We start from the raw sequence: 288,358 nt of genomic DNA on the forward strand, positions 1-288,358 counted from the left end.
TGACAGACACAAGTTGGAAATATGTGTTAATACTGGCATAAAAATTAAGGAACAACCTTTAACATTAAAGCTTGGGATGCAATCAAAAGCCCCCATTGATAGCTTAGGTTTTAGTCTTTTTATCGCAATCTCTATTTCAGCGTTTTGAAAAGACGTTATCGAGAGGTTATCATTATACTTGTTGCTATCGTCTGGCGTGCATGACGCGGCTTGGTTTGAAGAGTAAACATATCCGAATCAATCAGCGAATGAATTTGACACACGTGCAGATTTATTCAGCACTTTACCAGATGCGTCACGTAGGCTTATCGCAGAAAAGGACCTGGTTATGCGATCACTGATGTACCGCCAGAAATACTTGGGGTCACGGTTTAAGCTGAGTTCAACTGACTCTCGATAAGATTCTTTGTCCCTCTTGATTAGCAACTTAGCTAACGCTCGTGATTTGGAAAACTTTTATACCAGAATTGTGTTTGCTTGGCCTTATATTTCTTATGATAGTGGAGTTTTTTTTTTGTTTTTTTTTTTTTCCTAAGCTCGGACCTAAGCTTGTACAAAAACCATTGAGGATAGCGGGATGAACTAAACACTTTTTTGGAACAAACATTTCGATGGCGTTCTTATGGTGGCGGTCCCACGGCCCCAACAATAATACCGGTGGCAGCTGTGCTAACGCTCCTGTTCGCGGTGCAAATGTCGCGTCTGTGCGCGTGCCACGTATTTCGTTCTTTTTGCAAATAAATTGCCAATTCACCCTCGCTCTTTTAGTGCAAATTGTGACATGCATCTTTCAAAACGTAACGCAATAAAAAAACAAAAAGTGCAAGTTTTGACATTTTCAAAGAGATACCTCAATGCATTCCAAGTTTCTAGACTTTTAATGCATCCAATAGGCGTTCTTATTTTTTTTATTTTTGAATAGGTGTAGGGCTCGTCTAGTTCCGTGTATGCGTGTTTTAGGGGCGAAGCTCCTTAGGGTCAAGCCGTGTCCGTCCGGCGTCCGTGCTCACATCGATCTTGCTGGTGCTCGTGCTCGTGAACGTGCTCGTGAGCTCACGTGCTCGTGTAGGGCAAAAAAAAAAATGAAGAAAAAAAAAAGGCTTGCGCAGTCGACAGAATTCGAACCTGGGCGGGGAGACCCCAATGGATTTCTAGTCCATCGCCTTAACCACTCGGCCACGACTGCGGGACGAGTAGGGGGCTCTGAGATGTGGTAGTAACTCAAGAGCTAGGGATGTCATGGATGAAATGTTGCATGTAGCCACTCAACGTCTATACAGGAGAGGGCACTGCGGTCAAATGCGTATACAATCGCGTTAAACTTTGCATGCATTGGCTCAACGTTTATAGAAGAGAGGGCGCTGCGGTCAAATGCTCAGGATGTTGCTGTTGTTGTTTATTGCCCAGAGGAAAGGCCCGCAGGCTTAAGTGGGAAAGGAATTAAAGGAAAGCGGGGAGGCCGGCGGTATGGACGAAGTCTAGAAGGCTTCGAGCGCAGGCGTTGCTCAGGATGCGTATATAACCACGTTCCATACCACACATTCTCTTTCTGTCATGGATGAAAATGAACGAAAGGTTCGGCATGCTGCGACTCAGCGTCTACGCAGACAAGCCCCACCGGAGCTTCGCCCCAATCAATATCATTCACCACGTGGAAATGCGGTCATTTTTTTTTTCTTAATTAACACACTCACATTTCCTAATATTTATTAAAAAAGCGCCTTCTCTATGCGATTTTGAAGTGTCCTAACTTAGTTTCACATCATAACGCAGCAACGACATTTAAGGGCATGCTTCTGGTAAACATGGGAACTCAGCACATTAAATATTAAAAGTGCAACGCCAGCAGTTTTCTGGCAAACACAACTTGATTGTGATGAAATTTTCAAAGAATTTCCTTCACGCGTTCTTGGTTTTCTCAGATAGCGTTCTGGCATCTGATCTAATTTTTTTAATTGTATGCTAAAGGAACTGAGCTGGTTCACTGTAAGTGTTATTTTTTTGTATTCATACTCATATTTGTTTAAAACAATTTTAAATCATGGGACTATTTTGAAGCTCGACTCTGTACGCAAGAAACCGGTTTCAAAGAAGAGGACGGCTATTTAAAGAACGATTCTTTAATTGGAGCTTTTATCATTCTAATTAAAATTGCTTTCTCTGATTGTATTTTTAGAGCATACAAATTGTCCTAAATAATAAAAAAAGACCTATGTTGTAGCAGACGACGCGCACTTGCGCCATCTTTTGAAAGGTAGCTGAAATTCGAGGTTGGGAAGTTTAGGAAGAGTGGCGCTGATTACTCTGTCCCTGACGCAGAGGATTCTTTTCTCAAATATGTCCTCGCGCTAGTTCCTCGTTCTTGCAGTAAGTCACAGTTAATCTTGCAAGAAAAGAAAAACGAGACGCGTGTCACAGGGGTCACGGGCAAGTTCTCGAAAACACCTAGTGTACAGGGTGTCACAAAAGAAACTTTACAGGGTTTTTATATCCGCAAAAATAAACTAGGCATCGCCGAACGTTCATTCTCCGCCCAAAGTTAGCGCTAGAGGTCACAACCAGATGCCCAAGTTTCAGCCCGATCCGAGAAATTAATCAAGAGTTATAAGTGATTTTCTGAAAATTTCAATGGGAAAATGGCGGCCGACGAAGTATTCGAATACATGGGGCTCTATGGCACCAGAAACCGAAAACGGGCGAAAATGGGCTGCATTTTTTCATTGAAATTTTCAGAAAATCGCTAATAACTTTTGATTAAGTTATCGGATCGGGCTGAAACTTTGGCATCTGGTTGTGACCTCTAGCGCTAACTTTGGGCGCAGAATGAGCGTTTGGCGATGCCTAGTTTATTTTTGCGGAAATAAAAACCCCGTAAATTTTCTTTTGTGACACCCTATATATAAATAAGCTATGCAATGCTGCCCGCCATGTGCTGACACCATGAAGTGTGCAAGTAGCGAGCTACCTAGTATGGCGACTACAAAGGAAAATTTCTTTCCCTTCACTCCAAGATTTTTAACCGGCAATTTTTAAGTATCCACCTTTCCAACCGCACTGGTTCTGTTTTGTTCGCCACCGTGCAGGGATTTGAGATTTTAAGTTTTAACGTTACTCTATTCGTAGACAACTTACGGAGGGTGTTATGTGCAAACCACAGGGACTGGTTCTCATGGCAAGGCAACGCACAGCCAGTCATCGTGGCTCAAATCTAAGGCTGTAGGAGCGGTAGGGTTACAGCGACCCCTCCAAGGTGCCGCCGCAGGGAACGACTACTCCCGGTGCAAAGGCCGTAAGAGATCACGCCTGTTCACTCTAGGATGGCCGTTCTTCTTCAAACTGCTGAAGGAGGCAAGGTCCACTCACACAGGGGCGTTTGCTTATGTTTTCCTACGTTACATTTTAACTAGGTCTGGGCACTTGATCTAAAAACCTACCGATAAATCAATTAATGCTTTAATCGCGATTAAATTTTTAACCAGTGAATCCGTGAAATTTTGACAAACGAAAAGCTGAACATTTAACGCTTTCACCACGCAGACGTGTACGAGTCTACCTGTATGAAGGCAAACTTTACGTAAAAATTTGACCTAAAGTAAACTGTAGGGGCGAGATGTGGGACTCGAAAGAAGTGGAGAAGGTTGTTTTGTGCCCCCAGCCACTTCAGCGCCATGCGATTGTCCGTTTAGCGCAGCTGAGTCTATAGACCTATTACTAAATTACCCAGCCATTAAGGAGAATGCAGGGAATGGTGTTCCACGCGCCGCACGAGCTGGCGTCTGCAGTAGTAACTGTCCTAAAGAAAAAGCCTAAAACAAATGGCATCTTGCACGTGAATTCATCAACGTTGTATATTGATTATTTACTTTGAATCTTTTATAGGGGGAAGGCGTGCGCGTGCGGGCGCGTGGAACACCATTCCCTGTATGGTCCTTGCTGCAAGTAATAATCTATTTTGAACAATCAAAGGAGTTCCCTATTGCTGAAAAATATTAACCAGCCTGTTTGTTGCTGCGGTTGAAGTAATAATTTGTGAGTATGGCCATATATCGACTGTTCTCAAATACAAATAAGAGTTGATTTAAAATCTGAAATTGTACATTTTGACGTTTTAATTTAACAAAGGCAAATAAAAATTGTCATTTTGACTTTTTTTTTTAACTATGATGCCTGGGATTGTACGAAACCTATTAATAGACCTATTGCTATATTACCCAAGCATCAAGGAGAATGCAGGGATCGGTGTTCTACGCACCGCCCACGCTGACGTCAGCAAAAGTAACATTTCTAAAGCAAATACCTAAAACAAATGGCATCTTAAACGCGCGTTGGTCAACGCCTTATTTTAGTTCTTTACTTCGAATCTTTTATACGAGGACGATGTGCGCGTGTGGCGCTTGGAACACCAATCCCTGCATTTTCCTTGATGCTTGGGTAATATCGCAACAGGTCTATTCATTAATTGTTCGACTAAAATTGACGCCCAGTCCTAGCCATAAATAAGACCGCGGGACATCTGGGCTTCATATGTCGCCTGCAAATATACTCTTTGAATTAGATACCATGCCTCATTCAAACGACGAATGTCCCGTAGACTTTGCAGTTAGTGTACAACGCTGTCAAAGCTGCTGGCGCGAATATGGGGTTTGATCTCGCAGTTCCTTTGCACGTGTTCTCGCGCAAACGAAACCATAGATGAAGCTACGCGCCTGCGCCAGTAACGGAGTATACATCTTTCCATAAAATCGTACGAGGGCGTGTTTATTTCTATATTTGTGTGTTGGTCACTGGGGCTAAAAAGTACACTTTCGGTCTTTCCTTGAACATGCAGACCTTTCAACTTTGGCGTAATATTTGAACAATATTGGGGTGGTTATTTATAAGGTCAACTAATTGGTAATAAAGTTTAATCAAACTATTATCAAAATGTGGAGTTATATAGAGCGCCCCTCTGAACACCCGTCTTGAAAAAAGTGTCTGCTATTGCTTGATCTATCATAGATCAAGATGCAGTCAAAGACTATAAGGTACTAAGGCACAAACACGCATACTAAAAGCGTAAGGCCATGGCGCATAGTTTGCGCTTGATTGCATTGACCGGTGTCAACAAACGCTCTATAAGACGTTGAGCTCCGCGACATTGTGTTTTTTGGCTCTGCTTGTGGGCCTCATTCTCTTACGTCGGCTGCGCTCTGACTTACAGCGAAAATGAATTTAAACGCTTATGTCGTGCAAAAGCACTTTCATTCCCCAAATGCTGACAAGGCATTTCTTGTATAGGTTCTTTCTCGTTTGATAACATTCTTCACTGATTAATTGGCTGTTTTAGAGCGCAGCTCTTAGGCGCCCGTTTCCGGCTCGAGCGGCGTCGCCGTCGCGTAACCGCGCGGTGCATTATGGATAAATTTCCCCGCTAAATCTAGCCGAAAAGTTTCCCCGCTAAATCTAGCGGAAAAATTTCCCCGCTAAATCTAGCGGAAAAATTTCCCCGCTATATCTAGCTGAAAATTTCCCCGCTAAATTTAGCGGAAAAACTTCCCCGCTAAATCTAGCGGAAAATTTTCCCTGCTACATCACGCGGAAAAATTTCTCTGGGGGGTCACGTGACCCCCCGCCGAGGTCACGTGACCCCCCCCCCCCCCCCAAGGTCATGTGACTACGTCCCAGGTCACGTGACACCCCCCCCCCCCTTTTCCGAGAACACGTGACCCTCAGTACCCTTCAGTGTGGCCAGACCTCAATACAAGCATGTCTAGGTTTGGAGAATTTTTTTTTATGCAAGGGGTTATTTTATTTTGTGAACAGCTGCAATTAAAAGAAACTAATTCTAATCACTGAAGCAGTTAATAACTTAAATTTTAGTACTGTATTGACTGAATTAGCCAATCAGCGCTGCACTTAATTCATCTCTTAGCCATTACCATCCAATCCGAAGCCAACTGCCAGCCTGTCGCGCATGCGCACACGAGTCGAACCTCAATACAAGGTTCGTCGACCTTTCCACTAAAAGTTCGAAAAAGTCGAACCTGGTCGAACTCGAACCGCGACAGGTTCGCGACACCCCTAATTGAGGCAACAGCAACGTACGAATAGAAAGAAACTGTTGCTGCGATGATGATGATCATTGTTTATGAGAATAGGGCACGTATTACCATACCGTCTTGCTTGCGGCTTGTATGGCTGGCGCGCAGGCATGTTGTGGGACACCTGTGCAAGGAGGTTAGAAGGACTAGGAGAGGGCACGTTGCAATATTGGTGAAGCTTAGTCATAAAAAGTTTAAACAATGTTGTGGCCGCCGTGACGTAGATCTCTCTGGCAATTGGTGCGCGTGACATGTCACGTGTGAGATGGATGGTTGATTGTAGGAGGACTCCTTGCAGGCTTGCGCGCGCTCCGTCCGGTAGGTTTTATCAGATCAAAGGCTAGCCTGTGGTGTATTCTAGTAGCCCATGGCTAGACGAAGGCCAGCTACGGTCACGTGATGTGGTCACGTTACCCTGGTAAGTGAGGAGAGTAAGGAGGAAAATTAGAAAGAGGCGAGGCGTCAAAGGAGCATGGCTTGTGGAGGCTACGCGGCTGGCGTCATGCCCTCTCCTACCCTTCTATCCTCCTTGCGCCTGTGAAAGAACCTCGCGGGGTGACACCATAACGTCTACTCGGAACTTACTCGAAACTTTTGAAATTTATTGTTCGATTGGATTAACGAATTGAAAAGGGTAATATTCGATTTGTTATTAGAAAATTATGAATATTCGTACCCCGCTAGAAAGCAATCATGAAACGCGCATATAGGGTGTCTTAAGTCATCCAGCACGATCTCAAATGAACCGTAAAAATCGACACCTGCACTTAGCAATCAAACTTTTTCGTCAAAAGTGTATTCCACAAGTCGTTTTTTTTTTTTTTTGTAAAATTACAAAGCGTAGCCTCTTTTCTGTAAAATATTGGGCCAAATAACTCGCCAGGATCAACGGCGGGCGGCGACGTATAGACGACCAATTCGAGTGGCGGGGCGCGTTTGGTGCTTGCACTGATAGATGGCGCTACCCCCTTGTTTCGGATTGCTTTTAAAGGGATACTGAACCAAAGAATTTAGTGTCCGTAGTAAGTGGCGCACGTTCTTTCCACGAGCCAGCAGCCGCCGGTGTGCGCGAGCACACGCAACGAAAATGACGTCAAAGACCTCCATTCGCGCTTAAGAGGACAGTAAAATGCATGGGCTTCGGGCCAAAGGAGAATACAGAGAGGCTTTTCATTTTTACAAGTGAAAGCTACGTGCTTGTTAGACCAAATAATCGCTAACCTTTTACACCAGACACCACTGTGTAGATGAAAAACTTGTCTTTATTCTCCTTTGTCCCGAATCCCATAGATTTCACTGTCATTTTAGGCGCGAATGGAGGCCTTTGACGTCATTTTTGTTGCATGTGCTCGCGCACACCGGCGGCTGCTGGCTCGAGGAAAGAACGTGCGCCACTTATTATGGAAACTGAATTTCTTGGTTCAGTATCCATACCTTTGGCTTAAAAATAGATGCGGGCAATGACAGCAAAACTTGCAGTAACAAAAATAAAAGAAGCTGCGGTCGCATAACGACGGCGCCGACGGCGCTCCTGCTGTCGACGGATTTCGGCTGCATGTCGTCTGCCTAGCAGGGTCGGAGCGGCGTCGTAGGATGTAACTAGGGTGTGTACTTTCCGGTGTTTATTTGTGAGAAAAATCGGCGGATGTTTTTCGGTGTTTATTTATTTTCAAAACACCGGTGTATTTCGGTGGAACATCTCACGACGAGGCTAAAATCGGTGATTATCGGTGAAAAAAAAGCGATTGATCACAGACAAAGATTTCCAATTTTATTCACATAGTTCATACATTTCTTCTCTAGGAAGCAACTATTTCTCACACTTGATTATTATAATAGATGCAAGCATACTTTCATGCTTGCATCTGCATGCAAGGAACGTGCTGCCGTCATGGCAGCACGTTCCTTGCGGTTCGCAACCCGTAATTATAAAAACGCACGCTCCTGTACGACACGGACGTTGGCAGTGTCTTTTAGGAACCACAGCAACCTCTGAATACATGGCTTGCACCGACATCACTTGGCTAGACACAATGAGGAAAAGGCACGTGAGAGCCTGCCCTCCACTGCATTAATTTGTCCACAAAAGGGGGCCATGGAAGACACAATAGAGGAAAGGCGTATGAGAGCTTAGCTTCCGCTGCGTTCACTAGACGCTTTTGACCCCCAGAAAGGACTCAGGAGGGCCGAGTGACGCTACCTGCAGGCCATGTATAAACACTGGAAGAATGCAGGATCCACAAGATAACACGTTTGACGAACCTCTACGGGGAAAGGGCTTCGCTAGGTCGGAAACGTGCAACGACCGGTGTTTTTCGGTTTCAACCAGGGCGAAAATATCCAACCACCGGTGTTTTTCGGTTTTAACCGATTTTATATTTTCGTCACCGACGGATGTTTATCGGTGTTTTTCGGTTAAAACCGGAAAATGCACACCCTAGATGTAACCGACCAACGAAAGGAAGCAGACGACACGCAGACGAAATCCGTCGCCGCCGTCGTTATGCAACCGCGTTTTTTGTTTTTTGTTACTTTAAGTTTTGCTGGTATTGTCCGCATTTATTTTCAAGCCAAAGGTATCTTTAAAAGCAGGCCGGAACAATGAGGTGGAGCCATCTATCAATACAAGCGCCAAACGCGCCCCACTCAACTTGGTCGTCTGCGTCGCCGCCCGCCGTTGACCCTGGCGAGTTATTTAGCCCTATTTTTTACAAGAAAGGAGCTACGCTTTGTAATTTTATTAGAAAAACCGACATGTGAAATAAACCTTTGACGAAAAGTTTACATCGCTACGTGGAGACGTCGATTTTTATGGTCCATTTCAGATCGAGCCTGGTAATTTGGGACACCCTATACATTAAAAATTAATTCATGACTTGCAAGCAACTTAGACCTCTAAAACAGTTCTGACTACTGAGTAGCGGTCACTGTGAATTCACAGAAATAAACTGATTAAATTTAGTGGCTCTTCGATTAGAATGGATGGCGCTAGGATTAATTGTGTGATAACTCTGATTAATTTCATTCGCGCTTGGATTAAATTGATGACCACTTGGAATAATTATGATTTGTTTATTTATCCCTCAGGGCCAGAGGCGTTACAGAGGTGAGTGGGTATGAAAAATAAAACATATATATAAAAAAAAAACACAACAGCAAAACGGCAGGAGGACTCTATGTAGGTGGCTCTGTGAAGCAATACATGGTAGTCAAGGCATTTCTAAAACCCTTGCTCTCCACAATTTCAACAACATTCATGGGAATGTGGTTCCAGTATAAAAAGGTACTGGGAATAAAGTAATGATAATATATATTAGTCCTGCAGGATGGAATGCCAACTTTGCATCTATGATCGTTTCGTGCTGATAGATAATGGGGTTGTGTTAGTAGCCTTTGCTTGAGAGATAAATTCTGATATATCTTAAAGTACAAACACAAGCGGGAAACTTTTCTGCGCAAAAAAAAAAAGAAAAGATATGGCAAGGACAAGTTGGTTTTCATTGCGGTTACGCTGACGGTACGATGGTAATTAGAAAGAATAAAGCGAGAAGCACGATTTTGGGCGAATTTCAATTCAGAAATGAACGATTCAAGACCGAGGTCCCAGATCGACGCTGCATATTCAAGCTTACTGCGAACAAGGATTTTGTAAAGGATGAGTTCCAACGACATAGGCGCGAGAAAAAAGTTTTTTTTTTAAGGTAACTAACCATGCGATTAGCATTGTTATTGGCATGTTCAACATGGGCCGTCCAGGATAAATCACAAGCTATGTGCAGTTCCAGATACTTGTAGTATGGCACACAATCAAGAGGAATGTTATAAACGGAGTAAATAGGACCTGTTGTGTGAGCACAAGACACATGCATGCATTTACATTCAGCAGTATTTAATTTCGTGCACCACAAGCTACACTATTCAGAGTCAGAGTTAGCATCAGACTGAAGGAGAGATATGTCACAGTGGTTCGTAATTTCACGATAAATAACACAGTCATCTGCGAACAGACTGGCAGATGGACATACATTGTTAGGTAAGTCGTTAATATATATAGGAAATAAGAGGAGTCCCAGAACAGAGCCCTGGGGAACACCTGAGGAGACTGAAGAAAGTTGGGGATCAGCATCATTGACAGTTACAAACTGCGATCGATTAGTAAGAAACGAACGTGGCCATGCAAAGACGTTAGGGTCCAAATTAAGTTTTATAAGCTTTTGAATAAGGAGGGAGTGAGGGACCTTGTCGAATGCTTTAGAAAAATCTAGGGAAATACAATCTACGTGAAAGCCGCGGTCAAGAATGGAATGAAGGTAATGCGTAAAACACAAGAGCTGAGTCTTGCAAGAAAATGATTTCTGGAAGCCATGTTGAGCATTACAGAAGTATGAGTTAGGTGCAAAATTAGCAAGGTGAGAGTTTATAACATGTTCAAGATTTTTGCAGAGTATGTTAGTAATTGAGTTGGGATGGCAGTTATTTGGAGAGTGTTTGTCATCTGATTTGTGCAAAGGAATCACCCTCCCAATCTTACAGTCGTCGGGGATATGAACACGCTCCAAAGACTGTTCAAAACGTTTGGTTAAAAAGATTGCACTGTGCATTTTCGTATTTTTAAAACTTTAGAATTGATGCTGTCAATACCAGAAGACGACGACATTTTGAGAGTGTCAATCACATTGGCTATGCCTATAGTGTCGATACAAATTGGATCCATTGGAAAATATGCATGGGTAGAAACATCAGGAATACAAGAAATCTGAAAGGAATAGAGCGCCAACAAACATTCCGTCGAAGACACTTGCAGAATCACTGCTAGGAGTACCACCACCGTCAGTACTTCTAAGAGACACGGCATGCTTATCATTCTTATTTACAGAGATCCAAAATTTGTTAGGATTATTAATCTGCATGCTGGGCGAGGTAACATTAAAAAATACATATCTGGAATCCGTAATGGCCGTATTATAAGCACTAGCTGTGTACGTATAAGCGTCCCAACGCTGCTGAGAATTAGAACCTTTCGCAGATCGAAAAACACGTTTTTCATTATTAGACAATCGTTTAAGTTATTCATTAAACCACGGAAACTTTTCTTAGCGGTATGAAGGTGCTCATGAAGGATCAACTGCATTTAAATAGGATCCAATTTTCTTCCCGAGAGCGATACGAAAATCGTTGTAAGCAGCGGCGTACCAACTTGTTTTTTGAGTAATGGGGGGGGGGGGGGAGCAAACCAGACCCCCCCCCCCCCCCCCCAGGGCCGGGGGGCGGTGCCCTTGGTATCCGCCGCCGACCAGTGTTTGCCTGCCCAGTGGCGGCTGTTTCAGGAGGGCAAAACACATGCCTCCCCCCCCTCCCCCCCCCCCCCCCACCGCGGTTGGTACGCCCATTGTTGTAAGAGTCATTTAAGAAAAGGCACAACTCACGATTAATTGATTCGAACTCCGCTTTCTTGTAGTCTCTAACGTGTTTTGTATTATCAACATCACGAGATACTGCAACCTTAAGCTCAAAATGAATCAATGAGTGGTCAGTCAAGCCAGGCAGGCAGGATATAGAAGAAACAATATCGGGCACAGCAGACAAAATAAGGCCTAGAATGTTTAATGTAGATGAAGTGATTCTCGTAGGTTGCGCACCGAGTTGCGAAAAATTGAAACCAATACACATTTGTAAAAAGTCGTAACATTCCTGTGAAAACGGATTAAAAAATGGTCGTTCGCTCAAGCACACTATGTTGGGATAATTAAAGGCACCCAGTAAAATTAGTGGGAGACTGGGAAAACGAACAAACTTTATTAATAGCTTCATGTAAATCTTGAACGAAGTTAGAGCTGCTGTACAGGGGACGATAACAGGCCCCCACTATCAACTCCGAGTGGCGCAAGCGAAGATGAACAAACACAATTTCCATGTTGTTACTTATGTCAACGTGGGATGATTCAAAGGAATTCAAATCAGCCCGACACAGCAATCGACACGCCCCCACCGCACTTTTGGCCTCTGTCATGTCGGTACACACTGAAACGCTTGTTACAATTGAAAAGTTCGCTGTTATCAACATTTGCCGAAAGCCAGGTCTCAGTCAAAACGATTATGTCAGCAGCAGTGGAATCGATAACAGAGCATATTAATCGCTCTTTTTGGAAGAATACTACGCATATTAGCAAACAGAACAGAAACTTCTTTTGGCAACGATGACAAGCCACTGCTCCTCACGAGTCGTCATTGCGGGGCGTTGGCAGCCAAATCCACTACATCGTTATCAGCTTTTCTTTATATATATATATATATATATCTAAACCCGGGTACCAGGAGTGCTTTCAAACTCACAGGCACTGTCGATAAGGGGATCGTAACTAGAACACTTGTTCATAAAGAGCTTGTTACAGCGCAACTTAAATGTACTTTTCTGTGAATCTGCCGAATTCAACAGGCTTCTTCTTAGCATGTCTCGTAGCGGAAGAAAATCTTCGCCAACAGTTATGCTGCTAGGCTTCAGTTCAGCACTTGAAAATAAAATTTGCTGCTTCATTTTAGATGATAAGAATTTGACTGTGATCGGTCTGCATTTATTGACTGAAAATGCGCCAAGCCTGTGCGCTCGTTCAATGGTGTCACTAGGGATGACCAGGTTGAGAGGAGTCGCTATAGGCAGCCGGCAACGGTCAGGCAGCGCCAGCAGGGTGAGAGCGCACGGTTATAACCTGTCTCGTAGTAACTTGGCAAACGGCGAACGATAAGTCCCACATTGCGTGCCGAAGGCTTCGAAATGCGCGACGTACACGAGCACAACGCACGCATATTGAAGCATGACGCAGCGAAAAGCCTGATACTACTTCGGAGTTGAGGCGCGCTCCGGTGATACGCAGTCACGTTCCGATTGGCCCACCAGGGCCGTAGCTTCCGCTCTACTGGCACGTTACGCGATCACGGCTTCCTGGGATACCCAGTATTTCTTGCTTAAGACACTAGGCTCAGCGGCGCCACCAGAGTAATAGCTCACGTTTGAACAATGCAGCCACCACTCCCAGGGGTACCCAATATTTCTTGATTCAGTCGCTAGATGGCGCCAAACCAAACAGCATTGCAGGTTGCCTATAGCATTCAGCAGTTTACCTTCTGTTTGGGCCCAAGTTTCCGACTGAGGATCATCCAAGCCATAAAAAAACAAATTATTTCGTGGAGACCTATCTATATTTCTGCTTGATTAACCCTCAGCGTGGAATTATGATTTAAAAGGCTTGTTGCCACAACGTAACTAGCCCTTATTGGACGACCTCACAGCTGATGCTTTTAGTCTCGACGGCAGATAGTCTCTTATCGATTTCCGTGACTTTATCCTGAATCAACTTCTAATTTTTTTTTTTAAATCTTATTTACGGATTTGATTAGGTCCGACTGTTCAATATTCGTTTTTATCGTACGGGCACTAACACCTCGCAAGAGAGTGAACATATCATTAAATTGTTATGGTTGTGCCTCTGTCGTGGAGCCTATAGTTCTTGAGACACCTGAGACTGCGTGGGGCCGGGGTTCAGCTCTACGTCTCCAGGCAATAAGATAATTTGGCCGACCGCGTCAACACACTGCCCAAACAAAGACAGCAAAATCCCCGGGCACGGGAACAACATCAAGCATAGATTGTTGTATTTCTTTCTGTACAAAGGGACGGAACAAGCACTAACCTGCACAAGCAAGCGCATAGTGTTAGCGAGCCGCATCGCGTTGCTGTTCCCGTGCCTACTGGAGGAGCCGATCAGATGGCAGCCGTAGATATCAGGAGATGACGATGATGCATGTGTCGATGCAGTTGCCTTGCTTGGGAGGGAGAGGTTCTGGCACAAGCCGTCCGGTAGAAACCACAAAGGCTCGATGATAGTAGTATCAAATACCGTGGAAGCCAATACTGGCAACTCCCGCGGAAAACGGGCGAAAAGTGATTGCAGCGCCCCTGGCGAGCTCGGAGTCTCCGCTGGCAGACAAATTCTCCAAAATGCATTGGTTTTGCCTATCTCCGTGCGAGGTGACCAACGAAAAAAAATTGTCACGGACATTCGCTGCTTTGAAAGTTAAAAAATGGGTGCCAGCTCATGAGTGAAGGACATTCTCTTCGCGTGGGAAAGATGTTACAGCTTTCTGGGTGCAATTTCGGAGTTCTCCCGAAGAAAACATTCTGTCACAACTTATGTAAGCCAAGCAAAACACGAATGTATGCCTTTGCGCTGTTTCGTGAAAAAGGGAAACGTACAAACATTTCAGAACATAGCTTCGTTTCAACTTTATTGGAATTCTTATCAGTCAATTCGTTTTGTCGTTGCAATTCCCATTTCTTATGAGTGTCTTGCTTATAACCGTTTCGTCGAACAGGCGAGCTGGCTAATCCCGTTAAGATCGTCTCCGGATGAAGAAGCAGAAGTCAATTTCGAACCACGTACGTTACGGCGATATCAGTATGCTCCGAAAGAAGGCATTGTGCATATGCAAATCTGACGCGATTATAGATTAACAAAAGCGGAGTTACGAAAAAAGCAGACTTCTCGCGCTTGCAAAGAAAGAAGGGGAGAGCGTCGTAGCCCCGCGAAAAAAGATGATTTCAGTCACGTTATTTACAGTGCACAAATTCCGATTGTTAGCGCGGGGACGACCAACATCTTCTGCTTCGCTGCTTATTTACTTCTACGATAAAGGCCGACACCCGTTGAACCAAGTTGAACCGTCTCCACCCTTTCCATTTTTGAGTCTTCTTTCTTTTATATTTTTGAGGCGACGCCACTCTGCCGCGTTGTTTCATCCTCCTGCTTATATGTTGCTGTGTATATTTTTTGTTTTCTTTTTGCTTTTTTTTTGCTTTTGCCCGACGTGTAAACAATCGCGTATCCTTGCTTTGTTTGGCTTAGTTTTCACTCCCTTTCCTTCGCTTCAGCGCTTACTACCCCCGGTTCGTCTGCTACGCCAGGCCCGGGCATTTTGAGGGCCGTCTGCGACTTTGCTGTTGTTGTTGTTTTCTTCCACTGTCGTCTGCGATAACCTCCTATTTTCGCCTTCAATTGAGTTTCTAATCCAAAATCGTCATACGTGCTTCTTGATATTTATTAAATATATTAAGAAGTGCAAGCTCGTTACCCATATTTATTCGAATTTTATTTGTGTACTCCGGCCGGCACGTCTGCTACGGGTCATCGTTTGTTGATCAACCGGCCGCATTCAAGAACAAGTTTGTGCGATGTGGTGCCTACCATTGCAAGAACAAGTTTGTGCGATCTGGTGGAAAATCTTTCTTCTGCTTCCTACGTCAACCTACGGACACCTACGTCAACAAGTACTTGAATGCACTTTTAAACTGCTTCGTCAAGCGAGCGAACGAACAACCCGCCAAAGTCACTGGAAAAAGAAATTCGAAAGCAAAAAAAAGTTACTCACTGCTAGCACATATAGAAGATTGCTGCCTGCGACCAAAACATTTCTGCGACTCTTTTTTACCGGGCAGTGTGAGCTGCACTACGTTATTTATTTCCCCTGTTTTGTTTTTAGTTCGTACCTACGCCACGAAAGCAAATAAAGAAATGTACAACAAGCAGCTAAAAAAAAAAGGGTCGCTTTCTTCTTTTTTCATTAGTTTCGTCTGTTGCTTCCGCTTTGTTTGTCGTGAACTCAACACCGGTGGCGACCACCAGCTATTCATTTGCTGCTTTCCATTTTTCTTTCTTTTTTTCTATAAGCGCCGCAACGATCGTCGTCGTTGAAATAGTTTTTTGCTAGCTTCTTTGTTTTCTTCGCCGTTGTTCGCTTCTCTTTCCCGTTTCTTCTTATTTTCGTCGGGAATGGCGACACCATTTTTTCTGCAAAGTTCGGTAAGTGTTTGCACGCTCATTTTTATCCTTACTTTTTGTTTTGTTTTTATGCTCCAGCAGCTCGTGCGCTTGCTCTGGTAATATTAACATGTCGTTTTTGCATGTTTTAACTATTACGACGTAGTTCGAGTAGCTAAACGCCTTTTTTCCGCTTACCAGACGCGTTTCAAACGCGTGTGATCCCCTGAGAGGCGTTTGAGACCGTTAAATAAACTGCTCTATCTTTGTTTATGCGCGCGTTGTTATTCAATTGACGTTGCAGTTGCGATCAGTGGATTCCGCTTTGCAAGCGAACGGACCGTCATAAATTGTTTCTGCTGTTAGGTTGACGATACCGGGCTTGCAAAGCTCGAGGACGTCGCGGAGCCTATACTTTTCCATTGCGACGACTGCTTCCGTAGACTCCGAGTCTGCTAGAGGCGCCACTGTCACGTTCGCCGCCGCTCCTATGTGTTTTCGGAGGAGTTTCCAGTATTGGCGAAGCTATATCGTATTTGGTAGTATCACAGCTGTACCCATGCGTCGTTGAACAGTGCTTCTGGGAACGCGGAAGTGTCGTACTGGCTCCAAGGGTCTGGATGCACGCCGTGACCTGCACAAGCAAGCGCACAGTGTTAGCGAGCGCCATCGCGTTGCTGTTACCGTGCCAACTGGAGTATAGCTGGATTAAATTCGGGGACGCTTTGATTAAAGGAGCTGGCACTTGAATTATGGAGCGAGAAATCTAGAAACGAAATGCCGTACCACTGTAAATACCAAAGAGCTCGTGCATGGAGACGCTCTTTCACGCGCTCGTGAAGAAAACAGAAATAAAACAAAACGTCGCTAGTAAAATGGTACCATGGTGCTTGTTACAACATTCTTATTGCTGTGTCTGGTGCCCTGAGGAATGCCTTGGCAACTAATTGACAGTTTGGGGCAATTAAACTCTCTGACGTGCAATGAAAGGTAAGGAGGGGTTTCAGAGGAGTGAAAAAGTGATAAAGGCACTGTCTTTTAATTCGATAAGACAATAGTTAATCTTATCCTAATACATGTAGTGCAACAAATTAGAAAAAAAAAACTTGTGTTACAAATGTTATGAGTATAATGCAATTAAATGCAAAGATGCAAGCGAGCTGGACAAGAATGACGAAAATGATCCCTGGAGAAAGGGAACAAGAGGGACAAAGGACAAACACAAATCTCCAAACACAGCTAGGTGACTGGTGCGCGACCGAAAAAATCCGCCTGGTCCGGGTATCGAACCCGGGACCTCTCCATTACAGGTAAAACTCACTACATTTTTTTTTCTTTTTTTTGGTGGATTGCTCTACCCTTGTTGGTGTTATACTGGTGGCAGCTGACAAAACTCGTTTTCTCTACTGACGTCTAACCCCTGGTTAGCTCAGTTGGCAGAGCGCTCCACTTGCAATGGAGAGGTTCCGGGTTCGATACCCGGACCAGGCGGATTTTTTCGGTCGCGCACCAGTCACCTAGCTGTGTTCGGAGATTTGTGTTTGTCCTTTGTCCCTCTTGTTCCCCTTCTCCAGGAATTATTTTCGTCATTCTTGTCCAGCTCGCTTGCACATTTGCATTTAATTGCGTCATACTCGTAACCTTAAATTGCAAGCTTCACCCTTGTTGGTGTTAGACCGGTGGCAGCTGACAAAGCCCGTTTGCTCTACTGGCGTCTAACTCCTTGTTAGCTCAGTTGGTAGAGCGCTCCACCTGTAGTGGAGAGGTCCCGTGTTCGATACCCGGACCAGGCGGATTTTTTTCGGTCGCGCACCAGTCACCTAGCTGTGCTTGGAGACTTGTGTTTGTCCTTTGTCCCTCTGGTTCCCCTCCTCCGGGGATTGTATTCGTAATTGTGTTGCAACTTTTCTTTACTGCTCCAAAAGGGTCTGCTGGTTGCTTAAAGGGTGCTTCAAAACGATTCAGTCCAATCACATCACTGAAACCTCTGCCATAAAATCTATTTCAAATCAACCTGAAAGAGAGAATTTTATCCCGGTAAATTTTATCTAAAACAATATGACGCTGATTTGTGAGCTTGATTCCAGCTTCTATCAAAAACATAACTGTAGTGAAAGCTCAAACTAGTACAACATATGGTATGCACTCGAATTGTTTTACTGGGAGCGATGTTTGAGTTATGAGGTATGTTGGTCACGGGGAATATGCTATGTCGGGGTAATCACTGAGCCTGACCTACCTTGGGAGATGTTCGACTTCGGATGGTTTTCGAGATCGGCGGTTTCACTGTACTACAGACCAATCCAGAGGAATATATTTGCAACACTTGAAGATGTACTGAATATATAAATAAATAAATGAAAGACGTTTCCAAATTTATGTAACGCGAAATTAGAGCGCATCTCTTGAGGAGGAGGAGGAGAGGGTACGTAGGGGAGGGTATGCCCCTCCCCCTCCTCCGTACAATTTAGATTGATGTTGTGGTCACATGACGTCAGTATTTCCACAAAATCTAGCGGAAAAACTGAATTTGTTTATGGGTGACGTGACACAGTCGCGTGACGTCATTTTCCCCGCTAAATTTAACGGGAAAATGGACATCACGTGACCTTAACACCAATTTAATTTCCAAAAAATTTAAGCGGGGCGGTTACGCCGACGCCGACGCCGCGAAACCCGGAAACGGGCACCCAAGCACTGCGCTCTAAGAAGCTTATTAGTTTGTCCAGGTAGGATCACTAACGAAGCATAAGTCAAGATAAGTTATAAATTTTCCTGCAACTAGGCCCATCTCACATTTTAGCGTAACATTTCTTGCAGACGACTCGTGGGCATGAACCGGAAAAGGGGTCCCGGCGCTCTTTACGGAAGGTGACTCTGGTGAATCAGAAGTTCCAAAAATCTCTTCAAGATCTTTCGAAGTTCAAGAAGGGGTGGCATGAGAATTTATCACTGTAGTTTTTTGCAACATAGGAAACGCAGGATGGGCTCTCTCCACAAAGCCCTGGACTCTTTCCGCTGGAGCAGGGCGAACTCTGGAGAGGAGGCAAGTGGAAAGGATGATACCACTAATCATGGTGACCGGAGAGCTTTGCGGGAGCGCCTTGATCCGCGTTTCTTAACCTGTGAAAGAAAGACTTGTGCCCATCTAAAATACTCTATCTTGGTATCTTGCGAATACTTTTGATCGAGAGTATTTGATACTCTATTTTAATTACATTTCTGAGTATCTTGTACTCATCATTGAAATACATTTTTGACATTCCATCATTTTTCAAGTTTTTCGGTATGAAGTGGCGTGGGCGTGGCACGAGCAAACTTGAACATTCTTTCGAGCAACCAAATCCTTTTGCTAGCTCCGATGACTTAGTTACTCGTGAAAACATCGCCTTTGCGCCGAATATGACTCGAATTTCACACCAAAGTTTGTTCAATGAAGGTTCTCCTCCTCACTTTCCCGAAGGCGCCTTTTTTTTAGGAGGGTTTCCCCCCAAAAAAATTTCAAACAGAAGGGATGATTTACGGATGTAAAAATTGCTGCACTGAGGCGCAACGCAGAACAGGAAACGATCCACGACAACAATCTAGACTTCAGTGTCAAGAAAATAACAAATAGAAGAAAACGAGAAATAAACACAAAAAGACGATGTTTTTTGGGGTTTCTTTTTTTTTTTTTTTTTTGCTTCTACATTTGATTGTGCTACAGCAAAACGTCGAGGTTTTTTGTTTCTTTTTTTTTCATCAGTACGGCACTTACTGCTCTCGTGAACACTGTCAATAAGCGAACTTTCATAAGCAGAGAACCGGACAGGAAACTAACTACGAGAAGGATGACCTCTCAAAATGCCAAAAAAGCGTCTCCAAACGTCGAGTTCCTTACTGAACGCAACCTAATAGAAGAAGGTGCGACGAGTGCCATGGCTATTATGTGGGCACTCTATGTTATCCATTCACTCATTTCCGTATCTCAAGTTCGTTTATAGTTAATCCCCATATAGGGTATATGAATTGTAGTTAAACGATGCGCCTAAGGTCCGCCACAGGACGTGATATTCAGCAATGTCACTATTCGCAACTTTCAGCAACGGTGGTACCGGGATGTGAGAATCTCGCTCCCTAGCTTATGGACGATCGGCTTCACAAGAAATGTGCTTATCTAGACCTTCCTGGCGGGAAAAAAATAAACTAAGGCTGCTCGTATAAAGCAAAACTAGAATTAATTACGCGTCGCAGACACCGCCTCTTACTGCTGTTCTACGACGATCATCCAGGTGGCAGCCATTTTGATGGGCACCAGCGCGCCCATTATAGGTAGTTAAAGCTGCAAATAGCTAAAGCGACCTCTTTCTTTTTTTATTTTTTTGTCCCAAAAATGTTTTGTAACATGTATCAGTGATATCCTGCTCCTTGTGGTTGGACTGCATAAAGTAGGCCTACGGTGTATTTTTTTGTTTGTATGTTTTCCGTTTTGTGTTGTTGCATGCTAATAAACCATCCAATAAAACCAGATTCGCGCGACTGCAATATTGTTTGCCGCTGACGTCGATACAAATTACGCAATGTGAAAGCATCTTCAAAAGTAATTGAATTACACTTCCAAGTATTTTTACTCAAGATACTTTACAGTGAATGTAACTTCAGTAGTATTTTAAATACTTTATGAAGCATGACTTGAGTAACTTAAATACTTTTATCGAGCATTTTGTCCAACACTGGTGACAAACTATAGGTTAGATTTTTTTTTTATCAACACTTATCTCGTATGAGGATTTTATTATTGAGCCAAGAGGCATTGTTTGTTCGTTCATTGTGACAATTTTTCACAATTTATTTTGCAAGGAAATTTGTAAGTTGATAACAGATCATTTTATCTAGTCTGCTGGTACTATTCATTTTGGAAATAAATGCTAAGAATTTTGAGGTAATAAACACTTTAATTTCTTTCACAATCTGTTCACTGCAATAAGTCAATACCACTAGGACACAATAATATATATTTGACCTTTCTGTAATATTCGTGGTTTAATGACGTTCCATGGTACATGCGATGTCAACGCCTACCCGGTCCACAACCGCGTCACGTGATCGTTCTCGTCGTCGCTTTCCGACTTTCCCTGCTTGGGGCGCCCTCTATGGGTACTATATTACATCTCCCCTTTTCTCTTTTTTCGTAAGTCGTGAAGTTTGGGTCAGCGTATCGCGCAGGAGGTTTTGCTCTTTTGGTATTCTGTCGCAGCACAACCCTATTCCTCTATGTAACAGTCCCTCCTCATCCTGAACAATGCACGAGCGAGACTTTTCTTGCGAGGATGATGGCTGGTGCCCACTGGTGGCTTGCATGATTTCTGACGTACACGGGTTCTCATGGCTTGAGATCAGGCAGTGGTACGGTTCCCTGTTGTAGTACTTTGCTTGTTTCTTTTTTGTGGTCGAGTAGTTTTTCTGTTACTGTTCCTTGATCCGGTGAGTTCTTTTGCAAGAAGCTTGGATGTGCGGGAACTTTTGCTCGCGTGTGGCGGTTCATGAGGCGCTGTACCGGAGATTTTAGAATTCCGTCCCCTGGTGTGTTGCGCCACTCCAGCAGTGCGTCATAGTACTCCTGAGTCGAAAAACGATGCGTGTTCATCAACTTCTTTGCTTCCGGCACTCTTCTCTCCGCCATCCCATTTGATCTTGGGTAGTAAGGGCTTGACGTCACATGAGAGATAATGTGCTGTTCACAATAGCTGGCGAAGACGGAACTGTTGAACGAAAGGCCGTTGTCCGTGATGATTTGCAGTGGCAGTCCATGTAGAGACAAGGTAGCTGCACAGCCGTTGAGTACACTTAATGCATTTCTCTTGTTCATGAGGTGGACTTCGTAGAAAAAGGAATAATAGTCCACTACTATCAAGTAGTGCTTCCCTGAACGTTGAAATATATCCATAACAATGCTCTGCCAGGGGCGCGTTGGGACTGGATGACTCCGTAGAGGCTCGCGAGATTGTTGGTGCTGGTACTTCTTGCAGACTTTGCAATGTTGTATCGTTTCCTCAATGTCACAGTTCAGTCCTGGCTAATACAGTACCTCTCAGGCTCTGTGTTTGGTCTTCTCGATGCCCCCATGTGATGCGTGCAGAAGGCGGCGCATCTCTGGTCGAAGTTTTATTGGAATTATTAGCCGGTTGGAACGAAGCAGAAAGTCCTTTCTCAGTATGGACCTCGTCCCGATAGGGCCAGTATGATCGCAAACTCTCACGAACCTGCATCTTGTCGTTTGCCCACTCAGTCTCTGCGTACTGTAGCAGGATCTTTGTCTTCATCTTCCACGATTGCCCCCCGCAACTCCTCCAGCTTCTTCTCTGTGACTGGCAGGACTTCTAGTGTGTTCACCTCATAGTCTTCGTGGTACAATCCACTTAATGGATATCGCGATAGGGTGTCAGCTACGTAGAGTTTCTTGCCAGGTTTGTACTTTACCTGGATGTCATCTTCTGCAAGGTTAGCCTCATCCTTTGCAGTCGAAGCGGGCACTGGTTCAGTGGCTTCTGGAAGATGGCTTCTAGTGGCTTGTGGTCACTTTCAACTTAGACGGTTCGTCCGAAGATGTAATCGAGGAAACGTGTGCATCCGTGAACGATGGCAAGGAGTTCCTTTTCAATTTGCGCATAACACACTTGTGCCTCTGTTAGAGACCGTGACGAGCAGGCCACAGGTTGACCTCCTTGTAGTAGGACCGCTCCTAATCCATGAGAGCTGGCATCAACTGAAAGAGTGAGAAGCTCCTGCTTGTCATAAAATCGCAACACAGGGACTTTTATCAGCGCTTCCCGAAGTGCATAGAAACTGCTCTCGTGGTGCTTGCCCAACTCCACAACACGTCCTTCTTCAGGAGTTTTCGCAGTGGAGCACCAAGTTCCGCCATGTGGGGAGGGAACCTGTTCACATAGGTGATGACTCCAAGAAAACTGTTTAAGTCTTTGGTATTTTGTGGCCTTGTGATGCTGAGGATGTCACTCACTCGCCCTGTGTCCACCTGTAGGCCCTTGTCTGAGAAGATGTGCCCCAGGTATCTAATTTCGGTCTGCAGGAACTTGCATTTTGCCTTGTTCAACGTCAGGTTGACGTCCCTACAACGCTGTAGTACTGCCTGCAGTCTTTCATCATGCTGTTGTACAGTTTCTCCCCATACCAAAATGTCGTCTATTATTACCTCAACGCCCTCAAGTCCCTCGAGGACGTGAAGCATTGCCTTCTAGAAAACCTCAGGTGCAGCTGAGATGCCGAAGGGCATCTTGAGGAAACGGTAGCGTCCAGAAGGGGTTGCAAAGGTGCACGAGTAGGAGCTTTTCGTATCCAGCTGAATTCGCCAAAACCCTGTAGAGGCATCCAGAGCTGAGAAATACCTCGCCTTATGCACGCGTGTTGAGATATCTTATAAGGTTAGCATGCAAGAAATGCTCCCGTAGTAGGACCTTGTTGAGTGTCTGGGGATCCATGCAAATACGCACCTTGCCGTTGTTTTTAGAGCGCAGCTCTTAGGCGCCCGTTTCCGGTTTGAGCGGCGTCGCCGTCGTCGTCGGCATCGGCGTAACAGTGCGGTGCATTATGGGAAATATCCCATAATGCACCGCGCGAGCCTCCCCCCGAGGTCACGCGACCCCCTCCCCCGAGGTCACGCGACCCCCTCCCCCGAGGTCACGTGACCCCCCCCCCCCCCCCCGAGGTCACGTGACCCCCCGCCCCCGAGGTCACGTAGCCCCCCCCCCACCCCCACCCCCCGGAGGAGATTCAAGAATGAGGGGAGGAGGAGGATAAGGAGGTGAGGAGGAGGGCTATACCCTCCCCTCAGTACCCTTCCATCCTCCTCCTCAAGAGCTGCGCTCTAATTCGGCGTTACAGGGAGTTGTAAACGGCTTTCACTTTTCTTTTTCTTACCACTACGATCTTATGAACCCACTTAGTAGGTTCCGACACTGGTGCGATGATTTTCTTTTCAAGCATTCGATCCAGCTCTTTTTTTAGATCATTCCTAATCGCTGCAGGCACATTTCTTGGCTGGTGAACTACACCTTCCCCGTCTGGCTTTAACTTCATACTGTATTTCACGTTTCTTTGGTTGGAGGGATGCAACTCACCGAAGGAGCTGTAGTTGTTCCGATACCACACCACTCAGAGTCGTAGGCACGTCCTGTTTTACAACGTAGAAGTCGACGTCCGACACACACCCCTTGAGCTGCACGTGCAAAGTGCTCTTGCCATTTGCAGTATGCACACGCCCAAAGGCGTACTAAGGCGTACACTGCATTCTCGAGCTGAACGTTTGGTTAGAATGTGAAGCTGTCTCTCAGAGATTACACAACAGTCCGCCCTATGTCAACTCGGCAGTTCACAGGCTGACCTTCAATGAACACTTCCGCTTCCTAGGCTTTCGTTGAGTGTTCTACAGCACTAATCACGAAAGTGTCATCATCGTCAATGTCCTGTTCATGCAGCTGCCTGACATTCTGGTGAGCAGTTTTCTGTTTAGACTTCCGGAAACCTTGTTTTTTTGTCGTACGGAACATCCGCGCGAAATATCCCTTGCATCCACATCCCTTGCATCTGGCTGTTTTTGCTGGGCATGCTCCACTTGTGTGAGTGGTGTACCCGCACTGAGAACACTGCTTTCCTCCTGAAAGCGCGCGCACTTCTGGCGTCGCTGTTGCAGCCTTAGCCGCTTGTATCTCTCGAAACTGTTCAGCACCTTTTTCTGCCGTTCTGCATTGCTGGATCACCTTTTCCAACGTTGGATCTTCGTTCGTGAGTTTTTGGTGTACTTTTATTGTAAAGTCTTCTAAGGATGACTCGACTGCGCAACATCCTGTCGTGCAGTGACCCGAAGTCGCAGTCCGCAGCAAGCGTGCGTAGCTCCGTCAGCCAGTCGTCGAACTTCTCTCCTGGTTTCTGATTTCGCATTCCAAAAACGAACTCCCGGAACGTTTAGTTCACTGTCGACTTGCACTGCGCGTGAAACTTTTCTATCAGAGTGTCCAGGTCGTGTCGGTCCGCCTCATTTGCAGACGTGAATGTATGATAGAGGCGACTTGCGTCCTCACCAATGATGACGAGAAATGTGGCCGATTGTACTGCTGGGTCTCGAGTCTTGAGGCCTGTAGCCGTAGAGTGCGATGTGAATTCCTCGTACCAAATCTTCCATGCTTGCTCCAAGTCGCCGCTCAGGTCCAACAGTCGGAGTGGCCATAGAGTAATATAGTTGAACGTAAAGAGTGGCCACTCGGACCCTATCGCGGCCCAGGAAGTAGGTTTCACGGCAGCCGCCAGCTGGCGCCAAGGTGCCTAATTATTTATACATTTGTTATATTTCACCGTTCATAAATTGTTTTATCTTAATTTAGAAGCTTTTAAAATTATTAGTAGCTTCGAAGGTTAGAGAAAAATATTCCAATGATTGCGACTTCCGCTTGAGCAAAACGCCGCCATTACAGCAGCCTGGGTGTTGGGCTCGGCGGCTCGGGCGCCCTGCCCGGTCTGCCTGCTGTGGATTTCTCGGTGTTCACCTCGTGGAAAAGGTGAGCCATTTCAAAACACTATTACGCAACCACTTGAGGAGTGTTTCACAGGTCTGTTGGGCGTCAGCGTCTTTCGGGCTCGCCGCTCTTCACTGTTCTATCAGCTGTCATAGCGTGAAATGCAGCAGGGCAGAAGCGTCTGACGCTGCAAACACGTGCGCGTTGTCTTCAGCGATGCTGATTCCAGCTTTCACTTCTCAAACGCGCGTGCGTTACATGCTCATTTAAAGCCTCGAGCTCTCTCTCGTAGTTGTTTCTTTCCTGGCACTTACGGTGAAATGGAGCACACAGTTTCTGCGGGGGCCGAGAGTCGGTGACGCCAAAGAGAGGTCCTGAGACACTCCGCTCAATGTGGTGTGGTTTCATTCTACTCGCACGGGTTTTTCGCTCTTTGCGTGAGGTTTCCTCCTTGATAATGTTGAAAGTACATGCCGCAGCACCAGGCTTTTAATTTGATCTGGTCGAGAAGAGCCAGCTCAGAGAAATGAAATCACAGGTGAGCAAGGCATCCGATCATCTGCGTAATTCGGTGCACCCTGCGCGCTGGAGTATGCTGGAGTACCATAGGGAACCATAGTATCATGAGGCGCCGAAGCATTGGTTTCACGTCATCCGAGTTGGTCTATACTAACATGTAATTCATCCTATTTATTTAAGGGCGCTGTTTGTGCACCGTGGTTACCTCGTGATTTATACAGTACGAACTTGACCTTGTGCTTTGTATATTAGTGCAGTTTATTGTGTCATGACCAGCTCCCTTTTCGCAGGCATATCGGAATCTCACGGCGCCAATTTTGTAAATTTTCTACTGCAGCGCACGCCGTCGAAATGCCCAGCTACGGTAGCTACTGCTGCGTAGCGTGGAGCGGTAACAACGGAAGAACGTGCAAGAAACCGGGAACAAAGTTTTTCCGGGTTCCACGGGACAGCAGGTAGCCATGGTTTCCATCTGTCTTTGTTTTAAAAACTTACTGGATGACTGTTCAGCTCTCAAAGCGAAAAAACGGAAAGTTTGTTTCTTCAAAACTAGTTTCAAAGCTGTAGTAATGGAAAAACTTGGGCGAGTTCTTTTGCATAGTGATGATTAAAAACAGTGCAGGCGAGACGAAGGACCAGAGCTCTGGAGTACTCGCAGTACCAAGTTTTGCTCAAACTACACTAAGGTGGTTAAGTAACACAGTCACTTACCAGCCGTAGAATTGTTATGTATTTCATTTTTCTTAAAACTGTACTTCGTAATCTCGCAAATAGCCTGTACTTATGAGAAACGAATGTATAGGACACTACTGTGTGTTTGCCTTCACATCAGCACAGACGTATCACTTCACTGAATATATCATTAACAAAAATAGTTGTCATTGAACATTTCTGTTCTTTTTGTGACATCCTATAACTTCGAAGGAACAAGTAAAATTATATATCTGTGATAAAGGGACAGAGGCATTCCTGTTAAACAGCGATGGCCTATGTATTAACCGCCTCTGGCACTTTAATGTCCAAGTCATCTTCAGGCATTTATATACCTCTACTATATGTCACAGGTCTAAGGCGTGGGTCGAGTACGCCAAGAGACATGACCTCATGGACAAACCGGCGGCGCGCCTATATGCGAGCTACTACGTGTGCAGCGGCAACTTCACTGTACACGACTTCATGGACCCTAGACTAACGAGGCTCACAAAAACAGCAGTGCCCAGTGTTCTTCCCCTGGAACACTGGCAGTGTGTGATATGCCGTGGTAATGCTTTATTCACTTCCCGATGTATGCAAAATATATAAGTAGAAAAACTTGGTTTACATGTAACTCTACTTTTATTGCTTCGTAAGCTCTGACATTACTCTTATTTCTATCTAGCATCAGCGGTATGGTCACGTTTAGGCGATCGCGTCATGTTTGCGCATCTGCATCACAATATCGTGTGTTCACTTAGTCTCAGTGCCATTGGTTTGGAGCTTCCTTAGCTCCGAACCTTCCCATAATCTAGAAATGTTTTGTTTCAATGTCCAGAACGTGTTGACTGCTGTGTTACACCCCCAACACTGCTGCTGTCGTGTCCAACATTTTGTTAATTGCAGGTGACTTCATCTTGTTTCTAATAGTCAGATTCTTGCAGACCTCATGGAGGCCAGCACCTCGCACAGCACGCCTTCGGACAGCCAGCCGGTCACCCTGCCCAGGGCCGCTCATGGTGAGGAAGCGACTCTGTTTGAAGCAACAACTTGTTTCTGATAACCAACTTCTTGCAGATCTCGTGGAGGCCAGCACGTCGTACGGCACGCTTTCGGACAGCCAGCCGGTCACCCTGACCAGGGCACCTCACGGTGAGGAAGCGACTCTGTTTGAAGCAACAACTTGTTTCTGATAACCAACTTCTTGCAGATCTCGCGGAGGCCAGCACCTCGCATGGCACGCCTTCGGACAGCCAGCCGGTCACCCTGTCCAGGGCAGCTCATGGTGAGAAAGCGACTCTGTTTGAAGCAACAACTTGTTTCTGATAACCAACTTCTTGCAGATCTCGCGGAGGCCAGCACCTCGCACGGCACGCCTTCGGACAGCCAGCCGGTCACCCTGTCCAGGGCAGCTCACGGTGAGGCAGCGACTCTGTTTGAAGCAACAACTTGTTTCTGATAACCAACTTCTTGCAGATCTGGCGGAGGCCAGCACGCCGTACGGCATGCCGTCAGACCTCAGCCCAGTGACACCATTCTCCTCTGCCAGCTCTGAATCAGCCGAGGCTTGTAAGTGTCCAATTTTCTTTGCTTATGTGGATGCCTCTATGCTTTTCATCAGTAAGATTCTTCTGAGCAAATGGAAAGTTGGTATTGCTTCTGTATATCTTTAGTTAACAGGCATTAATGGCCTAAACGTTTAAGACTCAAACATATAAGGTGGTGTTGATTTTTCACATTATATAAATATAATGCAGAGTTGAGTGTACAAGATCAAATCTATGGCCACATATATTGTTTGTCAGCTGGCTAATATTCTGTTTCTTGGTTCTAGCTATTTCACGCGCTTCCACGCCCAGTTTCCGCAAGTCAGCAGTGAGACCTAAGGGCGTCATAAAGCGTCTTCAAGCCAAGGTCTCGCGCTACAGGAAGGTCATCACAAGACTGCGGAAGCAAGAGCAGAAGGCGCCTCAGACAGCTACGGAAGCCCTCGCCATTATTCGCCCTCATGTCACTGAGGAGGTATTACAGCTGGTGTTAAGTCATGTGAAACAGGTCGAAGGGCAGGGAAAAAGATTTCCGCTATGGCTAAAAAAGTTTGCCTTGCACTTAAAGTTTTGTGGGCCGCAAGCGTACCGATTTTTGTCCGCACATTTCACACTGCCTCCTCGGCGCTCCCTGAAAAGGTGGCTGTGTAATATCAAAATGACACCCGGAATTATTCCAGGAATAATGTCGTCTATCTCAACCAAGACGCAGTCGTGGAATGAACGGGACCGAGTCTTTACCCTCGTCTTTGACGAGATGGTCCTAAAAAGGAGCTTGGCCTATGATGTCACTCAGGATGTCGCTCAAGGATATACAGACGATGGCATCGAACGCACTTCCACAATAGCAGACCGAGCCTTGGTTGTCCTACTCTCTGGTATTTCTAAGTGGTGGGTTCAGCCTGTCGCCTACACTATTGGGCATACATCGACGCCATCGACCGTACTTCGTAACTTCCTGACATCCCTGTTTGAACAGCTAAAGGACATCATAATTTCTGTAAAGGCTGTCACATGCGACCAAGGGGCCTCCAACGTCAGCTTGGCAAATCAGTTGGGAGTGTTGGTCAGTCAGCCATATTCTGCTGTAAAAAATGAACGTATCTACTTCATTTTCGACGTTCCACACCTAATAAAAAACTCGCAACAATGTGCAAGCGCACAGCGTTCACGTCGAAAATGAAGTTGTGGATTGGTCGTACATAGTACAGTTATACCATTCAACACATGAGATGCGGCTGCGATTGGCACCAAAGCTGACTGACCGGCACATTTACCAAAAGCCTTTTAATAACATGAAAGTCAAACGGGCCACACAGGTGCTGAGCGCCTCGGTATGCTTCGCACTGTTGTCTCTTGTGTACGCAAAAGAACTTCCAGAGGCAGCCATGTCTACGGCATACTTTTGCGATCGGATGGACAAGGTTTTTGACTGTTTAAACAGTTCGAGGTGCAAAAAAAAAAAAAAAAAAACAAAGCGAAAGGTGCGACATGGAATTCGGAAGGGAAATTCGGAGTTAGTTGAGTTCCTTGAGAAGCAGCTTCCTTGGATTGCAGCGTGGAGGTTTGAGGGGAGACGCCAGCCACAAACCATGATAGGCTGGCAAGTCAATATTAAAGCCATTCTGCTGCTCTGGGAAGATGTTTCTCATAACTATGATTTCCAGTTTCTGCTGACTCGGCGCCTTCAGCAAGATCCGCTTGAAAACATGTTTGGGCGTATTAGGCAGAAGCAAGGCTACAATACGAATCCCAATGTGTCTTAGTTCACTTCTGGGCTGAAGCACATTGGGATTCAGAAGCTTTTCAAGCTTTCAGAAAAGGGTAATGTTGAAGACGACGGGTCTGGGCTCCTTCAGGAGTTGTCGCCATTTTCGCATCAAAGTGAATCGCTTGCAGATATTGTTGATTGTGTACCGCCTGACAACTTTCCTCCGCTAGACAACATTGCGGAACTGGCGGCACATGACGACTCGCACATCATTGATGAATCTGCAACATACTATGTCGCGGGATTTTTTATAAAACTTTTTGCTGAGAAGACTGCGCCAGGTTGTTCATGTTCAGAATTGCTGAAGAATGAGCATGACACCCTGTACGGCCCTCATCAGTATTTTACAATGCTTAAAGCGTACCACATCCCGGGCAAGCTTTTTAGAAACCTGACCGTGCCATCAGAAGCTGCCTTCAGATACATCCAGCAGCTTGAGTTGCACTTCCTTTCTGTCATTGAAAGAGTGGCGCATCTTCGTAATGTCTGTAGTGTTTTGTATGCCAAACTCGTGGACGTCAGCAGTTTTATGTTTTGCACCAAGGAGTGCCATACGAAGTTTTTAAAGATGTTTTGCAGAGTACGTCTCTGCTGGCATATACGCTTTATTAACCGGAATTTAGACAGAGTTAGGCTCCAAACTTGCGTCTCTGGGGCACAACTGGTGAAGTTTAAAGGATAGTATAAATTTAAACATGCGTTTAGCATTAATTTTGCATTTTATTAGATATGTGTTACAGGTGCGAAGAAAGTTTTATTTGTGCAGTGCAAACCGAGTGTCAAGCACTTTTGGTATTACTTTTTTAAGGCTGGGTCGCAGGCCACCGGGCTATATTAGTGAATGTCTAATTTCAAAATCATTTGTTTTTGTATTTTTATGTATGGCCATGTTGAATGGGAGAGTTGTCATTTTTCTATTATGCATAGTCCTGTCCATTTGTCACGCAACTTGGGTGTCATTGGGCCTTTCCTGGTCTTGTTCACGATTGCTGCTTTAGTTTGATGTGCAGCTTGTACATAGGCAAGAAAAGTCCTATTGTTTGGACAAGAGCCGCGGCTAGTCATGTTTTGAATTGCAATTTTATGTTGTGGGGACAATCTGCAGGTGTGGAATATACAAGGATTTGTTTTTGCAAGATTGTTCCTTATGATAGATGCGACGGAATTGGTGGATAACAGATTGTTAAATAATGATTTGTTATGCTAAGAGTCTTTTTGTGCCCTAATAATTGATACTAGAAGTTTTTGTGCGCTAACAAGGCAGGCATTTTACACGGCTAGGTACTTAGGAGAATTTGTTTTTGTGGGCACACAAACAAATTTGTGTGGACTCTGAAGACTATACCACTACCCTGTGTGTGGACTATAGTCCGGAAGATACGGTACTTAACAGAACGGTGCACACTGCACGCCGAGCATTTCCAGGTATAATTTGTAATGACCAGGTTGCAGGCCACCATCGACCAGTCTTTTCTAGCGACTGCAGAACCGCTTGATGTGTGTTTTTTTTCTAGTGTGTTCGTGTTGAATGTTTCTTTATTGGTATGGATCTTCGTATTGGGTCACACGGCTTTGGTGACAGTTGTGAACTTTTAGATGTTTCCTCCCTCAAACCTGTACAAAAAGGCTGATGAGGTGTTTCTGAAAAATATTCCTTGTAACACGTCGTGAAACAATTACGTGCAAAAATAATTTTCACGGTCTTTCGTTTGTTTTGTATGTAAAGTAGCTATTTTTTATGGTTATCTCCGTGGCCAAAATAAAAATTTTAATATTTGTTAATTGCTGCCTTCTGTTGGTTGTCCTTTTTTTCCTGTTCCGTGACATAGTTTTATATTTCATATTGGGATTCTACATGGTTACCTCGTTACCTGTTTGTCCTGAAATTGTAAATTAATTTAAGCGTGCTTTTGAGTTGCTGAATACACATCTCAAACGCCCAAGTAAATTCTAAATTAGCAACCGTAACCAAATTTAAAATTGTAATTAAACTTGAGGAAGAAAACGGGAAGGACGGACAACGGGACAACCATAGTTGGAAGTTTGTGGCTGTCCGTCCTTCTCGTTTTCTTTCTGAAGTTTAATTATCTCATACCAACCCGCTAATTCTGGCCTTAAAATTGTAGTTAGTCACGACAGCCTAGGTGGCGCAAGCTACCGCACAATAGTTGGAAGCACTAATATTAGTTACCCATCCATTTGACTAATAGTATTCTGTGACTCTATCCATGTTGAAAAACGAAACCGAAAGCATCCAAACAGGAAGTCGAGAAACATTTCACGGCGGCCGCTAGGAGCGCTGGTAGTTGAGTGGGCCGCTGGGGTCTATTGGAGTGGCCACTCTTTACGTTCTACTATATTACTCTATGGTGGAAGGGCTTACAATTTTAGCAGCGGAGCTGTATATGGCTAGGGTTGCATGCTTTTTTGTTATCCGTGTTCAAAGTCAGAAATTGCATGTAAAAGCGCTCCATCGTATGGAAATGCATATACGTCCTGTCACCTTGATATGCATTTTGATAAGGAAAGACGTCGAAACGTGTCATAATGGAGATGGGAGATACATCCGAGAACAATGGGCCTTCTTCTGCTCGAGTCGTGTGACGTCACTGCTTTGCTTATTGTCACGAATAAAGGTAACAAGAGGAACAGTGAACTGAAAATAAAGATTTAATCGGCGAACTTGTGCCAAACAAAATGAAGAACGAGCGTCGAGATAGCAGAAAAGCGGGCGGCGATTTGGCGGTGTAACAGCAAGCGAGAGCGAGACTGACTCAACAACATCCCGCGCAGCTCCTTATCTACTGTGAGTGACTATCTCGAAAATCCGGCAAAGAAGCTTCGAGCGTCGCGCGCTCGGGGCGAGAAAGACAGGAACTTTTGAGAACAAGAAAGCAGGAATGAATCATAAAAATTACGTCCGGAGCAAGAATAAACGCGAATCTTTTAGAAGCCCGTGACCGCGCGTTGCGTTCTCGACCCTGCGGGCGGCAATATATAAAAGCATCAATGTTTGTATAGGTAAAGCATTATAGGTATAGATTTAACTTTAGCAAAGAATCTCACCAAAGTTGTAATGGAACCCATTAGTGTATATCTTAGTGATCACAAAGCAATCATCACTACTGTTTCAAAATGATGTACATATACTGTAAATAAACTTTTGGTGAAGTGCTTTTGTGTGTCTCTTGGTGAATTATTTGCGGTGGAGCTCTACAGCGTCGCTGGCCTACCACCTTCACAAAGTAAAATGGCTCAAAAAAGTTTTTTTTTTTTTTCGCGTGTTTGGGAACTTTAAAGATCTTGCTCAGCAAGATACCGGCGGTGGGAACGTTGCTAACGAGGCCGTCCAGGGAGACCTGGGGTGGTCGAGTTCCGAAGCCCGAAAGGCTTCCAGCAAACTCGGGTACGTCAGACTACTGACACAGAGGCAGAGGCATCCCTGCCACCTCGAGAGCAAGTACGGCTTCTACGCAGAGCCCGCGGAAGCAACAACAGCGCAGAAGTAAGAAATTGAAGTGCGAAGAAGAGAGCGTGAGGGAAAGGCGGCGGCCCTTCAGTGGCTCGTTGCGGCTCAGGGTAAATCAACGTTATCATTCTACAGAAACAAGAAACAAGTTATACCGGCTGAAACCCAACTATATGATAACAGTTTGGGCAGCCGATTGCTGTTCGACGCGAGAGCTGGAGCCCTGCGAACACTGGACTAGCGGAACCGATTCGGCCCCAAGGTAAAATCTACTGTGCATATAGGGCTTGAGGGAACGGGCCTGAGACAGCGGAGAATTTGGTGCTCGCCATCGTCAGCCTCACCCCGAAACGACCCTAGCGGACAATCTGAGGCTCGCTTTGACCCCAGCTGCCAACAATGCCGACAAAGGTGAAGCAGCCACAGCAGACACTGCGGTGGGGGTAAGGTCAAGGTGAGTAGAGCAAACGGCTTTTATCAGCTGCCACCTGTCTAACACCAACAAGGGTGAAGCTTGCAATTTAATGTTATTTAAGGTGTCGAACATTCATTCCATCGCTTTAAAAATCACACCAACCGAAAAACGAGGTTTCAAAGACCAGGGCCCGTTTGCTCGAAACGCTAACCGCGGCTAAAGTTAGCCGCAGTACCTAGGAAAGGGATTTTTTTAAATCGCGTGGCTGGCTCGGTAGGGATGCGGGGAAACATGGCGGTGCCCCAGTGAGTGAGCGCCGCTCGCTTTGGAAATAATATGTCGTTGTAGCTGCAATATCGGGCGCGTTAGTCAGCAACGAATGGTGCAGGAGGCTTTCGCTTTGCTTTACCTCACTTAAACCGCAAAGCATGGGCAATGACATCACCGCATTTTTTAGATAGTCTTTCGATTCTGGGCATTCCTAAGCCTAAATGAATGCGATAATTGTCGGCATGACAACGTCTTTGGAAAGCGGATTGTTGATAGCACACAGAAGCAGGCAGCGTCCCAACAGACCTTTTTTCTAAATTATCCAAGCACCGAGGTGCATGCTACGACTGTAGTTGCACGCGTCGCACGTGCTGGCGTCTGCACTAGTAACCGTTCTAGAGCAAGAAGTATAAAACAAATTTTGCCTTGCACGCGCGTTCGTTAAAGCCTTATGATTTTTTTACTTCGAATCTTTTATAAGAGGAAGGCCAGCGCGCGTGGACCGTAGAATTACACTTCCAGCGTTCTCCTCGCGATGCTTGGATAATTTAGAAGAAAGTCTGTTGGGACGCTGTCTGCTTTTATGTGCTATCAATACCCGGCCGATTGAGTCAAGGCAATCCGCTTTCCAAAGACGTTGCCATGCCGACAATTATCGCGTTCATTTAGGCTTAGGCATGCCCAGAATCGAAACACTATCTAAAAAATGCGCCGATGTCATTGCCCATGCTTTGCGGTTTAATTGAGGTAAAACAAAGCGAAAGCCTCCTGCACCATTCATTGCTGACTAACGCGCTCGATATTGCAGCTACAACGACATATTATTTCCAAAGCTCACTCGCTGGGGCGGCGCCATGTTTCCCCGCATCCCTACCGAGCCAGTCACGTGATTTCAAAATCCCTCTCCTAGGTACTGCGGCTAACTTTAACCGCGGTTAGTGCTTCGAGCAAACGGGCCCAGGCAGTTAGGACCGTGTTGAAGTTAGCGGGCGTGGACAGTGAACTAGACAATAAATTTCAAATGTGTCACGAACCTCAAGAAGGAGTTAGCAGAAACAGAAATAACCTTGTCGCAAACGGATAAGTCCGGTAGGTTTGCCGTGCTGGTACTTCCAGATTTTAAGAACAAGACTTCGACCGGAATTGAAAGTCTTTTTCGTCCTTGCACTGTGAACCTAAAACAGATAGAAAGGAAAGTGACACAATCGATGTCTTTCTTTAACATATCTACGGCCCCCTGGTCCACGGACCGTTCTTCTTAAAGCTCTGGTCGTCGGCAGCGGTTAACCGAAAAGAGCCAGGTTCGGGGAATTTCGGAATGCTTACCACGTGTTGAGTGGGGATGGTTTTTGGTGCCATATAGATTAGTTATGTTGTTCATGCACTTGCGTACTTCCTTTTAGTTAGTGACTTTTCACGTACGCGCCTGGTCTTGTTATAGTGCCTTCGTACATGCAATGTTTTGTTTTAACTAACCTTTTGAACTGTGTTCGAAATGTGTTTTGTCTTTTGTATGCGCTTGTTTTTGTCACGCTGATGTTTGCTTTGGGTTTCGAGCCTTTTGATTGGCCCTGAAGACATCCCCCGGAAGACATCCCCCGGATACCAAGAGTTGTACATCACCCTTTCTCTGGAGGCCAACATGCACGTCCGACCCCCCTTCGGCTGTGGAGTCTTCCGCCCGCTAACTCTCAAACTTGGGACTCCTTACGGCTGTGGAGGAGTTCGGCTCGCCCGCCTATGTGTGGATCCTTGTATGTCGAGTTTGGCTGTGGTCGGTGCCGCCGCTGAGGCTTGTGTGGTCGAGGAGGACGGCAAGGGAGGTCGCCAGAAATAGGGATATGTCTAAGTATTTCTCCCCCAATATTAATTGACGAATTTGCCTTATCTGTTGTAAAAGAGTTTATCTCCTATTCGTTAAATAAATTGCTATTTGTTAACATCAGTGTCTTTCATCAGTGGAGAAGAGGAATCCTATTTTCTTCGTGACAATATGATCAACCCATCGAATGTGGTTATTTCCAATCGTTCTTCTTGCTTGCTAGATAAAGGACCGGAATTCTGCCTGAATGTCGAGCGTTCTAAGTTAGGTATTATTTCGGACATTCATTCCATCGTTTTAAAAATCACACCAACCGAAAAACGAAGGTTCATAGACCAGGCAGTTTGGAGCGTGTTGGAGTTAGCGGGTGTGGGTAGTGAACGAGACAATAAATTTCAAATGTGTCACGAACCTCAAGAAGGAGTTAGCAGATAAAGAAATAACCTTGTTGCAGACGGATAAATCCAGTAGGTTTGCCCTGCTGTTACTTTCAGATTTTAAGAACAAGACTTCGACCGGAATTGAAAGCCTTTTTCGTTCGTGCACTATGAACTTAAATCAAATAGAAAGAAAAGTCGCGGAGGTTCTGAAGGATTGAGAGTTTTGGCAGAGGCGAAGAAGGCTGGTGATAATACAAGGGCTTTGCTTTCGGTTTAGTTTTTCGCGAAAGATCACAAGCCCTTGATGCCGCTGAGGGTGGTCAGCAATGAAAATGGGTGTTGTCGAAAATCCGTATCGGTGTTCTTGCAAAAGTGTCTGACTGCAGTAATGACGGACAGTTCGATTAGGTTGAAGAATTCGGAAGAATTAGTTGAGCGTTCGCAAGGTTTTTACCAGAATGATTGTAAAGTTGTTTCACTTGACATAAAAGACTTGTACTACTCTTTAGAGACACCAGTTATACTGTCAAGAGTAAGAAAATGGTTGGAAGCGAACCTTGTTGTGTTTCAGTTTCACTCAGCGATAGGTGTGGGGAGCTTTTTTAACCCTTTTAGATTTGTACTTGAAATTAACGGCCGTAGAGCTTGAGGACAAAACTTATACACAGAAGGAAGGTGTCCGTATCGGTTTATCAATAGCGCCAGTGCTGCCAGGCATATATCCGAAGTTCTGAACCAGTTGGATTTTAAGATAAGTCGATTGTTACAATCAGTGCCAGAAGGGTGCAGTGTTAATTAAAAGATACGTCGACAATATTTTGGTAATTTCAAAAGAAAAGGGTCTGCTACCGAGGATAAAGGACGGGTTCACCTCTGCAGATGACGGTTGGATGCAGTACCTGGATCTCAGGCTGTATGTATATGGAGGACTAAATTGCGAGTACGGCAAAGTGGCGGCAAAACCCTCGTTGTTATTTAAGAGTTGACATTCTAAATTAGTCAAAAGGGGAATGGTCATGTCTCTGTTGGATAGTGCCCTCAAGAAATCTTGTCACCATAAGGGACGAGGTTCAGGGGATAACCAAGTGCTTCGACTAAAGGAAGCGGGTTATAGTGACAGCCCGTACGAAAATGTGAGATATGGCGCTGATCTATTTTATATCTGGTCATATATGATAATATAAGGAGTAAATGGAAAAAAATACGGCTAGATATAGCCATATCAGTGGGCGAATACTGCAATATATGGCCATATAACTGCGTAAATACGGCCATATATCGCCATGTACGCGTGCAAATATAGCCATATATCGCTGTATGAAAGTACAAATACTGCCACATACGACATATATGGGTAAAAATATATCTCCCGATAATTATATATGGGCCCGTTTCGGTCGTGCAAGCAAAACGTCATATGTACTCGCCAAGACACTAGTTGATTTATCTATATTGCATGAGTCTCATGTAATTGGTTAACTATTGTTAACATCATTTAAGTGAAGTTATTCCAGATATTTGGACCAATTAATCAATTGCTCATTTTGAAGATTGAAAGACAAATGAAATTTGGTTGTATTTTGACGTATAACAATATGACGAAGTGCATAAGATCGGAAAGCGAGTTAATCAAATATTAGGTTTTAGATCGCAGCTCTTAGGCATCCTTTTCCGCGTTAAGCGGCGTCATCGTCGCCGTCGGCATCGGTGTAACCGCCCCGCTAAATTTAGTGGGAAATTGAATTGGTGCTTGTGTCACGTGACGCCAATTTTCCCACTAAATCTAGCAGTGCAACTAATCTTGTTCATGTTTCCCCGCTAAATTTAGCGGGGAAACACGGACCGTTAGCTTACTGAAGATGCAAAACGCTACTTCGTTGTCGCGAATCCTTTTCCCTTCGAACGACTGCGAAGCCGTTGCAACCGGAGCACTCTACGCAGTATCTTCCAAAAACCGTTCGCGCAGCATCGTAACCTTCCGCTTGCGAGCGTCGGCGATTGTGTTGACATTAGGAAGATGTGCTGTCCGTGGTGTCTTTTATGTTTAGGTCTTTCGTAAAAAAAAAAAATTGAAGTTTAAAAACGCGAACCTAACAGCGTACACATGATTTTCAGTTTATTGGTAAATACACACACACACACACATATATACATATATATGTGTGTGTGTGTGTCTGTATATATATATTTGTGGTCATTGCGCGCACAAAATAGTAGCGCTTAATTTTTCAATTAGAATTATATTTTGGGCTGGACAGCTTCTTTGGAAGGTCAAATGCTGGACTTCATAGAGCTGTTCTGTTCACTCTACTGACAGCAGGGTAAACGCTATGCGTGTTTTAGGCTAATCATGTCTCCGGTCAGGTTCACGTGCCTACAGTCTAGAAGCTGGTGATAAGGCAGAACATAACATCTGCCTCAAGCCCAAGGCCACAGATAGCATTCATTGCACTATCAAGCTTAGGGACAAGTGACAAATCCTCTCGTTGTGGTCATTATTGGGATCAGGGCCAGTTCCTGGTTGGGATGCCCCAGAACCTAATCCTTTTGTGTGTGCACTCCCGTTTTGGCCTTTCCTTCTCTTCTTTTCTCTCTCTCCCTAAGCTGAAGGCGTGGTAGAACGTGCGCCCTTGCCGAACCAATCAGCCGTAGGCTTTTTATCGCTTGACTCCGCTCTACGTGCACGGGAAATGCCAGAAGCGTGGTCGGGTGGTGTGGCGGATGACGCATTAGCCGTTGGCAATCTCGGAATGCATTCTGCCGGACCTAGTTTGGCGTGTGTTGCGCCCTACGTGGCTGCTGCGGATTCTGCTTCTGCAGTAAATTCGAAAAGACCTACCCGTATATCGGCAACAAGCAATTTCTTCAAAGAAGCCCAAGAATTTCTTGTGATGCGCTTAGTGTTCGGTTCTACAAATGGCAGCTTGTGCTACATCGTGTTGAATCTTCACGGACCCCTTGCTTCTCGTTTTTATGTTTGAGTGGCTGTCATGCCCGTGACAACATATATCTCGGATTACACCTTTCAAGTCCGGTATCGTCAACGTGAATGCGCTGCAACCTATTTCGCGACAATCGATCGTTTTCCTACAGGTACTCTTTCAAATTACCTCTAGATTAGACCGTGTCTATCTCCTGGTAGCCGGGAGAATAATTTCTCCGAAATTCTACCAGCAGTATCCTGCCATTGACCGTCTGATATGATGTCACAACTGCAGGTAGAATACTGATATTTTTATTCTCCCTGCGTTTCGTGATAACACATTCCACGGCCACTTTCTCGTGGATACACGTTTCATGGACATACGTTTCGTCGACATTAACGTTTCATCGACATTCGTTAAGCGAATGTCGATAATACTGCTTTCCCTGTGAATTAAGTTGAGCGAAATCAGGAGTGGCTTAATGTGCATCTCATGTAAAAATTAATAAAAGTTGGTACATGCTCAATATTCAATTGGTATTTTTCGTCTACAGATGTGAAGTCACTTTAGGTAGATATTTGTAGAAAACAGCAATATATATAAAGGTTGTCTTATTTTATTGGAACATATCAGGCCTTATATGGAAGGCAGATATACCCCTATTTGGCAGACTCAGATATGGATATAAAAAATTGGGCATATCTGGCGAGATATGCCTTATAATAACCGATGTGCTTTATGTGGTCAAATATGGCCAATTTTTATATGACCATATTATATATATATATATATATGTCCAGATATGGCCATTTTCGTAAGGGAGTACTATAAAAGGGGTAGCGAGGAGACTGGTATTAAAGATCACTGGGATGGCAAGGACGCAAAAAGCACAGAGTGACAGGGCAGTGTGTGTTCCGTTTTCTTCATAATGTGTCCCACAACTTGATGTTTATCGCGAGGAGGTCCCACGCTAAAGTGCTTTTCACGAGGATTCCGGTTCTACACTTCCTTCGACACTCTTGTCATCTGCTTTGAAGTGCATAGAGTTACAGAGTCCGCACACCCGGATCCTCTTCGATGGTGTCGTCGTTGCCGCGACGGTGACCGAGGAACGAAACCCATCGCTTTCTCAGTTCCGTGAGCGTCGGAGGATTAGCAAGTATTTGACGTTACTGCAAAATTCAGAATGTAATGCACACGAGGGCCTTACCGGTGAAACGAGAGCCCCGCGGAAGAACAACCGGTGAGATTATGTAGCCGCTCACACAGCGAAGCCCCGTCACGGCAGCGCGCGACGCTACACACTTTCGTTCCGCCGCCCAGCCGCCCTGAACGCCCTGCCCTGTGCGTCTATCGTACACGCAACCCAACGAAAGAAAAAAAGAATATATGTTTACACGTGACCCGCGCCAGGCCTTTCGGTGTTTGCTAAATCTCGTTGATGTTTACATTCTCCTTGTTTACATTTTTTTCTGACCACGCTTCAAATATTGACGTCATGCCCTGTCCGTGTCTTCTAACCTTCTCGGATAGGGGTTTGCGAGTTCAGTGTGCCAAGGGGACGAAAGCGAGAGTGGAGCACTGATGACAGAAAAAAAGATAGTTGTTCTATGTTTTTTTTTTTCATTTTATTGGGTGAGGGCACGACATGTTTTCGAACTCACCCACTGCAAAGTGAAAAGTCACAGAATCATCATCATCATCACTGGCTTGAGTTCCACAATGTTGCTTGCCGATTGCGCCTTGCTAGACTGGCGACTATCCTTTGGGAAGGCAAGTGCCGCCTTTTCGTGTATTTTTTTTTTTTTTTTTTCGACCGCACTTGGCCATGTCCGCCATTTCACCTCCTGATATGTATCGATGCTGCATGCGTCGTGGTAAACAAAATATCCAGGTCTCTGTCTACAGCCTATATGAAGAAATGGTGAGTAGAAGTATTTGAAAAGAAAGTGCATATATAGGTATTTTAAAGGGGCAGTTTAGCACTTTCTGCGATAGTCTTTTTATGGCCATAACTCAGTTTATAGAATATAAGCAACGAAAACAAACTTTACATTCATGCGTGGCCGATTTCTCGATTAAAATTGGTATCAAAAGCTCGATTCCTTTGGAACCATCACTGACAACACATGGCGGCGTTGCACAGAAAAGGGTAGGGCTCCGCCCTCCTCGTCCGATGGCGCCATTTGGCATCAAACTTTTGATACCGATTTTAATAAATTGGCCACGCATAAATGTTACTTTTCGTGCGTGCGTGCGTGTGTGTGTGTGTGTGTGTGTGTGTGTGTGTGTGTGTGTGTGTTTTAGGGTGCTTTGCGCTTGTAGATTGTTATGAGCATGAATAGACTATCGCAGAAATTCAAAATACTCAAAGTATTTAGGTACCTATTACAAATACTTATATTTGAAATGGGTATGGGTAATACCTCTATCTTAAATATGTATGAGTAAGACTTCTATTTGAAATAGGTGTGGGTAATACTTCTATTTGAAATAGCTATGGGTAGTATTTGAAATACCGTCCATCCCTGAAAAGTGGATAGTCAAAGCCTAAAAGTCAAAGTTTTCATTTGGACTTCTAAGTATAAAAAGTGCAACTTCGTTAAATAAGCCCTCGTTACGCACGCGCTTGTAGTAATCGTACGAGCTCTTCCATTCGAAGGTACGGGCCGCCTAACCAACGCACCGGCACAGCTAAGCCCAGTTGGCTCGGTCGTTTTCCCGCGCGCTGGACTCGCTGCCATGACGTCACGGAGCGGGCGCGCAGGCCTTGAGTATATCAGAAGGTGTTGCTCCAGCCAGCGCTAAGCTGACAGTGCGGTGGGAGCTACGCCCTCGCCTGACCAATCAACCGCAGCTCTTCCATCTCCTGACCTCGGTTTTTGCGCGTGTGTGTGACAATGTGAGTGAGAGAGAGAAAGAGCGTGATCACGTGGCGAAAGATACGTGTATGACTGGTCCGACGAACACGCAGCCAACGCAGCTTCCATTGAGCTGTCAGCTTTGGGATGGACGTCCGTTGCGGCCCATCTTCAGTCGACTCGCAGTACAGTTAAAGGGGCCCATTCGCGGGCATCGGAAAGTCCAAAGGTAAACACTACAATTACCTCCAAATTCAAAGATGCGTAAAAGAAAGCGATCCACTTGCCTTATGCAACTAAAAAAAAAGAAAATATCGTCGCCGCACCAATAGCACACATCGGTTCGACAGGTTTACAATGTAAACGGGTGGGAAAGAAATGCGCGGAGGCCCTTTGTTGTTTCGACTAGCGGGGGCCCCCTTGGTGGCCGCCGTCTAAAGATAGACCCGTCGCGGGGGTCGGGGGGGTCTCTGCTGGCGAAGCAGGAAGGGCTTTCCCCGCCGTCCCCCGAGCCCGACGGGAGGGGGGTCGCGAACGGTTCTGGGAACCGCCGCCTGGAGAGGAGACGGCCCGCGGGCGCGCCGAGCCTCTAGAGAGCCTAGATTCGAGAGAGGCTTCAACATATACATCGTGGTCAGGCGGATTATGGGCCGCGTTCGGGGCCCAAGGCCCGAGGAGGAGGCGAACGCGACGGTCGTCTGCAAGCGAGGCAAACGAACGTCTCCCCGCAACGCGAAAACGGGCGCATGCGCACTGCGTGAGCGCTGTTTGAGTTATTCCCTCTCCGATATCTAGGCGCTCCGAGAAGCGCTCCACTGGCGCCCCCCGTGCCCGCCCGCCGCCCAGCCCGCCGCCGGCGAGGAGGGAGGGGTGCGCGAGGTTCGGCGGCGTCAGCAGTCGGTGCCTACGGTGGGACAGATAGCATGGCGCTCGGCGGGAAGACCGCGACTCTGCTGGCCCTGCTCGCGGCCGTCGCCTCGCTGGGCGTGGCGCAGTACGAGAGCCGAGGGAGCTGTTACGACCAGCACCGGCGGCCGCAGCGCTGCATCCCGGAGTTTGTGAACGCGGCGTTCAACGTGCGCGTGGAGGCGACCAACACGTGCGGCCTGCGGGGGCCGACCAAGTTCTGCCCGCAGACCGACGTGCCGGGCACGAGCAAGACGTGCGAGCTGTGCGACGCCGCCCGCCCCCACCTGGCCCACCCGCCGGACTACCTGACGGACTTCAACAACAACGACAACACCACCTGGTGGCAGAGCGAGACCATGCTCGACGGCATCCAGTACCCGAACCAGGTCAACCTCACGCTGGACCTCGGTGAGCGCCTTAACTTCCCTCGCGGGGCTTCCCTACGGAACTGTCACGCTGTTCTTCCGTCATTAAAAAGAACGGCTGGCCGTTCGCTGCAGGCACCATGACGGAACTATCCGAGGACGCGCCTCAAACATCTTGGTAGCATGTGCACTTAACAGATATGTTTGCTATGTCGGCAGACAGTCTTTGCATAGCAAATGGGACGCCCATAAAAGGAAGAAGCACGCCTCAGACGCTGTCCCTGGCACTACTTTTGTGGGATGTGACAGTTAAAGGGAGGACGCTTAGAGCGATTGCCGATGGAGGGGTTCTACAAAAAGTGTCCCTGATCGCGTCCCTAATTTCTCGTTGATGAGAGCTTTCATCTCCGCGCAAACGAGCTTCAAGCTTAAACGTGTCACGGATAACTATAGGATACGAGGGGAATTAGGGCGAACGAGATTTTTATTATGATTACTTTTCAAATTAGTTTGGTTGAACAGAATTTCAAGGCGCGAACGAGCTGGTGATGATTGAACATGATCAACTAAAAGCCTGAGACTACGAAGAAGGAGAGGAAGAACAGGAGTCTGTTCTTGTCCTCCTTCCTCGTCGTCTTTCTCTTTATAGTGTCAGGGTTTTAGTTCATCATGTTTAGCTGATCTGAAAAGTAATTGTTTCGTGGAAAAGTGGCGTCGTAAGTCGAAGCAATATAGCTGCAGTACCACTCCACATCTCGACTTCCAGTATTTATCCCGTCTTGTATGCCGTTCAAAACAACCTTTCTGCCATGTGAAAAGACGGTGAGAGTGCAGGCGAGCTGGTGGTAGCTAATCATGTCGTATTACACCTGAGACTGCGGTGGAAGAAATCGGAAGAACTTTCAGTAGAAGGAACAGACACAGAGAACGTCTCAAACTCAGCTCAAGTGAGTTGAGACGCTGAGTTTGAGACGTTCTCTGTGTCTGTTCCTTCTACTGAAAATTCTTCCAATTTCTTCCACCGCAGTCTCAGGTGTAATACGACATGATTTTCTGCCATTCTCGTGTTAAGTGTAATATCGCAATGGCAGTACATTATTTCCTCGTTTCAAAGAACGGATACAGGTTGTGTGAAACTAATCCGACCATAAGATTATCAATCGAATCAGTGTCGTCGAGACCTCCGGAGTCCAGTGTCGTCTTCTTTGCAAAACGATGGAGACAATTACTCAATTTCTAAGTGAGAGATAAAAAAAAGGAAATAAACTGTTCCTCTCGACCTGCACCACCTGACGGTATAACAGGTTTGATCCAATATAATATAAAAAATGAGGGCCGTAATTGACCAAACGTTTCTTTAGTCCTTAAAGCCAATTAAAAAGAAAAACAGGGAGACAGCTGAACATTGGCATTGGAACGAACTTGGAGAATCTTGCGAGCAATTATGAGTATTTGTGTTTCGTTTTTTTTCTTTTGGTATTAAGTTATTAATTGTTGTTCCGCTTGGTCCTGCCTCTTGTCTTCTGTGTTCTTGACGACGAGGAAGTTGTCTTCTTTAAAATTTTCGTACTGGAATATATAAGAAAATGGATTGGAAAGAATGTTAAAATTTTATTCTCTTTTAATGATTTTATTTTAAAATTAGTTATGTATTTCTACGTATCTTGGCGTTCTCATGTATGTTTTCATTTTATTTCTTATTTGTCTGTCGCCTTAATTATTTTTTGAGGGGGGGGGGGAGGAGGGAGCAGAGAGCATTGTAATTTTTCGTTGTTATGATGGAGAACGGAATGATGGAAACGGAATGATGGAAACGGAATGATGGAAACGATGGAGACAGATGGAAAGGAACGTACTGTTCTCGTTCCACTTCGAAAGGGTCTTTTGTGGGCACCTGTAGGTTGTTTTCACATGACGTCAATCCGCCATTTTGTTGTTAGATTGTTTTTTCAAACAAATTTACTACATTGAAGGACTACATCGTGACCGGTTGAGATGATGTCAGCAATGCTCTACGGATTTGAGGGGGCATGTAAATCCTTGTAATGCTCGAGTTTGGCACACGCCAGGCAGCTCACAACAACAAAATGGTGGCCGAAATTACGTCAGTGAAAACACCCTATACTCGTATCAGTGTATATGTAATAAAAAGAAAAAGAAGATGCCTCTTCTTGCACATCACCATAAAGTGATTCGTTTGTCCGTTCTTACGTCACCTCTTTTACCATTCACCTTCCAAAACAGATACTGTCCAACTGCCACCATGTATTCCTCGCGCATGGACAACTCATGCACACTCAATCTCACTATTCCTAGAGGTAACGTCTTCAAAATCTCTCCACTGCAGTTATTTATGTATTATTTATTAATACTACCACTTTCATTTAGAACTTTAGAAGGGTGGTTAAGAATTTATGAAACTCGTACGTTGGTTGGTGGTGCAATGTATGAGAACAATCTATAAGCAGCGGCGTACCTAATGCTGTGGTATACGCCACTGCTTATTTGTTCTAAATTGTTCTAGAGAATCGGGGCCTGAAGCTGTATGTTCATTGACAGGAAATGCGTGCCCAACCGACAGATGTCAGAAAACTAAGTCAGCCCTAAGAAGGCATACAGCTGTCGGGGAATTGTGGGGAAAACACTGCGAGAGTGGAACTAACTCAATACATGTTGCTTCATATTGCATGCTTTTATGGCCTCCTAAATGCACGGAAGAGGGTAATCAAACTTTGTGGTGAATTGGTAATTATGTCACTATTATATTCACGCACAAAGTACGCCTACAAATGAGAGCGAAAAAAGCTTATTTTCGTAGATTTGCAGGTCTATTTGCACAATAACGGGCCGTATTGTCATCATTATTGAGGAAGTGAAGTTTCTGGTTTTCCGTCAAGGGCTTTTGGTAAGAGAATTGGCGGAAACCGCGAAAAGAATATGGGAAATTTGAAAATTCGTTATGGTGAACCCCATCGTCGAACATGGATTAAAAAAAAAAAAAAGATCGCATATCTTACTCTTACGGTTAAGACTGGGAGGCACACAATATGCAACTTAATTGTTTCGATCTGCGCTGGGTATTTATTTACGAGCTTTTCAGGGCTCTGAAGTCACGCTAAATTCCGCTAGATTTAGAGGAAAGCGTTCCCACGCAAAATGTATACAGTAAATTGAGTTGATCTGTTATTGTGCAATTTAGGTTTTCCCGCTAAATTTAGCGGGAAAATTACGTGTTACACTAATGAGTCCCTAGCCTCCAACACAATCTGCGTAATAAAATTATTGCGAACATAAAACTATGACGTCAATCAGCTTTTTCTTGAAGCCAAAGGAACTTGAACGTAGGAAGCGACAGTGCTTGGATCATCCGTCATGTTCGATTCCTCTGCCCCAGCGGCCAGAGATTCTTTTTCCTCGAAAGGACGTCACCCTCTGCACTCGTAATCAGTCTCGAGAAGTCGGACAAGTGATTTTCTCCCTCGTATTAACCTTGTCAATCTCAGCTACCTCCGTCGGCAGGTATCTGCTTCTCACCCTTCGAATGAAGTAGCTGATCGGTGATCATTGACCCCTGGGTGAAGGTGTGGTCAAAGTCACGTCAAGCGCGACACACAACACGTTCGGACAAGTTCGCACGCAATCAGTGAGAAAGTAACCCATACGAGATCGACTGGAGAACACTCTGCAGTTATCTAATCGCTGTTCATTGAAACATTCAGAGGGCGTGTGATAAAGTGCGCTCCCTCCTAGGTGGACACCTGCTATCTCAGGCATTTAAAGATAGTCAAGGTGTGTCTATTACAAAACTGCCGCGAACCTTTTTTTTTTTTTTTTTTTTGTTCTTGTATTTGAGGTTTGAGCATCGAAACATGAAGTCTGAAAATTTTGGAACTATGTGGTTATCAAACTGAGAACGTCGGTCATTTTTAGAACCTCCGGACCTCAATTACGTTGAGGAGTTCAAAAATTGTTGGACATTTTAAACTGTTTTACTAAACATTCCATTAATTTTGAGTTCACAAGTTAAACTAGCTTCGATCTACATCCAGGATTTCATATACGATTTCAAGAGGAACCAAATTCTGCTTGTCTTCCTTCCAAAACCCTAACTACGTGATTTCCCATTCCAACCCGATATCGTTTCATGACTCCTTTAATATTTGCTACAGTTGTTTGATATCTACGAAACAAAGCAGTAAGACAGCCGTGGCATCTTACCCGACTGATTGGAACTGCTCTTGCGACTAGGCCAGTCGTACATTTTGCGGTACCGCGCTACGAGCTTTCACACCGTGGCCATGCGGCCATGCGGCTGACCACAAGTGCTGCCATCATGCTCGAGTCGGTAGTTTCGGATTCACCGTAGACCCCCGAAACAAAACTTTGAGAGGAGATATCTTGTATAAAACTACACGAGGCATCGGTAAATAAATGGTACCGCGTAATTCGGGGACGCTTATTTGCCTAAAAACAGTCGTAACCCTAAGATTGTTCTTCATTGTCCCCGATTGGCCTGAAAAATTGCTAATCACACCAACGAACATTGCTGAAATAGTATCCCAAATGTTAGATTAGAATATATGTATATATATTGTTGAGTTTACAGTTTTTGTTCTCACAGGAGGGTGCACACTTTGAACTTTGGGCCCAACTGATTGCAAGCATGCTTCATGGTGCCAAACTAACGTTTGGGAAGCTGGATCCAGGAACAGATTCTTGGCATAATCTACTTTTTAGACTACTTGCTCGACTGGCAAGCCTACCTTCCACTGACGTAACGGCACCGCAAAGTGCGGGTGTATCTGATTGTGGGCTTTTGCAGCATTTTAATGTGCCGATTTCACAATAACTACTATGAACTTCGCGATACTAAATAGCATACCGAAAAGGATAAATGCCAGGGATTCAGAAAATATAGTTCGTTCGGGTAGCTCAAGAAATCGCCCGAGGAGATAGACGGGCAAAAAATAAAATAGGAATTGTGTTTGGAGAGTTGTCCGATCTCTCCCTGGATATTTTTCTGCATCCCAAAAAGGTCTCAACTTTAACTTACCCGTATATTTCTTTTTTTTTTTTCTTTTTATTTTCATTATTTGCGTTTTTATTATGCCAGCCTTGTGCCAATAACAGAAACAGTATATTGTGCGCACCGCCACCTCGCTATCTTGCGCTTCAAGTCATACAAAATTACACTGATTAGTGGTTTTCGATGCGCTCATCAAGTTTCTCCTTTTACCTATATGTATATCTTTACAACCTAACATAAATGTCACTAAGAAAAACCATAAAGAGAGATCAATTCGGGTGGACCAAGTCCCCACTAAATTTCCCCTCAGCCGTGACTAATACGGAACCAATCGCTTTCTCCTGTGCAATGCATTGTTTTGGGGAAAAACGTTTTGCCGATGTTCAGTGAAACACCGAATAATTGATTCAGCGACAAGCGTAGGGTCAAGAACGGTGTCAACGACTCTCATCGTAAACCATATTTAACCAAATTTGCCACTGCGTGCTTGGGGACGTTAGATAGACGTATTTTTACACCTTACTCACTCACTTGTTTCACATAATCCCAAGAACACGCAAAAAAACAATGCCAGTATAAATGTGTGAATTATCGCTAATAATACCAAAAAAGACGTCTTAACATTTATGAAGCGTACACGAATATACGGCCAGTAATATCTTTGATCAGTGGCGTACTAACTTGTTTTTGAGTGGGGGGCAAACCAGACACCCCCCCCCCCCATCCCCCCCCCCCCCCCCCAAGGGCCGGGGGGCGGTGCCCTTGGTATCCCTCGGGCGCCGCCGGCCAGTGTTTGGCCTGCCCAGTGGCGACTGTTTCGGGGGGAGGGGGGGGGGGGGGGGGCAAAGTACCTGCCTTTCCCCCCACTCTAAAAACGGGGAGGGGGCAAAGCCCACCTTGCCCCCCTTCCGCGATTGGTACGCCCATCTCTTTGATATGGTGCCATAACCTCAATTGAATGTTGTAGCCAGAAAAACATGAATGGGTTCTTTGCCAGGAAACTTCCATGCATAGAAATGATAGTAACATCTCCACATAGTAGTGCTATTACCTTTATCAAACTATGATGATACCCTATAAGCAATTTCCTCCCACTGGTCTATGTAACAGTGGAACGCTAAAATTAGACTGTTGAAATCGGACAAATAAAAATTTGCTTACCAAGCAGCGTCAACATTTGTGAACCCCCCGATGCCATACTTATGATAATGGCGGAAGAAAAAAAAGATGTGACAAGTTCGGCAAGGTACAAGAATTGGAAAAAAGCGTAAATATAAAAATATTGCGTTAAAATTTTTTTTAAGACAATGCTGGCCTGACGTTTCTACAGGCAGTGTATGGGTCAACGCCCTGCTAGCGACAAATTTCTGACTCTGAAAGTGGCCTTCTATAAATGATAAAATCAAACTTGAAATAAAATTTAGAAAAGTTGTAAGTTTTAGGCATGTTTTTTTTTTTCCTACTTTAGACCCACGTCCTCTCTTCATTTTGGAAAACATCCTAGTCAGAAATTTTATTTTAGAACGATATTTTACACATTTTTACTGTAACACTCAATAATTATGGTACTAAGTATGTCGTACCAACTCGCCCTAGCTTCAGCTTTAGCAATTATGGGCAAGAAAAAAATCTTCGCATTAAATCTAGAAATTGCGGTAGCATAAAGAAGGAACACAAGCAGAACAAATACCATTACACAATTTATTTCTGGCTCATATAATTTTCGTGAGTTTGGGTATGCTTATTAAACAAATCATTCGATATAATTTTTTTCTCTCCGCTGGAGTACTCCGCGGAAATTGCGACATAAATGGCTCGTACTATTAGATGAATCATTTATCCGTGACCAGTGCCACTCGGCCTTCTCCTCACATATCTACGTCCGCTGTCAGAGGTCATACAGAGAGCAACGGTTTCGTCATTGACGTCGTCTTGTAAGGAATAGAAGGCGGCTGGCCAGGCGTGCGTGATGTGCGGCAGGGTCCGCTGTCTGGGGCCATCCTCTTCTTCGGTGCGGCGGTCGCCCGCGCAGTGCAACCTGAGTCGTATCGGATGGCAAAGCAAGCGGCAGCCCCTAGGCGGTCCGATTATCAGCGCCGCCGACTGTCGCCCTCTCGCTATCGGCCCTCGAGCGCGGAGGGGTCTTTCTAATCTCCGTGGGGGCAATGGGCTAAGGGGCTTCCTTCTATCTGTGGGAGAATGTAAGCCGAGCCGGGGGCTCAAGGTCACTGCCGACCGTCCTCAATACGCGCCGGGAACCCGGAGAGGAGGGCTGCCGCGTTTATGGTGTCGCCGCTTCAGCTAAGGACCCCGTCACTGGCATTCTTTGACTCGTCTGGCGGCGGAGATTTGTACTATGTTCCACCTTACTACGATGGAGCCCAGAGCACGCTACCCTACGAGCAGTGTTGGCGGTACCCTTTTCGGTGGGGTAGTAACGTCCTCGTTACTTTCAAAGCTGTAAACCATAACGTACCTACGTTACTGATTTCGAGGAACGTTACTCGTTAAATTTTCTTCCCATGTAACAAAAAAAAAAAAAAAAAAAAAACTTCAATTGTGTTTGTGTTTTAGGCACATGAATTCTTTCATTTATCCCACATACTTTCAAATTTTTTTTAATTATTTTCCCCACGCAAACACTCCCGCTTTCTCGAAACATGGCGCTTTTGAATGCATACGTCGAAACAGTAAAACGTTTTTAATTCGCAAATAAATATAATGCCAAACTAACGTGCGTTACTTTTCACCGGTAACGCGTTCCTTTTATTTGCGAGGAACGAGAAACGTCTTTCGTCACTTTTTCTTTCTTTCGGTAACGGCTACAATACTGCCTACGTGCCATCGAAGCCAATTCCATGACGGGCGAGCGTCTCGTGGCCTCAACGACAGGGGCAGCGACCCACTGGGCCTACTTAGTCACGTGGTCGGATTCGCAGCGCTGAATTGGACGGGATGGCTTGTAGCTTCCGTTGCGGTCCATCGGAAGACGAAGCGAAGTATAGTTTGTAGTATTTGAAGCTGTACTTGGTGGCAACTGTATGTGCCTGCTACGAGGGTAACCTGGTAAGGGGAAATTGCGGTCACTGCCCCGAGCCAATCGAAGCGATCGAGTGAATTACCTAACAGCTTTTTCGCGGAAGGAATGCACTCCGACGTCGCATATTGTATTCCGTCGAGGCTCTGATTGGCTCGTCTGGGCAGCAGCTTTCGCCGCTTCTCAAGGTACCCGGAAACCAGTGTCGTACACACACTCCTCAAAAAGGGAGACGAGAGCAGGTCCCGCGTTCCTTCTCATATTGCGAACAAGTTCCCGTCGCAAGTTCCCTCGGCGAGGAGGGAATCGGGTTCCCTTAGGAGTCTGAAAGCTGGAAAGCATAATTTCAATTTCATTCGGACATTTTTAATTATATAATTTATCTAAATGAAACAAAGCTTTCCCGTGAAAATCTTGGCATCAGACGACATACGCGGATTTTAATATCGTAGTTGAAGGACTCCTGTAAGGAAAGAAGATATTATACACCGGGGCAAAGTTCCACTTGTTTATATGATCGCTAGTCCAAATGTCAAATGTTTTATTTTACCAGTCTTTGTGGCTGGTGATTCAGACGAAGCAAACATACAAGGGAGGAAGCAGCGGTCTTGGGTTTCATAAGTGCATTGAGAGAATGATTCACGTGCACCGATATAACTGAATATTTTACACGAGGAACTTCGTCAAAAAGAGTGATACAAGGATGTTGAACAAACGTCGCCTAGTTAACATGTTCAGAATAAGAAAGATGATCATGACAAAATACCACGAACCCGGACTCCGAAACTGGCAGTGACGATCCGTCCACCGCGAGATGGGGAAGGCAGAAATTGGCTGGTGACCGTCGGGCACGACCCGAACGGGCACTCATTAAAATTCTTCCAAGTTCGTGTTTGCCGAATCAATGAAAACCCAACTGAAAAGCATAAAGAATGTCTTCTGGTTGGTGCAGAATTTAAAAAAAGGGAACTCGTTATATTTTTTTTTTTTGGCCCTTTGGTCATATTGGGGGCTATGACAGCCACTAGAAAATATGCTGAATGGGCTGATTAGTTAGTTATTTAAATGAATAGAAAATTTAAAATAACTTCTTTTTTTTCTATAGGGGGGGGGGGGGGGAATCATAATATGTTTATATAACTGAAGCGCGGCGTTAATACGATTTAGCGCAGTGAAAGCTTGACTGCAAATTTCGTTGTGGGTGTTGCAGGGTGAAGAAGGTCAGATTTGTACACGGCATCGAAATGAAACTAAGCGAGCAAAAATCTCCAGTGATGTCGATCCCTTAGTTCTTCGCTGGCCTCCGCAACAATGGCAAAACACTGATGATTAGATTATCATCGCGTTTCGTCGCTGCCAGCTTTGCGCCTGCTTCACGAGTAGTAACTTTAGTGCGCCCCCGTGTTTCCCACGAGCTTCAAGTCGTTCTAAAAAGAGTTGATATAATGGTTTTCGATGACGCTCTCCAAGTTTCTAATTGAAACCATATGTGTATTTTCACTAATTAAAAATTAATTAACGAATTTTAATTAATTAGCCGACTTATCGCAAACATGATCCACCCACATAACGTCCCCTTGGCCGTGTAATAATATTTGAAGTTGTGTGGATATTTAGACATCGTGTAGCCATTTCAAAGATGCGACGAGTCACTCGCTGTAGATGAGAAATTTAGCCAGCGCAGTAGAACAGCTATAGTCTGGGGTCTTTAGCATGCACCACTCAGTAGTGGTACACGATCGCACGCCGGTACGATGCTCCTCCAAACCGAAACGGACAGGGGCGGGATTGAACCCAGAATCTCTGGGTTCTGCAGCGCGAGCTTTCACTCCACGTGCTCCGAGATGGTGCGCGCTGACCCACTCGGGCACCGATCCCTCCCTGGCCGTATAACTCACTGCACAAAAAGAATAAGTGTAACTTTCAAGGCCTTTTTTAAACAAATCTGGAAAGCTTAAAAAAAAGGAAAACTTGCGTATAAATATTCTAAACCGACTAAAACAAAAACAAAGAAAGAACATCTAGTGTACAGTATTTGCCTGGAGTCAGGACACACTGCGAGCCTGTTGCGTAATCACTATCGCTCGCTGAACGAAAAGTTGTCACTGCAAGTTCCAGTCAGCACTTTCTCTCAAAGGATCGAGTACTAGGGTACATTTGGCTCCGCAATCGTGAGCAAATCAGTCTAAACAGCTAGAAAAAAAAAAAAAAAAAAAAAAGATCTATTCCTCTCGTCGTCTTCTCGCCGCTGACCTACCCTGCTCGGGTGTCACAGAATGGCTCTTGTTTCATTTTCTTAGAAAAATCCAAAACCCACCCAAGGCGTGCGTGCGCAAACTCTGTCCCCTTGCCGTCGGATCTGCGTCGAGTCTGACTTTCACGCACTTCGCATTTTCTAGAGCTTCTTGTCGCGAGCACTGTTCAGTGGTAAGATAATTTGTATAAATAAGTCAATGAACGAAGTGCAATGAAACTTTGCACGAAGGTGTCTTCAGGTGGTGCATGTACCATGCTCGAATTTCGTGAGCGTAGTTTTTCTTTAAAAAAATGTAAGAAAACAAGAACGTGTTATTTCTGTGCACAGGCAAGAAAACAGAAATAAACCGTTTCTGCATGCGCTACTCCAAGATCGTTCCACACACGCTCGCGTCCTCTCGATTTGCTTTCGGGTGTTCATGTCGAAGACATTTTTTGTAGAGTAACTAGTTTTTTTTCCGTGGGGTGCCATCTATCTGTAGCAGTGTCAAGACTCAACTAAACTGTTTGCTTCCGTTTTTCTCTTTGTGCATTCCACGTCTTGTTTCCTTGTTCTTTTTTTTTTTTGGGGGGGGGGGGGGGGGTGGGGGGGGTGGGGGGGGGGGGGGGTAACCGCATTACCTAAAGACAGCTTTCTGAAAAAGTGTGATTCTACTCTTCTGAATGACTAGTATATCTCCGGCTCTCTTTACGACTGCACAGCACTCGAGGACACACTGTGGTCTCTTATTGAGCTCGGTAGACCCCGCATCCCTGTGCTGGCCGCTGCCTCGAGCGCCTGAAAGTTCGGTCGATCGAAGAACACCCTCTGTGGCTCGCGTCCTCTCCTGCCGAATGACTAGAAAACACACACACACACACACACACACACGCGTACGCACGCACTCACGCACACGCACACGCACAGGCACGTGCACGTGCACACGTACACGCACAAACATGCACGCACGCACGCACCCACACGCGCACGCAAACACACGCAACCCCCTAACAAACATTCTCCCCTAAAGCGACGGCGGACCGCCTTTGCTATTCACTCGCATGATCTCTACCTGGGAAAACAATGGCAGCAGCTCGACGAGACGTGACAATTTTATGGTCTATTATTCTTCCCGGCCATTGCTAGTCGAAGAAATGTGCATCCAGACGAAAGAAGTCAGCTGGTAAAATAAGACGCTGCGGAGACTACAAACAGAGGAGGAAAAGCAAATATACGAGGCAACCCTTGCCGCTGCCAGCTATCACCATAGGTTCATCCGATGCTGATATAACTAAACAAACAACCAACCAACTGAGGACGCTCTTCGGCTCTGGCACAAAATAATGCAACAAAAAATGAAAGACGTTTACGATGCCCAAATTCCCTGTAATGCCGAATTAGAACGCAGCGCTTAAGGAGGAGGAGGAGGGGAGGGTACGGAGAGGAGGGTATGCCTCTCCTCCTCCCTCTCGTCTATCCTCCTCCTCTCATTCTCTTCCCCTCCTCCCCCTCGTGACGTCAATCGTGACCCTCGTGACGTCACTCCTGAAAGCCTCATGAAAGTCACGTGAAAGTCGTGACCTTCACGTGGCATTCACTGAAGGCCGTGACCTTCACGTGGCCTTCACTGAAAGCCGTGACTTCGTGACGTCACTCGTGACCCTAGTGGCCCTCGTGACGTCACGTGTGACGTCATTATGGTAAACGTCCTATAATGCAATGCGTGGTTACGCCGACGGCGACGGCGATGCCGCTGAAGCCGAAAACGGGCACCCAAGAGCTGCGCTCTGAAAACATTCGACATTCATAATGCTACAAGGCCCCGCCGACACTAATGCACAAATAGGTTAGCCATTCTTAATACAAATTCTTACCAAGGACAAAGCAACGATGTTTCATGAGAACCCTAGAACCTTGACGCTAGGACACTCCGCTCCCTACCGGAGAGTGAACTAGCGAGTTACTTTTCTAGTTCCACCTTGTTCCGTCGACGCAAGATGAAACAGCGGTGTTCGTCTGTTTTTCGTAATACGAACGCGTTCTATGACGCGTCCGCCGACGATTTTATTTAAATTTTTTTTTTTAAATGGCGCTTTTATGCTTCTTGGGAACATAGCATGCTGCCCAACCTTTTGTAGACAATTGTGACGCGTATTTTTGTACTTACGAAAGAATTAAAGAAACCGAAACTGAACAATCTCTACTCTCGTTTCTGGTTTTCCGAAAACGGAGGTGACGTAGGGAGTGACGTCAAGTGTGAATAGTCTGTATCGGGAGTATTTAGGAGATCGAGACTCTGGTTACCTCGCGGTGGCATGGTCGTTTCGTCGAACCTTTCAACATGGACGGCAATGCCGCTCTCGCGAGCGAGTTCGAGCTTCCGTTCAGTGACCCAACACAAACAGAACGGAAGTACCTGTGTGGCGGCCTCCGCCATCACCCGACGGAGACCGCCCAGCCGGTAACGAGCGGCCCGCATGCCGAAGTGCCATAGTTGCTCGTTGGCCGTTTCGCGTCCAGCGTAGCAAAGAAAAAAACAGTTATGCTGCTTTATTTACGGTTTAGTAATTATTTTTCATACTTTTCATGGTTATTCAAGTGGAAATTGGAACAGTATTTTTAAAAATTGCGAACCAAAACATGACGAAGGGCGCGTCTCTCGTTTCGACCAATCGCTGATGCGTCTCTTGTGACGTCGCGCTTCTTGGCCCCGCAACGGTCACGTGAGCCCCGCTTCTCCTGGCTTCTCCCGCAACTCTCGGGGCGTCGCCCCAGTCGATCCCGGTACGATTATTAATGTGACTGTTTAATTGATTTGCGCGGCCCACAAGCGCCGGTTCCGGCTGAAATTTAGGCAACGTGGCCTGAGACGTGTCTGGAACCCAGTTTAATCGCCGAAAAGATGTCCGAAATTGCTCTCATTGTCCCTTTAAAGGGAGCGCAGACGAACGACATCCGTAAAGAGCCCCCACAATTCCCTTTTCGGTCCCGAAAATGCCAGCGGGAACCATCAACCATACGCCTCAATCCACGCCCTTGAATTGTAAATTCGATCGCGCAATTTCTTCTAGCATGCAATTTTGCAAAGTGGCACGATGACGTGGATCTAGGCATGCACCATTGAGCTTAGATGTAAAGCATGAATCATCCGTCAGAAAGAGTTTTCCATCGCTGAATTGTTGGGAGGACTCTAGGGAGGCAGGGGGAGCGGACAACCCCCTAGGGCTTTCCCTAGACCCCCCCTAGGGGGAGTTGAGACCCCCCTAGTTTTCTTGGACACCCCCCCCCTTAAATCTAAAAAAAGAAAAAAGAAAATAAAATTGTTTTTTTCAGATTAAGTAGAAAACAGCACCTCTCAGGTGTATATATAGAGAAAGGGAAACATACATTACGGGTATGAGCAGTTGGTTAATAGACGTCTGTAATTTAACTAGTGGACTAAAAAAGAAACAGTTTTATATTTTATCTAGCCTCGCCTCGCATCGCCTCCCCCCCCCCCCCCCCCCGAGCCATTGGGACACCGCCCCTTCATTAGAATCCTGGGGAAACCCCTGCTACTCCCGAAACTCTGCCACCGTACACGGAGCAATGGGTCACTCAGCCAACACCACGTAGGATAATCCAAAGCCTTTAATAAGCTGCTCTATACCTACAAGGAACCTGAGTACTTTAGAGTAACGCGAACTCCGCAAAAGATCTACCTAATTGAGCCAGTTTCATTACATCACCATTGCATCCCTGGAAGATCGTGGGATCTGCAGTCTTTCGGCAAGCGCGACAACCCCGCTGAGGGTCTGCGCGAGCAAAGCACCAGGCGGCACGAGTGGTCTCTTGCACCGGCGCCTACGAGATTGGCGCCTGCCCCCTGTAAACTACAGTTAAGGCGGCGTCACGCTTGCGTGGAACGCTTAGTGATCTGGGTCTCTTGGGCCCGAGCCTCACACTGAGCGTGCTTCGGCGCGTTGATTGGACGCGAGGATGAGCCGAACGCTGACACTGCGCTCGTGTCCAATCTGTGTTCGATATCACTGCGGTGACTTCAAACCTGTTTGTGTAATCAAGGTGATGGTCACTCAGCCCACCTAGTCTTTCGCACCGTTTCCACTGTAACACATAGGCGATCCTTTCTGACCAACCTGGGCAAGGCTAGAGGGTACAAAACGTGGAATGATTCTATCAATAAAACTTTGGTCGGGGCTAGTTGGTATATATCGATTGAAAGATTAAAAAGCGCTTGTCCATGTCGTAGGTGTTCTTTTTTCTCCTGTTTCAGTTCGCGCCTTTTAACCTTTTAATTATTATTCTATCAACCATTCCATGCCCCTTACAAAAAATGAATTGACTTTCAATTGAAAGTTTAAAGGATTCACTCAATAGACTGCATTCAGTCTCAACTGAAACTTAATTGACTTTTTCTATTGAGTCGCTGTTGATCCGTCCCAGGGTATTGGCCACTGAGTCTTAATTGAATTTTTAGCAATTGCATTTCAATGGAATATTGGCGATACTGTTTTAATAAAACTTTTGCTATTGTGTTTTAATAAAAATATTGCAATTGACTTTCAATTGAATTTTTGCAATGTGCTTCAATAGAATTCATTGCAACTGCATTTAAAAAAGAATTGCTCTGGTTGAGAATTTTTTTTTGTATAATTCTTTGAAGCATGCAACATGAAGGAAACAAAGCACACAGAGGAAACGGACACAAACATCGTAACTAAAAACTCGCAATCCACTAACCGTATTCCCCTTGACTACCCCACCGCCTTATATACCCTACATAATAATAATAATAATAATAGTCTTTATTTTTATGTGTCCACAAACAGCACAGGACCTTTTGCGTGGTACACAGCAAATGCTGACAAGATAAAAAGTATAAACACAGAGAAAACATAGGTATCCCAAAAAGAACTATCAAAACAAACATAGAACGCATAGCGACATCTGACAAGCAAGATAAGGTAGAAGAAAAAGAGGCACTGAAAATACAAATAAAGCAACCCCGAAAAAAAAAAAAAACGCTCAAAATGCGAAACACTGGGATCATGCAAACAATATATTCTCTAGATTACGCCGAAAAGTTGACTCGTCACTGAATATTTCCAGGAGCGAACAATGCAACTTATTAAAATCATGCTGCATTCGTATTAGGGGAGACGTGTGAAAAAACGGGGATGAATAGAAAACGTTGCGATTACGGCTTGAACGTGGTGGGGCGTGGAAACATACAGCGCTTAACAAGACAGGACAATCTACAAGCCCATTGACAAGTTTGTGTAAAAACAAGATATCCCGACAACGCCGTCTGTCAAACAGAGTACATAAACCAAGTATCTTGAGCAGCCGATCGTGATTAAAATAAAACTTACGTCCAAAAAAACGATCGAAAACAATGTGAATAAAACGCTTCTGTACACGCTCGATAGAGCAAGATGCTGTATCATTTATACAATTCCACACTATAGATGCAAACTCAAGTTTTGAACGAATTAGGCAACAAAATAAACGAACAATACATGCACAGGAAGATTTTCTTGTGAAACGTGAAATTGCTCCCAATGGTCTAAGTGATGCGTTGCATGTGACCGACACGTGATGACTAAAATTCAACGCCTTATCTATAAAGACTCCAAGATCGTGAGCAACACACACTCGCTTGATGACGACGCCATCTAAGATATAGCTGAACGCAAGGGGCTTTCGCTTTCTACAGAGACGTATAGCCTGTGTTTTATGTTCCTTAAGCAGATCATTATTAAAGCACCACCTAGCTATGTTATCCACATCGCTCTGAAGAAGTGTGCATTCAGAATGTGAACTAACATGACGAAACAACTTTATATCGTCGGCGAATAAAAGTACTTTAGAATTTTTTACCGAAGATACAATGTCATTCACAAAGATTAAAAACAAAAGTGGACCCAAGTTGCCCCCCTGAGGCACCCGGGACGACGAAATAAAGGTTTTGGACATAAATCCCGATACACGAACACAGTTTGTACGATCGCTAAGGTAGCTCCTAAACCAATTACAATACGTTGAACATAGGCCGAAGTCATCCAGTTAACGCAGGAGCCGATCATAATTGACCCTGTCGAACGCCTTCGACATGTCAAAGTAGATGACGTCTACTTGTTGATGGCCATGAACAAATGGCACAGCATAATCTAAGAATGTACACATATTTGTTTCCACCGACTTTCCCTTCAAGAATCCGTGTTGCTCACGACAAATTTTTTGACGGAAGTATTTGTAAAAACGATTATGCTGCGTCATCTCAAGAACTTTAGAGAAACTAGATAATAAAGAGACAGGGCGATAGTTGCTCACAATTGTGTTATCGCCTGATTTAAATATCGGAACTATGACTGAGTGCTTCCATATAGACGGGAATCTGCCCGATTGTAGCGACAGGTTAAAGATATGAAGCAGCACCGCAGTTAAAAGATGAGCACATCCCTTTAAAATAAAGCTCGGTATTCCGTCTGCGCCGGCAGATAACTTCGACTTCATGTCCCTTATCCATGTACTTATCTCAAGCTCGTCCACTGGAACAAACGAAAAAAAATCAGAGGTATTTGGGCATTTCACAGCTGATTTCGTGTTAGTTCCAGAAGAGAAGCACGGCATAAAATGCTGAGCAAACATGTCTGCCACTTCATCTGGGTTCGATGTATAGCCGGAACTACCCCGTAAGAGAGAAACACTACTACTACGCTTTTTTTTTTTTTTTTTTTGAGTGGGTACGAATTTCCAAAAGTCTTTTGGACTTGAATTCAGAGAAGACTCAAACTTAGAAACGTAAAATTTCTCATCTCTCTTAAACAACCGCTTTGCAACAGAGCGACACTCGCTGTACTTCAAGTACCATTTCTCTAATCCCGTTTTTTTAAAAGTCCGGTGATAGTGCAATTTTCTGCGTAAGCAGTATTTTAGTTCCCATGAAAACCATGAAGGGCATTTGTATGACCGTGAAGCGCGCTTCGGTATAAAGGTATCCATGGCACTCGACACAATTTTTGTAAATGCCTCTGTTGCTGAGTCAACGCACGTGCCTTTCAAGATAGGATCCCAGTTGTAACTTTGAAAATAATAGTACATGTTAAGATAATCTCCTTCGCTGTATAAAAAGCAAGTCTGGCTATCAAAAACATGTTGACTGGGCGGAAAAAAAATGAAACAACAAAAGGAGGATGGAAATGATCGACACGTGTTTTAGGATCGTCAACTGAACTGATACTATCAATTGGCGAAGACACTAGTGCAAGGTCAAGTATGTTGCCCGCTGAGTTCTGTAGCTTATTGCACTGTTCAAACCCATTTATACACATAAAATTCATTAGGCTTGACGCCTTCGATTTGCGATCGTTCCCATCCGTTGTGACATCTGTCACCCCGTCTATCCCCGGAATATTAAAGTCTCCATAAATGTGAACGCGAAACTTTGACACATCTAAAGTTTGCTCTAGAGCTCTCAGCTCTGCCACAAAATTATCAGAGCTAAACTGGGGTGGAAAATAATAGTTTCCGATTAAAAAGTTGACGCCATCACTCGATGCAAGCTCTACCCAAACGCATTCCGAGTAAGACTCTAGATCTTGCCCTCTCCATGCTCGCATAGAAGTATTCACGGCAGTAAGTACACCGCCGCTATATTTTTGCCCCGTGCTTGCGTAATTTCGATCTCGGCGAAAAACGTAATAACATGGGGGGAAATAATCGGTGCTAGAAATACCTTGCTCGAGTCACGTCTCCGTAAGGCATAACACGGTAAAGGAACTTCCTACAATTCCAGACATAAGCTCAGAAGACTTGGTTCTGATACCACGTACGTTTTGGTATTCATTTGGCCGGTGACCACCTCAGCATCTACTAAGGTTCCTAGTTTGCTATTTCCTCCTTGGAAGTCTCATAAATGATAAACAGTGTTTCGATGTCATTGGACTCTATCCCTTAATAGAAAAACATTGATACAAGCAATAATCGTTCGGTGCACACGGGTGCTGTAATCCACAAACGACCAAACTCAATTGCATTCCTAATGAGTAAATTCAACAGAATCGATATTGACTTCCTTATGACCAAACTCAATTGCATTCCTAATGAGTAAATTCAATAGGATCGATATTGAGTTTATGACCAAACTCAATTGCATTCCTAATGAGTAAATTCAAAAGAATACATATTGCATTTCTAATGAGCAAAACCAATTTCATTCTTAATGAGCGATTTCAATAGAATATATATTCAGATTTTAATGACCAAACTCAATTGCATTCATAATGAGTAAATTCGATAGAATCGATATTGAGTTTCTTATTACCAGACTCAAATGCATTCCTAATGAGTAAATTCAATAGGATCGATATTGAGTTTCTTATGACCAAACTCAATTGCATTCCTAATCAGTAATTTTATAGAATCGATATTGAGTTTCTCTTGACGAAACTCAATTGCCTTCCTAATTAGTAAATTCAATTAAATCGATATTGAGTTGTTAATGACCAAACTCAATTGCATTCCTAATGAGTAAATTCAATAGAATCGATATTGACTTTCTTATGATAACTCTATGGCATCCCTAATGAGTAAAATCATTAGAATATATTGAGTTTCTAATGATCAAACTCAATAGCATTCCTAGTGAGTAAAGTCAATAGAATCGATATTGAGTTTCTTATGATCAGTCTCAATAGACCCTTTCCGAAATTCAGTCTGGCAACTTTGATCACTATCATCATCTGTGGAACGGCATCTGTGCCATACCAATGGCGGCCTTCTAGTGACTGATAAAGGAAGACGTTGAAGATGCCCCTAAGCGGATGGTGTGAGGCCTGTACATTCGGGGGTCAGTACGACGCGACGTAGGAATGGAACACAAGAGCTACGTAAGCGTTTATTTCTAATAATTCAGATTCAGTCAATCTGTGGGCAGCACACAATCGGCTTTAAAGCTCTTTGGCGTATAGAATTTTCTTGAAGCATCTGAGTGGGTTGGAGCTTTTTTCTGAATGAGGGTTCTTGGTCACCATCGAATTGAAAGTGATCGAGGAAGAACTCTCACTGAGCAATTCCTCGCGTGCCGTTGACTTGCAAAAGTGACGGTGCCGATACAAGTTCATTTCCGCCATTGATATGGCAAAACCTTAACTGCAGTACGAACCACCAGATGGAACTGAATTTCGGAAAGGGTCTATTGCATTCCTAATGAGTAAATTCAATAGAATCAAAATTGAGTTTCTAATGATCAAACTCATTAGACATTGAGTTTATATTGAGCTTCAATTGACTCTATAGGAACACAGTGGAAAGTCAATTAAAACTCATTGATCTTTTTTGTAAGGGGTGGTTCCAGTCCGCTTGATTTCGTTTCTATATTATCTAATATATTGCTGCATCATCGCAGGGATGGTTGAAAGGCTCGTCGATATTCGTGTAGGTTATGAAGAGGGCGCTAAAAACTGGCACGAGCCAAAAACCCATAGCAGCGTCCCAAACCTACTACTATATTTTTAGAGTTTTTTTTTCTTCGTAGCATTAAAGAAAATAAATCATTATATTTAATGCGCCTCCCTCCCTCAGCCCTAAGCTGTCAGTGCGGAAGAAACAGTAATGTTCGCTGAACAAATCACTCGCCTCCCTTTCATCATGATACCGCTCTCTACATGTGGGTATGACTGTTCCCACGAGCGCCTAGATTCCTCCGCGCTGTAAGTGCGGAGCGTGGTAAGTGTGGGCGAACAGAATTATAGTAACTTCAGTTTCCTTGTTTGTAGTTAATTTTTATCTTCTTATTTTAAGAACATTTAACGATTGGAACCATCTCCCTACCTACATCGTGTCCGTCCTGTTTCAAACAAGAGTCAGCATCGAGGTAGATTGGAACATTAATTGACAGATTTATTAGGTCACTTTATCTTTTTTGGTCTTGTGCCACCAGAGCAGCGTGCCACTGCCGATACACCTTTCTTCCGTTGAAATAGGGAAACATTTATCGTAACAAAGAAGAAACAACGAAATTACACACAAGCACAGGTATATATATGAGTCATTAAAAGTGTCTAAAGTCTTCATCATAACAAAGTCGCGTCGGTGCTTTTACCATTCTTCGCGGCCTACGAAGTGTCAATGCTGGAGGTTCATTTGGTCGTGTCGACACTCCAGCTGAGGTTGCATTTATTTGCTTGTCCTCCGTTGCTCGAGGTCCATTCGGTTGTGTCGACACTCCTGGTAAGGTTGAATGTATTGTTTCGTCCTCCGTAGCCAGATCTGGCACTTACAGTTGTTTCCTAAAGCTCGTGACTTTGCTGAAATTCTTCAGGAGTCTTCCTGCTGCCTATTACGGCATATCTTTTTGCCATGTTCTGTGAGGATCCTGTAAGACCATGGTGCTACGCTTTCCTGAACCTCTGCAGGGTCGCTCCTTTTGTTCCCGGTTCGTACTCGCACCACGTCTTCTCGCTGCAAATTTTGGAGGTCACGGTGGAGATTCGTGTTCTGGACATGCTTGCGTACCTCTGAGGAGGCGGGCATACTCAAGTCTGTAATTCGGCTCCTCAGCCCCCGTCTCATTAGGAGCTCCGAAGGACATCTCCCATCTTCGAAAGCGGCTGTCCAAGTCCGATCCAAAAGTCCTCGATTGCGTTCTTGGTTTTTTTCAACAACCTGTCGATAACCTTCACGCACTTTTACGCCAAGCCATTCGACCTCGGGAACCAGGGGCTGGAAATGACATGTCTAAAGTCACATATTCTGGCAAAAGTGCTGAACTCATGGGACGTGAATTGCGGAAACATACTTCAAGCGGAATACCATGCCTAGCAAACGACATCTTTTCAATAACACCTCTACTCGAAGTAGTTGGAAGCAACTCAACCTCTGGATAATTCGAGGACGCATCGCACGCGGCGACATAACTTTTACCGGCGTATTCACAGAGATCTACGCCCACCCCAGTTGGGTTCAGGGTTGCCGATGTGTAATCCTATTCAACAGAAATTCATACGGCTGTTTGTATGCAAATAGGTGGCACGTTTCGCACTTCCCAATCATCGTTTCAATGTTAGCGTTCGTGCCAGGCCAGTACATTAAGAGTCTAGCTCGTGCCTCGCACTTATTTTGCCTTAATTGCCCTTCGTGAAGGCGTTGTAGCATCTCTTAACAGGGCAGTGCAGCGATTTTAAGATTGAAAGAATGTACCGATTGTATTTTTTATATTGCTTATCGTTCCACAAGTAAACGAAATAATACGTCCTTCCCCATAAATACAGCGAGTTTGCTGCGTAGTCGTAAAGGAAAAAAAAAAAACGAATTATTTGCCGATCTGCAGCCGCGTGCGGCGGCTACAGGAACTGCTGTGTGGCGTCCTCCGGAGGACGTCATTATAATGATAAGGATCTATAACTGGGCGAGTTGGTGAGAGTTCATGTTGAAAAACAGCGCGATTGGGACGAGGACACACAGGGATGAAGAGAACACAGGACAAAGCGCTGACTAGCAACTGGTTTGTTATTACACCATAAGGAAGGATGACATGTTTTTCAACATGAACTCTCACATGTTTATCATTTCATTGTCATCCTTCCTTATGGTGTAATAACAAACCAGTTGCTAGTCAGCGCTTTGTCCTGTGTTCTCTTCATCCCTGTGTGTCCTCGTCCCAATCGCGCTGTTTTTCAACATGAACGTCATTATAAGTTAGCGATTTGTCCAATTTTCTGTTCAATTTAATGTGTGTGTGTGTTTTTTTTGTATCTTGTTAATTGAACATAGAGCAGCGCGTGAAAAGTTTAGTATTATGCATAAAATGTATTAAATTGTCGTGGCGCCGTTTACCGGAAGTCAACAAAACCATCCCCCCGGCGCAGCCACCCTCTCCGTCGTTCCCGGTTGTTTTTCTTGTGCTGCATCTCAGACAGCATCTTGTTTCCGTGTGCACTAACGATGACAAAAAATAAGGGATTCGTGAGCCATCGCGCGAGCCGATCCGGAAGTGACATGTTCCCCCAGGGATGTCACAGCGCACGTGACTCGGGAGTAATCTGTCGCCGATGCACAAGCTGAGAGGCGCCGAAAACTTCAATGTTTGCTATTTTTCCAATAAAAACTAGCTTACGGAAGTAAAAATTGTTTTCTGTTCTTACATCTAGAAATGACTGAGACCAACACCCACAATTATTTTCCCGAAGATCGAAAATCGTTGCACCGCACCTTTAATGTTTCGGCATTGCAACTCTGGGTCCGCGCATTACTATGCCTCGTACAGAAGACAGTTCCGGTGCAAAAGGTGCCATTCTACCTTCAACTGCTTATTTGTCTCGAGTGCTCTTTGAACTTTAAGAAACTCCTCGTCCTGCGAAGTTGCGGAAGCTAACCTTGACATCATCGTATCGCTTACAGTACTTGTTAGTACGCCATTAGCATGAATGGCCACGTCTTCGGCATGTTCGCTTGTACCAGCGTCAGTGGGTATTCGCATGCGCCAAAGTCTGTCAGGTAACAGTAGTTGGGGTTTTCCGAGAACTAACTCTTGATTGTAGTCAATTTGCATGATCTACAGAAAAAAATCTCTGAAGCCGTGGAGGCATGTCTCCAACATTTTTTTGCGCTACTGCTAACAAAGGGCGATGATCGGTTTCGACAGTTATGCTGTAACCATAGACAAACTACTGGAAACGCTCACTGTCAAACTTTTTTCCAAAAGCTTTTTTTTTTTTATTTGTGCATATCTAGTATTGCGTGCGGAAAGTACTCGTGGGCCATAAGCGATAGTTCGCCAATCTTTCTCGTGAAGCTGAAAAAGTGCCGCCCCTTGAGCAACACCTGATGCATCCGTTGAAATATTTTACTTTTTTCTTGAATAGAAAATGGCGTATCGGAGCGGTAGTTAGCAAGTTACACAAGTTTTTTTTCATTCATTATCACGCACGCTGTTCCAATCGAAAACACTCTCCTTCTTTGTCAAGTCACGCAACAGACGGGTTTTCTCGGACAAGCGGGGTAAAAACTTTCCAAAGTACTTGATCACGCCCAACAAGCGTTGGTCGTCTTTTTTACACGTTGCGCGTGGAAGGTCTTTTTACGCACTGGATAAGAGTTGCATCTGGTTTTATGCCATTCTCGTCGATCAAGTCTCCCAAATAATTCATTTGTTCAACCTGGAACGAGCATTATTTCTATGTTTAAAGTTAATCCTGCAGCTTTCACAGGGTGCAAGACAGCTCCTAGTCGTGTATCGTGTTCATCGTGTGAACTTCCCCAGACTAGTACATCGTCGATGTAGACGCGCACGCCCTGCAGACCGTCAAATGCTTGGCTCATTGTTTTTTTAAACTCCACTGATGACGCAATACCGAACGGTAGCCTTAAAAATCTCAATCGCCCAAACGGCGTACCGAACGTACAGATCCGATAGGTTCCCTCGTCAAGATGAATCTGGTGGAATCCAGCATTTTCGTCTGATTTGTTGAAAAATTGTGCTCCCGCCAGGGCTCCGCCTCAATGTCCTCCCGATCTGGAAGCTCAGTGTTCTCGTTTTAGGCTCTGACTTACTTGACGGGGGTCCACACATACCTGTAAGCGGCCATCCTTCTGCCGAACGGTGACCAGTAGACTCAACCAATCGGAAGGCTCGTCTATTTTGGTGATTATTCCCACAACGTCAATTCGTTCTAACTCTTGCTCGAGCGGCTCTCACAGCCCGTGTGGCACGCGTCTTGCTTGCTTGATTACTGGCCTTGCACGGTCATTGAGTGTCATGCTGTAAGCTCGCTGCGATCACCCAAGTCCTTAAAACAATTTAGAGAACTCCCTGAAAATTTGTCGTTTCGGTGCCTTTGACGTGCACAGTTCATTTACTCGTGACACTAGTCCGAAGGCTTCGCAGGCCTGAAGGCCTAGCTTAACTTTGCCATTTTTACAACGAAAAACGAAAATAATTCTTGTTTACCTTGCATTCACAAAGGCAGAGACACTGTGCCAAAGTGTTGATTGACACTTCCCCCATGAATAGTTCGTCAGCTGCGTGTTAGATGGCATAACGCTTTCTTGTGGCTGGTCTTCAAATATAGTGAATACTGAAGCATGTTGACCAACTCCGAGTTGCACAGGGTGTCCTCCCTGCATTCCCGTTGCCAACCATTCATTCTGGCCGGACACCTCTCCTAAAATGGAAAGTAAGCAGGCGAGCTGGTTAGGAGAGATCATTGAAAGAAAACCTGAGACTGGGACAAATAAAATAAAGGAAAACACGACACAGAATCTGAGATTCTGCGTCGTGCTGTCCGTTATTTTATTCGTACGAGTCTGAGTTTTTCTTTCAATGATCTCTCCTAAGCTGATTTCTATGGTCTGGAAATCATTACCTTGCACTTCGTATTCTTGTAGGTTTTGGCGCTTCACCTCTTGAACTTTTTTTCTTTTGCCAACAGCAAGCGGCAACATGATTTTTTCTTTTCTTACTAGGTATTTTTCCCCAGGTTGGACATTTTCTGGGCTCGTGGGTGCTATTTCAGAAACTGCATCGACGAATTTTTCTGAGATTCTCCTCGTGGGATTGCTTGCTTGTATGTTCCTTGAGAACAGGGCTCCCCTGGATGCTAGGGTCTTCCGAAGCGCTGTTTTGCTTAGCCCCAAGTCCAGCCGCCTTGAAGAAGTCGATCGCTTTATCCAAGGTCAGCCCCTTTTCCCGCAGCATGCGTGCCCGCCGCTTGGCGTCTCCTGTTCCATACACAAGCTGGTCCAAAACCATAGACTCCTTCAGGTCTCCGAAGTTGCACGTCTGCGCCTTCAGCTGCACACGCCGGAGAAACTGTTCGAAAGATTCGCCTTCCTGCTGATGTCGTGCTCAAAAGGCGTGTCGCTCGTACGTCTTGTTTTGCTTCGTAGTGCAGTACTCTTCAAATTTTAGTACGATCAGATAATAGACTTTTTTTCAGCGGCTGTGAGCCGAAATGTGTTGTAGATGTCGATTGCTTCCTGTCCAGCAACGTGCAGAAATATTACAGCCTTTTTTTCCTTCATCCGCTCAGCCGATGCTGGAGTTGTTGCTGCTGCGGTTGTTGCGGGTGCATTTGCCTTGAAGTAAAGCTCAATACGTTGCCGTTTTTTTTTTTCCATGGCTCGGCCGCAGTTTTTAGGGAGAACGAGGAGCTCTGGTGAAGACAGGCGGTTCCTCGTGCGTTGGCGTCTTCTAGACTTCTCCCCCCTTTCAGGCTTTAGGCTCGAAGAACATTTCTTAGTTCTTACACCATGTTTCGACTATGAGTCAGCATCTACGTAGAATGGAACAACAACTGAAAAATTTATTACGCTCTCAGAAAAAAAGGGTATATTCCTTACACCCCCCGTCCCATACACGACACCCTAAAACTTCAGTTTGACGTACTCCGCGCTGACGTCGAACAAACGGCCCCAACTTTTGCGAGGGGCTTGATAACGGAGCTATATAACTTGTTAAACAGCTAAAGTACGTATCAAAGACTACAGAAATAAAAAAAAAACACTGAGGTTTTATAGTAGGGCCAAGAAAACCCCGATTACTTTTTTGTGGTCAGTAACACGTACCATAGCTATTTTAATAAGTTGTACCACTCGGCTATCAAGCCGCTCGTGACAGTTGGCACCGTCTGTTCGACGCCAGCGCACCGTACGTCGAACTGAAGTTTTCGGGTGTCGTATACGGGACAAGGGGTGTAAGAATACACCCTTTTCTTCTGAGAGCGTAGGGCGCGCGCTTAATCTTTCTTGGTCTCGTGCCACCAGAGTGGAGTGCCACAACCAATACACATCCATGACGCCACATATTTCAAGAAGCTTGCCCAACGATTTCATCAGTACCATCCACTCCTCTCTGTAGAGCCTCCGGACCTTGGGAGTGTGGAAATAAATAAATAAATAAATACATTATGTTTTTATGTGGCATGAGTGGGCTAAAGCGCACACCCAGCTCGACGCGCGTGAAGCGAAAGCTCGCGCTGCAGAACCCAGGGATCCTGGGTTCGAACCCCACCCGTGCCCGTTTTGATCTGGATGAGCACCGTACCGGCGTGCGGTCGTGTATCACTACTGCGTGAGCACGTGAAAGACCCCAGGTTAGCAGTCGTACTGCACTGGCAGAATTGCTCACCTACAGTGTAAACCAGTGTCGCCCCATCCTGGCAGACCGACCTTACGCTGTATAAACACTAAACGTCCAATGTGACTTTGATTGGCCGCTCGCGCCGTCAAGGCACTAATCGCGTACCAAGTGTATTGGTACAACATCCCCACGAAGCAACACACAATACATTCTGTGTTACCACTGCATTCACCACAATAATACGGAAAAGGTTATTATTTTTTTTTTTATAGTCAGGTTGGACTTTTTAGCAAGACAAGCCACATGGCGAGGCACCGGTTTCTAGCACTGTCTGCCTGAGGGTCAGAGTGAACGTTGCTCAAAGGGCAGCTAGAGCGTGCGGTGGAATCGGGTTCGTTTTCACCCTAGGAGCAATCCTCCCCTGCAACGGTAGCTAGGGCTGGACTTATCGCCCTTTTCGAGTCGCGTTTGCTAGTAGATAAGTTGAAGTCCGTGTGAAAGCGATCCCTCACGGCTGTCGTCCACGTCCAACTCGCGGCCCACGGGTTTTCGTGGATGGGATTCTCAACCTCTCGCGTACGCCGGTAGGACGCGTATTGTCACGAAGCGAACTGGACGTCCGTTCTTACTCGATAAAATTGCTTTGATATATAAAAGAACAGTATGTATTGAACATCAGCAAAGCTCCTAATCAACACAATAAACAATCTGTAAAAACATTTGGGAGAAATATTTCTAAACTTTGCGACTTCTCCTGCCGTCCTCCTGGACCCCACAATCAGCGCATGCCCCGACCACAGCCTAACTCGACAAACAGGAGTCCAAACAAGCGGCGGGCTAGCCAAACGCTTCCACAGCCGTAATGGGTCCAAAGTTGGGGAGCTAGCGGGCGGAACACTCAACAGCTGAAGGGAGCCGGACGTGCAGGTTCGATTCCAGGTTCAGGGTGATGCTCAGGTCACGGTAATCGCGGGGGTCGAGTTCCTAGTCGCCGTCTTCTGCGGCCCTTTTGTGACTGCTTATATCGGGATCAGCAGCATTCCGGGGCTATTAAAGGAACCAATCTGACGAGGTGTCTTTAGAACCCAATTAGAGGCTTGGCATTCCAAAGGAGACACGAGTATCAGAATAACGCCACATTGAAGTCAAAACTGCCCCCGATGCGGAGATCACAGGAGAAGCCACGTGCGTGAGAAATCAGCAACGAAAAGAAAGTACGGGAGTACTGTCAACACAGAACACGTATGTGAAGCACCAAAAGCAAACCCCACTCAGCACGGGAAAGCCATTTCTCAATTCCGGGTACCGCGTCTTCCCTGTTTCCCGATGCCAAGACAGGAGGGCCCTAAAGTCGGGAGCCGTAAACATATGAGAAAAGACGCGAACTGTGCGACTCAACTTTCAGAGCGGGTGTCCTTGGAGAAAAAAAAAATTATGGGGGGTCCATCAACAAACTCTGGGGAACTCGCGAAGATGTGCACAAAACAAAGTAAAACTAAGCAACAAAGCCGCGTAGGCTTAACTTTGCGACAATATGATGGGGACAAATGCGTGAATGCGGGGATCCAAAATTTAATTCAGATTTGTGTTACTATCATAGGTGTTTCTCTGAATAGCGTGAAGCTGAGTTCTCTTTTATGGGGGCCACACTAGAACACTGCCCGGGTCTACTTTTTGCGGCCCCTCCCGTAGTCTCTTAAGGGGAGTCCAAACCAGCTTGCAAAACGTCGTAAAAAAAAAAAAAAAAAAGTTTCGTTAAGTGCGCTTGTTTTTGTGCACTGGTGGAGTACAAAGAAGGTACGCCCGCAAAGTAAAGATCGCGATTCTGTGTATGACACTTCGCAGCAGCACAGCCTCGTGTTAAGGGTAAAACGCTTCCCCAGTGTGAAATGGCACACAACAAAGCATAGGGGATTAAAAAGAAAAATATGAAAGCAAATGAAAAGACCTTGCTGAATGCTGATGTGGCGTTTACCTCCCAGTATTATTTGCAGAAGCCGAAAAAGAGTTCTGTTTGTCCTTTGTCCCCTTGTTTCCCCTCCTCCAGGGATTATTATCGTCGTTCTTGTCCAGCTCGCTTGCACGTTTGCATTAATTGCATTATCATCATAGCCTTAAAATTCAGGCCGACCATCCTTGTTGGTGTTAGACAGGTGGCAACTGATAAAATCCGTTTGCTCAACTGGCGTCTAACTCGTGGTTACAGCGCTCCAGTGGAAATGAAGCGGTCCCTGGATCGGTACCAGGTCCAGGCGGATCTTATTGTCGCACGCCAGTCACCTAGCTGTGTTTGGAGATTTGTGTTTGTGCTTTGTCACCCCTGTTTCCCTTCTCGAGGGATTATTATCGTCAATATCTTCAATTTTCCGAGAGGCCTGCGAAAGCAGGAAAATGTCACCGTTGACGTCGTAGACGACGTCGCTTCCGGGCGTTCCCGCACGAGCGTTTTATTCGCTGGTTTGGACCGTCCTTAAAAGGATGTTCAACCGAAATTTTGATCTCAGGAAACAACGCAGAAGCGCTAGGCGGGACACTAGAAACCCGAAAGCGCAACGCCAAGAGGGAAGGAAGCAAGGCCGTTTCCCCTACTCCTCAACTATTCTGCAGGAAGCGTGACGTCGCCATTCTCACTCAATCGCATCCTTATTTTACAAAAAATACGGCCATCCGTTCGAGATATCGCTTTACGAGTTATGTTCTGGGGTTTGTGGCGCCCCGTTGAACACTCCTGCTACATTATTTTATGAAACCCCAATTTCGGTTCGGCATCCCTTTAAGTCTTACCCGACCCGGGCACAGCCCGGGCCCGATGGGGTGCCTAGCTGATCCGACCCAAGCCTGGCTGGAGGTGCCTCGACAGACGGAAACTACGCACGTGCAGAGCTTTTTCTACGTGTAGTGGCTGTGGGCCCTCCATGAGGCCGCCTCGGTGTATATTAGCTCTATGAACTTTTTTTAATAATTGTTTTTTCCGGCACTCCGACCATATGTGCGCATGTGCCGGAATATAAACTTACTAATTCGAGTTAGTTGTCACTGCATTGGATAGTATCGAAGAGTCGTCCATGTCTCAAAAGGAACGCATTTCTTGAGCTCTACAGTAAGACCCAGTGCGAACTTCCCAATAGTCAATGTAGCCACTGCTTTGTGATAAGTCAAATAGGCAGTGTAGGCACTGCCAATTGCTTATAATTCCTATTGGTAGTGCATACATTGCCTATTGGTAGCTCCATATTATAAAGAGTTAAAAAAATCTAACTAAACGACAAAATTGTTAGCAAGAGCCGAGCGCAAAGCGATACTTGGCAAACATTAGAGAGTTTTAGAAGGGGGGGGGGGGGGGGGGCAACGTTCGGGTTCCCCTAAGAAATTAGGGGACCCAAAACGCAACAATGTTGGCGTCGGCGGCTTGCAGAATAGGGGTTTCGCAACACAGCGCAGCGTGCTTACGTTTCCCGCTTGCAGCGCCAATGCGGCTAAGGAACGTAATAATCAAGAAAAAAAATATTAAAAAAATGTAAAACATGTGCGCTTAGCAAGTGCTTTTTGTTTACAAATAATAGCTAAGGTAAATCCCAAACAGGAGACAACCTAAAATCAATATAAATGTTGTTGGCTGTATTTAACCGAAACAATCCTATCCGTAGTGCTCTAATTTGGCGCTCGTTCTCTGATTTTTTGGGCGTTCATGTGCGCTTTGACCGTCTGTTGCCGAAGATTTAGGCCTTCAGCTATGCCGAAACTGAGACGAACGCGAGCGAGCATACTCTGCGAGCATGCTGCTCTAGTTAGAATGAATGAATAAAGAATGAGCATGCTGCTCATTCTTTATGACTTGAGCGAGATAAAGCAAAGCGAAAGCCGGTTGCGCCATTCATTGGCAATGAACATTGGCAATGAAATTGGCTAATACTGCAGCGACCATGACGATTTTGCTCCGAAGCGAGCGGAAAGGGCGCCGCCATGTTTGCCGATGCAACCCGGCCCCAAGCAATTGGGGGCCCCACGCTATTTTTCGAATTCTGCGTTGGGGCGAGCGCCAACCCAAAACCCGAAACGGAGTTTGGGTTCTGCGCATGCGTAGTGGTGAGCCCATTTTCCTTTGGGGCCCCCAAAGTTTGGGGCCTGTTATTCTAAAACTCTCTATTCTCCTACCAAAGGGAGCACAAAAAGTCCATTCCGAACGGGCGACTCCGTGAGGCAAGAATAATTAAGCAACAGTAGCTAATCTGACGGGAAACGTGAGAATAATTTAAAATTTATTTTCACGTTTTACAGAAGTGACGATGCCGATGTGAAAATAACATTTGATAATATTTTGATGGCGGATGCTGAAATAGACGCTGCCTTCTAAAAAAACGTGATTCTGTTTCTGTCTCAGTCATTTATGAGTAGTGAATAAATTGCAGTAATTGAATTACTCCAAATTAAATTGTTTTGTATGATATCTAATCTTAATTCACTACCTTTGACTAAAAGTAATTGTAGTTTTACCCTGAAAATTGCAAAACTTTAATTACAGTTAAAAGTTTTATTATTTCGTCTTACTAGAGTTTTGTTCTAAATTAAAAAGTCACTGACATGTGAAAATTCTCAGTGTGTGCCTCATTTCTCTCCTGCCCAGTGATGAGATTCCTGCACTTCGAAAGCTCCGAGTCTGTGATTGTGATTCGAAAGCTCTGATTGCTGTGCTACTTGTGTCAAACTGTGCTAAAGTGTTTAGCCTACTTCATCCTGCTACATGCTTCTACATTCCGCCAGAATGTGTAATTTGCTCCTACATTGCACCAAAAGTTAATTTATCTTTATGAATACAGAAACTAAGAGTTCAGGCGTCGCTGCACTGCCGAATTGTTCCGGTAAGCTTGCGCACACTTTCAGAACGTTCGATTATTGCTTAAAATAACGTGTGTTTTTTTAATGTTTGTATTAATTATGACTTAGTATTCATAAGTTTCTTAATATTTGTGATTGTTAGTAGTCTGTTCGGCCTTAGCTCCGTTGAGTGCGCCTTTCCCCGCGAACTGGTGAAGTGCAAACAAGCCAAAAAACAAAAAAACTACTAGAGATTCCGATTCTGTGTATGTCGCTTCGCCGCAGCGCAGCCGCCTATTGCGGGTAAAACGCTCCTCCAGGTTGAAATGGCGTACGAAGCCCGTAGGAAATTGAGGCGAAAAGTAAAAAATCAAAAGAAAAGACCTCGGTGAGTGCTGATGTGGAATGTTTCTTGCAGTATAATTTGAAAAATAAAACTACAATCCGTCTCTATGATATACTGTGACGTCCTGACAAATTGCGTATATAATTCGTAGTTGGTTCTTTTTATTTGTTTAATGTTTTCACTTGGGTATCGGGAAAGGTTTCATGAATCACATTGATTGCGCGTGACTGCACTGCGCTGTTCGTTTCATTTTGTATCTTTAGCTAGCACCTCTAAATAACATTCAGCTGTTTGTGGACGCAGTGAATGAAGTCGAAATTAAATCCAGGTCAATTGTCTTCATCACTGAAGTGAAAGCTTTGGGGTAGCATTAATGCGTACAGATGCATTTTGTAAGGCATACGTCCACATGCTGACTTTGCATCACTCTAATAAATCTTTACATGTAAGATGCCATTACTCTGTATAATTGAATTAAACTTTACTATTTTAATATGCTTTGCAGTGGATGCTAAAAAGCGGTTGCTTAGAAGTGGGTAGGCATAGATGCAAGGTCTCTTAGTTGTACAGGCCAACAGATGAATCTTAACATGGTATTAGGAAATAAATGAGAGGAAAGAGTGCACTTCTTATGCTCCTGAACTTTCTTTTTGCTGCTTCAAGGGGTGTTTAAAATCAAAATCCGAAGTATTCTCTGAAGGCCCCCAGATAAGATCAGGCGTGATTTTGATGTGTACATTCAGTAACTTATCACGACTCCTGACGTTACAATTAAGACTCGTTAAGTGTTTGAGCCTCTATTAGATGTTTTCTGTGCCCTCAAACTTCAATAGATTGCTTTTATATTGAAATGCCGTGATAAAAAAGAACACCAACATTCTTGGTGGTGTTGTAAAAGATTAAAACGACTGCCTCGTACAGTATTTAAAAGTCAATTTTCCTGTTATGCCATTATTGAAGTCGGTGAAACAAAGGCCTAAAATGTGTCGAATACAAGAAGCTGTATAGTGAATCATTGAGTAACGGGCAAAGGACGAAAATGTATCTGAGTGCGAAGAAATTATATTACATCAATATCACTGAATCAGGGTAGCTGCCAAAAAAGGTAATTGTGAAGCAATTTCATTACTTTCTCGAAACAGTGCATAATTTAATTCATTTATTTTTGTGCCGTTGTAATTTTAATTGTAATCAACTACATTTGGAGCGAAGTATTGTAATTGTAATGAAATTACATTTGCAAGAGTAATTTACCAAAATATACATGGTCTCAGTGTCGGGCGACCAATGGACCTTTTTCATATACCGACGGCACCAAGCGGTGGCTGCACGAACTAAAAATCGAGGAAGTGTGCCTGCGCTACCAATCGATAATGGGAGCTACGCTACCAGTTGCTTCGCTCTCTGAGCAGCGGCGCCTGCCCAACGCGACTTTGATGAGGAGCATCCGTGGCGTCCACCAAAACGTCGTGTTTTCCTTTCCGTCGACGTTCTTTTTTTTTTGTGTAACACAATTATATATATGCTGCAGTTACGTGTCCTACTCGCTGATATACAGCCTCCTTCCGAATTTCCTCGATTTTTCGTTCCGACTTCCGCCGCTTGGCATCGGGCGCTCGCGCGTGCGCAGAACGCTTCTCGGAAAAGGTCCATTGTCAGCGCTGGGTTTGTGTGTGTTAAGTATTTTCAAAAGTTTTACTTACGATTTTGTTGTCGGATAATTGGGGTCTCGACATGCTTTTTTGGAGTTCGATTTCTCAGTCATAAATAAGCTCAAGACTGCTTTTGGCTGCTTTTGGACACAGAAGTTCGCTCTCTTCGCGCCTGTACCTCTCTACAATCTCCGTGTTCCGTAATCTCTGTAGCTATTGTGGTTTGACTCAAAATGTTCTCGATATGAAAACAACCTAATAATTGTATTTCATTGGTGATTTTACACGGGGTCGGCGCACGCTTGTGCTTTTATTTATAACGCCGTCGTCCTTCCCGGCTTTCTTGATGTTCCATAGTGTAATTTTATCGGCTTTCTCTATTTACTGAGCGCAAACTAAATAGTTTTAGGGTTGTCGGTGTCCACCAAGCAGCTGATCTCGAGAAGTATGTCGCATTTGTGTTTGGCCCGAAATTCGGTGCCGACTTTACATTCGATCGTGTCTGGGATATGTCAAAGTACGCCATACGTCGGCATGGTGCACTCGAAAGAGTTCCCATCGAAATTTGTCTTTCGTCTACGATGATGAATGAACCGTAATCCATCGTCGGGGCCGAAACGTCGGACTTGGTGCGCAGCTCCGGAGTGCACACGGTCAGACAGGCGCTGGATCCAAAATTTAACCGAAACAAGCTTCCAATCAGAGAAGAAAAAAAAAAGATAGGAAACCAAGAAATGCTATGCCTTACATTCGTTCGCGGACGATTTGAGATCCAGGCTGGTTCTGGCATTTTTTGCACTGCTTTTGATCTGGTGAATTCGCGCCGAAAAAAAGAAACGCATTGGCGTGATTAGTGGAGCATGGGTCTAAATGTTGGGAAATGTAGTCCCTTTACTTTTTTCCACAGACTTACGTTGATGTCCGTCAATATTTTTTTTTCAAACGCAATGTAATCAGCACTACGTTCAGAGATACCTGTTAGTCTATTTTATTCAATCACATAAATTAAAAAAAAAAAACATATTGACTAGACGGTAAATAGAGTTACCGAACTCTTATTTCTCAGAATTTTTAATGATGCTTCAAGTGACTTAAAGGAAATATTTTTTTACAGTACGTTGATATTTCAGTACGCGTCTGATATATGAATTGGTTGACGGAATACCTTATTTAAAGGTTTCAAAATCTTCAAAATCAAGGTGCACAATCTGTCAGTAACAACTATGACTCGTATACGCTAGCATTTCTGGGATAAAAGTCATGCAGGTTGATGATTGTTGAACATTTCAAGTCAAAAATTAAGGTTGAAATTTTTGCTTTAACCATATACTGGTATTGATAAAAACATCCACCTCCCGGAGTCACTCAACTTTTAAGCACGATGTGATAAGTTTAGAAACAGCCTTGGGAAACGCAAACATTTTTGTAATATTGTTTCGCTAAAATAAATCACCAGACAATAGACTATTTATGCTGCCAGAGCAGTTATGTGTCCAAATATTTAATAATAATAATAATAATAGATTCAAGAGGCGAGAATAAAATTTATTAAGTGCCTAGGAATAACCGCAAAGACTTGGTATTGGCACACCGAAATTTAGACCCATTACACATTACGCATGAAAACTGAATACACCAATTCAAAAACACAAAGAATGCATGACAACGCACGCACGTACGCACATGCGCGCACACACACATACGCACACACACTATTGCACACCGAGTAGAAAACGCAGTCCGAAGTGCACGGCATGAATATAAGGAAATAATTTTCTATCAGGCCATGACAGTAGTGGATCAAAGGCATTTACAACATAGTACCAAAGTCCGACAGATTGGGTAGAGGATTTCAAGACAGAAAATATAAACTGTTAATTTCAGTGTTGATTTCATTACTACATTATCATTGATTTCAGTGTCTTTGAGCACGGTAAGGTAGATACACTTCATATAGATTAATAATAATAATAATAATAATAATAAATCCTTATTTTACGTGCCCACAAACAACTTTACAGTCTATGATGTGGTGCACACAAAGAAAATTAAAACATAGCACTATATCAAACATTGAAATACTTGTCACAATGAAAATATAAACAGATAACAGAAACTGAAAGACTATACACAACCCGCCTTACAATAGGTAATTCAAGAACATCCACTTTCGCGCATAAAACATAAACTGGTTTGAACAAAGAAAAATGTCAAGATAGGCCTTATTAAATGCTAATTTGATTCTCGATAAAGGAGACACAGATGACATACAAGTTGGGTAAAAGGTTAGCACATTCCTACTGACCCTTGACGGAACATGAAAGTCTATGAAACGCAACAGATCAAGTGAATTCACTACTCCGTGTACAACTTTGTGAAGAAATATAAAATCTGTGTATTGCCTCCGCACAGCAAGCTTGTGCAACGCAAATCGAACAAGTAACGTTTCATAATGGTAAAAATATTTCCTTCCAATGTAACGGTCATACACAATTCTAATCATTCGTTTTTGTATATTTTATATCGAAAGAGCCTGAGATAAAGTTAATGAATTCCAAATAATTGAGCCAAATTCTAATCTTGACCTCACTAATGTCTTAAACAAGTGCAGTAAACAACGGGGCGTAGAAAACTGGCGACCACAACCGTAAAATCATTCCCAACACTCTCAGTGCTGCATTCACGGTTATAGACACGTGATTATTAAAGGATAGTGAAATATCGATGAATACGCCAAGATCCTTGATAAAAGGAACCCGAGGAATCGGGGCCCCTCCCAAATTATATAAAAAATAAAGTATGTCACGCTTTCTGGATAACACAATTGATTTAGTTTTCTTGGGGTTAAGTGACAAGCGGTTTTTGGCACATCATTCAGAAACACGTTCTATGTCAGCCTGGAGCCGGGAGCAATCAGATAGTGACCTCACACTTATAAAAAGCTTAACATCATCGGACAAAATAATTTTTGCGTCTGTAATACGGGAAGCAAGATCATTTATGAACAAAAAGAGTAAAAGTGGTCCCAGGATGGATCCCTGGGGTACACCGGAACTTGAAATAAACTCGTCAGAGTAGCTATCAGTAATGCGAACAGAGTTTCGACCACCAATGAGATACGTGGAAAACCACGCGCAAAGATGCGGGCTGAAACCATGCAAGGCAAGCTTCTGTAGCAGTAAATTATGACATACACAATGGAACGCTTTCGACATGTCAAAGTAAATTGCATCTACCTGTCCCCTACTTGACACCACTGGTGCAGAGTAACTTAAAAACGAGCATAAATTTGACTCAACTGACCTACCCTTCAAAAAACCGTGTTGAGATGCAGATATCGTTGGGCTAAGGTAAAAGTAAACTCGTTTATACACGAACTCATCTCTGTTACGTCACGGCGCGGTGGTGGCGCGTCGGACGCACTTCCGGTCCGGGGCTGTGGGCGGAAGTGCCCATGTGAAACGAGTATTCCTGCGTTGTTTTGAAAGGAACCAGACAAAAACCTGCCTTCTCGTCAAAATGCTGCGACTGGGTCTGTAAAGCAAAAGAGTCGAGAAAGGTTTGAAGGTCAGTTTTCATGCGCTCGGTTCGTCCGAGAACGTGGATATGTGCCGTGAAAAGGGAAAACCAGACGCCGTCGGACCACGATTGCTTGGGCGGAAAGCATTTCGGGTTGAATTCACGGATACTTCTGGTCATCAGGTTTATTTGTTTTGTTCCAAAATGAACGCCGGAAAACCGTCAAGTTGTACGGACCACCTGCGGACTACGTTCAGTGCGTCTTCAAGTTCAAACGGTCGCCTGATCGTTCGAACTGTAGTCTGCTCTTTCAAATGTTTCTGCTTGTCGTCTGCTCTTTTAGAGGACACCGGCCCGTAGACCAAACGTGGGCCCGGTACTTGCGATAAGAAGTAAGTGCAGGCCTCAAACGACATAAGTTTTGAGGTTGGTAAGCAAGCTCGATGTAAACAGTAGATACAAGGAGATGTTGATTATTGTTACCAGTGGCCATCACCGACTTGTTATGCCTGATTCACTTGGTTAGATTCTGCTTGCGATTTTCAGTATCGACGTCGACCATCTCAGCTACGGTTCACGCTTTTGCAGTCCGAGCGACGTCGCTACTGAAAATTGCGAGCGAAATCTCATAATGTGAATCAGGCTTTAGCGTACATTCTGCGGCGTCCACGCCGAATGAATCACCGCATGTCAGACTATTCACGCGAAGTTTTGCGGTGTAACGAGCCTCGTTAATCTCGCTGTCGCCGTTCAAGTAGTCAGACATCGTTAAGAGGACGTAGAATCAACAATTCCAACGTGAAAAAGAGCGCGGGGACTCACACCGACACCGACAACATCGCAATTCAATGGTTTGTTTATGGGCGACAGCGAGCTTCTTGCCCACACCCCCATCGCGCATGCGCGGCGCCGGTGGCGTCCGCTAGGGGAGCTCCGGGCGCTCCGGTTTGTTTGTAGACATGAGTTGGTGTATATATTACTTTTTCAAAAGCTTTTGCAAAACTACATAACAATGACACAGGACGTAATTATTAACCAATGTCGAATCACCGTTTTTAAAAATAGGAACAACTACAGACACTTTCCGAAGCTCGGGAAAGTGTCCTTGTGCAAGAGACAAATTAAAAATGTGCATCAAAACAGGGGCAAGTAAAGAGCCTTTTATAATAAACATAGGTATGTCATCAACACCGCTCGATAAAATAGAAACAAACTCCACAGGCGACAAATTTGAGGCTATCAGTTGGAATGATACATGTTGCTTATTCCGACTCGAACAGGATTTAAATCTGTTTATCAAACTTCTGACTGGAGGAGAAAATATCCAGTTATTCAATATAACACTTATAACACTCTAATAGTCTAAATATATAGCTGCAAAAAATGTCGATTTGAGCCATACAGATAGTGGCGGGACCCTAATACGCGACGACACAGTTCAGACAAGACACCCGGAATATCAATCAAACCACGCAGTTTTGAAAAGAAAAAAAAAAAGTCTTTTTTTTTTTTTTACGTTGATGTAAAGTAAGTAAATTCGCGCGTCTTACCACTGCCTCATAGTCCAGGTGATGCTCATTCTCATTCAAATAACGATATTTAACTCGGAGGTGCATTTTCTTTGCACACGTTCCATTCTTAATGAGTTGGTTTTGCAGATCCCATTCCACACAACTAACGTGTATTTTAACTGGGAGGGACTCGATGAACAATGAAGTGCCACAAAGGTAGAAGGGTTGTTGAATTTTCCTATTAAGTGATACGCTTTTTCCCGGGGCTCATAAAGACGCTCCAGCAGTTCTGTTCACGTGCTCATCACATTGTAGTCTTAAAACAACTGTAACGCCGATATCTGTTATGCCATTCACTGGAGACAGTAAGTCTTCAAGAATACGACAAGGAAAAAAGGTGTTCTGAGTTTTTCCAGAGAACGTCATCACTTTAGTTTTGGAACGATTTAGGAAAAGCTTTTTTTGCTGTACACCAATAGTTGAATACTCCTGTCTTCCTGGAGTCTCATGCAGTCGTCTAGTTTTTTTTTTTGTTTTTTTTTTTAATTTGCGATATATATTAATATTACCAGCATACTGTAAGACATTTGAAATCGAGATGTCGAAAGATACATCAGTAAACACATATATGAAATTGGAGGGGAAACGGCTAAAACAGAGCCCTGAGTCACGCCTCAGTTCATTCTGTATGTCGTGGAATTTAAATGATTTAAATGAACGAAACTTCCCTGTCCAGTTGATAGCTCTTAAACAATTCGAGCACCAGTGCACCGACATCATAGCGAGAAAGCTTAGATATCGATATTCTAAAGTCTACCAGGTCAAAAGTCTCGCTTAAGTCTAAATAAACAACATTTAGTTGACTTTGTTTGCATAATATACGAGAGGCCGTTGATGTAAAAGTGACCAGATGAGTGGTTGTTGACCTGCCAGAAACAATGCCGTGTTGTTTGGGTATAAATAGGCTTTTAAATTAAAATGATAAAAAGCTAGCTATAAACAGCCATTAAAGAAAAAAGCTTTGAAAGCGAGCAGGGAGATAGACAGGTCCATAATTTGGTGGGTCAGCGCCTGTACCTGACTTGTGCATTGGAACAATTACAGCCAGTTTTCACGTTACAGGAAACACACGTGACTTAACTGAATTATTAAATATTTAACTTAGATTGGGATGAATACTTCATAGTAGGTTTTAATTGTGGCTGATGGTATTTCGTCATGTCCAGTTGACAGCTCCGGCTTCATCTTTTTTTAATACACTTCATAATAGCGTCCTCATCAATCGTGATCGAGTTCAGCATATTGACAAGCCCCGTACGGGGAGTATCATTGCAGGATGTATTTTCGCTATCACTATAAACTGATTTGAAATAATAATAATAATGATATATATGTTGTTTGATATGAAAATATAATATAATATAACATTCCTTATTTTCGGGTGCCTTAAAAGAGCCATACGGCCTTCTGATAAGTGCACCGAAAAAGCAAAACGAACAGACATAACATTAAGAACATAAAGTAAAATCAGGAGTATAGAATCAAGAAAAATCATCACAGGGAAGCTATCAGAAACTCAAAAATAGTCAAAAAAAAAAGTTCTACTCAAAATAAAAATAAATAAACATAAATAAATAGACACATATGAGGTGGCTTGTTATTGGCTGAAGCTGAGCATGTTGGTTCATTGCTTGTGAATGGGGCCAGCTGAACATAGAAAACACACAGAGAAAAAATATAACATTCGCACCGCTGGACTAGCAACATTTAATGATTCCTCTTTTTCCTTTTCTGCTAATCCTTGATTCCGGTTTCCTTTTTCTTTACACTTAGATTTTTTAATTCTTTACACTTGATTTACGTTTTCTTTTTCTTTACGCTTAATTCGGAATTTCTCTTCCTTAAACGCATTGTCCTTTCTGCCTTCGGAATGTTCTCATCCCTTTTCTTCTGTCTCCCTTAAACGGTCTTCCTCTTCTTCTACTTTTGCCTGGTCCTCATGTCACTCCGCAGGAAAATCTTCTCGGAGTTGTGTAGTGCGACGGAAGGGGCACTAACACAGTCCTCGCCTTTTTCTTCGATGGCTAGGGCTTCCAGGAGTTCACGGGCGAGTTGATTTTTATGTCGCCCCACGATGCTTACGTTGCACAAGGTTGCCCCGCATTAGCATGCGCGACAATGGGCTGCGAGGTGTCCTGCTGCTGTAACGTTTCGTAGAGATGTGGCATGTTCTCTGGTTCTATCCTTGATACAGCGCCCTGTCTGCCCAATATAACACCTTCCACATGTTAATGGAATGTTATAAATGACCTCTTTTTGACATTGGGCGTACTTTGTTTTGTGTGCGATGTTACATTCCTCTTGGTGCCTACGTTGGTCTTCGTTTACCCTGCCGCACATTGAATACCCTTTGTTTGGCGCGGAGCTTATCACTTGGACCCCTTGCCGGCCTGCGATCTTTTTTAGTCGGTGAGTGATGCCATGGAGATATGGTGCTACCACTATATAACATTCCATTAACATGTGGAAGGTGTTATATTGGGCAGACAGGGCGCTGTATCAACGATAGAACCAGAGAACATGCCACATCTCTACGAAACGTGACAGCAGCAGGACACCTTGCAGCCCATTGTCGCGCATGCCAATGCGGGGCAACCTTGTGCAACGTAAGCATCGTGGGGCGACATAAAAATCAACTCGCCCGTGAACTCCTGGAAGCCCTAGCCATCGAAGAAAAAGGCGAGGACTGTGTTAGTGCCCCTTCCGTCGCACTACACAACTCCGAGAAGATTTTCCTGCGGAGTGACATGAGGACCAGGCAAAAGTAGAAGAAGAGGAAGACCGTTTAAGGGAGACAGAAGAAAAGGGATGAGAACATTCCGAAGGCAGAAAGGACAATGCGTTTAAGGAAGAGAAATTCCGAATTAAGCGTAAAGAAAAAGAAAACGTAAATCAAGTGTAAAGAATTAAAAAATCTAAGTGTAAAGAAAAAGGAAACCGGAATCAAGGATTAGAAGAAAAGGAAAAAGAGGCATCATTAAATGTTGCTAGTCCAGCGGTGCGAATGTTATATTTTTTCTCTGTGTGTTTTCCATGTTCAGCTGGCCCCATTCACAAGCATATGAGGTGACCAAACGTTAGTACAAATGACAGTGGTATGTGGAAATGGGTGTATTGATGTCAACGTAGGGTGGCACAATATTGTTATATAACGGTTGTAATCGCGAAAATTGTGAAGTACTGCATGGCGAACGAACATGAAAGCAGGTAAACTGTGTCATAGTGCGGCTAGGAACATGACAGTTGATTTTACTAACAAGCCACAAAAAATCAATGACACCATTTATAACGTTATGCAGGAATACTAAATCACAGACAGTCGTTCTGTGAAATAAAAGCTACAGCTAAAATCTATTTAATAAGCATTCGTAGCCATAATATACGCGCCGTCCAATTCATCTATCTTAAAAAAATTAGAATGAGTCTTTTTTGCACATGCTGAATGTTCAAAGACTGAGTTGCAGATGAAGTTCCAAATCACCGAGGCAAATTCAAGCCTTGAAACAACTAAAGAATTTAAAAGATGTACCAAACAATGGGGCCTTTTAAAGTGTTTAGTCAATCGCGATATAATTTCTAGAATTTCTATTGAATCAACAACAAAAGATACATGATTTTTTTTTTTTTTTAGTTAAGCCGTTGTCAATACACCCACCAAGATATTTTACAAGTGATATCTGTTTGCCTTGTTTTCCTTGAATATGATAAGTATGATTATTGTTCGCACGACGTCAGCACAAATAAATCACTTTTGTTGTTGAATGACTGAGTGATAAGTAACTGATTTTGTTTACACTATTGTGAAGTATTAGACACCTAATGTTGCATAATGCCCCATTCTAAAGAACATTGAACACTCCTGAACACCTTGATATCCTACGCAAATAAAAGCAACGTCAAAAATTATTTTTTTTTCACAATACGCTATATCATTAATGAAATTTAAAAACAAGCGAGGGCCCAGAATTGATCCTTGGGGTACACCTGATGTTGAAATAAACACTTGAGAATAGCTGTCAGCGACCCGCACCTATCCGGCCGAAAAGGCAAATACCTCTTGAACCGATTACACAGTCCTGAACAGACACCATAAAGAGATAATTGGCGCAAAAGCAAGACGTGACTCACGTTGTAAAAAAATAATTTGCATCAATAACAAGCGGCCCACAGTGATCGAAAAACGCGATAGCTAAACATATAAGCTCCCACTCGTTCCTCAAGCCGTGCAAGCGTCTCTGCGTGGCCTAGTTGAGTAGCGTATCTGGCTCGCAACCGAAGGGTCCTGGGTACGATTTCCGCCTAAAAGTCTTTAAAATTTTCTTTAAGTCAAATTAATTTCCTTATAAAGTTAAATCATTTGAGACATGCGGCGACCTTTAATTTGCATTATATGATATGTTTTTAATCACTTTCATTCCACGCGTGACGTCATGTTTCACGTGAGCGTTGAGGGTTGTTTGAATTCCCGCGCGAGGTCATGTGGCTGTGACGTCATGACCCCATCCACCCATCAGGATTTTTTTCGTCACGCCACCGACGCCGACGCCCGCCTTTCTGCGACCCGAGCTCCTTAACGGAATACCTTACGGAATAACTTCCTGTCTCTGTCTGAACGAAATAGATTTCTGCACTTTTTGACGCTATCGCGTTAAAAAGTGCAGAAATTGGTCTCGACAGACCTGCCATTTAAAAGACCATGCTACAAGAACCATAATTTTTGACGAAAATAGAAAAGCATCCTGCTACGCACAATCTCAAAGACCTTAGAAAAATTACGAAGCAAGGGAACGGGACGATGGTTCGTGACGATAAAAACGTCGACACTTTTTCTTTTTTTTTTTAGATAGGAACAATAACCGCTTTTTTCCAGTGCTGGAAAGCACCAGGGCTGAGTGACAGTTTAAAATGTCTTTCAAAATGGAAATGAACAGCTCAGCGCAACCTTCGATAAAAAATTTTGGTACACCATCGACGCCAGATGAAAACTTGGGTTATAACTTTCTTATCGCATCTGCGATATCAAGAGAATCTACTCTTATAACATTCAAAAAATTATGAGAAGGCCTTGATTTTCTTTTACAAGTAAAGACAACCAATCAAAATGGCAAAACACATTCCGCTGGAACAAAATGGCGGAATCCAGTTGAAGCCTCTGCTGTACGCCGCCATTCGCTTCCTAAAACCTGCACCGTCACTCAGTCGGCGCTTCGAAGAATGTTGCTGTTTGTAGGAAGCTCTTATCTAGGGAGTTCAGCCCAACCCCCTGACGAACAGAATGCTGACCACCAAAAAAACATTTGCAAAATACAGTAGTCCGCATATGCATTCGCAACTTCGTGAGATGCCGAAAAATAAACCTGAGCACTGACTGAACCGTCACGTGAACCGATAATGTGGCTAGCGTGACGTGTATGTTGCTTCGTGAACTTCCAGAAAGTCTTCAGACGGCGAAACAACCTATTTTACTCTGTCCAAATAGAATCGTTTATCAAGCTTGAACACTTTTTTTTTCGCCAATGCACGATATAGACTAATTTCTGTATACGCAATGGTACTTTTTCACTTGCGGATTCGCGAGTGGATTCGTGCTGGCGGCGAGCGGATTTTGGATCCGGGTGGCTAAATCGACTCGTCGCCGGTGGAAAATCTGGATATAGGTTTAGGACCGATACAGATTTTCCGCCAGCAACGAGCAGATTTCGCTCCCCGGCTCCAAAATCCGCACGCCGCCGGCGCGGATCCGCCGTGAATTCGCAACTGTTAACTTACCATAAGACAAATACCGAATTTTTTATAAAGTCTGTGAAATTGTCATTCTTGAGTAAATAATAATTTAGATCCTTGGAAAACCATTCAGTGTATTCGGATGGCTTAGTTGAACGATTAAGCACAAAAGTGTGGATGGCTTTTTTCACAATTGTCGTTAGAGTCTCGGTTGCACGACCTACAACAGGCATAGCGAGAGCATTGGAACAATCAAAAGTTTCGATACATCTAAACAAACTCAGGTAGTCTGCGTTTGTAAAACTGTAAACCTGTGGCATTGACGATATCCGCGATTTCCACAGATGACAAAACTGGACGGTTAAAAGTGGTTGGTGTACATCAATTTGTACTAATGGATCGGAAGCAAGAATTAAGCTTAGAATTGGCCCATTTGAAATAACGACACCCAAAGTGTCTCCTACGCTATTTGTTATTGTATTGAGATGTTCAATAATTCGTACATATTTTGTTTTTATAGGGGGTGAACATTTGAAAAGTGCTATCATCACCATGCATTTATCAGGCTCGGCGGACATTATATGAGGTGATAATCGTGATGGCTAGTTGACTAATGAACTAATCATTGTTAAATAACTTTTTGATGATTGGTTTTAAAGGTCATGTGCAGTTGCAGTATGGACGGCCATTACAATTAGAGGCAAGACTAGTTGAAATAATTTTCTAAGATGTAATCGATTATGAGGTAGTAATTGATAAATTTTCACATCTTCTAGCGTAATTTAAGAATTGCACGCAGAAGGTTTCACTCACATTGTCACTTGTGTCGTCTGCGTACCCATCAGAGTCACGCTGCCGAGATAGCGACTATGTGCCTTACTCTTTTAAGCGTCATTGTGAGCAGCGCCTGAGGCGCTCTTTATGCGCGCAGTTCTTAAATCAGGTAAAAATACGCGAAAATGTATCAATTAATCTCTAAAACACCAATACATTTTTACAAATATTTTTAATTGGGCTCTAATAGTAATTGCAATCAATACTGCAATTGCAACATGCCCCCAACATGAATGAATAAAAATTATTTAACGAATTTTGTTCTGTTAGCTTATCCACCATGACGATTATCCCCTCATTTAATTCCGTCGAGTTCGATAAACACACGGTGAAAACGGCACTCGTCTAGCTCTGAGCGCCCTTTTTTATTATTATGTTCGAATTAAAAGCAAACACTCTGTATATTTAATCAACAAGACGGAATGAGAATGTAGTAGTCCTAATATATTACTATACTTTATGATATCCGTTCCCTTCTCCTATGATAATGCCCTCGAGGTGCTGCAAACTTCCGTAAATAAATACCCTGCCCCTATATTCGATTAATCTTTTATGGCGTGTCGTCAAAGAATGTCATAATAGTTTGTTTAAAATATATATTTTTGAATTTAGGCTTGGCTGAAATACGAGCCTTAGTTTAAAGCTAGATTAATGTGCATTGGTATAAGACAGCACCTCTAATAACAACGTCCTTATTAAATATTTATAATTTCCTGGAAATGTGTCATCGAGTCATGACGCATAGCCCTTGAATGATTGATGTAGAACAGGGCTTGGTAACATTTCGTGTGCTGGGAAATCTTTTTAAAGCAAAGAATACAAAATGTTTTCTAAATCTTGGACCCCTCCTGAGAGATCCTCGTGGTTCCTCTGCCGTCGCCCCGGTGGCAAAGAGGATGGCCACGCTAAGAACAAGCGATCGTGTACAAATATTGGAATGCATTGTCCCAAGCTTAGTTCACCTGTACACTGCCGATTTTGGAGCTAAGTAAATTCGAAAAAAAGGAATCAAATTCGAGGAATATTTTTTTCCCTCGCTGATAATCTCAGGGGGATTGATTTATGTACATATATTTTGTTGTGATTCGTTTTGATTTATGAACTATTTGACAGGAACGTGATCGTTTTCTTGCGCACCTCAAGATAGACCAACTTTTGGCATATTATACGGTAAACTTCTTTCTCTGCGCCTTGTGGACAAATTGCTATGGGCCTCAAAGCTTTTTTATTTGATCGCTGCCATCAGCTACTACCGAGAAACGAACGCATTTCCTACTTCGTATTATTAATCTAATTATTCAGCAAGCGCGTCTCTTCACTGCACCTCCTGCGAACACATGGAAAGAAGAAAACGACTTCGTAGGATGGCTTCCCGGTCTTTGAACGAACCCGGGGCATCAGCTGCGCTCGACGATCGTCGAGGAAAGCAGGCCTGCTTCAGTACCAAGCTGGCAGGGCGGTGAAAACTACGACAGCGTTGGACCAGCGTTGGACCGCATGATCCCTCTCCCGCCCATGCACACGCGTGAAAGAATGGGGTGAGGAAACATTGTGCTTCATTGGTCCATCGAGGGCGTATAGGTCCCGCTGCGCTGTCAGCTGAAGAGCGAACGGAGTCTAGAGCGGGTCTGTCCTCGGACGCATTTCTTGGCATCTTTACGTGACGGCCGGAATGAGCGCTTCCGGTGCGACCCGCCTTAATTGCCCGCGCAGACGGCCGTGTGAGTGAGCCGTGTGCCGGAAGTTAATACTTTATTCCCCGGCAGAAAACCCCCGCGTATTCCAGCACCCCGAACATCGCGGATTTTCTCGATTTCGCAAATATCCATATTGAGGCGCGCTTTCGGAGGAACATCCGAGCGCCGCCGGAAATGTCGAAAGTGCACGAGAGACACCCGAAGCCTTTTCGAGGCAAACTCAGAAAAGACACAGTCCCTCTGAAACAGAGCTGGCAAAATTACGCTTCATAAGCTCGAGCTGTACGTTCGTAATTATAGCTTTCTGAATACTGCCAAGATGTAAAATTATTTTACAAATTACAAAAAAAATAATAGCATTAAATACTACTTTTTACTGGTAATAATTACGTGTAAATTATTTTAATTACTTAGGTATTATTTGTGCAGAGTATTTGCGGTGTATTTTCCAAAATGTTTCTTCGTTTTAAAGACCAAGTGCCCTTGGCCATAATAATGCGTCCTTGTTTTCTCTCTCCGCCCGATGAATTATTTCCTCCTCTCTGTCTTTCCTCGGGAACAGCTAGAAGATTCCGCGGCGCGTCGGAGCGCTTCGTCAAACTATAGCTGCCAGTTGGAAAGTTGTGTCGTAATTGTCAGCCTCCATCCTTCGTTCATTACTTTTATTTCGTGTTACGATGAATGGCTTCCTTCTCTTTTAGACGTCAGTAAAGAAACAGTTAAAGTTTTAGTAGATCGTGGCGATACCTACCCTAACGATACCCGTTGTCAATACGATGCATTCCCAAAGGCGTCAGCGGAGTATGAGGTATAGTCATTAGAGCCGTTTTGATCCCTCTTTTTTGATCCTAAAGAAGTTGTCCGCATCAATAGCCTGCATATCAAGAAATTCTACACCTTTGGGGATGTCAAAAAGATTGTTCCGGAGACTTATACACCCATGGCTACACCCTTTCAGCACCGTTATTTCAACTAGTACAGCCTTTTAGTCGTCAAATAAGGTGCTCTTGCGCGGAATATCCTCGATCTTTTGAAGGGTGTAAAACCTCGTGTCAAAAAAAGTGCTACTGTGAAGTGAGGCGATTTTGAAGGCTGTTCACCGCACTGACACCCGCTTCAAACCGCTGTAGCAGAGCTTGTTTTAGCTATTCTGTCGCTTAATTATTGCCTGTAGTAGCAATACGTTTTCTTCGGAGGTACGTTCCTTTAACCTAGATATAGTATGCGTTATGTGAACTATTGACGAGAACAAATCAACAGGTGCATGTAACCCATAGAATGGCGGAGGTGGTCAGCTTCGAATGGCTGTCTTTGAATTGTCGAGTCTGTAAGGCGGTAGTTCAGTCTGCAGGGCGTTTATTCCTCTCTCGTGCTTGATTCATTCCGTCTGTATTTGTAGTTTCTGTCCACCTGAGAAACTGGACGTGGCACTTGAGGTTTGTAAACTCGTTGCTCAAAAAATATCCCTGCTAAGATCGTTAGCATCCTATTGTTAGGGTGTTTACCAGACAATTAGCGTATCTCAGGCTGATTTGAACTCTGAACGGTCCAATAAGACCAGCTTCTTTACACCCTCAATGGGTCTACACCCTCAACGGGATCAATTTTGTAGTGTGTAGTACAGTCGATGGCAACTCGCTCTCGCATGAAATCTTGATGACTTCGACGACCTAATGAGATGCACCAAACCATGGCTATGGCCCAGCAGCTCGCCTTGCAGCCTGTCACGAACGGGATCCGCCATTCCTAAATACAAATCTCACAGGGCGAAGGAGATGAAGCGCGGCAGAAGCGACGGACCATTTCAGCCAATCTTGCGCTCCACGCCTGCCACATGACCTCACGATCCGCACGTCGCTCTGGCCAACCAGAAGGTCACGTGACAAGTTCTGAGCTCTGGATTGCCTCCGTGGGCTCGTGGCATCCGCTACGCTTTCTCCTAAAGGGAAACGGAGCCTAATCGATGCAGTTTCAGACTTTCCCCTCGGGGAGCGTATTGTTCCAAAACACCGGAAGAGCAGAAGCTCAGCGAGTAACTGCGGAGTTCGAACGGGCTGATACGCGAGTCTACAAGGTTATTTTCCCGCGGTGCGCCGCACCTACCGCCCCTCGCTCAGGCTCTGCCCCCGCTGTGTAAAGCGACTCATCGGCACGTTTCGTGCCGAGGATTCGCTTTAAGACTTTTGAACTACGTAAGCCTTCCGCGGCGCTGCAGTGGCTCTTAGTTATTCGGAGCTTCGCAATTTACCTAACTGTTTTAATATGAAGTAGGGTATTTGTTAGTTGCATTACGGCAATCAAATCTTCAGCGTACGTACCGCTTCGCGTTCGCTGAGAAGCAGCATTCTTTCAAGTCCACCCAGCAGTCGGCATCATCCTCTGCCATTCAACGGCCATCCAATGAAGAATGAATTCTATTTGTAAAAACAGTTAGGGCGCAGGCGAGCTGGTGTAAGTTTACCATTTTTTTACCACCTGAGACTGGGTGGAAGAAACACGACGACGTCTCAGAGACGTCGTCGTGTTTCTTCCACCCAGAGAAGAAACACGACGTTTTGATACGTCGTCGTGTTTCTTCCACCCAGTCTCAGGTGGTAAAAAAATGGGAATTCTATTTGTTACGGCAGTCAAGAGCATTCGAAAGACATTTTATACTTATCGACAAAATTTGTAACATAACACAGACAGGTACAACATCAAATGCGAGAATAAGTAGATTTTTTAAATAGAATTTCAGTGTGAGATGCAAAACTTGTGTAAAACTTTCAGCCTCATCTGAACATTAAAATTGAGCTTTTCGAATAACATGTTGTTCACGGTGCTTGAAGAGCACATTGCCTCTGGTAACAATCTTGAATCAGTTTGTACAATTAAAAAGTATATATGGTGTGGGAAAATTTGTAGAAAGCACAGGGGTGATTGTGTACGCGTGGAACAAAGTTACCAATGAAATCTATAAGTGTTATGGCTCTCCGGGAGCTAGCAATGGGTGACTAAAACGCGAAGAACCTTTATGCCTCAAAATACTACATTTGAATGCCGGAAGTATTGGGAATAAGGTATATATAATTGGAAGTATAATCCTGGGACGTGGACCGGATATTGTTGTGATTACCGACACGTGGTTATTTAAAGATATCTTAGACTTTGAATTGACGCCTTCTGGCTACGCAATAATAAGAAAGCAATGTGGAGGAAGAGGTGGCGGTGTTGCTATCATGATTAAAAATATCATTGTATTTTCTATTTCTCAGCTCACAGTTCGCTGTTTGAGTTACTGGTAAAGCTTCAAAATTATTTGAATTTACATCTACATCATGAAGACAGCATATTGCTTTTGGGGTATTTCAATTCACCCGGGATAGATTGTGTGGCATTCTCTCCTGGATCGACGGAAGTGGCCAGCTGTGAACAATTATTAGAACTTGCAGTTTGCTACAACCTAGCTCAGGTTGTAGCGAATCATACAGGTATATGTTCGACAACGTCATCAATTTTAGATCTAATCTTTGTATCTGAGTCATTAAAATCATTTTTTGTCAGCTGCGTAACCGACGAGGGTCTTTCAAACCATAAGATGATAATGGCATCTTTAAAAGTGACTCCAAATATCTGGCATGATTTTGCGCTAAAGACGGTTCAGAACTTCAATTCTGCCGATGACGTTAGCGTGCTAGATTACCTTAAACAGACCTCTGATGATTTTATGTTTTCTTTATTTTTCAACCTAATGCTGGTATAGACAAGCTACGGGATTTCTTTCTAAACATGACTGTGCAGTGTGTTGATCTGTGTATTACTATAGGTATATTAAAAAACAATTAAGAGAAAAACCTTCGGATTAATAGGAACATGATAAATGCAAAAAAAAAAAAACTGAAACAGGGACGAGCAAGCTGTCATGGTTTTCATTAGAAACATAATTCGTGCATTCACCTGATGAGTTCGGAATTTAAAAAAAAAAAATAGTATGTAAGAGAGTCTAAGGAGAGGTTTTATCATGTAACGCTTAAAGGGTTTATCAAGGAGGCATCAGGGAAGTTTTGGCGGTTTCTTAAATCCCTCGGCTAGGTCGCGTCGCACGAGTAATAAAGGTAATGATGAAGAGATTGCCGATAATTTCAATACTTTCTTTTCGTCCGTATTTACTTTAGATAATGAAACTTTGCCTAATTTTGTCGATATCTCAGATAACCCCAAATCGAAGCCAGATGGACCCTCAATTGAGTTTTTGAAAATATATACAGACTGTGTTGTTATATATTTAACTATCATCTTCCGGTCATCTATCAATAAGTTTTCTCCAACGCATGGAAACACGTCGAAATAATACCTATTCACTAAAGTAGAAGTGTCTCAGAAGCGTGCAACTATCGCCCCATTTCACTTATCAGTACATGTTCTAAGCTGCCTGAACATATCATATCTAAACATATGAGAGATTATCTCGAACATTATGATGTATTCTTCAGATCTCAACATGGCTTCCGCAGAAGACTCTCGACAACCACTCAACTTATTGAAACCGTTCATGATCTCTCGGACGATTAATTGCCGCGGTCAAAATTATATTGTATTTCTTGACTTCGCTAAAGCGTTTGATAAAGTATCGCATTATAAATTATTACTCGAAATTAACGTCATTAAAAAAAACAAATCACAGGGTGGTTTGCATCTTACCATTCTTCCCGAAACAGTTCGTCTAGATTAAAGGGCAACTCCGCTTCATTTTTGATATTTAGAAAACTATGTAGCCCTCTTCAGTATCATATAGGAAGACCCCATGTCAAATATTACGATCTAATTTCGTTTATACATTTAATAAACTGGCCAGCAAACCTTCAAGCGAGCCAAGTCGCCGAAATCTGCCAACTCAAGCGTGCGGCGCAAGGCGCAATCATCAGCGCAGTCAATGCCATGGAGTTGGAGCAGCCGATATTGAGCCACTACGTCAGAGGCATGTCTACATCATTCTCACGCTTTGTTTGTTTTTTCTTCTCAGAGCGAATTTGAACGATGACGTCATGAGTTTCTCCTCCTGGTGTTGGCTGACCGGGCTTTCACGTGATCACCGTAACGCGGATGCGGTAGTTTACGCTGCCCTGCCCGCTTATCGGTCTGTTTCTCCGCTCCCCTTCTCCCCTTTCGTCTTCTCCCTTTCCCCCTCTCCCCCGGTACATCACCGTCCACGCCATGCGAAGCGACCTGCCCGCGCGTCGCGTGTCCTGTTTCTCGCTCCCTCCCGAACGTCACAAGACCACGTGGTTCGACGTGACGTGGCCATGACTCTGACGACTCGAGACCAATGTTGCCTGACGCAACCGAAGTTTCGGTTTCGGTATCAGCTGGTGTTTAAATTAGGATTACACAAATAATATTCCACATTTCGCGAATCCGAAAACGTAGAGTTGTTTAGTAGTGCTTTGTGAATTTGAATCACATGTAAGCCTAAATTTTTCGGAATTGAGCGGAGTTGCCCTTTAAGGGGTGTAAGTCTAATCTCTCCTCAGTAACTTCAGGGGTTCCCCAAGGTAGTTTTTTAGGACCCCTCTTGTTTCTATCTTTTGTTTTTAATAAAGGATCTGCACGACATTACTGTTTCGATTAGGCTTTTTGCAGACGACTGTGTAACATAACAACTTAATTAGAGATAACCAGGACGAATGAAACTGCAATCCACAGAAAATTAAAATAAACTTGTGCGATAATTGGCAAACGGTGTTAAATCCGAAAAAAAAAATCAGTTCTTATGTCAGTATCTTGGTGAAAAGATGATTTAAACTATAGTTATATCATTGACGGTACCGTGCTTTCAAAAGTGTACGAACATAAGTATCTAGGTCTGTTATTTACACCTGACCTCCTTTGGAGTATCCATATTAATAATGTCCTAAAAGCCGATAAATAATTAACCTTGGTCATTGTCAGTGATAATGCGGCATTATTCTTGTTTGCAGTCCAAAAAGGGAATTGTACTAAAAATATAAAAGTTTAAAAAGCTGTAGCGTCACGACGAGGTGTCAATATTCTAGTCATCTCTGGTGTTAAGAGTTTGACCTCTGTCTTTGTCAATGATAATGAAGGTGCAGAAATGTTGTTGTTAACAGTCCCCATGGCAAATGACTCGATGATTTCTCTCCCAAATCTGTTGTTGTGCCCGCCCAGTATTTTAGTATCAGAAAAATGAGGAGTACAGTCATCGCATGTGCGGCTCTGAACGACAATGGGGTGATACGACTCAGTTGAAGCCTTTGACGCTTCCAAGTTATGTTCTCTGAGCCCGTGGTTGACGCATCTCCCAGTCTGTCCAATGTACTCACTGCCACAGCTTAGTGGAATCGAATAAACCTTCCTTTCTTCGCATTCTACGAACTTTTTTGCATGTTTTACATTGCACCCTCGGGGACTGTCGCTCCCATTAACCTTTTTGCACATCTGTTTGAGCCGCATACGACAAGAAAAAACCACACTCGTGTCAAACTTGGACGTGATAGACCTTAAACGGTGCGCGGAATTGTGCATGTAGGGAATCACAGCGAAACAACCTTTCTTTTTTGGAACAACTTGCGGAAGTTGTGGTTTGATAATGAATATATAATATGCTAAAATTGTATGGGACCCCTATACAATAACCAACTGCTTTAAACTCGAAAGAATCCAGCGACTTGCATCTAGGTTTATTGAAAATAAATATAGCTACGCTTTCTCGCCCACAAAACTTTGTGAGCTCACAAATCTTCAAATATTGGAATCAAGAACAAAGTATGACAAATTTAAATACAGGTTCAAAATTATTATTAAATGTATAGGAATGAGCAAATCAGACTACCTCAATATCTGCACTAACGAATCACCAAGGCATCGGCACAGCATGTACATTCGCAATCCATCAGTAAGAAATTATTGTTTTAAATTCAGTTATTTCCCTCGATCCTTCGGGGAATGGAATATGCTACCCGATGCCGTTGTTTCATCAACATCCCTTAGTGCCTTTCTGGAAAGTATAGAACATATCATTTACGTCACTTATTACGGGTCATAGTATATACACATTTTTCCCGACCGGTACATCTTTAGTAGCACGTCTCTTACCACGTGCACTACTGTGCTGCCCTTCTTTCTTTATTATATCACTAGATTTTGAAACGTCCTTGTCGCAGTTTACTGTTTAGTTTACTCATATTTGTTTATGTATCTGTATACAGTGGTTACTTGGATGTGTTATCTTTCCTTGTTATATACACCTCTGTAATAGGGCTGACAGTATCAATAAATAAATAAATGAATGAATGAATGAATGCGCCCTAGTTTCCAAGTAAAGTCTCTGCCCGGACGAGGGGGTGGCGGTCAGTCTTAACGTCGAGTAAAAATATTGAGCGTACCACTTGGTTGCAATATCTTTACTGTTAACGAGTAAAGATATTGAGTGCACCAGTTGCCCGCGTTGGCAGGAAGGTGTACTGAGAAGTTCGTATTTTGCCCCTCTTTAAACCATACTGACGAATTCCTCTAAGCACTCACATGTATCGCAATAATTCCCACGAGTGTGAGAAACTCGCTTAACTACGAATGTGGCAAATAAGGAATGCACGAACTGATGGACGCTGTCTCGCGGCCGCAGCGTTCCGGGGGTAGAATTCGAAAGCCCTTGTGGAGTGAGTCTAACTCCAGCTCTCTGATTTCCTTAGTTTAGGTAAGTGGAAGCGAGCTCTTCTTAAAACAGCAGACAAAACTACGCCTGAATTTATCCCAGCAAAAGAATCGGTAATCACGTTGTCGCCGTATCTAAAGGATGGCGTCGATGCGGGAGCTGTTTTATCGCCTTGCATCGTTTGACGTGCCAGATCGGAAAGCAAAGCAAAGCCGCTATGCCTAAAAACCCACACGACCAGCCTTGAAACCAATTTTAGAGTCACGAGGTTTAAAGGGCATCCGTTCTAACCCTATCTCCACGTGCACGCAGTTGGCGGAGGGACATGCCATTGCTTTGACTCGCTGGCGGCACCGGTGCTAAGTAACACTTTTGTCAATTTACTAATCGTCCCCAGGAGCCAATGCCGGCGTCAAAATCGAAATGCCGCAAAACCAAAAAAAGCGACGCGCGAAATACTAGCGGCAGCGACCTAATCAGCGCTAAATCAGAAAGTCGTCTGCTCAGACAGAAAGCAAACCCCAGAAGCCGACGGTAGGCCCCCTCGTGGACACGAATAGGGGCTACAAGAACCAGAGACGGCATGGACCGCAAAGCACACGCACTTATCGCCTGTTTTCTCCTGGTGCACTCTTCTTTTCGGAGGAACTGATTGCCACGTGCTTAGACTTGCTTCACAGAAACGTTAATAACGCAGTATCTTTTCTTCTTTCTCTCTCCTGTCATGCTTTCGGGAGCTCGTGGAGTGATTGTGACGCAAGACAACACTTGCGCAGCGGTCATAAACAAAGTGGATATTAGTCCCGTGTAGTTGCGCCTTGACAGAACGTCTTCAGCCATGGCAGCGATTTACAGCGTCCGAAGGATATTTTGTGCTAACTATTTCAGTACACACACACAAAAAAAAATAGCAAAGCAAAAAAAAAAAAAAAAAAGTGTTCGCATTGTGCAGGATCTGCTGTCAATTCCCTGAAGAGGATCGGGCAAAATCCTCCGATTCGTGCATTCCCTATTTGTAGCCACATTCGGAGTTGGCCGGTTTTCTCGAACTCGCTGTAATTATTGCGGCACAGGCTTCACGAAATTCCTCAGTCTGGTTTGAAAACGGCCAAAAGACAGACTTCTCAAGACGCCTATCTACCAACGCAGGCAACTATAGTGTACTCAAAACATTTTTTTTATATATTTTTAATTATGTATATATATATATATATATATATATATATATATATATATATATATATATATATATATATATCAAATTTTACTAGAATAAATTATTTCAAATATTTAACGTTCGTCTTGCTGGAAGTCTGCTAGTGATGTCGCCGGTTTACCTCGGTCAGCCGGACCTATATATAGGGTGATTCAAGGAGAGGCCAGGCTCTTTAAATCGACCGCAAAACTCGGTTTCTTAACCTATCGCGCTACGACTTTGTGCAGCGTTGCCCACAGATGGTGCATTTTTTTGTAAAATCTGCAAAGAGCGAACTTACCTGAGGAAAAAGTAAAGAAAGAAAAAGGCTTAGCTCCTATGGAAACGCAGCGAAGCCACCGGTCTTCAAACAACACGGCGCCGTTTCGTAGGGTAGACAAGAGATGGCGTAAGCGGTCGCGACGCCAACTGCCGCCAACGAACGAGCATACGACGCCGAGAGCCGGCGACTCTAGCAGACAAGGAACTCCAGTTCCTTGTTGTTACCGCGCCTGTTTTTGTTTCTGCGACTGTCGCCGCCTGCGGAACGCGCGCCGCTTTTGAGTCGAAAAGTTCGTCTGCTAAACACGCCGGCTCTCGGCGCCGAACGCTCGTTCATTGGCGCAGAGCCGTGTATTGGGAGAGTTTGGCCAACAGGCGGAGCAAAGGCCGCCGCCAGCGCCGAATATTCCCCCCGCGCTTAGGGCGTAAACTAAATTTGTGACACAGCGTCGACCAGTCAGGAGACCGCGACGTCAGAATATTGCAAACGACCTCTCTGCTCCGTCTCACAAATGTCGGCAGTGAAGACAAAGGTACAGGCGCGTGAACCTAGCTCAGCAAAACGCTTTTGTTTGTACGTGAACTCGTGCGTAGGAGCCACTTTCCAAAGCCACGCGCTCGTGCCCATGCCTTTCTCTGCACTGCTGATGTTGGCGTGTTAGAACAGCGTCCTGGAGACGCGGTGTCCCGCTCGGCTCGTGCGCTGGCTTGGCAGTGCTTTCTTTCACCGTCTCAGCTGAGACGCTGTTTCTAGCAAGTTGGCCCTGGTTTGGAGCGCACGTTCGTTTATTCTACACTTGAATATTGGCGTGACGAAAACCTCGCACGCACAAAGTTTTCAGTCACTGAGAGTTACACCTTTTAACTCTAGCGACGCTAAAACGGCTTGAATTAGTCGTGTCACAAATTTAGAGCTCACGACCACCGCTAGGGACTGTTTCGCGGCCTGTGGTTGGCCCCAAGATGCTCGCCTATTCAAACCAATGTATGGCCAAACTCTCTCGATAAACGGCTCTGCATTGGCGGCGTTCGTTGCGCCATCTCTTGTTTCCCGTGCGAAACGGCGCCGTGTTGTTTGCAGACCGGTAACGTCGCTGAGTTTCCATAGGAGCTAAGCTTTTCCTTTCTTTACTTTTTCCTCAGGTAAGTTCGCTGTTTGCAAATTTTACAAAAAACAAATGCACCATCTGTGGGCAACGCTGCACAAAGTCGTAGCGCGATAGGTGAAGAAACCGAGTTTTGCGGTCAATTTAAAGAGCCTGGCCTCTCTTTGAATCACCCTGTATCGTGTATTGTTTATTTAGCCGTTATGAATAACAGTGTAACAAGCTTGGTGTCTGAAACATTTCCATTTCATTGCAAATATAGGTATAAATATTCGCATATAATTTGCGCTACTGTACTTACTTTTCTACTATTTTATTTAAAAAAAAAAAGTTGTAGTAGCGGTTACAAGTTTTCGTCCCGCTGTTGTGGAAGAAGTTCAGCTAAAGCTCATAGAACTTGTCATTTTAAAGGGTGGTAGAGGCTTAGTGGTTAAATTATTAAAAAGCACGAGCAACGCAGTTATTGTTTCGATTAGTATAATACTTGAACTTGAACCAATACCCGAATACAGAACAAAAAAAATTCTCTTTCTCTCTCTCTCTCTCTCTCTCTCTCTCTCTATATATATATATATATATATATATATATATATATATATATATATATATATATATATTCATGAAATGCACGGAATCAAAAGATAATCTCGTCTGTGGCATTGGGTAAAATGCCGGCGTGGAAGGTGCACTTTGTAGCGTTGTAACTTTGAAAAAAAGCAAAATGATGCGACATGTTTTTTTTTTTTTTTTATGAATAAACACAAGAGTATGGTGGAGGCCTATCACTATAAATTTCAGGAAAATCAAAAATCTGTTCTAATTGTCCCTTGAAATTTCTGAACTTTCTAATTTGGAGCAAGTCTGGAGTGACGAAAAAACGTCTCTTTGAGATAAAGCAATGGTTTATATATAATAAATACATGGCGTAAGTTTTAATGTTGTAGCTATGCAACTTTTGTATGTAACCGCTCAGAAATCTAGTGACAAAACGTCAAAGGAGCCCTGTTTGCGCATTTTTGACGCGAAATATATGACCTCCACAATTTTGTCATATTTCACTTAATAGTTACTATGATATATTATAAATGAAATATATTTCACATTTCTTATATTTGTAGTTTGCGTAGGAGCTGCCACCAAACATGACATGAACGAAAACTTCAAAAATCGAATTTGCCGTTTCTGGCGGACACAAAAAACTTTTTCACTTTAAACATTATGATTTTTGCAGAATCTTTTTTAATGACATTTCCTACATATGTTGAAGAGTGCCATATAAAAAAATATTAACAAAACCAAAGAATCCGTCGGAACTCGCGTGTATGATCTTATAGAGCCTACAGTCAATTTTAAAAGGTTTTCAGGAGCGACGCTAAGAATTAATGCGTGGCGTTCCCGCAGATCTTAACAATTTCTGATACTTCGTTATTAAAGGGACACTGACACCCCCCAAAATTTTTTTTTTTATTTTTTGCCAGGCGCTTCATTATGGTGTCGGAGGACTACCCAATTAATATTTTGCAACAGAGTAGCGTATTTCTTTAATAAAGCCAAAAGACGCAACTGCTCGAAACCGAAACCGAAACCCGACGGTGGTCGGAGAAGTGGAGAGAAGAGAGCGACTGGCGGAAGTCACGTGGCTACACCCGACCCTGCGTTTTTTTTTTTTTTTTTTTTTTTCTCCTTTCCGGTAGCAGACGACACGACATGCGGCGTGCGATGCGGCGTGCGGGAACTGCTTGCCGTGCGATTCTTTTGCAGTTATGTTTGTTCCGCTCGTTGTTCTGTACTCCAAGATGAGTTGTTTTGTACATTGAGGAGTCGGAGATGAGTAGTGAGTGCCCGTGGTGAATTTCCATGATCGGCTCCGAAAAGAATAAACCCAAGATGTTGCGTGAAGAGCTGGCTCACATGTCCTGCATCCGAAAAAAAGTGGCATTGTGCGACAGAGTTTCCGAAAGATCAACGGGATCGGGACCAACGGCTGGCTGCAATTCCTGTAGAACATTTACGGGCACCTCGGAAAGCGGACGCTACCCGATTTATATGCTCCTTGCATTTTGTGGAAAGTGATTACATTGAGTTCGCAGGTGTCAAAACGGAAATCCCATACCGTTTAATTCAGCGAAGTATCGTCCACAACATTTGTTTGTTATTTTTTTGTTCGTTTCTTCAGTGATGATTGTAAAAAAAAAGAAAAAGATATGTAAACATCAAAAAATGTTTGAAAAAAAAAAAAAAAAATTCACGGGGGATCGAACCCGGCCCTACCGCGTGTGAAGTGGACGTCTTTCCTACTGAGCTACTGGGGCTACTCGTTTCTGGTGGATCTCTTTCCTTAGTAATAATTCAGCCGGTAAACTGTAAGTTGGAAAGTTTGCTGTCCATTTTCTCTAGCAAAAGCACTCCCGGGTCGAAGTCGGGAAGCACCACGCTTTGGGGACATTCGCACCTAGTAAAGAAATCGTACGTGTGCATATTCAACTCGAAGTAGACACGTCGTGCTTGACGTTTGCGCGAGCGTTGTCTTCAGCCCCCAGAAGGGAGCGACGGCTCGGCGACGTCTTCGTTCAAATCGGCTTGGTGGCCGGGCGTGTCGTACGGGATGAATACCAATTCTTTTGATCAGTCCCAAATTTCTCTTTTAACGGTAGACAGAATTCGCCGGTACCGCGAACGACAGTTCTGAAATAGAGGTCCCACGCCCGTCGTCCGCTGCCATCGCCGTCCCCGCGAGTCCCACGATACGCGAAACGACGAACGCACAGAATGCTTCCGGTTGTCTGTGGATTTTTTTTTTTTCAATCAACGTATTTACAGCTTTTTAGAAGCCACAAAAAATGGGTTTCATATTTTTTTCTATTTTTAATATTGAGTGTGTGCCTTCAGTGACCCACGACTTTGATTAAATTTGGTGGTCGCATCGATACCTTAGAAAACGGCCCGTGACCGCGAAAAAGAGAGTGAGCGAGACTCGAACCGGCCAGTTCTTGATCGGCGGTTTTCGGGCGGAAAGAAACCGAATTTCGAGCCGCAAATTCTGTTCTGGGTAGTTGAGCTCTCATATGTAACCTACAACTAAAAACCTCGGCGAGCATAAATACCCTGTCAGTGTCCCTTTAAACAAATTATTTTAAACAGTCAGTAGCATACAATGTGCCAGTATTACTAAACAAAAACTCGATACGCTTCACGATGATTATACAGTCTCTTGCAAAATTGTTTTTTTTTTTATATAAACCAATAAATTTACACGCGTTTTTGTACTTTACTTGTCAATTGAGATTTTGTTAGCTTTTAAACTTCAACGTATGCAATGTTGTAATATCTTTATGGTAACCATTGAAGTTTTATTACAGTGGTGAAAACTTTTCGTACTCATTGAAGTTTTCGTGCTCGATTTAATCACTAAAGGTATTATCAACTTTTAGTATACATGTAGAGCGAACGATGTTCCATGTCAATTATGTATCGGTGTTTTCTTTCCATTGTCGTTGTCGTCGTCGCCTTCTAATGGCTCCCTAGCTTCGTCAACCTCTCTTCACAAGCTTTTCGCCGTGGAGGCCACAGAATTGTATAGGCTAGAGATAAACTTTGAGCACACCTTCGAAGTTTTGGCTTTTGATTGGTCGCTTGATTCGTCCAGCGAGCGTGTAGCGTCCTTCAGAAGCGCTTCATAACGTCACAGATTTCGCAAGTCACTTCGTATGCATTCCTCTTCGTTGTCAGCGCAACTACGTAGCGTTTTTCCTCGGCGCGGAGAAGAAACGCGCATTATCAGAAATCAATGACATCCATCGCATCTGGTTTTTAATGAAGCCCAAATGTGACTAGTGGAATTCTCCATTTCCAAGAAATTTGCACCGCTTTGTTTCGTTTCTAGTTGTCATTAATAAATGCGTGGAATCGAGCTCTAACCTTAACGTTACATACACTGTTCTCCCACTAAGACGTGCTCATAAGACAGCACCGAGTCGAAAGCGGAAAGAAATCGTCGATAAGGAAGAAATTAACATTGAGCTTTACCTCGAAAGTCTTATAACGGATGGGATACGTTATTTAAGACACAACCGTCGCACCCGTCTCTAGAAGGCGTTAAGCGTCACATGACGTTACGGTGACAAGTCGTGGCGTTGCGTGACGTCACGTGCAACGGTATATGCGCGGACGCACGTATTTTTGGGAGCAGGGTGTTGTAAATCATTCCACGCTTTAATAGCGTGTGTGTCACGCCAGGCACCGATCAGAAACATCGAGCTTGCTCGTGCTGACGCTACGTCGACCCGTTTTTTTGGCAGGCCGGGCGTTCGACATCACCTACGTGCGCCTCAAGTTCCACTCGATGCGGCCCGAGAGCTTCGCCATCTACAAGAGAACCGAGAGCGGCGGCCCCTGGCTGCCCTACCAGTACTACAGCTCCACGTGCTACGACACGTACGGCGTGCGGGCGGGCGCCTACGTGACCCGGGACGACGAGACGCGGGCCTTGTGCACGGGCGAGTTCAGCGGCCTCACGCCCCTCACCGGCGGCAACGTGGCCTTCTCCACCCTCGAGGGCCGCCCGTCCGCCTTCAAGTTCGACTCCAGCCCCGTGCTACAGGTACGTGAGCGTCCCCCGGGGTCCTGAACTACACGGTGCTTGGAACGCGTCTTCGACCGGATGTCCAGCGCGCCCTCTTCGAGCTTCAGCCTGTTTGCCACTTGGGGCGGGTCGGAGATCCACTAACAATGACGTCATGTGGAGGCCTTGTTTTCTAAATAACATTTGTATTACCACTCAAAAAAAAAATATGCCGAGTCACTGGGCTGTGAACGCATGCACGGCGCCTGATATTCCATGGGAGACAGATTCTACAGCCCAGTAGACAAAGATGACTGCTAACAGAAGGCAAATATTGAAGTTGTCTATACTGCCCAGTAATTAAAAGCAATCCCCAAGTGGCAAAAAAAAAAAGTGGCGTCACAGGTGCCGGCGTCTTCTGCTGTAGGGAGTCGCGATCCTAGCGGCTGGTCGTTAAAGTTCTGCCGAATACGACGAGCGATGTCGTCGCGACGTCCCAATTCGTTGCTGCAGCAGTTTCCGGGGACTGCCGAGCTGAGCGCTATAGCCACAGCAGAACAGGCATGTGCTGCATGCGCCTCCCTGTTGTACCGCCGCCTAGGTAGCGACGGGCGACCGCATGACACTTCTATGACGCAATCAGACGAAATTGGAGGCAGAGCATATGGAAGAACACGGTAAACACACCAGTAAAAGATACGGTATACAGGCACCATACTAGAACATGCGTACTTTGCCCACACCTTCTGTCTAGCGAGGCCGTAGTGCAGTACCTACCGGAGATCAGAGCGGGATACGAAGTGGACAAGAGTACTCCTTCAGCGTTCGGTTGGGACGAGTCTCAGCGGAACGCCGACGGAGTACTCCGGTGCACTCTGTGCTCCGGGGTAGGTGATGACATAATAATGCACCAGTACGGCCTTGCTATCCATTTGGTGTTGGCTGGACTCTGGACATCTTGCACTGGACCTTGGGAACAGTGTTATAACTACATTGATTATCTTTATAAATGTAGGGGTTTGAAATGTCGTTTAGAAGAAAGAATTTGTTTTTAAACCTGGGGAAGTTTTCATTCCGAGGAGGGGTTATTTTGCTCGTTGAAAACTGCACGCAACTTGGAAACTGTTTGATCGTGCCACGCAATAAAAAATATACAAAGCTAAGGCCATCTCTACGGACGTTAAAAAAAAACAGGGAGGGAAAAAATTAGGAGCAGTTTTGCAGTGCGATATGCGGTCGTTCATCCCAAGGTGCTTCAAACCTCATCGCTAGTGACACAGGGAGACCACTGTCGCGGTGTTTCGGCATACAGTCCATTAGTGACAGCGAATCAGAAGACTGGCAATGGGCTCTAAAAGAATGATAGAGTGTACAAACAGATATACCTGTAGAAATAGGATGACCAGAAATACTACTACTCGCTGAGAAGGAGCAAGAAGTAGCCGCTGCATTTCCACTACCGGTTGTGTGGTGCCGATCACAAGGACTGAAAAACTGAGCTGGACAAGCATGCGGACAGCGAAAAACACCTAGTGATTTAAATATTAATAAAAAAAAACACGCCAAGTAAGAGCGGTTGCTCAAAACTGACAAGGGAGACAAAACAACGCTGGCTGCTTTTACTGTGAAACATCGACTCCCTCAAGCTATCCTGAACAACCTAGCTTCCCTAATAAAAACAGTCTGTCCGGACTCTGACATCGAAAAGGGACAAAATGCGCTACGGTAATCAAAGGCGTTTTTAGAGGCTAGTGAAAACCTTCTTGATTTATTGTGAACGTCAACTTTTTCACCTATTGTAGATAAATCGGCAAAAAGAAACGCAAAGAAAAATGTTTTTCTTTTTTTTTTTGTGGCAAGTTAAGGAAACTCCAGTTATGGACTCCGTTTTGGCCTTTCGTTCTATTCAAAAAGGTTCTTCTGTCGGACTTCACAAGCTGAGAAACTTTATTTTTACGAAGAGCACTGATCGACTTTTGGAAAAACATGACTGGCTTTGCAGCTGATAGTGGTAATGTGATGATGGGTGTTCGAAACTCACTTCCATCAGTTCTGAAAGATAACAACCCTGGGCTCTGCATCGTAAAGTGTGTGCCACTCATTCCATTTGTGTGCCTCATTGAGGACTTAGCCTGAGAGGTCTACAACTGTTCTCTGCCCTACTATCAAGCGTTTGTCTACTAGCACTTGCAAGAGCTCATAGATGCGGTACCTTTCAAGATGTGCATGCCTGTCAGACACGTGCTAAATCCTCCTCAGTGCGATTTAAAAAAAAAAAAAAATCTCTTTGAGCAGTTTTTTGTTTCTCTGAGTTTTCATCGAAACCCTGGTTGTGAGGTAAGCTTTTTGCTCGCCGACTCCATCCTTAACGAGCTCAAGGACATAGTGAAGAAGCTCTATCTGCAGTTCCTTAAAGGACCTCTGACACGCCAAAAAAATTCAAAGAGCCCGCCAATACCCTGTGACGTAACAATATACCCCAAGGTGCCGTTTTGTAGATAAATCGTAGATATTGTCAGAAGAGAGGCATCGACCTACGTTATTAAAAGCGGGTTTACCGGAAGTCACGTGAGTTTCACTCCTCGTGCTCTCTATGACCGTGCCTAAGATATTATTATTATTATTTATTATTCTGGTCTTTTCCACGAGCAATCGTAAAAAACAAAGTTTCAGTTCCACTAGCTTTTAACGCTGCATCGTTGGTTGGTTTGCGTGCTGTAAAAGTTGAGGACGAAGAGTCAGTGGATCGACGTGATGGAGGTCAATGATGAAAGCGTTGCGAGTACAAGCCAGTGTACGAGTGCATGCCGTCAGTTCGATGATACAGAGCTATAGACGCTTTGCAGCAGCTGTGCATGGACGCCGCCATAACTGACCTTCAGTTTTTGTTTCCTCTTATTTCGTTTATTTCACTTCACCATTACCATAGCAGGCCAGGTTATTGCCATATTAGATTCAACTGTGTCCTTTTCTAAAGCATCGGCCTTTGTAGAGGATCGTCAACTACCGTTTCAGTTGCTCGGCATCTCGGTAAGACAAGAGAAGGTCAGCAATGTCGGCTGTAATTTGGCACGTGTGTAAAGCGTCTATACTGGGCACAAAACAAGCTATCGAGATTTGAAAAAAAAAAAAAATAGAACGTTTGCAGAAATTAGGATTGCTATACTCTGTTTCACCTTGTGTTGTACCGCAGGGAAGGCTACAAGCGCCAGCTCCTTGCTCTATGGCAGACCTCGGCGGCACAAGCTCTCGTGCACCAAGGGCAGCTGCCAACGCTATGAGCTCGCGCTTCTAGCCTTCGCTGCGGTACAACATAAGCTGAAACTTAGTATTGGCGACGTGCGCGAACGAAAGCGTCGCGGTGGTCGGCCTTCCACGATTGGCCGAATGCTGACTATGACTTCAGCAAAGGAGTTCTCATGGACGGAAATAAGAGGAACGTGAGGACTTCAATTTTGACGGTGTTGACAGTGTTGGTTCATGAACGCTATGATCTCAAGCTTCCGCCATGCTAATACAAACACTTTCGACCTTGTTGTTCGCAAGGTAATGACGTCACGAAAGGTAACCGTACGAGGGCGCCACCGAAACATCTCGCCGCTAATAGCATACGACACGCCCGATCGCATTGCTGAAGGTTCAGTCACCGAGGTCGTCGAATCATCGGATAGGTAGAAGTGGAGTCAGAGAACCTAGTAAATTAGTTCGACACATGTTCAAGACAAAACACGTACTTTATGCTTGACGTTTACTTGTATTTGGTACACTCACCAGTTCGTATTCTTTGGACGGCAGGCATCTTCAGCCTGGAGAGTATCCGACGGATACTCTCCAGGCTGAACCAACAAACCAACAAATAAAGATACTAACATAAAGGCAATCGACTCCCGCGTAGTCACCGCGATGTGGGTGGCATTTCTAGCAACCTGATACATATTGGTCTCGTTCCGTTGTTATTCAGAGTCGACATGGATTGCTCACCTTTGGTTCCTTTTGTGTGAGACGCAGCAGACGGGATGGGCTCAGCCATGTATATTTAACAAGGATGAACACAACTGTGCTTCTTTGGTTGTTTCCTTGCGATGCTCTTTATTTGTTGTTGCTCTGTTAAAATGTGATTTAATTTGTTTTACTTTGAAGGCATCTAGCGATGCATGACACGAAAGTGTAGCAATGATATAAGTAAAATAAGGACAAGCTCTTATTTTGTTATTTTTAAACAGTGGTTCATTCGCTGAAAGTAGGCGTCTTTTTCCCTGCCACGTAAATATTGATTAACGTAATGAGTCAGTAATTTTCAATGATGGTTACCTTCGCTGCGATGCGCAATGGACCTTCTAATGACTGCGTCTCCGCAGGAGTGGGTGACCGCGACGGCCATCCGGATTGTGCTGACTCGACTGAACACATTCGGAGACGAGATCTTCGGCGACAAGCAGGTGCTGCGCTCATACTACTACGCCATCGCAGACTTCGCCGTGGGAGGACGGTCAGTGTTTTGTATACGCAATTTCGCAAACCGTGAGAGTCGCTACCATTAGCTGCATGATGGTGATTTCCATATATTCGTTTAGAAACACCGCTACTTTCTGCTCCACGCGAGCAACACTGCAGCCTTTCGCCCACGCCAGCAGCTGTGTCAGGGGCTCCAAAATGTAGTTATTAAATTTTATCAGATATTCAGATTTTGAAGACGAACTAAGGTGTGTACTCACGAGTAGACAGAAGGCCAGACTCATGCAGAGAAAGCAGTACAAGCACTAGATATCAGCTAAATAACATTGTCTATATTTGAACGTCAAAATCTCTGTTTCATGTTTTGGTCTCTATAGAAGTAATGAGAAAAACGTAAAAGTGCTGCGGGAACTTCCCATCACTTTTAACACTGAATGTGCTAAATGGAGGCACCGAGCAACAAATAGTCGTTGCTCGGAGCCGCTCTCATTCTTTGAATATAGTTACACGCAGGCAATGGGGCCAAACAGCCCATGCCAGAACTTGTGACTTGTTCGTTTGCACCTGTCAAGGCACACCAAGGCGACGATGTTTTCCTTCATGGCACTTATTTTTGACGTCCCGATAGTTGGCATTCCATGCCTTCCTTGGAGAGTTTTTATTTTAACACGAAACGATTTGGCCTTCTCCCCTTATTATTCTCCTCCTCTTATCGCGCGCTTGCGCGGGTCTCAGGACGAGGAGCTTACCAGATGCGCCGCAGTATTCACGATGCCTCGCAAGAGGAAAGAGCAGACTGAACAGGAGATAGCTGAACAGAAGTCTCTACGTACCGAGAATAGTCGCTCGACTTGCCAGAGACGCCGGACGAAAAGAGCCATGTTTTACTAGCGGACATGGCCTTCGTAGAAAACAAACAATGCTATCGCGTGTCGAAGTGCAGCAAAGCACCACCAAAACACACGCTCGGGTTCTTTTTGTACATGACTGGGCGCAAGCTTTGAAAAGCACCTTGGAAACTTGAACGTGAACATTTGACAGAAATCTGTTTGGAGTGAGAGGAGTGAGAGCATGCCCACGCGAGACGCACATGCGCACGGGGACTTTAGAATGCAGTGCATTAGAGAGACAAATGTTTGTGTGTGTGTGGGGGGGAGGGGGGTACTGAAACAGGGGATATGACAGAAGTGCTTTACGGCCAGGTACTCCAGCCGTTCGCGTCCGAGCGTGCTGTACCTAATCTTAGAAAGTTTTCGCTTCTGTGAGAATTATCTAAGAGGCTACCATTCTCTGTTTTGAAGATGTTAAAAGACTGCACCCATGGCTGTACTGGAGGCGTCTGTGGTGAGGCGTGTTGGAGCACCAGATGTGCAGTGATGTAGTAGCGTTGTGTCTACTAGGGCCTGCTTGGCCGCAGAGAACGCCGTTGTTGCCGCGTCCCTCCACTCGATGGGGGAGGACGGGCCCTTCTTGGTCTTTGGCAGGTCAGGACACAGACGTGTTCTTGCGCTGTGACATCGTACGCAAGTGCTTAACGCCTACCAACGACGGCCCTTATAAAGTCATCGATCGGAAAGAAAAACACGTTAGCATCGACACCAATGACAGTCATGACGTCGTGGCAATGGATCGTTTGAACCCAGCCTATCTGAATGATGACAGTACATCATCCCCACCCTGGACCGCGAGCATAGCGACTCCAAACACCTCATCGTTCACTCAGACTGCCGTGAAGACAGTTTTTTGGGACGACGATGTTCCACGTGCTGACACAGGACCGCGGTCGACCACACACTCCCTTCACTTCTGCGAAGAGGAATCCTGTAACATCGGCAAAAGCCGCTACAAACAAATTCGCCAGTTTGGCGCCGACGCTCGTGCACTGCTGCGAGCTTAGGAAAAGGTGCACGAGCGGCGCTGGCTCGAGCGATAAAGGCGATTCGATTTTTTTCTGACAAACGGCTCGCTTCATCTCTTGATTGCCTTCGCGACAAGTCACGGGGCATGTCACGTGACGTCATTTTTCTCTAAATTTAGCGGGGAACCTGAACTTGTGTATGGTCATGTGACAAGAAGTCATGTGGCATTATTTTCCCCGCTAAATTAAGCCGGGAAACTGAATTGTCGTTGAGGTCACGTGACGTAAATTTCCCGGTAAACCTAGTGGGGAAACTGAATTTCTTTATAGGTCACGTGACGCAGTCATGTGACGTGAATTTTTCCGCTAAATTTAGCGGGGAAAGTGAATTGGTGTTGAGGTCATCTTATGGCGCGAAGGCGATCGAAAGATGGACCGAGCCGTTTGTCAGACAAAAATCGGATCGCCGTTCACGTGACCTACATATAAATTCAGTTTACCCGCTAAATTTAGCGGGAAAATTGGCGTCACATGATCTTGACAAAAATTCAATTTCCCCGCTAAATTTAGCGGGGAAAATGACGTCAGATGACTTCGTGTCATGTGGCGTATAAACAAATTCAGTTTCCCCCGCTAGATTTTGCGGGAAAATTGACGTCACGTGACCTCAACGCCAATACAGTTTCCCCGATAAATCTAGCGGAGAAAATGATGTCACATGACTTCTTGTCACGTGGCCTATACACAAATCCATTTTCTGTGACCTATGCCCAAATTCAGTTTACCCGCTAAATTTAGCGGGAAAATTGACCCGTGACTGGCCGCAGTCCGTCATTCACCATACTTTGTGGACACCAACGGTACTACAGGTTTTACCGCCCATTTTAATCCGAACGACGGTCAATTTAATCCAAGTGCCATCTAATTTAATTCCAGCGTCACCAAATTTCACCCTGAGGTCAGTCAATTTAATCCACAATATATACATGCACTTACTTGTCTTCAGCGTTGTTTCGCTTACACTTTTGAAAGCTTAGGGTAATTGTTTATCAATTAGATTTTGTTGGAGACAACTGATATTTTGATCACTATTTTAGTATTTGGTGTTACTAGTCGCACGATTGACGAGGCTTACTTGACATGTTCGTTGCTCGTTTGGTAACCCCGAGTTATTATAGTGGCGCACTCGACTTTATTTTAGCGGAAATTACGTTTTTTTACTCTTTCTTATTACTTCAATTTATTATTGAATCAATTGAGATGATGAACGCCCAATTACAATTTGTGAACACTATTTTGATTACTTCGAGCTATTATTGACACAGGTGACTTAAAATGGCTTTCACTTCACTTTGACCTTTAAGTAACACAACTTACATAATTGAAGCTCTAAATTTTTTTTTTCTTATTCGCTCGATTACTTTGGGGAGTTATTAAGAAAAATATAACACGATAGAAGCTAATTTGACCTTCTGATTACTTTTTGGTTATATAGCTAATATTTAGACAAAAAACTTTATAGAAGCAAAATTTTCATTACTCAATCGATTACTTCGAATTATTGACAAATGCGACTACATAAAAGTTCAGACAAGATTTGGGTTACTCCTTTGATTAATCCGTGTTACTATTCACCCAATTGACTTTAAATCAACCCAGACATGTACGTAACGCGTTACTAGTAACGAGTTACTTTTATCTAGTTACTATTTTCGGTAACGAGTAACGTATTCAGTTACTTTCTTATAAAAGGAGCGAGCAACGTACATACTTAGTTATTTTAAGGCCAAATAACGGATAAAAGTATTTCGGTACTTCTGAAGAGTAACGTGCACAACACCGTTTAAACAGAACCTGAGTGTGCGTCTATTGCGACAGAGGCAGATGGGCAACCCGAAAAATAACTAAACAGTGCGACAGTATATAGCCACGTTTATCGCCGAACACGTCAGTCGAACTCTACAGCGGAGAATGTCCTTCACCCAGCGAACGCAATAGGGTGCATTGGTTGAGCCTTTCTGGAATCGTGTACAGACCGGATGTAAACCCCGAGATTGCCAACACGGGAAGGCACAGATCCCATTGTCACCTTGGAACTTCAGAAGCAGAGAGAACAAAAGAGTGTGGAGTCCCAGATTCAGCAGCTCTTCTTGAAGCACAACCCTGCCGTGCCGTCCCTTCGAGCGCGTCAGTAGAGCGACTCTTCAGCATCGCCGGAGATGTATTCTCAAGGATGCGGGGAAACATAACCGATGAAAACTTTGAGAGAACACAATAAACACTGAAGCAAAAGCAGTTGTGTATTTGGCCGTCAAAGTAACGAGAAGAGTAACTCGTTACTTTTGAGGTAACGTAACGAACGTTCATTTTGAGAATCGCTAACGAGTAACGAGTAACGTACACAACTGAATTTATATCAACATTATTGACATCTTGATTACTTTGAGTAACTAGTGACCTAATTGACTTGATATTGGTCTCACATAATCCTCACCCTCTGAGCTTTTTATACTGTCAAGTGATTTATTATCAGCTCAGTTACCATTATGATCCCTCTTGATTACTTCGACTTACTATCGACCCAGTGGAGTTTACTTCGACCTAATTGACGTCATGATCACTCTTCTGATTACTTTAAGCAAATTGTACACTAACTGATTAAATATGAGCTCGAATCACATTATGATTACCCGTTTGGTCAATTCGAGTTTCTCTTGACCCTATTAACTTTAATTCGCCCAAAATGAAATCCTGAGGACTTGACTACTTTGAGTTAGAATTTAACCAATTGATTTGTTATGAGCTTAATTGATGTTATAGTTGCTATTTTGATTACTTTGAGTTACTATTGACCCAATGGACTTCAATTCGACCAAATCTACATTTTGATGACTCTTGATTACTCCGAGTTATCATAACAGTTCATCCATTATGAGCTCAATTCACATTAAAATTGCTCTTTTGATTACATCCAGTTACTTCTGACACAATGGACTGTATGTCGGCTTAATTGGCATTGTGATTACTTTTTTGGTTACTTTGAACTCGTATACAACCAAATGATTTATTATGAACTCAGTTGAAATTCTGATTATTCTTTTGATCACTTTGAGTTACTATTGACCGAATGGTGATTCAGCCTAAATGACGTTTTGGCGACTCTCTTGATTACTTCGAGTTACTATACGACATTTTTTTCTATTATGAGCTCAATTCATATTATTATTACTCTTGATTACATCAAGCTACTTTTAATCCACAGACGCGGCCTGGTCACTGTGATGACTCTTGATTACTTTGCGGTAATATTGAACCAATTGAATTATTATGAACCTAATTCACATTATGATAACTATTTTCATTACTCTGAGTTACTATTGACCAAATAGCCTTCAATTTGACCTAATCGACATTTTGGTGACTTTTTTTATTACTTCGAGTTATTACACAACCAGCTGATCTATTATGATCTCAGCTCACAGTATTATTACTATTGATTACTTCGAGTCACTTTTGACACTATTGACTATTCGGCCCAATTGACATTATGACGAGTCTTTTGATTACTTTAAGCTAATATTCAACCAATTCATTTATTATGATCTTAATTGACATTATGATTACTCTTTTGATTGCTTTGAGTTGTTTTCGACCCAATGGACTTGAATTCAGCATCATTTTCATTTTTGTGACTCTCTTGATTACTCCGAGTTAATATACCAATTGATTCGTTATGAGTTTAATTATTATTTGAATTATACTCCTGATGCCTTTGAGTTACTTTTGACCCAATGGAATTCACTAGTGCCTAATTGACATTGGCATTACTCTTTTAGTTGCTTTGGGCAAATAGGCGATAATAATAAATCAAGTATTTGAATATTAGCTCAAAGTAATCAAAATAGTCATCACAATGTCTGTTATACTCCGTCTCATCATACGATAGACTAAAGCCCAATGTTACAGGCCGCCGGGTCCAATCATGAGCCTGTTGGAATACCAGGTGGTATATTTGCACCGTCGTACGTATCAGTGCACCAACACGTGTCATGCGGAGGCGAGTTTTTCGTCTGCTTATCGAGCCCTCGCGGCGCTTGCTACTATTGAAGACTACTGTAGAGAATAAATAGCGTCTGGAAACGATATGGCGATAAGAAACCGGGATCAAAACCAGTGAAGAAATGGAGATGAGTCGGATCGAGCGAGTGTTGGACACGGAAGCGTATGTACGAACCAGGTGCGGAAGGGACGTACGAGTCCGAGTACGTACACAACGATTGGATTGGATTGTTAGGGCTAAGGCAAAACAACTTTCAGCCAGTGTTGTTTGCGAGCACTCCAACTTCGCTAAACAGTTGACGTGTTTGCGAAATATGTCATGAATGTTTATGCGACTAAATACTAAGCACCTTTACTTCACCAATATAAATAGCGCGCTATCACAACAGAAAACCTTATCCGTAAGATTAGTGTTGTTTTTTTTACTCTGCGTGTCGAAATTTCTTTGCAATGCGCATAATACCTTGTGTAAAAATATCAAATATCTGTATGTCGCCTCACAGACAGCACAATGAGAACCGGTGATAAATCAGTTGGTTGTAATAACTCGAAGTAATCAAAAGAGACACTAAAATGTCAATCTCGGTGGCATAATGTCGATTAAGTAAATAGTAACTCGAATGAATCGTAACGTTAACTCAGCTCACAACAAACCAATTGGTTGAATATGAGCTCAAAGTAAGTGACAGTCATCAAGATGTCAATTTGGCCGAATTAAAGTCCATTGGGTCAATATTGTAACTCCCAGTAATCAAGTGTAATCATGATGGGACTTCTCAGAATAAATCAGTTGATTATGACCTAGAAGTAATCACAGGAGTAATCACAGGAGTGATCATGGCGTCAATTAGGTTGAATGAAACTCCATTGGGTCAATAGTAAGTGATGTAATCAAAAGAGCGTGCTTCTAGTAGTGGCTTGTAAACAAAATAACCCACACAGCGACGGACACATGGCGATATACATACGCTGTGCAATTTACCCCCTAAAATAAACTACTGATAATTGCCGGTGTAAAAAAAAAATTGCGCGTTATGCTAACGTATTCCCTAAGAATCCAGCGATGGATCTTCCTGTAATTTTCTTTTTCTTACGAGCCGCCGGGCTAGTGCCTCAAAGCGCATTTGCCCCGCTTTCGTAAAAAAAAGAAAGAAAAAAAAAAGCATTTTGCTGTTGTTGTTGTGGGTGAGCGGACACCTTTTTTCTTCATCAGTCCCTTCGTCTTGCTTCTTTGTTTTCGCCTTTCTCTCTCCATTTTGTTGGGCAAGAGCGCCGCAACTATGGCCGTCGCCGATGGAGTCTTTTCCTTTGTATTTTCTGCCGTCTGCAGGCTTGTTTTCTTTTTTATTGCTATTTTTTGTTCGCTTGAAATTGAGTTTTCCGAAATGTCTCGTATATTAGTGTTTACGAAATGCAGTGCAATTCATTTTTCTGGTTGTTCTTCGCTCTGACTCATGGGCGCCACCTGTCGATTTGCGAAAGCACTCGCCAGGCAAATAAACAAAACGTGCCCACCAAAAAAAAAAAAAAGAAAGGCAAAAATAAATTGCATAATCGAACGCTCATTTTCGGCCCATTTTCGAACGAGGTGCCAAAGTTTCAGAACTAATCATTATCGTATTCAAAAGTCATAAGTGATTTTCTGAATTTTTCAATGGAAAAAATGGGGTCGTTTTTGCCCGTTTTCCGTGACTGGCGCCATAGAGGCTCCGTGTATTATAAGGTTCCTCGGCCGCCATTTTCTTATTGATAATTTGAGAAAATCGCTTATAACTTTTGAACAGGATAATGGTTGGTGCTGAAACTTTGGCATCTGGTTCGGACTAGAGTTCCTGTATCTACCTACGGTAGCAGGGTTGCGCATTAAGCCTCGGCGAGTGGCCGTAGCGCCGGCTTTCCCGCACGCCCTGGATGCTTTGCTCCTCACGTGACTAAATGTGGCGAATAGCAGCGCCGCGCGCCGCCGCGCATGGAAAAGGGGAGAGGAGGAAAAGGAGACGGAAAGCAGGGGAACACACGCCGGGGCGCGAGCAACGTCGGCGGAGCGACCGTAAAGGTGGCTTTCTTGCATGGCGCCAGATGCTTTCTCCTCACGTGATGGATCTCGGCGAATAGTGGCGCGGCGGCGCGGGGAAAACAAATGCGCAACTCTGGCTCCCGTAGGGAGCCTATACAGGAACTCTAGTTCGGACCTCTAACGATACATTTGGGCGGAGAATAAGCGTTCGGTGATGCATAGTTCATTTTTGCGGTAAATAAAACCCTGTATCTATACACCTTTGCAAGTGGCATCCCGGCTTAACCTCGAACCGCGCGCCAAGGTGAGGCGGACCTACTCTCCAGCCAGGACGTTCGCTGGTTGTCGTACAATGTTGCCAAGCGTCTCTCGCCGAGGCGCAAACCACTGAGCGCAGAAAGAAATTTAAAAAATAACTATAAAACGTACACGTGTCGTCTTCGACCGCGAACGAGCACGGATAATTAAATAAAATGCCTAAACCGGTAACAAATCGAAAAATTTCAAAAAGATCTAAAGTCTTGAGGCGCTCTTCAGAATCCGCCACAAGTCGCATGGCCTTTGCATCAACGATGGCTGCGCTCGAGGCAGCTCTGGCTTCCACAACATGCAGGAACAGAGGCTGCGATCGTTATAGAGTCAGCTCCAACCCTTAAAGATGCCCCGTCCTACAATATGTGATGCTACGATTCTGTGTGGATACCTCCTCCTGCGTTCCGAGACAGTAAGTGTGGCGCTAACGTTAGCCATCGGCGATGCAGCAAACGGCACCATCTTGTCATCGCGCACCCCACTGACGTGCCCCTGGCGCACCCCAGCATGGCGGAAACGGTACGGGGCGCCAGCATCGCTCAAAATGGCAGCGCACAGGAGCCTTTCTTGCAAACGTGTATATGGGTGTTTTCATCTCAAATCGGGCAGGCTAAAAGGGTCTAATTTTTAATTTTCACGAAAAAAATATATGTTTTGGGGGCAGTTCTCAAGTGAAGGAGGGCGCAAACCGCATCTTCCCCAGATTTTTGGTTCTCGAGTTACGAGCCGTAGAAGCCGCAGTGGCAGAAACTAGTGTTTTTGCCTGCCGTCGCAGGTCGCGTGTTTGACACCCTCTGCTGGCGCTAGTGTTTTTCTACACCCTTTTAACTTTTTCCCCTCATTTAATAGGTATTATAAAGATACTTTGACGGCATTCAAATATTTTTAGGAAATTGATTGTTTTCTAAAAACATGTCAAACTCGTCATTCCGGTCGCTTTTTGGTCAACTTTGACAGATCATAACTTTGTCTGTACTTAAGGTAAATTTTCTTTCTTTGGCTTTACAGAAAGCCCAAACAAGCCCATTATAGATATAATAATATCATTATGTTATATTGACTAGCCGCTCCGCTACCTTCACGTAAACGTTGTAAGAAATAACACATGTTGGAAGTTTGAGGTCGATTTCCTCAAAAACCCCATTTTTGTCACCACAGTGGAAAGGCTGAAAGTTTTTTCGTTTTTTTTCACATTTGTTTTCGCGTTTTTTAGTTTGTTTTACTTAAAATAGAAAGAATACAAATACGAAGGACTTTCACGCACAGCCACACTCTTTCATTAGTGTGCGCAGCGGCGTGGGGGTTGAACGAGTGTGGTCTGTGAAGGTATTTCGTGTTTTTATTCTTTCTATTTTAAATATTCATAATCCCAACACGCTCGACTTAACCATGTTAGCTTATGTTGCCCTCCTCAGCCGAAGTTTTGTTTTCGCGTGTAAATGTATTGTAAATGTGCCCTAAAATAGTTCACTTTTCTTGAAACATGCTGTACAGCCGTTGATTCGTATTGAGACAAGCAATTTATCCCAAAGCGCGCACCATCAAATCCTGAACGATCGTCCACCTAATATTTTCGCCTTGTGTTTCTTTCCCGTAGATGGGCGTTCATTAGGGATTTTTTGGTTGTTACTTCTGGGTTTCATGGGCTCCGCTGGTATCCGACCTGACACTCCGCTCTGGTCACAGGCCCACATCAGCAGAACTCACTTATCAGGAAACTTACTCACCCTCAGACGGTAAGGGAAGTTCGGAAACTTGTGTGAGTTCGAGGTTGAATAAGGAGTGTCAGTTCGGTGAGTTCGTGAATACGGTGAAGTGAGTGAATTCGTGAGTGTTGTGATTTGATAAGTTTCGTGAGTTCACGAGTTTGGTGAGTTCGCGATTTTCGTGAGTTCGTGAGTTTGATGAGCTCACGAGTTTGGTGAGTTCACGAGTTTGGTGAGCTGGGGAGTTCTGGAAGTTTGGTGAATTCACGAATTCGCTGAGTTCACGAGTTCGCTGAGTTCACGAGTTCGCTGAGTTCACGTGTTTGCTGAGTTCACGAGTTTGCTGAGTTCACGAGTTTGATGAGTTTGAGTTGGTGAGTTTATAAGTTCACTGAGTTTATGAGTTTGGTGAGTTTATGGGTGGTGAGTTCGCGAGTTTGGTGAGTATTTGAGATTGAAGGCGAGGGTGAGTGAGTTGAGATTTTTTGTCGTGAGTCTCAAGAGGAGGGACATTAAAAAATTATATTGAGCTGGTTGTGAGTTATTTACTTTAACCTAAAATAGAGATCTCTGGCCGCAGGTGCAAGTGCAACGGGCACGCTCAGGCGTGTGACCCGGGCCCCGGCGGCGATCGGCAGCTGGTGTGCCGCTGCGAGCACAACACGACAGGGGACAACTGCGAGCGCTGTGTGGACTCGTTCAACGACCAGCCCTGGGGACGTGCCACGTCCAGCGACGCCCACGAGTGCCAGCGTGAGTACATCCCACGGGCTACCGAGCCTGGGCACAAGGTCTGGCCAAGCCTAGTCAGCCGGGGACCGACCGTTCTTAGGTGTATCTAGTAAAGGGCGTTAAGAAGCACCCAGGCTAAGGGAGATCGGGTGACTCCCTGAGCGTCGTAAGTAGGAGTGTCGCAAACCTTAGTCGAACCTGAGGTTCGTTTGATTTGCCGAACCCTCGAACTTTTAGCCAAATTCGATTACGTTTCACCCTTGAACGTGTTCTCCGACTTCCACACAAAATTTTACATATTGGAAATCAAAATGCATAAAGTAGCTCATTTTATATTTCATTAAATTCTTGCCAATGTTACAAAATATGAACGCGAGCAAAGGTGGGTTTAGCACTTAGTTGGTGAAACAATTAAATAATACACGCAACAAGAATTGCGCTCCTTTTCTGCCGGGTGGGTGAGCTTGTTTTCAATTTCTGCTCATGCACATGCGCATAATACTCAAACTTTCGTCGAAATTTTGCCGAACTTTGCGAACTCGAACCTCAGCAGGCTTTCAAAGCGTTGCCGAGTAACACCTGTAATTATGAAGGTCACATGAGCGCCTGAATGCAGCATAGGGTGCTAGCGCTAAACAACACTCCAACCAAGGGGTGACAGTTGACGCCAGGGGGGGGGGGGGGGCTGCTGCTGCTGTATGATTGCTTGAAATCCCCAATCTGAGGAGGTAACGTATGTACCCCAGGGGAGTCGTATATAAATAAAATATTGTTTAATACTATCCAAAAAAAAGTACCCGCGTACTTTTTTTTTACGTTATCGGTCTGCGTGTTCCGTGAAACGAATCGGGCGTAGGGATGCCTGTCCTGTACTCGCATGCGACCAAGATGGCGTGAAAGTTGGCAGATACCTTCACGCACTTTCACGAACTCTTTACTTGTGCATTTTGTTTTAAAGCGATAGCTTTATGGGCGACTCTTCGCAGAGATTTTGAGCTCGTGGGCTGTTGCCGCCGATACGGAAAAAAAAAAAAAACCTTTTCTGTCCCCTTTTGGCGCGAGGTGATGGAAGTCGGGACTTCCCGTCGGCCGTGCCGCGCGAAGAGAGTACAGAGGGCGGCCCTTGCGTCCAGCCAAGAATGGCGCGACGAAGGGAGAACCTTTGTGCCATCTGCTTGAATGACTTGTTTTCAAACATTACTCGCATTATGCGAAATCACACTTTGGCAGGATCCAGTTGCTACGCGTAACGTTGTATGGTTCTAAAACTTCCACGGCGCTTACCCACTTTCTTCACGGATCACTGCTGGCGGTCATCAGTGGCATCCAATACGCCTACCACGAAGGCTGTGTGAATTAACCACGTCGCACCTTCGTCCTCTGGTACGGGAGGACACCATTCCGCCCGCATTGCGCGACCGTGCTACAGCCATCGCGTTAGTTTTTTCGCACATTGTGGGCGTAAAACACGAGTTTTTTTTTTTTTGTTTTTTTTTTATTCGGGTGCAGAAAACAGTCATATATGGCTCTTGGAATCCACATTTTTGAGAATCTTAAAAAAAATATGCAAAAGGGAAATTAAAAAAAATAAACAGGATGGAAAGGGAATGTCATAAAATTAATTTAAAACGGAAGGAAAAAAATTTAGAGCTATATTTACGGCGCGAAACGAATTTGTAATTGGCGCCCGCGGTAGCCGCCACATGGGAGACCAATGTGCTGCCGCGCCGCCGCCGCCGCCGCCGCCACCGCCAATATAAAAAAAAAAAAAAAAAAAAAAAAAAAAGCCGTTGAGCGCCGCCGCTGAAGTCCAGAACTCCCGTGCCGCTACCGCACGCTGAGCGTGGCGAGCCGCGCGGAGCTGGATGGCGCATTGAGCAGACAGGTATGAAGCCGTTGAAAGTAAGCGGCTTGTCCTCGGAAGTGAGTGCTTGACAGGTTTTTCAACTCTCCCGAGTGCTGGTTCGAACAACGTTCAGGGCGCCGGATTTTTTCTTTTCATCCCAAGAGAGCCTGCTTTTTGCGGAGTAACAACGCATGCGGGCCCGAGAAGTCTCCTGGGAAGCCATTCGATGCGAAAATTTTGAGATTCTAGTTGATGAATTGTGTGTATGTCCCACGTTCAAATGACTTATTCTCAGGATTTAATTCAGAACGGGGGTATGAAAACCCAATCAGAGACACAAAAAAGCATGAACCAAAATATGGACTGAATGCACTAGGAAGCCCAGCACACGCCCGACTTCCGGGACAAGCATCGAACTTCCGGTTGCTTCATTTGCGCCAGGCTCAGAGAGCAGCGAAGCGCCATCCAGCCCCTTATAGTAGAGATCAGTGGTTTATCCACTCCGCCGCCGACACTCCAGCGCGTCGCCGCCGTCAGTTTCTGACCGGCGCACAGGTTGATCACCTGATGCTTGCGCTCTTTCGGGAGCTTCCACCTATATGCTCTAAAAGGTTAATTATTAATCTTCGTTTTTTATTGTTGCATTTAAAGCTAAGATTAATAAGTAACTTTTAGACTGGTGAAGGCGAGCGGGTTGAACATGAGTACATAAAATTGAAAGAATAAAACACAGAGGACAATCACAGGACAACCAAGTGGTTTTCTTGTGATTGTCCTCTGTGTTTTATTCTTTCAATTTTATGTAACTTTTAGAGCCCACAGAAAGCTCTTGAAAGAGCACAAACACCACGTGATCATAGCGGCCAATCACGTGACCACAGCGGCCACTTTTCCGCGGGCTCTCGCGGGCGCCAACTAGAAATTCGTTTCGTGCCAAAAATAGAGCTCTAATCTTTTTTTTTTTTTTTTTTTTTTCGTTTTCAAATGATTTTATGACATCCGTTTTCAAACTAGGCTGTTAAAAAAAAATATTTTTTCTTTACATATGCCTTATACGTTTGAACTCTTGCTATGAACTTAGTTGACGCTATTGCACGCTTAATTATTATTTTGATTGAGTGATTATATGACGGAGGCTTATTCTTAATTTCACCGGATCTCGTAAAGGACGACCTTGTCGGGCGAAACGATGGTTGAGAGAGGGGTGTCTGGTGCGTTGTGCGACTCGTGGCTCGATTGAGTCACGCGTATAATACGGTTCAAATAACCTCAGGAAGGACAGTGCAAACTTCGCGATCTACTGGCCAATGCCCGCTAGCGCATTATATGTACGAAGTTAGGTTAAGACGTTTTCGGAATGAATAAAAAGCAAACTTGGTGTCATTCAAGTTGTATTTTATATTTGAACACCATTCTCTCGTGGCTCGACACACTCCGTCCAACGTTTCTCCAGCTTCTCAATTCCCACCGGATGTGCCTTTTTCTATTTGACAATCTCGGTGACCTCTTTATTCGATCGAACTCTTTTTCCAGTCAGAAGTGTTTCGACTTTCGCGAACAAGTGCAAATCTGAGGGAGCCTTATCATGAGGATACACTCTAAAAACAAAGGGTATCACCTTACACCCTTTTGTCCCATATAATACACCCCAAAACTTCATTTCGACGTACAGCGTACGTACAGCCAAGAAAACTCCGATAATCTTTTTTTGTAGTCAATAATACGTACATTAGCTATCTTAATAAGTTGTACCACCCACGGCTATCAAGCCTGTAAGGGTTCTGGAAAAGACGGCTGGTTTCTCGATCGGCCGGGCGACGGTCGTCTTGTCCGGCGGCGTGTATGGTGCTCCCTCCCCGGTCGTTTTGTGTAGTTTTATTTTTCTAACGGGAGACCGCGTGGGCCTTTCTGCCGACGCGGCCCCCCTGGAGAGCGTCTTCCTGTGTCTCCCCCTTCGGGATGACCCCTCGGGAAGAGATGTTTTTTTATTTTGAATCTGGAGGGCTTGCGCATTCTACGAGGCTTCTTGGGTTTCAACCTGGGGGTTCCGGAGAGGCGCCGCTATGTCTGCAACGGGATGCACGGACGAAGTTACGGAGCTGTCGGCTGTAGTCCGTTGGCAAGTTAACGAATGTGTATCGACGCCCTTGCCAACTATTGGACGGTGGATATCACGTGGCTCCAGCAAAGCTTTGAAATGATTGGTTGATCCTCGCCCGAGAGTGAGGGGGTCAGCGTCTTCAAAAGCCCGTGACGGGGGAGAGAGAAGCCCCTTTTCTGGCTTGGACTTGGACTAATTTGGAGGGCGGCGAATTCCCTTTGCTTTGTATATACTGTGTACAATAGCTCGTCACGTCTAACTAAACAGTTTAGACGAAGTCCTCCCGCATCTGTCGCACTCTTCTGATCACCCACCGAACAAGGCTCCTCAAACGATTGGCCCCGCAAGACACCGCCGGGCAGTCATCATCTATTCAACCAAGGGACGAACCTTTACTGAGCCCCTCGAAAAATTTGGGGCCGCTAGTTCGATTATAGGGTGCTGTATACGTCGAATTGAAGTTTTGGGGTGTATTATATGGGCAAAGGGTGTAATAATACACCCTTTTTTCTGAGAGTGTACGGTGCATGCGGAAGGATTTAGAACTTTAATTATGTTGTTTTTTTTTTTTTTTTTCTGTTCCAGAGCAAACGCTGAATGCGGAGCATTTGTTCCGAAGTGTGAAAATGCGTTTCCCATGTTGCAGAAAGCTTTTTCTTTCTTTCTTTTCTTAACCAAATTCATTATGTAGAATATGAACTATAGACGTTTACAAGATATGCCCACAGTTTTTTTTTTGTTTTTTTTCGACGTACTTTTCTCCGGCTATGTGTTAAAACCATGTCATTGATTTTATCTAGTATTTTTGGCGTGCTAGCCGTTTATGGGAGTCCTGAACGTGGCTCATCACTTGTGCGCGTGCGGCCAAATTGGAATTCTGAAACCCAGAAACTCACGGTGTAAAATGAAGGTGATCAATCCCCAAGAACAGCGTCCATTCCGGCCCGGATTTAACTTCCGTAACGGCTTTTCCCTGAAAAAAAAAAAAAAAAAAAAAAAATTTGGTTGATTGCTTGAAAAAACGCACTGGTTATATAACTTCAATTTTTGTCAGAATCAGGCTATCTGGTATATCAATATCACATCGCGGCCACTCACGTGACAGTTGTCAAAACAACGGCATAATAATATTTTGAAAAATACGTCCCTTTAGTAGCGATTTTGGATACTTCTCGATCTAACCTCGTATAAACAATCTGAGAATTACGGAATATAAAACATACAATAGACTTCTTTTTTAGTTCCGTGCTCTCCTAGATAGTGGATTAATATTCTTCAAATACCGTAGAAGGGCTAGCGAAGGTTGATGTCGCTTGGCAAGTATTCTACTGACGACGCAACTGGTGTCTACACGTGGCTTCCTCCGACATATGCTTCCTCGGTTTCAAAACAGACCAATGTTCTACAATACATATGTTAGTGTAATGTCTTCAAGACGTGTTAATGCTCATGATGCTTAAAGCCAGCAGGATTATTTTTGCCATAATGTTTCGAATGTTAACTTTTCATGTGCAAATCGGGCAAATCGCGCACACGGCTAAGTCGCGTGGTGTCCACCTGTTTTCGAACACCGAACACCGCTGCCCGCCGTAGACCCTGGCAAGTTTCTTGGCCTTATTTTTTTACAGAAAGAGAACCACGCTTTGTAAATTTACAAGAAAAAAACCGACCTGTGAAATATACACTTTTGACGAAAAGTTTAGATTGCTACGTGCAGGTGTCGATTTTTACGGTCCATTTTAGATCGAGCCTGATGACTTGGACCACCCTATATACAAGGTTGCATCCATGATACAACTGGAATATAAAAGGCATTATATAGCAGGCAACTGGATATACTGGGCAGCATCCATGAAACAACTGGAATAGAAAAGGCATTGTCTAGCACACAAGTGGAATATGCAAAACAGTATCTACAAAACAACTGAAATATAAAATGCATTTATCAAACAAGTGATGATACGATCTTGCGATACGATGATACGATCAAGAAACAACTGCGATATTAAAGACATTATAAATATATATCAAATAACTTAATATACAAGGCCGCATCCATGAAACAACTGGAATATAAAAAAGCTTTATCTATCCAACAACTGAATATATAAGGTTTCATTCATGAAGCAACTTAAGTACAAACATAATTATCTATGAAATAACTGAATATGCAAGGCAGCATCATTGAAACAACTGGAAAAGAAAATTCTTTTTTTTTTCAAACAGCTGGAATATAAAAAGCATTAGCAATCAAACTGAATACTGTAAACGATTTAATTTTCGCGAGGATCTAATTTTCGCGAATTTCGTTAATTGCCTACAATTCGCGAAATATAGGTCCCGCGAACAACTCCGGTAAAATGTAAACATATTAGAATCTATATTGAGATCCCACCTAGCCACCTCAAAAATTAGAACCCGCGAATTATTCCAAAACTTCCGCTTTGACCTAAATCGCGAAATATTGAGCCCGCAAAAAATAAGTCGTTTACAGTATACAAGGTTGGATCCGTGAAACAACAGGAATATGAAAGGCATTATCTATCAAACTTGAATATAAAAGACGTTATCTATCAAACTGAAATTTAAAGGGCATGGTCTATGAAACAGCTGGGATCTACAAGGCAGGATATCTCGAACGACCTATATAAAAGACAGCTCGTTGATTTCAGAGAAGAATTATGGTTCAATCGCAAAAATAAACGTGTATTTAATGGAAGGATCAGCAAATCGGTCAAATGGGCCAAGGGCATTAATGCCGTTTTTTCTAGACACCTCATTTTCTTAGACGCTTTATGTATAGGGAATAAAACCTAACGAGGAAAGAGAAACATATACGCAATAGGTTGATGCACAGGTTTTTAGGATTTTCTTAGTGATACCAGGACATTTCCCGGGTATTCTGGTCACCCGCATGTTCCATGGAGATTGGGAAATCCCATGCTTCTGTCTCTTTACATAAGCTTCGATAAAGACAGATTTCTTCTCCACACCGTAAATTGACACCGAAAAACACCGAATTGTGGGTAAGGAATAAACCCCGAAAGAGCACCACCGAGTTTGAGGAAAACTGAACCCCGAAGGGACACCCTCAAAATGATCTGAAGACATCCCCAAGATGATCCACGGAGGATACTACGATCCATCTAAGCCAATCCAGTGCCATGCGAGTTTCGCGTGACCTTCGAATATGGGCGCACTATAGCGCACTGCGTCATTTGATACGTTCAGAGCGTTAGATGAGCTGGGATGGCTGCCGTGCTTCATTGTACAAGGTAACGGAGTGGTGTACGAGACTCCTGGACCGGCTTGTTAGGAAAAGTCTTAGCTAAAGCTGCGTAAAAGAAAGCCCGCATGCCGAGCCTGGGGCGCTCGACCCCCTGAGACTTGCAACTTCACGTGCCGACCCCGCTCGTTCACTAGCTTTGGCACTGCTTTCTTCTACACAGTCCCAGCTAAGACTGTTTCTAATACTCCGTTTCACCAATTACGATGGATCGAAGAGGACGCTAACGAGCCATCGAAATCATTCCAAAGCAGTTCGAGTGTTGCTCAATATCTAATGCTGAACAGCGGCTGCACGGCATTGTTGTCAGGGTGTAGAACAAGTAAAAGTAGGTTGACAGCACGAGTGAAAGCGATCGAATCGGTGTGGTAAACCTCTGGAGCCGGTTGTCCTGCGCATTTATAATCGACCTCAACGTCACCAACAGGGTCGTCGGACTAGAGGTGCGCTTTAAAACGTAACCAATGTCACAAGACCTTCGAGAAGGGGTCCAGTGACGCGCGAGGTGAATTATATAAAATTTTTCTTTTGTGGATTTGGAGCGATCCGAAAGCACTCCATGCACGCACCTTCGTGCTGTAGAGGCGAGCGCGCGCTCAAAAAGATACCAACCAAAGAGCGCTCCAAAACCTCTTCAAATCCGCGAAGCACTACGTTTCCCCCTTCGACCCCATTAGCTTGTATGGCTCGTATCGTCCGCTGCTAGGCCCTCGAGTCGTCCGCTGAAACAATCGAACAACGAGTGAGGACTGGGAAGGACTCAGCGCTAGCCGCCCTCCGAGTAGCCGAGCGGGACACGCAAGCGACGGACAGGTGCCGTCGGCGGTGTGTCGGTCGCCCCGGCGGCGGCGAGACGTGTTCTCCGCGTGGGAGGACCCGCCCGCCCGCGCTCGCTGGACGGGCTCTCGTGCCGCGCCTATCCGCCGCCGTCTTTCGGTCATGGGGTGCCGTCTGCTGCTCGCGATCCTCCTGCTGCCCCTGGCCCTGGGCGCCAGCGGGCCCGACCGCGGGGACACTCTGCAGCAGCACTACGAGGGCGACTACGATGACTACGACGACGACGACGACGACGACGTCCAGCAGGAGGTCTCGCACGACAGACTCGTCAGTGGGTATCCGGTGGGTCCGTCCGACGCTCGCGCTTCGCCCGGGCCGTCGGTGCCCCCGATGACGGCACAACTGCCCGCACAAGGTGCCGTGCGAAACGCGGTTGCGTTTGTAAAGGAAGGAACACATGTGGGAAAATCTCTAAAATCGGACGAAGATCGGAACGTGCGGAAATTGTTTTTACGCTCGTCATTTTTGAGATCCGAGGGTATTTATAATGTTGCGTAGAAACCGCAAGTATGGTCAACCCAAAAGCATATCCGCTACTTCTCTACCACACATACCCTCGTGTTGGCCGTCTTTCCACCAAGAAAAGGGAACTATGTTTTCCTCTGCCAATATTTGTGCGTTGATTTTTCACGTTTGATTTTCCGCACATGTGTTCCAACCCTCTATTTAGTTTCTTGAATACCTAGCGTCCGGCTCAAGCCCAAGCGTATATTCCTTTTTTTTTTTTCTTTTTTATTTCTCTTCGACTACATGAAATGGCGTCCTCGATGGTCAATTCACGTGCCATGAAACGACAGCCATGTTAGGTCTTTTCCTCGGCTTCGTGAGGTCCCCCCGGCCGGCCTACGTTGCGTTGGCGAGACGAACCCGCGCGCATCTCCGCATCGATGCCGTTCGAAGGTAGGCGAGTCTGGTTCTCATAGACTTCCCAGACGGAGTTTCGACATGATACACTTGCTCAGGAAACCGACCGAAAGTCTCATGAAAATCCGAACACGCAAAAGCCACAAAAGAAAACAACAAAAAAAAAAAAAAGAACTAGGGCATTGCCCGTAAATTCAAAAACGCTTTGCTAAACAAAAAATAAACGGTGCGAAACTAGTTTCCCGTGTTTTCAATCTGGTGCGATTTTCGAGTGGTTTATCTCAAGATGCGTTGCAGCTCTTACACCTGTGTACACCGTTTCGTCGTATTTACGAGCGCAGCCTCTAAGATCAGGTAGAGGAAGTACGCCGTCGTGTATCTGGGGTAACACTGTATGCTCCGAAAGTGCACCAGTTCGATTTAGGTGTACCGCCTAAATCGAACGCGGCGCCTAACCTGGAGCATCATGAAGTTGACTCGCACCTTAGTTCTACATGTATGCCATGCCACCACGCTGAACCTCAGGAAGCCCGGAGCTCCAAAGAAGCGCTCAATGTCCGTACATGTGACCCGCGTCCGACTTCTGTTCAGCACATTTTGTGCCGCCGTCTTGAGGTCTAACAGCCGGGCACTAGAGCAATGAGGTTTTGTAGCGGCTCTTTTATTGTCTCTCGTTTCGTGTCGTCTGGTGGTGCAAAACTATCGGTAGTGGAAGCCAAGTTTAGCTATCGATAGTCAAAAAACTATTTATAGAACTATCGATAGTCGACTCTCGTAAAACTATTGATACAACTATGGTTAGTATGCTATCGATAGTCGGCTATCGTAATACTATTCATGGTATTTTATTAGGTGACAAAAATCTCAAGAGTTCATCTAGAAAATGTGAAGCTCGGATGAACGCAATTGCAATTAGGGGATTGCGGTTAATTATTAAGAAACAATCAAACCCTATTGAAAGACTACCAGAAAACAGTGTAAATTATTTCTGGAAACTATTGACAATAAAGAATCGAGAAGCTAATTAAAATGCATTCGTCTCACCTCATAACTGAATTACGCATCGCATCATGGGGTCGTGCGTCATGACTTGACCTAAAGGAATATATAAGTGGTGAGTTTATTTAGACCAAACAGGCAGCGAGCAAGAAAGGGAACAATATTGTCTTTCAAAATCACTTTTCTTCTTTTTTTTCTTTTCTTTTTTTTTTTATGGCGAAAGCCTTATATGTCCCTTTACGCTAAAAGGCGGCGGCGGCGTTGTGCCCGAAAGATGGCCATAAAAATACGGCATCAAGCACGCGCCGCTCATGGTCACAGCGGACGCGCCTCAGAAGTAAAACACAAAGAAAAGCACAGCAACGCAGATGCTTCAAGGCGTGAAGCCGGCGGGGGCACCGCGCCTGCGCAGTTGGGGAGCGTGATGTCACCGCCGGACCCGCGGGGCTGTTATGCCTTACGCATTCCTACACGCAAGCAATCGTAAGTGTCTTCGGCATTTTTTTTTACTAAAATAACGTATTGTTTTTAGCAATATCGTTACTTAGATCACGGGAAACTTTCGTTTTAATCTTGTATCTTTGGATCTAGCTAACGTTGATGTTCCCAAACTTGTATTTAAAAGATGAAAAGAAGGCATCGGTAACTAACGTTATTGGCTTGATGTAAGCTTTTTTATCTAGTAATGTTTCATTTAAAGTGTCTAACAACCACATTTCTGTGACATATTTATTGACTAAAATTGATTTTGTATACATTACGTGACGAGTCCTTTATTTGTATTTTATGCCAACAGGCAAATTATTTACCTGCCACTGTTATCAAAATCTAGCAAAATGGAACCGAACAAAAAGTGACAACATATCTGGACGAACAAGCCTAACCGTTTTTGTCAACAGCTAGTTCCCAATTTTAGGGAATAAACTTTCAATGGTCGTCAGCAGAAAAAGAAAACAATATTATAATCCCCAGCAGAGTGTCAATTTTTTCACCTGTCAGTGGTCAAGACCACGGAAGTTAATATGTGACAATTTAATAATAAAAGAAACAAAATCCTGAAACAAGCTAGTGAAAAACTGATGCTAACTATCTTCAGCGTGTGTTTTCTCATAACTCTAGAACAAGAAAAAAAAACTAATATTTTTTTATTTTGCAAATGCGGCATCGAGGCTTGATATCCGAACCCGAAGAATATACAAAATATATGCAAAGGAAAAGCAGCTAAGCGGCATTTGTTTTATCTCTAAATTTATTCTATGAGAATCCGTTGCCCGGTTGTCATTTCTTCTTTGGACTGCGCTTTTATTTTTGTAACACTCGATAATTTTCTGAAAGCAGACTTTCGATAGTATTCATAGCGTATTGAGAGCCAGCTATCGATAGTCAACCATCGAGTATCGGTAGTCCGCTATCGATAGTTTTCGACACTATCAATTGTTTCTGGAATAAGCTGTCGATAGCCTCGATAGTCAATTTTTCGATAGTTTTGCATCACTAGTGTCGTCTCATGTTTCGTTACGGTGCTTTAGCGAATCAGAGAGTTCTGATTTTGTAGCCGTTGCCCGAGAAAGTTTCTTGCCCCAGGAGGCAGAGACGCCATTATTTTGGGGGTGAACACGCACCCAAAAGGCGGCCCATCGGCTCTGCGGCGCCTTGCTGCGGTCTCCTTTTGAATGAAGACAAGAGCAGGTGCACGCGCAGAGCGAGACACCGCGGTGCTGCGAAAGCTATACTCCGTGTCACTAGTTGCGTGCAGTACAGGCGAAGGCAACGCCAGGCGAGGGGAGAAAGGGCAAGCACTAGGAAGGCTGGGAAGGAAGAGAGAAACCTCCTCTCCTCTGTAACGTCCAGTGCTCTCCCTTCCTCCCCTCGCTCTCCTTTCCCGTCCCGCCTTCGTAGTGCTCGCCCTTTCCCTCTTCGCCTGGCGTTGCCTTCGCCTGCACTGCACGCAACTATTGACACGGAATATAGGCGCTTATACTCGGACTTGGAAGTAATCCGTTACAAGTAGCGAGATTACTTGTAATTAATTACTTTCCTTCTAATTTAGTAATTAATCCGTTACTTTTTTGAAAATGTAATTTGTATTGTAATCTCATTACTTTTGCAGTAACGAATTACTAAAATTACTCGTTGCAGTCCTTCCGTCCCATCAAAGGGAGAAATAGAGTGGAAGACGAGCGATGCAGCGGCCTTCGCGCTTTTAGCATGGTAACACAAAACGCTCGTAAGATGGAGACAAAAAAAAAAAAAAAAGCGCTGGTGAGGTGCTGATGAGGAAAATGGAAGGAATTCACGGAAAGCACCATTCTTTCTTGTGCACCGGGGGTCCACCCATGGCAAATTGCCCTCTAAGAGGGGGAAGGGGGGGGGGGGGGGTGCGGCCGCCCCCGTCGCACCCCCCCCCCCCCTTTCTTGGATCCGCCCCTGAGTGAAACTGAATACCCCCCATTGGATGGCGACTAAAGCATCATACAAAAGACAGTCTGCAGACTGTCTTTTGTATGCGGCATCCGTGGTTCGAATGCCGCGTGCCAAGTTTTTCCTTGACCTCGTTGTCATGCGGCATTCGAAGCACGATCTCGCGGTGACTTGCGTTTAGATCTGTATGCAGACTGTCTTTTGTAAGATGGATCACCAGCGTGAACCCGGCTTTATGGAGCAAAAGAGGATGGATAATTCACGCCGACGTCGAAGTTAGTTCCTTAAAACGAGAGATGGATCCGCGTGAAATGCGTGTGGTCTGATGGAGGTTTTAGTTTATTATATGTTCAGTGACAACAATTAAATGAAGAGTCAAATTTCAGGAAGCTGGCTAATCTGTGGTTTATCTGAATGGCGCTTTACGGTTCTTGCTACTGGAAATTTGTCAGGTTAAACTCGAGAAGTTTCAGAAAATCAGCACTTAGTATATGGCACGACCCAGGTAGCACAAGACGTCGAGATGACGTCTAAATGAAGTCCTAGACGTCGATGACGTCATTTTATTGACGTCAGTGATATGTCAAAATGAATGGTGCCGACAACGTCAAACCCGCGACCTCGTAACACCGTCGTTAGTTTCACCTTAACGTCTTCAACATTAATCGACGTCTTGTCCGGGAAGTTCTTTGAACGTCGAGCACGAGACGTCCTAACAATGTCCTGAGCTACACCCTGATGTCATCGATATTAATTGACGTCTGTTCAACGTTTCCCTCTAGAGAGTATTTCAACGTCGAGTATGAGACGTCCCGGCGTCCCGCGCTTTACCTTGACGTCCTCGACATTCCATGACCTCTGTACAAGGTACTCGGGCACTTCTTTGGACATCAAGCACGAAATGTCTCAACAAACTTCCATTCGACGTCAGCGGGCTCTGAGGGTCTATATATAATATACGGTATATATGTTTCTAAATTGAACGATTTAAAAACAAAATACGAAGGCCTTTGTACCCCTGAATATGCCTATTCGCTAGAAGCCTGAGGTTTGCGTTTTCGCTCGTAGTCTCACAATTGAATTATAGAAAAAATCACCATAAAAAATACACAATAAGGTGTTACTTGATGGTATTGAAAATTTACAAAAGTGGCGAAAAAGACTGACGGCAGTGCCGTCAGTGGTATAGTCCTGGGGCTGCCTGGAAAAACCTACGTAGTACTGCAAATTATCTTCTAACCACCTCTTTTCTGCTTCGTCCATAAACGAAAAAATTAGACTGTATCCAGTCCGACGCAAAAGCAGAAGCTCTTGGTTATCTTCTTCGGATCCGCGAGCAGGTTCGCGACTCTATCCAGTGCGCGTTTGGCTGGTGAGCTAATACCGGTTGCGTATTGGTGTGTATTAAAAGAAATGTATAAAAAATTTGCCAGTTTCACCTAGACGTAATGGAGGTTACTCGACGTTGATCTTCTCTCAATTTGAGCGCGTTTCGACTTGCATTTGCTGTTCACTGCGTCCGAAATAGGACTCGCCCCATCTGAGAGACAGGGTAGACTCATTTCGAATTTCATAGAAACTTGTGTAGCACATGAATATGGTTCGGGGTTTTCGGTAAATACTGATAGACTTCCAAAGTTAACCCCCGGGCTGGTTTTGTCAAAATAGGGGACAACCGGTAAACCCCGAATCAAAGTGGTTCCTAGATAAGGGGGAAAAAAAAGGCAGAAAATATGTTTAAAACTTTATATTTTGTGCTGACACCGAAGGCCGCATCCAATGAACTGTCGGGAAGGCTTGTTGCTTCGGGAAAACATCTTATTTTGTTGATTTTTCTTGGTACTGGGATGGTTTCCTTTGAACTCGGACAGAACTAATTCAGAACTTTCTGGCCGAATCGAAGAGACCTTATGGCAAACGCCCAAACAGGTCAAATTAGGGTGACCACCCGTCCCGCGACTCGCGGGACTGTCCCGCATTGAGGGCTCGTGTCCTGCGTCCCGCGAAAAATGCCCAAATATTCAAAATGTTCCGCATTTCATACTGTAGTAAGATTCACTCTGCAACTCAAGGTGCTGCCGAACAACGGGGCACGGGGAAGCGCGGAGGTCACTGGTAAGCGTGTGAATCGCAATGTTACGCCATTTTCTATCCAAGCATTGCGGAAGCGACCGTCGTTCTCGGAGGAGATATGACGCGCATGCTCCGTTGTGACTCTCCCCTTGGTGGCAAAATATTGTAAGAGAAAATTGTTCGCTGAAAGTTTAAATATAAAATAGTGTAATTATTTTCAAATCGCTGCGTCAATGTGAAATGCTTGCTGTTGATTTTTTTTTTTTTTTTTAGTGAAGACAGCCCGACAAGGCATGAAGCCTGCAACATTACAAAGGGTCGAAAAATAATTACATATTGTTAAAAATCTATGTAGGATATAAAATGTGTTTATCGAGCCTCGGTTCGTGGTGCGCCCCCACCCCCTCCCCCTTCGTGTCCCGCATTTCGCTAGCAAAGGGGTGGTCACCCCAGGTCAAATTGTTGCTGGTTGCGGCAAACTTCTAATTTGCAATAATCAAACTAAAAAAAAAAAAAAGCAAAAGTTCTAATAAAGCTGCATAAATCACATACAAAATATTAATAATACGCGTGGTGCACTATCGTAAGAGTGACGAAACTGCGCATGATGGCAACTATGGGATGTATGATGCCAGTTTAAAATCCCGAGTGGACGCCCGGCCTCCCTCAAAAAATTTCGCATCCCATACTTCTGGCTAACGTTAAAAATGCCAAAACTTCGCCTCCATCTGCCATGCTCCCCCTCTTAAAAAGAAAAAAAAAAAAAACACGTGCTGTGCACCTTAGAGGATTTTCTCGCAAATCTCCCGCATATAGTTCTTATAGTTCCGTAATCTATGGAAACCAGAGAACTGCGATATCGAGTGGAATAAAGTAGTGAAGTTTTCGTAGACCGCGTTGCCCCCTCCGCTAAGCGTTCCGCAGCGAAGAAGTTGCTACTGCGCCTGCGCGCCGATTGCCTTGACTGTGGAGTTTCCGCTATCGTAGCGGGTTGCGGAGGGCCTTGCGGGACGGCGAAAACGATCTACGAAAACTCCCTGTTAAAATCTCGCCGCTTTCATAGTCGCTCAGGAAAACAATGGTGATAAAAAAAAAACGGTTTCTTGTTTGTTTTTTGTCCCCTTTGGTCCCCTTCTCCAAGGATTATTAGGGAGTTTTCGTATATCTTTCCGCTGTCCCGCAAAGCACTATGTATCTGGCCTCAAATGCTGCGTGCGTACGCGGAGGCGCCGCCTCCGGATACGCAGGATGTCCGCAAACGCAGTACGTCTGCAATGCATACGCACGACGTTTGCATATGCACGATTTCCGCATACGCAGGCGCCGCGCGTATGCGCACGTCATCCTCGACGTCGTTCTAGAGGTCGATAACGCAAGCGCGAGCGCTGTGCGTTATTGTTGCGTGCTCCATGTTGCGCGCTCCATGTTGCGCATGCGCGTCGTCGCCATGCGCCAATTCAAGACCGAAATTTTGTGCTTCACGCACGCGCACTGTAGAACACGCAACGCTAACGCAAACACACGGTGCTTACGTTCGCTCGATACGCAATACTACAACTCACTACTGGTTTACCGGTTTTCCGTTATGCCAATCTCCCCCTTTCGAGTTCTATCGAACTGGAAAGGGGGAGATTGGCAAAACGACGGCGCGTAAATACGAAAGAAAATACATGTTCCAAAAAGTTTCCGAATAAAAAAAAAGTATATTTTGAGGCATTTGGTTTGGCGGCGAATTTGGAAGTTTTGTCGATTGTCAAAAGTCGCAAAACTTATAGTACCATGCTTTGCCCCCAATTAATTTCGTTTTTGCTTGAATCCTCGAACTAGATAGAATGCTTTCACTGATTTTAGCGTTTGGTAATGCATAATTAATTTTTTCAATAAAAAAAAATTTTTTTTTATTTATTTACATTTATCTATTTATCTGGAGCAGTGGAGGCTTGCCGGCATGCGACGAACAAGCCTTTCACTGCCACCGCCATTGTCTGCTAGGTGGCGCAAGCTGCCGCCTCATTCAGTCTGGCGAGGCAGCTCTGGCTCTGGGTCTCTGGCGCGGCGTGTACAAATCGCGGCAAGTTTCCAACGTTTTCAAGGGAGAAAAAAAGTGTAGCTGTATTTTGACCTTTCGATCAAGCTGTAAACGTCCAATTCCTTCCTGGCATAAACCGCGAGGTGTTTTCAAATCGTAACCGCGTCGCTAGGTCCGATGCACAGATTGAGACGAAAGGCAAGAAATTCTCCGCGCCCTACTTTCATTTTGGCCGCTGTACAGGCAGTACAGGTGTTCCGTGACCACCGTGAGAGTTATCTGCGGTATCATCCGAGTTCGTAGCAAATTCTCGAAGCGTGTTTATCGCGCCATACAACCCGAGTTTGCTCGGGCCGTGATTAGCTGGCTAACCGTGGTCTGCGACAATCTGTTCCTGTAACAGGCGAGTTCGTAGGGTTCCGGCGTGTTTATTGCACCGTGGAACGCAAATTTTTGCGTCCGCGGTCTGCGGTATCAATCCCTGTGTCATGGCAGTTCGTGGAAGCCCGCGTGTTTATCACTCAGTTAAAAAAAAAAAAAATGCTATCGCATTCTGAAAGATTACTTGTAGAACAGTTTTCACCGTTCTTTTGTTCTTCCACAATGGGTGGGCTCATTCAAAATTTTTACTGGGAACAATCGGGGATATTTCTAGAATAGTTTTATTGGGCTGAGCAAATTCGAAGCCTTAAACATTTCTGTACCGATGCAGATAATGAAAGTAAAAAAATGCAATTTTGAAACCATTATGTTTTTCCGGAGTGTGGCACGATTGCCCCACGGGCAGAATCTCCGCTGCAAAAGCCCCACGTTTCGAAAACGCTGTGTTCAATTACCCTGTCTTGTATTCCCTCCAAGCCAAAAGCCCCGTCATCACTGCCCCCGTCCCACCCTCTTCGCGCTTCAACCAGCATTGTTACAAGATGTAAATATGCCTAGCGTATGCCTGAAGGAGGGGAAGCTTTATCCATTTATTCCTTAGATCAAGGTTCAAGGTGTTTATTGGCTAAACATTGATCATATAGCCGAGAGCCTGAGGTAACCAAAAGGCAGGAGCCCGTGTAGCAGTGTGCTAGTTACCTCCTCAACTGTATGTTAACAAAAGATAAAAGAGGAAATCTGAAATAACGAAGTGGTGATGATGATGAGCATGTACAGTCCCGGGTATGGCATGATTGTTACTCAAGCTCGCGCGCACAGTTAAAAGCAGACTGCTCTGCCCTCGTGCTGAAGACCCGGCCACCTGACACGGGGCATTTGCGTCATGGGCTTCTGAAACGGGCATTTTGAAAGCGGGGCAAAAAGGTTAGGGCGTTTGCAACGGGGCATTTGGCACAGGGTTTTTGATATCGGGTGCTTTCGTGCACCATCCTTTTTCCATGCTTGTTTGTGTGTGGGCTAGGCCTGTCTAGCCTGGAAACGTTTCGTTGCATCATGCTATAGGAGGGCTCACTCCTGGTTCCATGGGACAAGTTTGATTGGTTGAGAATTCTGCTGCGTGGCCAGAGCATGTGCATTTTAGCATGGCAATTAAAGTTATCTTTTCATCCTTACATTTAATTAGTAACATAATGAGCACTGCAGTGGTGGGCAGTAGTTACATGTTTGGTGCCTAGCATGCTTGCTTGGAATACGCTTTGGTTGTAAAGTGCATTAATGTCGCATTGTTTTGGGAAAAGAGCTAGATGGAATTTTAAATGATAACCTGATTACTAGTAAAAAACAAATGTGGTTATGTCATGGTTAAGTAGAATATGCCAGTTTTTACGCCAGTTGGATATATCCTCTAGACTGTCATTTCAAGATTAGTCTGTGATCTGCAGTGTGTTTTATTCTATTAAACAAATTAAAGTGGCTAGACTACAATGATATTACCCCTCCAACTCCACTAACTCTGCTATACATTTCATTTGAAATTGTATCCCATCAATGTCATATGCAGTAATAGATACCTAGGAAAAGTAGGATAATGGTTGGTTTCTGAAGGTCCTCCACTTGCTGTGACCTACGGGGAATGACTCAAGCACAAGAAATAGTTTGTGAGAAGCAATGTCTTTTTTAATATATATAGAGAGATAAAATATTGCATGACTGCTGAAGCATCAGTCGTTTCAAGGTGGACTTGTGGTCTGACACTTTATTCAAAGTGCCTGCAAGCTTGCGTACCTATATATATGCATGCAATCATTGTAAATAGTGACAATGAGGCAAAGGAACAGGCAGCGCATTTCGCTTTCCAGCTGTGCAGGACTTCAAACTCAGAAGGGTGAAGAAGCCTGATACTAATAGGCGGTTTTCAGATAAACGGGTATTGTACCAGCGTGTGATTGTAATCACTACTGCACAGTGGCGTATCCAGGGGGGAGGCATATGGGACTTCAACCGCCCCACCCCCCAACCCGAAATCCAGCCGACCCTATAATATACACATGCACTCTGACCCCCTCTCTCCCCCCTCTGCACCCTAATCCATGGACATCCCAACCAACTCAGCCCCCCCCCCCCCCTCCCCTCCTCCCTCCCCTAAAACATTTCTGGCAATGCCGCTATGTGCACATTAGACCCTAAGTTATCACACCTACTAACTGGAGCACTCGTTAGAAGCAGTCTGCTTCCTCTTGCAACATATTGTGAAAGAATACACTTATATAGGTTCTGATTAAAACAGTGATGTGTTTCAATCTAGTTGAACAACAAAGCTTGAAGCTCAAAGAAACCTCTGAAAAAAATATATTTGTTTTTAAACTAGTTTGTTGATATGTGTTAATTCGATCCAATTTTCTATTTTCTTTTGATCAATGGCAGACCTTGAAAGAATGGCTATTTCTGCATTTCGCAGCCTGCAATTGCAATGGCCGGTCCCGCAAGTGCTACTTTGACAAGGAGTTGTACGATCGCACGGGCCATGGCGGCCACTGCATCAACTGCAGCGACAACACCGACGGCCCCAACTGCGAGCGCTGCCGGGAAAACTTCTACCAGCGCAGTGATGGCCGCTGCGTTGCCTGCGGCTGCGACCCCTTGGGTATGTTATCCTCTTGCCCCATTTAAAGGGCCATCAGTATCTATATCTTGTTGCAATTAATTACAAATGCTTTTTGTAAAGAGCTGTGGACATCATTCTAAAAAATGTAGTCGTATGCATTTGTTTTGTGGAGCATTATTATTGTGATTGCTGCGGCATTCTTTTCGATCTGGGTACCAGCTGCCTTGGTCCCGCATGTTGCTTTGCAGTCTAGTTAAGTAACCAGGAGCAGTGTACTGAAAGACATGCAGGGGTACTGCATAGGTTAGAGGAAGAAAGCTCCCGAGAAGAGCGGTCCCTCAAAAAAGTACCTTGGAACAAACGGTCTCGTAAAATATTGTGCACAAACATGTGATCTGGAGTTTGAGTAAGACCAAAGAGACTGCTTTCTTCGTTACTGTGCATGATTGCCAACTTTTGTGGGATCCTCACATTGGGTTCTCAAACTTTTTGGTCTCGCGGAACCCCAGGAAGCCTCAAAGACTGCCACGAAACACTGCTCCCCCCCCCCCCCCCCCCTCCTATATTTGCCGACGGAGAAGCAACCGATGCACAATCGTAGGCAATTTTGTTTGTGTTGCTTCCCTTATGTCCCCACCATATCAATCGCGATGTCAGTACAAAGTGAGATGAAGGCGCTTTGCGTGGTCGTGCCGCGCAGCCTGCGGTGTGGTGGGGAGAGGGGAGGGGGGTTGCAATTTGGGTGTTCATGGAACCCATGAGACCAGCTCATGGAACCCCTGTGTTCCCCGGAACCCAGTTTGAGAACCCCTGCTCTAGAGTACTGATACTCTTAAGCTTTTTTTTTCCCCACAGAGCACATATTCATCATCATAGAAATTACCCGATACTGCGGTGACGACACAAAAATGACAGGGAAGAAGGAATAAGGTTTCAAACATGACTGACTTCTATTGTCGCAGAATCAACTTATATTGTGTCTGAACTACCGCGTGGATCAAATGGATCGATGACAGTTAGTAGGGACCGCATAAATCGGTTTCTTAACTTATCGGGCTGGCATTTACTACAGAGGTGCTCGAAGCTGATGTCAAAAGAACGAAAATAAAAGCTGGTTTTGTCTATAGAAAAATTATTCCTAAGCCTTTTATTTCAAAATCATCTGAAAATTGTTGTGGGCTATTCTGGCAATTATTATGATTGAAAATTTGGGAAATGGAAAGAAAATTGAATTGGGCTTACCTATTCTTCATTTTATTTGGCCCAAATAACGCCACGGTAACACACGTGTTTTTAGTGTACGTGCAAAGTATTGAAAAAAACAGTTTTTAATTTTTTTTGCTTTACTCAGGTGAGCCAATCTTTCCACAATTTTAACAAAAGCTTCCATCAACTTCAGGCACCTCTGTAGTAAACCCTAGCGCAATACATTACAAACACAATTTTAGCCGCCCCTTCAAACAACCATCGATCCCTTCAAACCACGTGGTAGAAAAGGGGGGAAAGGAGAAAAGAGAAACCAACAAACAATGCACTCTCAAGGAGAAAGCAAGCATGGAACTGAGGATCTAGATATTATGGGTACATCCTCGAAACTCCATATGGGATCTGGAGAACAAAAGAATGATCTATGCTATTCACGCAAGGAAATGTCATGTTATCTTGTCTAGATGGTTTGTTAGGTGTCAAGGATTCAAAATGGTGGAGGGAGCACATCATTTTCCTGTTGTAAGTCCCCCCAGTCGTAGTTTCTCGACTGTACATCTTCAAAGGACTCCCAAACTCAGGTGCAGCTTAGCAATAGCACCACCTCTTCTAGCGTTGATTATGCAACACTTACAGAGTTAATTAATCATTTTGAAATGGCACTGGGCAGCTTGTTATGCCACCAATTCAAATATTTAAATGAGAGGAACAATAATGCATAGAGTGTGTCACCGCGCCTGTTCTGGAATGGAGGAATAGTTTGCGCAAGCTTCGGACACTTCAAATAGGCACTGAGGGCACACCCATGCCTCAAACTGTTGTCAAAATTAGAAAAAGCTACCCAACCAATTAGGGGACCCTTTTTTTTTTTTTTTTGGCTTTGAGCACAATAAAAAAATATGGACTCCTTTGCTCAATTTCAACTGACAATCGGTCTTTGACTGTCCGGAATTTGGTAAAGTACCGATCCCAAAACTAAAGTACTCTTGACCCTCTCGACATTACTGGATAAGGAAATAGGTAATATTAAGAAGATACAGAAATTTCGGTGCTTTTATATCATGTAAGCTCTGGCAGTAAGTAGCAACCTATGAGACATTAGGGGTGGAGATCAACTCTTTTGAAGACCGACAGCCAGTTCGTGCTTTCCACGTTTTCCCTGTTTCCTCCTCTTCCCCCTTCTACCCTGTTCACCACTGCCTGTTTACTCCTTCCCCATGGTGAGGAGGATGTTCTGCCTTGCAGAATCTCGAGGCTGGTCGCTCGCCTTTAAGGCACCTCCTGTGGTCTTTGGCGGACAGTTGAAGGGTGGCATTTTTTGCACCTGTGACCCCCCGTCCCTCTCTCTATCTGTCTTTCTTTCTGAACAGGGTCCCGTGTGCTGCAGTGCAACAGCAAGGGCCAGTGCCCGTGCAAGCCCGGCGTGGAAGGGCAGCGCTGCGACCGCTGTGCTCCCAACTTTTACGACTTTTCGGAGCAGGGCTGCAGGTGGGTTAGGACAACAGTAATTGACTCGTCTTTCTCGGCACTGTTTGTGTTTCAGGTAGTGCAAACTGTGCTAGCATTTGCTTTGGGGGCTTGCTATGAAATGAGCTGGAAAAGTTGGTGTCTGCGCTCGAGCGTGAATTTTCACCAAAGGTGTGTTTTAGTGGTGGGTGAAATTTCGTGAAATTTCGAGGCATGCCATCATTCCTGTGAAAATTTAGAACAGCCTTGACATTTTTTATGGCGGATGCTCATACAGACACCTTCGTTTGCATTCATTCTAACTGGCGTAGTATGGAGTATCTTTATAGAATGGGTTCCAGATTGCAGGTGTTTATCCCTGGGCTGACCTAATTAAAGAAAAGTAAGGTTTGTTTTAGGCTGTGCTGTATTCTTTTTGTTTGCTATTCTTGGTTATGTTCGGTCTCATCCATGAGACTATTTTATTTTATATTTTACACTTTTAGGCTACACAGTAGGGTGTCGGAAGATCAGAAAAGGGCCGAGTTGAAGTTAATGCAGGCGACTGTGTCATGCAGCCCTGTTTCCTCTTGGGACTTGTGCAGTGGAGCCTACATCAGAACCATGTGTAACGCTTCTGGTTTATTTTCTAACTCTGCTATGTATTAAAATTGGTCCTTATGATAGCATGTTTGCACTCGAGGCCACACTGGGATGGGAAATGCTTGAAATCGGAAGTAAAAGCTAGGACTCAAATTTTTTCATCTTATATTTTACAACAATAGTAGAATTGATAAAACAGCATCTCTTTTAAATGTTACAAACTGGTTCTGTGTTAACGACGACCAGAGAGGGGAACAACCTTTCGAAACAGATTGTGTGCACCGCTGAATGTGTGCGTCGTTAAAAATGATGTTTTCTTTTTGTGCTTGTCTGAGTCCATAGCATAGCCTTCCTCCCTAAAATAATGTGCACGAGGCAATGTAGGTGCAATCTAAATAAATAAAATCCTAAAATTAACTTCAGTACTCTCCGTTTGACACACCGCTTTCTCATTTCACTTTTCTATTTTGTAAAAGAGTGCTAGGTATGCCGTCTTTCTGAAAATGAAGACCAATGAGGCCAATATATTTGGATTGGCCAAAGGGTTGGGGAAGTGGCCTGACACTCTGTATTGGGCATGGAATTCATATAATAAATCTGGAAGAAAGGTCTGCAATCTTCCCGTGCTTTTCGGTTGCCTCGGAAGGGCGGAGCATAGGGGCAGAAATCGGTGGTTTTGGTAGACCCGCATTGCTAGTGAGGCTTTAATAAACACAGAAGCAGGAATATAGCACTGGCATAGTCAGTATTTAGTTTTTCTTTTTTAGTTTGTTTTGTAAGAAAACACCAGCATCAGCTTTCTTAAGAAAAAAAAAATAAAGTTGACAAGCTCTTTAACTTCAACGAACCTTCTGTTTTTCACTCTTCCCTCCTCACTCTCTTCCTTGTTCTTACTCTTGGTAACACCAATCTCGGCGATTTTCTGCATTCCTCTCCTGTCTTTGCCCCGTAACAACTGACACATACACATTGCTGTCTGTGTGACGGCTGACTTTGTTTACTTCTTTTTAGGTAACTACACCTACAAACAATGTCGCCAGACAAAGAACATGAAAAAAAAAAGGCTGTCATCTGGATAACTGCACACATAAACAATATCGCCAGACGAAGAACACGAAAACACAAGGTTGTAAACTTAAATGAGTCTGCTAAACATAGCGGTGTATTCTTGACAAAACAATTAAACTTACCACTACGTCACAATGTTACTGGGACGCAGGCCGTGTGGCTGCAGCATGGCTGGCAGCGTGGACAGTCCTCCTTCGTGCGATGCTGCGACGGGCGTCTGCCGTTGCAAGGCCAACGTGGAGGGGCGCCAGTGCGACCGTTGCCGCCCGGGCTTCTTCAACCTGCAGCGGGACAATGAGTTTGGCTGCACCCCGTGCTTCTGCTTCGGCCACTCGGCTGTCTGCCAGAGTGCCCCGGGATACTCCAAGCACACCGTCTACAGCACCTTCACCAGGGGTATGGAGGCACTTTGTATCCCCAGTGGAGCAACCCCCCTCTCCCACCTAAGTATGGTGGCCAAAATGCGTCTTCAACTAATGTGTTTAGCATCCTTCACCGCCCGTACATCCACAGTGGTTCTGAAGTGGCAACAAATCATTTCCTGGGAGCCGGTGCATCACGCTGTGTGATTTGGCAATTTTGGTGGTTAGTCGTAGAAGTTCCGGCAAAAAGTATGAGGCAATGCGAGTTTTGCCATCGTCGCAGCACCCCGACTCTTTGCTGCCAAAGTTTCTGTCGACTGACATCGAAGAACGACGACCGACGGTAGAACAGGTGCCTACCATATAGACCTCAACTGCTAGGCCACTTCCACGATTGCAGCAGGGAGAAGTATGGCACACGTGCAATGCTGTGGAGTGGAAATCGAGGGGCAGCAAATGAGGACGCAGTAAATGCAGCAGTCGGAGATGTGTTTTAGGCATCGTACCCCAAGTGCACGTCGGTGCTTTTAACTTGTGCCGTGGCTCCTTTGCACGCAGGGTTATTCAAAGGGTTTTCTCGGAACTGAAATGAAAAAGACCCATGGCAATCGGTGCACGCATAGCCGCTGGCTTTGGAGAAAGTCAATTTGCATGTGAAACCTGGTACTCACGTTTGCAGGCAGCCACACTTGACAAGTTTTGGCTACTTTAATAATAATAATAATACTAATGACTTTATTTAACCGTTTCCATTTCAGTGCGACAAAACCAACCATGTTACAACTTCTTGCGTTACGCCGCACTGCCTGGAACATGCCTTCGACTTCTATGTTTACCATCCTATATCTTTAGGGTCCTTCGTTTTCGGGTGAAACTCAATATTTACACCCCAAACGTGTTTCTTGAAGCCTCAAATTCAGAAATTGAGTTTACCATTTTCCAAAATACTCTGCTTCGAAAGTATTGCCTAGGAAACAGGGTTGGTAGTAGCGCGTGCACTAGCTCCAGACCTCGAAAAGAAACTGTCAGCGGTGGCCGGGTGCTGACGTTCCGTTATTTAATAATGCGACGTTGATTTGAGAAAATGAAATAGCGTTTAATATACTAGATTAATTTCTGATTACATGGAGAGGTCTCGTTTGCGTGCGTATACGTGGCGTGCCTCCGGTCGTTCTGTGAGAGGTTTCTTCCCACGCAGGCACAAACGGTGTCTTCTTCCTAGGCAGGCGCTATGGGCGAAGTTCAGTTCACGCTCTCGCGAAGCCTAAACAAGCTGGGCACGCAACCCCGTGCGCTCGCAAAACTCACGTATTAGGATCCATTACAGATCCCGCCGAGGCAAGACAAACAAGTAAACAAACAAGCTGGGCCAAGCTAACAAAACCCAGATTTTGTTGGAAAAATATAGATTTTATATCTATTTGAAGTATCTTTTAACCTTCTTCTTTATTAGTTTGAACCAGAGAAAAAAGAAAAGAAAAGTGAAGCACAGAAGCTACTCTCCAAATTTTTTGTTTTGAAAGGAACAACAGATAACTTTATTCCTCTCAAACTACGGTGATATGTATGTATGTATGTGTAAGCTGTCACAATAAGAGAATGTTCTTCGAATGTCACAGCTGAATGTTCAAAGACCAGACACGATTAGGATAAAGACAGAGGTGCTGCACATACAGAATATGCATAAGCAACCAGGAATTATGAAAAAAAAAAAAAAAAAATCCCTAGTGAGTTTATGCTGTCTTGTGTTCTTTAAGGGAGGACACTGCCTAGAGATTTAGCTTCTGAACTATTCAAGTGATCGGAAGGAAATTTGCAGGGGAGATTTAACGTCAGATGTAGGTGTACTGTGCAAGCTTTCAGCTCTCTCGGACAACTTTACATACCTGCAGAAGACGTGTCATTCTTCAATAAGAAATTTATGATATGCAAGTGAAGCTATTAACCACCATTTTGACTGCTAGATAATAAGGTGGGGGTCGTGGGACTTTGGGCTACCTAGTTTTTATAACTCCAATGTAAATATTTCAGGAAGAGTAATTACCTCAAAATATGAAGTGCATATCTGTCCTATGTCAATTTTTGAAAACATAGTTTTTTTTTTCAATGAAGACTTCAACTTAAAAATAAAACAAAGTAGATAGCCCAATTCTCCAGTAAATTTCAGTTCAGAAACATCTTGATTGCAGTATCAGAATACCTTTAGCTTCAAACAAAAGATTCCTTCATATGAAATTTGCAGCAAAAAGTGGAAAGTACCCTACTTACACCGCCCAAGAATCAAAATTGGTCCCGAACTGGCAGCAAACTGCCACAGGAGTTGGGGCATCACGCCGTCAGATGTCACAGTCCCGGCAGTTGATTCCACAAATGCTGGCAAGAAAAGCGAGCGGACGCGATGTTCGCCATGGTCGCGGCAACCCATCTCGTGTCTGCCGTAGCCTCTGTCGACCGTCTGGCTGCGGAATGAGCTGCGGCCAGACGGTCGACGTCTCCACTTCCGTCTGCCAGGATAGCGGCAGGCAACAGCGCGACGCAAGTGCGACATTGTGAGGTGGAAATCGAGGCATTACGAATGAAGACAAGCTAAACGCATCAGTTGGAGACGCGTTCCTGGCACCGTGCCCCGTGTGGGTGTCAGCGCTGCCGGCTGACACCATAGTTGCCTTGCACAAGGGTCGTTCAAATAACCTCCTTGCAAATGTTGCAAAAAAAAAAAAAAAGAACACGACAGTCACGAGATTTGCAGTCTCTGGCTTTAGATATTCAGGCCTCCCACCTGAATATCACATTCGTTTTCCCCAAAGATGTAACTAAAAGCGAAAAACCGACCAGTCGTTACGTTACAAAAGGACCTTTCGGCCGCCAAGTGTGCGTCACTCGTGTGGGCAGCGCGTGTAATTGCAAGCTCACCAGGTATATTCCCTCGCATCGACACCTGTCGCGATGCCTTTTTTTAACCTTTTTAAAAATAGCAAATGTGCACGTGCATAGCTTTGATACACGCTGAAGATGCGTGAGAGCAGAGTTTATGAAAACTCCTTTTATGACATAACGTTCCAGGAAGGAGGGGTTTTAGTGGTACTTTGAAAATGACTTTCTTTAGACTCCATGCACCAAATTGAAATAATCTCAATATTCGTGATCCTGGACGCCAAATCGACGATTTAAGTTTTTTTGCTCAAGTACAAAACCGCTTCACTTTCCTTTTAATAAACTGACAAAACAAAAAAACATGGAGAAGAAAAGCTACCGCCTTTGAAGGGCCACGGTAGTATTTTCAAGCAGTTGATGATGCAGTTGACCTGCCGTGGCTGCTCTTTTGGAGGCTATTCCATTGTGTTTTGGTCCATTTAACTTCTTTGTCCTCGAATGGGCGTCCTGGAGGAGAATGTTGAAATCCTTTATCTTCAGTTTGTGTTAGAAGCATGCCTTGTTTAATGCACATAAAGGAACGAAACAATTAAAATACAATAGAGGCTCTGGTTCCAAGGGGCACCTCGTTTTTCGTGTACCTTTGAGTGCAATCATTTTCATAGAATTTGTCATATTGCAACATCGAAAATTTGTGACAACAGTTATTTATATCTTGACGAGCCACGTATCTTCTTTACTAAAAAGAAGTAGGTGTTAAATGTGAATTCGTTTTAACTGTCAGGCTAACACAGTAAAATTGTTGGGGGATGAGCTTCTTACTTTTCTAAACATCTATAGTCATCATATGTATATGAAGGCACCTTGGATTAGACTTCAAGCTCGACAGTTTGAGCTCAATTGTAACTGCTTATTCGACCGGCTGCAGATAAGAACACTAGTGAGAGAACCTCACATTTGAACCAGCGGCCGAGCCAAGGTGTCAAAAACGAAACCATAACTGTGAATGGACATTTCGTATGTACAGGATTCATTCTAAAATAGAGAGGGTCAATTGCATTACTCTGAGACTGATTCCACCCAGCTACAAACTACTTCTTTCCGTAACAAAGTGCCTCAATGCCAGAGTGTCATGGATCATCAGAATACCACACTGTTGTTTCAGTTAGGCTACGTTAAACAAGCGTCAAAGAATGTTGTCTTACTAAAACAATTCCACGCAAGCTTTCGGAAGTTACATTGAGAGAAATTGCACAGCAGCATAGCTTTCAATGCCGATTTCTTTGGCAAGCTTGGTTTGTGAACTCAATCGTGCAGCCTGGAGAACAACTGAACACACGTCATTGACTGCATGCAGTCAGTGATGTGCATCTTGTCGTTCAGACATATCGAGATTGCTTCTTAGGAGAGGGCCAATGTGGATGTTTTCTCTGTCCAGACAAGGAGCACTGGAAGGCGGTGGACTCCCGGGGTGCCCGAGTGCCCACCCGGCACGAGTACGCCGCCCACCACTTGGCCGTGGCTGCTCCTGGCGAGAACCAGGTCTACTTCGTGGCACCAGGTGAGTCTACTTCTGTGTCTCACACGACACAGGGTCCTACGATTATACGAGGGACGTTCACGGGACGTTAACGAGGACATCTGTCGAACCGTATTTGAACATTCGTAGAACCATGTGCTTCTAGGACATTCGTAGAACCATCTCCAGACAGTGGCGAGGACTTCATAGAATCCTTAGAGATGGGAACATTTATAAAGCGATATGTAGACATCGGTTTTGGGAAGGGCTTTAAGTTAATAAACCTTTTCCACATACTGACCGCACCAGGCGGTGGCTGCACAAACTAAAATTCGAGGAAGTGACATACCTGCGCTACCAATCGATAATGCTACCAGTTTCTTCGCTCTCTGAGCAGCGGCGCCTGCCCAACGCGACTTGAAAGAGGGGCATCCGTGGCGTCCACCCAAACGTCGTGTTTTCCTTTCCGTCGACGTTCTTTTTTTGTGTAACACAATTATATATATGCTGCAGTTACGTGTTCTACTCGCTGATATACAGCCTCCTTCCGAATTTCCTCGATTTTTCGTTCCGACTTCCGCCGCTTGGCATCGGTCGCTCGCGCGTGCGCAGAACGCTTCTCGGAAAAGGTCCATTGTACTTAAAGTACTACTTCAGGTAGGTTTAGAATACTTGTACTTTACTTGAAGTACATTCTCTGAATATGTAGTTGTACATTACTTCAAATATTTTTTCTGGTACTTTCTAAGGAAAGAACAACTCTCAATTTTAATATACATCCCCCAAATTAAAAAAATAAAAAAATAAAAAAAAATATATTGGTGTATTGTTGAGTAAAAACACGCTATCGTCTTTTGAGACGTCATCTGGTAATTTCTCTTAGCGAAATAATGGCGGCTATAAAATCGATACTAATAAGTGCTTATAAAGTGCTGGTGTTAAATAGCTCGTGCTTTGTGCTACCATAGAATACCACGGAAGTGCCCACTTCATACAAGCGCCCACTATTAACATTTCCTATACTTGGGAATGCTGCAAATTATACATTAATACTCGTCCACCACCTCCAAAGTGCTGGCATCAGCTGAAAATATTCACCCTATTGCGGTGGCAACGAGGCTGCCAGCGGCGATGACAGGGATATCATGTGATAATAAATGCTTTCTTTCACTCCGTTCATCCTGCTTTCAATGCTCTTTATTGGCTGCCATCTTGGTTTCACCGACTTGGCCGGACAGGTGACCATGTTTAGACTAATGCAGTTTTCAGTGATATTTGGGTGGGTGCTTCCCTGGTATTTTATGGTACTCTGTGGCCACTTGACTTTATCCAATATTCGCCAGCATTTTCAAAAATAGCTCGTGCACCCCTAATTACCCCTGGGGAAATGCGTACTAGTTAAAACAAACACTGCATAGGGGAATGAAAGGGCATCATAAAAGATTGTGTTAAAAAGTAGAGAGAAAGAATGTAAATGTTTGTTTTGGAGAGATTGGCAGCCTTAAAGTACTTGTACTTTATTTGGAAAGTACACTGCATTTATAGTTTTTTACCTAAAGTGCATCGTGCCCCACATACTTACTACTTTACTTGAAGATCATAACCTCTCATTTACTTTGTATTTCATTTCAAATACTTTTTAGATGTACTTAACACTGGTGGACATACATAAAACTGTATGGTCCTATGGATAGGACATTCATAGAGTCAGGTGTGGACACCCGTAGGATCATTTATGGGACAGTGCCAAGGACATCTAGTATAAAACCATACATGAACCATCGGAGGCGCCTTGACTAAAGCTGCAGTTTGCTAGACAGAAGAATGCCGCTAAATTGGCACTTGCGTAGTTGACTAGCAGCACACTGTTACCCGATGCAGCATGAGGGGGCGGGCATTTTGCTGGTGTCCAGGGTGCACCATTGTGCCTTTGTTTGTGCCACAGATGTTTGCACGCTTTTATTGATTTTCCTATTCATATTTGTGCATAATAATTAGGAGGGTGTTAACAGTAATTGTTGAGAGAAGACAGTGTGTTTGCAACTGAAAAGAGTTAAAGGGCTGCTTGGGTGCTTTAAGATGCAGAAAAATTAATATTACCGTGCATACTTTTAACTTAAAGGGCCCAAGAAGCAGTTCTCTTGCTTCAACTAGATAATGCTTAGAAAGAATCAATCTGTAAACATAAAACACCTGCAGAGCTTCCATTCTTTATTTTGTTAACATTTAAATTCAATCCCATAACCCCAACCCAGAAAGAGAGTTGGACAGAGCAATGACAACCAAAACCGTGGTTTGTACCACCTTGCTCATTTCATTGGTTTTTCTAAAGAGGCATGGTAAGTCAAGTTTCATTGAGAAAAGTAGGCTCATCCGCCCGTGATCCATGTAGAGAGCAATAACAAATTGCTGACATTACACAGTATCACGTGTACTTGGGCAATCCAAGTGCTTTGGCGTGGGAAATCAGTCCTTATTCAAGTTTGAGTTGACAGTTAGCAGGGAGGACTGTCTCCAGATCAGGACATACACCGACCGTGTGAGCCAACCATCAGTGCCATCAAAAAAGGCACCCCTTCGTGATGGTGCAGAGCGTTTCCTGGGTGACCAGCGGGGCTCGTACAACCAGAACCTGACGTTCACGCTACGCATTGGGGAGGAGGGTGCCCGCTCGTCCCTGGAGGACGTGGTGCTGGAGAGCCCGTCGCAGAGCGTGTCGCAGCACATCTTCGGCCAGGGCAACCCGCTGCCCTCCATCCGCAACCAGGAGTACCGCTTCCGGCTGCACCAAGACTCCCGCTACGGCTGGAGCCCCACCCTCAGCGCCCATGAGTTCATGGCCCTGCTGGCCAACCTGACCGCCATCAAGATCAGGGCCACCTACCTGCCCAGGGGTGAGAGCACGCTGCACCGCTTGGTTTGCGGAGGAAAAAAGGGTGTGGGGTCACCGAAAGAGCCCAACCGACCTTCCTTCGTATTATTTTGTGGTCGGCTATGTCTACCGCTTCGCGCTTTAAAAAAAAAAAACCAACCTTAAAAACCTTAAAAAATACTTGCCGGCAAAATGTTTCTCAATTCGGATTTATTCGGAAAACTCAGAATTTCCCGGTTATGGTGGCAGAAAAAAAAAAGTGCAGTAAGTTTGGTCAGAACACGGGGTCAATGGTCCCAGCGAGAAACCACTTCAATTTTCTTTCAAATATCATACTATTGACTAAAATGTAGGGTGAACACAATCCTCTAAGTGGAAAACTGGACACGCGGGCTGGGGTTGGAGGGGGGAGGCTAGAAAATCTGTGCTCTTAGTCATTTGAGCGTAGAAAGGCATAATGTTCCGGAGCTGGACAAGTGACTTTCGTTGCTGTTTTATTGTTGCCAAACTAACATGTCAAATTCAGTAGTACTAGGTGATAAACATTCTTTCGGTTTTCTTCTATTTGCTTAGTATACTGATTTGTCGACTGCTCATTTCTGCAAAAATGGGACATCAGGCTTTTTCGAGGTAAAATGACTGGACAATTTAAATGAACCTGTAAAACGGGACATCTGGTCACCCTACAAAGGAGGTTTACCATATATCTCGTCGGAGTTCGTTCAGGACAAAGGATCATTACACTTCTGGGTCGTGGCAAAAGTCACTGTTCTGCTTTTCCCTTGGGATCATACTATTTGTGTTTCATAAATGGTCTTGTTTTTAGAACAGAAAAAAATATGAACCCCTCAATTTCATAGGAGAGGTTGGGCAGCTGAAGATTTTATGCTCCCCAGTGACTATGTCCATCTGTTTAGTGATTTTAAAGTATCAAAGCTTATTCATGCAACACTTGTTTTTTCAAGTTCTGTTGTGGGACCGTAATTATTTGCAATGGCAAAGGCGCCTATTCCAAATCCAGCCAAAGAAGTATATCATCCGATACAGTTGAATTTAGAGTATGTTTGTTTGTGTCTAGATATATTTTATAGCTTTATTAAAAATTTGGTAAAATTTGATTTGGCATAATTATGCTCTAAATTTTGAGAATTTTGAATGTAGCATAAATTAACTAATAAACCCTGAATTTTTGGTGAAAAACAAACTCCATCCGAATTCCGAATTTTATAAAAAAGTAAGCTTTGAAAACGTGGAACACTAGCTATTTCTTTTGATTTGCTGGCCATGCAGCATCTCTAGAAGATATAGACTGGAAACTTCTTTTAGCAGAAGTTTTTTAATAAAACATCTTCTGGTAGAACATCTTTCTGTAGGACATTTTTCTGTAAGACATCTTTCTGTAGGACATCTTTCTGTAGAACATTTTGCTATAAAACATTTTTTATAACATTTATAGAACATCTTTCGATGGAATGTTTTTCTGTAAAACAATATTTCGGTAGAAATGATCTTAGAATATCTTTTGGTAGAACATTTTTGATAGAACATCTGATAGAACATCTTTTGATAGAACATTTTTGGGAGAACATCGTTCGGTAATACATTACATATTTTGGTAGAAACTCTTGGAACATTTTTCGTGCAACGTTCTTGGTAGCACATCTTTTGATAGAACAAATCTGAGAGAACATCTTTTTTTGGTAAAACACCTTTTGGTAGAACATTATTTCGGTAGAAAACTTTTTGAACGTCTTTTGGTAGAACATTTTATAGTAGGATATCTTTTGATAGAACATCTTTCGATGGAACATCTTTCGATAGAATATTTTTTTAAAAGATTTTTTAATAGAAAATATTTTGATTGAACATCTTATGATTGAACATCTTATGATTGAACATCTTATGATTGAACATCTTATGATTGAACATCTTATGATTGAACATCTTTTGATTGAACATCTTTTGATTGAACATCTTTTGATTGAACATCTTTTGATTGAACTTCTTTTGATTGAACTTCTTTTGATTGAACTTCTTTTGATTGAACTTCTTTTGATTGAACATCTTTTGATTGAACATCTTTTGATTGAACATCTTTTGATTGAACATCTTTTGATTGAACATCTTTTGATTGAACATCTTTTGATTGAACATCTTTTGATTGAACATCTTTTGATTGAACATCTTTTGATTGAACATCTTTTAATGGAATGTCTTTTAATGGAATGTCTTTTAATAGAACATTTTTTAAAGAACTTCCTTCTATAAACAAATTTTGGTAGAACATTTTTAATTAGAGAACTTTTGGTAGAACATTTTTTGGTAGAGCATATGTTCATAGAACATCTTATGGTAGAACATCTCTTGATAGACGAGAAGCTTCTGATGGGACTCATCAGCCTAGTATTAGTTAGACAAATTTGAGAAACTTGTTTGCAGTATGGCATATGAATGAAAAGTATGACCACATAATTTCTTGTTTATCAAATTAATAGCCACTGCTCCTTTTTATTTTACAATCAAATTTATAAATGAACTTATTGAAAAAAATTTGCTTTGCCAAAACATTTGCAAATTTGATGTGAGCTCTGAACAAATTTACCGCAAAGGAGAAAATAAATCGAAACTTTCGATGCAGTCATTTAAAATAAATCACTAATTGGTGTTGTGAAGTATCACACTACATTTTGCCATGAAGGAGTGGGTAGATGGCTTAAAATGTAACTTTTGGCTGAGGAGATCCTTTAAGTACCTTGCGTGTCAAAGTGAAAAATGTCACCATGGCCCACTGGGGAGTATTTTGATTTGACAGAAGAGGAACAGGTTGTCGCATTGAAATGATTCTTTTTTTCCGTTTCTGGCTTTTCTGCTTTATCAACATTCCTAATAGTTTATATTAGGCTTTTTTTTCTGTTCAACATCAAAATGGCCTCACTTCAGAATGGCTCATAAAAAATAATTCCGGTTGTTATTTGCTACCTTCGGGAGATGACAATAGTATACCGTGCGAGTTATTCTCCTATGCAGTATATACTATCTTACCAACCCCAAAGATTGCTCTAAAATTTGCCAGAAAAATTGCTTCATGCACGTGGCGATGTCAAAGTTTCGTCAAAGGTGTATTTTAGTGGTGGATTTTACTTTCTGAAATTTCAAAGCAATGGTCTTCTTCTGCAAAAAATAAGGCCAACATTCTTGTCATGGTCAACGGCGGATGACGCAGACAACTGAGTTAGCAAGGGTTGTTCTTTTGTCTCCTTCTTCCAATAGGCACAGGTGATGGTGTTGTCTGCTTCTGACTTAGTGTGTTGCCTGCTTGTTGCACCTGTTTGCAGCGAGCAGCATTTTGGGGAGGAAGGGAGTTATGCCCTAAAATTTCAGAAGGTAACATCCACCACTAAGGTACACCATTAAAAAGAAATAGAGAATCGCTACGCGTGCAGCCGTCGTGACGGCGCGAACAAAACCTAGATTGTGTGCAAACAAAGATGGAGGTCCTCAAACGTTTTCATCTCTAGGAACCCTTACCTGCCTCGACTGAGTACCAAGGTCCTCCTCTTTCGACCACGGTGCATTAAAGCTGTTCAAGAGCCTGCAGAGTTTGTAAACAATAAGGAGTGTTTGGCTCATAGTTTATGCATCGATAGGTGCCTTAGATCTGCTAAGTAGCTCTTAAACTGGGGTAGGGACGGTCGAAAACATTTCGGAGCTTGGGGAACTTGTGGGGGTCCTCTGTGGAATCCCTGCGTTCCCAAGGACGCAGTTTGAAAACCCGCACCTCACGAGCTCCTTGATTGGGCCACGCAGGCACGGGCTTCATCGACAACATTGAGCTGCACACGGCCCAGCGGTCGCAGTACGGGTCGGAAGCCGCCAGCTGGATCGAGATGTGCACCTGCCCGGACGGCTATGTGGGCCAGTTCTGCGAGTCCTGCGCCCCAGGCTTCCGGCATGACCCGCCCGGGGGCGGTCGCTTTTCGCGATGCGTGCCCTGCAACTGCAACGGACACGCCCTCATCTGCGAACCAGACACTGGTGGGTCCGACCGCGGACGTCCGCGCCGGGCATCCACGGAACGCGATCTGCAGACCCGTGCACATTTTTAGGGCTCGCGCTCGGACGCCTTGCCACTTAGAGAACTATACCGTGTGAACCCGATGGTGCGTTGGCCCTTGAAGGGACCAGTTTTTTTTAGCACGTTGCAACGTAATGTGGCGCAAAGGTGTAAGTAGATGATGCTCTTTTTTTTTTTTTAGTAGCTATCCTCGAGCTGTGAAGTGTTTGCCACTTCGTGGGGAGTCATGAGTTGATTAACGACATCGTTCAGAGGCTTCGTCTTCTAGGTGCTGTCGGCATACCTCTCCTCCAGGCTGCTTCCAGCCAATGGGAAGCTGACAATGTGGCTCCTATTTTAGCGTCATGTTGCGTTGACCTCAAGATGGGAGAAGCGTTCGAGCCCTCGTGCGCTCGAAGCTCAAAATGCAATTCGTGTTGTAATTATCGCGTTAGTAAATTTGTTTTTTTTTTTCCACACCTGTCATACCTGGGCAGCTTTTTTTTTTTTTTTTAATGTTCCCAAGCATTTAGTGTTAACTGCGTAACTGAAGGGTAGGTTCACATTACTCGGCATTCCACAAGGGTGTCCTGCACTGCCGTGCACAGCTGCCCTGTGGAGAAACCCCTTTTTGGTTATCTCTATGCTTCTTACGTGCGAATACAAATGTATTGTTCTTTTGCAGCTGAGACAACTATAAGGATAGAAACTAGTGCAGTTCGTCGGTTAGAGGAGAGAAAATATTCTCGTTGGCAAGGATATGTCTTAGGAGACCTGCCAGTGAACCTGTAGGTACTAAATTTTTACAGAGCTGTAGGTAACCTGACTCTTGGTCTGACTGTTCTGGCAATACATCAAAAAGTTACTCATAATTTCTGCGTGACAAGAGTTTCTCCAGTTGCTGCTGTGTCCGGTCGCACCACTGAGAGCACCGACAGGAGAAACGATTATGCCTCAAGAATGGTCATTCCATCGCACTGAGAGTGCTGTGTACAAGCATTTGTGCAAAGAACAACAGTGTGAAATAAATTGTGATCGCATCGCTTATCGAATAAAACCTAGGGTCCGTATCAACAATGCTCCGGTCGATTTTGGGAGCCTGCACTGCTAAAGATGACTTAGAAACTGCTTGAATATTGTTTGTAAAGCCTTCCGCAGGCAGCTTTACAAACTTCAAGTTAAGTTCCGCCTGTCAAGTTCAGTGACCGTGTACAACCAAGTGCTGCAACATCTATTATTGCACTGAAAAATGACCGGAGCAGGTATTGACAATCTTCAAACCATGTGACCAATGACTGTGCTTATAATTGCTTACTGGTGGTTGGTTTTATCTTTTTCTCGCAATTACTTAGAAAAAACTAATAAACTCTTACATTTCCCGTAATTTAATAATTGCGAGGCTTAATCCAATGCCATTGACTACTTTCTTATTAAAACCGCAAAGATGAGTGCTCTAACTGCTTTTTTTGGGGAAGCACAGTGCTTATCTATGGTGTTGTGTTTCTTCGGAAAGGCGAATTAACAATCTAGCTAGGCCACGGGCTCTCAAACTTTTCGACCTCGAGGAGCTATAATCTCTCATTCTTGATAGCTGAGAAACCCCATCCGGTCCTGGCATTAATGCGATAAATCGGTGCAAATGTCTATGGACCTCGTAACAAAATGCTCATACTTTGGCACCTTGTTGTGCATCAGTGAATGGCTGAAGTCCTCTGAAATGGTGACTGTAACTGCGACCATATTAGAGCGTTGTCTCTTTTGGGAGAAATCTTGAAAAAAGGGCTGTTCCTTCCCCCCAAGGTTTTGCCCGGAGAAAGGGGAAAGCCAAGAAAATTTAGGAGCTCAAGGAACCCAGTTTGAGAGCCTGTTATCTAGACAAACAAATGCTTCTAAAGCCAAGTGCCTTACAGGTAACCTCAAGATCGTTCTGGAACAGGACTGACTCCTCCGGCGAGACGGCAGTGTGTAGCTAGACAACACACCCTAGGTAGCAAGGCCGTTGTACTAAATTGTCTGCTTCACCTACCCGAGGCCCATGTACAGATTGGGCTCACGAGTGCTACGTCGGCGTTAGACCGAGGCCCGTATTCAGCCAACGAGAACACATGTCTCGGCTGAACGCCGACGCTGCACTTGTATCCAAACTGCGTCCCCCATTCCTCCAGGTGACGCAGAAAATTCAGCACCACTTGCTGTTTAGGAGGTGCTGACTGACTTTGAGCCAATCGCTACGGCTGCCTCTGACAGACTAACCCCCGCCACTGGTGTTCCTCTTTAGGCCACTGCATTTGCCAGCATAACACGGCAGGGGAGTTTTGTGAGCGGTGCGCTCCCCGCTTTTACGGCAACGCACTAGTCGGCAGCCCCGAGGACTGCCAGCCGTGCCCATGCCCCGACCAGGGGGCCTGCGCGGTGTTGCCCGACGAGAGCGTCGTCTGCCTTGAGTGCCCTCAGGGCTACTCTGGTGGGTACCCTTAACCCTCTCTGCCCCCTTTTGGATAGGCTTTTTTTCCTTTCGATGCAAGGGGTCCGATTTGGGTCGCTGTGACGGCAAGAATGAGGTCTATTTTGGTTCTCGAGAAGCGGGTCACGATATTGTTAACAGACGAATCGTCTGCTCACACAAATGGAGAGCGGGTGTTTTTCTGCTACGAGGTGTCACTTGTGGACGAAGATAAAGCGAGAAAACACTATAACGTCATCTTCCAACAAAAGCGAAATAAGGAAGATCATCTGCAAAACATTTAGTGTTCTGGCAAAGCAAAATTGAACACAAGCTGGAATTGTATTCGTCTAGCTGCTATTTCAAGTTGGAAGCTCTTGACAGCCCATACTTCCTTTGCGAATCTCCAGTTCTGCTGCCATGCACAAGCTGACATTGACTGGTGCATAAAGGAGCACTTGGCACAAGCATGTCAGATACCATGATGAGACCTCTCTTACCATCTTGTGTTGGTGAGAAGTTCTCACCGAATTATTGCTCAGTCAAGGACTTGAGAAGAGGTCAAAAATTTCTCGTCGTTCAAAAACGCTTTTCCAGCTCAGCTGTGATGCAACATCCAATTAGCAGCTGAGGACGCTATTGCTCTCATTATGGACCAAAATCGGGCCCCTGGAGTCCTCTCACATCTTGCTAATGGTACATGGACCAGTGTGAATATAGAAAATCAATTGTGTCAGGGGCATATCAAAGTCCTCTCAATGACACTGCTTTCTCACATTTAGTCCGGCACTAACAGTGCCCTTGTTGGATGTTAAACCTGCTTCCTTTCTGACTTGGATCGAGGCATATGTCTATTTCTGCTTTTCGTGTTTTCTATTTTAACATTGTACCGAATGCTCACCACGCTCCGAAAATGGGGCCTCGTTGCCATTATGCTACCTGCAGAAAATGACTAGTACTTGTTATTAGGTGATAAAAGAACTTTTGCAGTTAACACATATCATATTTGATGCAGTCCAGATGGAATGAACTAAATGTTACGCAAAAGCTTCTGGCTAGGTTTTATTTCTAGGTTTACTATAGGGCTGGTCAGGCAAAGTTTTGGTCGAGGTGCACACACCTTACATAAAAGCAAGACATAAGAAAGCCAGCAAGCATTGCTACATCGTAAATTACGAAAGCTAAGGTGGTGTTGGTCGTTTGATGCATCTCCTATGTGTACTTGGGGAAGGGTTGCTGGGTGGTGTGAATTAGAGCTGCACGAAGAAGAGCACATGGTGAGCAATTATGATTTCACTCGTTTTTGCTCGATTCAACAGCCTACGTAAGTTCGACTGCCTCATTTTAACAGGTCCAGATGGTTCACCGTAGCTGACAATGGTAGACTTCAAGTTCTGCGGTAACCATTTTCTCAATAACTCAGAAGGCAGGAGCTGGGCCAACCAATGTCCCTTAGTGTGCACTTCACGTTGACTTGTGTGCAATGTGACAATACGGCGTGCAGCTTTGTCTGCTCCTTGCACACTTCATGCGTTTGTTCACCCTCCAATTGTGCCCCCGAGCTTTCATTCCCCCCCCCCCGATATCGACCAATGACAGTGCGCGCATGACTACCTCATCAGGGCGCGTTCAATGTGGATGCTCTGTGTCGCCCTTTGTTTAGCGTGCTCTTCCTTGTGTTTTGATGAGCCAAAGACGCATTTTGGAACACTTGCTCACCGTACAAAGAATGAAAAATTATAAGAGCGAAAGGTGACGAGGAAGGTACACAGCGCTAGCGCTTACTCAGAACCTGAAGTTCAGAAATTTGTCTTTTGTTGCTTACCTTTTCTCTTTATAGTTTTGTGCTGTTTATTGTCAGGAACTTTATCTGCTCCCACACAGAAGTCAATAAACCTAATTCATTATTAGTTCTTAGTTCTTACGGTGTTGTTTTTTGGTGATGTGGTGGAGACATACTTCTAAATGAATTATATTAGCAAGCCTGGTTTGGGAAGGTGCATTGGTTCCGGTCAGACTTACCGAAACGACACCAAGAATCTAGTCGCCGGGAAAACCATTTGCCACACACAGCTTGAGAAGCGATGCAAGAGGTAGCCTTGTGAAAGAATCGTGAGCCGCAGTTGTCCCGGTGTCTTTATAGTTATGTCGCTTTGGTTGGTGTGGATGCAACTGGCGCATATCTCTGAAGCAGCCTTAACCAGTTTTTAATACAGAAATGGGGAGCTTCATATATCGAGAGAATTTGACAGAGTCTGCGGTAGAAGCAGGCCGTGCGGGTCCTACCTTTCACCACTTGGACAGGCCCAGTAAGACGCCACAATTGTTCCAAGATTTGTTGCCCAAAACTTCAGATTGAAAAGGAAAACACACGCAATCCGTTTATTTACTTTAGTTGGCTTTTTATTTATCTATTGATGGCACAGCGAGACTCAGCAGTAATGCGGCATCACTTCCCCATAGGAGCGCTCTGCCCATCACCTCAAACACAAATCGCCATGGTTCAGGCTATGGAAGAAAGTTGGCGCAACGTTTGACAGGTGGCGCGCAAATCTGAATAAGGTCTGTTCTCGTGCACCAACCCCGAACATTGGACTGTTTCGTCGGCTTGCCCCGCTGCTGCTGTCTGCCGGTGCAAGTTTTGTCAATTGCCCAGCATGCCTCGTACCCGAAGACACCTGCGGCTGCTACGTGTTTACGGCGGCCAACAGGGCTGACTTTGCATAACCCCTTTGCTGAACTTAACGAACATGTTCGGCTGGAGAGTCAAGTGGGCGGCGAGACACCTTAGGGGCATATTTTTATCTGTAATGAACTCTGATGGCAAGAAATGGGCTAAATCACGAGCCATTCATTGTATAAGTTCTTTATAATTGAACTACAGCTCCCCTTAGTTTGGTGTAACAGCTGAGCATTTTTTTTGTGCATGTGCTCGATGAGCTTGGGAGGGTGTTCCCACTGTAAGCTTGTAGCGTACCTCTGTGTGTCTATCAACAAGGAAAGCCAGGCAAATGATGTAATTAGTGCCAACAGGCTGCAGCAGTTTGTGTCTTTTCTTAGTCTGCATTTACTGAGCTGTTCATTCTTGTCTTATGTATGTGTGACCTCTCTCTTCAAGGGCACGTCATGGAAGGGAATGTCTGCTTCAAGGGCGTTCAGAGTCCGAGAGAGACATTTCACTTTCCCAGTTTCTTTGGATTATCAAATCTAGTTCTCAGCAGGCATTTAAATATTTGTTTCAGTAGTTTCCTTTTTTCTATTTTATGGAATCATATTTGTCTGACGATTTTGGCAGAAATTGATTTGTATGTACTTACTGAGGTTTCCTAGAAAACAAACTTCACTTCCAGTGAAAGTCTAAAACAGTGCTGAGAGCAGGCGGGGACTATTTCCAAGAAATCCTCCTCAACTGTCGCACTGTTTTAGGTTGTCAAATGTCAAAAGAATGCCTGGTTTGCCAACGCTGTTAGCTACTCTCAAGTTGGCATTGACAAAGAAAATCTTTCAGTAACACACATTAAAAGCATGGTGCCAATGAAGTCTCGGATGCTCGCTGCTCCGAGTATAATGTGGAAATTTATTGATGAAACGACCACAGGCGATTGTGTGGGATGATCAGTGCGTGAGCTTGAAAATACAAGAGCTTACTTGGTGGCTAGAAATCAACTGGGAAATGCAAGCTTTGGAAGTCACTGAAGATGAACTCTGAAGAGGAGCCAATTACTGCCTTCCATGTCTGGAGGCAAAAGGAAAAAAAGCATTGTCTATTAGAACTGTTTTGTTTTCTATGATACTCTAGCGGCGCAGTATTTATGCGGGCAGTGGAAGTCTATCTAAGATGCACTGTAAGCTGAAGCATGTATACCTGGTTCTGGTTCATTATTCTTTTTGCGGGTCACACTGGAGTGACTGGCTCTCTCCATCTGTCCTGCCTGTTGTTCTTAAGCATGTGAAATGGCTTTCTCTAGTTAGTTTCTTTTTATAATCTGACCCTTGGCGCTACGTTAGAAAAGGGCCTTTTCTTTTCGAGGAATGTATTCGACAGGCGGTGCAATTGATTGTTCTCCTTGTGCTTCATGATTAGGGAGACGATGCGACTTGTGCTTTGACGGCCACTTCGGCGACCCTCAGGGAAGGTACGGGGCAGAGAGGCCCTGCCAGAAGTGTGACTGCAACGACAATGTCGATCCCAATGCTGTTGCCAACTGTAACACGTGAGTACAATTCATATCTTTTTTTACTTTTTATAATCGCTTGGCAAGTATGGGCGATTTGATGGTGCTCTCTCATGCTGATGTTTAGTGCTTAAAGAATGACTAAGAAAAAAAGAAACATTTTTCTAAATCTGTCATGGTGCATAAAATCTATGGGTATATTAAGCTACCGTATTTACACGAATGTAGGTCGACCCATTTTTCAATTTTTGAAAATCTGAAGTGGGGGGGTCGACTTCTAATCGAACCAAAGCTTTCCACCTCTGACAAAAACGAAAAAATTGTGATATCAAGAACACCTCCACTTGTGACGAGTTCAGCTAGCTGTGCCTGCAGCATTGCGCTATTCTGCATGCTCAATTTACGATTTTTTTTAAAATTTGCACGAACGAGTTTTATTGATAGCTATTCACAAATTAACCCGAATGTACGGCGGTGAACAGCGCACCAAACGCCCGACCAGCCCGACTTCTGGGGGTGGCAGCACTTCTTGTAAGAGCCACTTCGGAGGCTGCTGGAACCGCCTCACGGCTCACTTACCGCAGCGTCTTTTTGCAGTTTTTTGCGTGATTCACAGTCGCACGTCGTTCGATCGAGTGTCGGGATCATGCTGGAATGCTAATTACGTCTTTTTTTTTTTTTGTATTGACACGCGTGATTTGGGTAGTTTAGGTTTTCGGTGCTCGTTTATGGTAATTCTTCACCCAGAAACAGCCAACAACTGCGCTGTTGAGCGCAAGTTCAACCCATTGGAGCGGGTGATGCTCGAGTAAAGTCTGCTATGGCGCGGGATCTTAAAGTGTGACAGCAAACGAAGAGGCCTCCGCGGTCCAAAGGCTTGCAACGTACGCCGCAAAAGTGTGCAGTCGGTTCTTGCCCGTAACATACAACGCGATCGCCGAGCAAGCACGGAAGATGCGGTCATTTGCAAAGTGGGAGATTTCGTTAATTGACGCCAACGATGTGCTTTGAAAACGTAGCAGTGATGACGACAGGACTAACATTACCAGTGCGGACGAGTCGTAATCCAGTCGCGGACGGAGTTAGACCAACAAGGAGCAGCTTCAGTTGTCCCGCCTCCGGCTTGAACTTCCTAGTTTCGATAATGCCTGGGCATCTCATGCACCTCGCGCGTGCATGCGCAGCCAAAGCACGCCAGAAGGCATCGATCGCGTGTTGGTGGCTCGGCTTTCGAAACAGATAGTACTTTGCCGTTTCACGTGTTTGCAGTAAAAAGCGCATCTAAAAACTTTTTTTTCTTTTTATGTGCATTGTGGGGGGTCGACTTACAATCAAATCGACTTACAATCGTGTAAATATGGTACAATTTCCGTATGCAACCCCCAGGTCTTAATAAAAAAATTTTATTATCCTGCGGGTTGCTTTTCGTTTAAATTTTAATCACATTGTGTTTATTAAAGGCTTTGTTTTATATTATATACTTTTAGTCCCTGCTGCAATCTGTATGATGGGGTTGGTAGTATGATTCAGACTATGGGTTCTGTTGACTAGTGCATGCCTAGAGTGCTGCCCCGTGTTATGTCTGCGACTCATCAATGCGTAAAATTGAGCTGGTTTGTGTGGCTCCACTGTAGCAGACAAGATTCATGTTGCTGTTTGTGAAGGTGGAGATCTCGTTCTTTGGGTCAGTGCTGCACAGCGAGGATGCTGTATAGGCCAGAGGTTCTGAAATAGAAATCCTTTGAGCTTTACGAAGACTACTTGGGGACTGTTAAGCCCTCACTCCTCGATTGAGCCAGGCAGCGAAACTTCTTTAAGGTTACACGAAAGAAGACATCACAGTTTAGTGTGGTGTTTCTTCTGTATATGAAAAGAAAATGTTTGTTTGACACTAGCGATCATAGTCGCAGACAGGGTGAGAACAGCAGCGAGGACTGAAGGACCTCCTTGCCATTCTTATTCTGTCAGGGACTGGAGCTGCATTAATTTATCTCATCATCATCATAGTCACAGAATCTCTTTTCCATGGATAGGTCCCTCATCACTGCCTACAAGGGGTTCCCAAATGTTCCTGGATGAGAACCATTGCTATACAGTGCAGTCCACTTATAACAGTACCACATATAACGATGTACCACTTATATCGATCAGTTTCTAGAGCTTCTAGTCCAGGTACAACGATAATCGGTTATAATGATTGAAATTTCCGGTTTTCTCAGTATCGTTATAAGTGGGTTGCGCTGTATACGCTTTTACCAGCTGTTTCAATGTGGCAGAAGCTCTCTGAACCTGAGTGATGTGATAGTCTGTTTGCGTCTTCCTGGAAAAACAAATTAATAGGCGAGCACTTTTTGATCGTCGGAACGTCCCAGTGAGCAAATGCTACTTGGTCAACTTCGGGCGATGGCTCGAGCTTGGCAGTTCATTGTGCGCTTTTTTAATGGCAAAATTGCTCTATGAATATGGCACAGACTACTTGTCTGTGTGTTATGTTGTCTTGCTCGCTTTGTGAATGGTTCCGCGGAGGTGAATATGAGCCCACAATTTGGCCGGTTCGTTGCAAGCACTCTCATATGAGCAAAACTGGGTGCTCCGATAATGACTGTGATTCCCTTCGGTCTTTTCAGTTTAAAGAATCTTTTGCTCACACAATGACTAATCTGCATGTTTCTTTGGTGTGAAAAACTGTGAAAAGTTTGTCTGTTATTATGAGCTAGCTGTTTGCTTTCAAATGAAAAGAAGCCATTCAAACTGTGTCACATGGATGATTCACAATTGGCATGTCAAACTAAAGCTTCTGGCACAGGCAAAATTCTTAAAGGCCGACGACCAGATTTGAGATCCTGCAAGGCAGAAGATCCTCCTCACCATGGGGGAGAAAGAAGCAGGCAACGGGGGACAGGGTACAAGGGGGGAGAGGAGGAAGCGAAGGAAAAGTGGAAAGCATGAACTGGTCGTCGGTCTTTAAGACGTAAAAAATGTGCCAAAAAATTTTCACTTATTTTTTTTTTAGTGCATGTTTTGCAATGTCTGATTTCTTCCGTCTGTTGCAGCAACTGGTGTAAACAGCAGTATCTCTAGCAAACCTTGCACTTCTCTACACGTTTTTCGATGGCACCTCATAGGATTGAAGCCATTGAAGTGCTCAAGCTCGCCACCTACCAATGCATCGATGGCTTGTGTGACTCGTGTGTCAACTTTGGATAACAATGCTGCGGTATAACGATATTGAAATTGTCCAGGGCAGACATTCTTTTACCAAAGTGAGCTCCTACAAAAATCTTGCGCAAACTACAGGTGGCTGTGTAACATTCTTCAGTCGAGATGTCGAGTGCTAAAAGAGCATTCTCGTTTTGAAATTGAAATGTTTGTGCTCTTGTTGGGGCACGCCGCCCAAATGATTGCAAACTGCTACTGCGCATGTTTGCAGTTAATCGACGGCAATCTGATACGTAAAACCCAAATGTGGCACGTAAAATTGGGGAGCTTTAGTGCGAGGACTTGTCTCCCCAGAGAGCCCTACCCGAGCTGCACCTTTGAGCAAGTGTCCGGGTGGCCTAATGCGAGACTGCCCTTTCTCGCAGCACCACCGGGGAGTGCCTGAAGTGCATATACAAGACTGCTGGCTTCCACTGTGAGAAGTGCCTCCCAGGACACTATGGAGACGCCCTCGCCGTCCCCAAGGGAGACTGCAAACGTAAGTGCACGAACATGGACTCATGGGGGGGGGGAAAGGAAGCAAGAGGCACGCTTAAAGGCTGGTTCAGACATCTGCATTTGAGTGTGATAGACGCAACTTCATTTAATTGTGACAGTTTACGAGGAGAGAATATGCTGTTTGCCACCTGTCAGGCAACCTCGGAACACTTCCGATCTGCCTGTAATTCCCGCACCAGCAAGTGTTCCAGAGCTGCATGATAGATGGTGCCACTTGTGCCGCTTCGTTCACTCATTGTAAGTGGTACCGTTCCAACACAAATAATCACACTCATAAATGCACGTGTGTGTACCAGCCTTGAGAATCACCAAAGAAATTAGTTTGATGGCAGGTTTTAAAGGAACTTTGATTTTCAAAAGTTTCAATGAAAATTTTGAAAATGAAAAGTTTCGATTTGGATATGAATAATTCATACAAACTAGCCTTCAATACCGAACTGAACTTCAAACAAATGAGAAGAGGTTAGGAGTTGCTACTAGACGTACAGTCGACTCATTAATTCAAACTCTAGGAAGCCACAGCCTTTAGTTTGAAATACAAGAAGTTTGAATTATCAGAAGTTAATCTAAATATGATGCAAGGCAAAGTAACGATTTGCTATAGGAATAGCTGCACATACCAAGTAGAATTTCTACTTCTAAGCTCAGTTAGTTTAAATATAACTGTCACTATGAACCGGAGGCTCAGAAAGTCCAATGCCTACATTGGAGTGGAATGTAAATGACTAGGCATGGGCGAATAGAGGATTTTGGGCCCGAATCGAATTCGAAGCGAATAGTGATTTTGGCCGAATAATTTCGAATTGAATAGTTCGAATAGTACAAACAACAAATACGACAAGATATGTTTAAATTATAGTTTTATATTTGCCTTTATCTGGTATTGGAAGTACTGTAATTGTTAATTTCAAGTGTATTGAGTTCGGGAGCACGAAATGGTCAAAATGGTCGGAAGCTTGCACCACCCGGCCGGAAATCCAAGCCAGAGTAAGTCAAACCCGTTTATATCGAACTCGCAAGAAAACGTCTACCATTTCGATAGAGCGGGTAATTCGATATAAAAGTTTTAATGAATTCGGCTCTCAAAAATACAATTTCTTGTGAAATTTTACACAATGAAGTAGTCTTGCATCTTCTGCTGCTTTTTCTTCATTGCATCCGCGATAACAATATTTTTCTACGCTATCGACGGACTCCAAAATGCTGAGGCCGCTGCCATCTATATTCGTGCATTAGCGCCGAACTATGCCGAGAGCACGGAGCACGTCTGAGCGGGAGCATCCCCTGCAGAGCGCCATTTTGCTCTGCAAGTTGGCTTTCTCCTACAGCAGGGTGGCAACGTTGGGGGAAGCCAGCTAGCAAAACAAAATGTTTTTTTTGGGGGGGGGGCTGTTGCGTCAATTGTTTGGAAGAAAAAATAATATTCTCTTTTGCGGACGGAGCGGGCAGAGGGAGCACGGAGCACCCTCTCTCCGCTAGCTATATTTTCTCTTCTGGTCAATGCGGCCGCCCGAAAAGAAAAAAAAGCCAGCGTGCTCTGCAAGCTGGCTTTCCCCCAATGCGGCCGCTTGCGTTGGGGTAAAGCCAGCTTGCAGAGCAAAACGGCGTTCTTGGCAGTTCGGTATAACGGTAGCGGCTGCTATTTTTGTTCGATGCAACCATAGGTTTTGCTATATATTATCGCTGTAACATTACTGTGCACAAAAATCCTCGATATAAGGAATAATTTGATGTAAATGGTTTTGATATAGTCGGGTTTGACTGTATTTAGAAAGGTCAAATAATCCTCTATTGTCGAATAATTCGATATTGTCAAATACGGAAATCCGATTCGAAGTGAATGCCAAATAGAACAGAATTTGATTAGCTATTCGTAATAATCGAATATTCGCCCATCCCTATAAATGACAGATTTGACATAAAATTAAACCTTAAGAGATACCCAGCTATCTTAATCAAGGGGATTTATAAATATGCTTGCTATATACAAATGTTCTTTTTTTAATCTCAAATTTAACCTCCCCAGAAAAAAAAAAAAATCATGAATAATAAAAGCAGATTGTCAGGACAGTTCTGCTTGCATAATCGCGGTGGGTTAGTCCCATTTAGTGCGCTTCTCGCCGAACACCCGCTACAGCAGAAAAGCAATGACCATGAGCTTCGCGGGTATTGCTTTCCCGCCGTATACAGGTGCTCTGGGAGAAGCGCACTCAATGGGGCCAGCCCGCTGCGACGAACAAATAGTATGAATTAAGCGAAACCGTTGTTTGAATTAAGCAGCTTATAAATGCATTAAAAACGTAACGGAGCAACCAAAATTTTCTCATTCGTTTGAATTAACCGGGAGTACAAAATATTTGAGTTTGAATTATAGTGAGTCCGCTGTATGGGGCCCGTGCAGAAGTTGGCATTGTCAGCAAGCGCTTCGTTAAAAATGGCTCTAAGGTGTCTAGTAGCTTGCTTAAAGGTCGACCTACAGAATTGCCTTCTGCTGGAAAGGACAACCAGTTTCCTTTTCTCCATTCTCTGTTGCACTTTTCTCCTTTTATCTGCCTACAGGTGCAGGTTTCGGAGCTTCTTCCTGCAGAAGGGGATGAAGGTCTCCCTCTTTCTCGAATGGAAAGGAGGAATTAAGAGGGAGTTTTCTCCCTTCTGACTGCTCATCGACCTTTAAAGACCGACCTGCAAAATATTTTTCAACCAGGGTGATAATCCTCCTTGCCAGCCTTCCCATTTCCCCCTCTCTCACTGCTATCGTAACTAGGGGGGGGGGATTTTTTTTGTTGCTGCATCTTGGGGCTGGATGAGCTGAAATAGGCTGGCTTATTCGGCCCCAAAATGCAGCAACAAAAGGAGTCCCCCCCCTCAGTCAAATTAAGTGGGGGAGGGGGAAATGGAAAGGCTGGTGAGAAGGATTTTTTCCCTGGTTGAAAAATATTTTGCAGGTTGGCCTTGAAGTGCGAGTGATGCTGAACTACAAGTATGAGCATGTTGCTGTAAGCAATGCTCGCATTGCAGGTGCATGCATGGTCGCTTGGCAGGAATGCCGAGAGCCTGAAACTATCTCTGGTATCTTCTGCTATGCTCACACTTAAAGTGAAACGAATTATACGAATGACATTTCGAAAGCCTCTAGGATAGCCAAAGGCATGCACAGCTCATGCTAGCCGTTCGAAGACGGCTCCGGGACATCTCGTGCTCGTTGGATTAGATGGCACCACCAACGCACCCTCCCCATTCCACAGCATGCAGCTGCTCCGGCCTGGGCTCTACAAGCGACCAGTGCGACCCGGTGTCGGGCCAGTGCCCGTGCCGGCCCAACGTGGCCGGGCGCGAGTGTGGCCAGTGTCGCGAGGGCACCTGGAACCTGGAAGGGGGCCAGGGCTGCGAGCAGTGCGGCTGCCACCTGGTGGGCTCCGTGAACCGCACCTGCGACCAGCGCACGGGCCAGTGCCACTGCCGGCCGGGAGTGGGCGGCAAGCGGTGCGACCAGTGCCTGCCCTACCACTATGGCTTCTCCCCCGACGGCTGCCTGCGTGAGTGGCTCGGCTTGGCTAGCGGGTTATAGATACGTTATTGTGGGCTAGAAGGGGAGGTGTGGCGATCGCACGGGCAAGGGTGGTCCCACGATTTCAGGCCAGAGGTCTCAACCCCATTCAAGGTTTCAGACAGCCTACCCCTGAAGAAAGGCGATGGTACTTATTGTTGCGAAGCAGGAAAGTGAGAAAGGAACAATGTCTCCAACTGGCTCTCTGGTGTCCTGTGCCTCTTACAAATTAGAGCAGGGATTTTCAAACCTTGCATGTCAACGAATCCCTGCTTCTCTCTGTTGATTGCCGAGAAACTGCACCGTTTGCATACCTTCTAAACAGTAACTTACATTTGTCTACGAGCTTCCCGCCATGTCTCCATGTGGTTCTTGCCCCCGGTGAAGCGAACTAATCTCTCATTTCCCAGGTCTCCCCTTGGCACAAAACTGCCGTGTCAAGTTTCTCAGAATTTAGGGTCCCTGGGACCGATTCTTATTCAAGTTCAAGCTCAATTGCTCTCAAGAACATCTGAATGATGTATTACGGGAGAATTTAAAAATAATTAATAGATTATCTTAGTATACTGTAAACAACTTGTTTTTCGATATTCAATGTTCAATATTTTGCAATTTAGGTCAAAGCTGAAGTTTTGGAATAATTTGCAGGTTCTAATTTTTGCGACGCAGTGGGATCTCAATATTGATTCCAATGTATTTACATTTTGCCGTAATTGTTTGCGGGACCTATTTTTCGCGAAATGTGCGAAAATTAGGTCTTCATGAAAATTAAGTTGTTTACAGTACATTAAATGTTTAGACAGAAGCGCTATGTAGGCAGTTCACAGTGAACATGTAAGAAACGAGAGGCACAGGAGCACAAGTGGTCACATTCCCAAAAACATTTTGCACTATTAATGAAATAAATATGGCTTATTAACAGTTACGATGGTGTCAGGAAGAGGGTTCCACTCTTTGATGCAGGGAAAGGAGAGAAAACTTATGTTGACTACTCCTGTAACAGTTCAATCTTGAGTACCGTATTTTCCAGACTATAAGTCGCACCCTTGTATAAGTCGCGCTTCTGTATATTGAGTCGTTTTTGCTGAAAAGTTGGTAGTATATAAATTGTACCTTGTATAAATCGCATCACTTTACACAGTTCATGCAATTAACTTTTTGTTTTATGCACATCGGTATTGTGAAGTCAGAGTTTCGCACCATCGGCTAGTTTACACATACCGTTTGACGCACAACAACTTTGACGCTTCAACTTGCGAGAATTTCCCAAAGCACAGCACTGTCTGGTGGAGGAAATCAAGTGTTTCACAGCAAAAGGACGTAAAATGCGTGAAATGAGAAGGCGGTGGGCTTTATTCGAGTTTTTTCGTGGCACCACGTCACACTTTCATCGAGAAATCTAGCTTTAAAAGAATGAGTTCTTGAACTGGGCTCCTAGGAACCCAGGGGTTCCCTAGAGTACCCTCAGGGGTTCCCCAAACTCTCAAATTTCCTTAAGCCCCTATCTGGAGGTACAGCATTTTTTTCAATTTTTGGACTATTTTAGCAGATTTGTGCCATCCATCGACGCATAGCTATGTTCCAAATGCTCCCAGTATGTCTGTTATTATTGACGTGGTCTGTAAGCTCCTGTACTGCTTTATTACGGCAGTGCCGAGACCACAAGGGGTTCGTCAGCTGTCAAGTAAGGTAGAGAGGCGTTCCTCATGATAAAAAATTTCGAGAACTCCCGCCTTAGAACATTTTGTGTAAAGATGTTTGCTGGTAGTGTAGTGTCTCTTTGAAATGGATCTGCTCGGCCAATGTTTCTCCCCACTGTGCCTGCAGCCTGCGACTGCGACAGCCTAGGCTCGGTGTCCCTCCAGTGTGCCCCGGACGGACAGTGCGAGTGCCGTCCCAACGTGGAGGGCCGCCGCTGCGAGCGCTGCAAGGAGAACAAGTACAACCGGGAGGCCGGCTGCGTCGGTGAGTCGGCCGTGCGGGACCCAATTCACTGGATAGCTTTTCCTCAGCTCCCCGGGTATGAGGTCCTTACAACAGAACACCATTTCGTTTCTGCATGGTACATAGTATTCCAACACACAGGTGGTTTTCTTTAGCATCATGGTCGTCTCGGGCATTGCTCAGCTGTTGCTCGGCAGTTGCACACCGTTGCTTGGTTGTTGCTCAGTATAATAGCTGCTTCGACATTACTTGGTCACTGAGTCATTGCTCAGACGTGGCTCAGATTGATCCACTGAGGCCATTTTAGTCATGCCGACGAGCCGTTTATTGAAGCGCAGGCTTGTCTTGAGTCTATATAGCAATGGGTATGTTTGAAATTGAGTACCAGTTTTTTATGTTCTCGACTATTCTAGCTGGCACAGTTGATTGTGAGGCCAAATAACTCGCACAAGGCGGGAAACTTTGTCGCTGCGCGTGGAAGGGACATGGAAGAAAAATCACCAGCATGGGTTCCGGCGAGATTTCGAACCAGAACTGACCGTCGTATACTATGAGGTCCCTGTAGAATATTTAGACTTTTTCAATGGCAGAATGCCAGTTTATTTGACCAGCATGCATCCCGGATATCGTATGTTGATATGTTACCAGCAAACCTACCTATTTCGAACACATGCCCATCAGGTTTTCATCTGGCACTTTTCCACAAAAGAGTAAAAAGTGCCAACTCTGTCTTTCAATTTTGTTGTTCAGCTGAAATTTGTTGCGCAGCTGTCGCCTCCACCGTGGTAGCAAAAAACTAGAGACACAAGGCGTTGCAACAGAACGAGGAACTAGATTAAAAAGTTAAAAGGCACAAACTAAAACTGGACAAAAAAAGACACACATACTACAGTACTTTTTTCGTCCTGTTTCAGAGCGCCTTTTAACCTTTTAATCAATATGTACCAACTAGCCCCAACCAAATTTTTATTGGGGAACTAGGTGTTGGTAGAAAGTAAAATCTGCACAGAGCTGCCAACAGATAGCATAACAGCGCCCATCGTGCAGCACTGCTGCTGTAACCCTCCCCCTTCCCCCACTTCCCTCCCTCCCTCCCACATATTCTATGTTCTGGCTGTTTGTTACTCCGACTCCGCTGGTTTGATCGCAACTTTGTAAAGGTAGCTTGTTTGAGCCCGGAACATTTGAATACCGTGTCTTTGCTCGACAGCTATCTTAAAAGAATGCACAACCTGGCAGAGTGAGGTTGAGGTACACGGCATCGTGCCAAACAACAAATCTGCCAAATTTTATTTGTATTTTTAAACAAACAACACAGGGTATTGGTGGGGATCCGCCAATCAGTATACTGGAAACGACTAAATTTTCGCAAGGACCTAATTTTCGTGAATTTCGCAAATCGCCTACAATTCGCGAAAAATACGTCCCGCGAACAATTCGGGCGATATGTGAACGCTACAAAAGCTACGCTCGATTCGCGAAAATTAGAACCCGCGAATAATTTCAAATTTCCAGCTTTGGCCCAATTCGCGAAAATTTGAGTCCTCGAAAATTAGGTCGTTTACAGCATTTTGCACGCACTAGTTTCGTGAGACCTCCACGCCTGATTGCAGACTTGGGAATTATGTTGTTGAAGTCTCCCTTTGCTGGTAGGGGTGAGCTTCTTCTAATGAGTAGATAACAGCATCATTCTGTAAATATAAAGGAAGATACAAAGTCTATGTTTACTTCACTTGCGGTTGCTTCGGCACCTTATAAGTGGTTCCACACCTAGCAAGTCTAATTTGCTGATCCTTCGGGGGGGTTAAAAATCGACAAATATGTCTTCATGAAAAATTTAAAAAAAAAAACTATTGTAATTTGAACTTGTTATGAACGTTCTCAAGCAACCTTACTAAGCTTTTTTTGTTTTTTGTTTTACGATTAAGTATAAATATATACAAGTAACAGTTAGAATTTATCTGCAGTAAATGAAAGTCCAGGGTGTCAGTCTTCCGCATGTTTCCGATCGCCGCATCCCAAAAGAGTGTGCATTAGGTCAGCATTTTGGATTTGAGTCGTTCAATGTCATATAGCAGCTGCGTCAAATTAGTTTTGCACCAAAAAATTCTAATATGATTTATGCCAAGTCATCACCTTGTCAGCACTTGAATCGTCACTCGCAATACCGAGTGAAGGTTTGAGTGCTGACACTGTTACAGCGTACAGCAAATGACATGGACTGCTATATTTTGCACCCCTATTTTGGCCCGCTTCTCATTCGACTGGTTAGGTATGCCTATGACTGGTTCCAAATGGCAGATACGTATTCAAGTTGTGGATGTCCATGTGTTTTGTAACCGAGCTTTCGTATGCAGGAAGGAGCTGAATTTGAATTTTGTTTAAGGTATCCAACTGTCTGTGATGCATTTGCAGGTATTGAGTCTATGTGATGTGTCCAAAGTCACTTGGACGACAAATGAACACCGAGGTGCTTGTTAGAGGAGGCAGGAGTCACTTGGATGTTGTCGACGGAATAGGAGCACTACGACGAGTGATTGAGTTTTAGTTCTCTTTACCTTCCCACGTGCTTTGAGTGGCCCTTCTGAAAGTTGTTTCTGCTTGTTGCAGACTGCCCCACCTGCTACAACCTGGTGCAGGATGCTGTTAACCAACACAGAGATAAGGTGGCAGACCTTGCGAGGCTACTCGACAACATCGAGAAGAACCCCCAGATAGTGAAAAGTGTGGACTTCGAGAAAAAACTGGAAGAGGTCATGGTCATTGTGAATGACCTGTGGAAAGATGCAAAGCAAGCCTCTGGTGAGTCCCGGCATCTCTGATGTTCCGCACTGTCCCAACACCTGATGATGAGCATGGAGCAATTTTTATCTCGAACACTCACAGTTTTTTCCTGTTTGAGAGAAAGACGAGGCTGGCTTGTTTTAACTCAAATATAAAAATACCCTAATTGCTAAAACAAAATTTATTATAAAGTTCAGTGGAGTAACGTTTACTAGGGAACTTTGCAAGATGAACGACCCTCCAAAGAAGTTACTGTGCTTTATTGCGACTGTTCCTCTACAAACATTATACCAAATTATTGCTTTTTACTACGATGTCATGAAAAAAGCAGCGTTGGAGCAGGTATTGCTAGTTTTTGTTTTCTTATTTATTTTCGATCGTGGAGTTAATTTTTTTCTTTGATCTGTCCACCCTAACAATATTTGAGTGTGTCATCCTTATTCACCTACTGTGCCTCAATTCTGTACCATTAATGTACCTCAATCACTGACTCATAGCCCACCTTTATTACTTCACAAGTTATCTATACATCACTTCACTATTCATTTACCAAAGCAATTGGTGCACATTTTGTTTAGATAAATTTTATTGTTCACATTTTTTTACTGTACCATGCACTTAGGAAATGAAACCAAAACCATCATGTGAGTGCTACCCTGAAAGACGTAGATGGGGAAAGTATCATAGACATATAAGAAATTAAAGAGCACAAAAATAACAAGTTGTCTCATCTTTTTTTTTTCTCCTGGAAATAAATGTTATTCTGACCATCTCCACAATCAAACAGCTCTGCAGGTGCCCATTAGGTATTACAGTAGACTCTCATTAATTCAAACTCCAGGAAGTCCCAGATTTTAGTTTGAATTACCAGAAGTTTGAATTATCAGAAATTCATCTAAATATGATACTAGACAACATTATGATTCGTTACATGGATACATACAATTTATACAAAGCAAACAAATGGATGCATACAAAGGGAACACATACAAAGCAGAGTTTTGCCAGTTTCCTCTACATAGGCCTAATTATAAGCAAGTACAGGCATAACACATTGATGAAAGAACTGTGACGTTAAGTTTATTCATCCTGCAAAAAAGTTGTCGATTGTGGACTGTTTCGTCAGTACATGAGATCTCAAAACAAAAATTTTCAATACCAGCCAGCACAAGTAGCTCTTTACGGGACTCTTCCTTTGCAGACAGAAACTTCCGGAGCTGAGTTATGTGCTCAAAGCCTCTGCGGCTGTGACAGTTGGTAGTGGGCCATCCCTTTCTTCATCATCATCTTCACTCTCACTGCTGCACTGTGCTGGCATTACTTCCTTATGTCCTCTAATGAGTCATCACGACAAACACACACATTGTCTTCAAGACTTGCATATTCCGCCAGCTCGGTGTTCACATTATGTGCTTCAAGGCCAGAAAGCATGATGCCAGTGAGCTGTTCCTCATCCTCGATGTCGTCTTGGTCATCATTGCTAGTCTTGAAGCACATAATGTGAATGCCGTTTTCCCGTTGAGTGCGTCCCGTTGAGTGCGCTTCTTTTCGAGCACCGGTGCACTGCGGAGAAGCAACACTCGCGAAAACAAGCTCTGCGGGTATTGCTGCTCTGCGGTGCACCGGTGCTCAGAAACAAGCGCACTCAACGGGGCCGCGAGAACAAAAAGTATGAATTAAGCGAAAACGCCGTTCGAATTAAACGGCTTATAAATGCATTAAAAACATAGCGGGACTACCAAAATTTTTAGATATGTTTGAATTAACCGTAAGTACGAAATATCCGAGTTTGAATTATCACGAGCCTACTGTATTAGATGTCGGATGAAAGATTATTAAGGGAGGTGCATGAAATTACGTTGGCATCACTACTATGCTTGCGCTGGAGTTCTCAAACTCTTTGGTCCTCTGAAATCTTTTACTACTTCAAATGAGAGCAGAGATTTTGAAGATCAAAAACAGGAATGTTTAGAGGATCAAAGCTATGATAACGAGGAGACTGGCAAAGAGAGAGCGTAAGAAACCCACCCTCTCTCGAGAGAGTCTTGTAATGAAGCAGTTCTCAAGCTTAAAAACTCTCGTTATAGGCACACTTAGGAGGAAAGCAAAAGTGTCTCGCTCATAGCAAAAAAATATGGCAGCTTTTTCCAATCTATTGATCAAAGCGTCTTACGCAGAATTGCATGGCGTATAGGGAACGGAAGGTTTTTACAGTGTTAATTTTGTTGGCACACTGATTAATCATGTGATGTCACATGACCCGATGTCATGCAGCATGTTTGCATGATGTGTCTGGTCACGGTGTCGGGTCGCATCACATGGCACATTGTCATGTGATGTTGTGACATTAAATTACAGATGATGTGCGATCTAGTCTCACGATGTGTCACGTGACACCACGACTCGACACCTAACATCACTAGACCTAATGACATTGTTTGCACAGTGATGTCACGCAATAGCACGACTTCGCATTGTGAATCACGGGACTTGGCGTCAAGTCGCGTGACGCGCCACATGTGCCACCGACAAACATAAAATTCAAGTTAGACCCCGTTAGAATGCAATTCTCTACATATAGCATCCCGAAGCAGCCAACTGTGTTGTCTGTTGTCGAAGTGCAACCGACGTCATCTCTGTCTCAGGCACGGACAAGAGCCTGGCGGACCGTCTGGAAGAGCTGGTGCGGCGCATGCACCGGGTGCAGGAGACGGCCTCCAAAGTGGGGCAGGAGACGTGGCTGGCCGAGGAGGCGCTCTGGGCCGCCCAGAGCAACCTGTCCCAGGCCGAGGCCAGCGTGGAGCGCATGGGCACCACTCTGGCACAGGCACACCGCTTCCTCGAGGACGAAGGCCAGCACGCCCTGCGCAGGGCCCTGGAGCGCTCCCACCGCTTCGGACAGCAGTCCGAGATGATGTCGCAGATCGCCCGTGACGCGCGCCAGCTGGCCGACAGGTGAATATGTCGCACTGGGACGGCAAAGCTGGCAGGGGCAGTCTTTCATGAGTGTAACGACGGTCGCTCACGTTCCGTGCATTTGGTCTCTAGATCTTTTTTTACGAGACTTGTCATATAACGATTTTCCACTGAACCGTCGCAGGTGTCGTCTTACTTTTTCGTAGGAAGCCGTGCCTTGGAATTTCACGAGGACAAAATGCATCGCTTAAATAACTTGGAAAGATTAATGCGCTGAATTCATCAGCTTGATTTTAGTGCAAACCCCTCGGTTCGTAGCACCCTATAGATTGCTTCGTGGGTGGTAACACCCTATAGATTGCCTCATGGCTGCTCACCTGTCAGTAACAGAATTAATAAAAAAATTTAATTGCTTGTTCCCATTTGATAGTAAGCATCAATCAACGATCATGCGCATCATTTAGGGCAAGTTGATTCAATGTGAAATGCCCAAAAATATTATCTAAATGCTGCAACTTTATTTTTGTTGCACAGGCAAGATGCACCTGTTACATTGGGAATGGAAGGTCAGATGTATTGAAGGTTCACATAAATGAGGATAGCAGAAAGATCTATGGTTTGTTTTATGTTAGTGACGTCACAGTGCACAATTAGCACACACTTAAAACGCAGCATACACACCACGCCGTGGGGTTGGTAACCTGTTCGACCAACTCGCCTTAGCTGCAGTTTTGACAAGTTTGTTTCCCTTCGTGTGTGAGCAAAGCGGAAACTATACGCACAAGCATGTTGTCCTAAAGAATGCTTGCACGTGCTTGGCAGAGATGCTTGAAGCGCAGAGCTCACTCTTCTAGCTTTTGCTGTACCTGCACTTAGAAAAATAGAGTATAAATGCATCTTCTTAATCCCTTTATTCAAAATGCATTTCCCCGTTCATTCCAGCTTCAGAGAGGGCTGCTTCCTTCTCGTAGGGCGGGGGGGAGGTGTACCATATGCTGCAAGTACATTACCGCTTTGGTTTCCGATTTCAGCCACGAAAACGACGCCCAGGAGATCGTAAACCTCGCTGTGGACGCCCTGAACACCACCAAAGAGGCCCACCGGATAGCAGAGGGCGCCATCAGCACCCAGCACCAGACTGAATCGGAGATCTTCACCCTGAAAAAGAGGCGAGTGTTAAAAGAGGCAAAATAATTAAGTCTACTACAGTATAGACCACTTACAACATAACCGCTTATAGTGCAGGACCGGGTATAACGCGGTTTTTTTAAACCACCGGTTCGCCTCCCATAGAACTCCATGTAATTACATACCGCGCAAAATGCAGGCGCGCGAAGGGAAATACCAGTTATAGTGCGGTTGCTGGCACAGCCCGCCGATCGCACCGACGACCAGAGCAGCGAGCACGCTTCCCTGTGCAACACTAGATAACGGCGCAGACGGCGCGAGCCGCAAGCGGAACTCGCAGCGCACGGAGGTTGCTCGAAGGAGCGGGGAGAAGCGAAGAGAGAGGCTTTAGTTGCCATAGCGACGGAGGGACGCACGCACATGTCGTTCACGTGCGTGCGTCCCTCCGCTGCGTTGGAAACAAACCGCAACGACAGACCAATCGCAGATCGAGGAGAAGTGTTCGCGCGCGTTGCATGCCGGTCGCGAGCCGGCTGCTTCTATCCGCAAACATGGCGTCGGTGGTGATCGTCGTCGTAGACGGCGTTCATCTCATCATTCGCGTAAAAGCGCTATCCTTGACTGTGAATTTTCGTTGTGTGTCACTATGATAACCCAGCACACACTAGAAGGGAAGATCCACCTACTCGTGCGGCTTTCGTGGCGGCGCTCTTAAGACGGCAGAAACGCCCATGTCGTCGTGTTTGTTTACTTCGACTACAGTGGTGATTTCTAAGCATTTGTGTCCTCGAACGTCGCCCGGATTTCTTATTTGGCGCATTTCATGCGTGTGCTCAAGTTCAAGGTATTACTGGCGCGTACCGTATGAAGGATGCGAATTTTCACGCGTTTTCATCTCCGGAGAAAAGTGATGAGGGTTACCAATCCTGAACGCTCGCAAGGTCCGTCCGCAACCCGCGACGCCGTTAAAAGGCTGCGCCAGGCAAAAGCCGCTCATTTCTTTCAAAATGTGTGACACACTTGAGACAGAACTGTACTAGTCTGGTGAAATAACGACTTTCCTCAAACTAAGCTTTCTTTTTTATCTAACATAAAATAAATTCTTTTACAAAGGTAAGTTGTCTCATGGCATGTATTTTGGCCTGAAAAATTTATGTTTTGGTTATAGCACGGTACCCCTTATAGTGCGGATTTTCGCGACTCCCACGACATACGTTATATGCGGTCTACACTGTACGCCATACTTTCGGAACTATAGGTCTCACCCTTGTATAAGTCGCACTTCTGTATGTTAAGCCGTTTTCACAGAAAAGTTGGTATATAAATCGCACCTGTTTTACGCACAAATTTTTTCGTTTTACGTGCATCGGTATTGGTTAAATCACAGTTTCGCACAATCGGCTAGTTCACACATACTGTTTGACGCGCAACAACTTTGACGTTTCGAATCTCGGGAAATTCCCATAGCGCGGCGCTGTCTGGCGGGGGCGATCCGGTGTTTCGCAGCAAAAGGATGTGCAACGTATAAAATGAGAAAGTAGTCGGCTTTATTCGAGTGTCCACATGCTGAGCGAACAAAAGTTTAACGTCCTAGACACTCGTGAACCATTACAGTCAAACCCGTTTATAACGAACAGCAGGAAGCGCTACCCTTAGTTCGATATAGCAAGTAGTTCGATATAGCAAAAAACATTTACAACAAACTTCAACGATGAGCTTGTTGTGAGGCGAGAGCTTCTCTTTCTTTCTCATATCTTCACTTCCGCCTTGTAACAACGCGCTAAAAAGTGCTTTTCTTTTCTTTTCTTTTTTTTTTTCATCTGTGCAGAGTGTATTTTTTAGCTTTCACCCCTTCTGAATCGCTTTTTTTAGCTCAATTTTGTTCGCAACTTGAGCTTTTGGAATTTTATTTCTTTCCTACTTGTTTTTTTTGGGGGGAAGAACAGGCTAGAAGACGAATGTTTGCGCGTTTTTGGAAGCCTTCCAGGGAGAAAAAGTTTGATATAGCCAATATGTTGTTCGTTATAAAACATACTTTTTACACGCATTTTTATTTAAATTTTCCGTGAGTTCGATATCGACAATAATTCGCTGTACATGGGTTCGTTCTGAACGGGTTTCACTGTATTTGGACCACTATTAGGCATAGCCTAGGTCAAGTCACGGAGACGACGCAAGCATCGATGCGAAGGTAGATATAGATAAATCTTGACACACTTCTTTTGGTACTGCTTAAAGATAAGCTAGCCTCAGTCCTTCCTTTTACATGTTGCAACACGGCTGGAGCATGGCAGATCAAAACTGCTTGTCAAACGAAAATTAAGAAAGACTCGAGAAAATTTTCTGCAGTGTGTGTATATAGCAGCCCATTTAGCTTTCATTGTTACTGGACTGAAGTAAACAAACACGGAACTGTGGCTGAGTTAGGCAATGTCAATCACATGCTGTAAAAGCTTTATTCTCATCGTCCACATTGAGCCACTTCAGGGAAACCATAATGGAGAGGTCCCGGGTTCCATACCCGGACCAGGTGGATTTTTTCGGTCGCGCACCAGTCACCTAGCTGTGTTTGGAGTTTTGTGTTTGTCCTTTGTCCCTCTTGTTCCCCTTCTCCAGGGATTATTTTCGTCATTCTTGTCCAGCTCGCTTGCACCTTGCATTTATTTGCATTATAATACAGTAAAACCTCGTTACAACAAAATGGGATATAACAAACCAATGGATATAACAAAGCAATCATAATTCCCCTTGCTTGCTAATAGTGGGAAGAAATGGACATTGGCTATAACAAACTAATGGTTATAAGGAAATAATTACAACCGCTCCTTTAGCTTTGTTATAACGAGGTTTTACTGTAAAAATTTCTCGCTTTCCGAGTCAGTTATAAAAAGCGTAGAAGGGTGTGGCGACAGCACCACCTCCTGGAAGGGGCACACCACCTATGACTACGTAGTTACGGTGCTCTACGAAAGATGACGCGCGGCAAATGAAAATATGGTGTCGCACCATGCAATAAAAGAAATTCATATAAGTCACATTGTTGTACATATGAAATGCACCAAGAAAAATGTTTGAAAGAAAACTGTGACTTATACACCGGAAAATACGGTATGTTCTTTTGCGAGGCTTTTAAGTCAGAATGTGTTTATGGGCTGGCTTTGCCTGTAGTCGCTAGAAAGCTAAGCTGTAGAGTATCTACACTCTTTTCACCCATTGTCTGACACTGCGCCACAATGATCATTCGTCCGTCGGCATCGTGTGACATTCATTTACCTACAAGCAGCTTATGTGTGCCTCCTATTTGGCACTTAGAGCTGCTCAGGCACCATTTGCGACGGCTATAACTCCGAAATGCGACCCTCTAAGTGATAGAAACAGTGTTAGAAGACCACCACGGAATTGGTTTTGTTTGTTGCCAACCATTTCGGCAAACAGGACGGCGGATAGCACCGCTTGCACCTCTTATCAGACATGTTTGCAAAAGCCGGTGACAACCGGCAACGTCGATTCTACGGACAATATGGTTGAAGTGTCGTTACTTTGAGGTGTAGTTCATTTAGTGGTTCTAGTTTTGTCATCCAAAGCATTCCGGAAAAGTGTCGTCCATGTTTCCTCAACGGCTTCCATGGCTGGGGTGGTGCCTAGGGTTGACAGTGCTCTCAACGTTACTACTGTAAAACCTCGTTATAACAAAATGGGATATAACAAACTAATGGATATAACGAAGCAATCATAATTCCCCTTGCTTGCTAATAGCGGGAAGAAATGGACATTGGCTATAACAAACTAATGGTTATAACGAAATAATTACGACCACTCTTTCAACATTGTTATAACGAGGATTTACTGTAGATCGAAGTCTGTTGATAAGTTTCTTGGAATGCCTGGTGCCTTTTCGTGGCACGGCCGCTCAGTGGCACTCGCTGCGCTTTCAGCTTGCCCTGTGAACAGAAGTGGCAGAGCCGGTGGAATGTTGGATGCAGATTGCCTGCAGTGGAAAGTGATTCTGTTCTGGTTTTTATGGTAAACATAACATTTGCACAAAAAAAAGTGTTGTTTGAAAACGCTTCTTTGTTTTCAAATGCTCTTCTCGAGTGCATATCCTTGTTTATGCGCTCGAGCTGAGTCACACTGGATTGCGTGCACTTCAAAAGACATTAAAAAGAAAATTATTGGATATAGAAATGGTTTAGATGCCTCCACTCAAGCAAAACTATGTGTGTGTATGAAGGCACCCTACAGCATGTCGACTAACACTCGAAACCCACTTTAGACGGTCCACAAAAATTGTTTTTTCACCGTATCATATTGTAATTTACTAGAGAGGTGCAGCTAAGTGATGGAAATGTGGAGTTAAAAATAGTTGACTGCATGTTTGGTCATTCTGCCAAACATTTAAATGCAGTGGCTTTATAAGGTGGGTGGTGCTCTTAGTTTGGGTGGTGCCTAGGTCAGGGTTTTGTATGGAAACAAATTATGTCACACCATTGTCTCTTTGTGACACAACGTGCACTTCCCTTCAGTACCACCCATATACAAAGCCTTTGCACTGAATTTTCTAGGTCACCAAAGGAGACACACACTTTTCTGCCCTTTCTGCTGCTTCTGCACACACTTCTTACACCACCTGTTTCTGTTTCTCTCTTTCTTGCCCTTTCCTCCCCTCTGCTCCACAGACTTTCTCACACCACCTGCTTCTGCTCCCCTTGTTCCTGCATGATGGGTCCATAGCTCAGTCGACAGCTCACTCGGTTTTCATGGTGGTGACGGGTTCTATCCCTGGCACTGGTTGCCAATGTTTTCAAGATTGTTTAGGGGTTACGGACTGACTCACCTACACATTTCGTGCTTATGCGGCTCCTGAAGTTGGTTGTCCCTCTAAAACTACTGCTTTAATATCAACAAAAAAACTTGCTTAGCTTGAAAAAAAAAAAAAAAAACCTGTTTTGTGCAATTTTCGGCAGCATTCGCAGACAATGTCCTGATTATGCTCGCCTAGTTGTATTTGCCGCTAACAGATGTCGGAAGTGCCGAGGGTGTGTTGGCGCAGAGCTTAGCAGACAATCTTCCAAAACTTTCACTATGCGGGCGCACTGCTCTGTAATGTACAGAGCGCGACACTGTTAGCGCGAACAAGCGATCGCCAGTTTTCTGTGTTTTTCTCTTTGAACCGAAAGGCTGCCATCAAAGATATCATTGTTTTAGAAAGAGCTCATTTAGGGCTCTAATATAAGGGGTAAAATTGTGTGCCCACTAATGCTCTCTCCTAAGAAAATGCGAAAAGGCGCCGATGTCGTGTTCGCGCTAACAGTGTCGCGATGTGTACAATCATTAAAACTTAACAATTTAATAATTAAAAAAGGACTGAGTAGGAAAGTATTGATTTAAATCCCTCATGGCTCCCCATTTGTGCTCGGGAGGGGATCAATCGAGTTGTCGCATACTCTGGTGTCTCACGCTGCACCTGTCGGTATAACATACAACTGGGCGCATGGTCAGGACACTGTCTGTGAATGTTGCTATAGATTTCCCAAGACAGGTTTTTTCTTTTTCAACAAGTTAAGTTCATAGGTTGACATTTTCACTCCAAGCTTCCACCATTTACCCGCACCCCTGTAACAAATCGCAGCGCAATATGACCAATCTTTGGGGACTGTCTAAGGTGGGTTCAAAGCGTCGTGTGTATGCGTATATCTGCCCGTACCTGCTAAAATGTGGGCAACAGAGAAGAACCGTTTCTAAATGCCGCTCTCTGGTGGAGCTTGTGAACCGATAGATCTAAAAACGTTCACTGTTTCCACCCCACAGGATGAAGGACATCATGGACCTGATGCTGCGTACCAAGAAGATGGCAGAGGAGGCCAAGGCGGAGGTGGTGAAGGCGTACGAGGACGCACTGCGGGTGTACTCGGACACCACCTCGGTCCAGATGCCGGACATCGACACGGACGACCTGCTGCACCAGGCACAGGAGATCATCGAGGAGGTACGCCAGCCATTGGGGCGGGCCATCTCCTCACTTTACGGTCGTTCTTGTCCAGACGGTAATGACGACGATCACCATTGGCAGTGATGTCAACAATCCTACATCGTTGATGCATTTTCAAGCTGGGTTCCTAGGAACCAAAGTATCCTCCCTTGTCAGTCAAGCTCCCAAATTTTCTCAACCGTCTCTTCTGCAAAGGAAAGTATTTTCCCGGTTTGAGCACCATTTTAGCAGTTTTAAGCCACCCGCTAATGCATAAGTATGTGCCAAGCACTCCCTGGTATGTGCGTTAGTGTTTACGAGCATTGAGGCTTCTGTACCGCTTTATTGCATCAGTGCCGAATTTGGCAGGGGTTTCTTGGCCGCCAGTCAAGAGCGATGGGGTTCCTCGAGGTGGAAAGGCCCACCACTCTTTCCACTTTAGCAGAGAAAATGCTGGAGAGGAGGAAACCTCTAATTATGGCGACCAGAGAGCTTTGTGGGAGAAGCATGTCCAGCTTTTCTTAAGGGGGGACATGGGCCTAAATTTCAAATATTTTTGAAAAATTCAATTTTAAAATTTGAGCTTTTTGGTTTTAGAAACTAATTATACACCTTTACACTAAATTTGATAACTGAAGCCAAATAGGTACGTTGATATAAAATGCTTTCAACACATTGTGAGGCAGTAACAAAGTAAAGGAGCTCAATGTTCTAATGCATTTTTCTCAGTTGCACTTTTTGTTGCAAATTTCATTTGAAGGAATCTTTTGTTCGAAGTTGAAAGTGTTCTGATACCACAATCAAGATGTTTCTGAACTGAAATTTACTGGGGAGTCGGGCTATCTACTTTATTTTAAGTTGAAATCCTCATTGAGAAAAAACTAGGTTTTCAAAAAGTGACATCGGAGAGATATGCATCTTATATTACTTGGTAATGACCCTTCCTGAAATGTTTACATTTGGGTCATAAAAACTAGATAGTGCAAAGTCCCACATTCCCCACTTTATATTCAGGCAGCCAAAATTATGCTTAACAGCTTCATTTGCGTACCATAGATTTCTAAACAAAGAGTGACACATCTTCTAATGCAGGTATGTAAAATTGTCCTAGAGAGCTGAAAGTTTGCACAGTACACCTACATCTTGTGTTAAATCTCCCCTTTAGTTAAATCCCAGAAGTTAAATCTCTAGCCAGTGTCCCCCCTTAACCTGCCACAAACTGTAGTCAAGTACAACCATTAATGACAACGTCAATGACGTCATTGTCTGTTTCACGCGACCGGTGGCACGTGTTCTTGGAGAGCTTACGTACTGGCCTTAGAGTGGTGTCAACTTTCAACGCACAACTTACCTGCCGCCACGATCGTTGCTTATCAAGGTTGCCAGCAGAGGTTTCTCTGGCTACTCCTTTTTGATTTCGGATTCCAACAAGTCTGTCTTGACTATGCTCCAGTGAGAAAGGGTGAAGATGCTTGTGTTGAGGGCTCACCCTTTCCCTCCTCTCACCGCTTTAGCTCAGCCAGGACCCGTTAAAGGACATATGCAGAGGAAAAACACATTTTTCTTTTAAACAGCCTAAATGGAAAAAGGATGTCATAAGACAAATTTAAAAAGAAAATACAAAAAAAAAGCTTTTAAGAGCTATATTTGTGGCGCGAAACGAATTTCTAGTTGGCGCCTGCGGCAGCCCGTGAAAAAGTGACCGCTATGCTCATGTGAGTGGCCGCTATGGTCACATGGTTCTTGTGCTCTTTCAAGAGCTTCTTATGGGCTCTGAAAGTTGTTTACTAATCTTCGTTTAAAGTGCAACAAAGAAACGAAGATTAACAAGTAACTTTTAGAGCCCAAGGGAAGCTTCTGAAAAAGCGCAAGCTCCACATGATAGACCTGTGCATCTCAAAAATTGACAGCAGCGGCGCGCCGGAGTTTTTCTTTCCGGCGGCGATGACGTGAAGAAAGTCGTCCACCCGGCGGCGCGCCACGCTCAGCGTGTGATGGTGGCGTGGAATTCTGGGCACTTCAGCAGCGGCGCTGAACGGCTCTGGCGTAACTCGCAACGCACAGGTCTGCCACGTGACCAGTGACTGCTCCCACATGCAGGCACCAACTACAAATTCTTTTCGTGCCGTAAAAGATAGCTCTAAAAATTTTTTTGTTCGTTGTGAATTCATTTTATGTCAATCTTTTCCCTTGCAGAGAGTTTAAAAGAACAAAATATTTTTCCTTTGCTTTTTTTTTTTTTTAAAGAGAGGGGACAATGCATTTTGCCTTTTTTATTAAGCCTATTTTCCCTGGTATTTAGTAGTAGCTTTCCCCAGCACAGGAATGGAAGGGCAAAGATGGTGGTTCTTGAGACCTGACAGAGAAGGAGAGTAGGTTTAAGATGTTAGTGCCCTGAACTGAGGAGCAAAAGAATTTGTTAGGATCTCTAGCTGCACCCAATGCCATACCCAACCAGGCTTCTAAGACGAGTGCTGTCAGTGTGTTTGAGGCTGGAGAGTTGGAAAATCATTTTGAGGATTCCAAAATGTCTCAGTGGGAGTTGAGGTCGCTAGAAAGAGACAAACAAACCCCATGAACTCGGCATGTGTGGCTCACCTGGCAGCTTAGATTTTTTTAACAAGTGACGTATGAGCTTACTTGTTTCAGTGCGCAAGCGCACCGGAGCTGGCATTAGCCGACAGTCGTGTCATCAAAAAACAGATTTTCTTGAACACGAAATAAGTAGGAATGTTTTCAGTGAAAACCTGATTTTTTCACAATAAATACACCCTAAATTAAAGTGACCATATTCCTCAGGCCTCAAAGCGGGACGCGTATCGGAGGGGGGGGGGGGGGGGAAGGGGAGGGGAGGGGAGGGGAGGGGAGGGGAGGGGGAGGGAGGGGGAGGGAGGGAGGGAGGGAGGGAGGGAGGGAAGGGGGGGTTTAAATTTTGGTAACAAATCATACCTTTTCATTTATTCCTATACACCGTGTACATCTATTTTTCTTGCAATTTGCGTACTGTGTGGCTTCCAGATATCTAATACATTTGGTTGGAATATTCCTTTAGTGCTAATGTATTTATTTTTGTGTACTATTGGGGGTCCATAGTATTGTTCACATGTCATATGTCAATTAACCTTCAGCATCTTCTCTCTCGAGCATATCTTGTTCCTTGATCAGAGGACGCACCCTCTCAGCGCTGCGATACTTTCGTTTAACCGAATCTTTCATCTATGCGTGGTTCGAGAACCAAAAGCGGGACAAAACGGCGTCCCACAAGCACGCTGGCGGGACAGCGGGACCACGGCCGGAAAAGCGGGACCTGTCCCGCCTAAATCGGGACGTCTGGTCACTTTACCCTAAATAGAAATACAAAATGGTGCTAAATCAAATTAATTAAGTATATTAGGAATTGTAAGCCTCATTTCTTTGTTTATTGTGCAAGATATTGAAGCATGTTACTGTTGGGTAAGAAGTAATTAAAACAAGAAAAATACTTGAAAGGCACCTTCAAAAGGATGACAACTACGATAAAGACTTTTGAAACAAAAGTATGGTTTTATTGCCGTAGCCCCAAATCACATGTCTAGGGGGCGCCGCAGTCGGGCATTACTCAGCGTCTCCGCCGTTAAAAAAGCGTAACGATGGACAGTCGCCGGTGCATGTCCGCTTCTCCTGCCCCCTTCTGTGTTGCTAAGTTCCAAACGCGGCGCTGGCTCGTTTGACTGCGTACGTCCTCTCGCACATACTGAAAACGTAGTGACTGCTTTGTTTGAGTTAGGACAGCCATTCTTTTGGTATTGGGGATATGGCTCATCCTAAATAATTAATCGAATGCACTCTGATGCAGAAGGCACCCATGCAACAAAGAATCGGGTTGACTTCCATCTCGGTGTGCTGATCATTGTGGTTAGCACTCACTAGATTATGTCTGCCCTTAGCTTTTCTTTATTTCTATATGTATACAGAATTTTTTATTTCGCGGAAACTCGGAAATGTGTTTGAGATAAGGTTAATTTTATTCACATTATTATTTTATTGTTGGTGGACTTTTGCAAGAAGCCTGTTTTATTTTTAGTTCATTTTCTATCTGACTAATATATTTGCATGACCAATCTTCTTGGGATTGTTTAGGATTCAGAGTCACCATGATATATGGCTGGTTTAAAATATTTAAGCGCCAATTTGTTTCGACAGAAGTAGAAGTTAATTAAAATTTATTGACTGCCAAATTGGCGCATTTCAATTCGTGACCATAAAATTGAAGACAATGTTACGAGAAAAATAAGATGGCGCAAAACTTGTTGCCCGCAGAGCAGAAGTTGGCGGTGTATTTAAAAAGTGTTATTAATGTTTTAAGATATATATATATACATATACATATATTTTTTTTAACAGAAGTGTTCTTTAGATGTATGGTGGTACTTTGAACTACACATTTTACACACCACTTAGATAACTATGCATACTATAATTTCACAATGTCTCGACTTCAAATTAGACCAAGTTAAGCACTTTGAATTGTTTAACAAATTAATTGTCAGCGTCGGTCAAACAGCAAAGAGCAACTAGGCAAATCTGCAAATAACACTCTTGAACTCTTCGCCAAATAGCAATATCAAGCGTCACAAAGACAGTAGAGTCAGAACACTATTTTGTTATCTCGAATAAATGAAAGGCAGAAATGTACCCACCACCTTACCCATTTCTTCCACTGGCCGCGCACCAGAACCTTATGGCGTGCGGCTGGGGCTTTAGTTTTCTCATTAAAGAAAACACTGTCATAAATGCAGCTTTGACGGTTTTGACTGAGGGGTACAAAAAGAGATCAATCACGGAAACACAATATTCATTAAGTGATCACTAGAACTCAGGAAACGAATATAATAGGTAAAAAATGCAAAATTTTATCTCCAAACATTATTGTTACCACGTGCCCCCATATGTACGGAGAGCAAGGACCTCGGACTTGTTATCTTCGCTGTTTTACATGTTAGGATGAAACACAGTAGTTTTAATAGCAGACTGTAAAACAAAACAAAAAAAGTGGTTGTATGTTTGTGTTGTTGTGCACTATGCCAACAAAAGTACAGCATCTTCAGTGGCACAAATAACAATTCAGACTCCCCATCATTGCGGAAGTTGGCCACCACGTGGCGCGACCTGTGAGGGCAAACTCCATTGCATGGTTGCCATAATACTTGGACAAACTGGCAGTTTCCAGAGATTCATCAGTTTTTGCACCCAAAGAATGAGAATATGTTACATCAAGTGCTAATTTTAATGTGCAATTTGAGATAAATATAAACTCCAGAAGTATCCCTATTTGTGAACAAGTGTCCCATTTGTGAGCCGTCCATTTGTGACTTTGGCTTGCCTTTTGGCACATGCCCATCTGCACCTTGAAAGAAAGCCTACATGCACAAAAACAAAACAAAAAGAGCAGTGTTCTGGAGAACAGTTCTTTCCTTTGTGAAACACTAAAGAACCATTTTGTAGAAAGTTTCTCATCGTTTGTGGACCAATCAAGGGACTTTTTTATACGTAACACCACCAACACCGCTCATGCCTGCAAGGTCACAGCCACAAATACTGTTAATGCCAAACTGCTAACCCCTTTTGCTCGATGCAGATTGTGCAATTGAACAACGAAATCACTCTCAATGCCGTGAAAAAGAGCCTCGTAGTGGGCAAAAGGGAAGTGAGCCACGGCAATTGTTCACTCCTAAAATGCAGGCCCAGCGCATCTACAAGGAAGCGGATGACTTGATGGAGAAACACAAAAACATCTTCGATAAAGTGAAGCCGCAGAAAGACGAAGCGGAGGATCTGCTGGCTGAAGCTCAACGACAACAACAGGTGCGTGCACTCCCTGTTTCTTCATTCATTTGAGAGCACTACCAGTTCAAGTATATATCCGAGTTTTTCTCGTTAATGCGCGCCTCACTTATAACTCACAGTTCGGAAAGTGCCCTTTCAACTGGTAAGCCGGCGAGGCAAAGGCTCCAGTAGCAGACGTCGGCCATGTAGTCGGATGTTCGCGCAAGCCACAGGAATGCCCGACAGACGAGACCAACTGCTATACCTAAAAGTCGTCGTAAGGCATTGAATCCTCTCACGGCTTGACGTTGAATCTTCTCACGGCAGATGTTGATGACAGAGCCAAGAGCTTAATAGTGGTCATGTGGCCAACGACGAGTCTTTGACGAACCCCTCTTCCCTGGCGCTCGTCGCTGGCCGTGCCACACCGCTCGAGGACACCGACCTTTTTTTTTTTTAGCTAAAAACAAACTTTACAAAATTATCAATGTTTGCTGTTTTCGATTTAAACAAGGAAAAAAAAAAAACCTAAAAACATTGTTTTGCACATTTTCATTCGAGCGTGAACAAGCGCGTTGCGACAGCCTGCGAGTGCTTACGACGTGAAAACAGACTGGTGCCATTGATTGGATAGCCCTAGAACACCAATTCTGATCTGTCCATGTTTCCCAATTTTTTTACTCATAATTTTTTCACCATGGTCTCGTAACATATCATACAGTAATGTATTAGAAACCGTTTCTCGCAGATGGTGCATAGGTTTAATCTCTCATATGCCGCAAAATCTTTACTCTAGCTATGTGCAGATTGGAAGCGTTCCATGCCCGATAGATCGTGCCAGCGGGTTCTCTCGTCTTGAGCAGTCGCAGGTGGCGGTGACGCAGTCTAGCACACTCGGACACAGACGTCCGAACTAGCCTTTATCGGTTTATTTGTGGGGTTCAAACTGAAAACACCGGGCCCAATGATAGTGGCAAACACGCCGAAGTGGGCCACCCCAAGGAGGAGAGTACGTCAAGTTCCTCTCGACCGACAGGTGACAGACGAGCTCCTGGCGGACACGGACGCGGCCTATGCCAAGGCCAAGGAGGCCGTCCAGAGCGGGGAGAAGATTCTGGAAGAAGCCCAGAACACACTCAAGACACTCAAAGGTGAGATTCCGCTTTCGCCCTCGACGTGACACCCGCCCTGGCGGTAAAATTATGCCCGAGAGCTCATGGTCCCTCGGGTTTGTGAGGTCCACCGGCTGCCCTTTTGCGCCGTTTTCGGGCCCCCAACCGTACGGAGCCTCGTGGCATGGCTTTTACCGACACCTCAACGAGGCCACGGTCTGTCGTCTGCCGGAGGCCTGCACGGGGCGGAAATCAGTCACGAGTCCTACAATAGCTTTTTGCTAGGACTGTGATGCAGCAATGGTGTCCAGTCTGTTTTGGTCATTTGTTGAATACTTCAGACCAGGAGATAATTTAAGCTGGAAGGGCTCAAAAAAACAAAAAACACTGAAGCTTGTTTGAGACCGCGTAGCTAGTCCACCGAAATTGGAAGAAATATGAACAGTCAAAAGTTTCAAGAGCATGTGCAACTGTGCGCCGTCATTGCGTGAGTGTACGGGCAGAAACAAAAAAGGAAACGGGCGCCGTCGCTAGACAAACGTTGACACTAGGCAAACTAAGGAGCAAAAATAAACGAGCAAAGGCGCATCGTCACGGGGCTAAATATAGCTACCGAGCAAAAAAACATTAAAGGTGAAAACAATAAGTCAAAAAGAGAGTGCAGAAGATGTCCAGGTTACATAGAAAATCCGGTGCTATGATTCTGCCATCTAGGAGGCGTTGCTCTTACCGACTGGATGCTTCGGGTAAAGCAGTACGCTGCGTTCGACTAGGTGTTTGCTGCGACTGTGATTGCTTAGCTTTGTAAGGAGGAGGAGGAGGATTTGAGCACGGACTGAAAGGAGCCAATTGCTCCTTGCAGAGTTCGACGAGAACGTCAAGAACAGCAAGGAGAAAGCCAGGGCTGCCCTGGAGAGAGTGCCGGAGATCCGGGCTCTCATCGAAGAGGCCGAGAACAAGACGGCGGATGCGCGTGACGCGCTGAAGGACGCGGAAGAAGACGCCAATGCCGCCAGCGACATTGCCACCCAGGCGGAACGCATCGCCGAGCAGGCCTCCAAGGTACGTCTAGAAACCGCGTGCCTTTGCTCTGAGCAATTCTGCTGCCTGACGAGCGTTTTTGGGGACTAATAAGGTCATTCCGAAGTTGTCGATTCATTCTACCATAATGTGCCAACTCAGTGCCCACCTATGAGTGGCAGAAGCGATCTGTGAAAGAAGGTGAAGTGTGCAATGTCTTGGTGAAATCGAAGAATGCTGAGGAAAAAAGTAGGCCTTAGAAATAGATATATAAAGCGTTTGTTTACTTTTGTGAGAGGGTAGATTGCTGCATAGTTGTCTCTTCACTTACAGCTTCTTGTCCTTCTAGGAGATGCAATAAAAGAAGCCACCTTATAGGACAGTTTTGAATAGGAATTTGTATTAGATAAGCAATGTTTCTGGTGTCTTCCTTTTTTAGTTTATATTTTGCTTAAAAGAGGGAGTGGTCGATGTTTTAAAGGATGGTATTGAATTGGAATAAAATCCATATCTACTCGAATCAGAACCAAGCATACTTCTTTGTCATGAAGTAGTGTCTCGCTTTGCTGGATTCTAGTTATTATCGAGACGTTGTGTTCACTGGTGTGAGATGCAATGGAATACAGGTGCCACCAACATCATATATTTTAATTAACTTTTTTTTTTTTAAAGAGGGGGGTTACACGGGTCTTGTCTTCACCTTGTATGTTTATCAGGCTCAGTAGACAATAGATGAGGGGATTACCATCAATACACTGATATTTGTTCCTTAACTTTTTAATTATTGATTTTATGGGCCATGTTGCAATGGCAGATTAAGGGGGGACTCTACCTTGAATTGCACCTTTTTTTCCAAAAAATTCATATTCAGGACTGCAGAGTTTTGGCATATATGGATAACAAGGAACACTCACAAAGTCTTGTCAATGTGCACTGACAAACAATGTGAAAAATGATTATTCTTTATACGTTGTGAAGGTATGCTGCACTGCGTAGCGCTCATCATCCACAAGTGAACATAGCTGAAAGCAATGTCAGTATATCAGAAGAAGTTTGAGGAAGACATCATCTACAAAAAAGAATTTCTGACATTTAAGATGCAAAAATAATTTTTAAAACGTCATCTTGAAACTTCAAGTGCATTTATCTCAGCTTCACTTTTGGCAGCAAATCCCACCTTAATAAAACTATCGTCTCAGTATGAAACTACCGAGAGACTTAATATTTGTTGATTATATGCCGAAATTTTATCGAGCCGGTTACTATGAACTTAGATTTTTCATTTTCATGTTCCTTTATTATGAAAAATTGTAATTTGCAAAACTTGGCAAATGTAAAAAAAAAAAAAAAAAAAAACTTTTCATAATTTTTTTTTTTTAATTGAAAACTGCATATTTTCTGAGGTTTCTTTTCATATAGTAACCGGCAATAGTAAGTATTCCAGTATGCATTCCACCAGAAGAATATGTGGTGATCAACACCATTTCTCAATGATAGATTCATTGAGCAGATTCCATACAAAGCTACGTTCTGGGGCTATAGCACCTCATAAAATTGGTTCACAGAGATGAAACTTTGCATGCTCTCCTTTTATATGGCTAGAAACACCACCTGTAAATTTCACGCCAATTGAGTGAGCACTTCAAAAATGGACATGCCCAGGTAGTGTCCCCTCTTAAACATTATGCAAGGCTAAGCAAGTTTAACGGAATGCTGACGGGTTTTAAGATGTTCATGAAACAGCTTTGGTGTTTTTGTCCCGATTCTAAAGTTGGATGCAGAATGCCGGAACTCCTGTTTGCAATGATGCATAAAAGTCTGACGTAGTCATTTCGCACACTCATCATTGTATTTCGGCAGCATGTCCTTGGCGGATGCACCAATGTTGTGCCACCGAGATAATGACAAAACAATACAAACGAGCATGTCAGTCTTCCATTCATCATTACGAACTGGAGTTCCACTGTTCATTTTTTCACGTCCAACTTCAAAATTGTTTGGCAGGAATGCAATACTCATCATTGAGTGCATGAAATTCAGTTGTATTTGTGCATTGGTTTTTACCTCTCGTAATTATTGATTTGACCTCTCGTGATGAATGACTGTACCTTTCAAATTGGTTCATTTTTTAAGTTGTATAAAATGCGACATAAAATTGTTGGGTACTGGGCACCGAATAATTAAAATTGGTCACAGGAGAAACTTGGTAGGTGTCTTTCATGCTCAGGCCACTTGTGCCCCATTTTTTCGCAGGACGCCATTCACGTCCGGAACGATGCGGACCTCGCCAGGAGCACCGCCGACAAGCTGCGCAACGAGGCGGACGCGCTGGCGGACAGTGTGCAGGCCACCGACGAGAGGATGCGGGGATACCAGGGACAGGCAAAGGAGGACGAAGCGTTGGCCAAGGAGGTGGGGTTCTCTCTTCTATTATTCACTGTGGACAGAGCTGTTCCTTGCGTTTCGAAACTAGGGGTGTGAAGGTAGGAGAATGTTCCAATCAAAATGGAACAGCATAAAGTGCCAGCTACGAAGGCTGCATAGAGGTTCTTCAACTTTCCTATCTCGAGGATCGACCACCTTTCCTGAGCCAACAAAATTCTGGTCTTTGCACTGATCCAGTAAAGCAGTGCAGAAACTAACAGACATTGTAAACAGTAATGTACACACTAAAGAGTTCTTGGTTTATAGTTATGCATCAATGGGTAGCTCAGATCTTAAACTGGGAGAACACTTTACCTGGGAATCAGGTGAACCCCAGGGTTCCTGGAAACCAGCTTGAAAACCCATGCTGTATAGAATACTCTCAAAGATACACACGATAGAAGAACTGGTTTAAGTGGCTACTTGACGAAGTCATAAGGGTTTCCCTATCAAAGTAAATTTAGCTACAGTTACAGGTATGCTTGAGGTGAAATGTAATTTCCAAAGATGGTAACCCATTTTGAGATTTGTAGTGAATCTTGGCTCGAGCAAACTTCGAGCGACCTCAGGGAGATGTTTTCTTAAAGGGAAACTGAAGCGGTTCTGTATTTGAGGAAAAACACCTATATCATCTTCATTTGGCCTCCAGGATCACTAATATCGAGATTATTTTCCAATTTAGTGCACGGAGGCTGAAGAAATTAATTTTCAAAGTACCGCTGAAGCCCCTCCTTCCTGGGGCGTGACACACCATTAGAAGTTTTCGTAATCTTCACTCTCGCGCATCTTCAGTGCCTATCAAAGCTATGCATGCGCACTCTTGCTATTTTCAAAAAGGTCAGAAAGAGACGTCACGACTGCCGTCAGTGCGGGAGAATACACCTGGCAAGCTTGCAATTTCACACGCTGCCCACACAAGCGACACGCGTTTGGCGGCCCAAATATCCTAGTATGACGTCACGCCTGGTCGGAGGTTTTTCGCGTTTAATTACTTCTTCAGGGAAAACAAACGTGATATTGAAATTCACGGCATAAACATGTGCCAAAATTCACATTTAACTTGTTTTTTTTTCAAGAAGTGTTTCAGCTTCCTTTTAAGGGGAGGTGCTTGTTTTTAATGCTGTCACTTTGTATCTGATTTAAATGAAATTCCCACACCTACTTTAACTTCTAGACAGTTTGAAAAGTGGATGCCAATCAATGTCTTTCCTGGAACCTTTCAGGGTCTCGTTCATTGTGGCCACATTAAGTCATATCGTGCATCACTGAGATGTCAAGTTAGTTCAGGTGTGGGTTAATTCTGTCTACCTTGTGCACCTGGCCCCTCTTTCATGTCCACATCCTGCAACCAATCGCAGCACATACTGCATTTTCTTGCATATAACCCGCATCAAAATTTATATAAAATCAAAGGCAAAATATGAGTGTGGGTCACAAGCAAATTTCCACAGGCAGTGCAGCTTCATGGCAATGCATGTGAAGTTGTAGGGATGGGTGTAGGACAGAATTGTTCCAGACAAAATGGTCTCAGACAAAATGGTCCCGGACAAAATGTCCCAGACAAAATGGTCCTAGACAAAATGATCCTGGACAGAATGGTCACAAGCACAAACCTAGGCAAGATGGTCCCAAGTGTTTTGTTGATGCTCCAGGTGCTCTTTAAAGTTTAGTGAACTGCTGCTCCGAAGCTTTATTGAAAACACGTGTAATGTATATTTAAATGTATTTAAGGTTTTTGTGAAACAACTAAAGAAGCCCAAAATTTAATTTATGTTCTATTACAGTCAAACCTCGATGTAACGAAGTCAGTAAAATTCGGAATTTACTTCGTTGCATTGAAATTTCGCTACATGGAAATTTGGGGCTAACGTTAAAAGAGTTTCCACAAATATTTCCCGGGTGCACAAAACTCACCGAGGACGCCTTTATTTCGGTTAAAAGTAGTCCGTCACCTTTTTCTGGACCACTCTTGACATTGTTATTGGCATCACTCAATGTTTGCATAGCCAGACGGCCTGCATTGCGTCTTCGTCTTGCTGTGTGCTCGTGAACCATTTCAAAACATCAATCGCGTCCACCACTTCACGGTTACTGGGCACATTTGAAGTGTCTTGCTCATCAGGCTCGATGTCGTCCTCGTCTTGCGATTTCCCATGAACATCGCTAGCTATCGCCTCGTCGGTCACGTCCTCCCTTGCAATGACAGCAGAATCGACGTATAAAAAGTCGTTGAGGTCGATGTTGTCAGGGACGGCTCCATCACCTTCAAGGCTTTGTGGCCCAGGACAATGAGAAACGCACGTTTTTAGTCAGTCCTCGAAGCAAACTAACTACGCTGTGCGAACGAAGCCGATGATTTAGTGTCCTCTAGTGGCCGTTCTGTACACCACACTGGCCAGATTGGACACCCTTTCCCCAGAGCATTAGGTGCACTGCGCCAGATGGGCCAGTTGGGCGGCCCGCTTCACCCTTTGCACTTTATCGGGGGCCCGTTTCAGCGCATGTGCTTCCGAAAATCTCCTTTGGGAGCCAAAAGTTTGTGCCAAATTGTCAATGAAATTTTGTTAAACAGGACTTCGTTACATAGAGGTAAAAAATACATGGCGTGTATACACTTGCGGTTAGAAAAAGTTATGTACTTCGTTACACATCGGGGTTTCGTTACATAGAAGTTTGTTACATCGAGGTTTGACTGTATTACTCATTCGGCTCTATGGCTCCTATTTGCACAAGTCAGAGCATTGTACAAAGCTGGAGCATGGAAGTCAGTAGACAAATATACAGCCGTGCGCATTAAAAGTGCAAGGATGCAATGTACTCTGCAATTGATTAGACTAGCCAGTGGTAACATGAACAGGAAAATTAACAAATGCCATTAATATATTTTGTTCTTTCAGCACTGCTTCATTGGTCCTATCAGCTTGTAGCCTCAGCTGCACTATGACCTTAGTAAAGCATAGCATAGGTGCGGGAAGAAAATTTTAAAAAATCCGACAGCATATTTTATAATCTTGAATTAGCGCAATGGCGCTGCAAGAAAAGGCATGCACATGATGATACAGACATAATCATGCGCATACTACGTATTCGTGATGGCGTGCGTGCAGTTGTATATCGCTGCTATGTGATGCACATTCAAGACCTCAGGCCAGCAGTGGTACTGCACTGGCAAAATTTCTTGTCTGCAGCGTAAGCCAGTGTCGCCACTCCTCAAATTCAGACCGACCTTACATTGTATGAACACAAACATCAATATTTTATTTCTTATGGCGTGTTATGGAACATTTTTCTTCTCGTCCATATTATGTCAAGGAAATTTTAGACACATTATTTGATTATATTCTTGCATATTGTTTTTATGGTATACTTCTCCCCTCTTGGCTCAGCTACTGGCATGCAATATGTTTTAAATTAAACATGTAAACTTTAAAATGGTTAACAGTTTATTATTAGCATTTATTTTTGCTGTGTCCAATTTGCAGCAAGATTAAGCATTTGATTGACCCCCCCCAGAACAAGCAAACTACGGTATGCCTCAAACCTTGCCTTTGGCAATCTTGTCCGGGTTTACGCTATGAATCAATTTTTCCAGGGCCATTTTGACCAGAACAGTTTTGTCCAAATCCCATAGGGATAGATTTCCCAGAGTCCCCCTTCTCCGGCCTCTCCTAGGGACTTCTCCCCACCCCCTTCTTTTTTTTCGAGTAGCCATCTTTGCATTGTTTTTGCAAACTGAGCAGCTAAGGCGAGCGGTCGATTTGACAGCAATGCGCAAAGCATCGCTGCCATCGACGGCAGCAATCTTCGCAGTTTTCAATCTCTTCAGCAAAGGTCATGATTGTTGTCAGCGAATAAATCGGAAACAGAGCGGTTGGCCAAAACCATGGCCGCTACAACGTTGGCGAGTTGTGCATGCAGGAATGGAGGAAGGAGGAGAGCCTACAAACTGCAGGCTGCGACCGAAGATCATTTGGCCGTCCAAAGACTGATGCATACCCCGAGCTTTAAGAAGCACTCGCAATGTTTATCGAGGTTAGAAGAGGTGGCAGTCATGCCTTACCGACAGAGATCTGGCGTGACCGCGACCTTTCCAGACAAGATGGTGCGGAACAGTTTCAAAAAGTGCTGCATTAGCAATGGCCTCGACGTCATGGATTGCGACACTACCTGCAACAATGAAGGCACCTTAGATAGCTGCAGTGACTGCAGCAATGAGTGTATTTAAGGTCAAGGTGGGGTTTCTAGCAAGATCTGGACACTGCTTTATGTGGTGCGACAATATGCGAGGTTTTTTTCGTTTTTTTTCGGAGAATAGTAAGTTGGGTGTGTGGGTTATATGCAGGGGTGTGTAATGCTTGCAAAAATACCTTATGTCCTCTGAATATCCTTAGGATGTTTATGGAATGTTAGGACACTCTGGGGATGTGTGTGGAACCACCGTATTTACTCGAGTTATAGCCGCACTGTTTATGAAGAAAACCTGAGGGTTTGCATTTTACGTATAGCACGTAGATGGCCGATCACCGCGAGTGATAGCATGATTCCAGCTGCTTACAGGACAGAGATAACGTCTTTGTGCGAACATACCATCTGTGAAGATTGCATTTGTATGGAGAATCGTGTTCTCGATCTGGGTATTCGCTATGTTATTTATGCCCAATGCAATGATTGGCTGTATATGTGTTCAGTGGGAAAGTAGACGCAAGGGCCTTGTTCATAAAAAGTGCAGCTATTAGGTACTCGAGTAAATATGGTATCTGTACTGCCAGGAAGGACGGCGGGTGCCGTGAAGGAGCAGCACTTTCTTGGCGAAGTATGGGCTGCTGTTCCGAGGCTTACCAGAAGACTTTGCCACATACAACACAGCCGACTGTCTGTAATGTTACGCTCAAATATTTACAGCAGTTATCTTTCCTTTTTTTTTTTTTTAAAGGCATTGGAGAAAGCCAATGAAGCGAGAACTGGAGCAAAGCAAGCCTCGGATAAAGTCAGGGATGCCTTGGCCACCGTGAATGACATACTGCGAGCTTTGGGTGAGTTTTTACTTGGCTCTCCTCACAAAGAAGGTTCTTTTACACCCCGTGGACACCCTTAGGTGCGAGCTCTATGTTTAAGAAAGTACCTCCAATAGCACAAACACATGTGCAGCAAGAGAACTCAATGAAGCTACATGGCAAGCAAGTTTGTCCGCTCTTTGCGCAGAGGTACAGTTACATCACACTGCCAACCTGCGATTGGAGAGCACAGTGGGTAGACGCAAATGCTTTTGTGTGTACCCGCCGTATTCGTCAATCTGAGCAAGGAAATTCGTCTGCTCTTTATGCAGACGGTGGAGATGCAAGTTGTTAAGCTCCTGTGTTGCCTGCTAATCATAACATTGGCTACTTTTGCCTTTTTATGAGTTTCGGAAATTCACCGGTTCTTTCTAACGGGGACTTAACCTCCAAGAAGGGGCAGTTGAGACACTTGGGATATGTTATTTATGTTGACTAATAATTATTAGAGACACTACAACAAACATGTTTCACAACAAAGATGTCGCTTGCTACCGACCGAAGACAATAGTGTTTTCCGGGGTGGAGCTTTGTCGCACCCAAGACTGCTGCCTCTCACCCGCCCTCTTGAACGAATGGTCTCGTTTTGGTCAACTCGCTCACCCTCTTGTGTTCACACTTGTGCCCTTTGCCTTGGCTCATGTCAGGGGTTCTCAAATATTTTGATCTCGTGCAATCGCCATATGCCTTCGGTGGCAGCAGAGGAACCGCTCCAGGTTTCGGCATTGCGGCAATGAAGCATTGTTACGAGGCCTATAGACCTTGTAAAAATATTGTGCTTGCATTATTTTTACAAGGTCTATAGGCCTTGTAAAAGGCATAACAAAATTAGCTGCAATCTTCGATTTAAATTCTCAAAAGACGCAACTTCTTTAAAGCTCCGGGGAAATATGAAAAGCGCCGATCTGCGTCGATGGAGTGAGAGGTTGAGCCCCGTTCCCGTCGCAGCCAATGTGGACGAGGTCGATCCCGGTCGTCTGGACGAGCTGGAGCGAAGGCTTGCAGAGGCGGAGCGGGAGCTGGAGCGGGCGCGTCTGGCGGAGCGGCTGGCGGAGTTGCAGAAAGCCCGCGAGCAGCAGGTGCTCTGGATGCGCGACTACGAGGACGAGATCAACCAGCTGAAGAAGGATGTGGCCAACGTGCGGCTCATCAGCGAGGCCCTGCCGGACAAGTGCTACCGCCGCATACGGCTGGAGCCCTGAGTCCAGCCCCTCCCCTTGTGCCTCGACGGACGACTTCATCTGCTTTAGCGGCACCTTTGAGTTAACCGTTTTCTCCGAGCCACAACGCGCGACGTTAAGACTCGGCAGAACACGATGTGTACTGGAGACGGGTGTTGTGCATCGAGCAATGTGTAAAAAAGAAAGAAAAAAAGCTATTTTAGATTTATGTTTTCATTTTTCGCACAAATCGCAAGCCCGCCCCCCCTCTTTTTTTTTTTTTTGCATTTATTGTAATTGTTTGAGCAAGCGCTCGCTCAATATGTGAAAATAGTCTCGAAAAATCGGGGTTAGGCGCTCGTCAGGACGGAGTGCAAACATGTGAGACGGGGCGCACATAGGGATGGGCTTCGCCGCTTTGCACCTGCGTATTGGGAGAAGCGGCTAGTTGGGCTCGGAAGCCTGGGGTGGGTGCTTGATATGTCCTTTGCTTACTTTTTCGCTTTCCGTAAGTAGCCGCCGGGCGCATACTCGGTATTTTACAGTCCGTGTATTTAGCGCATTTATCAGTGTTCTCAGTCATTGCTGAGGTCGCGGAATCTGAGAAAGCAACTCCGGACGGGGAACCTTTTGAGTCGCCTGTCAAGGGCTGTCCAGTGGCACGGGACTGTGGTCCCCTTGCGTGGCCACAGTCTCGTGTCGTGTGGCCCGTGTTTTTGGCGACGTGCAGCTGTATAAATAGCAAAAGGAGCCAGAAGCTTTGGTGCCATCGTCCCGGATACGAAAACTTGTCCCAAGGCTCGTTATTTATGGTAGATTAGAGTGCATCGTGCAGCGTTTCTGTTTTAGGCTGTCTGGCCTGAAACAGGAAAAGCTCACTACAAAATTAGTCTTGTACTTTTCTATTTATTCAACCCTAAACTGGCTTACTCGAGGGGAGCATTGTCGATCGTAACGGCAAAATCTGGCAGCACTTTTGAGTCATTTCGGCAGAAGCGTGTTGCGAACAATATTTTGAGCGTCCCGTGCCCGAGCTCTGACATAGACGCTGCGACCAATCCATCTAAAATTGTCTACTCATTTTCTTTCGTGTGCCGTTTCATTTATGTGACTTTTGTTCCATGATGCGCTTTATGTGTACAGCGACAAATTAGCCCGCTTACACCGAGCTTTGCTTCGGGGACGTGCAATGTAAGGGACACAAGCGTGCAGGACTGCTGTTCACTGCCAAACTACACAACGTCTCCGACACAGTAATCCGACACGGTACAGCCTCGTCATGTGCTGAGACCCGCCGAGATAGGCTTACGTTTTTACGTCTGTTGCGCCAAGACGAATGGCAGGGAGGAGCTTCGGTTGCCCCGCTTCCAGAGCGTGCTCTCTACCTTTGACAAGGCTTCGAGCGTGCACGCACATCCAAAGCGAAGGCGTAAGGCGTGGAGCACGTGCTGGAGGACGGGTGTTCAAAAGACGCGCCCTGCAGTTCCAATTCTCCTGGCGACGATAGTACCAACGCTATGAATCACGCGTCTTCGAATTGGGACCCTTTTTATTAAGGGGCAGCGGATCTGTCGCAGGCTGTTCAAAAGCACCGAAGAGCACTCGTAATTGGGTAGGGACCAACGCACAAGGGTGTCTACGCCTTTTGCTGCATCTTTTCCGGCTCACATTCACTTCATCATTCTTCAAATCTTGTAACGCACCGTGTGCAAGAAGCTGCAGAAGAAACCCTGGCTCGGCAGATATGCGCTTGGTTGGGCAAGGCCTCCTGGTTGTAGTGAAAGCTAGGATTACTGACAATGTGGCATTTACTGAACGGTCTTCTTATTTCTTGGTTGCCAAACCCTGTTCGATGTAATACTACGTTTTGAGAGTTTACGAGAGTTTCTTTCGAACGACAAAATCGGGGAGGAAGTGTTTTTGATGCAATTAGTCGGTGTCACTATGGCCTTAAGATACGATCAATTGGTGCCTTCCATGATGTTGCTACATTGTTGAGTGGGTTGTGCCTAAAAAGAGTGTACCAGTCTCGTGAACCTAACAAGGAAATAACTGTGTTACACGGTTTTTTGCAGCTAGTCTGCCCAATAAAACTGAATTTTTAAGAGCAGATCTCAGAATTTTCATTGCTGAGTTGCTTCAAAAAGCTGGTATTAGTCTTGAGAGGGAATGGAATGCACTCCCTTCAGCCAGACCAGCTGGGAGTATTTAATGGTGTGTATTCGTGACCCCTCGTTTTCCCGCTTTCCCAAATCGCGCGAATGGTCAGTGGGCAAAGCATACCTCCAGACGCATCAGCACGCACGCACGTGTACATGCGCTGTTATGAACAGAAAGGCAGCATTATTTGTGCTCCTTTAGAGTGAAAATTTACAAGCTAAGACAGAAACTACTACAAAAGCCTTCGTTATATGCTGCAAGCCCATTACATGCTAGTATAAACATACAAAATTATGGGGGTTTTTTTTTCGAGAATTTTAGATATAACAACGATTGGATACATCGTGAACATATCTCCGATTCCCATTGACTTCGTTATAACCGGGCTGGACCATTGGCTAGCCACCATTAGAGAGAATGAAAAAACGGACAGCACACAAGAATTCTCCAACAAAAATTTTGGTGTCTATATTACCATGCCGCAGAACGGCCATTTAACCGAAATTAGGTCTGGTGTGTGGCCACTAGTTGGCATGGCATAAGATTCCCCTAAAGCCCTATGGGGGCTATTTACTAACGTCATATTTGAGTGTTCTTTTGACAGAGCATGTTCAGAACAGATTCATACTTTAACCGAAATTGGGTCTGGTGAGTGGCCACTAGTTGGCATGGCATAAGATTCCCCTAAAGCCCCTATGGGGGCTATTTACTAACGTCATATTTGAGTCTTTTGACAGAGCATGTTCAGAACAGATTCATACTTATTGGCTGCCAAGTCGGCTATCTTAATGATGTGAAACACGCGTTGCGAAAAAGCGCTCTGGAAGCTCGCCATCAGCACTCCCTCAGCAGCCATGGACACCGGTGAATGCTATATTGCTGGAGAGGCCTGGAAAATCCCAGCTCTTAAACATTTACACCCTACAAGACACTTCTGACCTTAAAAATTCTCTTCTATAGTTCTGATTGGCTTACAATCTGTTGAATTTCAGTTTTTTACTGCTGTCCCCCTCTAAATCCTTATCGCCCTATGGTCTCGCTTGTACCCTGGCACCCATGAGTGCTAGCTGTGAATCTCTGCATAGTATATTTATCTTGCTTCTTGGCACATGTTCAGTTGTGTGGTTTTGTGAGAACCTGTACATTAAGCTAAAAAAATTAATTTCTAAGTAGCAGCATGGTTTTCAAGAAGTCAAATATAGTAATGTTCAGAATATTTGTGTGCCCTTTAATTTTGCATATATTTCAATTCATGAAAATTAAGAGTTCATAAGCATTAATGCAAGTTAGGGTTTCATAGTACCTCTTTCTTCAATTTTATTGAACGGCAATGTCAACCAAATGAAGAGCGAAATTTGCAGCCTTGGCGACTGTTGAAAGTGGGTGTGAAATTCCCTTGTCACCACTTGGTAACTTGATTAATTATTGTATTGTTTCTTGGACAGGTTTTCTTCAACACACGGATATATGTTCATGAAATGTCAATGCCCACATGTTATGAACATGCATCCCTGCCAATTTCGTGAAGATTTTTTTTATTGAATAAGTTGGATTGAATTACTGGCTTCATTTCATTCATTGGGAGTATACAGGACCAGAGGTGACTTCAATAAAGCAAAAACAAATTCACGAGCCCTAATCCTAAGCTTCCAAACTAACCATGTGTTGTTTTGCTGCACTCCATCGTGTGGAAAACAGATATCGGGCACAAGCTTGCACCAAGCCTTATCGGGACCGCCAAGGTTTCAGTAAGCTGGGCCATCATCTGGAGGCAAGCGACCGAGGCGATGTACGCGAAAAGATGCTTTTAACGAAACATTGTGAGACGTCCCAATGAAATTATTAATGCAAAAGCATTAACTGTCCCGTGAAGTGAGCTGACGTCATCAACTTTGAAGCCGCGCAAAACGGCACCTTAAATCCTTTCTCCAAGTGAAGCCAGCTCCCAGCTATGAAACCACACGAAAAGCCTTGACACGGCACCTAGTTTCCCTGATCCCAAAGGAGCAGAGTAAAGCTGATGAATCTTGGCTTCGGTCCCATTGGCTGGCGCGCGTCGACGAGACACCCATTGGCCGCTGCGCGTCAGTTTCAACGACCGCCACCCCATGGCGCTGCGTGTCCACCAGCACGCCGGTAACACGAAATGTCCAAGGTTGAAGCGGCGAGGAGAGGGCACGCTTTGCCATCGACGTAAATATGCTGCAGACGAAATAAGGGAGTGGAAGAATGACATGCATGCTTTCACATTTGCAACTCATAAGAAGTGCTTAGATGTCCCTCGACCCTTTTGCAGGGACCTTTCGGTAAAACAAACCGTGGACAAAATGTTGCAGCTTTGATGAAACATTATTCAACAAACTGATTGCCATTGTCTAAATGTATATGTGCAGTGAAAAAGAAACTTTGGGTAAAAGATCGCCCTGAAAAGCCTGCATAAGTGTGAGAGTCGTTAAAATAAAAATATGGTGTGCTCTGCAAGGAGTAAATCAGGATCTTGAAAAAATGGTCTGAGACGTTATGGTCACGACTGGCTTTTACGGCACAATTTTCTTGCTCTTCTCAGGTTCGTTGATTGCTTGTACAGTCTTCACCATTGTAAAAGATCACTTTGATCATGTGGCCGAGAGAGTGGCTAGTGGAGCTTGGTGAGCATTGTGGATGGTGGCGATCAGTTCATCAAATGACTTCTCATCGACACTGCTACATTTCATTGACAGGTCACTTTGTCGACACTGCGACATTTCATTGACAGGTGATTTTGTCACCACTGCGACATTTCATCGACAGTTCCTTTCATCGAAATCCTCTCATTTTCGTTTCATTGAACATCCTGCAATGTCGTAGAAAGAGTGTATTTATGTGCATATAGGGTGACCACCTTCCTGCTAGCGAAACGTGGGTCAGGGGGGAAGGGGTAAAGGAAATTTATGAACACACACACCAGGAACCGAGGCTCTATTAACACATTTAATATTCTCTGCCGTTTATACACCTGCAAGTTATATTGCAACAATTAAGTTAAGATAATTTTCACTCCTAGTGATATATTTTTTTATGCCAAATATGTTATTAAATGTGTTGAAGTTGAAAATATAAAAATCAACTGCAGCAGGACTCAATGCTTCAAATGAAGTTAAGAAACAGTAAATCTTTTTCAGGTTATTGTTTCCTGTCAACGCTTTTATCAACGTGGTCCTACACAAAATTTTAACCTCATTCTTTTTCGACCGTTGTGAGTTGCAAGCTTTTTGCCTTCTGTGGCTGCCTTCACTAGAAAAATATTTCCACAGCTACCCTTTCGCACTGACACAGCAATATGAAAATAATTACAAACTTTATATTTAAACTTATTGCAAGCAATTTTATCTTACAATATTTTGCCAGGGCAGAGGCACAACAGCGCATGCGCACCGGTTCTCCTTCAAGAATGATGGTCGCTTCCCGCAATGCTTGGATAGAATATGGCGTACCATTGCAATTCACACGATTACCAGCAACCTCCGTGCTTCCCCGTACCCTGTTTGTCAGCACCACAAATTGCACAGTGAATTTTACGACAGTGCGAAATGTGGGGCATTTTAAAGATTTGGGAATTTCTTGCGGGACATGGGAAACGAGCCCTCAACGCAGGACAAGTGGTCACCCTATGTGCACATTCCCTTGACCATTGTGATTCAGATGGTAGCCAATGTTATACCATTATTAGATTAGCTCGGTTATGGAACTTCTCATAGACACTGCATGCACAAGCAGTACCCCCCTCCCCCTCTCCCGTCATTTGACGCGTTGGATGGCTGCTATGCTAACTGCAGCGTATTCTATAAAATATGTTGTTTCACCATACTCTATAATAGTGTAACTATATGTACCCCATGGCGCACAGCTTTGAAATGAAAACCTAGATGGCGCTTCAAATGACGGGAGGCAAATTGAATTGGGAGTGAGGGGGAGTGCCGCCCTCTGCGGGAGTTCCACAACTGAGGTAATCTAGTAACGTTGATGGTAGCCTAGCTTGCCGAACCCTTAGGGGGTTTTGACAAGGCTCGGCGTAAGCTCGAGCCTTGTCAAAATTTGTAGGGATACTATTCTCTCATTCTTTCTTGTGCACCGGCGGGTCCACCCATGTCAAATTGCCCTCCGAGAAAGGGGGAAGGGGGGGTGTCTTGATTTGGGGGGGACGGCCGCCCCCGTCGCCCCCCCTACCCCCCCCCCCCCTTGGATCTGCCCCTGGCTGTGAGTCGACAAAGCCGCGCTCGTCTCTTTATCTACTACACTTGGCATCTCAAGCATTCAACCTAGAATGTTTGTTAGTGAGCTAGGGCAAGATGGACTAGGCAAAGTCATTCTGGCCTCCTTATCTTTTACACTCGGGGTAAGAGTAAATTTGAATCTTCTAGAGCAGGGGAGTCCAAACTGTGGCTCGCGAGCCGCATGCGACTCTTTGCGGGTTCAAGTGCAGCTCGCGGCTTCCTGGTAAGCATCCTTCCCCTCCTGTGTCTCCAGGACAAAAAGAGTACTAGAATTTATAAAAAAGCTCGAAGTCTTGGCAGCCTTGTACTACACTATGTACGTACAGCTGGACTGCTTTTTGACAGATTGATGTGTCCATGTGACCCTGCTTTCTTTACTGCTTTAAATTTTGAACCGTATACACTTAACGGGTGTCAGGGGCATTGACTGACTAGCGGACCTTGTATTCATTTTTGCTTAGCAGTTAAAGAAACCTTCTGCTGCCGTGTGTTATTGTAGTCGACAATTATATGGGTGTCTGAAGTCACCAGGCTCGATCTAAAATGGACTGTAAAAATCGGTGCCTGCACGTAGCAATCTAAAGTTTTCATCAAAGGTGTTTTTCACTGGTCGTTTTCTTTTTATGTAAAATTACAAAACATAGTTCCCTTTCTTTAAAAAATAGGGCCCAAAAAAATTGTAGAGCCCTTCCACTTCACGTGAAGATGGAGGAACAGTGAAGCTGTTATTTTTACGACGTCTAGGACAATGCCTAGAGGATGACGTCTAGGACGACCTCAAGAACGACGCCTAGAGGGCGACCTCAAGGATGACTTCTAGGACGGCCTCAAGGACGATTTCAAGGACGACCTCTAGGGCGACCTCGAGGACGACTTCTAGGACAACTTTGAGGACAATGTCTAGGACGACCTCAAGGATGCTTCTAGGACACCCTCGAGGATGACGCCTAGAGGACGACCTATTGGACGACCTCAAGGACGACTTCATGGATGACCTCGAGAATGACGCCTAGGAGAACCTCAAGGACAACATCTAGGACGACCTTGAGGGCGATGTGTTGTGGTTTGGAACCAACAAAATAATAAGAAGAGAAGCAGGGTCCAGGCGGCCTGCTGAAAAGATGAGGTCTCGCATGCTGCGGTGGTGACACGAGGACCGGTGGAGCCTAGGGGCGGGAAAGCCCCGGAAGGGATGACACCAGACTTGTTGAACTTCCAAACACATACTGTTTATGTAATGGTAAACAACATGGAAGGTCAAGCGCCCTGGGGCGGCCGGCCGGCCTGAGGGCACAGGCCCGATGGTGGCTAGTGGTGCCACCTGGCTACAGTAGATCCCTTGTACTCATGGCAGTTGGTGGTGCCATCTATGTAGCGTGGAAACTTAAATGAAAAAATTTAAATACAACATGATGCCTATGAGATGATAACAAGAGATCAGAACCACTATCTAATAATGCCAAGGAAGGCTGACTTACGCTGGTTGCCCCCTCTTTATTTTTATTTATTCATACTTGCCATGACGAGTGGAAAATACGGTAGTTTTATCTGCGACTCTAACCCCATGTCACACCTATTCTAGAGGCATGAAGAAGAATCAGTGAGATTTTTTTTCTTAGTCTGATGATTACAAGGCAGGTACGAAACACATATTGCGAGCCTGAAAAACGAAGTTTGGGGTCTCGAACCAATCATGTTGGAGTCAAATAATTGCTCTTTTATTACAATGCACGTTAATTACTGCAAAATCAGAAAGAGGGCCCGTCGCTGCTTTGATGTCGTATTCTAAGAAGATCCTTTTCTCGCTGTATTTTTAGCAAATCTCCATATGTGTGAAAACTTCAACGTCAAATTGAACGCTTAGTGATTTATACAGTGTAAGGTCGGTCTGGCCAGCTAGGATGGGGCGACACTGGTTTGCACTGTAGATGAGCAATTTTGCCAGTGCAGTTTGACTGCTAAACTGCTCAGGCAAAAATCAGTCCACTTCCAGCTGGATTATGGAACTGGAAATGAGGCAGTCTAACTGGATTCCAGCTGGGTCCAGTTGGATTCCAGCTGGGTCCAGTTGGATTCCAGCTGGGTCCAGTTGGATTCCAGCTGGGTACAGTTGGATTCCAGCTGGGTACAGTTGGATTCCAGCTGGGTCCAGCCGGAATCCAGCTGGACTGCCTCATTTCCAATTCCATAATCCAGCTGGAAGTGGACTGATTTTCGCCTGGGTGGGGTCTTTAACCCCTTAAGTGCCTTGGACGAGCTGAGCTCGTCGGCCACTTTCTGGCTAAAAATGCTGTGGACGTGCTCAGCTCGTCCAGTGGTTTTTTCGGTGTCCCTCAATTCCACAAACGAGCTAGGCTCGTCCGAGTAGTTTTGCGACGCTGATCATGGCAGTTCTCGTATTAGCTGGCAAATATTTTTTTCGCCTGCGCTGATTTTTGCGTAATAAACTTTTCAAATTTTATGTGAAATACTAGAAAAGTAACAATGTAAAATAAAAAAAAAATCTGGCACTTTTGGGTTACTTTTGGAAAAAAAATTAGGCACTTAAGGGGTTAACGTGCTCACAAAAGTAGTGATACACGACCGCACGTCGGTACGATGCTCATCCAGATCGAAACGGGCAGGGGTGGGCTCGAACCCAGGATCTCTGGCTTCTGTAGCGTGAGCTTTCGCTCCACGCATGTTGAGCTGGGTGTGCGCTTTAGCCCACTCGGCCACCGATCCCCCGTGTGAAGACTTCCTTCAGACATTATCCCGTATAGCACTCAAATGCAATTTGTTTTTATAATCCTCATTAGTTTTGTTATACCCTGCCATGTTCCCAGATAAATACAAAACCAAAATCGTATCATTGAACGATTTAGACTGTTTGCGGATGGCATAATTCAGTCTTCAGTCATTCCGTGTGCATTCGTCATCCATTCGTCACCTGCAGCAGGAATCTCGAGACGTCATGAGGACAGGAAGTTGCCGTCGCAAATGTCAGAAACAGCCGATTCTCGGCAACTTCTGTCGTCGTAAGTGTGAAATCTAGGCTTCCTTTATCTATTCTTTTTAGACGTTTAAATTCCACGTCCGATTTTTGACCAATCATTCTTTTGGAGTGAAATCCAGTCTCATGTATTCGTCCATTACAATGCCCCTTGCAACAGTCTGTTTGGTGACATCACAGTTATGGGGCTTGCCTTTTCCTTTCCAGTACTTCCGGTAAGCCTGCAAATTCAGAGGAAATTTAAAAAAAATAAAGTATTTTTACAAATCTCTGTAATGTAAAACTAGAGCCTAGCTCTTGAGGAGGAGGGGAGGGTGTGCCCGGTGTGCCCCTTCTCCTCCACTTTCTCCTCCTCTCCTCCTGCAGCTGAATTTGTTCATGGGTGACGTGCGAAGTCATGACGTCATGTACTCCACCAAATTTAGCGGGGAAACTGAATTGGTGTTGAGGTCACGTGATGTCAATTTCCCCGCTAAATTTAGCGGGAAAATTTCCCACTATATTTAGCAGAAAAGTTTTCCCGCTCAATTTAGCGGGAAAATTTTTCTGCTGACTTTAGCGGGAAAAAGTCCCATAATGCAACGCGCGCGGTTACGGGCAACTAAGAGCTGCGCTCTAAAAAAAGAAAGCCAATTAATTTGCCACAAATTGGCCGCCCCCGATATGAATGATTAGTGGTTTACACTCTTCCCAGATTTTTCTCCTCTTTATTCGCCTCCTTTCCGGTGTACTTAAATTACAAATACACCTGCTAGGTGGCGCAAGCCGCCGCGCTATTCAGCGAGTTTAGTCAAAGAATGCATTTGTTAACTCTACATGATCGTTCAAAACAAAGATTGGAAGGCTGTCGGCTGCATTTTTTTGGTTATTCAAGTCTCTCGTCCTCTCGTCAACTTGTTCCCGTAGCTTTTCGATCGAAGTCTTGACATGGTGTATTTACATTTTCCTTCACAATACACAGAAGAGGAGGAAATGCTCCAAAAGAAGTACCAGAAGTTAAAGCGAAAGGTAACATTGCACCCGTTGCAGCTGTCACTTCGTGGTTGTTAATGGAGCACGATTCGCATTTCATCCAATGCATTTGAGCATCCTGCAACCGCGCTCACAGTCGTCGACGTGGCACCGCAGTAATTAAAATATCGAATTGGTCCCGAAGTGGCAACAAAAGATGCCACCGGACCGTAGCCGGCATGTGAGGTCTCGATGCCGCGCCTCGATGTCATGCCGTGGAATGTTGCGATCCTGCCCATCCTAGGGTGCCTACATGTTTCCGCCGCTACATGTAGGCACCCTAGATTATCCTGGCGGTTGGTTGCAGAGATCCGGCAGAAGAAAAAGGGAACAAACGCGAGTGTCGCTGTTGTCGTAGCATCCCAACTCCTGGCTGCTGAAACTTCCGTAAACTGTCAAACCGGAGAGCGGCTTGCAACAAAACGGACTGTCTCTATCTCCGCTGGTGTACCACCGCCATGACCAACTGAATGCCACCCGATCGCGGTATGCGATCGTAGTTTCGGCTTCACTCGCACATATTGACGCAAATTACGTATAACACTTCGAACGTCCGTATTGTTGCGCGCGCGGGACGTCTTCGATAAATAAAATGCAACCTTCGCGATGCGGCCTTTTGTTGCCTGACACATATCTAGAAAACTGATTATGTGCCTGGGTGCTGTCCAGCAAGCGCTACCTGCCAGGAACGCAGCTAGCTGACCGCACCAATTGACACAGAGGCTGCCAGTATGACTGGCGAGAATGAGCACTCCCAACAGTGGTACTCGATCAATTCCCAAGAGCGAGAATGTCAATAGTCTCCTTAGCATGGCTGCGATTACAGGTAATGTGGAGAGCAGGTCATCTGCTTCTTGTGCAGGGGTTGCGGTGACGTCAGAACGACGCCGAGTTCTGATTACCTCAATGCTAGATGCCTTGAGGTTCACCCACTATTTTTTTCAATCAACCAATAAGAGCTCGACGTTCTGACATCATCACAACCCCTGTGCAAAAAGCAGACGACCTTGCGTTCCACACTGCTGCAAAGGCAAGAAGTGCCCAAAAGTGAGGAACTTTCTGCAGGGCGTTATGGGACGCTTCGATGATGCTGAGCCATTGAGGTATCATAAATAATGGAAGAACCTGATTTATCGTCTCCGATACCTAAAACAGCGTAAAACTGCCATCTAAAAAAGCTGCATAGGAACTTAGGAAGAGTATACATGCTGTTGTAAACAACACCTTATGTTTGCATCATTTCTGTGGTGTAAGTTTAGAAAGAGTTCTATATATACGTAAAGACGGGGGACGGAACAACACATCTTTCAACTTCCAACAAACAAATGATTTATTGCCGGACGCTTCGCCTTCGAAACTCCACTACAGACCTTTCCAGCGGCATCTCGAACGAAGCGATTTACAGCACGTGTTTCTGGTTTTGAGAGTCTACGTTAGTGTTGCCTGACTGCGCTGGGCTGTGGGTTTTCTCATCAGTAGGCTGTGGCAGCCTGCTTCGGCTTAATTCCGGACGCTGGTGGTGGCAAGATTGCCTCGTTTTATTTTTTGTTTCCTGTTCTATGGCGAAGAGAATTTCTCTGAGTTTTTAAGAGAGCATTGCAATATTTTTGGGAACAAAAACAAACAAATGAAAGCTATTTTCGGCGAGTCCTTGCGCAACAGAACAAATGCAACTGGAATGTTTGTTTCATCTTATGTTGATCTTTTTGACGGCACCATACACTCAGCCGTGTCATCTACTAAGGTCTTATGACTGCCTAAGATATTTAACCACACCGCAGGTAGCCGAACTGCATGGATATTCCCCGCTCACAACATAAAATTCAACGAGTCTCATCAATCGAACGACATAAATTGTACGTACCCCGCGGTGCCGTGTTATCCAAACAGGATTTGAGGAGGGTCTTAAATAACACAGCATATCCAAAATACAGTGCCGACGATAGTCACTTCATGACGATCGGGCGGAGTCCGGCTTGTCTTGGGGTATGTTTTGAAGAGTGATGCTTTTTTACACAGCACTAAAGCAAGTATCTATTCAGGCCCCATACCCGGGACCCTATCAGCTACTTCTTGCCATAACCGGGAAGACTTTTCGGAGATTGCCTCAACGGAAATAATGCTCAAAGAACGTCGAATGTCCCGCGTCGCGGCTACTTGACGTTCGCTCTCTTCGTTCGTTTCCTGCGAAGGTCGAGCAGGCTACGAGCCCTGGCCCTGCTATTCCCTAATTCTCAATGAAAGGTAACACAAAATATGCAAGCATCCTGAACAGGCAGATAAAGTAAAAACTCGAGGAAAGCCGGGAAACTGCGAATACACAATGCAGGTGGGGAGCCGCGCTGACCGGGTTTCCACAGCTCGGGCGGGTGGCAGAAATTTTTGGCTGATAGGGGTCGCTCGAGTAGCAAAATGGTGGCGGCCAGAGAGCTCTTTTTGCAAAGGTCTATAGGAGAGGGAAATTTAAAAGCAGGGGGAAGGGGAAGAAAGGGGCAAGACAAGGCCCCGGGAGAAGAGCCGGAGGAAAGTAAACTGCAGAGGGAAGGGGAAGGGGAAGGAGGGGGGCAAGACAAGGCCCCGGGAGAAAAACGGGGGGAAAGTAAACCGCAGAGATAGCAGGAAGGAGAGGAAGGGAGGGGGCATCCCGATCTCCCTCTCGGGAGCAAGGACCACTTGCCCGGCCCGCCAAGGTCGTCAAATCCGGTCTCAGGAATGTCACCTCTCTCTCCAACAGTGACAACGAGGCCGACGAATAGTTCTTCGGCGCCTTCCTCCTTCCCCTTCCCCCTCCTTTTAAATTTCTCTCTCCTATAGTGGAGTTCCGAAGGCGAAGCGTCCGGCAATAAATCATTTGTTTGTTGAAAGTTGAAAGATGTGTTGTTCTGTCCCCTGTTTTTACGTATATGACTCATTCTAAACTTACATCATTACCAACGCGCTCACTAACAAGTATTTCTGTAGTGTTTGTAGATGACCCCCTATCAGCTAACTCGTGGCCATATGTTGATATTATGGCGCCATGGTATCCGTATAATAGTTGGGGTCGCTTTTACTGGCTGTCGCATCCCTTACTATCTGTGCAGAAAACCTCTGCTAACAGCAGTTCTTCCACTAACGGCAGTTTTTCAACTGGATCCGAGGAATTAGACTTGCAGTCAACCAAGAATTTCCTTGTACGCAGCTGCCAACAACAATGTGTGTAGATGGCTGTGGTGGTAGAAAATGTGTAGGAAAAGCTTTTATGCTCGGTAACCTCTATTCTGTAATAAGGAGTACTCACGGGACTTGTCGAAGCTACGTTAATCTGAAGGCAACGATTCTGTAAACTTTCATGCTTTGCTGGTCTCTGGCGGAGCAGATGGCACTTCCATTGGGGATAGGTTTTTTTGCTTATGGCTGTTTTGCTTTGCCTTGTCCTCATCCTTCTTCAGATCTAATCTTTTCTCCAGCTTGTCGGATGTGTGACTGTAGTTGGCACAGCCATGTTCTTGACCGGTACTTTATATTTGTTTAGTAGCCGCTGAGTGGTGCAACCATAACCCATTTTGTGTTCTAAGGAGAAGCTTCCTGTTTCACGCATTCAAGGAGCGGCATTGACAGGCGTAATGAAACTTGTATAATAGAAGGCGTCGACCGAGTTCAGCTTGTGGGGCGATATGGCAGCGACCGGCAGCGTTGAAAGGCAACTTTAGTCGAAAACGAAACCAAAATAAATGACTGGTGGTCATTTGCACGAAATAAGATCGCAGCTGAAAAATAAGAAACTGAAGCTGCATACTCCACTAATGCCGATTTTAAAGATGCGACGAGCTGTTCTTTAGCAGGTAGTAAGCAGGTTAACTTTTAGCCGAGCAACACTGGGCTACGCGCACCGTGACATCACGTGGTGGTGCTGCGGTTGATTTCGCACATTGCACTGCATACCGCAGCACCACTGTGACATCACATTGTGGCTGTACAGCTGATATCAGCGTTGCCATCTCTCCTTAGCAGATAGTTTCGGTTTTGCCGCAGACACCCGAAACCAAACTTTGAGCTGTGATATTTATAAAACTACACACAATTCAGGGACATTGACCGAGCTAGAAACAGTTATAATCCCAAATTCAAAAATATTGACCAGAGTTGCCCTTTAGGGAATCTGTGTATTGCTTTTGTCGTCAACATGCACCTCTGCCAGACACGCAACATTCTTCTGTTTCCTCGCAGAAAAAAGCGATGCAGCAGATCAGAACGCCTAAGCAAGAACCGCCGCAAGTACAGGCTACCCTACGGAAAGGTAAGTGGGGTAATTGGGTGTTTATACCAATGCCACTTTGATGTGCCTGGCTTAATTGTGGTCCTACGTTGTTGTCCATGGACGCTTCTTGGTAGTTGCTCTGTCAGAGTGCCCGTATGTACTCGAGAGGGGTCCTCAGTTCACAACTGATGACCCCTTTCTGCATTCCGAATGAGGAGCTGCATTCCGAATGAGTGGCAAACATCAGAATAATGTGCCATTTATGGCATTCCCGCTCATCTCTTGTCTGGATGGAGGGCTCGAGTCGGGACAGTATCATTTATTGAAAGTCAATGTTCACTTACTTAACACTCGTTACAGGCTCGATGTGTGTCATGTTCTTCACACCACATCAGTGCTGATCAGCGTGCACTGATATGCATTTTTCGGATCTTATTTTTTTTGGGTAATATAAGTAAAGACATTAGCAGCCCGAAATGCTTTAAGCTGCCGAGAAAGGTAACAAATTGTGTAAAGGAAACGTGGGCTAGCTTTCCGAAGTACCCATGGCAATTTTGCACTGCCAAATGGCAACGCACTGCCAAATCGAAGGACCTCCGAATCTACTAGTGCTTTTGACTTATTGGATAATTGCAAAATAGGCTCGAAATATAATAAAAGGCTGCTTTGCCGAAAAAAGGCACCATATGACGGGTGCAGTCCTGTTGAAAGTAGATGTTTTACTTTGCTTTCATAATTAGTCGTAGTTGGTATAAAATCAAGTATTCCATTTTATTGACAACGCAGTTGCATACATCTTAATTTAACCGATTTGTTATCACTGTGCTCCTTTAAATGTCAGCCTCAAAGAGTTGCTCGCTTTTTAACCCTCGCTTGCCCTTTCCCCAGTGTCGGAATCCAAGCCAGATGCCAAAGAAGTGGCCAAGAAGCTCCTCAAGTCTGGGGTTCGTGCTTTATCCTGTTTAGTCGTTGCCTTGGGTCCTTTTACAGTGTAACTCATTTATGATTGTATAATTTGAAGTGGATGCTCGAGGAAAACCCGACAAAGGGGAGGGGCTTCGAGACGTGGCTCCTGTGACTGACGACCCGTTTGCTCGCAGGCGATCAGCGCCATCAAAGTGGAGACGAAGGAACGCCACAGCTTCAAGCGCTCCAAGGCATCCGAGCGCAAGCGCAGCCTCAATGATCGGCCGGGGGGCATCGGCTATCAGCCGTACGCCGCCAATCACCCCACCGAGGAGGAGTCGGAAGCCGCCGTAAGTCACTCGGCGTGCTTCGTTTACGGGCTTCACTGGCGAAGTCGCACCCTTCCTTTGTGGGAATGGAACCGTTTGTTGAAAATCTTCACATTCAACTAGTGTCTTTGTAACGTGTTTCACGTCGTGGCTAAGGCTGTCGCTGCAACCTTTATCGAGCTGAATTTGAATGCTGTCATTGTTTGTTCCTCGTTCGGTCGAGTCGAGTCAGGTTGGCTACGGTTTCCCGAGGGTAAAGGTTTGAGATCTCTCGTAGCGGAGTCTGTCACAGTCAAAACCGAATATATCGAACCTGTCTACCTCCGGTTACCCCTAAATTGGTTGATTTTAATTTATATTGTAGATGTAAGGAATAAAAAGAAATAGGTACCGCTACACCAATCAAGACCTGCAGTATATCGAATAGATCTAATTTTGTCGACCCACGACCCGTTTGAAGTTAACTATGTGTGCACGGGAGCACTCGCGTAGTGAGGAAAAGCAAACTTGGAGAGCATTTTAGGTGCCATTGTGCAAGCTTTGAAGATTGCGTGTTCGACTGTTTCGATTGGTAGATCGATCCGACTAAACAGTTTTTGTCCACCCAATTATGAAAATGTAGCCGAGCGTCGACTATTTTGCTTCGTAAGCATATTTTGGGGGGAAAGCAGTTTGTTCGTTGCAAAAGTAAAAACAACTTTGCAGAAATGGAATATCTTTTTATGCCATGAAATTTGATCGAGCTTTTCTGTTAAATCACTTGCTAGGGCAAAGAGGTATGCATTTTCTGTTTTTGCTATAGAGGCAAATTTGACGCATCTTTTTACCGGTAGATATGTGCACCTTGCAGCGCAATCCCTCTGGTCCTTTCAATTCTTGCTTCCGCCAGCTTTGCCACGAACTGGCATTGTGCCGACACACGGTCGCACGTCAAAGATGTCAAATTAGCCGCCATGCCAACTGGTCGGCGTCGAACCAGTCCTGACAAATCTCAAGAGCAGGTGAACCTCTCTCTTCCTCAACTAGAGCCGCCGAACGAGCTACGCTTTGAACTAACGGCACTTCGGCCAATGATTGTAAGCTTGGTGCTTACAATCATTGTCGTTGGTTATCCAAAGCCTCATCTGAAATTGTGGGAGACGCTTTATCATCTTCCAGAATCATCAAAACAGTCCGCGACGGAACAAAACGACACTTCCTGCGTTTCCTGGCATTGTTATATATACAGGGTGTTTCTGAGCGCCGTTCGGGCGTAAAAAAAAAAAATTGTATAAACAAACCAACGAGCGGAGAGCATTAAGGGAGGACGCTACCCAAAAGGTTCAACTTTTGAACCTTTGGATTGAGATCAGTGAAATATGCAGTATAAACCGGCAGTTGCAAGGTAGAATACAGTGCAAAATTTCGTTTGTGTACGTGAATTGTGAAATCAATTTTAGTCAATTTTATCAGGAACAATTTGACATTGTTTAGGAAAACTATCGAAAACTAATGTAATACCCAACATTTTTCTTCACTAGATACGCGACAGAATGCCTGGAGAGTGCAACTGTGAAAACAAAATTTCAGTAAAGTAAGTTATTTTATGCTAACATCACGCTGAAAAACCAAATCATTTTTTTTTTTGCCTTCTGTATTGTCGACATATTTATCATAATATATTTATATCTTAACATATTTTACAAAAGACATCCTCAAAGTAAAAAAAAACAATTCCACAGTTGCATTGCCCATTAAATTCCAGTTTGGAAAAACAATGAGTGAACCTTTCTTTTTGTCTTGTTAACAAACAATATTTTTTCTAAAGTGAAATTTATGCCAAAAAGTGAAAGGAGAAAACGTGTTCAAAGTGCTCGAACCTCTACCTTTTTTTTTTTTTTAGCATTGGTGAACCGAAAATAATTTATAAAAAAATAACTATGCAGTGTAAACAAATTAAACTTTCTTGGAATAGTCTCTAGATGTTGGTGGATGTAAATATAGCATTCTTAAAAATCAACCCTTTTTTGCAGAACGTTTGTTTTCTGAGTAGCGTCCCAAAGGTGTTTTTAGGTGGTGTGTTTATGACGCTCTCTGCTCTCCATTTTCTAATCCTAGGTATTGCCATTTGTGCCCGCTCTGCACCGGGCAACAAAATAGCGGCTCCCCCAAGACGATCCGGGGGTAATATGTCGATAGTACACCGCCCCTGTCCCTAAATAAAGACGTTTTCCAGTTTGAGCACTACTTTAGCAGATCTGAGCCATTCCCCAATGCGTAACTATGCACCAAACGTGCATTAATGTATAAGGGCCGTACAGTCGCGTCTCATTAATATGGACGCCCCCATTCTCCAGAAAAATAGACCATAGTGCGAGTCGTCAATAATAACGATTTAGGGCCAAAACACTCGCCTCAACGAGCGTAGCCAATCAGAGGGACAGAGGCGAAACATGTGACAGCCCTTACAGAAATGGCGAGAGCGTAGGTGGTTTTCGCGGGACGGTCGAAGAAGAGGGGAAGGAGGAACTCCTTCATATCCAGACCGCAGCCTCCGCCGTTTGCCAGGTTACAGTGAAATTGGCTTTGAGGGTCTGGAGCTTTTCCCGTTCCCCAAACAGTGACAAGATCTACGGTGAGGTGACTTAGCTGCTTTAGGGCTTATCCTTTTTTGTTCCCAGTTGTAGTTCATACATAATCCCAACAATAGACTGCAAGTGGTAATTATTCATCTTACGTAAAAGACAAAGCAAAAACATCCTTTGGCGTGCAGCCCTTATCGTAAGACCCTGAACGGACGTCAGGGTGCACGCTGTGACCCCTCGGGTTCACAGGCATCTCGGAGGAGTTTTTGGACCTTTCTTTTTTTAAACGAGTGTACTGGCGTCCGTGATAACGAGACAAAAATGCCCATATTTACCCAATTAGTTCATACTGTACCCTTATTATTTTCATTATCATCCGACTTTGTTCATATTAACGAGTCACTACCATATTTTCCCGTACCGGTCTTCCGCATCAGTGCCAAGACTGGGACGGGCTCCTCGGCTAGCATCCGAGGCAGACGGGGGTCCCTCGAGATGAAAGGGCTCGAGAACCCCTGCCCTGAAGCGTAGCTCGTTGAGCGGCCCCGGCCCGAAAGTTCACGGCGTCCGACTCGTCCCCCAGCCGTCATCGACCCGTCCGGCGGTGAAGTCGCTGTACGACAGCTTTGTGAGCGGGGGCAACTTGGACGAGGACGACCCCAAGCACTTTGACCGGGACCCCGAGAAGGAGGGCCCTCCCCCCGAGCGTCCCCGGCAAGGCAACACCCTGTACGTGCACGGGGTCGGGCTGGCGGAGGACCTGCTGCGCTCGGCCTTCTCCCCCTTCGGGCCCATCCTCTCCATTTCCATGGAGGTGGACAAGAAGTGCGTACTGCCCCCTCACCCTTTTGCATTGCAGTGCCGTCGCGGGCTCTTCCCCTCGTTAGAAGTGACGTCCGTCGACGGTATCGTCCAATGCTCGAAAAAGGAAATCCCCGATACCCGCCGCGGTTTTCTCGAGATTCGATCCCGGGTCTGCCGACTTTGAAGGGGGCGCGCTACCACAGAGCCGTGCCAGCTGCTTGGATGCACTGCCTAACAAGCCGCATGTGTCGAGGACGCCTGCGCGTATGATTCGCGCGGCGCCCCCTAGACGGCCACGATTGCTGTGACGTCGTGTCACGCCATTCGAGCCTCACGCATGCATACTCAATATCAATCTTCCCAGGAGGCATTAGCCGGGTCTTCCCTTTCCCAAATCTGGGCTCTCTTGTCTGCGCTGGCTGTGCAGGCGACGAGGCTTACCTCACCTCATGGGGAGGCCCGTCCGCATGATGTAATCCCTCAAACACATGCACTCACGGTAGAATTTCTCTCGAATATCCTAATTCTTTTACAAAATCATCTTGGAGCCTTTTATTTTTGTAAAACATATAAAATAGCGCAACAGAAAGACAAGGACAAGAAGTATTCAGGACAGGCGCTATGCCACCTGTCCTGTATATAGTGCCTGTCCTGTATACTTCTTGTCCTTGTCTTTCTGTTGTGCTATTTTATATGTTTTACTAAGATGAACCAACTAGCCCAACAACGTACCCTACTACAGTGTAGACCGCATATAACGTATGTCGCGGGAGTCGCGAAAATCTGCACTATAAGCGGTACCGCGCTATAACCAAAACATCAATTTTTCAGGCCAAAATACATGTCATCAGACAACTTACCTTTGTAAAACAATTTATTTTATGTTAGATGAAAAATAAAGCTTAGTTTGAGGAAAGTCTTTATTTCACCATACTTCTCTCTCAAGTGTGTCACACATTTTGAAAGAAATGAGCGACTTTCGCCTGGCACAGCCTTTTAACGGCGTCGCGGGTTGCGGACGGACGTTGCTAACGTCAGAATTGCTAACCCTAATCACTTTTCTCCGGCGATGAAAACACGTGAAAATTCGCATCCTTTATACGGTACGCGCCAGTAATACCTTCAACTTGAGCACAGGCACGAAATGCTCCTAATAAGAAATCCGGGCGATGTTTGAAAACACAAATGCTTAGAAAGGACCACTGTAGTCGAAGTAACAAACACGACAACACGGGCGTTTCTGCCGTTTTGAGAGTGCCGCCACAACATCGCCGCACGAGTAGGTGGATCTTCCCTTTTAGTACGTGCTAGGTTATCATAGCGACACACAACGAAAATTCACTGTCAAGGATAGCGCTTTTACGCGGAACGATGAGCGACGATCACAACCGACGCCATGTTTGCGGATAGAAGCAGCCGGCCCGTGACCGGCATGCAATGCGCGCGAACACTTCTCCTCGACCTGCGATTGGTCTGTCGTTGCGGTTGTTTCCAATGCAGTGGAGGGACGCACGCACGTTTACGACACGTCCATGCCTCCCTCAGTCGCTATGGCAACTGAAGCCTCCCTCTTCGCTTCTCCCCGCTTCTTCGAGCAACCTCCTTGCCCCGCCGAGTGCAGCTCGTGGCTAGCGCCGTTATCTAGTGTCGCGCAGAGAAGCGTGCGGTCAGCAGGCTGTTCCAGAAACTGCACTATAACCGGTATTTCCCTTCGCGCGCCTGCATTTTAGGCGGTATGTAATTACGTGGAGTTCTATGGGAGGCGAACCAGTGGTTTAAAAAAGCCACGTTATACCCGGTCCTGCACTATAAGCGGTTACGTTGTAAGTGGTCTATACTGTAAACCTTTTATCTTTTTTTTTTATTTTAGGGCATTGGCATTTTGTTATTTTGAAACTGCAGCAATATTGACTTCCTTATATTAAGACTAAAAATTTATGGCAGATTGCTGGGCAATTGGGTTGGATACGTGAAACATTCTAGCATCACAAGCTTTTAGCGATACTCTGAGTATCCAGATGCCTACGTTCCCGGCGCTCTTCATCAGATAGTTTAACACGTACCATGTGTACATTTGATAGTTCCGAGAATGAAGCGATACTACTGCTAATTAGGCTGGTGAACGTGGCGATCTTCCAGAGCCCTTCATACTCTCGAGCTCCTCTTTCTTAGTACGCACAGGTGGTTGAAAACCCCCTTGCCTACCCCTCTGGTCACGTGACCTCCCTGTTCACCAATCAGCGTCGAGCACTTTGCTCCTCTCCTACCTGTCAACCAATTAGTGTCGAGCCTTGTGGCCATGCTTTTATCCAAACTTCACTTTTGGGCTTCACTAAATGCCAAACACCTACCAAAACAAGGTTTCACTTTAAAGCAAATGAGCATGCCACTCTCCAAGCAGACAGTGGCCATGACTCCTCCACGTAAAGTGCCGACCATGGTAGAAGATATACAGGGTGTCTGTGGAAACATGGGTCAAATCGCTTCTGAAAAAACTCCGCATCACACAGAAATAACGTTGATGACATAGTGATCTGTGCCGAAGGGCCCATTAGGAAAACTTGTTAGCGTTCAGTATAATTGGGTAATTAATTACTTTTCAGCAATTAAATTTTTACTTATTCAATTTAAAGGTATGGTCTCAATTAGAAACTTGATGGAAATCATTGAAAACTGCTAAATTATCCACATTACAATGCTCTATTTAGATGCAGTTTTAGGTTTTGGTCTCTTATTAGAGTGCATCTCTGTGCTAGCAGTCCCGCTCCCCATGGCCAAAATGCGCAACATATGTGCGTCGCCACGCATAGCACGTAGAAGACGCTAGATTAGAATGCCTTCGACTGCCACACAAGGTTTGTCTCTTTGACGTCAGTGCCACTGTGAAGACACACCTTTATGTGTGATGCATGACGGCGCATGCTCATTGCATGTTTTGGGTATGGCGGTTGGGATCGCTAGCGCGGAGATGCGCTCCGATAAGGTGCGGAAACTTAGAACCGTGTCCAAATTGAGCAGTTTTTCAAAACGCGCTAAAATACTGCATGTGCCTTATATCTAGGGTTCCGTGTTTTTGGATAAACCCGAAAAACACCCGCCGATAAAAGTTTGGTCAGTTCAGATTTATTCGATAAACTCCGAATTTTGATGTGCCAATACCCTTCAGAAAAAGACAACAGTACAATTTGGGCAGTGCAGGGTCAATGGTCCTGGGAAAATGCCACCATAATTATCTTTAAAATCTCGGACCATTGTCAAAAGGGGTCTTACCGCTTGTCAAGGTTGATTCAGGGCAACAGATCATTGCACATTCGGGTCACGACCAAAGCCACTCTTTTTGGTTTCCACTTTGGGCCATGCGATTTGTGATTTAGAGAAAGGAAAGTGTATGTCTGGAAGAGTGAAAGCTATGGACCATAGAGATTGCATAAAATAGGGAAGAGGAGCAGTTGAAACTTCTCTATGACATCCTTAACCACCCCATCTTGCATGGCCACAGGCCAGATCGATGGAATAGGATGGGATGACTACGAGCTTCCTAGCGACTACCTCCGGGAGTTTATTGAAGGTATCGACGTTTATCGAAGCAACACTTGTGTGTGACTTTTGTCAAGGGACAAATTAGTACAGTCGACTCTCATTAATTTAAACTCGAGGGGGGCCGAAAATTTGTTTGAATAAAGCAAAGTTTGAATTATCAGGAGTTTCTTCCCATAGAGACGCATAGGATGGGACCTGCACGTTAGTTTGAATTATCCAAAAGTTTGAATTAAGAGATTTTGAATTAACGAGAGTTGACTGTATTGCCAATGGCAGTGGCGCCAATGCCAAATTTAAATGAAGAAATTTTAATTGATACAAGTGTGTTTTATTTTTTGTCTAGCATACGTTTACATCTGCTTATTATTCATATATTTATTTTTAGTAGGAAACACTGCAAAATTAAAGTGAAGTTCAGAGAATCGGGAATCAAGCAAATATAAACTCCGATAAACTCTGAATCTTTGGCAAAAAATGAACTCCTAAAAACACCCTTCGAATTTGACGAAAAATAAACTCCGAAAATATGGAACCCTGCTTGTATCATTGTAATACGCCAACTCAACTCCGTTACGTCACGCTACAGTGGTGGTGCTCGGGCACATTTCCGGTCTGGGGTGCGGGCAAAAGCCGCCTTATGGGACTTGCATTTTTGTGTTGTTTTGGAAGAAACCAGGCTAAAACCTGCCTTCTCCTCGAGACACCGCAACTGAGGCTGTACCAAATTTGCCGGGAAAGGTGTAAAGATAAGTCTTCATGCGTGCTCGGTTCGTCCGAGGACGTGGATCGGTGCCATGAAAGGTGAAAAACCAGACACCGTCGAACCACGCTTGCTTGTGCGGGAAACACTTTTGGGTTGAATTGACAATCCTTGTGGTCATCAGATGTTTTGTTCCAACATGAAAGCTGGAAAACCGTCAGGTTGTCTGGACTAACGTCACTGGATCCTGGGAAAGTAGTGCCATTGCCTTCCCTACCTGCTAGTTGGACGCAAACAGATACTAACATACATATGACCAAAACTTTGCAAGGCAATTGGCTAATCTGTCTACGTTGCCATGGAAATCGCCATCTTGGTCCATTCAAATCTTCGAAGCTTCCAGAGGGTCATTCTAAACCAGTCACGCCAAGATCACCATAGAGCATCATCGCACTGGAAGCATTCCTCGCCAATATGAGCGTCTTTGGCACTATGTATGCAATCAACTTGCCAATCCTGCTCATGTCCACGGCTCTCTTACAACTGTTTTTCTTGCGTGTTTTAAAACATTTAAGTTTCAGTGCCTCCAAGCACCGACACGGCATGTGGTGGTGGTACGAAGATGTACGCTAGTTTCGTTGGTGTGTGGATAGCAAAATCTCAGTATGCAAGAAACGTCTCCTTAAAGCCACCCGTCAGAAGTGAATTTAGATCTGCTCACCAAGAACAGAGGGGTCAATGAGAAATTGCTTATTTCACAAACCAAAATGGCGACCATACGGGGAGCTTGGCACCACTTTCCCAGGATCTAGTGACTTTAGTCCGGGCCACCCGAGGACCACGTTCGTGCGTCTTCATGTTCAAACGGCCATCTCATCATTCAAGCTGTCATCTGCTCTTTCAAACAACAACGGCCAGTAGACCAAACACGAAAACTAAGTGCAGGCTTCAAAAGACCTTTAAGAAAACATGCAGCAGAAGAAAAATGTTTTTTAGAATTATTTAAGATATTGAAATTATATTTCTACAGTTTATGTTGCTTAATCTTCTCTTTATAAATCTGGTGTTAGATTTGAATAACTTGCTTTTTAGGTTCTCACTGCAATGTGCATGAAGAAAAAGCCATGTTCTCGTGTACATGTGAGGCATGGCAACACACTTAAAACAGCCTAGTAAAATAAACAAACCACCGAGTGCACTGAACAGCAAAAATAGCCTGTACAACACTATTTTTTTTTTCATTTTAAAATAATTAAATATTGCAAAAATGCCATTTCAATGGGCTCACAAGTATTTCTTACATTTTTCAAAAATATAAAAAATATACATTTGAACCAAACCTAGATAGTTGCATTTTACATGTTTTAAAATATATGCATGCCAAATTTGGTTGTGATAAGACAATATTCAGAATAAAAATTCTTGTACACAGACTGAAGGTGCCCCAAAATTACATAAAGACTAAAACATGCTTAAATGTTACCATAGATATGTAGCTATAGCTACACATCTATTGTAACATTCAAACATGTTTTTGTCTTTATGTACACAACGAAAGAGTATATATACTTTTTTGTTGTGTGGAAAATAATATTTTGTTAAATTTCTGTGACAAATTGAAGCTACAGGAGACTGCAATGGAGAGGAGACAGCTGGGCCTACTTGTCAATGTAATGTGATGGCGGGCAACGTCGCAACTTGAAAAACCACACAGAAATCTGGTTCAAATTCACGCCATTCTGGGTTGCCTGCAGGTCTTCAAATGTGTATTCAGATAATATCGCAATCGTTATTGGCACTAATTATTTTTATACATCAAATATAAAATTGCAAAAGTAATAAAACATTATAAAGCCCCAAATCAGATTTTTTGCAAAATATTGCCATTTATTGACTCGCATCTCCCCCTAAGTTTGAGGTTGTTTGGGGTATGTAGGCTTGGTGTAAACAGTAGATTCAAAACGATGATCATTGTTACTACTGGCCATCACCAATTTATTATGCCTGATTCACTTGGTCCAGTTCTGCTTGCGCTTTTCAGTAACGACGGCGAGCATCGCAACTACCGTCCATGCTTTTTGCAGCCCGAGCGACGTTGCAACCGAAAACAGCTAGCAGAATCTCATCATGAGAATCAGGCTTTAGCGTCCATTCTGCTGCCTTTACGCGGAATGAATTGCCGCACGTCTCATTACTCACACAAAGTTTTGCGGTGTAACAAACCTCATTAATTTCGCTCAGGCCACTAAAGTAAGATATTGCTAGGAAAACGTAGGATCAACAATTTTAACCCGAAAAAGAGATACCAATGCCAACAACGTTGCGTTCCAATAATTTGTTGATACGGGACGTGGAGCTTCTTGCCCACACCTCATTGCACATGTGTGGTGCCAGTAACATGCCGTTAGGGGTGCTCTGGTTTGCTTGTAAACATGAGTTGGCATATATGGGTGGATTTAGTAATCTAGGATCATTTGAAACAAGTTTCTAATTAAAATTGTACCCTTAAAGCTAGTTATTAAAAATTTAATTATTAAAAAGTGCAATTCATTATCATATTACACTGAATGCTAATCATGATAACGTGGATGCTTGGGCAAGTTGGTAATTCATGCTTTGATGGAACAGCGCGGATGAACAGTCTGTCTCCTTTTGTGTGCATGTGACTGTGACTGTTCATCCGCGCGAACAGTCTGTCTCCTTTTGTGTGCATGTGACTGTGACTGTTCATCCGTGCTGTTCCATCAAAAAATGCTAATCATTTTCCTTAGTGGGCCCTTTGGCACAGGCCAGCATGGCATTTGCCTTTTTTCTGCACGTCACATAGTTTTTGCTAGCGATTCGGCCCACGTTTTCAAAAACGCCCCGTATAAGGATACCTTAAAGGGCAACTCCGCTTAATTCCGAAAAATATAGGCTTATATGGGATTTCATTTCACAAAGCACTACTAAACAGCTCTACGTCTTCGGATTCACGAAATGTGGAATATTATTTGTGTAATATTAATTTAAACATCAGCTGATACCGAAACCGAAACTTAGTTTGCGTCAGGCAACATTGGTCTTGAGTCGTCAGAGTCATGGCCACGTCACGTCGAACCACGTGGTCTTGTGACGTTCGTGGGGGCGAGGTACAGGACACGCGATGCGGGTATGCGGGCAGGCCGCTTCGCATGGTGTGGACGGTGATGGCCCGGGGGAGAGGGGGAGAAGACGAAAGAAGAGAGGGGGAGCGGAGAAACAGACCGATAAGCGCGCAGGGCAGCGCAAACTAGCGCATCCGCGTTACGGTCATCACGTGGACGCTGTTGAGCCAACAGCGGGAGGAGAAAGTCATGACGTCATCTTTCAATTTCGCTCTGAAAAGTGAAAACAAACAAAACGTGAGAATGACGTAGTCATGCCTCTGACATAGTGGTTCAACGTTGGCCGCTCCACCTCCGTCGCATTGACTGCGCTGACGATTGCGCCTCACGTCGCACGCTAGATTTGGCAGATTTTGGCGACTTGACTCATTTGAAAGTTTACTGGCCGCTTTATTAAATATATAGACGGAATTAGATCGTAATATTTGAGATGGGGTCTTCCTATACGATTCTGAAGAGGGCTGCATAGTTTTCTAAATATCAAAAATGAAGCGGAGTTGCCCTTTAAGGTTCGATAAGCTGTTGCCTTGATTCTACTGTGGATTCACATGGGACTGATCTTTTTTTTTTTTTTTTCCTATAGTCTGTTATGACATAAAAAAATGTGGGGAAGATCGTCCCAGAAGGCCCTCTACTCTTTTCTTTTTTGCACGGTGAATGCAGGAAAGAAGGCAAGTGTAAACCAGCAAACCACTTACTTACAAAACACTCACACAGAGCTTTGTGTGAGTGTTTTGTCCTGGCTTTCTTCACTCGCAACAGACTATAGCGGCGGCCTTTTAGAGTTGCTGACGTCTGTTAAGGCTGGCTTGCACATTTGCATTTGAGCGCAATCGAATGTGAGTGTTGTTGTCGTCGCACCGTCCAGACTTGTGGCTGCCGGAGTTCACAGGGTCTGTCGAGCTAGAGAGCGACGTACGGCGGACCATTAGTCTGCCATATACACGTCTGCCGCCGTGCCGCCGCCAGAATTGTGGTGGGCAATGGCGGGGCAGTTCTAGGATATCGTCGGGCAGAAACCGTGGGACTGAAAACGAGGATGTGATTGACGGATTTGGTCAGAGACGGGTTCCGAGCTCTGTGGCGTCGCGGACCTCCCGAGGTTCGAGTTCGGAAGGGCTCGGAGGTTTCAAACCTTTCGTCGGGGATCCGAGTTAAGTCGATTTGGAAGTGATGGTTAATGTGCCACCTGTTTTTCGGGTGTTTTGGTTTGAATGTTTAGTAGAAGTTTCGGCGAGTCGAGTTTGATGGGTTTGAACCTTCTGGTGGTGAAAATTCGGCTGGTTCAGAATGTTGTGGAAGGAGGGCATTGGGTGTGGGGACTAATGCTCCAAAACCACAAATTGAAAGAAAAAAATCTGGTCTTAGATTATGTAGCTAAGAACATTTGACTCATTGGCATAATATCTTGAGAGGCAATGAGATGTTACAGGCACTGCGTTTTGTGCTCTGAAACAAATGAACACCAAAAAATACCAAATAGCATTTAGCATATTTTAAGCCAAGCAGTCGACCGCAGCTTCCAAAACACGTCGGCTTCGCGTGTGACACTTCGAGCTTTGAATTTAAAGAGGCACAAATAGCACTGCACCCCTATTGTTAACTTGGAATACCTACCGTAGAATACCGCGCATCCGCCCATACCACATTAAGTGCCCATACCCAAATTTATCAGATTTGAGAAAATATGCACAGTACATTGATATGTGAAATTGATGACCGGACAAGCACTTATCCCCATTTTTTTTGCGATTATCTCTAAATTTTGAGTGGGCACTTGCCCGGTATTTTACGATAGTTTGCTTCATTTCATTTTTTAGGTTTTGCAACGTTGCTATGGCAAATGCACTGTCTTTTCCATCATGGCAGCAACTTGAAGCAAGATGAGAGCCTAGGGATGCAAGTGGTCTGACAACTTGTGTAGTCTTTTACAGTAATTTGCCACTGCATAAGCTCATTGATGAGGTGTCATTTGTTAAAACACCGTTCGTCGAAGGCCGTGTCGATGAAGTAGGACGCTGTGAGCTGGCATGTTGTGTTTTCTTTGCAGCTGCGGTTTCGTCACTTTCGAGAAGATTGAATCTGCCGAGAAGGCCATCGGCGAGGTGAGAACCTTGGAATCTTTGGGTACTTTTTGGGAAGGTAATGCGAGTACATTCTAGAAGGGTAGGGTTAACTTGGCGCAACACCTAAATTTAATTATTTGGCCACTCATTTTTCTAAAACTGTCATTGTTTTTTGCACTCGTATTAGAAAAAAAAATTTTCTACTGGAAAAGCATGGGCACCTGGAAAGTGCCTTGGGTTGCATAATCATGCAGACATTCGGGGCACTTTTGCGAGCTTAGCATCCAAGTCCTCCACAATGCTCCTGAGGTACAGACGGCAAAGCTACGAGTTACCTGAACAGAGCAGCTGGCAGGGGGGGAACAAAGTATTGTACGGGGTGCAGCAAGATGGAGGTTCCTCAAATGTTGGCGGGGTTAATCCGGTGTAACGATAAGGGCAGGCATAGGCAGTTTCATATACATCATAGGCAGTTTCAGATACAACACTTGGGTGCTACAAGCCTTTCTTGGTTGCTTTAAAAATCACCTTCCTTGCAAGAATAAAAGAAATGAACAATTGCAGCAGGCATCATCTGAGAAGCGTGCAGTCTTTCTTTATGCTACCTAACCTTCCACTTGAAGTAGAGGAATGAGAGAGCCTTCCTAGCCTCACTCACGCTGCATGGCAGCTAATTCAGCACCCTGTGTAGCATATTTCTTTTTCCCTCTGGCTTTCTGCTGTATAAGGGTGGCTCATGACTCGATGAACCGTGTATGCCTTAACGTACCAAACGCTTATGGAGTAATAAACTTGGGGCGTACTTACAAACACGGGTTCCTTTTTTGCATTTTGTTCATGACCATGAATCGGGCTAATTATCTACATAGCCTTGCTAGTCGACCAAATGGTCAAGATTGCTTCTTGACATTTTGGGGCTCGACCAAGGTTCAACAGTAGCCACTGGTTGGCCGCTGACAGTGTTTATTGAATTTTAATCTTGACTAGTCCATGGGGGTTCTGTTGAACAATATTATTAAAAACAATGTAAAAGGATGCGACAAAAGTAAAACACAGGATGGACGCTGTGCTCCCACTTTTGGCCAGTCTTTTTGTGCTGTTGTTAATAATATTGGTTAACAATGAACCAGCCCAGCAATCCACCCTTTTAGAGTTCTATTGTCCATTAAAGTTTAGGCTATGCGATAGTTTCCAACAAACGACCTGATCACTTTTTTCTTATGCATGCTTTTATATACTTAGTGTATACTTTCTCTACTATTAAGTAGCTATTCATTGGACAATTACACAATGCACAGTAAACTTCCATTAATTTGACCTTGATATTGGGTGGAATTATCCAAAGATTGAATTATAGGGCAACTCCAGTCAATTCCAAAAATATTTGAGTTAATCGTTGATTATATATGCAGTGGAATCTCATTAATTTGAACCCAAGAGGGATCAGAACTTTGTTTGAATAATGCAAAGTTTGAATTACCGAGGGTTCCCATCCTAGAAAAAATTTAGACGGGACCTGCATGTTTGAATTATCCGCGAGTTTGAATTATGAGAGTTTGAAGTAACGAGATTCCACTGTATCAAAGTAGTAATAAATGGTGCTACATAATTTCTTTCTCAAAAAGTGTAGCTTTATCTGTGCAATCTTCATTTAAAGGTCGCCACAAACCGCAACCGAAACCTTGCCTGCGGTGGGTAACATTGCTCCTGTGTCGTCACCTCCTTGCTCTAACCACCAACGTGATTAAATTAACTCAGTTATGGAACTGTTCATTGTACGAGCAATACCTTCCCTCTGTCCCCACGGCTCACCTCCTGTCGTCCGATGCACCGGACAGCTGCTATGGTAAATGCAGTGTATTCTATGGAATACATATGTTTGGAAGCACAGCGTCCAGATGGCGTTCTAGCATACCCTATGGAACACACAGTTTTTAAATTAAAATCTATATGGCGCTTCAAATGACAGGAGGTGAACTGAAGTGAGGGGGAGGGGGGGAAGTACCCCCATCTGCGGGAGTTCCACAACTGAAGTAATCTAGTAACGCTGTCCAACAGCTCTAACCATGTGACAAAAATTGTGACATCACATGCCAGGCGGCCAGCCACAGCTCGGCACAAAGGCAAAAGTCTCACCTGCTATGATAGGCAGTCTGCTACACCCGACGACGCTTGTACTACCGCGACTGCAGCTTGTTTTTTAGAACAGAAAAAGACAAGTTCTCCCAAGGGCTTGTTTTGAAAATATTAGTTGAAAGTAAAGTTCAGTAGACCACACGTAAATATGTCTCGACGGGTTTATAGAAGTATGCTTTGCTCAACGTCGTAAACAGGCTCTCTCGCATGCGACGGATGCTGCCAGCCACGGCCGGCGATGACACATGCTCACATGGGAGCACATAACCGCATGCACATTCCGCAAATCGCGTGGCTAATGATGAGCACGCTGCTAGCGTCACATGTAGGCTTTGCTTTAAAAAGACTCCAAGTAGACCTAAGCACTTTTTGGGACATGTGAATGCGAAAACATGCGAGCCGCCTTCTTCTTCGTACTTTTATTCGCAGGCCAGCGCGCGCGCTCTCGTCGCTGCACTGATTTTGGACACTCCGTGTTAACGGCGCACTGACGGACACACAGCGCCATGGGGTGAGCGGTCGTTGAAACTGAGGGGCAGCGGCCAATAGGAGCCTCGTAGATGCGCGCCAACCAATGGGACCGAAGCCGAAAATCCATCCGCTTACTCCGCTCCTTTGGGATCGGGGAATTTAGGTGCCGTTGGCTAGCTTTTCGCGTGGTTTCATAGCTGGGAGCTGGCTTCACCTGGGGTGCCGTTTGGTGCGGTTTTAAAGCTGATGACGTCGGCTCGCTCCAGGAGACAGTTAATGCTTTCGCATTAAAAGTACAAAGCAAGGAAACAAATCTCGAGCGTCCTGAGCATGATGTAGGCAGCGCAGGGTGGGCTGCTCCGACATGGTGGCTTTTATGGGGCTGTTGGCTACACCGTGCCTCGCTTGCTGGGATTAGCAGATTTTGGTAATTTCGCGCAGTTCAACTTTCTTTGCCAGTTTCATTTCCTTTTACACGGAATCATACTGAAATATTTGGCATGCGGCCTTTTTAGGCAATACTGAAGAGAACTGCATTGTTTTCTTAATATTAAAAACGAACCGGAGTTGCTCTTTAAATAGGCATATCAAAAGTCTAAGTCAAGCTCATTTTTACTACTCAGTGGTCCATGATCATGTGCTGCCATTTGCTTAAAACGCACATCTGAAAACATGCTCCAGAGGGTGGAACATGTTTTTTCTCGAAATGGATCTCCTGCCGCCGCTGCGCGCTCGGGGTTCAATCCACTGAGCTAAATCACGGCTTTAACGATGCGCTTTATGTACGGAATTCATGGAACATGCATGTGCGTACGAATCTCGTGTAGTGCCCGCTCGATGGCTCCATTTGCTGCAATGTCGCGGTAGAGAGCTCTTTGTCACTCTTAATTTCAAAATTCGAATTTTGAAATTAATGGCTTTTATTAGGTGGCGCAAGCCACTGCCCGAGCCTGCACATCATGTCATCGTTTGTGGATCCCTGAGCCTCTCCGAGCGGCAGATGCACTGAGGCTCGACGAGAGTATGGCACAAAGTGGCAGACGTGTGCGTCTTGGCTTCGGCCACATGCCGGCGTCGCGCTTGTTGTGAGACGCCGAAAGATGCGCTGGGGGTACCGTTACTTGAACCACTCAGTTGGAAAACTGCCATAGAGACTGCTCTGAAAAAGTTGCCCCAATCTGTCCACCAGAACCGAGCTAATGGCGAACACAACGCCGCCATTTCTCCCGCAGCGGCCACTCGAGGAACGGCACGTTACTTCTATGGTGCCGAAACGATACAGCGGAAGAGGTTACAGGGGTGCCACCCCCGTCTCCCCAGCGGACGCGCCGCGAATTTCTACCGAAGTTAAAATGCACCCAGGTCGGGACGCGCTACCTGAAAAGACCGCTGAGGCATGGTTGTATAAAAACAATATTAATTGTTCCGCAAAACCTTGCAAACTAAAGATTATAAAAACATCATGCGCCCTTCATTTTGTACTAAACTCCAATAAATTTCATACAAAAAGAGTCTTTTCCGTTTGTTTTTACGCAAAAACATGCTTTCTAAAAGCTCAAGGTGACCACAGTACAGACAAATGATAAAGAGTGGCGCTGTTGTCGTATTTAGCTCGGTCTCAGTGGACGCCAGCGGCCCAGGTTTCGACGGCGAGTTTCCCAACTGAGTGTTTTAGTAACATTGGCTGGGTGTGACGCCGATGCGTCTCGCAATCCATCGCTGGGAGAACGGCGAGGTGCATGCTAGCGAGAACGAAGCCTAGAGAGTTTGCCATCAAGACCAACGCCCCATGACTTGGCCGTGACGTGTTGCAGCTATCACTTGATTATACTGTAAATTAAAGCAGGACTGCTCATTTCTTTTTTAGGGCAACGGCAAATGCTTTTTGATTTTTACTAATTTTTACTTGGGGAACGACGACAAAAGCGGAAAAAACGTGGAATCTGTCTATTAAGCGCAAGGTAAAACAAGATGGCAGCGTCAGTTTGCAGTTGCTGCGAGACGATCGCAGTTTCTTTGTTGCCGTCCAGCATAGACGAGGTTTGAGCTTTTACGGCACAATTTTGAACGAAAAAATATGACCTTACAGAATTCACGCACGTTTGGCTTCGTAGCAAAGGATACCTGTTTTGCTCTATGTGGGGTGCGCGAGGCGGCTCTTCTGCTGCCATAGCATGGTGCAACATGCACCCCTCCTGCGTGTCAAAATGCACGCGCACCCGCCGGAGCTTACCGTATTTACTCGAATAATGGCCGCATTGTTTATGAGGAAAACCTGAGGGTTCGTTTTTCTGCGGAGCATGCGGCTTGCTAATCACCGCGATCAGCAGCATGATTGCAGAGGTTTACAGGGCAGAGATAATGTCTTCGCGCAAACATACCATCTGTGAAGATTGCGTTTGTTTGGTGAATCGTGTTCTCGATCTAGTTATTTGCTATGTTGTTTTTGCGTAACGCGATGATTGGCTGTATATGTGCTCTGCGGTAAAGCAGACGCAAGCGCCTTGTTCATAAATATTGTGGCTATTACTCGAGTAAATACGGTGGAATGGGTAAAAGCTTGATCTGCTGGGCAAGTTGGTAATTGACATTCATATTAAAAATAGCGCAAAAAAGACGGGACAAAAAGACGAAGAAGCACGCAGGACAAGCGCTAACTCTCAACCATTCGTGAAGGAGTCGAACTTGCCGCCAACACTCAAGACTTGAGGATCTTACAAACTCTCGTCCAATGCCCGATGGACAGACCCAAGGCACCAAATAAGGAAGCAATGTCCGGTCGGCACTGTCCTTTTCGATGGCGTCTTCTTGTCCTATCTTTTTTGCGCTATTTTTAATATGAAAACTTATAATGGGATAGAAGCGTGTGCAAAGTATAATTAACTAAGGTTTGCTGTACTTGTCTGTTTCTTGTACACATATTTCTGGCCTTCTAAACATCTGCTGTAAGCTCACTGGCAGTGCTTGCAATCCTACCATAGTCTGTTGGTCGTCTGTCCAAAGAACTTCTTTTTAATGTGAATGCATTAAAAAGAAGTTAATGCGAATGCATTAAAAAGAAGTTAATGCGAATGCATTAACTGACCCATGAAGCGAGCCGACGTCATCAGCTTTGCAGCCGTGCCAAACGGCACCTAAACTTCTCTCTCCTAGTGAAGCCGAGATCTGATGGCTCCCAGCTTTGAGGCCGTGTAAACAGCCTAGCCAGATGGCACCTAGTTTCCCCGCTTCCAATGGAGTGCAGTGAATCCGAAATCTGATGGATTTTGGCTTTGGTCCCATTGGCTGGCGCAAGTCATGGTTTCAAGGAACGAGTCTCCTATTGGCCGCTATGCGTCAGTTTAAATGACCGCCACCCCATGGCACTGTGTGTCCTCGCCGCCAGCGCACCGGTAACACGAGGTGTCTGGCCGCCGAACGAGGCAGTGGCTCCACGCCCAAGGTCAACGCAATGAGGAGAGCGCGCGCTCGGCCGTCAACGCAAGTACGCTGCAGACCAAATAATGGAGCAGAAGAACGACATGCATGCTTTTGCATTCACAACTCATAAGAAGTGCTTAGGTGTACTTCGAGCCTTTTTGAGTTGCTTTTCTACTATGGGCGAGTGTGCGAGAGGTGTGAATGCAACACTGCAGATGAACGGCAGTATGGTGTCCGGGATCAAGCTGCGGGTGTCGTACGCGAGGAGGCAGCCCTTGATACCTCAGCAGCCAGACGGATCCCCGGCCACATGGACCACCCTGGGTAGGTGCTACACCAATAGTCTGGCCACCCCGACCATGACCGGTTTCTACCTAGGTTCCTAGGCTAGGCGGTGCGAACTACTGCCCGCTACGAAGGATATGGCTGCTATTATCCGTCCATTCAACATAGGGCACTGTAACAAGTTGGCAGAACTTGCAGTTTTGAATTTGGCAGAACTTGCAGGAAGCAGCAGTGGTAGATGGTATACAATTTCAGCATTCAGAGAATCGTTCTTGGATCACAAACCTTGATTTGGCATCTGAAAGATTGAACATTAGAGCCTATTTTATAATGTTGCGCTTAGAGCCGATCGAGACATTTTAGACTGCAACTCCCATTGGCTCTTGTAAATATGTTTTAGACAAAAGCTTTATTCCACCACAAAAACACTCTGGCAATTGGCAACAACAAAGCTGTAACTGAGCCTTTGAAATTACCTTTGAAACTCGGAGAATGTTGTGCATGGCTTGTTTTTTTTTGGGGGGGGGGGGGGAGTTTGCAATGCTTTTAGTTTACATCTGTTAAACCCTTAAATTTGTTCTCTAAACGGGATACTTTGGTTTTTAACGAATTTCTTTTCACCCGATTTAAATTAAATTCTCATTTACTATATAATCTTGAAGGCTAGGCAGAAAGATATGTGTACCGGTTTCTTACTGTTGTACTATAGTCGGTTACAAGTCAAGAAGGTAGGAGGAGTTCCTCCCACAAGTGTGATGCACCCGTTTCAAATCTCTCCGCAGTTGAAAGAAGAGTTCACTGGAAACGCTCCTTGTTCAGCTTCAATGTATAGATATTGCCTACAGAGTGATGCCAGCTTGTCTCCGATCCCACTTTTTAAGAAAGCAACCTTTGTATTCATCGGAGAGGGATCCGAGCCCCTAAAAGCAGCCTTTGTTTCCATCGGAGGGGGAACCTAATCCCCGAAAGTCGTATTTGTTTCCATCGGAGGGGGAAAACTCTAATCTCCCTCTCGTGGCTTCCACTATGCTAAATCAAAGTCGAAAGATAAAGCAAATACGTACAGAAAGGCGAGACCCTCCTCACGCGTTGGCCGCAACGTCACGGAAACGATGGGACGCTATTGGATGCGGAGGTGGCGGAGGGATATATGATTCCCTTTGAAGGGCATTTGCTGCTACCTTCTTGACTTGTAACCTACTATAGTAGAAGTTTCTTACTATTACTATTATGAGAAAAAACTCAGTGCATCACACCATGTTTTTATCAAACATTTTTACAATATCCCCATTAAGAACAATAGCACAAATATGTTTGTGTGTTCTGCAAACAGTAGAGATATACCACAAAACCATTCTTAGAATTTTAGTATCAATCTAAGAAGGGTCAGCATATGTTGGAATTGCTTCAGTGACCATTAGAAATGACTTATTTAGGTTATTTCCAATAAGAAAATAGAATTTATGAGGTCGCTATCCCCAAAAAAAGCATGGGTGTTCTGATCTGACTTCTAGGTTCAAAGATACCCGGGGAAAGCTTGTGCGATGTACCTAATAAAGAAGTGAATACTGAGAAAGCTGGAAGAACTTGCCAAAACAAGCTTGTATACATCATGTATATGGGACTTTGAACTGACATAACTTATTCATTAATGTGCTTTCTGTAAGTGCAGCCATTAGAAAGAAAAGGAAAAATAATTTTCCTTTTTAAGACAAGTGTCTCCCCTTATAGCCTTAATCTTCTGCAATGGAAATGCACCTCTTCCTCCTCCCCTCTGGAAGGGAAGGAGGGAGAGACATGAATTCTAGGAATTGGTGGTATTCGATGTGTCTCATTATGTAGTTTACAATTGGTTTGAATATTAATATTCAGTTGTAATTTGATTTTATCGTTTTATATGCAAGCCAGTTTACGTAATGTTTCAGTTGTTTTCATACAATTTGGAACTTACATTGTGAAAGACAAAAGATGCAGGCAAGCTTGTGATTGGCTTCCATACCTCAACCCAGGAAAAGAAAAGCCAAATGGACATACACACTGTCTCAAATTGAGATGGTGTTTGTGTATGTCCGCCCTTCATAGTGCCTATTGCACATCTTGTCTGGTTACCAAGTGTGTGTTGAAAGTGCGTTGGTTTGAAACACTACTTCAGTGCACCAACCTTTATTATTCTAGCGGCAAACTACACACAAAAGGGTGGCAGCTCAGACAAGCGGAGCCTGGTGACATACGACTTGGAGCTCTTCTAGTTCCCACCATCGTCTTTCATCAATCATTGTCTCGATGTAATTAGTAATTTTATTATATTAATAAAGAAGTGTCAACATGCACCAAGTACCCAGTAGCAGAATTCTTTGAAATGTACTAGAGTACAATTTACTATGCCTGCAGTTAAGTTTCAGTCAGGCTGCAGCCTGTACATTGTCCTATGTTATTGATGCCTGTCCTGCCAGCCAAACGCAAAACCCAAATGAAAATAAAACTGATCTGTAAATGCTCGTAAAGCTTGTCAACACAACGTTTGTTTAGCTCTTGTTTGTTCGTCAGTATGAAATGTGGTCGAGGAACAAATGCGAAAATCACAGACGTATGGAACCTTTAGGAAGCCTAGAAACTTATCTTAGGTGTTATTGCAGCACCTGAACCATGTGCAAGGTCAATAGAGACTAGAAGGAAAATTTAAAAAAAAAAGGCTTGCCTAGGTTTTTTTTAGACATTACAATTTCCACTTTGTTAATTTTTTTTTTTTCTGGGAGCTATTGTTTAAAGTTGTTCCCATTTTCATTCCTTCATTCTCCAGCATTTCTTAATAAAACCAAAGCAGGTATGCTATTTTGAATTCTGCAAAACTGTAGGGAAATTTTTTTTTTAAACATGTATGAATTTATTGTTTTTAAAAGTAGTGGTTTAGGAGAGCCTGGATACTCCGAGCAAAGAAGCTAGATCTTGGCACCTTCGACATGCATTAAATGTGGTTTATCTCCCGTTTCCGATTTGTTAAAAGACCCTGCCTCCCACTATTCCCTAATGGCACTCATTGTTTCATCACAGGAATCCTCGAACTCAAATTTCGGACAGGTGACTCCACTTATTTGGAAAATAGTTGATTGAGCATGTTTGCAGTTTGGTGGTAAAAGCAGTGAAAGCTGAACTACCACCCTCCCAAGCAATTTTTTAGGCAATTCTATGGTGTCATTTGAGAAGGATGCATCTCTAAAAATTGCACATTAAAGTTTGCGATGTATCACTGTGTGACTGCAATGGCAGACTGGCATTCAAGTACTCGCAGTGCAAGCTTAGTGGAGATTTTTTTTTTTTTTTTTATACGGCGGCACTTGTGAGCAGCACCGCACGTGAATAGTAAGAGTTTTGTTTTGCAAGTGCCTTGATAGGGAAGAGGTGTGTTTCCATGGCTGGGGGGTGGAGGCAGCATTATCCGCCTTGCCAAGCTACAGAAAGACCCCGAAGATTTCACGCATGGTGATACCCGGAATTCAAGAATGCAGGCCGGCAGATACTGATTTCAATCTATTTCATGTTTGAGGAGCAATTTCAATGGGGAGATCATGGGATATTCAATAACGGAATGAAATGCTTCTACTAAGGTGGAATGCATATGCTCTGTTGCATTTCTTGGAGAAGTTTCATTTTGGAAGTATCTCTACCAGATCTTAGCCATTTGTTGTGATAGTTTTAGTATTTTGTTCAATCGCGGAGTCATTGAAGGAGTGCAGCGATCTTCATATTTCAGTAAATATCGCTTGAAACTGTTTTTTTATGTTAATATGTATCCTACAAAACATGCATTCTTATTTGTTTTCTCCAAATAGTAGCAGTCGCAGAAAAGAAAATTTGAGAAAAACGAGCAGCGTTTACTCCATCAACCCGCAGCCAAAACAGCGGCCACGTGTCATAGCTGTGACGCGATCAAATAGAGGACAAAAAGAAAAAAAAAATTTTGGTTGAGAAGTTTACGTTAGCTTATGACAATGTGGTCTGCTGAGTAAGTGTCAGAACATTTGCAAGTAGGAGCACAACGTTTTAAGATCTTTATTTTTGTATGCAAAATAGGAGTTACAAAAGTAATCTTTAGAAGGTGCAACCATTCGAATTTTCTGAAGGCTTCGCGATTTTCCATTTAAAAAAGGCGGAAGCATCGGCTTTTGGTAATGCAAAGTGAGAGATTTGCACGGCCGTGTGAGTGCTTCGGGATTTATTTTTTTTTTTTTGCTTTTTTTATTTTAGAAATTCACTTGATGCAGCATTTTCCGAATTTATGCAGTAATGTTTCCAGAAGGCAGTTTATTTTTTGCCAAGACACCAGATACTCCGATTTACTCAGCTTAGATGCCGTTGGTTCGCATAGCTAACAGGACACTTGCACCTTTGTAGCAAGGAGTCTTATGAAGTCACAGATCAAGCCTCAGTACATCTACTTTCTTTTTTTTTAAGTGCCCATATTAGTTTTTTTTTTAATTGCCCGGTCTTTACTCTTTTTGGTCTACTGTATATAGCATATCAAAATTACAAATAAGATGAAGGTGATGCTGAAAGCAACTTCCAAATTACGCCAGGTATTAAAAAACTCGCAGGTCGAGCAGGCAGTTAAAAAAACAAAACAAAAAAAAAAAAAACGGAGTATCCTCAAACATCTTGCAACCGGTTCGGAACGAGTTCTAGTGCCTAAGTTGTGCACATGTGGTATGTGCCCACCAGAATCTTGTACCCAACGTTGCGCAGTAACTTTGCTTGCACCCTTGACATTGCCACATCTGCAGTGATGTGACTGCTGCGCTATTTGAGCCAAACTGTCCCAAAGGGCTTACCTGCTACATCCTACTACATTTAGCCTAAATGTGAGGAACTTGTGCCAACATATTACACTGAAATTAATTTAACTTTATTAATACTGAAAATATAATGGCCCAGACCCCGCTACACGTCCGAATCGTAGGCTTGTGTGAATTTTCAGAACTTCTGATTTTAGCTGCAAATATTGTACTGTCCTATGTGATATCCCTGTCAGTGTCAAACACTGAGAGTAGAGGGAATTTTCGCAATATCTCTCATGTTCCTAGTCTGCTCTGGCATATAAGTTAGCTTTGTTGAGTGCGCCTCGCACTTGTGTACTGCAATGAAGCGGCAGCCGCGATCAAAGTAAGCATCGCAAATTCGCTTTTCTTGTTTCGCCGCAGTACATCCGAGTGCTAAAGGGAAAGCATTTTCTCAGAGCGTGACGTTAAACACTCAAGTGCCAGGTATGTCAACTTGGTGAGTGTTAATGTAACGGCTTTTAGTTGCAGCAAAAATTTCTGAATTAAACTGCGGCCATTATTTACCGGTCTTCAAGCAATAGGAACCGTGCGCATCTAATTCAAGCCCCGACCAGGGCGTCCCTAGCGGCAAACGGGTCCATTGCATCGGGAAGCTTCTGCCAGCCGCTGCGTTGGTTGTGTGTTGTAGTTAGGGATGTCGCGAACCACCCTAGGTTCGATTTCGAAAGGTTTCGATATTTGCGAAGCGAACTGAGGTTCGATATCGAAAAATTTCGATATTTTCGTACCGACCGAGGTTCGAATTCGAAAAATTCGCAACTTTTGACCACAGAAAAGTTTCGAATTCGAAAATTTCGAAGCTTTCACGGTTTCTAAAATTTCGAATTCGAATATTTCGAATATTCGAATTCGAAATTCGAAATATTCGAAATCCTCTTTCCTCCCTTTCAGCAAGGGGGAGAAAGCCTCTTTCTCCCCCTTGCAGGTATTTCAGACTGTTAAAGAAAACAATACGGGGAAAGAGAGCGTGGTCGAGCTTATTTTAATCTGAAATTATTTATGCATATGTATAGCTACTGTCGCTCTTCACTGCATAAAAGGTTGCGTAGATGGTCACTGTTAGAAACTCGTTGTCAGAAGGCACTACTCGTCACATGCTTAGTGGTTCGGAAGTTCAAAGCTGTCTTTTCGACCTAAATACCTGTGCCGATAGCAAAAAAAAAAAAAAAAAAAAAAAAAAAAAAAAAAAAATAAATGTGGGAATAAAAAGCAGGAGAAAAAAAAACAATCAAGAATTCGTCGGAAGTGTTCTAATCTTGCATATTCAGAGGTTCAGAACTTCGAAACAAGTTTCTTTTACCAAAATGTGTACAGGCTACAAGAAACACGTCCCAGGAACGTGAAGCGAAAAAAAAAAAAAGTTTTCTTTTAATGACGTGCTGAACTTGAACACTATTAGAAATCTTCTCCCATGAGTTAATTTATTCCTTAACGTGAAAAAAACAATAAATATATTATTTTGTATTGTGCAGATGGCAATGATATGTACTGTCTGTGGTGATAATTTAAATGCGATACCTCAAACAACTTAGACGAAAATAAATATCAAGTTTAGGTCATAATTGCATACAGATACATGTTTGACATTTCTTCGAAACTCATGTTGAATAACAATAATCACATCTTAAGACGGCACTTACCTAGGCTATACATAGATCATTCTTAAACAAGTATAACATATCCACCATAAATAGTTCCGGCTGCAGCGTGCTTCAAATCTGGCACAAACGATAATCGTCAAAAACCCGTCGTCCTTCCTCGCCCCTTCGGGGATTTATTTCTTTAAACCTAAGCATGCCAGAACATTGAAATAAACGACATTGTCTTTCGTAAGGAACGCAGCACCGCGTGTAAAAGTTCGAGAAAAAAAATTACGAATGTACCCCACTGCTTGAAATTAAATGAAACCGTCCGCCGGTCTTTCGAAGTTCGACGAACGTCGAACTTTTACCCTAAAAGTTCGAAGTTCGTCGACCTTCTGACTTTTCAGAATTCGAAAGTTCGAAACTTTTCGAATTCTCTTGATAAATAAGTTCGAAAGTTCGATATTCATCGAATTTTTTGGTCAGCCAAGTTCGAAAGTTCGACAAGCATCGAACCTTGCAGCGCAAGAAGTTCGAAAGTTCGAAAAATATCGAATTTTTTAGCTTAATAAGTTCGACGGTTCGAAAAGCGTCGAACTTCTTAGCTTAACAATTTCGAAAATTCGACCTCCGTCGAATTTTACGATATAGAGAATTCGAAAAATCGAAATCTTTCGAACCTTTCGAACCGCTTGATTCGATCATCGAAACTTCGATTCGAAAAAAGTTCGCGGCATCCCTAGTTGTAGTGGGTTAGCGCTGTAATTTCTGAGATGGCTATTCCGCACCAAGAAAGCCGTAACAATTGCTGCGTGGTCGGCTGCAACAGTACGTCGAAGATCGCGCACGGCACGAAGTACTACATCGTCCCTTCGGAGCCGTACGAGGCGGAGTACTGCGCGGCCTGGGTGCGACTTGTGCGTCCATACAGGTTAGTGGCGTTTCTTACCTTCCAGTTCGCGCTTTGTTTAAGCTGCTCACGAATAATACAATTAACTTTTTTTCTATTCTAGCGACGATGCGACAGCATCGACACCGACGGCAAACTCTAAAGTATGCGGCAAATACTTCACCGGAATCGAGAAGCGGAATGCGGTCGCCATTCTAAGCCTACCCTGGATGTTTCCATCAGCCTACAGAAGATAGTAGTGGGAATCGCGGAACGGCGCTAAAAAAAATCGCCCAGTTATTGTCAAGCTGATTCAAAAATAAACGTCCATAATTACCACAGTCCACTCAACGCCAACTGCATTTTTTTGCGGGCGCGCTTAATTTTGTTAGCGGAGTACGGCGCGCCGTGACATCCACTTGTCCGTCGAAACGGACCTTCTTCACGTCGTACACGCGGCCAGATTCACGAACGAGTTTTCCCTTTTTCATATTGGTACCACGGAAGAAGCTTTCTGGATTCGTAACCGCCTTAAACCCCGTCGTAACCACCCCGGGAACACTGTCCGCTGTGCTGCTCATCACCATTGCTTCCCCCCGATGATTCTGCACCGGCTACCGAAGAAGCTTTCCGGATTCGTAATCGCCCACTGTCCTCTGTTACGTTCGGTGCTATTACTTCCCGATGATTCTGCGCCGACGGGCCGAAGGAACTTTCCGAATTCGTAACTGCCTTAAATTCCTCCGTAATCACGACGGGGACACTGTCTGCCGTGCTGTTCGTCGCCATTGCTCCCCGATGCTCCTGCGGCGGCCACCGCTAGGTCGCGGCGAACAATAGGCGACCGCCGCGACACGGCCGGCTTGCTCGCTTCCTATAGGGCGCCCGTTTGTTTGAAGACCGGTGGCTTCGCTGCGTTTCCATAGGAGTTAAAGGGCAACTCCGCTTCATTTTTGGTTTTGAAAAAACAATGCAGCCCTCTTCAGTATCGCCTAGGAAGACCACACGTGAAATCTTACGACGCAGTTCTGTCTAAATGTTTCTTAAACGGTTCGGCAAACTTCGCAACTCGCCAAGTTGCCGAAATCGGCTGACTTGAGCGGGCGAATTCAGGCGCAACCAACAGCGCAGTCAAGGCTACGGCATGGGCGGAGCCAACATTGAGCTAAACGCCATCTACATGGTCCCCTTTTGCTTGTTTTCACTTCTCCGGGTGAGCGTAGCGCATGACGTCAGCAACGTTGCCTCTCGGCGCTTAGCGGTGTCCACGTGATTGGCGACGCGCCTGCGCGGCGCGTTTCTTGGGAGCCGTCTGGCCGCCCGCCGCGGTCCCGCCGTCTTCCGCGTCACAACCGCCGTCGTCGTCTCACCGATTGTGATTATTGTCTCTCGGAGTTTCGTCCACACTACGGACACCACGTGCGCGCACACTTATGCCGCAGTTGTGCAGACGTCGTCGAATGCCGTAGACACCAAAACGTGGCGAAGAGTGCGGTGCAGATGACACTCGCGCCTGCCACACGCCCGCTCCAATCCCGCCCGTCGTGGGGCCGAGGATCACGTGACATCTCGTACCACGTGATGGCCATGTACTTGGCGACCCGAGGCCAATGTTGCCGGGCGGAGCCGAAGTTTCGGTTTCGATTTCCGCTCGTGTTTAAAATCAGATTTAAAAATATATATCCCATTTTTCGCGAAGCAAACGACGTAGTGTGTTTTACTAGGGCTTTTTAATTCGAAATCAATCATTATCCCGAAATCTTCGGAATTGAGCGGAGTCGCCCTTTAAGCCTTTTTCGTTTTTTTCAAGTAAGTTTGAAAATTTTATATATAAAAAGATTGCACCACCTGTAGGCAACGCTGCACAAAATCGTTAGCGCGATAGGTTACGGAATTTTCCGGTCGATTTAAAGAGCCTGGCCGCTATTTGTGACGCCCGGTATTCGGTTCACATTTTATTTCGTACCTGAAATGACCATTCACAGCAGTCCATACTGTACTTCATCGGTCAGCATCTTGTTGCCATGGGTAGTGCTTTTATGTGCGATTAAACAGCTAGTTCTGTGTTTGAGGAAATCAAACCTGCTGTTGCACGGAAGTGCAAAGCATTCGCATTTTTTCGTTGGATAGGCCAACACACGAATCTTACCATATAATATTCGCAGTGGCAGGAATAAAAATTAAGTGTGCTTATGGTCCAAAAGTAGTTTTTGCTAATGCGTAATGGACGTTTGGCTGCTCCAAAAGAGGCTATAAAATGCCTCGGGGTCAATCGCATCGTGGCATCTGTCGTCACTTCTTTTCAGTGTAGCCACAAGATACTTTTAGCTTTAAAAAGCAATAAAAAACAAACAAAAAAATCCATAACTTCGTAAAAATATTTTGACTTATACAAATTGCTAATTCAGCCATTTATGCTTTAATCTTTTGATGATTTGGGTAATAAAAACTTTCAGCCTTTCCACTCTGGTGCTATGGTGGGAATGAAGTAATGGCCGGCCGCAAGTCGGCAAGCCAGTGCCGAAAGGCTGGAAAGGTTGCCGCCATCTATGAGCGACGGCGGCAACCAGAGTGTTGTGTCAACATTTCTTTGCGGACGGACACGATCCTGGGGAAACTAGCCCTTAACAGCTCCACTGTAATAGCGAGTTCGTTTCACACGCACTGGCACCGTTCGAGTTCCCTCCCAGAATGCATCGCACTCACAGAGTGTTGCACGGAAAACTGGACTCAAACGAACTCGCCAAATGCACCGAGTGCAGAAGACTGATGCTGCCGCCATCTATGTCGTAGAAAAGGTACCGACTTCAAACCGAAACTAGCGGATTTCTCTTCGGAGTGATGCGTGGGACTGCGAGAATGCAGTCGCTACCAACGTTTATCTACAAACATTGGTCGCTGCAACCTGTAGTTTATAGTTGCGATGACTTTAAGCAGCTCGGCTGCCGGAGAGATAGTTAAGACGGTGTAAATTTCCGCAACCAGCTGCCTACAAAGCATTTGGTTGCGATCTTTCAATTCCTATAACCGTTTACACTGAAGAAAACTGAAGATGCTGTCCGAGCAGAAGCTTGATCCGTTTGAGCATGGTATTATGCGGGAACCACTGAAAGGGTATGGCTCAAAACTAGCCTGTTGGAATATCCAGCAAAACTGGGACTTTCGATTTGGATCGTCATTAAAGGTGGATTAGATATTAGCCTTGGTGAGGGCGTCGAGAACGAGAGCTTTCTCGAACAAAATACGACGGGGCAAGTTAGCTGACGTAGGTAAATGTAGAACATGATGATGTTGCCCAATCCTCGGGTAAGGTCACCATCTTTAGCTTTTGTCTGATGCTTATTGGGCAGTCGGCGGTTTCTGCTGGGGGAGTTTTGTCGACAAATCTTAAATTTTTCACCCACACACGGATGGTGATAGACATCTCGGGGGCCGCTGTTGCGTTTGTTCTGAGCATTTCTTTACACACTGGTACATTTCAGCATTTTTACGGCAACAGAGCGATTTAAAACCTGCAAATAAATCACGGGTTGTCAATTGCTTCCTTCGTGAAATAGCAGACGCTCACAATTCAAGCTCGCGTTTGATTTCGTTGCCCGAGGGACGCGATTTCTATCAGAAAATCTACTTTTTTTTTTTTCCCCTTTTGGTTTTGCGACACATCGCAGCAGACGAACCCTCGTCGTCTGCTCCCGCTCCTCACTGGCCCCGCCGGAGCGAGGCATGACGGGATTGCATTTTAGCGCACTCCCGATTTTCTCGGTGCAGCGAGTGCATGCACGCGTGGGGTGCCAGCGCTGAAACGAACTCAAAGAGTGCAACCACTCGTGGAGTGCCGGCCGAAACGAACCCGTTCCACGCTGCGAGTAGGCACGCGTGGGCACGAGTGCCGTGAAACGAACTCGCTATAAAAAAGAAGCGACCGGCGTGCGCGAACTATAAGGGGCGCTTTTCTAGCTATCGTCGACATCATCGTTTGTGACGTAGCGAGTAGGACAGAGAGCAGATGGCGGATTTTCTTTGGTGGAGTGATACTTATGGTATGACATTTTATCATAGCTTGAATACTAGTGATCGTGCCAATCAAACACTTTTGGTGTTTAAACGTCAAAGCTCCGGAATGCTGGTATACTGTTTCTTATAACAGTACGAAGGCGCTGGATAATGAAGCAATAATATCCAGCATTTTACCGCAATGTAACTACGACGGTGAACACGGTATAATTTTTATTATCTCAACTAGAAGAAAGCTACAAAGTAATGGTTAGGCTGAAAATGAGCAGGCCAAACTTGAGAACTTCTCTCGTGTGTAGTAAGCGCTTTAAAGAGCGACTTCGTGCATTAGTTCCACAGTTATTTGTGATTGCTAGTTTCTTAATAGTTCCAAGTTGATTTCCTTGTGCACTTTGTTAACTAACCAGTAAACAATTATTTTTTCCGAAACAAGTGGCTGGAACAGGCTGTGGCGGACTCCCGGAGCCACTTCAACCATGTGCCTGTTTTCTTTCCCGGTCGACGAGAAAAGTACGGAACCACCTCCGCGGTCGAAACCCGTAATATCTAATAAGTCGGTTACACTTGAGCGTCCCAAATATGAGTTAAATGTCTAGCTGCTATATATTACGAACGTTTGTGTTTTTTTTTTATCGAACCCCGAATAATTGTGCAAAATGTGTAGTGCGCTTCTCGCGGAGAGCATTGGACTTTATAATAATTACAGCGGAGCTGTTAAGGGCTAGTTTCCCCAGGATCGCGTCCACCAGCAAAGAAATGATGACACCGAACTCTGGGCAGCTACCGCCATCCATGAGCGACGGCGGCAACCAGACAACTGGTTGCCGCCGTCGCTCATAGATGTCGCAACCTTTCTTCGGAGGAAGAACAGCAGGAGCGGAACGAGGCGGCGATGTGCGCAGCAGCCCGAATGCTGCGCGAATGGTTTCACAACCACCGCGAGGCCGCTATCGCCTAAAGTTCCACTGCGTCTAGTGCTTCAGATTTCCTTGTGAAAGAAGAGCAGATCGCTCGCCTGGAAGGCCACCGCCCAGAACAGAAACTACAGCTCCGCTGCTCTTCCTCCTTCACCAGAGTGGAAAGGCTGAAAGGTTTTTAACGAAAATTGGAGAAAATCAAACTAACTGCGGAGCGCAAGTTCATCTGCTCTCTGCACAGGGGTTGCGATGATGTCAGAACTCCAAGTTCTTATTGGCTTATTAAACAAAAATAATAGTGGGTACATTTTAAGGACTCTAGCATTGTTGTAGAATGGGCACCCCCCTTCCATTCCAATTCCATTCCGAGGAATTAGAGTTTCCGACAACACAATTCCTTTCAACTCCTCTGAATGGAGACAGTGGGCTCATTCCTATTCCTGGAATGCCTGAACACCATTTCATTCCTGTAATTCTTAAAGGTGAAAAAATGGCCACTGACAGCCACATTGCGTTACTGAAAAAGAAAGAAGGCAGCATGAATTCTGCTAACGTTAGCAAACGCGGAGACGACTGCAAAAGTATGCAAAAACATGATCAAAGCACTCATTCTGCTAAGCCGAAGGGTGGTCGCATAAAGAGCTTCGTGGCAACCTCTTGTCACTACAGACATCGATCGCGCGATCAAGCATAAAAGGCTTACGATTACCAACAGACGCCGAAATATAAGACAACCCTTTTTCTTCGCGAACAGACCGCGTATACCCTCTACAGATACATGGTTATACTTCGTTTCAGCTTCGGTCCGAGCGCGGCCGATGTTATGAGCCGAAGGGCCAGTCAAACAGCGAAACAGGCACAACGTCATGGCGTGCTCTCTGCAGTTGATAGGACCAGCCGATATTCGCCGTGTCTCTGTGCGTGCTCCTCCGCCGGCTAGTCTTTTAGGCACAGAGAGCACGCCATGACGCTGAGTTTTTTGCGCTGTTTGATTGGCCCTTTGGCTCATAACATCGGCCGCGCTCGGACCGAAGCTGAAACGAAGTATAGCGTGTTGTTTGTTTAAGGTGCAACCCCACCGTACAGGACGTTTTGGTGCTTTTTTGACGGCTTATAACTTTCTTTCTATGTAACTTACAGTTATAAAGTTAATGTCAAATTAAAGAGCTGTTTTTCGACAATGTTTTAATGTCTCAAAATTACGATTACTTTTAGTTGTTAGTTAATAATTTATCTTTTAATAGACCGCAGTCTCTATTGTTGAAAAAATTATTTCTCGAGTTTTAACGTCCCATTGTCCACGATAATTTACGTGAGAGTTTGGTTGCATGTAATAAATTAAAAAAAGTAAGCAACGAGCTGTACAGATAGTGTATATTTTAATATAAAAAATGAAGTTTAAAATGGTATCATTTTAAGGCGCGATAAAAACGGAATCACGTTAGCTAATCAAAATAACGAGACATTAAATTATGAAGCATCCTTCAATATTACATTTTCCAGAACTTCCATATTGACATATTACACGTTAAAATGTTATAAGACCTCAAACTTTTCCCATTCAGTTACGGCAAATTGTAGTTTCTTAATGTAAAGTACAGATGGCGACACGCGTTCAAGAACAGCTTGATGTGCGTCTTCCGTCGTGTGCCGCTTGGAACGCCACGTGAAAGACAGAAAAATCACCAGATGTCAGATGCCTGGATGCCCGCAGTGAGCGAGCCAGAGATGTCAGAAACACAGCGCGAGGCTGCGGGTGCACCACAGCTACTTTTGCGCGCGTTCTACTGTGCGTCGGTACGCATTCCCGACGCGATCCAAATGAAATGGGCGCCATGAAAGGCCGCTCTGCCATTTCAGATTCCGCCACGTATGCAAAAATATTTTAATGGTTTTATCACATGGAAACACCATTTTCGCAATCAAACTATGCTTGTCGGAATGGTTTGACTATATTTTGTTTCAAAAACCACCTCGGTGGCTCTTAAGTGGCAATGATATTAAAACAAAACACAAAGCATTAAATCGTCTCAGTGTCTCTGAGCCAACGCGCTGGCCCATAAATCTATATTTGTTGGGTTGAAATATCGGCCGAGGTGCCCGCAATCCGACGGAGGACAATCTGAGATTTCGGTTGCACGTCAAAAGATCTCCAATTAGTCAAAATAAAGCCACAATTTTTTTTATTGGGGTGTGTTAAGTGATTTTTGTTGGTTTGTCTTGTGAAACCCTAAGATCTGAATATTTGCTTTGCTTTACCTTAGTTCGGAACGCAGCCAACGCTACGGGCTGATAAAGCCGCTGAAGCAGCGCCAAGAGCGCAAGGTCAAGCTGTTTGTTTTCTTTCTATGCCTATGCGGTCGGGCTAAACTAGAACAACTAAGTAAGTTACGCTTCATAGACATCTTGGTGCTTAAAATAATGGTTGTCAGTTATCTGAAGCTTTTGAAATCACAGGAAACGTCTTTCCGTCCTCCACAAATGTTTAAACAGTTCGCGACAAAGCAAAGCAATATTACGCGAGCTGCCTGACACCGAAACTTTTGAATCATGACGATCGGCAGTTGCGTTTGATTGGTTACTAACCACCAAGGTGGCGGCACCCACAATAATTTTTGGGGAAAAAGTGCCGATACTCTAAGCATAGTACATTTGGTTTAGCTCACAGGCTAAACCTAGAGCCACTCTAGCTAATAGCGAGTTCGTTTCACACGCACTGGCACCGTTCGAGTTCTCTCCCAGAATGCATCGCATTCACAGAGTGTTGCCAGGTGTTGCACGGAAAACTGGACTCAAACGAACTCGCCAAATGCACCGAGTGCAGAAGACTGATGCTGGCGCCATCTATGTTGTAGAAAAGGTACCGGCTTCAAACCGAAACTAGCGCCTTTCTGTTCGGAGTGATGCGTGGGAATGCGGGAATGCAGTCGCAACCAACGTTTATCTACAAACGTTGGTCGCTGCATGCAACCTGTAGTTTATAGTTGCGATGACTTCAAGCAGCTAGGCTGCCGTAGAGATAATTACAGACGGCGTAAATTTCCGCAACCAGCTGTCTACAAAGCAGCTGGTTGCGATCTTTCAATTCTTATAACCGTTTACACTGAAGAAAACTGATGATGCTGTCCGAGCAGAAGCTTGATCCGTTTGAGCATGGTATTACGCGTGAACCACTGAAAGGGTACGGCTAAAACTAGCCTGTTGGAATATCCAGCAAAACTGGGACTTTCGATTTGGATCGGCATTATAGGTGGATTAGATATTAGCCTTGGTGAGGGCGTCGAGAACGAGAGCTTTCTCGAACAAAATACGACGGGGCAAGTTAGCTGACGTAGGTAAATGTTAAACATGATGATGTTGCCCAATCCTCGGGTGAAGTCTCCATCTTTAGCTTTCTCTGATGCTCATTTGGCAGTCAGAGGTTTCCGCTGGGGGAGCTTTGTCGACAAATGTTAAATTTTTCACCCGTACACGGATGGTGATAGACATCTCGGGGGCCGCTGTTGCGTTTGTTCTGAGCATTTCTTTACACACTAGTATATTTCAGCGTTTGTACGGCAACAGAGCAATTTAAAACCTGCAAATAAATCACGGGTTGTCAATTGACTCCGTAAGTGTGACGTCATGGGTCCAAACAAACCGTTGCTAGGGTCGTTGTTATGGACAAATACATGTAGCTAGGTTTCGCTACGAAAACCCGACCGTTCAAAAATCAGGAGTAGGATTTGAACTTCTCAAAATCACAGATATAGAAAGCTTGAATGTCATATATGTTTCGACAGAAGTGTGCCGGTAATCGCTGGTTTCTGATATATTTACGACTGCTACTTCCGGTCCTCAAGATGCCTGCAGCAGACGACAAATGCAAGAAGTATATACTTCTTGCATTTGTCGTATGCCGTCTGCCACACGCCCGCCGGCCAAGCCGGCGCCGGCGTCTGAATCGTGTGAATAAAGACGATATCCTGATATTGCATCTGTTTGAAATATAATGAGTTTCAGACGCTTATAAGAATTCATAGTGGGGTGCGATGCACATTAAGGTTTATCGAAAGTCCGGGAGTCGATCGAGTTGATGGGCTGCTAGAAGATCGCATTGCACCCGTGAGAAAAACACTTCAGTCGATCGGTCTAGATCCCAAATTTTGTTCGCGGACTCGGCTATGGGAGGGTGCTTCGTACCTGGTTGTAACCATCGCGTAGAGAAAGAATCTTGCAGTTTCTTCAAATTTCCGCAAGACCCCAAAGCACGAAAAAACTGGATAAAAAAAAACAACAACAACAACAACATAAGGTGACTTTATGGCAGATTGTACTCGCATCGCGGGTTCGATAGAGATCTACACCAAAAGAGCACATCCACAAAATTTGATGTACACCAAGGGAAAAAAGATACTGCGAAATGGTGATAGATATGCAATTGTTTAATAACCTGACAACCTCAATTATAATAATAACAAACGACTTACCTCGACGGCGTACGATTTGTTTCTCATGCCGGCCTGCACTACGCCGGTAATGCACTTCGGGTCGTCGTCGTAACTGATCTGCATGGCGTGGTTTGATTTTACGGAATTTTCATCCCTCTGAACTAAGCTGGGTTTTTCACAGAAAAAACGCACATTGCGGAGACCTCTACGGCCATGGCGATGCACTTGTTTTTGTCGCTCGTTTACTGACGCAGTTCAATGAAGACGCCCGCTGCAACAGAGGACAGCGAACCTATCGTGTCGTCTGCTACCAAAGCCAAATTGAGTGTAATACTTCTGAAGTGGCTTTCATCGTTGCAATACGACACTGAGACGACAAGAACATCTTCGCAACTAGATATCAAGAAGTTAGGTGGCTTACAAAAAATTATTTACTTACTTGTAAGCAAAAGTCTAGCCTCAGGTGGAGTCTCCATGCATTAGTCCATAGCAACGTCCCTAGCAACGGTTTGTTTGGACCCAGACGCCATGTTCTGACGTCATCACTTACAGGGTCAATTGCTTCCTTCGTGAAATAGCAGACGCTCACAATTCAAGCTCGTGTTTGATTTCGTTGCCCGCGGGACGCAATTTCTATCAGAAAATCTACCTTTTTTTTTTCATTTGGTTCCGCGACACATCGTAGCAGACGAACCCTCGTCGTCTGCTCCCGCTCCTCGCCGGCCCCACCGGAGCGAGGCATGACGGGATTGCATTTTGGCGCACTCCCGATTTTCTCGGTGCAGCGAGTGCATGCACGCGTGGGGTGTCAGCGCTGAAACGAACTCGGAGAGTGCAACCACTCGTGGAGTGCTGGCCGAAACGAACCCGTTCCACGCTGCGAGTGGGCACGCGTGGGCACGAGTGCCGTGAAACGAACTCGCTATAAACCAAGTGCGGCGGCGGACCGTTGGCGAGGCGCCATCTGACGCCTGCATTTTTAACGTTTCCGGTTCCGGCTTTCCGGCGCGCGCTTGAACATGGCTCCCGTCCCGTCGAAACATCGAAAAAGTGTTTGGTCGACCACGACTTCGATGAAATAAGTGCGCAGAGACGGCGGCAACAGCGAGAGCTTGTATTTATGCTGCACGCTGTTGGTGCGGCGATTAAAGGTACGCCGAACGCCTTCTGAATTACCAAAAGCCTTAAAGAATGACATGAAGAACTTCGACAAGCATTTGAAGGATGTATGCATACCTTTCTACACCAGCACCATGCTTTTTTTTTATTTTCCACGATGACGGAACGACTACACGAGCTGCCAAGCGATCGCCGTCGAAGTATCCACGCATCCAAGCAGGCGCGACTTGCGCGACTTGCGCGTCCGACGGAGTCCCTAAAGACTTCGGCGCAAGTAGGAACGACGCCGAGAGCTCCGAGCACTGCATGGTAGTGCAGAACGAGCAGCTCCTACCCACGACCGGCCTACCTCGGTGCCGTTCCTGGCTAGGCCGGAGCCTTTCGGCCGCGGGGTTCGGTTGGTGCGGTCGCGGTCGGCGAAGTTTGGCGAGGCCACGGCGAGGCGAGCGCGGTGGCATCATCGGAGCGTTCGGAAGCGAACTCGCTCGCCACGGATTGCGCACACCCGACGCCTCTGGTCCAGAGTGGCCCGGCGGCCCGGTCCGGAGTGTCCGGAGCCCAAAACGCGAGGGTTTTGATGATTCTTCCGTCTCGTGCGAGACCACCGCACCACCGTGTGGAACCGGTGAAACCACGACCGCCACGACCACCGTGCAAAATCACCGCGAGTAACCGCGAGACTGGCCGCGAGAGCGGAAACGCCGTCATCTCACCGGAAACCGACCTGTTCGAGCTCTCGCGCACCACCTCCGACGACGGAGCTCGCGGAGCGCGCTCCGCCACCGTGCACCGGAAGTGAGACGATGTCGTTTAGTTTAGCTCGAGTGCACTCTGACCGCTGGAGCGCGCTCGAGCGCGTTAACTTACCGCGCCCAATGCTCGAGCGCGAGCTCCGTTCAAAGCGCGGAGCTCACGCTTCGGAACCCAACGTTGGCGGAACTAGCGCCACTAAATAAGCTCATTTAGTGGCCCTAGGTGGAACGTGTAGGGACTAAATCCCCTCGATGTGTTTGCGTTGGTCTTTCAAATAACCTCAAATGTGCCAGTGCACGAGGCCCGTGTCTCAAGTGGCCCTTAGAGGCAAATGGCGGCGCAGCACTAAAATGACTGGCCCTTGAAAGCGAATGGCGGCGGAGCACCCGCTCGTAGCACGTCTCTTGCGCGTTTCCCCAACAATGGTTGGCGGTACTTGTAAAAAACGCCTTTATCAAGGGGCTTTAGCAGGGACCCTGGGTTCAGTCGACCATCTGCATCCTACCGTCGTGCGATCGTGTACCACATATACTGCGTAATGCACGTTAAAGACCCCGAGCTAACAGTTGTAGTGCACGTTTTATAACCTTCAACGGGTAACAATGTCGACCTACGAAACTGCTGCTCTCTAAAAAACTAACTAGTTTTGAATGTGTCGTTACATTGCATTTTTAATGTGTGTTCGCTTGTTCGCGTTTTTTTTTTTTTTGTCTACATTTTTGATTATTGGGCCCTTACTTATGATGAACCAGACTATAGGTGTCGGACTTCTGGAAAAAATATTATATATCTAAGAAAATGGCACGTGAACGCAACAGACAAAAAAAAAAAAACAAAAAAAAAAACACATAGGCGCACTTAATAAAAATAATTAAAATAATAGAATTGATTATAATTGTGTTTTTAAAGGTTTGAGCGTACCAAGAGCTGTAAAAACGAACTCGATGCTTTGGATGGTGCGTTTGTTCACTGGAAGTATAGTTCAGGGCAGTATGCTCGCACTTGTATGTTCCGCTTCGCTCGCAGGGTAAAACCAAATACTTTACTGGTAATGTATTTAGTGAAATAAAGCTTATCTTCTGTATTTGTGCAATGCCCTCAGTTTTCGCGTGACTACACGCTTGTTTATCATCATTTATTTTCGTTTCCCACTGCAATTCAGTTCGTGTTCTTTTGTGTGCTACATGCCACATCATGCCACAAAAAAAAAAAAACAGTTTTTTTTTTATTTCAAAAATAAACTACGCATCGTTTAACGCTCATTTTCCGCCAAAAGGTAGCGCTAGGTTACAACCAGATGCCAAAGTTTCATCCCGAACGGACACCTTATTCAAAAGTAATAAGTGATTTTCTGAAAATTTCAATGGGAAAATGGAGCCAATTTTTGCCCGTTTTCGGTTTCTGATGATATAGAGCCCCATGTATTCGAAAGCTCCGTCGGCCGCCAATTTCCCAATGAACGTTTCAGAACATAACTTAAATTTTGAATAAAGTATCGGATCGGGCTGAACTTTGGCATCTGGTTGTGACCTCGCTGCCTTCGGGCGGAAAATGAGCGTTCGGCGATGCCTAGTTTATTCCTGCGGTAAAAAAACAGACCCTGTATTTTTTTTTTTGTAACATCCCGTACTATGCTTAAACTGTGGAAAAGCTATCCACAGACCAGGAATCTTTGCCTGGCCAGTCATTGCATTCATCATTGAATTCGTTAATTATTATAATAACGAATTAATGATAAATAATTATTATCATTTATTGCTGTGAGTTAATTTTTAACCTCGGCATTTTTTTTATTATGACTCCCGCACCAGCCCTATTTTGGGTTTACCAAACTCAACATCTAAACCTGAGTGTCATTTTTTTTTTTCCAGACTCGTGGTTTTGGTCAAAATGAACACCCAGCTACCTAAGTGAGGCTCCTAACCACCCAAAAATAGTTTATTTTTTTTATTTTTTAGGTGGTTAATTCCTTAGGCTAGAATTTTGGACACCCAAGTCTATTCCGTCAACTCGTTTTCCTGGAAATCCACAAAGAGCCAAACACATGCACGACAAAAGCGCCGGCCCGTCATATTGCCGCCCGCCGAGCCGAGAAAGCAACGCTCAGTCACGGACGTCTAGAAGTTTTGCGTTCATTTTTTCACCAGGCGTAACTTTCGCCCTGTTTTCTTGTTCTCGAAAGTGCCAGTTCATCCTCGCCCCGAGCGCGTGACGCTCGAACCTTCTTTGCCGAACTTTCGAAATGGTGACGCACTGTAGATAAGCAGCTACCAGCGACCTTGTCGAGTCACTCTCGCTCTCGCTCTCTGTTACGCTGCCGAATCGCCGCCTGCTTTTCTGCTACCTCGATGCTCTTTCCTTATTTTTTTCTTGTTTGGCACAAGTTCGCCGATTAAGCCTTTATTTTTCAGTTCACTATTCGTCCTCTTGTCACCTTCATTCGTGTCAACATAAATCTGATCATGTTGAAATATGTGTAATTGGCCTCTGAAATCTCCGGTAACGGCGCACAGGCAATTTTATACATTTCAATGCGTCGGTGGTTTGGTTGTGCATGTGTCTCGCCATTTGGCTCAGGACGATTTTCGCGTTTTGTTCTGCCCACATTTGCTAGAGACGTGAGCTCGGAGCGTAGGCAACTGGCCCCCTTGCACGAGAACTGGCGCAGCTGTGCGCGTTCCAAAGAAAGCTCGTGCAGAGAAAAACAAGCAAGGGACCAGGGATGTCAAAATCAGGACATAGAAAAATACCCCGCTGTATCGAAGCGCCACCACACACGATTTCTCGAATTGATGAACAGGCTTGGAAGGCGATTCCACCGCCATCTGTTGGTTCAGAATCGCACTAACCAAGGGTGGGGTTGCACCCTAAGAAGGCCTTAAAAATGTTTAGTTCGTGCGCTCGTGCTCTCTGCTTTGAATACTTCGCAACAGCACCGCTAGTGCACTGTTAGAAGCGATGCCGCGTGTACCTGCCTAAAATCTCCATGCATCGCGGCAAGAAAAAAAAAAAAAAGAAAAAAAAAAACACTGACAAAGTGCAATCGGTATACGGCGCCAGCAGAAGTGACTTAGCACCATATTACAGAACCTGTCTTAAACGTCAACTTTTACGGTTGCTGTACATTCAATCGATTTTTTTTTTTGTGTTCCATTGAAACACTAGAAGATCGGCTGTGTCGAACCGTTCATTGTTTCGGTTCGGTTCAGGTTCGGGTTGCTTTGCATTTTGTTCCGGTTCGGTTCTGGTTCAGGGACGCTTTTGGAATAACGGTTCGGTTACCGGTTCCATCAAGCGCGAACAGTACAAAGCGGTTCTTGAAAGTGAAGTTCACGGCTCCCAGGGTGAGTTTAAAACGGCGTCGCCTTCATTAAAATAAATTAGGTCATCAGAAGCCGTGCTGCGAAAACGGGGTTGGCAAAACAAATATAGGCTTAATTTCGTGTTTTGATTTATTGAACTTTTAACGCAAACACCGTTCTATTAAAATTACGTGGTTATATAGGCGACTGGAAATAGTACCAAAGTAGAGGACTCAAATGCGAAGTCAAATTGACAGCACCCACAGTGACACGCTGACGGTACCACGTACGCACCGTACTTGCAAGCTACCCACAAAAACAAATTAGTCGTCAGTTGTTTAGATAGGAGCTTAGTCTGCCAGAGTATGGCGACGTTGCACTTGCTGTGATGCGTGCAACGTCTTGGATTGCCCCAGACGACATTAAAAATGGTCTGGAACGGTTGGTAAGAATACTTACTTTTTATTGAGTCTAGATATGGCCGAAGACGAGGAGCACTCTTCATAGTCTGGTACATGGGCGCAGACTACGGGGAGGGGGGGGCATCGGGACTCGTAAGATCCGGGGGGCTCTGCCCCCCCCCCCCTCCCCCCCCCCCGGGTTATGATCTTTACCAAGACGCTGTTTACGTGCCATGTAACGATCTTCTAGTAGTGGCATGTGAACAAATAACGAACACAGAGACGGACACATGGCGATATACATACGCTGTAAAATGTATCCCTAAAATAAATACTGATAATTGCCGGTGTAAAAAAAAAATTGCGCGGAAAAGCCCCCCCCCCCCCCCCCCCCTCCGGATAACTTCTCAGCCCGCCCCCCCCCCCCCCCCCCCCCCCCCCCCCCCGGGAAAATGAAAAGTCTACGCCGCTGGTCAGGTGCCATTATGTTTTGAAGTCTCCCTGTGCAGTCTGCTGGTAATCTTACGCCTTACTCTCTTATATGCTCGTGCGTAGGGTTGCCTCGCAGTGACGTGAAGTGGTGAAATCTCGAGGCAATGCGGCAACCAGACGAGGGAGCAGTATTCACGGTGCGATGGTGAGCCATGAGGTTATTCAAAGTTATGCAACCTGAGTATTGTGCGGAACTGATGCAAGTGTGCGCCAAGTTCCGCCGACGACGCGGCACCTAAGTCGGGTACCGTAATCCGAAGCTCTGGGAGCCGTTTGAGCCGAGCGGAGAAATGTTCTCTCGGGAGCCACTGTGTGGGTGCGTGCGTGACCACGTGACCACCCAGAGCTCATCCAGATTGAAACGGTAAGCTGTACCCACACCGAACGCCTTGCTCGAACGACGGAGTTGAAGAGGAGAAAGACAGTGAGAGCCGGTCGAATGACGATTAAAACAAAAGCACATAAAAAAAATAAAAAAAGAAACAGGCGATTTGCGCTTTCTAAAAAACGCACACACGCAAAAAACAAAATGCAAGCAGCATCGTCTCTGGGCGACTGGCGTCCGGCAACTGACGCCGCAGTATCGCGGTTGTCGCGGCTTCGACCCTTGGAGCCTCCAGATTTCACCACCGCGGAACAAACGCGCCGACAGCCGTCAACATTTTGTTTTGACTTTGATGTTTACGTTCGCTTTCTCCTTCCTATTGCTTAGCAGCAAGGAAAGCAATATTGCTTAGCAGCAAGGAAAGAAAAGAAACACAGACACACACGCACACTACCTCCCAAGCGAATCTTGCAATACAATTTCTGTATCATATTTCACTGAAGCAGTACTGAAATTACATGTACTCAATTTTCATCTGTGTTGGCAGGTTTGTATCCAAACAAGACTTCACTTCCTTGTAGAAAACTTCACCTCAGAAAAGGTGGAAGTTTTGCACCAGGAAATGGTGAAGAACACCAGTGTATCTTCTACCCCAAAAGGAGGTAAAAAAAAAACAGCCTTTAAACATGCAATGTTACCCTCAAAAGAGATATAAGGGCTGGAAGTTTTCCCCAAGAGGAGGTAACAGCAGACCCTCGAAATGTGCAGTGTCACTCCTGAAAGGGGGTAACAGACCCTTAAAATGTGCAGTTTTACCCCCAAAAGGGTTGAAATTATTACTAAAAGAAGGTAAAGGCACTCTTTTAGAGCCCAGCTCTTAGACGCCCGTTTGCAGGTTGTGCAGCGTCGGCGTAACCGCGCGTTACATTATGAGACGTTTCCCATAAAGACGCCACACGTGACGTCACGTGTGACGTCACGAGGGTGAAGTTTTCCCGCTAAATTTGGCGGCGACTTTTCCCCTAAATTTGTCGTAAAAATTTCCTGCCAAATTTGGCGAAAAATTTTCCCGCCTAATTTAGCGGGAAACTGTTACCCTTTTGATGTCACGTGACGTCGCACTAAATTCAGCGGAAATATTTCCGTTATATTCAGCGGGGAAATTGACGTCACGTGACCTCAACACCAATTCAGTTTCCCTGCTAAATATAGCAGAAAAAATTTCACTAAATTTCCCCGCTAAATTTAGCGGGGCGATTTTCGCCAAATTTCCTGCTAAATTTAGCGGGAATATTTTGCTTTTCGCTTAATTTAGCTGGAAAATTAGCGCAAATTTCCCGCTAAATGTGAGGGGAGCTGGAGGGGAGGAGGAGAGGGTATGGAGGGGGAGCGGGGGCGTACCCTCCCCTCCGTACCCTCCGCCTACTCCTCCTCAAAAGCTGCGTTCTATTTCGGCATTACAGAGAATTGTAAACGTCTTTAATTTTTTGCACCTACTCTTACCACAAAAAGGGCTTAAAGGGATTGTCCGGTCAAATTTTGTATTTGAAAAAACAATTGAATATCATTGTTATTGCCTCGAGACGTATCGTACGTGCAATATCTGAATTTTATGTGCCCCTCTGCGTGAGTAATTGTATTTATACTGCTCTAATCGCAATATTCTAGCGTAAACGCTGCTTTCGTTGACAACATTGAAGCTCTGACGTCACAAAACACAAAGTTGCGTTTTTGTCTCGTCGTTTGCCAGCGAGTGTACGCCTCAGCTTGCTTCGTTTTTATTGTTGTGCTCGACTTGTTTCGTGGTTGGGTGAGATTTTTGTTACGCGGTTGGGTGCCACAACCCCCGGGCAGCACATGCGAGCCCCCCAAGACATGACGCTCCACACTTTTCCGCGAGACGTGCAGTGACGAGCAAAGTGGATCGTCGTCGTGCGTAGGGACTGGGTTCCCGTCAAGATCGAGATCCCGCTTATGCAGCAGTCATCTCACAAAAGAGAGCTACGAGCTGACCTCTAAGCGGACAGAAGGCTTGTAAGCTGAGGTGTGATGCTGTGCCAACGATATTAAAATCTGTCCACCCACTCCTCGCCCAAATCGGATCAGTCAATTTAGGTCTGTTCGATTCGCCTGAACTCGCTGAACTAGTTCGGCAGTGCAGGAACTGGTGCATTGGATTCAACCGGAAGTTGCAGGACCGCTGCACTGGCGCGTTCGATTCCTCCCAGTTCTGAACGAGTTCAGACCCAGTTCCTCAAAATCTTGCACCGGCTCCGGACTCGGTTCAGCGTCCGTGCAGAAGCAGACGACAAGAGCAGACGTCGATAGCACACGACACTCCTCGTCCGTCTCTGCTCGCGGTGCCATTTTTCGCAGCGGTTGCTCAAGTGTCTGCGATGTTTAACAATCACGCCGATACGGAGGTTGCATTTCCTCTCATTTATGACAATAACGTACCCGCGGTGGACGCGGAATTGAGATCATAACCGAGGGTAGGAATTTGCTTGATTATGATATTCTAAAAGCGTTTTAGGCACCTGCTCGCGTAGGTTTGGCTCCCTGTGGTGAGTGTTGAAATATTGGCTCACGTAAACTGTTTCTTTTTGATGCTATGTGGGGATCCACAGTGTTGATAATCTTACTTACAGACACGCGGTATTGCCCTCTTGATAGTCCCCGCCTTCAGTTGCTCTTGGATGCATATTGACGACTCCGATACATTGCAGAGGTCTGGGATTTAGTGCGTTGGCACTCGCATGTCCCCGTAGCTGAGCATAGTAATGCATGCTTTGTCCGCTGGTATCTTTGGACGCCCACTAACGGGCCTGGGAAAAACGCCGAGAATTGGCATTTTTTGCCGATTCTCGCTTCAACTTGACGCCAAAGTTACGGTCGATAACTGTCTTGGCCAAGACGCTATCGTCAGGCCTTTGTCTTCGAGGTGACCGGTATACCGACCGCGCGCTGCCGCCAGTGACTCCCGACGCAAAATCATCGTGATGCCGTGAATCTATCGTCGAAATGCAAAGATTCCCTTTGAGGGGCATTTGCCGCTACCTTCTAGGCTTGTAACCGACTATAGTTCAGAACTTCCTGGCCGAATCGAACAGACCTTGATTATGCAGCGAAACCGAAACCAACAGCTTGGCCATCTCGAAATGATACCAGAAGTTGTATTTAGCACGCGTGCAGCCCGATATCTGTTTGACCCGCGTGTGAAAATGGAGCGTAGCTACGATTCACCAAACTCGTCCAAGTCAAGTGACGACATGCATTTGAACGGTTCGCCGTTTGCCTTCGACCCGCGGACGTCGCCTCTGAGGGAATGACCCGCAGCCTCATCACCGATCCAGTGGATCCGCCGAAATGTGTACCCAGATACCGCTTCGTGTACCTAGGTGCCGCTTCAGAGGCGAAATCTGCATCCTTTGCTTTGCAAGCGCCCCTAGTTCGATCGGCGTCCGTCGCAGTTGTGTTTGTGCGAAACGGCATACGTTTGCTCAAAGCTTATGGCTGTCTGCGAGTAATATCCTGCTAAAAGGCGTGATTTCTTTTGCACGTGCTTGGGAACTGCATTAAAAGAACCGTATTTCAGTAGGGTACTGCCTAGGAGACTATATAATTCGAAACAGAATGCATGACATCCATCGACCAACGCTTGTTATCCCGACCATCCGACAAACCTTTGCGTTTTGTGACGTCACGCAGCACCTACGGATGTCAGCCATTGACACTGGCGAAATTCGGGGTGCAGTTTCGTACATAGGCTCATGAAAGTTTTAACTAATAACGGGAGATCATATATCAAAATAAAAATGACGTTTGTCTATATGAAGGCTCCCTCCACGTAACGAGCGCAAGAACTTAAGTACTTCCGGTTTCGACCGGACAATCCCTTTAAGTTACCCTCTAGACGGAGCATAGTTACCCCCTAAGCCAGGGTGTAAGCTTCCACTCTTGTGGCAGTGACACTTCTGTTACCCCCTGAAGGGGTAAATCTTACATATTTTCTTAGAGTGTGGGATACCCCTTCAACGCAACACAGCTGCTTGTGTTCTAGACAGCAATTTCACGAGTTCCAAGGGAATTGAACCATAACATTCACGGAGGCGCAAAGTTAAAAAAAGAAGTTTTACTAAGCTAGAATTGTGAGAAAAACACGTCTTGAAACAGCCCGTGGTTGACGGAGGATGGTTTGACACTGGAAGGGTTGATGGGAAGCAGCTCAAGGTAGGCGTCCCCGCTCGAGCTCGGGTTGCCAGGGTGCGAGTGTCTCAGCTGCTCCATCCGGACGTTGGACTGCCGTTTCCACTTCGTTCTGAAATGACAAGGCGTGGGCCTCGCCGCGTCTAGTGGACCTAAAGGCCTAGCTAGGCGTAATTGAAACGCTTCGAAGCACTTCTATGTGTTTTTAAAGAAGCGGTAAAATTGCAAGTAATTAGCATAATTTCTGCGCCCAAGAACTCACTCCTCCGTCTACTATACTTGTCTTTATCATTCTGATAAACCTGGAGAGCAACCTGGAGAGCACAGAATATGTTGTGCGTTTGCGCTCTCAAAGTTCCAAACTATTTGCGCGCGCATGCGCTGTGGCGTCGGCGAATCGTTCGGTGTCGAACCATTAGCGTTAAAACGACTCACTAAAACTCCCTACACTCTTAAAAAGATCCCGTGCTTCTACTTTCCCGCATAACACTCGTAGAGCCAATCACCGGAACTTACGGAGGCAGCTCAGCGAATGACGATGCCGAAACATATGTTTAGACCAAAAAACGCGTTCTGAGTTGTGACATTAAGCAATGCCAACGTGACGTTTTGCATTGCTCAATGTCACAACTCAGACTGCGTTTTTTGGTCTAAACATATGTTTCGGCATCGTCATTTGCTGAGCTGTCTCCGTTAAGTTGCTCTGATTGGCTCTCCGAGTGTTGTGCGGGAAAGTAGACACACAGACTTTTTTTTAGAGTGTATGGTTAGTTATGTTCGTTTACTGGGAGATTTGGGTGGTTTCGTATGCGTTGCACTCACAACGCACTCACGTGCTTACCGGGTTTATAAGAATGATCAAGACAAGTTAAAATTTGTTCAGGAACGGAGTGTGCGAAGAGTTTAATGAGAAGTTTCCACGGGATCTACGTATAATTTACTAGAGAAGACATCTTACTCCGCGAAATTCCGATGACCTTGGTGCCGACAGCTATTGCGTAGTTGAAATGACTACGCCCACAGCCTTAGGGGTTTTCCTCTTTAAATTGGGAGGGATGGCTGCCGCCATGTATTGAAACATTTGAGACATTGTTCATTTCCATCATAGTGGATGGGGGTACCGGAGAAAAAAGCCGCTTTTACGCAGTTTGAGCCCTCGGTACCCCTACAAAGCGAACAACGACACCATAATACTAAAAAGAAACAACATTTATAATATTTAAAACACACATCCATTCTACAGACGATGTACGCTTTTATACAGTGTTGGTATTGGTATTTATTCCGTGCCCAAACACCGTGAAGGCTTTGATATTGGTGCACACAAAAGTCACAATGAGTTGAACATGCAAAGACGTGAACGACAGGAGTGACACATCAGTCATAATAAAACAAATTACACACACAACTCGGTATTCAAAGTAAAATAAGGCATGGAAAAGAAATCATGCTGCACAAAGCTATTACAAAAAAGTTGAATTCTATGCATGTGACCCTTCACTCTGCTTGTCAGGATAAAACGTATCGCAGAGTCGCGTGTGTTTAGCTGGCACACGTAAGCTTGTACAATACTAAAAAGATCAGGTACATCGAAACGACCTTGTATGAGTTTCTGTAAATGCACTACATCTCGGCAACGCCTGCGGTCAATAAAGGTTCTGAAGTTTTAACAAGAGAATTATACTCGAAATAGAGTGTCCTGTTAAAATGTCTATCGTAGGCTATGCGTATCAGACGCCTTTGTACCATTTCAATGCGTCTGCAATCGCTATGTGATAGAAAGTTCCATACAACAGACACAAATTCAGGTCGTGGCCTAACCAAAGCACGAAGTAAGCGTAATAAAGTATCAGGTGCTTGGAAGTGTCGAGTCAAACGTGAGATTATCGCGAGCACTTTAAGACCGGTACCAGAAATGTTATAGTGACATGAGATTTGAACAATAGTTTATAGTCTACTAGCACTCCAAGGCAGTGCCGGATGAAGGCATTTGGGGGCCCTGGGCTGAGGCTGTTATGAGGCCTCTACCTAGGATAATGGTGGTGGATGTAACAATGACGACAGGAATATGTATATTTTTGAACTCGTTAAATCTAGATATGTTTCGTCGTATGATTTTTGTCGAGCCTTGTTTAGATCTTTAGATTTAATGGAATTCAAGTTGTTCTTGCTGGCATTGAGGCGGATCCGATCGTTTAGAAGCTACTTCGGAAATAATCAACCGCTCTAGCAATTTACAATATTGTAATTTTGAGGCCCAAAAATGAAATCAAATAAACATTGCGGAAAATATTAGGTTTTGTCGTTCACATCCCAGCAACTTAACCACGAAAACAACAACAACAACAACAAAAAAAAACACACACACTAAATTGCTTCCGTTTAAAATGTTGACCCCGTTTATAAATTTGTGTTACTAGAATTACAGCTAGAATCATAAAGTACATGCCCGGGCCAGTTTATACAAATTGGTCACGATGTAGACTTGTAGCACAGGTGACACTCTTGCTAACATGTCGAGTGACATCGTTAATCACACATGAATTGAGTTATGCAGCAACCGAAAAGGTACCTGCAAAATTTCCATTCTAATTTCGCTTCACCTAAATGGCATGCCTCGCAAATCGACAACTGCCATGAAAATCTAGAGCCCTTATTCTTGTAATTGTTCCCAAATTATTGGAAGTTTTTTTTTAACTTCTAACTAGCCTTCTGTTAATTAATTACTGGTGTGAACAGTGAAGGAAGTGACATAGGCAAGAAAGAAATTTCGTTGGTTGAAGCAGTCTTTATCGGGATCAAACTATACTTCGTAAACGCTCTTCTAATAACTGAACTCTCGTTTCGCAAACAAACACAGACTTTCACATTTAAAGCATAGGAGAAACGGCGTGCGATTCTAAGACATCGACCGCTGTCGTTCGAACACATTTGCATTTAAAGAATTTGTCATGAGAATCGAGAAGATGTTTACTTTTTGTATCTACACGCTGTCTTTTTGAATGGGGAAAATGTTTGGCATTTTTAATGTTTGGCGTTAAAAAATAAGAGGTTCTACCTCAGAGGTTGGTGAAACCATTGCAGTATTCGTATCAGCGCTAGAAGGAAGAGTGTTTAGTTGCACTGGCAGACCAAATATCGGCTCTAGAGCACTTCCTTGCAGTCAGAACCCATCGAAAACTGTTGAGGGGCGTCTTGAACGCCGGCTCCTTGAAACACCTCTTCGCTGGTGGCTATAGAGACTGTGTCCGGAAGATTTACGAGCACCTCTTCGCTTGTTCCAAACTTATCGTTCTGGAATAAACTATGGAGTTTGGCGAAAAGATTTTAAACAATATGTGTGAACCATCTGTGTTGCTTGCTTAACGATTGCTTAACTTCCTGCCCACCATTGTCCGTAAAACACGCTAAGGGGGCCCCAGTACAAAAGAAAGCTCTATAACCGTCCTTCCATCAACTCCAATTAAAAACAATTCTAACAAGGGGCATGGGAGGCCGTGTTAACTTTTGTTATTCTGGCACGCTCTTGTATAACGAGCTCACAAACTCTAGAGACGGGAACTTTATGGCATCCTTGTTTCCTTGTTGAGGAAACGAGAACGAGAAGGCCATTGCGCCAGAGGCCCTTCGGAGTGTTTCTTCTGCTTTCTGCCTAAACTTTCTTAAATAAAAAGAACAAAAGAACGACTAACATTTTTAAATTTTCAGGGGCCAGCATGGGGCCCCCTGACAGCCTGGGGCCCAGGGCTGCAGCCCCCTTAGCCTGTACCTTAATCCGGCCCTGCTCCAAGGTCCTTGACTACATCAGATCGAGCAATAGTACAGTTTCCCAATAGTGCATTTAAAGTGTCAGGGATTATTGCGTCTTGTTAACGAGATCACCTTAGTTTTGTTGGCCTTCAAAGGCAAGCGGTTTAACAGGCACCACTTAGAAATGCTCAACACATCAGATAAGTATGGCAGTTTTGTTTAGTGAGGTGACATCGATTTCTAGGGATGCGTGACGACTTAGTAGTTCAGGCAGGGTATACTTAATTATTTGACGTCCAAAGCTAGTGCGTGATTGGAAAACATGCCATGGATGTATCTGACCAGTTTGATGTAATGAATCGTGCAGTCGAAGGTCGGCGAGGTTTAGAAAAGTTAAAATTTACTTGCGTTAATTGCGTGTAAAAAGCGCGCGGAAAAAAATGGGCAGGAACGTTTAATGGTTTGCGGTAAAGTATATGTATTCGAGAGTTTCCCTTTTTAATGGAGATTATGTTTATTTATAGATTTTATGCAAAAAGTGCCACGCTTAGGTATGACGAAAAAGCGTTACGCATAAGCCCAGGCAACAGAAAGCATAGCAGCCCATAGTATAGGCAATGCGTAAGCGTACAAAAAGAAAAAAAAGGCATAATTAGTCGTACTTATTCATACGTACGGGTTTACAGGACTGTAGGTGGCGGCAGCCAGGCTACCCAATTCAAAGAGGAAAACCCCGAGGCTGTGTGGGTCCACCCGTTCAACCTACGCAAAAGCTGTCGGCGACAAGGCCATCGCGTCTTGGCGGAGTAAGATGTCTTGCCTAGTAAATTATTTGCATAACGCGTGGAAACTTCTCATGAGGCATACTCCTCACACACTCCAACCCTGAAAAAAAAATTATTAAACTTGTCTCGGTTATTCGGATAAATCCGGTGAGCACATCAACGTGTCGTGTGTGTAACTCATTCAAAACCACGCAAATATCCCGTAACCGAGCATAACGAAATATAACGCACGTATAATACACGCGAGACCCATTCTGTACTCCCGTTGTTTATCAGAATGATAAACACAGACTTATGTACGGCGTACAAACGCGACTTCTGTACGGCTAGTAGCCGTACATAAGTCGCGCTTGTGTGCGAAGTGTGTGAGTACGCTAAAACGTTTCTACCAGTAATATGTGTTGTAGAGCCAAAAGCACTGTTAGGCGACATTTCTCTCCCAACCACTGTGACATGACATGTAGCAACCACTTATGATAGCTATAGTCAGATGCAAGCTGAGAATACACGAGAAGCTTCTCCCGCACCCTTACTACTGCCGGTTCCTCCTTGATGCGCAAATAATCCGCTACCAAGGCGCACGTTGGGCTGATGTCACATAACTTGTTATGACTGCTGGCTGTTCTTGTTAGTCTTCAAAGCGATTCGGTGCCACGGCTGGCACGTGGGAGTTTTTATTAAAGCGAAAGCCTTACTTGTCCCGTTTAGCGAAAAAGCGGCATATATGGTCATTAAAATACGATTGAGCGCGGCGCGTGCTCAAGAACGACGCTGCCCTTGGCGTCGTCCTTGAGGTTGTCCTAGAGGTCGTTCTAGGCTTCTAGGACAACCGTACTTGTTCCATTACGTAAAAAAACGGCGTCGTTGTGCCCGAAAGATGGCCATAAAAATACGTCATCAAGCACGCCCCGCTCACGCTGAAGTGCGAAAGCGTGATGTCACCGCCGGAACGCCGTGTGCAAAAGGTGCGCTTCGAACTTCAACTGTGCTCGTTCTGTGCTTCGTGCGAAGGACTGTGAGGCAACCGCGTCTACGGCGGCTTCCTCAGGCAAACGTGGCCGCCCACGCAAATACGTCACAGTTACGTAAGAGGGCCCATGAAACGAATTTCGGGCTGGGATAAATGAATTTAAATTTGGATTTTGCTATTAGCATATCGTTTAGTGGACCAAAAGAAAGAAGCAAGAGTCAAAGGACTGATGTTCGACACGAAATTTTGAAAACAGAGCGGACTATTTCGTACCTCCTTTTCTTCGGAAGCTCTCTGCCTTTTCATTGCGATACGTTCGCGGTACCCAAAGCGAGTCATCCGGCCCAAACGCAGGCCACACGACCTCACTTATTTCCTTCACCCCTAAGCTGACAGTACGGCGAAAGCTATGCGCTTGCCGGACCAATCAGCCGCCTCCCTTTCATCACCTGACCTCATTCTCTGCGGGTGGGTATGCGCGAAGGAGCGTGATCACGTGGCAAAAGTGTGTCTGGTCCAATGAGTATGTAGCTTAGGAGTAAACGGGGTGGGGAAAGCAACTTTTTTCGGAGTTTTGAGCGACGGGCTAATCTTCTAGGGGGAGAGTGTGTGTGTTCGGGTACACAAACGAGCGTCCGAGCAAAAAGGTAGTCCCTCCTTTGTGTCTTCTTGAACTGTTTGGTACAATGCGCGATTTGTGAGTTGGGGAGGAAAGCTAAGGAGGAAAAAGTTCAAAAATTGTTTTATGGACCCCTTTAAGTGTCCTCTACTAGGCGTCGTTCTCGACGTCGCCCTAGAAGACATCGTACTTGACGTCGTCCTCTGGGGCGTCATCATCGACGTCGTCCTAGGCATCGTTCTTGACGTCGTCCCCGACGTTGTCTGAGAGATCGTCCTCGGCGTCGCAGCAGACGCCGTCCTTGAGGTCGTCCTCGACGTCGTCCCAGAGGTCGTTCTAGACGACGTACTTCGCGTCGCTCTCTAGGGCGTCGTCCTATACGTCGTCCTAAACTTTAATACGTGTGGAAACATTACTCAAAAACAATTCTCCCGCGGCACTATAGTGCTTTCGCCTTCCTACACCGTAAGCAGTCTTGGGTGTCTTCCGGTAACGTTTTCTCTTAGCTGCTCTCCATGTTTTTTCCTTTCCCGCTTTTGCCAGCGGTACGAACAACCCCCTTGACCTCCCCCCCCCCCCTCCCTTAATTTTCATTGGCCGTTGTTTGTGACATCACACACATTTTGATTAGTCGCCTGGGGAACCGCCGTGGTTCCACTTCATCGGAAGCTCCGGCCGTCGGTGTGCCGGCGCGTCGTCCGAACAAAACCGCATACTTTCGACCCGCAACGGGTCCCGGAAGCTATAAAAAAATTGCGTCCCTCTAGCCGCAAGCCGGAATCCTGCGTAGTTTGGACCGCCATTAAGCAAGATGCCTCACCTTCTGTTCTGGTACCAGGTCTTCACTTGCGTTTCAGTGAGGTGGAGTGCTTCTGCAACGCTCCCGCGGTCCGAAACACTCAGGTACTTTTGGTAACGAAACTTGTTTTCTAAGAATGCGAGCTGCGATTGCGTGAATGCTGTTCTCCGCCGTCGGGGTTTTTTAGACGTCCCGCGATGGTTCTTGTGAGCGCTGTTATCAGGAGCTGCTTTCGGTTTTCTCACGCCCTCGAGACCACGGGCTTTGGGGGTTGGAGTACTTGATACGTCTGCAGGGATATAAAGAAAAAAATAATTGAAGGTCATATTTTAAACAAGATTCATTAGATCGCTAATTAAATAACGCACCCATGCAATTTTTTAAGCCTGCTGTAACCACGTTGTTTTACAAATTTCACAGCGTTCGCGCTGCAGAACCCAGAGATCCTGGGTGTAATCCTCACCCCTGCACGTTTCAATCTGGATGAGCAACGCGCGTTTGTGTATTACCACTGCGTGGTGCACGTTAAAGACCCCAGGCTAACGGCTGTACCACAGTGGCTAAATTACTCATTACAGCTGAAAGAAGTTGCCTTTTCTTGACGAGGTCCATTCCCGTTTCCTTTGCAGATACAGACATACAACAAAAAAGCAAAAAAATTAATTACAATCGCCCTACAAAAAAAAAAAAAAAAAAAAAAAAAAAAACTCCAAAACTTGAAGCAATGCAAGCGCAAAATTCATAAATCTGCAGAAAAGACTCATTGGCGCAATCTGCAAATGTCTACTCATGTGAATATGTTGCATAAATATAGTCTTTTGTGGAATCTGGTGTTAGAGTTTAAGCAGGGAGGTTGTTTCTTGTTAATTTATTTAATAATCATAGGATGTTGTCTTAACATCTGGGTTCCACAGTTTGTTATGCTGTGGGGCATTTTCCAACTATCCGTATTATGAACGGTATAAAAAATTAATGTCGTGTTAAATTAGTCATCTTGCCAAATGGGTCACCTTTCGTTTGCTGCTCGCCACCTACCTACTACTTAAGATGTAACAATTGTGATAAATGGCTCGAGAGGGCGCCACTAAAGCACCTTCTGGATAGGCTGTATGAACCGGGCAGCCAGGGCGGCTCGCATTGCATTCGCTGTGCGATTAAACAGTAATTCGGCATGACACTTCATTGGCCACAAACGACAGCAAACACGGGGTAAAGATCAGTTCAGAACGGGGGCCTCTTCACGCTACCGTACCGCCAAAGGCCAAATCGCAGGCGAATTCTGCTTGCCGAAGGCCTTGGGAACGCTCGGAACCGGTCAGACCCTCGCGTACGTACGACCGCAGCGCCGCCGTGTACATCCGGGACCTTTCTACGCTCGCTGCCTGTTGGTGGCTGATCCCACTACTCCTTTCTAGTATGCGCCGCCTTTTCCACCGCTTGGTGGCGGGTGTGTCGACTGGTCATTTCTTGTTTCCGTATTTATTAAACTGCAGTTGTTCCTTTTCTGATCTAAAATACTGAACAAAAACTTCTTTTATAAATAATTGAAACGGTTCGAGCCACTTATATTTTGTATTTCGACTAAAAAGAAGCTTTGAGCGGCTCTGACCAGTGGTAAGCTCAGGACCAAAAACGTCACATTTTGCGCGCTTTCGGTACCGCGGTTCGCCCTCGTCGGTGGAGGAGGTTTCCGTGTCGTCCGGTTAAAATATGACGCGCTGACATTTAGTTACTCTCTCCGTGCCCGCTAGCTTTCCCGAACCCCAAGAGGCGTGGAAGCCGCAAAAAGGTAGACGCTTAAATATATTGCAGGGCCCCTTTAAGAACACAAACAGCTTTTGACATCTTTCAAAGGAAAGTTTTATTGTGTCAGTCCCATGAGAAGCTTTTTTTTTTTTTTCTGAAAAATTACGCCTAAAGTTTTAATAAAGCAAAATGTCGAAAGAACACTGCAGTGTTCCTTTGCCATTGTTTGTCACTGCACGGGATCAGAAAGAATGAGGGAGGAGGGCAAAGGACGGCGCAGAGCATCGAGAGTCGCGCGCGCGCCGAAAATATTGCTTCCGATTGCAACATTTTTATTAAGTGTCCACGATTGCAGGCGAGGCCTGTGGCCGCCGCCATGTCTCTGCTTGTACCAGCAAGCACGTACAGTTGCAGGACTGGAGAAGGTGTACATAATATCCCCTTCATCCTGGTAAAAGTGGCGCCATTCATTGTTGTGGATATGCTCGAGACACGTGCCGTGCGCCACTTCTGGGAAGAACATGGCGTCTGAAATCTAGCTCAGTGCTGCGCTGTGCCGCCATTATCTTCCCAAGGGCTGCACGTTGCACGTGCCTCTTGCATCGACGCACCTTGCGCTACTAATAAAACATGAAGGGGCTTTAGGTGCACGTGCATTCACACACAGCTGTAATCAACTTTTAACGGTTGAAAAAAATAAAAAATAAAAAAAAACGGGCATAAGAGCATTATCAGACTGAACTTCAGCGGCGTTAGTATCAGAATGTTATGACTCCTAGCTTCCACTGTGCTTTTTGAGCCCACCATCGAACTTGCATTGCAACTGGTGATAATTAGCCACGGTGAGAACTCGTGACGTCACGGATGGAAACCTTAAGAGAACGCCATTGACACATCTCGGCGCTAATATAAGGCAGTCCCGAAGCGTTTGAGGCGACAAGAAACCTACGTTTTTTGGTATGTCCGACACCGCTTAAGCCTAGTTCACATGCAGCGGTTTTGGCCCTAGAGCGCCGCGATTTCTGCCGTCGCGGCGCTCTGGCCAGCACCAGCGGTTGAGCGGCACGAGCGCCGCGACGGCAGAAATCGCGCCGCTCTAGGGCCAAAATCGCTGCATCTGAAACACGCTTTAGGCATGTTTACGAAATTCGCGGTTACTATCATTTCAGATGTCAAGGTTGTGAGGTTTAATTTTTTCGTTAGGTAGGATAACTTCGAAGGGCCAGGTTCTGCAACGACCATTCAGACTGGAAGACATCAAATACCGGAACAGGTGCGGTGTTCCGTTTGTGACCTTCCTTCAAAGTTTTAGACGTTTGTGCCTCTTAGGTTCAATCACCCGTATCCTTGAAAGTTTTAGAAGTGTGTGCCCATTAGGCTGCAATCGCCCGTGTAACAAATGCGTGGAGCCCTGTCTTTTTTTTCTCTAAACTTTCGATGGCTCTGGGTGCATAAAGGAAGTAAATTAAATTTAACTTACCTCCTCGCAACTCCAGAGTCGTGGGACCGGGATCTTCACGCAGAATATCCTCGATCAAGAATGATTTCTTGGCTGCAGTCATTCTAGTCGAACTGATCTTTGTAGCTTGCATGGAATGCCAGCAATGGGGAAATACTTAGCGTTGCGTCATCGTCGGCGCGCGCGCACTTTGGGATAAAAGCTTCCCCAGAAAGTCCGGGTGGGCCCAGAATCCCCGCTCCAAGGGTGGCGCTCCTAAACGGTGTTTACGCTCCGGAGGCTAACAGCCCAGATCCGCCTCGCGATCGTTAGCGGGGCGGGTCTATCGCTTTCATTGGCCGAGCCAATGTGCGAATCACGAAGAGAGCAACGCGGCCTTTTATCCGCTGCGGAGGGCACAAGGCGCAGGTAATCAATAGCCGCGAACGGCATTTCTTTTCGATGGGATAGAGAGAGGTCCCGTGGCAAAAAGCAACGCAGCAAATGTTTTTCTTTTCTTTATTTCAAAGTTTTATTAAAGAAAACGTTCACTTTACTTTTACTGCACTTCGAGTTTAGGTATGGTATGACAACAGTATACTTGAGCGCGTACAGTATAGAACAAGGGTCTCCAAACATGCTGTCTATAAGGGGCCGGAAAAGAAATCTGTCGCAGGGTCGAGGGCCGGCAAATAAATAAGTGTATATAAATTAGAAAACACTAAATAAATGATCCTAGATAAGCATTTAAATACAAAAATAAAGGAATAAAAAATAAAATAATAGATCTTAGGTGGATGAATACGTATAAGTTAATTTGAAATTCAATATAAAGCTAATTATGACAGTGCACAATAGTTGGAACCCATAAAACTCAACAAGCATTAAATAAAGCGCAACGAAACTTCGGCATGCTCACACAGCGGCAGAAAGACTAATAAAAAGGGTAACGGTGATGCTAACAATATGCGATGGTTACGGCACAGGAGGAAACGGCCCGGTTCCATATTCGTAGGGTGGTTCGTTTTCGAGTAAAACACGATTTTAATAGATTTTTACACCTCGAACATGTTTCAGGAGAATCGGGCTAAACCCCATTTCTCCCCCAATTCCAAAACCACATAACAAACCTAGTTATTTTTACGCCACACGGAGTTAACGGTGCACACATGCTGGCTACCCTACCTCACCGATGTTTATTCGTAAACAAGCTCGCTACCGTCTGCTTCCGGCGGACCCCTGCGCCCTTCCGGTTTTCCTCTTCTTCCCTTTATTTTAGAGCGCAGCTCTTAGGCGCCCGTTTCCGGCTTGAGCGGTGTTGACGTCGCCGTCGGCGTAACCGCGTGGTGCATTATGAGACGCGTGACGTTACTGGTGACGTCGCTGATGACGTTATCAGTAACGATGACGTCACTGATGGCGTCATGATGATACCGATGGCAACGTTATTAGATTAGCTCAGTTACGGAACTGCTTAGAGGCGCTGCATAAACGAACAATACCCCCCCCCCCCCCCCTCACTCACCACGACTCGCCTGGCGTCGCTCGACGCGCCGCCGGTCGGCTGCTTTTATAACTGTAGTGTAGTCTATGGGAATCGGGATACGTACGTTTCAACGTTACTAGAACCCTCAGCTGGGAAACTCACCGTCAAAACCTGAGCCGCTGGCGTCCACCGAGACCAAGCTAAATACGACAATAGCGCCACTCTTTGTCATTTGTATTTACTGTGGTCACCTTGAGCTTTTAGAAAGCGTGTTTTTGCGTAAAAACCAATGGAAAAAAAACTATTTTTGTAGTAACTTTTAACGGAGTTTAATACAAAATGAGGGGCGCGTGATGTCTTCTACAATCTTCAGTTTGCAAGGTTTTGGAGAACAATTAATATTGTTTTTATGCAACCATGCCTCAGCGGTGATTTCAGGTAGCACGTCCGACCTAGGTGCATCTTAACTTCGGTGGTATTTCGCGGCGCGTCAGCTTGCGAGACGGGGGTGAGACCCCTGAAACCCATTCCACCGTATCTGTTGCGGCTCGACAATGGCCGATTAAAGCCAAAATAAATGTCACGTGCAGTTCCTCGAGTGGCCGCTGCGGGAGAAATGACGGCGTTATGATCGCCATTAGCTCGGTTCTCCGAGTACGAATAGTGTTTCCCCATCTGAATGGTTCTAGTAATGCAGGTACAGAGCGCGACACTGTTAGCGCGAACAAGGGATCGCCGTTTTTTTCAGTTTTTCTCTTTGAAACCAAGGGATGTCATCCAAGTTATTATTGCTACGGAAAGAGGTCATTTAGTTCTATAATGCAAGCGATAAAATTTCGAGCTCGCTATGCTATTTAGTAGTAAAATGCGAAAATGCACCGATGTCGTGTTCGCACTAACAGTGTTGCGATGTGTCCGTTTCGAAACACGGTGTCTAGATGGCGTTCCAGCTCTGCTCTATGGAACGTACAGTTATGAAACGAAAATCTAGATGGCGCTTCGAACGACAGCAGGCGGATTGAAGTGACTGAGGGAGGGTACTTCCTTCCGCGGGAGTTCCACAACTGAGGTAATTTGGTAACGTTGACCGATGACCCCGGTGACGTCACGTGACCCCCGTGAGGTCACGTGAGCCCCGTGAAGTCACGTGACCCCTTTGAGGTCACGCGACGTCACGAGGGTCACGTGACCTCACGGTTACGCCGACGGCGCTCGGAGGAAGGAGTAACAGGCAGGATGAGGAGGTGAGGAGGAGGGAGGAGGGGTGTACCCTCCCCTCAGTACCCTTCCTTCCTCCTCCTCAAGAGCTGCGCTCTAATTCGGCGTTACAGGGAGTTGTAAACGGCTTTCATTTTTTTTTTTATTGTGGGGTTTGATTCCGAAAAAAAGATCGCTGTAGCTTTATTGTACTGTTGCTAGTTGACATAAAATGTACGTCGCACCTTGACCCGTGTCGCCTCATGTCGAGCCAGCCGTCTCGGCCCTAAGCATTGAAAGGTTGCTTCCACGAATTTTCCAGAGCTTCACTCACAGGCTAAAGGTCAAGATCCAGCACGCTAGGCTGCACACCCTAAGCAAAGTCGATAGGAAAAACGTCAAAAACTCCCAACGCATTCCAGCTGACAGCCTTCGCCGCAGCACTTAGGAGCCAAAGGTGAAGTGCCATTGCGGTTAAGGACGACATTACGCCGGACGGCCGCCCGCATAGACTACTCCACCTCGGAAGAGCACGAAGCGCTACCACAGGCACAGGCACGGCAGCGCACGTCTTCAAAAGGTTTTAGTTATGCGAGCGCTCGTGCTAGAACACTGATATCTACAAGCACGCGCTCGTGCCCGAGCGTTTCGCGACGCCGCCCAGGACACTAGGAATGAATGTTATTTCAAAACTGCCTCACTAGCTCATGTTGGTAAAAGTAAAAATCTAAATATGATTATATAATGAAAGCAGGGAACGTTTTTTTTTTTTAACTGGTCTTATCAGGAAGGTGTTGTCGTCTGGGGTAAGACCAGGCTGTCTGCATTCGTCAATACATCACAGAAGCATTAGCGCGCCTATCGGGACCATGTATCACTTTATAAACTATGCCGCTATATGCCAGACTTGTACGTAATTTGAATACTCTAGTCAGGTTACTGTATGTTAAATAGGTCTGGGAGTAACTTGATATCTTGCAAATACTTTCAAACGTCAGTACTCAGTACTCTAACTTCGATACTTTTCGCGAGTAATTTGTACCCTCTTCTTAAGTTATTTGTAAGTTACTTCCGCTCTTTTCTTCAGAAGAGAGACGGTGACCTAGATTCAGCTCTGGAGACGTCGATTTTGTATCCTTGGTGGCTTATATTTTGTCCTCTATACTTTGTTTCAGCTTCGGTCCGAGCGCGGCCGATGTTATGAGCCGAAGAGCCAATCAAAGAGCGCGAAAAGCTTAGCGTCATAGCGTGCTCGCTGCGCTTGATAGGACTAGCCGGCGGAGGAACGCGCACGGAGAGACAGCGAATACCAGCTGGTCCTATCAACTGCAGAGAGCCCGCCATGACGTTTGCCTCTTTCGCTGTTTGATTGGCCCTTCGGCTCATAACATCGGCCGCGCTCGGACCGAAGCTGAAACGAAGTATATTTAGCACGAAGACGCTTCTTTCCTTTTCTTCCCACTGGCATTTTTTTATTCCACCCAAGAAAACGCCACATAAAGGAAGCGACCGAAGCGGCTCCGCTTAAGGCCACGGTCCCACTGAATGTGGCTGTTTAGGTACTTTTTGGCAGGTCATTACTAATCTTCTTTTGAACTCTGTTTTGTGGGATGGATGTCGTTCGAACGGCAATGCAGTCCTCTTTCATTTGATATTATGTATGTTTTGGTTTATATTGTTAATGTACATTTGTAGCGTTGCGAAGATGATGGCGCGGACCCTCACTTGCTCCGCTGGTTCATATTTCATGAACGTTCTATTAAAACTAATACGGTTCCAATCAGTGTGTCGAACCGAAAAAAATACGGGTTCGGTTACGGTTCAGGTTCAGGTAAATTTATTTTGTTCCGGTTCAGTTCCGGTTCGACTAATTCAATCCGCGAACCGGTTCGCGAACCGGTTCGGGGTGCTGAACCGGTTCGCGAACCGGTTCGGAAATTATAAATGACAAATTGCAACATCAAAATAACAAAATCAAAGTAACATCAAAATAACATAAAAAAATTGCAACATCACGTTCTAGAAACGTGTTATGAAATGAGCACACAGCGGCATTTAGGATTTACGAGATTGTAGGAAAATGAAATCCCGTTACGCGATTTCTTTTTTTTTTTTTTTTTTGCACAGCCTTTCAATTCTTTTTCTTCCGTGCAAGCCGCGACCAGCGCAATACTGGTTCCTATGTCAAGATTCATGGATGCAGCGTTTGTCCAGATTCATGGATGCAGCGTTTATATTCCTAAGACTGAGTGGAGAAGAAAAATATGTAAGCGAGGTGTGTGTCAGTTGACGGCACTTAAAAAACAAATAGCATTGATAGCACATTCATTGTCAACAGCGCGTGGCCGAACCGTTTTGACATGAGCCGGTAACCGTTATTTTTTTTCCGGTTGAGTTCCGGTTCGGGTTCATCGCGATAACAATATAACGGTTCGGGTTCGGGTTCAGTTCCGGAAAAAATACCGGTTCGGTTCCGGTTTTCGGTTCGGTTCGGTTCCGGTTCGACACCCTGGTTCCAATGGAGCAGTTTTGTTAAGATGATGTCGAAGCAGTATGTAACGATATACTTTTTTTTTGGCATTTGCACTACTTTGTTTTGTTCATCTCTCCAAATATTGCCCTAAAATTGTCATTTTTCAGCACAACTATGTTTTTAATGACATGCGCCAGGGCAATGAAGTTAGCTACAGATGTAGTGCTTATAATTGGTAATAAACAAAGAAAGATTTAGCGTTGTGTGAATTTTTTTTGTCTATATATTCTATATCAAACGCAGCACTTTTTTGTGCCTCTAGTCACGGTGCTTCGAATGCCGTTGAGGAAATAATTAAACTATGATAAAATATTTTATAACATTTAGAACTACAATGGTTGTCCAAGAAGTGGACGATGGCTTTGTTTCATTTTCAAAGTCATAACGCCCTAGGAATTTTTGAAACTTACCTGTTTTTGACGCATTTGTTTTATGGACATCAAACAGATTTATTGGCATCTAATAACATTTATTATATGGAATAGATATACATCATGATGTATTAGATTTTCACAATGATCTTGCTTTGGTTTATTGATAGGTGTAAAGCTTAGCTAATAAAAAAAAAACTGTTTGGGTGTTTTGTTGCGCCGCCTGCCGGATGGCAGACAAAACTGCTGGTTTCTAATGTTCAGGAAATCATCGAGGGCGGCGTTAGCGTCTGTATTATCATCAATATCCTTGTATTTTTACCTTCACATTAAAAAAAAATATATTGGAAGATTTACGATCGATAGATGAATGGTTTAAGTATTAGATCAGGTTAATCAATCTAAGATAAAGAATTACACGAGCGTAGTGGGATATAATGTGTTTCATTATTCGATATAATTGAAATCAATAAACAATAAAGACGAAAAGGAAAAGAATACACCCGAGTTCACTTCATGCCTAGAGCCACTAAATGACCTGCGCTTAGAGTATCGGCACTCCGTTCCCCGACATTGTTGTGGGCGCCGCCATTTTGGGTCTTGTGCAGAGCAGACGCAACTGCCGATCGTCACGATTCAAAAGTTAGACTTATTCAATAGTAGATCCGGTGTTAGGAAGCTGAGGCAATATTACTTTGCTCTGTCGCGGACTGTTTAAAGATTTGTGGAGGACGGAAAAGCATTTTCTGTTATTTCAGATAAAGCTTCAGATAACTGGCAACCATGATTTGAAGCCACAATATGGCCAAGTGTCGTTACTTTAAAGCGTAGCTTATTTAATGACACTATTCATGCTCTTGTTCAAGGAGCTTGTAATACCTGGAGGGGGCCATGACGTAAGCCTCGTGGGTTCCACAAGCCGCAACCTTTTGACGCCTGCCTCTTCCTTATTGTTCACGCTAGTGCCACGAAATTAGCTACGCGTCAAAGTAACGACAATTGGCCATATTGTCACGAATGACAAGTGATGAGGCGACGAAAACTGAAGTAAACTAAACGTTTAATGGGGTGAACTTGTGCCCAAAATAATAAAAGAAAAATGAAACAGAAAAAAACAGCAGAGCGTCGCGGGCGTCGATGTCGGCGAAATCGCAGGATCGAGCGCTGGGGCGAGACTGACTCCGCTCGCCTTGCGGAATCCCTTATGTACCCTCGTGGGTTTCTGGATCGTTCGACGTAGAAGGTTCCGCGCGTAGAAAATTCTAACCTCGAATCAGCCAAGGCGGTTCTCGAATTCGCCAGAACATCACATTACAGTGTCAACAAAAATGTTGTTGACGCGAAGGGCCAGGAATCGAACCCTGGCCCTTCGCGATAACCGTTAAACCACGGCCGCGTTTTTTTTCTTCTTTATTGCATGATGTAGGTCACACGCACAAGTTGAACATGCACACGCACATAAGACACTAAGAGACCTCAGCCGACTTGGCTGACGTCGGGAACTGTTAAAAGTCCTTGAGGGCAGAGAGCCCATCAAGAAGAGGCAACCACTCTGGGGGTGGTTGCAGTGGTTTGAACATTTCCTTCAAGAAGCACATGTGCTCTACAAAGTATTTATAAACAGGACGCACGTCAACATCTGCGTGTCGCACAGCCATGCGGCATCGCCATATGCTGTGCAGGCCGAGCAGCAGGAGCATGTCGAAAGGAACACCATTTTCATCTTCTACAGCTAAGTAGCGTATGCCATGTGGCGTTAATGGGAGGTCTTTTTTGAGGGTCCTTTGGAGGACATCCCAAAAAAAAGACAGCGTCCCAACAGTCTAGAAAGACGTGTTCAACGGTCTCTTGCTTTTTGCAAAGGATGCAGTTGTCAGACCATGCAACTGGCAGGCCTTTTACGACCAACCAGGCGTTGACTGGAAGCGTCTGACTGTGCAGCTTGAAAAAGAAGGTTTTCACGTTCGGGGGCACCAGCATTCTTTTGACACGTTTTAACACGTCCTGCCCTGGGGCTGCACTATACAAAAAACGATACATGGGAATGGGAAAAAGTACATCAATCAAATCTGTCGTTAGTCGTTTACGTGACACTCCCGACAAGTATTCAAGCGAGAATCGAGTGACTAAAAAACAATACGCCCCCACAACTTCTTTCAAAAAACCCCGCACACAGGCACTGAAGTCCTCGCTCGATGAAACAACAAAACTAGGAATCGCTCTGCTTAGCCGAACTTGAATGATGGTTCGCAAAAAAGGGTCTTTTTGGTCGCGGAGAAAAATAAATCTGTTGACCAACTGCCTCACAAACAAATGAGACAGGCCGAGACCACCGGCTTTGAGACTACGAAAAAGATTAGTGCGGCTCGTACGCTCCCATACAGAGCACCAAATAAAAACTGCAAAGACACGGTGCATACGTTGTACGTTGATTCGCGAGCAGTGCAGCACCTGCAAGATGTACCGCACTTTGGCTGCAAGAAACGCATTGCAGACAGCTGCGCGAGCGAAGATTGATAACCCCCCCCCACCTCTCAACTGGGTCGCCTTTTCGCGTAAAGCTTCAACTTGACCGCGCCAATATTCGTCGTTGGTGCGGTAGTACTCGAGGGGAACCCCAAGATAGCGGGGCGGCGATTCGGTCCATACAACACGTTCAAAGACAACCGGCGTTGAAGGCCAATTGCCGTGCCATAACCCCAAACACTTTTCCCAATTAACGGAACTACATGTATTGTCACAAAACATTTCCGACACCTCTATGGCTTTGATGACACTTTCTTTGTCCACACAAAAAATCGCCACATCGTCCGCGTACGACAAAATACGCACTTCAATAGCTTGTAACTGAAACCCCCGGATGAACTCACTCCGAATAATACTTAAACAAAACGGCTCAAGAAAAATACAAAACAGCAAAGGCGAAAGTGGACAGCCTTGTCGCACTGAAGAAAAAAGCCGAATGCGCTTGCTGACAGACTTGTTTACCACAAGTTAAGTCGCAGAATTTTTGTACGCCATGCGCACGCCATTACACAGAACAGAGCCTAAATTAACATAGCTTAAAAGTGAAAAAAGAATTTCGTGCGACACGCGGTCGAAGGCTTTTTCTAAATCTACCTGTAACATAGCAACCCTTCGCACCATAGCGTCGCAGCACTCCAAAATACTGCGGGCGACATGTATGTTTGTAACTATGCTTCTCCCTCTTATTCCACACGTCTGGTGTGGGCCGACGATAACTCCTATAACGCTTTGCAAACGTTCCGCTAAGACCTTCATCAGAATTTTATAATCAACGTTCGTTAGTGTGATCGGGCGGTACGAACCAACGAAACGAAGTCTTATAGGGTCGTCACTCTTCGGTATGGAAATGGTGTGCGTGCATAAAAACGATGGAGGCAAAACATTAAGTCTGTACGTTTCACGAAAGACGCAGTGCAAAAAAGGGGCAAGTTGTTCTTTAAACTCTTTGTAAAACTCGGCGCCCAAACCGTCCGGTCCTGGCGCTTTTCCGATCTGCAAATTGTCGATCGCCTTTTCAACTTCCCATAACATAATGGGCTGTTGCAACTTTTCCTGCAATTCATCCGAAAGGCGCGGCATTAACGGTAAATAATAGGCTTCAAACTCATCCTTTTTGGGCGCGCGGTAGCTGAAAAGGTTTTTATAGTAGTCGACAAAAGCCCGTTCGATTACTTTTTTATCGCGTGACAGAACCCCTTGATACAAAATCTCGCCGATGTCACTCTTACTGGCGTAAGTCTTTTCCACGCCTATCGCCCTTTTCGTGGGTATCTCACCGCACGATAACCGCTTGAACCGCGCACGTACCATAGCCCCCCTATACCGTTCGGTATCAAGAACCTCGAGGCGTTTCCTGATACTAGTAATCTCTTTGAAAAAGAGTACCAGGCGAAAGGCATTCTTCCTGGACCGAGTTCTGAAGAAGTTCGTTTAAATTACGCGTTTCTTTTTCTTCATCGTGCTTCAAGGAACTGGAGCGTTCGATAGCTACCATCTTCGTTTCCTGTTTAAATAATTCCCATTTAACGCCGAACGCCTCCCCTTTCGCGCTTGCCAACTCCTCCAGCTTTTGGCGCACTGCCTTAGAAAAACAATCGTCCTTAAGAAGCTTGGCATTAAACTTCCATAAACCCCACACGAACTTCTTCGGAGCCTCTTTAGGGGAAAAAGATTTAAAAGAAACAAGAGCATGGTCACTGAAAGAGACGTGTGGTCGACCGCATACTGCTTGCACGCTCTAACAAGGTCGAGCGAAACGTACGCACGATCCAAGCGCGCATGACTGTCGTTTTGAAAATGCGTATACTGCACCTCTCTCCCACTCGACGCGCAAAGTGCAACATCTTCCAAATCACAACGATCGACCATGCCATTTAAGAAATCTGTACTGTTATCCCTGAACCGCACACTGTTCGATCTGTCCTGCGCTGCACAAACACAGTTAAGATCCCCTAACAAAATAACGATGCGGTCCGATTGCAGATACTGTTCGATGAACTTGAAAAAAAAAACAAGAAAAACGTTCATCTGCCTTCGTAGGGGCGTAAATGCAAAGCACGCGAAACTTGACATTTGAAACGAAAAAATCGCACAAAACAAAGCGCCCCGCATTACAGCTAATGACTTGCTCTACGGTCGCCATTGACTTCTTTAAAAATAAAAGACATCCCCCCGACGTCCCCTTAGCGTGGCTGACGCACACGTCATACCTCGCTTCAAAAAGCCGTACCATGCTCTCCGTCTGAGCATCGCTTTCCATTTTCGTTTCCTGAACCGCGACTATGTCCAGGGGGGCTATGTTCGACAAATGTTTCGTTTCTCCTAGAAAGAAACGGAAGTGATGCAAGGGACGATATCGCGTCTGATTGCCTAGAGGCTCAAATGACGAAAGAGGGAACTTTCGTCATCTGAGCCTCTAGCCAATAAGACGCGATATCGTCCCTTGCGTCACTTCCGTTTCTTTCTAGGAGAAACGAAACATTTGTCGAACATAGCCCCACAGGTGCTTCTCAATAAACAAACGGTTCACCTGGTATTGGCGACGCCTGGCACATAAGCCGCGTACGTTTAAAGTGCCCACACGTAAAGATTGCTCAAGGTTCATGAACGGTTAATAAAAAAAAAGGGGGGGGGGGGCAGACAAAGAGCGAGGTAAGCACGAAAAAAAAAAGAAAAAAAAGGAGAAGTCACGCGTACAGAAGTAAAAGAACTCGGGTAAAGCACAGCGCTAGAGGCACGTACAGCCGGAAAAGCCATACACTCACAGGGAGTCTTTTCGACGACGATCATCCGGCGGGACACGCGGCTTCACCTCGACCTTCGACTTCTTAGACCCTGGCACAGGCACCGTGTAGGGGTTCGGTCCGCAGGTGCTAGCTGGCGTAGCCACAGGTTCCCTCGGACGCTTGACTGTCTGAGTGAAGCCCATGGCGTTGTCCTGCCCGTCGACCACTGCTGCGTCGTTATTCTCAACGACGAGGGCCGCTCGATGCAGCCGAAGGTCCACCTTCGAGACGTGCTTGCTCCTCGGGTAGGTGTTTCGTGGCCGCTGCGCCGAGGGTGGCTGGCCCCTCTGTCGTGGCCTCGGAGTTTCTCTCTGGAGACGTTATATCAGGGTTACCGTCGTCCTTGGTTGCAGACATTTCACACTGTTCCGCCGGTTGCAGGGCGGTTGGAGGTGACCCTCCCACGGCTTCCTCCGCCTCGACGCCATCCATTAGGTATTCAGAGTTGTCGTCCAACTTGCGGTCCCGGGCTATCGAGGCGTAGGTCTTGACACAGTCTGCTGCGTCGTGGCCGTAGCGGTGTCAGTCAGAGCAGCGGGGGACGCGGCAGTCTCGGCGAATGTGGCCCGTACGACAACACTGAAGACATAGCGGAGCACGGCCAGGCACCACGACCAGGACCTTACAATCTTCCAGGCGCATCTCGTGGGGGAGGCTGTCTACAGTGTAGCCTTCCTTGAGGGTCAGGCGTACACTCCGGGTGTTGGATTCGACAGCCTCGAACCCCTTCTCCCGGAAAAAATCCCTCGCTACATCGGACACCTCGCCATAGCGCTCCAGCTCTTTCTTCGCGCGGCCGTTAGGCAGGTCGTACGGGACCCAGTGTAGTTTAAGCTTCACAGCTGTATTCGCCGGGTCGATGACGAGGCACCGCCCCCCCCTTGATCTTCAGCTCTTGCGCCTCTACTAACCTTTGCTTGGCAGCAGGTGACTGCATCCTCAGTAGCCACACGTGATTCACCTGATGTGGCCCGGCGGAGGCCAAATCCTTCAGCAAGTCCAGCCGTTGAAGTTCCAGGCGGAAGTCTTGAATGCGATAGGGCCGTCCTTTTACGTCGCAGTGCAAAGAAATCGCGTTGGTGACAACATAACCGGTAGGCAGTTAGGGCAGGATAATCTTATATTCGTCAGCGTTTTCAAAAACAGACGTACCACGGCCTGACGCGGCCGTTTTCACCGCTCCGCCGGAGCTCATGATTATCACGTCCGTTCGCCTCGGCGCCCGGAAGTGGAATCCTAGGCCACGGCCGCGCTGCCTACTTGGCGCGCGGCATTACTCCCCCTTAAAATTGCATCGTCCCGTTGCAACACAAAACTAAACAAAGCACATAAAAAGAATGGCAAACTAGAGTTATGTGAAACACATAAGGTCCACAGTCCTATCGAGCGTAGTACGGCTTCAGGCGCACGACGTGGACGACTTCAGGTCGTGGTGGGCGGCGTGATGATGTTCTTGTTTTGTCGGGCATCACCTCGTAGTTCAGCTCCCCGAGGCGACGGAGTACCTTGTATGGCCCAAAATACCGTTTAAGAAGTTTCTCACTGAGGCCGCGGCGACGGATGGGCGTCCACACCCACACTCTGTCTCCGGGCTGGAAGTGGACATCCCTGCAACGGAGGTTGTAGCGGCCCGCGTCGACGCGTTGCTGGTCTTGAATCAGGAGTCGGGCGAGCTGGCGGACTTCTTCGGCCCGTTGAGCAACCACCTGGGCATCGTCGCTCTTATTGTCAGCTGGCTCATGGGGCAGCATCGCGTCCAGCATGGTCGTTACCTTCCGGCCATATACCAGCTGGAAGGGCGTCACTCTTGTGGTCTCTTGTACGGCCGTATTGTAGGCAAATGTGACATACGGCAATACCTCGTCCCATGTCTTGTGCTCCACGTCGACGTACATAAAGATAATGTCGGCGATGGTCTTGTTGAGCCGCTCCGTCAACCCGTTTGTCTGCGGATGCATGGTATGCAGTTGTCTGACGGTGGTCCGTCTGGCTTAGACGAAGGATCTCCTGGGTCAACTGCGCCATGAACGATGACCCTCGGTCTGTAATCAGGACTTCGGGGGCGCCATGCCGGAGGACGATGAACTCGATGAAGAACTTTGCGACTTCGACAGCAGTCCCCGATGGAAGGGCTTTCGTCTCGGCGTAACGTGTAAGATAAATTGTGGAGACGATTATCCAGCGGTTTCTCAGCGTCGGCGATGGAAAAGGACCCAGCAAATCCATTCCAATTTGCTGGAACGGTTTGGTTGGAGGGGGAATCGGCTGAAGGCGACCTGCTGGCTTTGACGGCGGTTTCTTGCGTCGCTGGCACTCATGGCACGATCGCTTGTAGAGATGGACGGTCTTCGGCAGCTTGGGCCAGTAGTATTTTTCACGTATTCGGGCTAGTGTTCGGCTGTAACCGAGGTGTCCTGAAGTTGGGTCGTCGTGGCAGGCTTGAAAAATCTCTTCTCGAAGGCTGGCGGAGACTACCAGAAGCCACGGCGAATTACTGGTTCCAAAATGTTTCTTATAAAGTACACCTCTTCGAATAGCGAAGGTCGGCAGGGCTTGTGAAACGACACGAGGAACGGTACTTCCTCGTCCTTCTAGATGCTCAATCAGGGCGCGGAGCTCCGGATCGTCTCGTTGAAGTCCTGCCATGTCGTTGGTGTCCACGGCACCTAGGAAACACTCGTTGTCATCCACGTCGGTAGCCGCCTCGGTGGCTCCGAGGCGAGAGCGTCGGCCCACGGATCCCCATATGGCGGGTTCGAACCCCGGCCAAGGTGCCCGCAATCTGACGGAGGCTTATTGCGGAGAAGACGCCGTGTAACCGAGCTTTCGGTTGCACGTCAAAAGATCCCCAGGTGGCCGAAATTAATCCTCAGTCCTCCGTTGGGGCGTGCCAGATGCCTGTCTTTGGTTTGGCACGTAAAACCCCCAAATTTGACTTTTGTCATCCAAGTCGGTACAGTCTGACGTTTCGACGGGGGCTCTGGACAAGCAGTCGGCGTCGCTATATTTCCGTCCTGACTTGTAGACCACGGTCATGTCGAATTCTTGCAGTCGAAGACTCCATCGAGCCAGGCGTCCTGAAGGTTCTTTGAGGTTTGCAAGCCAAGAGAGCGAGTGGTGGTCTGTGACCTCCCGGAACGGGTTCCGTACATGTATGGATGAAACTTTGTGATCGCCCATACAACCGCGAGACACTCTTTCTCCGTCGTGGAATAATTTTTCTCCGCCTTTGACAGTGTCCTACTTGCGTAGGCAATGACTCGCTCCGTGCCTTCCTGTAGCTGTACCAATACCACACCAAGTCCGGAGTTACTTGCGTCCGTGTGAATTTCGGTTTCGGCGTGCTGGTCGAAATGTCCGAGGATCGGAGGTGTCTGAAGTCTTCGTTTCAATTCGTCGAACGCCCGTTCTTGTTCTTCTGCCCAGTGAAACTTCACGGCGTCTTTCGTAAGATGTGTGAGGGGCGCCAAAATTTTTGTGAAATCTTGAACGAAGCGCCTGTAGTACGCGCACAGCCCCAGGAATCTGCGGATGGCCTTCTTGTCCGATGGTCGAGGGAATTCGGTTACGGCGGATGTCTTCGCGGGGTCAGGGCGTACCCCTTCGCTATTAACGACATGACCAAGGAACTTAAGTTCGCCGTAGGCGAAGCGGCACTTCGTTGGCTTGAGTGTGAGCCCTGCGGTCTTGATGGCTTGGAGCACGGCCCTAAGCCGTTTCAAGTGCTCGTCGAAGTCGTGCGAAAAAACGACGACGTCATCCAGGTAAACGAGGCAGCTCTGCCACTTCAGTTCCGCTAGTACGGTATCCATGACCCGCTGGAAAGTCGCCGGCGCCGTACAGAGTCCGAAGGGCATACCTTGAACTCGTAAAGTCCATCGGTCGTGACAAAGGCAGTCTTCTCACGGTCCCGTTCATCGACCTCAATCTGCCAGTAGCCACTCTTCAAGTCCATCGACGAAAAGTATCGGGTGTGGCGTAAACGGTCGAGGGTATCATCTATGCGGGGAAGCGGATAGACATCTTTTTTGTAACAGCGTTCAGCCGCCTGTAGTCCACGCAGAACCTAAGGGTTCCGTCCTTCTTCTTCACCAGCACGACTGGAGAGGCCCACGGACTGCTAGAAGGCTGGATAATATCGTCGTCAAGCATTTCTTGAACTTGTTTCTGGATGGTTTCCCTCTCCTTCACTGAAACTCGGTACGGCGACTGATGAATAGGGGACGTGTCATCATCAGTAACAATTCGATGCTTCGCAACCGCTGTTTGGCATAGCCTTGACGATGTGGCGAAGCACTCACTGAACTCAGCGAGAACGTCAGTCAGGCGTCGTCGTTGTGGGGCTGGGAGGGATGGGTCGATGTCGAGCTCTGACGGCGTGGTTCCCTTGTGCTGCGTCGGAGAGGCGTCTTCTGAGATCACGGTGATCGCGGCCGAGTCCTGAATTTCCTCGACGTAGCCCACAGCTGTATCCTTTGTAAGGTGCTGCGACTCTTGCCGGAAATTGGTGACAAGGGCTACGGTACGCCCGTCCTGGAGCTCGGTTACGCCTCTTGCAATGCCAATCCCTCGTCCAAGAAGTTGAACGCTTCCTTCCAACAG

At 44.9% G+C, this 288,358-nt stretch overlaps 2 protein-coding genes and 1 non-coding gene across 4 annotated transcripts; all 3 read left to right on the forward strand.

Annotated features, from left to right (window-relative positions):
- The first annotated feature begins 17,310 nt into the window (after positions 1-17,310).
- Positions 17,311-17,383, forward strand: Trnaa-ugc. Its single transcript has one exon. It is a non-coding gene; the product is annotated as a tRNA-Ala (tRNA).
- Positions 17,384-42,768: 25,385 nt separating this feature from the next.
- On the forward strand, positions 42,769-202,571 carry LOC8034493 (laminin subunit gamma-1). 2 transcript variants are annotated; one of them, XM_040215046.3, is made up of 25 exons: positions 42,769-43,389; positions 104,417-104,718; positions 109,038-109,168; positions 119,667-119,839; positions 139,114-139,299; positions 141,837-141,954; positions 143,735-143,979; positions 148,258-148,380; positions 150,930-151,232; positions 155,018-155,245; positions 157,543-157,728; positions 161,792-161,921; positions 165,467-165,579; positions 168,845-169,135; positions 170,974-171,111; positions 173,701-173,892; positions 176,520-176,829; positions 177,822-177,959; positions 183,727-183,904; positions 189,608-189,730; positions 190,728-190,842; positions 191,666-191,865; positions 194,077-194,235; positions 199,181-199,280; positions 200,250-202,571. In XM_040215046.3, exons 1-25 carry the CDS (start codon positions 42,996-42,998, stop codon positions 200,501-200,503), a joined length of 4,830 nt encoding a protein of 1,609 aa, XP_040070980.1. In that variant the 5' UTR covers positions 42,769-42,995; the 3' UTR covers positions 200,504-202,571. The 2 variants fall into 2 exon arrangements, with proteins under 2 accessions (XP_040070980.1, XP_042148551.1); XM_042292617.1 differs by lacking the exons at positions 42,769-43,389; positions 104,417-104,718; positions 109,038-109,168; positions 119,667-119,839 and adding an exon at positions 127,980-128,159.
- Positions 202,572-210,680: 8,109 nt separating this feature from the next.
- Positions 210,681-237,810, forward strand: LOC8034492 (negative elongation factor E). Its single transcript, XM_029967029.3, has 8 exons — positions 210,681-210,874; positions 215,087-215,156; positions 216,006-216,061; positions 216,218-216,373; positions 219,500-219,741; positions 229,157-229,211; positions 235,415-235,523; positions 237,660-237,810. The coding sequence occupies exons 1-8, from the start codon at positions 210,794-210,796 to the stop codon at positions 237,731-237,733; spliced, it is 843 nt and encodes a 280-aa protein (XP_029822889.1). The 5' UTR covers positions 210,681-210,793; the 3' UTR covers positions 237,734-237,810.
- The last annotated feature ends 50,548 nt before the right edge of the window (positions 237,811-288,358 follow it).

This window comes from Ixodes scapularis, unplaced genomic scaffold, assembly GCF_016920785.2.
Source record: "Ixodes scapularis isolate PalLabHiFi unplaced genomic scaffold, ASM1692078v2 PGA_scaffold3__209_contigs__length_174095766, whole genome shotgun sequence".
NCBI classification, from domain to species: domain Eukaryota; kingdom Metazoa; phylum Arthropoda; class Arachnida; order Ixodida; family Ixodidae; genus Ixodes; species Ixodes scapularis.

Coding starts and splice junctions, on each gene's coding strand:
- LOC8034492 (XM_029967029.3), top strand. CDS start 210,794: ATGGTGTATTTACATTTTCCTTCACAATACACAGAAGAGGAGGAAATG. Junction 215,157..216,005: donor ACAGGCTACCCTACGGAAAG/GTAAGTGGGGTA, acceptor CCCTTTCCCCAG/TGTCGGAATCCAAGCCAGAT. Junction 216,374..219,499: donor AGGAGGAGTCGGAAGCCGCC/GTAAGTCACTCG, acceptor CTCGTCCCCCAG/CCGTCATCGACCCGTCCGGC.
- LOC8034493 (XM_040215046.3), top strand. CDS start 42,996: ATGGCGCTCGGCGGGAAGACCGCGACTCTGCTGGCCCTGCTCGCGGCC. Junction 155,246..157,542: donor CATCTGCGAACCAGACACTG/GTGGGTCCGACC, acceptor GTTCCTCTTTAG/GCCACTGCATTTGCCAGCAT. Junction 165,580..168,844: donor CCCCAAGGGAGACTGCAAAC/GTAAGTGCACGA, acceptor CCCATTCCACAG/CATGCAGCTGCTCCGGCCTG.